This window comes from Pipistrellus hanaki (assembly GCF_964339955.1).
Source record: "Pipistrellus hanaki genome assembly, chromosome: 11".
NCBI classification, from domain to species: domain Eukaryota; kingdom Metazoa; phylum Chordata; class Mammalia; order Chiroptera; family Vespertilionidae; genus Pipistrellus; species Pipistrellus hanaki.
The window spans coordinates 4,172,719-4,408,282 of NC_140513.1; the positions used below are offsets into that span (position 1 = coordinate 4,172,719).

Below are 235,564 nucleotides of genomic sequence, written 5' to 3' on the forward strand. Positions count from 1 at the left end.
TGACCTCCCGAGCGGGCCCCCCACACTGCCCCAGAGGCACGTGCTCACCCCCGGGGTGGGGACGCCCATCGGACCCCTCCTGCCCCGGCCCACGGGCCCGGGATCGCCGAGGGGAGCCCCGGAACCTTCCGCCGCCGCCGCCCGCGTTCGCCGCGGGACCCTTCGCGAACGCCGGTCCGCGGTTGCTAAGGGGCGGCCCCGGAAGTGACGCGCCAGGGGTTTGTTGACAGCGGAGGCGGCGGCGGCTGCAGGCTCCCAGCCGTAGGAGCCGGATCGGGGGAGGGGCCGGGCCCCGGAGCCTGCACCCGGCGGCCTGCAGCCCTCAGGGCAAGGTAACGGCCACGGGTCCCCCGGGCGCGACCCCCTCCCGCCGGGGACCCCCGCCCCCGGGCACCCAAGTCCCGCCGTGTTGCCCCCCGTCCCCCGCAGACCCCGTCCCTCAGCCTGACGACATCCCCTGCCGGCCCGGCCGCATCCTCCGCTCCTCCGCGGCCGGGCGAGGTAGCATCCCGGGGATCCCAGCGCCCAGGGATGTTCCTGCGTCCCTCCCCTTTCCCTCCTGCCTCCTCCTCTTCAGCGTCGCTTCAGCATCGCAGCTGCAACCTCTTGCACAGACAGGTCCGTCTCGGCCGATGGTGGGAGGGCTTCCTCCTCCTCTCCCCTGCTGCCGGGTCTGAGAGATGTGCCTTTAAACCGAGCTCCCTTCCTCCAGAGAGAAAGACTCCCTGGTGAATGCCCCTACAAAATGGGGGCTCGTGTAGGACTGCCCCTCCTACCTGTTGGATGAGCTTAAGTTCCCCCAAAGCTCAGGGACGGTTTGGATCTTGGATCGGCTCCTACAAGGGATGACAAGGTGCGGGGAAACCCAACCGCCCGGCCGGGTGGGAGAGCGCTGGGTGGGGTTGCAAACCTGAGGAGCGAGGAGCCAGCTGGGTAGGTGAGTTGAAACTGAAACTGCCGGCCACGGAAGCTCTGTGGGTGGAATGGGACTTGGCTGCTCTTTGGCCCACGGTGTCCAGGATCTCCCGGCTTCGCCTGCGCCTGCCAGCTCGTTTGGTTTTCCAGGCGAGAGGGATGCCTGATCTTCCTTGGGGGAAATCTGATTTTTCTGATTTCTGATTTTTCTCTTCAGGGCTCAAGCTAGCTAGAATGGGCACTGAAGACAGGCTTCCTGTAGAGTGGGAGGTGGTGGCTAGCAGAGAGGGGCCTCTCTGTTTTGGTTCATTGCTTTATTGGGCAAAGAATAAACATCATATGTAGGGTGGCTCTGGAGATAAACAAAGAAGAAAGAGCCATGGAAAGAGCCAGAGTGCACAGGCACCTTTTATAGAGGGCGGTCTGACCGTGTCTAATGAGTCGATATCTGGCCAGAGACCTGAAAGCGGCCATACAGCTCCCCGAAGGCAGAGCATTCAATAGCAGGTACAAAGGTCCTACCGGATGGGGACAATAGGGCTGGAGTGGCATGGAGGAGGAGAAGGGTGGTTGATGAACTTAGAGAGGAGTGGGGGCAGATAGTGTTGGGGAGAATACCAGGGACTGGCTGTGCGATGCCAGGTCATGGAGTGTCTAAGGGGGCACCCTTTCAGAACCCTGCTAAGGCGAAATGTCTGGTGCTTGGAGAAAATACAGATTTGTTTTAGACGACAAATGGCCATTGTGCTCTGGTCTTTGGTTGTAAGTACCCTTTTTCCACATCTGTAATGATCATTGACGGAATACATACAAACAGGGCAGCCATAGAGCGCTGTGGTTAAATCAGGTCATGCCATTGCTTCCTGGTCGTGAGAACTTGGGCAAGGGACCTTTTTCTCATCTGTACAGGGGAGATGGTAGCTTGGTCCTGGCTTTAAAATATATATATGTGTGTGTGTGTGTGTGTGTGTGTGTGTATGTGTGTATGTGTATATATATTATATATTAGAGAGGAAGGGAGAGGGAGGGAGAGATAGAAACATCAATGATGAAAGAGAATCATTGATTGCCTCCTGCACGCCCCACACTGGGAATTGAGCTCACAACCCCGGCATGTGCCCTTGACTTGAATCAAACTTGGGACTCTTTGGTCCGCAGACTGACGCGCCATCCACTGAGCCAAACCAGCCAGGGCTTGGTTCTGGCTTTTTGATGACAGTGGGAGGTGATGGGGACTGTTTAAAAAAGCTTAGCAAAACCCTGTCCTGCTACATAAAACAGGCAAAATACGGTGCTGAAATAAATATGAAGACAGGTTGGTGAGGGCAGTGCACGTTGGCCTTAGATGTATGGTCAGAGCATGTGTGCTGACCTGATGATGGAGATTGTCCATCCCAGAGGTTCCCGGAAGAGGCTGAGGTTTTGCAGTGTAGAGCTGAGTCGGACAGGCGGGGTGGGGCATTTGGGGGAGAGGACTTGCAAATGAAAAGTCAGAGCACAGAGATGCTGAAAGCCAGCGGGTTGGAGCCGGACCCTCGGACTACCAATCTAGGTCAGGGTTCAAGCCCCTGCTGTGCTTCTGGCTTGCTGTGTGAGCTTGGGCAGTTACATCCTGTCTGGACCTCAGTTTTCCTGTCTGTACACTAATTCTGACGGCTGCCAGGAGGATGAAATGGAACGAGGTTCTGAAAGAATTTGTTGCACTTTCAAGCCCTCTGCGAAGGAAAAGGGCTGTTCTTGTTAGCGTCACCAAGATTCTGCAGCTTCAGTAACGGAGCTGTTCTCGATTCCTGAAATGCAAGTTCAGAGTCTCCCCCTCGGTCATCTATTTTTGGATCGGGAAGCTTCAGAAAGGAGCAGATCTTCCAGCTTCAAAAATGAGATGAGCAGAAGGGTCTCTCCAAACATCATTCTTTGGAAATTGCTCCATAATTATTGGTTACTACCTACTTTAAAAAACATTTTTTTTAAAATTGCTTTTAGATAGAGAGGAAGGGAGAGGGAGAGAGAGAGAAAAACATCGATTGGGTGCCTCCTGCATCCCCCTATCAGGGATCATGTTCGCAACCCGGGCATGTGCCTTGACCGGGAATAGAACCAGAGAACTCTTGGTTCATGGGTGGATGCTCAACCATTGAGCCACACCAGCCAGGCAGTTGCCACCTTCTTCCCATTGTTTCATGCCATGTCCTCACCAACCCCATGAGGTAAGGTACATATGCAACACACCGACAGGTAAGGACCCTGATGAATACTGAGGGTGTAAATATTGCCTGGGCACCCTGTGGCACTATGTCTCCTCCCCCACAACCAACCACACCCTCACTGTTGTCAGGGAGATCTCAAGGATCACACAGGGTCCCTGCCTCAGGAAGCTTCCAGTCCTTGGCAAACAAACAATATATGTCCACAGGATGGTTCCCAGCCTTGTCCGACCACCTGTAAGGAGACTGTGAAGGCTCATGCCACAGGAGGGAGAGCTGAGGGTTGGAGAACCCGTTTGTGCCCATAGCTTAATGGTAGAGAGAGCCAGCACTTTTACTTCTTTGAACCATGGTTTTTTCATTTAGAAAAAAAAAATTATTACACATCCCTCAAGTTATGGATGGCTCCACTGAGAAGATGCAGGGGAAGCTCAGACCACTGAGTCTTGAACTAATGAGTGTGTGTAGACATATTGGTATGTACAGCTGCATAAACCAGTGGTCAGCAAACTGTGGCTCAAGAGCCACATGCGGCTCGTGAGCCACGATTTGCCGCTCAGTTGACTAATGAGTTTGCTAACCACTGGGCCATAGACCATGGCAAATGACTTCACCACTCAGCCTCAGCTGCCTCGTGTGGTTGGTGAATCCGCAGAGTTCTTGGAATATGGTGGTCAGTGTGGGTGTCGTGGCTATGTCTCTCTTTTTTTTTTTTTTTTTTAAATATATATATATATATTTAATTGATTTTTTTAAGAGAGGAAAGGAGAGCCGAAACCGATTTGGCTCAATGGATAGAGCATTGGCCTGCAGACTCAAGGGTCCCGGGTTCGATTCCGGTCAAGGGCATGTACCTTGGTTGCAGGCACATTCGCAGTGGGGGGTGTGCAGGAGGCAGCTGATCGATGTTCCTCTCTCATCAATGTTTCTAACTTTCTATCCCTCTCCCTTCCTCTCTATAAAAAATCAATAAAATATATTTTTTAAAAAAAAGAGAGAGAGAGGAAAGGAGAGGGATAGATGGTTAGAAACATTGACCAGCTGCTTTCCCTTTCCCCCTCCCCTCCTCCCCCCGGATGTGCCTGCAACCAAGGTATATGCCCTAGACCGGAATCGAGCCTGGGACCTTTTAGTCTGCAGGCTGACGCTCTATCCACTGAGCCAAACTGGTTTTGGCTGTGATGGTTATGTCTCATTGGAACCCAGGTGTCCCCCAAGGGCCCCTCTGCCTCCAGCTAGCACCAGCGAGCAGAGATGACATTCCTCCTCCACTGCATTTCCACGTCCTCCTAACGTGGCCCTCCAACAGACTTAGACTCTGCAGGTCAGCCCTCTGCTGCTCACCTGCACCCCTGCTCCCCAGAGCCCCCCACCTCCTCTCACAGCAGCCTCCTACCCCAAATCTTCCCTGCGGTCCCTTCCCTCCTGGGAAGCTTCCAGCCTCTACAAGGGCATTTGTTGGGGTTTCCCCTCCCCCGCTCCTGGTGAATTCACAGGTGGGCGCTGCTTCAAGGCTTCTGAGTCCCCGTGGGCTGGGTGTCAGCGCTGCCTCCTCGACCTCACTGTCTCTTCCCTCCCTTTGGTGGGTGGAAGGCTGAGTGGCTTAGTGAGAAGCACCGGCTTGATTTAGGGCTGCGTCCCATTCTTGCCAGTCACTCCGGGCAAGCCTCAGTGTCTTCATCAGGAATGGTAACTCCGGCAAAAGCAAACCGTTATTCTGTTGGTGCCGGTGCGGGCCGCGCCTGTGGATCCCGGAGCGGGGGGCAGGGGAGGGGTCCGTAGACACATGGTTGCATGAGTGATGGATTAGCCACGAGCACAGGGTCCTAGGGAGTGCTGTTTGCAGGTTCAGTAGGAGGCGGTATGAAGTAAGCGCAGTGTGGAGGTGGCAGCTGCTGCTGCTCTCCTCTCCCTGCGGTGCCCCCTCCCTCCCCCCGGAGGAGGTCACAGGCTCAGATGGATCCAGTTTTAGAGAACCTACAAGAGCAGGGATGGCGGAGTTCTCACCAGGTGCTGCTCCGTCACCATCAGTTCCCTCTGCCTCAGGAGGAATGAGGAGCTGGGGGGGGGGGGGGGCGAGGTAGCTGCCTCTGGTGGGTGCCAGGCCTGCAGCTGGATGCCGCACAAGTGGCCGGGCACCCCAGCGCCCAGGCTCTCAGCCTCCGTGCCAACTTGAGGACGGCTTCCTCCTCCAGCTCCGCCAGCCCCAGTCAGCATGGTCGGCACTGCCAAAGGCAGTTAGCAAATGGTGCCCTTTGCCTGGTGTGTCTTTTGGTGGCTTTGGCGGCTGACAGGTGGTGCTTCCCCCTGAGGAGAGGGTTAGGGCAGGGCAGCTCCCTGGGTGACTGGTGTGGCCCTGCAGAGGAGGCGGAGCGCTGTGGCCACGGGTGCCCAGCACTGTCCTGGGCAGGTGGGCAGGGAGGACACAGGAGCGAGCCCTGCCTCCCGGCGTCCACGTGTGGCCCAGCCTGCAAGCCCTGTCCCTCCCGCAGGCGGTAGCTGACACCCTCCTATCTGTCAGGCCCGGGCGTTCAGCCCTTTGTCCAGCACATAGCGAGCAGTTGGGCTGTGGTGCCAGTGCCCCACGCCGTCTGTCTCTGCAGCCTGTGCACAGCTTTGCCTTCTTTCTGGAGCGCCTTTCCCTTCTCTGCCCACCCCCAGTTAACTGTGACTCATCTTTCGGGTTGCAGCTGCAATGTCAGAGCCCCAAGTACCTCCCTCCCCTGCAGAACACTGGGCCCCGTTACGTGGGGCGGGTTGGGGTGCCCCTGGGTGGCCGGATGTCCCCCTTCAGAGCCACTGCGCTTCGCCAGGAGAAAGCCCTCGTCTGGTTTCGTTCGCCACTGGCTGCACGGTGCTTACTAGATGGTTAGCGAGTGAACAGCAAAGGCCCTGGGCTAAGCCCAGGAATGCAACGCCAGGCAAGACAGTCTGGTTGCCACTTCGTGGAGCTGGCTGCCTGGCAAGGAAGCCAGATAGTTAGCCCAGCATCAGTGCAAAGCGTGGGCTCTTATGGTGCGGCCTTTGGGGCCACGGCAGCTACACTTGGCAGTCAGGGGGGGCTTCCTAGAGGAGAAGATGTCGACACTAAGACCTGAGGGTGCTTAGGCATCAACAAAGCAAGGAGGAGAGGCCAAAGGTGGCGGGCTGGAGTGGTCCCTGACACTCCGGCAGGAGGGGCGTGAATGTGTATTGGGGGGTGGGAGCAGTATTTGGTAGAGAGTGGAATCGTTAGTTGAGTTTGGATGGTCCCAGTTGAAAGCAAACCAGCTGAGCAAAGGTCTGAAGGTGACCCTTACGGCCTATCACCAGTGCGATGGAGGAGGCCACAGCTGAGTGGGGGTTGACCAGAAGGCTGGTTCTAACTCTTGGAGGCCCTGGGTGATGCTTGAAGGAGATTGGACTGAGCGGTCTCCAGCTGGGACTGTCCCAGCCAGCAGTACCCCCTCCTCTCCAGTGGCCCAGGCCAGAGAGGCTGCTGGGCTCTTGGAGATCTGAAGCAAAGGAAGGCCATGCCAGGACCGAGGCAGCCTGCTGTGCCTTCCCCCAAGGGTGTCCCAGAGCCAGTGGGACAGCTGGCCCCAGGGCCTGTGGCAGGAGACTCAGGTGTGGGCAGCACGGACACAAAGCTGGACAGGAATGGGCTGCTCTACTTGGGGACCAGGGCAGGAGATGATGACTATGATAATGTTAGTAATAATACTGGCTTTTTATTGAATAATTACTACGTGCCGGGAACTATGCTAAGCCATTTCCGTGTCATTCTGTGTTATCTTCCAAAGTGCTCCCTGCTTTGGAATAGAAACGAGCACATAGAGGTGGGAACACTTGCCCAAGTTCCCATGTTCTTAAGCAGCAGGGCTGAGACTGGAAACCAAGCTCCTACAGCCAGCCCCCAGCAGTGGCGGCACCAGAATCAGAACTGGCCGTCGCACAGGGCCTGGTGCTCCGTGGCCGCCCTGGATTCCCTGAGCAGCCTGCCGCGTCGGGTATGGACGCCGAGACTCCCAGGAGCCAGGGGCAATGCTGGGCCTTAGATTCCAAAACCCTTCGAGAGAGGATGTGATGGGGTCCAAGCGACCAGGCTCAAATCCCAGTTTGGACCAGTAGCCTCTCTCTGAGCTCGAGTTCCCTCATCTGTAAGATGACATCATAACCACCTTTGGTTATACACTTAGTCATGTCAAACCTGAAACTACACCCCCCCCCCCCCGTCTCATTTACTCCAGCAGCCTGTGAAGTGTGGGTTTTACCCCCCCTTCTACAAACTGGGTGTATGTTACTGGAAGTACCTTCTGCTCCATGGTTGCCCTCTTTCTAAAATACGATATTTTTATTGATTTCAGAGAGGAAGGGAGAGGGGGGGAGAGAGAGAAACATCAAGGATGAGAATCATTGATTGGCTGCCTCCTGCACCCCCCCCCTCCCCACTGGGGATGTGCCCGCAACCAAGGTACATGCCCTTGACCGGAATCGAACCTGGGACCTTTCAGTCCGCAGGCTGACGCTCTATCCATTGAGCCACACCGGTCTTGGCGGAGACTTCATTTCTTACATAACTGTTTTATGGAGCCGTATTTCTTATCGTACAGTTCACCTAGTTCAAGTAGATAAGTCCGTGGTTTTGAGAATATTCACAGAATTGGGCAATCTTCACCACGATCAATTTTAGAACATTTTCATCACCCCAAAAAAGAAAACCACAAACCCATTCACAGTCACTCCGTATTTCCCCCAACCTGCCGGCCCTAGGCAACCACTAACCTACTCCCGTTTCTGTAGGTTCCCCTATTCCGGCTAGACGTTCTATGTAAATGGAATCACAGAATCATATGTGTGCGTGGTGCCTCTTGTGACTGCTTTCTTTCCTTAGTATAATGTTTTCAAGGCCCAGTCTTGTATGTATCTGTACTTCATTCCTTTTACAGCTGAATTATAGTCCATTGTATGGCTAGACCATTTTTGTTTGTCCACTCATCAGTGGATGGACATTGTGTTTCCATTTGGGGCTATTATGAATACCACTATGAATTTTAACGTATAGCCTTTTATGTGGATGTATATTTTCATTTCAATTAGGAGGAGCCTGATCCTTAATCATAGAGAATGAGTTTTAGTGATAACATGTCGATAAAGCCCTGGCACACACTAAGTGTTCAAACAGTGACAGCTATATACAAGTTAGATTACCTGGCAGGGGCCCTGGCCAGGTAGCTCAATTGGTTGGAGCATCATCCCCATGTGCCAAGGGTTGCTGGTTCAATCCCTGCTCAGAGCACTTATAAGAATCAACCAATGGATGCATAAATGAGTGGAGCTAAGAATTGATGTTTTTCCCTTTCTCTCTCCCCCCCCCCTTCCACTCTCTCTGAAAAGCAATAGAAAAGTATCCTCTGGTGAGGATTAACAAAAAAGGCAGTCCCTGTTATCCCCACCCAAGCGTTAGGTTCCCTACACACACGCCTGTCCACAGACATTTGCGAAGGCATAGAAACACTTAGAGAAGGCCCCCTGCTCTTTGCAGTCAAATCAGACAAGTCAGCAGAGAGGGGCAAAGAGGAAGTCAGGAGTCCCGAGGCCTGGTCTGCTAAGCTGCCCATTTGAGTGTGCATCTGGAGCCTCCGTTTCCCTCCTCAGAGAGTGGACATCGGACAGCCGGTGGTTCCGGCCTCGGGCTCACTGAGCTGCTTTCCCATCCTCTAGGCTGTGGCTCTGCCAATGACCCTGTGAGTACTGAGTGACTGTTGTCCCTGGAGGCCCCTGTCCTGGAGCGGCCCACCTTCCTGCCCCCAGCATGGCATCGGACACCCCCGACTCCCTGATGGCCCTCTGCACCGACTTCTGCCTGCGCAACCTGGACGGCACTCTGGGCTGCCTGCTGGACAAGGGCTCCCTGCGGCTGCACCCCGACATCTTCCTGCCCAGCGAGATCTGTGACCGGCTCGTCAACGAGTGAGCGGCCCGAGCGGGGCGGGGCACAGGTCTTCCGATGAGCGTGTGTGGAGAGATTGGACAAGTGTGTGCACCATGTGGTAGTGTGACCATGGACATGTGTGGGTGAGGGTGTGTGTGCCTGCACATGGGTGTCCATGGGTGTAGAGTACTGTAAAGTTGTGTGTGTGTGTGTGTGTGTGTGTGTGTGTGGGTGTGGGGGTTATGTATGTGTGTTAGTGTATGAAGGTGTGTGCACGGGAAGGAATGTGTCTGCAGCACAGGAATGTTTGAGTGTGAAACTGCAGGTGTGCATTGCACCTATGAGAGGGGATAGAAGCCTGCACATAAATGAAGTTGTTTGCTGTCCTGTGTGTGTGTGCACACCGGAGCCTGTGAACTCGTGACTGTGTGTGGACATACGGGGTTACACACCAGTGCCCAAGTGGATCCATGACCAGGGCTTTAATCGTTCAGAAAACCTTTACGTGGCCCCTCCAGAGGACTCCCCGCTAGTGGAGGCTCCTAGAAGCATGGCTGGGTTCGGTGACCTCTGGGATGCCCCGAAGGGAACTTGCTAGACCAGACAGTTGCATTTAAAGTGGGCACCTGTGTGCGAGCTGAGGACAGAACCCAACTTGTAGTAATGTTCTGAGCACTTAACGTGGGCCAGGAAGCTCTGGTCTGACCACTGTGTAGACCGCAGTTATGGCCATTTTACAGACGAAGAAACCAAAGCCTGGAGAAGCTCAGTTAACTTGCACGAAGCTGTCTGGGTAGTGACTAGCCAAGCGGGATTTAGATCCCAGAGCATTTGGCTACAAAGCCCTTCCCACCAAGCCCAGGACTCCTGCCTAAGCTGGTATCTCGCAGGGTTTGCCGAGCGCTTGCGGTACCCACCAGGGAACTCCACCCCGTAGGCTTCCCTCCTGGGGGAGGGGTCCGGAGGGCTGGCTTGGAGAAGAGGTGGTGGGCAGTATGTTGGCTATAGAAGTGCCTATGGCTTTGGGGGAAGAGCTTGGGTTTGCTATTGATAAGAGGCCCCTTTATCACCAGGAAGTCTGCCTTTGGACTCCTGGTTCCTGGAAGGGGTCGGGCTTAATCTCACCTGTAGGGTAGTCAGGACCCAACCAGATACTATGAGGAGGAGGAGGAGGAGACAGAGGTTGCTGCTGGTGGTCAGTCAGAGAAGGCTTCAGGGAGGAGGGTGCCCCTCTCCTGAGCTAGGCTTTCTTTCTCTCAGGTACGTGGAGCTGGTCAACGCTGCCTGCAACTTCGAGCCACACGAGAGCTTCTTCAGCCTCTTCTCAGATCCTCGCAGCACCCGCCTCACCCGCATCCACCTCCGCGAGGACCTGGTGCAAGACCAGGACCTGGAAGCCATTCGCAAGCAGGTAAGACCTGCCTGGCCGGGCACGCGATGGGCCCGGGAGGCGCCCGAGACAGTGCGTCCGGGCAGGGCCGATCGCCCGCAGGACGAGCAGCCAAGGCTGTCCAGCGCTCTCCCTCGGGGTGCAGACCCTCCCGGCCCCCCTAGCGCAGTGCCCGGCCCAGGGCCCGGCCGGCAGGTGCTGACGGCGCTGCCCCGCCCCAGGACCTGGTGGAGCTGTACCTGACCAACTGCGAGAAGCTGTCGGCCAAGAGCCTGCAGACGCTGCGGAGCTTTAGCCACACGCTGGTGTCCCTGAGCCTCTTCGGCTGCGCCAACATCTTCTATGAGGAGGAGAACCCGAGGGGCTGTGAGGACGAGTGCCTCGTCAACCCCACCTGCCAGGTGCTGGTTAAGGACTTCACCTTCGAGGGCTTTAGCCGCCTGCGCATCCTCAACTTGGGCCGCATGATTGATGGGGTCCCCGTGGAGTCCCTGCTGCGGCCGCTCAGTGCGCTGGCTGCCTTGGACCTCTCAGGCATTCAGACCAGCGACGCGGCCTTCCTGACCCAGTGGAAAGACAGCCTGGTGTCCCTCGTGCTCTACAACATGGACCTGTCGGACGACCACATTCGTGTCATCGTCCAGCTGCATAAGCTGCGGTGAGCAGCCCGCCCGCAGCTCGCGGGGGTGGGGGTGGGGGTGGGGGTGGGGGTGGGGGAGGTTCATGTTGTCAGTCCCAGAAGCGTCATGAGCCCTGGCTAGGCAGAAGGTGGGCATGGAAAAGACATCCCATTCCTTCAACCCCAGGTGGCAGCTGGGTCAGGGCCCTTCAGAGCACCTGGGTCCCAGTAGGATTTTCCCAGAGTGCCCTGCAGCAGATGGGCCCTCCCCTGCCATGGGCTGAAGCAGCAGGGTCTCCGGGACAGCCCCCACCTGTGTCCAGCTCCTGATCTGCGCCCCTCCCTCCCCATCTCCAGACACTTGGACATCTCCCGAGACCGCCTCTCCAGCTACTACAAGTTCAAGCTGACTCGCAAGGTGCTGAGCCTCTTCGTGCAGAAGCTGGGGAACCTCATGTCCCTGGACATCTCCGGACACATGATCCTGGAGAACTGCAGCATCTCCAAGATGGACGAGGAGGCCGGGCAGACCAGGTGGGGCCACCGCCACGGTTGCCGCGGGTACCACTCAACGAGCATTCCCCGAACACCCTCCGCCAAGGCTGTCTGGGTGCAGGAGATAAAGGAGGAGGGAGGCCCTGCCCGCTCCAGTCCGGGTGCCAGGCCCCTGTCAGGACTGGTCAGGGAGGCACGGGCTTCCCTGAGGACCAGCAGAGAGGGCCGGGGAGGAGCGGCATCCAGGCTGTCTTGGGAGTCCGTTGTGGGCTCAGAGGCAGGGTGTCCTAGCAGAGGGAACAGCACTTGTGAGGCTAAAGGTGAAAACACCAGGAGTGACTGGGACATTGTGGCGCTCAGACTGGCAGAGACAGAACAGCGTGTGAGGCGAGGCTGGCGGTATCGGCCGTGTGGCAGGTGCTGCAGCTGACAGGCTGGCTCCTGGGTTGGTGGGTTGAGAGATCTGATTCAAACCCACGCGGCTGTCACTGGCCATAGGCCCTATCTCTCCCCAGCCACACTTAGCGGGTTTGCTCGTTGGGCAGGTCCCTTCCTGCTGGCTGGTGGAACCTAAAGGTGACATGTCCTCACTAGAATGGCAGATAGTCTTTTCCAAAGATGACTACAGCATGCCTCCCACCCCACATGCTCCTCCGCAGTGTGACCTTGCTCCCCCCCACCGAGAGGCAGGGGCTGTGTCCCCTGCCCTGAGAAAGAGCAGAGCTGAGCTGGAATCTAGAAGAGGGTCCCTGGTAAACCCCCCAGCCCCCCAGGGAGCGGCCCCAGGCCTCCGGCCACTGACCCCAGCACCTCCCCCCAGCACCGAGCCTTCCAAGAGCAGCATCATGCCTTTCCGGGCTCTGAAGAGGCCGCTGCAGTTCCTCGGGCTCTTCGAGACCTCCCTGTGCCGCCTCACGCACATTCCGGCCTACAAGGTGGGGAGCGGGGGAGGGAGGGGCAGGGAGCCCCAGAAGAAGGAAGGGGGAGGTGGGGGACCCCATGGTGTCTGACCTGGGCTAGAGGCAAGATCTGGGGCTCCCCCGTGTGGCCTCTTCCCGGAGGTCTGAGCGAGTTCCTCCCCAGGTGAGTGGCGACAAGAACGAGGAGCAGGTGCTGAACGCCATCGAGGCCTACACGGAGCACCGGCCCGAGATCACCTCCCGGGCCATCAACCTGCTTTTTGACATCGCGCGCATTGAACGCTGCAACCAGCTCCTGCGGGCTCTGAAGGTCAGCCCCGCCCCGGAAGCAGGGGCCCGGCTCCCCACCCGGAGGGTCCTGGCCTCGGCTGAGCCGCGTGCCCAGGCCCCTGTCCCTCCTCTGCATCACCTGCCCCAGCCCACCCCGCAGTGCCTCCCCTGCCCTGCCTTCTGCTCCCCAACCTTGGACCGGGCGGGCCCCTCGAAGAGCCCTAGGCCTGTCCCTGCACAACTCTCACAGGACTCGCCCCTCCCTGTCCCATACAGCTGGTCATCACAGCCCTCAAGTGCCACAAGTATGACAAGAACATCCAAGTGACCGGCAGCGCCGCCCTCTTCTACCTGACCAACTCCGAGTACCGCTCCGAGCAGAGCGTCAAGCTGCGCCGCCAGGTCATCCAGGTGGTGCTCAATGGCATGGAATCCTACCAGGAGGTGACGGTGAGCCCCCTGCCGCGGGCCTGCATGCTCTGACCCAGCTCCCCCCCCCTTCCCCCTGCGGCCCAGCTCCCAGCCTGCTCCGAGGCCCCTCGGTGCTCTGCTCGCTCCCACCCTTTCTCACCCGGCTCTGCACTGCCCTTGTCCCCGCACCCCTTCCCTACGGCATCGCCCCCTCCCTACGGCATCACCCCTCCCTACGGCACCGCCCCTTCCCTACGGCACCGCCCCTCCCTACGGCACCGCCCCTTCCCTACGGCACCGCCCCTCCCTACGGCACCGCCCCCTCCCCACGGCACCGCCCCTCCCTACGGCACCGCCCCTTCCCTACGGCACCGCCCCCTCCTTACGGCACCGCCCCTCCCTACGGCACCGCCCCCTCCCCACGGCACCGCCCCCTCCCCACGGCACCGCCCCCTCCCCACGGCACCGCCCCCTCCCCACGGCACCGCCCCTTCCCTACGGCACCGCCCCCTCCCTACGGCACCGCCCCCTCCCTACAGCACCGCCCCCTTCCCTACGGCACCGCCCCCTCCCTACGGCACCGCCCCCTTCCCTACGGCACCGCCCCCTCCCTACGGCACCGCCCCCTCCCTACGGCACCGCCCCCTCCCTATGGCACCGCCCCCTCCCTACGGCATCGCCCCCAGAATCTGGGACCTGGCATCCAAGGCCCACTAACCCGCTCCACCCCACTGCCACCCTTCACCCAGGACCTTGCCCCTGCCCCTGGGCCTCTGCTCATACTGACTCCTCTGCCCTCTGCCCAGTAACGTTCCGCTGGGGGCTATTCTTTCAATAACTGCTTTTCTTATAAAAGTAATAACGATTTTTATTATAGAAAAATTATAGTTATAGACACAAAGGAAAGCCCACTGCTCAGAGCTAGCCTGTTAGCACTGCCGCCGCCGCGCTGGGTCTCAGCCTGTGGCCTTTCCTGAGCGAAGGGGTGTAACGTGATTGCTGTTTCTACATAATGTTTGTTTTTTTTCTGTTTCTCACTCTGCATAACGCCGGCGTAACGTGATTTCTGTCTCAGCAGTCTCCTGGATGCGGGCCTCTCCCATACAAACAGACGTTTGCAACAAAATTTTAAAATAACGTTTGTTTTCTGATTCCAAAAGCAAGACACCGAATGCTTAGAAAACAAATGCAAGTAAAAAGGAAGTGTAGTGACTAGAAAGTAAAAGTTGCTCACAACCCCAGCCCTCCTCCCAGACAGCGGGTTCTAACGTGCGTTGCAGTCGTTGGCGTCGGCCTAGAGTGCCGGCTGCGGTTGTGGACTCAGCCCCGGGGTGGGCATTCAGGTTGCTGTTCTATTGCTCCTCAGGGAGGCCTGCCGGCTCTGCGTACCTGAGAGCCGGGTGCTGCCTGTGCGAGGTGGAGCTGTGGGCAGTGGGGTGTGCGTGAGGAAGCACCGGGTGTGCATGCTCGAACTGCCCCCAGAAAGGCTGCGGAGAGGCCGCGGCCCCACAGGGACGGGAAGCCCGCTTTCCCGCAGCCTGCCCGCTCCAGGGCAGCTGTCCCCACATGGAGGCCGACTTACAATCAAGCAAGGGGGCGTCTTTTTTTAATGAAAAATATTGTTACTTGAAGACTCTCAAATGAATTAATAAGCTCGATCAAAGAAAAGGAAATGGAAATAGCAAGATATCACATTTCATCTCAACGTGGATGACACCTGACATTGACAACGGGGAGGGGACGAGCACAAGCACTCGCACTCTCCAAGGGGGAGCTCTGAGTCAAACAGCTCTTACAGGGCGGCTGTCGGACCTGCTGGAGCTAGACGCGACTTACTGTCGGCCTCGGAGCCCCACAGTCAGCAATCTGGAGGGAAGGATTGTATACAGCCATCTTTTTTATTTTTTTGAGAGAGAGAAACATCAGTTTGTTTTTCCACCTATTTATGCATTCATTGGTTGCTTCTCGTGTGTGCCCTGAACAGGAATCAAACCCACAACCTTGGTGTATCAGGATGATGCTCTAACCAACTGAGCTACCCAGCCAGAGCCTATATCCACACTTTTTGCTTAAGTAGAGGTCAGTGGGAGCTAACATGTTTTAGTGATAGGGGTCTGGAAAAGTAACGCACCACCCATCCCTCCAGTGGGATAGTAGAATAACTCTGCATATCTCCACATGGAAGGTGCCCCTGCAGGTGGCTAAGTGAGAAGTTTGGGACCAATATGTATAAGGTCTTTTCTTGCCTCTACTCACCCCCAAATATATATTTGTACTTATATAGAAAGAAATCTAGAAGAATGTACACCAAACTTGTTTTCTTAATATATTTTTATTGATTTCAGAGAGGAAGGGTGGGAGAGAAATAGAAACATCAGTGACGAGGGAGAATCATTGATCAACTGCCTCCTGTATGCCCCCCTCTGGGGACCAAGCCTGCAACCTGGGCGTGTGTCCTGGACTGGGAATCAAACCGTGACCTCCTGGTTCATAGGTCGATGCTCAACCACTGAGCCACCGGCTGGGCTAAACACCTTCAATTTTAAGAACTGTGTGCTCCCTCTTGGCCCAGAGACCCCGCATAGAGCCAGCAAAAATGGCCTTGGACCAAGCCTGCCAGACACAGCTGTCATCTTTACAATCCTGTTCCCCAGAGGCCCCGGGCTCCCCATGGCCGAAAGAGGAAGGCCTGTGCATCCAGCTTTAAGTGATTACTCTGGGAAATGAAGTGGGGCACTAACTTCCTGTTCAGATAGGATTGATTGATTTTTTTTCAGTAAATAATGCTTTTATAACTTAAAAAATATTTTTTCTCAAATTAAAAAATATATGTATATTGGGGGGGAGGCCAAGAGTTAACCATGGGTGATATCTTTTCATTTACATAATTAGTAAAGTATGGTGAACTTCCAGTATCTAATGAGAGAAGATTAAGGAAACTAAATTACAAGGAAAATGCGCTGAGAACACTCAAGATAAAGCCTGCAGACAACGCAGAGAGAAATGAGATGTGGAGCCTCTAGACTCTCCTGCACCGCTGGCGGGAGTGTGAGCTGGCACAGCCACTTGGAAAGCGGTCTGGGGTTACCCAGGGAAGTTGAAGACACACACACCTTATGACCCCACATGTCACCCCACACGTGTGTGCCCCAGTGGGGCCCATGTGCATGGACACCCGGATGTATGTACAAGATATTGTTGGAAGTAGTTAAAACATTGAAGTCCACCAGCATAGAGTGAATGTGTGGATTGGAATACTATACTGCAATGAAAAAGGAATGCACTTCAGCTACTTAAAACAACATGCTTGATCTTGCAAATCTGCGGTTGAACGAAAAGAAGCAAGACGCTAGGAAATCTTTCAAATGAAAAAGCAGGGGTTGTGGCATCTCTAGTGGGGAGAGGAGCTTATGATCAGAAAGGGGCATACAGAGGCTTCCGGGTGCTTGCAATGTTCTATTTTTTTTTTTAAGGATTTATTTATTTATAACATATTTAATTGATTTTCACAGAGAGGAAAGGAGAGGGATAGAAAGTTAGAAACATCGATGAGAGAGAAACATCGATCAGCTGCCTCCTGCACACCCCCCACTGGGAATGTGACCGCAACCAAGGTACATGCCCTTGACTGGAATCGAACCCGGGACTTTTCAGTCCGCAGGCCAATGCTCTATCCACCGAGCCAAACCTGTTTTGGCAATGTTCTATTTCTTGACCCAGGAGGTGGCCACATTGTTGTCGGAATGCTTGTCTGCTTTATGATTATTTGTAAAGCTATAGATTTGTGATTGTATACATGCTTCTCTATGAATATTGTGTTTCACAATTTTCAAACGTGTGTTTTAAGGAAGCCGTGTAGTCTCCTCTTCTAGAAAGTCTCCTGGACCACCACAGCCCTGGATGGACCCTCACCTCAGAGAGCCTCCGCCCCTGACTGTGCCCCCCTTGTCTCTGCCGGCCCAGGTCCAGCGGAACTGCTGCCTGACCCTCTGCAACTTCAGCATCCCGGAGGAGCTGGAGTTCCAGTACCGCCGCGTCAACGAGCTCCTGCTCAGCATCCTCAACCCCACGCGGCAGGACGAGTCCATCCAGCGCATCGCCGTGCACCTGTGCAACGCCCTGGTCTGCCAGGTGGACAACGACCACAAGGAGGCCGTGGGCAAGATGGGCTTCGTCGTGGTGCGTGCGGCCGGCTTCCCTCCCCTCCCCCTCACCCGTAGCCCCGCCGCCGTGGAGGAGTCAGGCTAGACCAAAGGAGGAATTTCCTATGCATGTCCTCGGCCTAGAACATTCTGTCATCCCCCTTAGCCCCGCTCTTCGTCCATGGGTCACCCGGTACAGTCACTCCTGCCTCTCAGGCCGGGTGCCTGCAAGTGAGCGACGTGGGGCAAACCACCGTGCTCGCCCCTCCCATCATTAACTACATCCCAGCACTTTCTGGCAGAAGCCCGGTGCACAGTAGGGAGGGAATAGCGGTTTGCTGAAGAGAGGAAGGAGGGAATGGGGAAGGAAAGCCAGTCCCCTTCCTATTCTCACCGGGGAGGCTGAATCCCCAGAGGAGGAGGCCATGCCCAGAGCCACTCAGGGAGTCAGGGCTGAGCCAGGACTAGCACCCAGGCCTCCTGATGCCGGTACCAAGTCTTAAACAGCCTCCCCACAGAGGGGCAGGTTTGGTCTCTTAGGAATAGAGCTGCTGTCCTTCCTGGGGTGCCCGGGGATGGGAGCCCTTGGCCCGGCCCCTGCACATTCTCTTCTCTGCCCGCAGACCATGCTGAAGCTCATTCAGAAGAAGCTGCTGGACAAGATAGTAAGTGGAGTCTCCTGGAGCCCCTGGCGGGGCTGGTTTGCCCCGGGGGTGCCCATGTTTTGTCAGGGGGGCCCTCTGTGGGGAGCTGTGCTGAGCGCCCCCTCCCCACCTCTCAGTGTGACCAGGTCATGGAGTTCTCCTGGAGCGCGCTCTGGAACATCACGGACGAGACGCCCGACAACTGCGAGATGTTCCTCAACTTCAACGGCATGAAGCTCTTCCTGGACTGCCTGAAGGTAGCGTCTCCGCCGCAGCCTCCCTCCGGACCCTCCGCCTGCCACCCCAGTCCCCCGGCTCCCCCCCACCAAAGCCTCACCCCGCCCTCTGGGCTTCCCCCCGGAGGCCAGCGGGGCCACTCAGCCCACCAGCCCAGGCTTGGCTGCAGCAGAAGCTCAGAGGCCTTCCCTGGCCCAGCGGCCTGGCTGGCCCTCCCTCCATGGGAACTGCCGCCCTCCTCCCCGGTGCCTGCTCAGGCTGGCCCTCCCGCCTGGCCAGGGTCCATCGGGACTCAGCTGGACAGAATTCTGTCCAGTAGAATAGTCTGTTCATCCTGAAACCCATTCTTTGTTTTCTTTTTTTTTTTTTTTTTACTATATTTTATTGACTTTACACAGAGAGAAATTGAGAGGGATAGAGAGTTAGAAACGTCAATGAGAGAGAAACATCGACCAGCTGCCTCCCGCACACCCCCTATTGGGGATGTGCCTGCAACCAAGGTACATGCCCTTGCCCGGAATCGAACCCGGGACCTTTCAGTCCACAGGCCGATGCTCTATCCACTGAGCCAAACCGGTTTCGGCACATTCTTTGTTTTCTTACTCTACTCTCTAAGGGGATTCCATTAAACTAGAATTTTTTTATTTTTTATTTTTCGTTAATCCACAGGCCGATGCTCTATCCACTGAGCCAAATCGGTTTTGGCAAGGAGGATTTTTCCCATTTTTTTTTTCAGAGATTAGAAGGAAGGGGGAGCCGGGACCGGTTTGGCTCAATGGATAGAGCGTTGGCTTGGGGACTGAAGGGTCCCGGGTTCGATTCCGGTCAAGGGCATGTACCTTGGTTGCGGGCATATCCCCGGTAGGGGGTGTGCAAGAGGCAGCTGATTGATGAACTCTCTCATCGATGTTTCTAACTCTCTATCTCTCTCCCTTCCTCTCTGTATAAAATCAATAAAATATATTTTTAGGAAAAAAAAAAAAAAAAGGAAGGGGGAGAAAGCATCAATGTGAGAGAGACACATCAATTGGTTGCCTCCTGCACGTGCCCCAACAAAGGGTGGGGAGTAAACTGCAACACAGGTACATGCCCTTGACTGGGAATCGAATCAGCGACCTTCGGTGCTCAGGCCAACACTCTAACCATTGAGCAACACTGGCCAGAACCAAACTAGTATTTTGAGCTTTGGTAAATAGAACCAAGTTAGTCCCATTCACAGTTTTAGGACCCATCTCCACTCAGCCTTTGATTTTTGTGGCAAGGAGCCCCCACCATATTAATCCCTCATAGCGTGTACCCAGCACTAGAAGGTAGGAGGACAGCATATTGCACCCCCTCTTTGTCTAGTCGGAGTGGCCAGACAGATGCTCATAAAGTGTCTAGGTTAAGAACACAAGACTAATTAAGTACTAACTGATGTGGCCCCGATGGCTGTCATTTGGCCAGGAATTCCCTGAGAAGCAGGAACTCCATCGGAACATGCTGGGCCTCCTGGGAAATGTGGCCGAAGTGAGGGAGCTGCGGCCCCAGCTAATGACCTCCCAGTTCATCAGTGTCTTCAGGTTGGTACTCCTCTCCTTTGCCTTTTTGCCTTGGCTGCCAGGATGCTCAGAGTTCCAGTCTGTGCTTACTAGCAGCAATTGCTCTTAGCCTAGGACCTAGGTGTTTGTTATAAGTATTACCTTCCCTCTTTATTAGAGTCTATAGTAGGGGTGTCGAACTCAATCAGAGAAGGGGCCAAAATCTAAAATCCAGCCTAAATAGCAGGCCGAATGGTTTACTGAACAGTCATAAACTGACAATGTCATAAACTGACAGCGGAGTGCAGTGATGACAGCGCGGTGCGGGCCACATTGCAAGGCCTGGCAGGCTGGATTTGGCCCGCGGGCCTTGTGTTTGACACATGTGGTCTATAGTATGGCTTCTGATTCTTTCAGCCTCCCAAAATGGTCCTCTCGCGGCTCAGTCTTACATTAGCGCCCTCGAATCCCTTTTAGAAATCCTCTGGGGCTGGACAATAAGTGACAAAAGCAATTAGTTCCTCTGCATGTGGTTTGTCAGCTGGGGTCCAGCAGCTGGTATCTGAGAGGGACTGGGGGGACTTGGACTCCATTTCTCTCCCTTCTTGGCAGCAACCTGCTGGAGAGCAAGGCCGACGGGATCGAGGTCTCCTACAACGCCTGCGGCGTCCTGTCCCACATCATGTTCGATGGGCCCGAGGCCTGGGGCATCTGCGAGCCGCAGCGCGAGGAGGTGGAGGAGCGCATGTGGGCCGCCATCCAGAGCTGGGACATCAACTCCCGGAGGAACATCAATTACAGGTGCGGAGGGCGCGGTGCTGGGACGGACGCTCTTTCCCTCTTCCCCTGCACCTGTCGGAGCCGCTGGCCTTCCTTCCGGTTCTCTGTCGGGTCTTACAGAGGCAGAGTCCGCAGGCAGCAGACAGAAAGGCACGTGTGTCCCAGCCTGCAGCTCTGTGCCCGCCTCCCTTCCCGCAGCCTCCCCGAAGCAGTTCTGGGCACATTTCATTGTTTTCAGTGCAGCTGGCTCCAGGCACACTCTCTGTGGCTCAGTTTCCAGCCACAGGTCGGGGTCTCCCTCATCGTGTTATGACTGGGTCCATTCGTTCGTTTGTTCCTTCCTTCCTTCGTTCCTTCCTCCCTTCCTCCCTTCCTCCCTTCCTCCCCTCCTCCCCTCCTCCCTTCCCCTCGGTGGGGATGACTGGGTCACTTTCTGTGGCGGGCGGCCCATCCGATGGGCACTGAGGCTGAAAACCCACATGGGCAGGAAGGGGCTCACGGTAGAGATGAAGTGGGATCACTGCCCAGGGGGTTTGCAGACACTTTTTGGGGGCTTTGGGACATGCGTGCTGATGGCCCAGAGAAGGTCGCTGTCAGTGTGGTCACACCTTCAGCCTTCCAGGCACACCCCTCCTCCTCCCCCCGCAGGCTGGGCCACCATTTCTGCACCACCTCGTCTGTGTCCCTCCCCACGTGTCCGGCCCTTGACCTCTCTCCATAGGGAGCGGCCTTGCGGAGCCTCAAGTGGGTTGAGGGCCAGATGCCCGCACCTCTGCTGCCTGCTGGGAGCTCAGTTTGTGCCCGGACCCCGCAGGGAGGAGAGATGTAAGATGCACGCCCCCAGCCCTGCCCCAGAGTGACCTCGATTTGTCTTCCTACAGGTCGTTTGAGCCAATCCTTCGCCTCCTTCCCCAGGGCATCTCCCCCGTCAGCCAGCACTGGGCCACCTGGGCCCTGTACAACCTTGTGTCTGTCTACCGTGAGTACCACTGGCCTTGGCCACACCCAGGGACCCCCAGCTGAGGGCAGCCTGCCCTCCGGAGGCTCATACCCAGCCTCACCCTCCGGAAGCTTCTAGCCCAGCCTTGCCCTCAGAGCTCTAATGGAGAGCTAACGTCAGGGTCTGTGCCTCGAGCACAGCCTCGCTCTCCAGAATCTGCAGGGCGCACAGCAGAGTGGCTGGCCCGGCCCTCTCACCAGGACAGGCTGGCAGGTGAGAGGCCACCAGCGTTCCCAGACAGCTCTCTCAATGTCCCTGCTTCCATGTGAACGGTCAGAAAGGCAGAGGGAACCCACCAAACAAAGATCCTGGAGAACCGGGAACCTTAAAACAGCGCTGCCTCCTCAAAGAGAGCCCCACCTCCCTCCCAGAGGAGCGCGGAGCTGCCCTGGGCCCGGCGACTCTGGGGGACACAGAAAGGGGGTGCCGCACTGAGACTGATGGCGGACCAGGCGTGACCCCGAGTTCCCTCCCTTACTGGTCATGTGCCTGATGTGGGTTCTTTAACCTCCTCTGTGAGATGGGGACCATGATGTCGCCTACCTTGTAAGATGGATCTGAAAAGAGAACCAGCAGAAAGCGCTGAGCCCGGGGCCTGCGCACTGCTCAGTGCTGTTAACCTGTGGCGCGGACGGGTGTTCTGGTTGGGGGGGACTGGGGGGGGGCAGACAACCTGGGTTTGAAAACTGGCTCTACCACTTGCTGTGCTACTGTAAGCAGGTTTCTCGACCTCTCTGTGCCTTCCATTGTCTCATCTTTAAGATGGGATGAGAATAATAGCACTTACCTCATAGGATTGCTGTGGAAAAAGGCACGTTAAAGCGCTTAGAACATACCGACTGTTCACTAAACAGCAGCCTCTTTATTACCAGTTGAGGTCAGTCTTAGTAAAAAGTAGCGCCTTACCTCAGAGAGGCAGTGGAGCAGAGGAAAGAGCCCTGGATTGGGACTCCCTCAGCCGGCTCTGGAGGGACTGTGGGTGAATTCCTTCATCTCGCTGGACCCCAGTTCTTCCATCTGTAAAACGGAGACAGTGAGATAGTTCCTGCCTCATAAGCTGCTGCGGCCCCGTGTTCTGCACGGAGTTTGGCCCTGCATCCGGGCACCGGAATGCTGTTGGAGTGAACCAGAACTCCCAGTGGGAAGGCCTGGTGTCCAGCCTGCTGACCAGTTGCCTGGCGGTCTTCGTTACAAACACATACCCCTGGATCTGCTGAATCAGAATGCCCCAGGGCAAAGCTTAGGAATCTTATTTTTATAAAACTTCCCAGAGAACGTTGGCCGCCAGTTTAGGTGATGTTTTCCAGAGTGAGCTGGGGTGGGGGCGCGGGGTGGGAGGGATGCTGCTGCGTACCACGGTGGGAGGAGCTTTTCCCAGGATTCACCGCTCCCCTCCCCCAGGCGGACTTGGGCGGGGCAGACATGGCTCTTCCCAGATTAGAGCAGGGCCCTCGCCCCATCCCTCTGAGGGGGCAGTCCTCACAGCAAGGGCTCCAAGCTGAGCAAAGACCTACCCTGATCCCCTGCTGTCTGCCCCTGCCTACCCACAGCGGATAAGTACTGCCCCCTGCTGATCAAAGAAGGCGGGATGCCCCTTCTGAAGGACATGATCAAGATGGCCACGGCGCGGCAGGAGACCAAGGAGATGGCCCGGTAAGAGGCAGCAGTGTTTCTGCCGGAGCCTTGACGGGGGGCCCAGGGTCACTGCAGGCGGGAGGGAGGTGGACAGCACATTGCTGTCCGGCTGGGGCCTCCCTGAGTGTCATTCCAGCCACAGGGTGGCCATCAGCAAGGCAAATCAGAGCCTCGCGTTATTTCTGGCTAAAGCATTCCGACAGGGAGGAGGCGGGTGGTCACGCACAGGGCAGAGTGAGGCGTGTCTGAGTGCGAGATCCCTGCAGCGTCAGGCCCTTCCCTGCTGTGGGCCTCACTGCCGAGTCTGAGATGCTCTGGCTCTGACCTCACAGCGACCCGCACGCAAGAGCCTCGTGGGTGCTGCCTGTGTCAGCACCACGGCCTCGCTTCCTCTGGGATCCATTCTGGGCGGGAGCGGGCTTAGGTTTACCCGTTCCCGACCCGGTGCAGCACACAGGGCCATGGGGAGGGGCCTGGAGCTCCGAGCCTCGCAAGACACGGCTGGGCGGGGAGTGTTGGCTGTGTCTGCAGTTCTTTTTGGCAAAAGGCACGGCTTCAGCGTTAACTGACAGATTTATCTGAGTTTAAGAATAGTGAAATGAGTGGTTCTCACATTTCATCTCCCTAAAGAATCCTCTGGAAAGACTGTTTGCAATGTACAGGCCCCAACCTCGATGTTCCCTCCCGGGGGTGTGGGAGGTGGGCCTGGGGACCTCCGCTGTCAGCGGGGTCCCAGGGGGCCCGAGACACACTGGGTGAGACGGCCCATAACCTACCCCCGACACTGGACGCCTTGGTAAGACGGAGGCGTGTATCTGAGCGGCTGTGTGGCAGCGGCTGTGCTGAGGTCCCTCCGCCTGTCCCGGCTCCTGTCCACCCCGGGCACCCTGACTTCCTAAAGCACTCCGGCCTCCTCAGCTCAGAGGCTGCAGTGAGCAGCACCGCCACCCACCCAGCCCCAGCCAGCACCAGGGCTGTGTCGCATGGGAAGGCCACCGGGTCCCGGGCGGCACCGGAGTGTGGCGGGGCAGCAGATCCCAAGGGCCAGACCGAGTGGGTGAAGGACTCAGGTCTGAGCACGAATGGCTGTTCCCAGGTGTGGAAGGTCGGCCCTGGGAGTCTGGGGTGCAGTCCGGGGCCGTTAGACTTTGGGGGAGAAAAGGCCTGAGTGTGCAGGAAACGTGAAGAAGAGAGGCAGGCTGAAGAAAGGATCGGGTTTGGAGGTCAGGCTTGACCTGATTCAGCCCCTGAGGCCGAGGGGGGCAGGGCATAGGAAAAGGCAGGGAAGACAGGGCACTGATGGCCCCGGGTACCGTCTCCTGGGTGCTGTGCACAGGCCGGCCACTCTGCCGGCCACACCCCCAGGCAGCATCATTGCTAACAACTCCGCGGCCTGATCAGCGGGGAGGGACCGGGCCCACCACCCAAGCCCGCTTTCAGTGCGCTCCCGTTGTCTCCAGAAAGGTGATCGAGCACTGCGGTAACTTTAAGGAGGAGAACATGGACACGTCCAGATAGAGGCCTGGTCCCGTGGCCGCACTGCTCTGACACGGCCGGCCGGCAGCACTCCGCCAGCCGGCACCCCGGGAGCGCCCACTGGATGAAGGGACGCGAGGACTTTTGCACAACTGACGCTTTTCCTTAACATTAGTGAGATATATATATTATATATATATATTATTTTTGTTGGTAGGAAGTGTGAAGTTTTGTGTATATGATTTCTGTACAAAAACAAAAGAGATTCTCCCTGAGTCCTTGTAGCTTCCTTGGCCATTCTCAAGCCCTCACTCAGCCTTCATCGCTGCCCCCCTTCCCCTCCCCCCAACTCGATGCCTCTAACCTTGCGAGTGTCCGGTCCTGCCCCAGTAATCTCAGACCCCGGCCTCGCTTCCTGTTAGGAGAGGCAGCAGGCTTTTAACAACCCACCCCAGCGCCCCCCTGCCCCCCAGCGCCTGGGAACCGCATCTGGGCTCCTGAGGGCAGCTGACGGCGCTTAGGGATTAAAACCAACCCCACTGAGTCTCCTGAACGCCTTGGTGCTGCCAGCTGTGGGCCATCTGGGGCAAAGGAGTGAGCTGTGCCCAGGCCCAGGCCCAGGCCACCCAGCCCCGGGGCCCCTCCCTGGCCCTGCTGCTCTCCGGCCAGGCCTGCCTGAGGCCAAGCTGCTACGGAGGCTGCTGTCTCCCCCAGGTCCAGGCAGCTGAAGGCCCCGGCCCGGGGCTGGCCCACTGCCCATCCTGCCAAACATACCCAGACCCGCCCCAGGCCCGGGAGCCAGCACCTGCCGGCACCGGGGGCTCCCTCCCTCTCTGGCCCTCCCTCTGCCCACAGCACCCAAGGTGCCCCGGCACCCCACCAGCAGAACTGAGCCTGCTTCCGCGCCCCTGCCCGCCCACAGCGCACAGGACCCCTCCTCTCAGGCAGGCGCTCCCCGCAGCGGCAGGCGATGCTCCGGACCAGCAGCCGAACGCCCCCGGTGAGCCCCTCCCGTGCCGCCCTGCGGCTGTACCTGGGAAACTCGAGGCTGAGTTTCAGAGAAGTGAGAGCCCCAGATGTATCAGAATCCCCTGTGCTCCCTCACCGTGACTCCGAATTGCTTCTCTCGTGGACAGATGGGATGCGGAGGCTCCTCCGAACCAGGGGCTGGAGCAGGGCTGACTGCAGGCAGCCCTGGGGGCGTGGCTTCCCTTCCCTCCTCCTCCCCAGCCTGTGGCTGGATGCTCCTAGCACTTCTACAAGGAGCAGCCCACCCAGCGGAGAGGCACCTGCCTCCTTCTCCTGGAGCCTTTCCCTCCGCCCTGGGAAGCTGCCCCGCATCCCCGGCCCGCGGGCCAGAAGGATGGCCCGCCGCCGCCCCTCCCTTCCACGCCCAGGCGGCCTGAGCCAGCCCCCTGGGCAGAGCTCACATGCGTTGCTTTCCCACCTGGTCCTGGGTAAATGTCTGTACTTTGGGGTGTCACAGAAATACATTTTTGTGAAAAGTGGAGAAGAGCAGTGTCTTTTTTTGTGTGGAGGGGTGGGGTCAGGAGGGGGGCCACGTTCTCTGCTCCCCTGTGCCCAGACTCAGGGTACAGCTGGCAGCCAGTACGGCCCTGCCAGGGTGGCTCAGTCTGATGGTAGAGACACACGTCAGGCACGAAGTTATGACCCGTGTGTGATGGGCAGAGAAGGGAGCCCAGAGGCACCTCCTGTGGGCTGGTGGGAGTGAGGGGGGGACAGGTTAGCTGGGCCGTAGTGCTTCAGGGAGCAGGAGCCCCTATGGGGCCCGAGGCAGCATGGCGTTCCTAATGCAGCCAGAGAAGCCTCTCAGGAGCAGAAACACGTGTGGGAGGTGAATCCAGGGAGAAGACGAGGCAGCCAGGCCGGGCTGTGCAGGGCCCAAGGGAGGAGCATGGAGACAGAGGGTCCGGCCACGAGAAGGGCCCTGCCGGGAGGACCAGCCTGTGGGCTGCAGCAGAGGGAAAAACGAGGGGGCGAGCAGAAGTCTCTGGGGCCACATCACGAGGTGACCGCACTCTGGCTTGTCCCGGGGTGACTAGCTCAGTGCCCTCGTGCCCCTGGGGTTCGCCTCAGGTTTCACCCAATGGGGGAGCCACTGCACAAAGAACAGATCAGGGGAGCCATTCCCACAGGTGCCAGGCGGGTGTGTGCCCAGTGTCCAGAGAAAAAGATTCTCTCCTTGACCAAATTTTAGCCACGCTCCTCAGCCCTCTTCCCAACTCCCAACCAGGCCTCAGCCTTGACCTAGAAAAACCACCACAGGCCCTCAAGCTCCCTCCTCCCGCATCAAAGAGTCAAACAAACACTAAAATAGCTTCTCAGAGCTCCAGGTTGCAGTCCTAGGATGACCCTAGCCCACCTTAAAGCTCCGGCCTGAGGAAGGTCAAGGCCGTGAAAAGACCATCGCCCCCACACACCAGGCTGCCTTAGAGTATTCACCAAAAAGGGCTTATAATTGTGAGTCCTTCCTCTGTCCCTTTGAAATGAATTTGTATCTTCTGCAACTGAGGAGTGTCTTTCTCAAGGACCTGAACGCCATTCCTTTGAAATGAATCCTCAGGAAGGATGGGGCCTGTCTCCTAGTTCTGTGGGAGGACAGAGCCAAACTTGGATTCCTGCCGGCCAGCAGACACAGCGGCCATAATGAGCGTTTACTCACCAGCCCTTCGTAACGGTTCACGTCCCTGAGTCTGTCCAAGCCCCCACCAGTTCCCTCTCATTAAATGCCCCATCATAAATCACTTCTGGCCTTTTGGCTTAGATCAAATGTAGTGGTAGTGTCTGTCTGTCCTTTTTTTTTTAATTGTGTGCCCACCACCACAATCAAATCATCTTCTGTCACCATATACACTGGCCAGATTATTATGATCTCTGAACCCATAATAATCTGGCCACTCTATATATAAATTAGAAGCCCAGTGTATGAATTCGTGCATGAGTGGGGTCCAGCCAGCCTGGCCAGGGGAAGGGGACATGGGTGGTTGGCCTGCCTGCCTGCTGGTCCAACTCCTTGTCCAGAGGACAATTTGCATATTAGGATATCCTTTTATTATGTAGGATATATACCAAGTGGCCAGATTATTATGTGTTCAGAGATAATAGTAATCTGGCCACTTGGTGTATATGGCGTCCTTTCCCTGTAATACCATACCCCCCCCCCCCGCCCCGTGTCTGTTCTTGTCGGTTTAAAATGCCCGGTCACCTCTGTACAAATGCAAGTGGCACTGAGTTCACGCTGGAACCCCTCCCCTAGGACAAGAGGATATTGCTGATTAAAATCTGTCCTTACCACTTTGGTGCCTGACTTGATCTTTGACATCAGTACGTCACTGAGTCATGGAAGCGTCAGGGTTGTTTAAGTGGGTAATGTGCTAGAAGTCCTCACTCAGCTAAGTCACACCCCATTGCAGTTATCAAGACTGAGCTGCAAGTAACAGACACCCAGTTCAAACACCAGCCCAGATTAGTCAGAGGTTGGGGGGTTGGGGGACAGGAATTCATTGACTAATGAAACTAGGGAAACTGAGCTAATATCAGCTTCAGGCAAAGCTGGATCTAGGGGCCCAGACAATGTCAAGACTGTCTTTCATACACCCTTTTGGTCTGCTTATCTTTGTCTCTTTATAAGATGGCCTCACCCTCTCCTGCCATAGTCTCTCTCCACAGAGTGTAGACAGCTTTCAGTTGCCCTTACTGTAGTCCTGCCTGAGATCCAAAAGAAGCCTCTTTCTCGGCAGCTTTGCCTTACTCTCATGGAATGATTATAACTGGCCCTGCCAAGTCACATGCCCACCAACGAGGACCAAGCACTGGAGACAATCAGACAGGGAAGTGCTTGGCTTTCCACAATGACTCCCCACCACTCTCTGGAGTGAGGGACACAGTTCCTTCAGAATCACAGGAGATGGGGAAGAGTTAGTTCCCAACAGAAAAAGGAATGTTGAGCTGACAAAAATAACAGATGTCAGTAGCCCTGGCTGGTTTGGCTCAGTGGATTGAGGATCGGCTTGCGGACTCAAGGGTCCCAGATTTGACTCCTGTTAAGGCTTGTACCTTGGTTGCGGTCACATCCCCGGTAGGGGGTGTGCAGGAGGCAGCTGATCGATGTTTCTAACTCTCTATTCCTCTCCCTCTCTGTAAAAAATCAATAAAATACATTTTTTTGAAAAAGAAAGAAAAGGATCCCTGGGCCCTGGCCAGATAGCTCACTTGGTCCCTTGGTTAGAGCATCCCCCCCACACTGCAAGGTTATGAGTACGATCCCCATCAGGGCACATGCAAGAATCAACCAATGAATGCAAAAATAAGTGGAACAACAAATCTGCATTCCTCTCCCTTCCTTGCTCTGAAATAAAATAATAATAATAATAATAATAATAATAATAATAGGCTTGCTGTAGAAGTTGGAAGGGGCCAATCTACTGGAGAAAGAAGGTAGACACTGGTATCAGTGGGATGTGTGAGTGGAAAGGCAGAGCTGAAGAAGGAAGGCCTGGGGACACAGCTGAAGGAGTGTGGGCGGTGAATGATGAGCCTCGGGTCAGGCAGCCAGGCTGGCAGGGTGCAGCTGTTGTCTTTCTGTGCTAGACGCTGTGTTTCCATTAGTGAATCCTCCCCACCATCTTAGGAGGGGACACCATTATCCTCTCTATTATACAGACAAAAAACAGCTCAGGGTGGTTCAGAAACTCGCCCTCGCTCACACAGACAGGAAGGGGCCGTGCTGGTGTTCCCGACTCTGACCCAAGTCGGGCCTCTTACAAAACTCCACTTGGATGGAATCCCGTCCGCACTCCCTGACAGTGAATGGCGAGGAGGTGAGCATGTCTCCGCGGAGCCTTTGGTGAAGCCTCAGTCATCACCTCTTTGAACCGGGCACAACTCTGCACCCTGCGCTCCCCGCACCGGGCCTGGGAAGCTCCGGGGAGCGGCACGCATGCGCGGGGCCGTGGGCTGGGGCGGGACGGAGACCGGGGAACCGCACCTGCCGGGCCGGGCGGGGACCGGGTCGCCCGGCCACCGGCTGCGCGCGCGCCGGCCCCGCCCTCAGCCTCTCCAGGCACCTGTTGGCTCGAGGGCCTACCCGGCCGCGGCTTCCACCCAATAGGCAGCCTCCCTGCACCAACCTGACCCCGCCCACTTCCAGGATTAGCCAATCGCCGGGCACCTGGGCCTCCTCTCCTTCCGAGGGCCCGCCCCTCTGGGCTCTTCTTCCGGGTGGGGCCGGGGGCGAGGCGATGGCGCCGTGGGCGCTCCTCAGCCCCGGCGTCCTGGTGCGGACCGGGCACACGGTGCTGACCTGGGGAATTACGCTGGTGCTCTTCCTGCACGACACCGGTGAGCCGGACCGCGCCGCCCGGACCGCCCGCCCCTGTGGCCCCCCAAACATTTGGGTCTCACTGGGCCCCCCGCCGAAGCCCCAGAGACCCCGGGGTACCGCCCGCCTCCGCCGGCTCCCTTCTGTCATTCCAAGTTTCCGCCTAATTCCTCAATTCTTCCCCGCCAATCCCCAGTTGCTCCCAGCGTCTTCCTTGCCCCTTCCGGGTGCCCTGTCCACCCCAGAACCCGTGCGATGGCCACCTGATCGATGACCAACTCCAGTCCCCATCTCCCCTGATCTCGGGATCAACCGATCCTTTCTGGGAATTGACTCCCAACCTTCCCTCCGTGTGATTCGGAGAACCAACTAGATCCGGGGCTGGCATCCCTCCCAGCCCCGTGGCCACGCGCTGCCCAAGTCCAGGCTCCCCATCCTCAGGCAAGAGAGCACCTCACAGGGGAGTGGCCGCTCCTCCATGTCCCCGCCCTTGCTTCTTGCCCGGGGAGCTCTCACTTACCCCACAGACTACCCCCCCTTCCATTCCTCCCTGAGGTCCCCACAGGCGCCTCCAGCACAAGGTCTCACCCTCCCTCCCTCCCACTCCACCCCCTTGCTCCAGCCTCATCCCCTGGTGTTCTCACTTTCCTCCTAAGACCTTCTCAAGTCTCCTCCACAGTCTTTGCCCTTTATTTTTTAAAATATATTTTTATTGATCATTGATCGGCTGCCCCCTGCACACCCCCTATTGATAGAGTCCACAACCGGGGCATGTGCCCTTATCAGGAATTGAAACATGACCTCCTAGTTCATAGGTCCATGCTCAACCCCTGAGCCACGCCAGCTGGGCCAGTCTTCTCCCTTTAGCCTAAAAACCTGCTCAGTCTCCCCCCCCAGAAAGAAACCCCCTTCTTTCTCTGCTCCCTTTTACAACCAGAGTTGTTCGCTCTGCTGTTTGGCTATCTCACACCCCTCACATCTCAGCCCCTGCCTCTCCCAAACCCTCAGTCCCCTCATTGGTCTGGAGCCTTCCCTGCCCTGGGCTGCCGTCTTGGCCCTTGGCAGCATCTGAGCCTGCCAGTCCTGCCTTCCTGTCTGTCTCATGAGCATCTCAGACCTGGCTGGTCCCCGGTGGTGGAGCCAGAGGCAAGGACCCTCCTTCACTCCCTAACCCCCTGTCTGTTCATCTCCTCCTCTCCGCTCTGGTCCAGCCACCTGCCTCTCCCTGCGGGACAGCCCTCTGCCTCCAGGCTTCCTCTCCGATCACCTTCTCTTCTCTCCACTGGGGAGGTTTCCAGAAGCAGATCTGCCCTGTGACCTTCCCTGGTTCCCTGTCGCCCTCCGGAGGAGAGATGAACTGCCTTTTTTTCTTTTTGCTGGCCCTGAATTCCTGTACCTATGCAGGAGACACACCTGACCACCCCTCCAACCCCACCTCCGGGCCTTCGCTCCCCACCTCCCCCCACCCCGCCTGTCCCCCAGCGGCCTCTCCCTCCGGCCTCTGCAGCTCTGCGGCAATGGGAACAAGAGGGGGAGCTCCTCCCGCCCCTCACCTTCCTGCTCCTCGTGCTGGGCTCCCTGCTGCTCTACCTGGCCGTGTCTCTCATGGACCCCGGCTACGTGACCATCCAGCCTCAGGTAATGGGGGGGGGGGGGGCTGAACCCCTCCTCCCACCACAGGGGACCCAAGGCCCCAAAACAGTCTCGTGCCAGGTTCTGCGTGGAGGGCTTTTCTGGGGCGTCTCAGTGCATCCTCTCACCAGCCCTAGAAACGCTCCTACAGTGAGGAAATCACCGAGGCCCAGAGAGGGAAAGCAACTGGGCAAAGGTCACACAGCCTCCCTAGGTCCAGGGCACTCTGCCCCACTCTGCCGCCCACATCACACATGGGATGGCCTCCACAACGTGTTCGCCAGCCATCTGCCTCCCAAGGGGACCCCATCTTACGCCCCGGCCCCCATTTTCAGGAGGAGGCCAAGGAGGAGCAGACGGCCATGGTTCCTCAGGCCATCGCCCTCCGGTGCTGCAGACACTGCATGGTGCTGGTGAGTGGCTCGGGGACTTCCCGGAGGGTCAGGGGTCAAGTGAAGATGGACCGCCTCCTGCCCCAGCGCCTCGGCCTCACCCCCCAGGCCCCCCAGATTCAGGCCCAGCCTCCCACCCTCACCCCCGCCCGCACTGTCGATCTGGAGGGGAGCCGGTGCTGAGCCCCGCTCTCCGCCCAGCAACCCCTGCGGGCCCGCCACTGCAGTGAGTGCCGCCGCTGCGTCCGCCGCTACGACCACCACTGCCCCTGGATGGAGAACTGCGTGGGCGAGCGGAACCACCCGCTCTTCCTGGCCTACCTGGCGCTGCAGCTCGTGGTGCTCCTGTGGGGCCTGCACCTGGCATGGTGGGTCCCGCCCCGCCCTGTGTGTGTGTGTGGGGGGGAGGGCCGCACAAGCCTGCAAGGTGTGCACAGCCGGACACCCTCTCTAGGGGGCCCGGACCCTTTCCCAAGCGGCCTGCCCTCCTGGGCTCCCTGGGGTGCTCTGCCTTCTCCCAGCCCGGGGCCCCCATCCCTCTGCAGGTCCGGCCTCCGCTTCTTCCAGCCCTGGGGGCTGTGGCTGCGGTCCAGCGGGCTCCTGTTCGCCACCTTCCTGCTGCTCGCCCTCTTCTCCCTGGTGGCCGGCCTGCTCCTGGCCTCGCACGTCTACCTGGTGGCCAGCAACACCACCACCTGGGAGTTCCTCTCCTCGCACCGCATCGCCTACCTCCGCCAGCGCCCCGGCAACCCCTTCGACCGGGGCCTGGCCCGCAACCTGGCCCACTTCTTCTGCGGGTGGCCCTCGGGGCCCTGGGAGACCCTCCGGGCCGAGGAGGAGGAGGAGGAGGAAGAGGAGGGGGAGGGGGAGGGCGGCGGCCAGGCTGTTTAGGGTTGCAGGAGGCAGAGCCACCATCTTGTGCCTGAAAACGAAGGGCAGGCCCCGAGGGCCTGGGGCTGCTCGCTTCTGCCCGCACCTCCCAGCCTCCGAGCCTCCCAGCCTCCCAGCCTCCGAGCCTCCGAGCAGACTGACCTCCAAGGAGGGAGGGAGGAAGAGGACCTATTTGGGGCCAGGGCACCTGTGCCCGGGACATCCGAAACCTCCACCCACCCTCCAAGCCAGAATCCCTCCAGTGCACAGTTTTATACATTTAATAATCCATAAAGCAAGTCAAGTATTAAAAACCAAACCAAACGACTCCTCACCGGGCCGCCCTTTCTGTCCACGTCTGGCTGAGCACGGGAGGGTGGGGGGGAGCACCAGCCAGAGGCTGAGCCAAGCCCCCTCCTCGGGTCCGAAGGGGGATAAATACCAGGCGAGGCCTGGGCCTCCAGGGCAGGGCGCACAGCTGGGCAGACGGGTGGGCAGTGAGGCCCTAAGAGCCCAGGGGACGGGCCAGGGACACGGGGAAGGCCCTCAGGGCTGCAGGAACCGCTCTGCCACGAAGTCGAAGTCCCGGAAGGCGGCCTGCTGGCGGGCAGTGAGGGGGCCGCGGGGGTCCGGCGGGGTCAGGGCAGGCGGCAAGCCCGTGAACTCGCCCTCGAAGTAGCGCAGATCCGTGGGCCCGCAAAGGGTGGGCGCAAAGGGGGGCTGCACAGCGCGGGCCAGCAGAGCCTGCCAGTCAGTGGTCTGGGGACAAGGGCAGAGGTGCCTGAGCTGCCGGCAATGGCAGGCCACGCGGCGCCCCCTCCCGGCCCGCTGCGCCCCGGCCACTCACCCTGAAGAAAGGCTGCGTCTTGATCTCCTCCGCGTCCTGCTCGCCTGCGCCCAGGCGCTTCTCCGGGCACTTCTGGAGGAGCTGGCGAGAGCAGGTGCTCACCCAGGGCATGGGCCCCGGGCACTGCCGCCTCCCAGGCCCCCGAGGGAGCTGGGCCCCGGCCCCCAGGGTGGGTGGTGGCTAGAGAGCCGTGAGCCAGGAGCAGCTGCCCGCCCAGCCCTGCACCTGCAGGCAGTTACCTTCTGAATGAGCTCCAGCCCTTGCACCGACAGGAAGCGGGGGTACGGGGCCTCGGCGTTGATGATGCAGTCAAACACCTCCTCCTCGGTGTCCCCTGGGAATGGGCACTGCGGGGACGGGGGGCTCAGTGGGGTGCACGGGCCACTCCCAGCCCACCCCGACCTCTAGGCCCCGGCAGCCCAGGCTCGGCACTCACCTCACCCACCAGCATCTCGTACAGCAGCACGCCCAGCCCCCACCAGTCCACGGCCCGGGTGTAGGCCTCCTGGGTCAGCACCTCGGGGGCCAGGAACTCTGGGGTGCCACAGAAGGTGCTGGTCCGGTCCCCAAAGCCAATCCCTGCAGGTCAACAGCCACACTGATGCCGGCTCAGTGTGTCTGGTCCACAGTGACCTCTGTGGTTGTAAGAACCAACAGCCAGCCCTTCTGCCCCCCTGTACCCAACCCGTGCCAAGCCCTGCGCCCTACTCCGGGAGGTAGGAATGGGTTTTACGACGTCGGACAGAGGAGGCGAGGCTTAGCCAAGCTCACATCCCGAGGCCCTCTCCCAGCTCCGGAGCACAGGCCCTCCCGTGGGCCCAGGAAGCCAGGCTCTTCGCAGCTTGTAGGGTTGGGAAGGAAGCCAGTGTGTCCCCTTGGTCCCTGGGATGCGGATGGGGGGGGAGATTTCCCGGGAGATGCCCCTGCTGGCCTGGACCGGGTGAGAAGGCTGGGGGACACAGGCTCCTGGACAGGGACACCCACCTTCCTTACACAGCCCAAAGTCTGCGATCTTCAGGAAACCCTGGGCATCCAGCAGAAGATTATCCAACTTAAGGTCCCTGGGGAGGAGAAGGGGGCAGAGCAAAGGGGGCCCGGACCGGCGCCCAGGAGAAAGACGGCACCCGCTCCCTCGCACTCCCCCACACCCCAGGGAGGAGTTACCTGTAAATGATCTTCTTCTCGTGCAGGAACTGCAGCCCCAGGACCACACAGGCCAGGTAGAACCTGGAGGGAGTCAGGGGAAGCTTAGGCCCAGGACTTGGGGGTGGGGGGAGGGCAGGGAGGCACAGGATGGCATGGCCTGGGACCCCTGGATGAGGGCAAGCGGCTGGGGCAAGCCTCATGCGGGGGTGGGGCTCCACCGGACAGCAGCCCAAGGTCGTCCCAAGGTTGCTGCCAGCCCACAGCCTACTCTTCCTGAGGACCATGGTCTCCTCGTCCCTCCTCCTCCCGGCAGCTTGCAGGCCTGTTTTCCAAACGAGGATCTGAGCCCCCAGGTGAGGGATGTGCCCAGGGTCACAGCTAGGGGCAGAGCTGATGTGAGCCCAACTTCAGGGCGCACTCTGGTGGACAAGAAATAACTTGCCTCTGACACAGTTCTCTCTAACCTGATTCCTCGCTACACAAACGGGCTCAAGGCCCCAAGTGCTGTGAGAGCTGATGACCAGGATTCGAACCCAGGCCTCGCTGGCTCCCTGCTCCGTGCTGGTGGGTGCCTGAGGAAGCGGCGGAGGGGGCCGGTCCGGAAACCCGGTCGGCCGGTGGAAGAGGCAGACGAGAGGCATGGAAACGCACCGGGCCTGGGGCTCAGGGAAAACGTCCTCGTGGATCTGCATCATGAGGTCGCCGCCCGGAGCAAACTCGGTCACGAAGCAGGCGTGGCTGGGCGTCTGGAAGCAGGCCAGGAGGGACAGCAGGAAGGGGTGCCCCGTGCGGCCCACGGCCTCCAGGATCCGCTTCTCGCAGTACAGGCTGCAGGGGAGGGCGTGGGGTTCAGGGGGAAGGAGACCCTGCCCTGGCTGTGCCCTGCCAGTCCAAGTGCCAGGCAGCTACGTAGAGCTGGCTTCTGTGTACCAGGGGCTCATGGGGCCATTTCACCTGCACAACCACCACTGTCCCATTTTACAGATGAGGAAACTGAGGTGCAGAGGTAAGAGAGGCTCTGAACAAGGGCCTATCATTAACTGCAGGTGCTTAAAAAAAAAACAAAAAAAAAACGCACAAAAACCCAGGCCTGGCTGGCCCCAGGTCACCACTTCAAAGCCCAGGGGTGTCCGGCTGCCCTCCGGTACCAGCAGCCCAGGCCAGCCCTCTGGAGCCCGCTGCAGGGCCCGGTGCCTGCGGCATCACCACACACCTCTCTATCTCGTCCCGGCTCAGCACCTCCTGCTTCTTCAGCGCTTTGATGGCGTAGTATTTCCCCGTGCCCTTGAACTGCACCAGGAGGACCTGGGGACAGAGGAGGGCTGGGCTCCAGGGGGGCAGTACCGGGCTTAGGATCACAGCGCCCTCCTAGCTAACGCTCCGAGGGCTGCCCACCCGCCATGGCACCCACCTTCCCAAAGTGTCCCCGGCCCAGCACAGCCAAGCAGCGGAAGTCCTGGAGCCGCGGGGGTTTCCTGTGAGAGAGAGGGCACAGGCAGCCCCCGGGCCAAGGGCTGGGCCTCCACCAGCCCTTCGTGCCCAACGCTGGCCTGGCGCCACCTATGGGGCTGGCAGGCCGGGGGCTCAGGCCGCAGCTGCCGGGAGGCTGGTGTACAGCTGGGCTCAATGATGCTGATTCAGCCCTAACCGGTTTGGCTCAGTGGATAGAGCGTCGGCCTGCAGACTGAAGGGTCCCAGGTTTGATTCCGGTCAAGGGCATGTACCTTGGTTGAGGGCACATCCTCAGTAGGAGGTGTGCAGGAGGCAGCTGATCGATGTTTCTCTCTAGTGGGTGTTTCTAACTCTCTATCCCTCTCCCTTTTTCTCTGTAAAAATCAATAAAATATATTTTAAAAAAATAATAGCCGAAACTGGTTTGGCTCAGTGGATAGAGCATCGGCCTGCGGACTGAAAGGTCCAGGGTTCGATTCCGGTCAAGGGCATGTACCTTGGTTGCGGGCACATCCCCAGTGGAGGTGTGCAGAAGGCAGCTGATTGATGACTCTCTCTCATTGATGTTTCTGGCTCTTTATCCCTCTCTCTTCCTCTCTATAATAAATCAATAAAATATATTTAAAAATAATAATAATAATAATAATAATAATAATAATGTTTCAGAACGAGAACCTGAGAGTGAGCTGTGAGCACCCAGGAGCCGAGGGGTGGTGACCGAGGGGACACGCAGGCACTAGAGTGAGTGGATAACGTCTCCAATAAGAAGGTGAACTGTCGGGGTACCTGGTCGCGGGGGCTGGCGGAGGTGACCCCAGTCGAGTCCTGGGCTCCATGTGGGGGCGTTTGGTGCGCTGTGAGGGAGAAGGGCTCAGGGCAGCGCAGGGCTTCCTCCCTTCCTCCCTCTGGCTCCGCCACCCCACCCCAGCACCCCCCGGGCTACCGGCCCCCTCACCGGCGTCTCCTCCAGGGCTGGCTCCCGGGGCAGGTAGAGGCGTGGGGGCTTGGGTGGGGGCCTCATCTCTTCTCCCAAGGGGGTCTTCTTGGGTGGGAGACTGCTGTGGGGAGGGAGCAGACATGGTGGGCACAGGCAGACAGAACAGTGGGGGGATGGAGACAGCCAGGCCGAGAGATGGGGGGGCAGGAGTCTGGGGGTGAGGTGGCAGCTTCTCACCTGGGCGAGGCCGGGCTGGAGGCCCCCCGCGGTGTGGCCGGGGTCCGGGGGCACCCTTTGGGAGGGCTGACGGTGCTGGGGGAGCTGCAGGGGGGCAGCAGGTTCATGACCAGGCGCCCCCAGGCTGCCATGCTGAGGTTCATCTGTGAAGCCCGCAGGAAGTCCTGGCCTGGGGCAAAAGGGAGACTCAGTCCTGGGGCCCCCTGACGCCCCAGCCCCCCTCCCACATGCACAGCCCTCTCCTGGCCATACCCCTGCGTTTAGAGAAAATGCGTTTCTGCCTCTGCAGCCGGGGCCTCCTCTCAATGACGGGGTCACAGAAGGTTACCTGCGGGGTCACAGAGGTTACCTGAAGCCCAGTCCCCTCCCACCCCCCTGCCAGGGGCACCCCCACCTCCAGGATCCCAGCCTGGGCCCCCAGTGGCAACGATGCAAGAGCCAGAAGGGATCCGAGAGACAGAGTCAACATCCTCATGGGCAGCAGCGGGGAAACTGAGGCCCGGAGGAGAGAGGCACTTGTCTAGAGCCACCCTGAAGCAGGGCAGTCAGGACAGGACACAGGCCTCGGGGCTCCGTGTGGGCCTCGGGATGGCCTGGGAACCTCCTCCCTCCGGGCCTCATTGCCCGCTCCTCCGGGGGGCCGGGAACCCCCGTGATCGGCAGGCAGGGTCGGGGGCACCTGGGCAAAGAGCAGCCCCTGGGGCAGCAGGCTGAGCGTGAGCTGGTGGCACGCGTTGTCCAGGAAGTCCTCCAGCCGCAGGAAGGCCACGGCGCACAGCTGCCGCCAGTCCCGCCAGCGCACCCCGACCTCCAGCTCCCGGGCCTGCAGCGGAGGCCGGGGTGAGGATGGCCGGCCTGCCCCCGCGGAGAGCCGGGGTGAGGATGGCCGGCCTGCCCCCGCGGAGAGCCGGGGTGAAGATGGCCGGCCTGCCCCCGCACCCCGGTGCCACCCCGGCCTCCCCGGGGCCGGCCTCACCCGCTCCAGGGGGATGACAAAGGTCTGGTCCCAGCACTGCCGGGCCACCGGGCCCCAGCCCGTCTGGCCCACCACGCGATTGTCCACCTTCAGCACGGCCAGCACCTCGCCTGCAGGGCCAGAGCCAGGGTTCAGGGAAGGCCAGGAGTGGGGGTCCTTGGCTGCCCGCCCCCCATAGCTCCCCGCAGCCCCTTACTCACTGGCCAGCTCGCCTGCGCCCCGCTGCTGCCTGGCTCTGCCCCGAAGCCAGCCCTGGGAGGGGCTCCTGGCCAGCGCGGTCACCGGGGACCGGCCGGGCACCGCTGTCAGCAGCTGCTCACAGCCCAGGAGGTGGACCTGCAGGGTCCCTGTGGGGAGCCGGAGGGGGGGTTGGGGGATGGGGAAAGCATGGTCAGGTGCCATCCTCCCACTGCCACCCCCAGTGACGCCTGGACCCCAGGAACACTGCCTTCTCATAGAAATGGCTGAACCCAGGGCCGCCACATTGGGCTTGGCAGACATCGGCCACCCTCCAGGCAGACCGGCTGGCTCTCCCTCCTGTGTTGGGGGCAGCAGGGACCCACAGGCAGAGGAGTGACCCTCAGACCTCAGCCAAGCCACATGGAGCCACAGTGCATGGTGACATGCTACCCAGGGCTCAGGGCCTGGCTGCCCGTCCTATCCCCCCTCCTCCCTGGGCCTCAGTTTCCCCATCTGTACAGAGGAAAGGAGCCTCAGCTCTGTCCCACCTCCCACGGGGGCTACAAAGAGTGTTTTGCCAACCAAGTGGGTTCGTTTTTAGGGTCACTAAACATTTGTCCCTCAAAGAGGAAGCAGGAGGCTCGAGTAGTCTTTGAGGAAACGAACTGGGCCAAAGAGCACCAGTGAGGAAGTCCAGGCCTGGGGGTGGGACCCCAAAGGACCTTAAAAGAGGGCAGTGGCCTGGTAGGAACTAAGGTGTTCAGTCAGGACACAGGATTCAGAGTGGCCCCGGGTAGCCCACTGCCAGGCCTTTTAACAAGTCATTTCCCCTCCCTTCCCCAGCTCATCACTGGGCCCAATCTCATAAGCTGGGGAAGGCTGAGCTCAGACACCACCACCTCCTCCAGAAAGCACTGCTGATCCTCTGAGGCAGGTGAGGGGGCCCTTCCAGCCGCCGTACCCCCTGCTCAGCTCCGCTCACAGTGGGATGTGGCCTGTGTGCGCTCGGACCAGCCCTGAGCAGGGAGGCGCCGGGCTCTCTCGGTACTCTCTCCCAGGTGGGAAGCTCACTGCTACCGAAGTCTGCCTCTGAGCTTCCTTACTGACTGCCATTCAGCTGCCACTCTCAGGAGACGGATACAACTTGGGATAAGAAAGAACTCTGTAGCCCTAGCTGGTTTGGCTCAATGGATGGGGCGTCAGCCTGCGGACTGAAGGGTCTCAGGTTCGATTCCGGCCAAGGGCACAGGCCTGGGTTTCGGGCTTGATCCCCAGTGGGGGGCGTGCAGGAGGCAGCCAGTCAATGATTCTCTCTCATCATTGATGTTTCTCTCTCTCCCTCTCCTTCTCCCTTCCTCTCAAAAATCAATAAAATATATTTTTTTAAAAAATAAAATTAAAAAAAAGAAAGAAAAAAAGCTCTGTAATAGCCCACGCTGCCCAGCACTGGGTACCCAGGCCTCCGGGGCTGAGAGCTCCCTAACGCTGGCTTTTAAACATCGCTATGGTTACTCATTTAAACGGTAGCTTCACCGACAGCGTGCTTGGCAGACATCGGGCCCTGGGCTGACCAGGGAGGCTCTGGGCCAGCACATGCCCACAGAGTGCTTAGCACGTCACAGGCAACACACGACGCCCTGAATTCTCACAGCAGCCCCGCGAAGTGGGTGCCATCACCGTCCCCATTTCACAGACGGATCAGCTGCGGTTTGGAGAAAGGATGGCCATTGTCCCCGGCCTCACAGCCGGGGCGGGTGGAGCCAGGACTGGAACCCTTCTCCGAAGTTCCTCCCCACGGCCTCTGGGTCCTCTCTGGAAGGGGAAGAGCCCTGAAGCGGGAGGGCCTCCGGTACCTGTCATGGCGATGGGCTTTACCAGCGGCCCCGACGGCGGAGGGTTCCCAGACACAGCCGTCCGCAGCTCCCGGGCAACCCTGCCCCGCAGCGGGTGGGCGGGAGGCAGGCCCTCCAGCAGCTGCTCCAAGGCCAGCCGCAGCAGGTCCAGTTTCTGGGAGGACTCCTGGAGCTGGGCCTGCGCCTGCGGAGGGGACACAGGCCCATGGGGTCAGGGGTGTGGGGGCACCGGCTCAGGCACCTGTAGACAACCCCCCGCTGAGGTCTACACAGGATGAGCCCCCACGTGGCCAGTCCACAGTGCCACCCATGCTGCTGAGGGGGCAGTGGGAACACGGAGACCGCGGCCTGACCTCGGCCAGCGCCTTGCGGTCTTGCATTCGCCGGCTCCCCAGCAGCTTCACCACGTTCTTGGCCCCCTCGGCCACGGCGGCCTCGATGCGCAGCCGGTGCCTCAGCTCCTCCGCCAGCAGCTCAGGACCTGGGAGGAGGGGGTCAGCCTCAGGCCCATGCCCTGCTCTGCCTGCCCCCCCCCCCCCCACTCCTGCTTCTCGAGGCCTCACCTGGCTCCGGGGACCCGCTGGCCTCCAGGCTGCTGATCCTCATGCGCAGCAGGGCCACCTTCAGCTGGCTGTCCCGCAGCATCTGCTGAGCGGCTGCCAAGAGCTTCCTGCCCTGTGGGGTCGGGACCTGTGCTGGCCCAGAGCCTCCCTGGTCGGCCCAGGGCCCGAGCTGAGCCTCCCCCGTTCCCAGGACTGCAGCCAAGCCTCCCACCCCCGGCCAAAGAACCGAGCCTCCCTTGTGAGATGGTCCGGGCAGAGCCTGCCCCAGGAGACCAGATAGGGGCTGAGGTCAAGCCTCCGCCAGCATATCAGGACTGAGTCCCACAGCCCGCTGGGGGCTGGGACCCGGGCTGGGCCTTCCCTGTTAGCCTGGGAACTGCCGTGTTGTGCCTCCTCTGTGTGACTAGGGCCGTGGTCGGCGAACTCATTAGTAAACAGAGTCAAATATCAACAGCACAGCGATTGACATTTCTTTTGCGAGCCACATTTTTTAAACTTAAACTTCTTCTCACGCCACTTCTTCAAAATAGACTCGCCCAGGCCGTGGTATTCTGTGGAAGAGCCACACTCAAGGGGCCAAAGAGCTGCATGTGGCTCAGGAGCCGCAGTTTGCCGACCACAGGACTAGGGGTTCGAGCCTTGCCTTCCCCACCAAGCTGGGACCTGGGACCACGCCTTCTCCGTCAGACCAAGGGTTAGGGCTGTGTCTCCCTGATGGCATCCATGGCCGGGCAGCACCCCCCTTTCAGAACAGAGGCTGGGACGGCACCGACCAGAATAACCCAAGAGCCGAATCTCTCCCTGACAGCGCCCTGGAGCCTTACCTTGGGGGTGCCGCTGGCGTACGTGTGGGTCATGTTCTCCGCGCCCTGCTTCACCTTCAGCTCCACCTGCAGCTGCCTCTGCAGGGCCTCCAGGTGCCGGGCCCGGGGCTGCTCTGCCGAAGGCCGGGGTCCCGGGGCCACAGGTTCTGTGTGCACCCCGAGTGGGGCCCGTTAACCCCTCACCCCCATCCCAGCTCTCTCCCCCCCTCCTCCGGGGCAGGGACAGGTGAGGCAGCTCTGAGTGGCCAGGACAGGGCGGAGGACGGAGGAACTGGAGAGTGAGCGGCACCTGCGGTCCCCGGGGGCTGCCTGGTCCCCGGGGGCTGCCCGGACGCCTCACTCACCGGCGGGGGCCCCGGGCAGCAGGATGCGGGCGTGCAGCTCCTGCAGCTCCCCGTGCAGCTGCTCCAGGCGGCGGTTGGAGGTGCGGAGCAGCTGCTGCACGTGGCCCAGGTGGCGGCGGTCGGTGGCCACCCGCCGCAGGTTCTCCGCGCCCTCCTTGATCTTCAGCTCCTTCTGGATGGCCCGGCGGACCGCCTCCTTCTCGTCCTCGGGGGGCCGCCGGCCCGGCCCGGGCTGTGGGCGGCAGAGGAGCAGGCCGCTCAGTGCCCGCACCGCCAGCATCAGCTCGCCACACACAGTGGTGGGGAGGGCGGCATGGATGGCGCCCGGGACCCACACACAGGGTGTGGGCAGCAGCCCTGCCCGCGGAGGAGCAGCCCTAAGCCAGGTGGAACCCACACTCCTGTCCTCGGCATTTGGGGGGGCTGTTCCCGTGGTGCTTCGGGTGCCAGGGTCGGTAAGAGGTTTGCGGACGTTCGTGTGTCAGTCCTGACAACCACCCCTGAGGGAGGTGCTGGTAGGTCCCCATCGTGCAGGTGAGGAAACTGAGGCTCAGAGAGCGGTTACGTAACCTGCCCACGGTCCCACCGGAGGACACACCACACCTCTGGGCCCCGGCCCAGCCCCGCTCTGCCAGCCACGCCCCACAGGCTGCTGTTGAAGCTGGGGTTCTGGCTAAGATTTGGGCCTGAAAAGAGGCTCGGGATTTACTCAAGGTTAGAGGGCAGCTGGGGGCCCGGGTGGGGGCCAGGCCTGTGCCCTTGAGGCCTCAGCTGGCAAAGCAGAGGCACCCAGAGGGCTGGGACGGTCTCCGGGGACCCTCTTCCGGCCGAGCTCCTGGGAGGAAGCAGAAGGCTTCACCCAGGTTGGAGCGAGGACGAGGCAAACCTTCCCAGAGGCCATTTCGAACCAGCGGTGCCAAAGCCGACCACAGCCGGGGTCACCCGTGACCCTCCCCAGGGGCTCCTCCAGGGCCTCCGCCTTACCTCTCGGCTCGCCATCGCCGGAGCCCAGTGGAAGGGTGGCCACCCCAGCCCCAGGGACCCCACCCCAGGCCAGGCCTCGGGGCCCGCGGGCCAGGCCGCAGAGGGCAGGGGTGGGGCTCAGGAAATCCTCCGCCGGCTCCAGGCGAAGGCCGGAGCCAAGGGCTGGAGCAAACAAAGCGCCCATGGAGCCGGGGGCCCGGCCACCGGGGTCCTGAGTCACCCAGCCCCGCGCTGGGCGGAGGTCCACAGGAAATAGGAAAATGTGCACAAGTCGCTGCTGGAACAGGCGAGGGAGCTCGCAGGAAGGAGGTGGGAGGGGAGACGCAGCCCTGAGGTCGCCTCAGCTTCGGGTGGAGGCCACCCCTCCAGAGCGGGGCCCAGACTCCTGTCTGCTCTGGGCTGGACGCCAGCCCGTGCACACCCCCTCCCCGCTGGCTCCTCAGGGGTCACCACCTCATCCCCCCAGAGCAGAGGTGCACACACAGTGGCCAACCCAGTGCCCAGGGCACCCAGCGCCCGCTGTGGCAGGAGCCCGCCCCCTCCCCCTTGGGTGGACCCCTGTCCACTGGAAGGTTCCCGCCCAGGCTCAGGGCTGGGCCCCTCTGTCTGGAGACCACACTCCTCACAAGCCTTGGGGTCCCCGCACCCCAAGTGCGCCCGGACCAGCCCCTCCTGGGCCCCCTGCCCAGAGCGCACGGGTTCTTCTCCCCCAGGGCGCTCCCCTGTGGGCCGCACGGCCTCCCTTTGCTTTCCCGACCGACTCCCCGGGCCTCGGCGGCCCCCCGGGAAGAACAGACTTTAGGAACTTGGGGGCCGCCCTCGTGGCTCTGACCCAGGGTTCAGATCTGCTCCCGGGCTGGCTTGGCGGAGGTTCCGGGCCCATGGAGGGGACTTGGGGACGGTTCCAGGGGGCAGGACGGTGTACCCCGGGCGCAGTGCTGCCCCGCGCAGGGAGGGTGGGGCAGCACAGGGACGCGGGCGGAGCGGGGGGCACCGGGAGGCTCCCCGCCCCGCCTCCCCGAAGCCGTTCACCTGCCGCCGCGCCTCCGCCTCCGCCTCCTCCATGGCGCGCTCCGGCCACGCGGCCTCGCCCGCACCGTCCGCTCCGAGCCCGGCCGCTCCGCCCAGACTTTCACAAACTTCCCGGGATCGGCGCCCCCTCCTCCCCGGGGCCGCGGCCTCCGGGGCCGGGACTCAGCGCCGTCGCTCGGCCGCGCCAGGTCTGCTCCCGGGGCTCCGCTCCCGGACCCGAGGCCACGGCGCCGCCCCGGGATCCTCCGGCTTCCTCTCCGGAGGCGCCGCTCCCTCTGGGGACACCGCCGCCGCCCGGGACCGGAGGGCGGGCAGGGCATCCCCGGCGGCAGGTCCCGGGCCGCTCGCCGCGTGCTCAGAGGGGTGGGTCCGAGCGGCCAGCGCCGCCTGCTGACCGCGGGCGCTGCGGGGGCCGGTCACCTCCTCCCCAGACCCCGCCAGGCCCGGCCCCGCCCCCAGCGTCTCCCTCCGAGGCCGTCGGTGTCCAAGGGGCCAACCCCAGCCCTGTGGCCCCGAGGCCTTGGCGCGGCTAGTTACTTTAGGACTGAACAGAGGGAAGCCTCCCCCGGTGATGCCGAAGCAAACCTCGGGGCAATGGGTCAGAACGTCTCTCTGGGCCTTGGCCCGGGCGGTGGCTGGCCTGTGGAGGGGACCCAGGTCCCTTATTGCCTGGCCTGTGGCTGTCCAGCCACTTCCTGGGATCGTCCTCACCAGGAGCGTCTCCCAGGAGTGACAAATGCTGGAAAAGTGAAACTGGCAGGCTACGGACAATCCTGGGCTATTGCCCTCCAATGGGACATCAGTCCAGAAGCATCACCAACTGCAAAGGCAACTTGGTTCATAGGGGACAAGCCTACTTTTCACAGTCAGAGGCGGGTCCGGACACTTACTGATATTGAGGGAGACTTTAACACATAATAGGCTTTTTTTTTTTTTTAAATAAATCTTTATTGTTCAGATTACAACCGTTTTTCTCCCCCCCCCCCCCCCCCGTCCTCATCCATAGGTATTTTTGTCTAGCCTTTTCCGTACCCCCACACAGACACCCCTTTCCCCCTGAGAATTACCAATCCCCTCCCATTCTATGCCCCTGATTCTACATAATAGGTTCTTTTAAGTGGGGGCTGTTACATCAACTGCCCTGAGGTGAATGTAATTAAGCATCATTAGGAAGTCAGGACTATCAGCTTCAGACTGCAGCTCGTAGGTGAGTGGGAAAACCATGAATTGAACTAGCAACTCCCTTCAGGAGGGCGGTTCCGCTCCCAGCCCGAGGGCCACTCCTTCACTCCTGCACCCAGAAAGCTGAACTATGTCAAAGAACCGGCATTTATTTTCCAAATTTTCCTTGAACTGTTCCACTGCCTCACCTGTCACTAAGGGAAAGGAGAATCCATCCATCTTTTTTAATGAACCCGTCTGGGCAAACCTACGGGGAAACCTGGTGGGAGTCTGACCGGACAGCTAGCTGTACTGGATATGACAGTGATGGGAATTCATGAAACATTTATTCTTAGCAAAATGGAAGTTCACATTAAACATCCACCATATATGTAACTATCAGCCTGAAAGGAACATCACTTAGACTTGCCTCCCTCGGGTAGTATCTGAGCACACCAAGTCACCAACTCATCAAGCCAGTGCACATCCTTCTAATCACAAAATTTCAGTCTTTTCCTTCAGACCTGTTAAAAAGGTAAACTTGTGAACTAAGGCAGATATTCAAAAGGAAATGGTTACTGCTGGGGTGAGGGATATAAAAAGATGTCCCCTTTGTTTTCAAAGGATGTGCTCCTTTTTAAAAACACACTTTATTGATTTCTGAGAGGAAGAGGGAGAAACATCTATGATGAAAGAATCACGGAGTGATTGCCTTCTGCACACCCACCACCAGGGATCTAAACTGGGAATCTGAACATGGCCTCCTGGTTCAATGGTCGAGGAGCAACACCGGCTAGGCAAGATTAGCAAAAAATTAATCATAGAATAATATAACAAAAAAGGCAGAAAAATCAAGTGTTTCTGGGACCAAGAGAAACCATGAAGCCACCGAAATCGGTTTGGCTCAGTGGTAGAGCGACGGTCTGCAGACTGAGGGGTCCCAGGTTCGATTCTGGTCAGGGGCATGTAAGTTGGTTGCGGGCACATCCCCGGTAGGGGGTGTGCAGGAGGCAGCTGGTCGGTGTTTCTCTCTCATCGACGTTTCTAGTTCTCTCTCTCTCTCTTCCTTCCTCTCTGTAAAAAATCAATAAAATATATTTTTTTAAAAAAGAAAAAAAAAAAAAAGCATGAAGCCACTTGTGCCATAAAGCAGAATGGTAAGACTGCCAGATAATTCGGAAACACAATTGGCCAGGAATCCTCTAAAAGCCCAAAAGGTCATACCTCTTATAGCCAAACAGCTAACCCAAGATCAGGGTACTCTATGGACCAGTTAAACTCTACATCTTAGAGCCAGAGTTGCGTGAGCTAGCGAGGGCCTGTTTACGAAGGTCAGGCAATAATCTTTTAGAAAACAGGGCATCATTGGAGAAACCAATGTTAACCTCAACTAGAGGGCTGTTCTAAAATAGAATACTCAAAGTTTTCAAATTAACGCAGACACACATCACAAGCTACTATCTTCTATGCCCCGATTCATTGGTTAAGTTCCTCTCCTAAACTGAGCACAGCAATTTGGGGAGAAACTCAACAGCATTTGCTCTTTTGAAATGCCCTTTTACCAAAGAAACTTTGAGCCCTTCACCTAGCACTTTCCAACACACACTTACCTAAGGGCCAACCCAACAACTCTCTTTGCAATTGGGCACAAAACATGCCAGCTGCTCTGCAGCCATTTTCCAGGACCCTAATGCCACTTTCTCACAGCCTAACATGCTACAAGTTTTGCATGCAGGGGGTAATCTCAATAAAAGGAAAATGACCTTTAGTGACTTATTTTTTAATTCGACAAAATATTATAAAATGCAATTTCATGTATATAACCTGACCATACCACAACCTCACCAGTACAGAAAAAAATTTGGGTAAGGTGTTAAAAAACCACAGGCTTCCCTGATGTGTATTATATTCAAGTGACTCCACCCGCGCCTCCCCCACCCCGAACTTGCTATATTCCAAGTTAACAGTCCTTTGTCCATGTGCCTTATACACACCTTTTTATGTAGCTGTTAACTGTGCTATACTTACTGCTTAACTATTTAACATTTCCCCCACTTCCTATCACTATGAACACAAATATGGCAAAAACTTGCCTATCAAATATGGCAAGAACTTATCATCTAAATCCAAATGCAAGAAACATTTCTCTACAAAACAAGAATGACCCCAGTCAAAAAATCTTTATTGGAGCAAGATTCCTGACCAGTATACAGTGATGAATTCACTAAACAGAGACCTGCGCAGAAATTACATACTATCCATCTAGATAGGTTTTATTACACTTTGCCTATTGATGGAATAGTTCCACTTTTAAAGTTTTATACATCAAATAGCTTTGAGTTTGACCAGGCTGCCCATTAATTCGTCTCTGAAAAAATTAACTGGCATTTAATTTCAGCTACTATATTTTACAGCGTTAAAAAGCTTAGGCATTAGGTAGCTTCTCAAAATGTTGTTCTATGCACAATGGCATCTAGCAGAGCAGAGTCCATCATGTCACCCAGATTCACAGACTGGTCTCATTTGAGAACAATAAGCTAAATAGCTGGTACTTGAGACAAAAGTACTCCTAACCTGAGTTTCTTAACCACCAATACGGACTTCTTCCTCTGCAAGCCTGTCTTCGGGGCCACCTTTATAGTGCCAATGAAGACAGGCCAGCAATAGCCCCGTGTGTAACTCGGCATTAGAGCACCAGGTCTGTCTGGTGGTGGTGGCAGGCACTGTTATTATAACCCAGGTAAATATAGACCCATTTTTAAAATGCCAACTTGATATACAAAATTAAAGATACAACATACTCAGAACTAAGTTTGAGCAATCTGGTATTCCAAATATTTGAAAATTTTCAGACACTGATAGCAAACTGTACTCATGATGTTTCCCAGCTATGGAGACAATATATTGATTCAAACCCCTTTACTCAGTCCACATAGCCCTGAGATCATCCTGCAAAGTGCGTATCAAAAAATATGGAGTTTAGTTGACAAAGTTTGACAATATGTTATACAAGTCAAGCTTGAAATCTGTGCTGAGAGAAAAGCATCAAATCCTTTGTGTACACATTTAGTTTTATTGTAACAAAGCAACTTGTACACTTTTAACGTTTAAAACTGAGCATCTTTTCTTTCCAGTGAAACAAAAAGAAAATTTAAAAATAAACAGGAACAAAATTACAATAGAGAAATGTCAATTCCGAATAAGATCCTACAGGTTCTGCTGATTCTCCCATCGAGTGGCAGGGCTCAAGTCATCATTAGGAGAGAATTTTATTTTAAAAGTGTCATCTTAGACTGCAAGGATGTCCGTTAAACATCACAATTAAACATGCCAAAGGAGAAGCCATGTTGTCAAAATGCCCACTTAACCCACCCAGACATCTCAAACCCACCCTTTGCTCACCTTCTATAACCCCCCCTTTTTTTAAAGTTTTTTTTCTTTTTTTAAACAAGAGAAAGTAGACAGATACATGTTGGTAAATGCTAACTGTCCATATTCACATAGAGACACAGTGTAATCTCTGAGCCCAATATACAGAGAAAGGAGGGAAAAAGCTAGAATTCTATGCACTACTACACAGGGGCCTAGCAGCCTCCAGCTCCCAGCAGAGCGAAGGGAGCAGAAGGCTTTTCTTTTTTCCCACAGAGCACGTGGTGGTGATTCCATTAAGTTTTTCTTGAGACAGGAAGGGATAAAAATGAATTTGGAACAGAAAGGGGCAAAGATTCTTTTCCCACTGTATTCTGCTCAAGGTACATCCCCCCAAATAAGGTGAGAACCATGGTGTAAAGGAGAGAAAGAGAGACCTCAAAAACAGGGCGACTGAGCACAAGGGGGGGGGGGGGGGGGGGGGGAAGGAAAAAAAGACTGCAACTTGCTCCCAGGGACTGGAGAAAACTAAAAAAGGTTGGAATCGATCGTGTTCATTAGTCATCTTCTCCTTCATCTTCCTGTAAGGAGAAAAACAGGCAATTAATCTTTAGGGTTAATCCTAAAGTCACTCCCAACATTCATAGGAATCATGATGAACTCCACAGAACATGGCACACTATGAAGAATCTAATTTTATGGACCTATATATCACAACCTATGGTCAAATCTTAGCTGAATGAACCAGTGATTTTATTCCAGATAAATTAATTTTTCAGCACTAACCAAATCACTAGACATCTTTCAGACCAAATAATCCAAACCAAAATACAGTCTGACTATATGAGTTTTATAGTGAATCTAAAACATGTAAATTTGTTATTCCAAATATGACCAGCTGCACTATCCATACCACTTTTATTAAAGTACTGGTTAAGGAAGGACAGGATTGTGTAGTCATAAAAAACTAACCACAAAAGCAGAGCTAGTTAAAAATCACCAATACAATTTCATCAAAATTCCTCCCAATCTTATACATCAAAATAGCTTATCTCTTCTATAAATCCTCAGTTCCATTTTACAACATATATAACGTTTAAAATAACATGGTTTAAAGTTATCTTCCTGGATTTACCTCTCCTTCTTCCCCCTCATCATCATCTTCATCTTCTTCACCTTCATCCTCATCCCCTTCTTCATCAATATCTTCCAACCCTTCCTCCTCTTCATCATCATCATCATCTTCTTCTCCTTCTCCTTCTTCATCATCCATGTCAGGAACCTTAAAAAACCAGGAGTTATTGTTAAAAACTCATTTTCAAACAAATAAGACAAGTGCAACCTTGAATAGTAGACCACTCAACTCACCAAGTAGTACTGTAAAGGATTTGGCCAAATGTCATCTTTGATGACTTCTCCTAACTCATCCGCACCTGCATCAGAATGGTCAGTAAACCAGGTGAAGAAGCTCTCGGGTTCCTCATGCTGTCTCTTCCTGCTGGCTTTATTCTGCGTTTGACTTGAACGTTTCGTCAAATCCTAAATGAAGATGGAAAAACTTTTGATGCAGGCTCTCTACAAAAACTAAGTTTCCCATAATTCAAAGAGCAAGAGTTTAACCCAAAGGACAACAAAAATGTACATCAATATATTATCAAACTATCATTCTCATATATGAGAAATTACAAAATATAAAGAGAAAAGGCCCTAAAATTCTAGGTCTGGAAAGACTATTGTCAAATTTGTATGACAACGTTTTCCTGAAAGTACCATCATCTAATTTTTGGCTTTTTCATAAAATTAGTTCCACTTTAACAAACAGTCCAACATAGTGTTATTTAAAAGATATTTCCTAGCCGAAACTGGTTTGGCTCAGTGGATAGAGCGTCAACCTGAGGACTGAAAGGTCCCAGGTTCGATTCCGGTCAAGGGCATGCACCTTGGTTGTGGGCACATCCCCAGTAGGGGGTGTGCAGGAGGCAGCTGATCAATGTTTCTAACTCTCTATCTCTCTCCCTTCCTCTCTGTAAAAAAAAAAAAAAAAAATCAATAAAAAAATATATTAAAAAAAAAAAAGATATTTACTAATTAAATGTGGAAAGAAATGTATTTTGGTATTGGCATGCCATTGGAAGAGCTCAATCACAAATTAAGAAACAAACCAAAACTAGTCCATTTCTATAAAAATTTGTACTGCACAAATTATGAGAGCTCCAGATTATTATATTTGACTTTAACACACTGTAGTTTGTTTTTTAATCCTCTTCCTAGGACATGCTGAAAGAGAGAAGAGGAGAGAAGAGAAGGGGAGAGAAAGAGTGCATCTCTATCCGTGTGATAAAGTGATCAGTTACCTCCCAGACATGCCTGCTGGGGGTCTGAACCTGCAACCCAGGTATACGCCCTGACGGAGAATCCAACTGGCAACCTTTCTATGCACAGGAGAATGTTCAACCAACTGAACCTCCCCGGCCAGATTGGAATTTTTCTTGTATTTTAAGGATTTGCATAACACATTACCGAAGCACAAAGTATTGTTACATGATTCAACGAAACCAAAATATACAAAATATTTGCCAAACAATTTCTCAAATACCTTTCCAGATTTCCATTTGATTTCAGTGGACTTTGAAGATGGATCACCACTCTCATTCAGATGAAACTCTTTGGAGAGAACTTTATTTTCGAAGTAAGGATTTTCATCAAAATACTGTAATAAGAGGATTAGAAATCAATAAAATCAGCTCTTCTAACCAAAGCCCAAGTTAATATCCACAGTGGCAAACAAGAGTTACTGATACTCACAAAATCTATTCTGTAACCTGATTTAATATCTTCAAATTCTGTCACTTCAACTCTTGTCAAATAATGCAGCGCCTCTTCATCCTCTTCCCCAAGCAGTGCAGACACTAGACCAGCAAATTATAAGCCAAATGAATATTAGACAAGCACTGAGTAACTCAAGTGCTTGTTAAAGCACTTAAAAATTTTCCCTAATTTAGTGAGCATCTTGGTTTCATAAATCCATTAACTGAAAACCAAATGGCTGAGTGTCAGAGCTAGCACCATCATTTTATCAAGTAATTAAAGGCAAATCCTGAGTTAGAATACAGAATCTTCTAAAGACAGAAAACATTAATCATAACCCTCCCCTCTCAGTGTTTCAACTTCTACGTGTAACAAACATGTTGGACCAAGTCCTCAAGCCAAGGTTCCTCTCCTCCTTAACAAGTGGGCACCCTATACTCTTCAGTAATGCTCTGCTGGTAACATACCTTGTGGATGGTTGACAAATGTTGTTACCCAAAAATTTGGGATTTTGGCGATCAATTCTGACCTCTTCTGAAAAAATGGTTGGCGGAGTTTGTTATATTTCTGTTCTACTTTCAAAATCTCCTCACTGGCTTGTTCATTAAGTCTGAAGCAAATGAAAAGACATGTTGACAATGATGGTATCTGACAAATACAAAAATTGCGAAGACTACAGAATGTATACTCTTGTTAGCTTTAGAAAAGAGCCAAGTACACATTTATAATAAACTGAAGCATCTAGATTTTTATACCCCTCTTAAAATCAAGTCAAAACTAAGCTGGCAATTTGATCTGGGTTAGGCACTCAATGGGCAGCTGTTTAGGTGCCCAAACCGAGCATTTTGGTGGCATTGTACATTTACTTCAATTACTACCAGGCTAACTTCAATTCTGGGTCCCTCAGGCACATCAGGGGGGGGGGGGGGGGAACACACTGCTAATCAAGTCAGAGCAACACTGATGCCGTAACTGTCAGTAGTCCATGCACTGCAATTCAGACAACTTGTAGCATTTAAAAGGAGACCCAATCTTTACAAAGACAATGTGCTTTCATCAAAAGTTTTTTGTTGACTACAATATTTCACAGAAAAATAACACTGACTTCATGTTTCCACTATCATAACCATCTCCATTTAGCCAGTGGATAGAGATTTGACCAATTTCACAGATCTCCATACCATAAGATGTATTTCAGAAAATGTCTGGAAATTAAGAAAAACCTTACCTGTCTATTTCATTTTGTACTTCATCAATATGTTCAATCGCTTCTTGCTGTTCTTTTTCTGCAAGAAAAATATGCATAAAACTCAATACTAATTAGAAGATGCATTTATCTAGCTTTTCTGATGTGAGCACTGTCTGTGAGTTATACAATAAAGCTATTTGTTACAACACACACACACTCACACACACACACACTTGCCTGCAAGGCATGCCCTCCACGTGTTCATGCAAGTAGCTGACAAATTCAAACATTATTCACAAATCTTGCTATCTGTTAGGTATTCAAAATACTTGTAGCGTAGCACTTTTTAGCAGTTACATTACAAAAAGAGACTAAATTGTTAGTTTCTATTACAAAAGACAAGGAATAAACCTTATTCAGCAATTCTTTAAGTGTTTATTATTTATCACATTATATACCTGCAATATACTAATACCAGCTGCTAAGTAAACTGTGGAAAGCAACCCATGACATTAACAAAAATCAGGACACCACGGATCCATGGGTGGAACCACACTCTGTCTAGAAAGCTGAAAATATCGCTCAGTAGCTACAACCGAAACAAGACAACCCTACAGAGACAGGAAAGGGCCCCCAGACCTGGACCATCGTAAACACTGCACTTTTCCTCTTTAGACCCCAAGATTCGTCTCTGATCTTTCTCACCCCTCCAACCCAATTTCAGGCGGGCTGATCTCAAGATGGCCCAACACTTACAGGGAGTCAGGCTTGAAAGCAGAAAACTAGGAGCCACGGAAGGAAGAGGAGGAGGTGTGCTATGGGAAAGGTGCCCTTTTGTCCGGCAAAAGGCTGCAAAGCCGACCAACTAAGTGGGCGTGAAGGGTCCTGGAGGCGCGCGGCTCATTTCCGGTGACCATCCCGGGCTTTGCAGCCCCCCGCCGGGAAAGCCTTCCCGGGGAAGCCGGCGGCTTCCTAGGAGCCATCGCAAAGCCCCTCCAGCTCCCTGCCCGCCGCGCCAGGTCGCTCGGCGCGCGGCCGCGGCCCGGTGGCCGCCCCACGTGGGGAGCGCCCGGGGCGACAGCAGCATCCTCCGGGCGGCCGGCCGCGTGTCCCCCCGCGCCCCCGGCCCGGCCCGGGCGAGGCGGGGGGCCGGCCTGCGGGCGGGGGTGCGGGGCCGCCGGCGGCGGGCCGCGCCGAGAGGGAGCCGCGCGGAGGCCCGGGCGCGGGGCCGCGTCCGGCCGCACCATGTGGCGGCGGCGGCGGCTGATGGGAGCGAGGCATCATGGCGGAGCACAATAAAGAGAGGCTTCTCGGGAGGGAGGGAGGGGGAGGAGAGCGAGGGAGGGGGGAGAGGAAGGGGGGGTCTCCTCCGCCCGCGCCGAGCAGGCCGCAGCGCCCCCGCCTCGCAGCGCCGTCCGCCGCCGCGGCGCCACCCCGGCCCGGCCCCGCGCGCACAAAAAGGGCGCCGAGGCGCGCGCCGGCCCGGCCGCCCAGCGCCCCCCGGGCCCCACCGGCGGCCTGCGGGCCGGGCGGGCGGCGAAGATGGCGGCGCGGGCCGGCCCCCGCCTCGCCTGCTCCTCACCTGAGGTCTCGTCGGCCCCGTCGTGGTTGGAGTTGAGCTCCTTTTTACTGACTTTGGCCGCCGGCGCCGACATGGTGCTGCTCCGCGGTCGGGGGGGGAGCGGGGAGGGGGAGCGCAGGGACGGCGAAGGGGGCGGGCAGCGGCTTCCCCTCACGCCACACGCGCGCGGGCGCTCGCTCGGTCCGGCCGCCTCCTCCCGCGCCGCTCGTTCTCCCTCCCCCTGCCTCGCGCGCGCTGCCCTCGCGGCCTGGCGACGAGGGAGAGGCTGCGGCGGCGTGCCGGGCCCGGCCCGGGCTCCTGCTTACGGAGGGGAGGCGGCGGCGGGCGGGCAGGCGGCCGGGCTCCTTCACTCACGCTCCGCGATCCAGCTCGCTGCTCGTTCTCCCCGAGTCGCCTCCTCCTCCACCTCCTCCTCTCCGCGAGGGGCGGGCGGCAGGGCGCAGGCGCGCCAGGCCCGCGCGCAAGCCCCGCCCCCGGCCGGAGGGGCTCGCGCCGCCCGGCCATTGGCTGCGGCGCCGGGGCGAGAGGGCGGGGCCTCGGCGCGGAGACACAGGGCCTGGCGGAGAGGCGGGAGGAAGGAACGCGGCGACGTACGGGGCCGGCCCCCCGCGCCGCGCGCCCCTCCCCCGCTTTCCCCTTCTCAGGCCCGACCCGGGACATTTGCGCGCTACGGCGGGCAGGGGCGGGGCCTCGCGGCGCCGCGCGCAGGCTCCCGGGATGAGCGCATCACGTGGTGGCGAAGCGGTTTCCCTTCTCCGCCGGGCGGAGGGGAGTTCGCAGCCCCCCAAAAGTGCAGGCCTCGTAGTAGCATTGGGATCAAGAAATAACCCACCCCAGGTTCTTTCTGCGCCTTGGGCGATGTGCCAGGGCATCCCCCCGTGGGGGACAGGAGGCAGCGCCTCCATCCTATCTTCCAGATGGGGAAAAGGCTATTTTTACTCACTCAGGCTTTGCAAAGCGCCCCAAGCTGTCCAGTTCACTCACATGGCCTTTTCCTGGCTTTTAGTGCAAGCTCTGCCCAGCGGGCTGTGTGCCCTTGGGCAAGTCACTTCCCCTCTCAACCAATTTGTTATGAATGATCAAATGCAAAGAAGTCTGACAAATGGGACTGGGTCAGTGGTAACATTTAAACAGGGCCGAACTGAAGTGGAAGTCCTCTGAAGGCAGTAAGTGTCCTTTTTGGTCCAACTCTGTGCCTGATGCTTGCAAGAAAGGGCCGGTCCTGGACAAGTGCAGTGTGTAATTCATTAAGGCCACACAATTGACCAAATGGGGTAGAGAAAGGTGTTAAAATTTATCTTGCCCGATGATAGGCCAACAAAGGCCTGCTTTAGGCCAGGTCTTGAACCATTAAGCAGGGCCAAGGCATTCCGGTTAAAATAAAGCTTTCTAGGTAATGCTCCTCCCTCCAAGGCCCCTAGACAAGGACCTTAAAAAGCTTCCCTGGGCAATTGTAACCAGAATTTGAGATTGGGTCATTTGCCTTCCTGCAAACACAGTGTCTTTCTTTAGTCCGTGGTGAGCGATCAATAAATGTTAAGTAATTGGCATCCAATCCATGGATACAGAATACAAATATCTTCTGAGGACTTTCCCCAAAAAGCCAGAAATTCATCTAATCCTTCCCCTCCAAACCTGAATCTCAATCGAGTCCAGCTCAATCCATTTCTATCCCAATTGCACAGGCGAAAAAGAAGTATTATTAAATGTTTGCAAACAAGATCCCAGAAGAGAAGGAAAAAACACCACCAAAACCCCTGATTTGCAGCAGTTGCTGGTTTTGGTGGTGCATACATACTCTCACGATGGCCAGTTTCCTGCCACCTTTGTGATGGTACTGAGTTGGAAAGAAATACCAGGCTCTAGCGCATTGCTGAAGCGTGGCCCATGGCCCACGGGCTTGTTGTAAGCACATACATTTTCTCATTCAATCGTCATGACACACAAGGTAGGTTATCAATATCCTTATTGCACAGACAAACTCAACTTTTCTATGCAAGTGGCAGAGCCAAGATTCTAGTTCAGGCTAGTGGACAGCAAGCGCCTACTCTGACAGTTTTCCCATTTGGGGCATGACCTATACAGTACAGGCACATTTGACATAAAAAACCCAGGGCACAAATGCACACTAAACAATGCTTTACCCTAAGTGTGTGATGTGACCCTTAATCTCCTATTTTTCTTTTCTTTAGATCAGGGTGCGCTTCACTAAAATGACTTCACGACCTACAAATGGGATGAAACATTCTGAAACTGTGCCGAGGGCTGCAGCTACACACCCTGCTCCGAGGCGGGTACGGGGACCCGCAGCATCCCTGCGCGGCCGAGGCACTGTTCCCCAGGCATCTGCAGAGGCTCCATGGGCCTTCCACACCCCCAGCCCCGGAGCACCTGCTCCTCCTCCTGACCTCATCACCGCACTCCAGACGCTTGCAAAGCTGAAGCGTATAATTTTGTTAACCAGCGTCACCCAAAATTCAATACAACAGGGAAAAAAATTTTTTTTTGATGAATGCAAGATCACACACTAGGAAGTGGAAGAGAAAGCAAAAGGGCAAACGTTTCAGTAAATAAGGGAGCGGCATTGGACACACCGAGAGAGAACTCACCCACTGCGCTATCATTCACTGTGGTCTCCAGCTCTCTCCTGGGCCGCCCTCAGAACCCCTCCCTCTCCTCTCCTCCCGTTTCTTTGAAGGAGAACCCCATGGCTTAAGCATTGGAACAGATGTTGGGGTTCCCAACAGCGCAGCAGTGTCCCAGGATGAAGAGGAAACCTGAGCTAGGATGGCCTCCAACACGTACACACCCATTTCTGAGCCTCTTTTTCCTGTTCTCCAATATGTTGCCCCCGCTGCCGCTGCTGTGAGGGCTGATGGGGAGAGAAGGGCTTCGCAGCACAGTGCCTGGCAGATCCCTGGCCAGGTCTGGACGAACCTCAGAAGGACAGCGGTGCACACCGCGTGGTCCTGTGAACGCTCCCAGAAGCTAAGCGGAAGGAGGCCAGGAACCCTTGTCTACACTTTGCTGCTCACAGGCGTGGGGGGAGCTTACCCATCTCCAGAGCCCAGTTTGGGTGCCAATCGGGGTCCTACGTGGTTTACTTCTATTCAAGCCACCTCGGGTACATGTTGAGCCCATTTTACACAAGAGAAAAGAAACACGCCGGTTCCTTCACTCGCCCAACAAGGTCACAGCCAGGTACAGCCAGGCGTCAAACCCTGGCTCCAGCTTTGCCACACGGGGGCCATCAGCTGGGGAGGAGGTCTGCGTGCCCCGGGACCTTGCCCAGGGAAGCCAAGCTGGGCACGCCCCCCAGCACACCCCCAGAACCCGTGGATGCGGACTCTGGCTCCTTCCACCTCAGCCAGGTCTGCAAACCAGGAGGATTCTCAGACCCCTAGCCTAGCCCCTTCCCCGGGCCCGCGGCCACACTTTCCCAGGACAGTGCCATCCCGCCTGCCTTCCACCTATCCAAACCCGCCCCCACGAAGGCCCCCACATCCCCACTCCGGCAGGGAGGCCTCATCACCGGGACAAGCCACTCTGTGCCTGGCTCGGAGCTGTGAGCCTGCAAAACGCAGCAGCCACACCTCCAAGTTAGGGGTTCATGGTGGTGGTGGGGGGGGGGACTTGAAATCCAAACTACAAAGTACTGATGTCAGGGCCACGCCGGTGACCCCAGGAGCTGCCGGGGCGGAGGGGGCACTCCTAGCCCAGCAGCCGCAGGTCGGCGGAGGACGCGTGCGGGTCCGCAGTGACTGTTGGCCCGGAGGCCCGCACAGGTAGGAGAGGTGAGGGATCCTGCCGAGAACAAGTGGGGGTCGGGGTCCCAGGGGAGAGAGCAGAGCCCCAGGAGGTGAACGGAGGCGAGCGGTGCAGGAGGGGGCTGGAGCCTGGAGAGGGCGCTGGTGGGGGCCGGGGGTGGGGCCCGGGGGGAAGGCCCTGCAGATCTCAGTCTGTACCTGGGGCAATGGGGAGGCGAGGAAGAGGAAGGGTTTTAAGCCCGGGGTCACGTGACCGGCTTCGTGCGGCTGGGAGGGAGGGGGAGGCTGGAAGCGGGGGAGGAGGAAGAGGAGGAGGAAGAAGCTGGAAGCGGGGGGTGAGGGGGAGGAAGAGGATGAGGAGGAGGAGGCTGGAGGCGGGGCGGGGGGGGAGGAAGAGGAGGAGGAGACCAGAATGTGGGCGGGCGGCGCAGAGCTGGGGAGCGAGGTGGAGGGACAGGCGGGATTTTGGAGGTAGGACCCCGGGGGCTGAAGGACCCCACGGGGCTCCCCCGGGCTCAGGCGGGCCGGCGGCGCTGCACCCCCAGACGGGGGTCCCGGAAGCCGGGGGGCCGGGCCGGGAGTGGCTGGGGGCAGGGGGGCGCGCACGTGCTCCGGGGCGCCCCGTCTCCCCCTCCGGCTTCTCCTGCACCCAGACCTCCTCCACTCACCCCCACGCTCCCAACAACCCCCTCCCGGGGGATCGGAGCCCGCACCCCGGAACCACCGAGAGAGACCAGCGGGGGGGGGGGGGTCACGTGGAAGCCAAAACCCACTTTGCAAAGCCTCCCGCCCGCGGCGCGGGCGCAGGACCCACCTCCCTTGGGCACGTCCGGGGCGGCCGGCTTCCGCTCGGGCTTGGGCGCCGGGGCGGCGCGGGGCTTCTTGGCCGGCGGCGGCGGGGCCGGGCGCTTGGGGGCCATGCTGCGGGCCGCGGAGGGAGCCGATCGCGAGGCGGCGGCGGGAAGGCGCGGAGCTCCGGGCCCGCCCAGGTGCGGGAGGTTTAAATGGGCCGGAGCCGCCCTGCCTGCGGGGGCGATTTACATGACAGAGGGACACACACCTCCGTCCCCTCCCCCGCCCCATCCCTTTCTCCTCCCGCCAATCAACACCGCTTCCCGGGCCCGCCGGCTCCCCCCGGGGCGGAGGGGGCGGGGAGCCGGCTGTGCGCTCCCGGACCCTGCGGTCTGCCGGCCCGAGACCCCCGCCGCCCGCCCCCCGTCTTTCCCCAAACCCCCTCCGTGGCCGGGCCGACAACTTCTCTTCTTTTTCCCTTAGGCCTCCAGAAGACTGAGATGTGACCTGGCCTCTCCCCAGCCTGGAATGTTCTCTAGTCCCCCCCCCCACTCCCACCCCCTCCACGTCTGGCTAACTCCTGCCCCACCTCCAGGTCTCAGCCTGGAGGAGTAAGGGAACATGGAACTAAAGCAGTGGTCGGCACACTCATCAGTCCACAGAGCCAAATAGCAACAGGACGATGAGTGGCATTTCTTTGGAGAGCCACATTTTTAAACTTAAACTGTATAGGTAGGTACATTGTTATTCACTTAACCAGAGTCCTCCAAAGCGGGCCTTGGTAACAACTCAAGGGGCCAAAGAGCCTCGTGGGGCTGAACGAAAGGATTCCCAACAAGAATGACAAAGAGCCTAAACCGGTTTGGCTCAGTGGATAGAGCGTCGGCCTGCGGACTGAAGGGTCCTGGGTTTGATTCCGGTCAAGGGCATGTACCTTGGTTGCGGGCATATTCCCAGTAAGGAGTGTGCAAGAGGCACCTGATCGATGATTCTCCTCATCGATGTTTCTAACTCTCTATCCCTCTCCCTTCCTCTCTGTAAAAAATCAATAAAAAAAAATTAAAAAAGTAAATGACAAAGACAAAGAGAGAAAAGCAGGTACCCTGGCGAGGAGAGAAGGGTGAGTTCAAAGAGGCTGTGGAAGGCACTGGAGTCCCAAACCCCAACCCCATGCCTGTGGGGCCCTGTCGGGAATAACTCGGGGAAAGCCAGGCGTGTGGAAATGGACTGGAATTCCCAGTAGTTAGCGGAGGTCCGGGGGTACAGTCACCCTGGGAACCTGCCTCACCTCGTGGGCGGAACTGGATGCTGACTGAGCACCAACGCAGGGTGGGGCAAGAGTCAGTTTACCGTTGTCCCTACGGAAAAAATAATAGGTGTGGAAAACAACACAAGAATAAACTGTGTCCGTACTCACAACTGGAAACCGACTGTTGCCCCACGGTGTGTGTGTGTGTGTGTGTGTGTGTGTGTGTGTGTGTGTGATTAGTGTGCGCTAGAACGTGCATATACGTGCATATCGGCGAAATTCCTAAAGCCAGAACCTGGAAAAATACTAATGTCTATCAGTGGTCAAATGAATACTGATACACTAGGACAATGAAACAAATGAACTACAGCTACTTGCCATGATGTGAATGCAGCCTGCAAACTTAATGTTGAGTAAAAGACACAAGACACAAAATAGGACAGGCAGTGTGATTTTCTTTGTATAAAGTACAAAACCCAGCAAAACTGGCCTATGCCGGCCCTAGCCAGGTAGCTCAGTTGGTTAGAAAGTCATCCCCAGCCGAAACCGGTTTGGCTCAGTGGATAGAGCATTGGTCTGCCGACTGAGGGGTCCGAGGTTCGATTCCGGTCAAGGGCATGTACGTTGGTTGCGGGCACATCCCCGGTGGGGGGTGTGCAAGAGGCAGCTGGTCGATGTTTCTCTCTCATCTACTTTTCTAGCTCTAGCTCTCTCCCTTCCTCTCTGTAAAAAATCAATAAAAATATTTTTTTAATATATTTTATTGATTTTGTACAGAGAGGAAGGGAGAGAGATAGAGAGTTAGAAACATCGATGAGAGAGAGTCATCGATCAGTTGCCTCTTGCACACCCCCTACTGGGGATATGCCCGCAACCAAGGTACATGCCCTTGACTGGAATCGAACCCGGGTCCCTTCAGTCCCCAAGCTGACGCTCTATCCATTGAGCTAAACCGGTCCCGGCAATAAAAATATTTTTTAAAAAAGTCATCCCCATACAGCAAGGTTGAGGGTTAGGTTCCAGTACACGAACCAACTGATGAAGGCACACATAAATGGAACAACAAATCGATGTTGCTCTCGAGCTCACTCTCACACTCTAAAATCAATAAATTTATGTCCTAACTGGTTTAGCTCATTGGATAGAATGAAGGGTCCCAGTCAAAGGCACATGCCTGGGTTGCTGGCTCGATCCGCATTAGGGGTCAAGCAGGAGGCAGCTAGTCAATGTTTCTCTCTCATTAATGTTTCTAACTATCTCTCTCCCTTCCTCTCTGCAAAAAATCAATAAAATATATTTTTAAAAAACATACTTTGTGAATTAAATGAAATATGTGATCAGGCTACTTTTTAAAAAAATTTTTTTTTTATTGATTTCAGAGATAGAGAGAGAGAGATAGAAAAATCAATGATGAGAGAGAATCATTGATTGGCTGCCTCCTGCATACCCCACAGTGAGGATCGAGCCTGCAACCCTGTGCCCTTGACCGGAATCGAACCTTTAGTCCACAGGCCAATGCTCTATCCACTGAGCCAAACTGGCTAAGGCCCACTTTCTTTTCTTAAAACTTTAAAAATATATATTTTATTGATTTTTTACAGAGAGAAAGGGAGAGGGATAGAAAACTAGAAACATCAATGAGAGAATCATCGACCAGCTGCCTCCTGCACCCCCCCCCCCACTGGGGATGTGCCCACAACCAATGTACATGCCCTTAACCAGAATTGGGACCTTTCAGTCCGCAGGCGGACACTCTATCCACCGAGCCAAACCGGTTTCGGCTTTTTTTTTTTTTTTTTAAATTTCAGAGAGGAAGGGAGAGGGAGCGGGAAATAGAAACATCAATGATAGAGAGAATCATCGATCGTCCTGGGCATGTGCCCTGACTGGGAATCAAACTTCCTGGTTCTTAGGTCCACGTTCGACCACAGAACCATGTTGTGGTCAGGCCACTCTCAGCCTGTGGCTCATGAGTTTGCAGCATCTGAGATAATACAGTGATTTTCCTTTAATTTTTCTTTCCATTAGCTCCCCTCTTAACAAAGTAAATCTCAGCCAGGGCAACGTGCTCAGCGGTTGAGCATCGACCCATGGATCAAGATATCAAGAGGTCCCGGGTTTGATTTCCGGTCAGGGCACATGCCTGGGTTTTCGGCTTGATCCCCAGCCGGACATGCAGGAGGCAGCCTCCATCAATGTTGATGCATCGATGTTTCTATCTCTCCCCCTTCCTCTCTCTCTCTCTCTCTCTCAAAAAAAAAAAAAAAAAATCAATTAAAATAAATAAATAAATACATCTCAGGCATAACCCAATGATGTCAATAGCGGTAAAAAGCTGAGGACTCTGGTGGAAGACCCGCACAATGACCTCTTTGGGCTCCTCCTCAGACATTTTGTAAGTCCCAGTGTCCTGGTTTTCACAGGTCGGCAAGCTGAGACCTGAGAGAAGTGATTTGCCTCAGGTCATGAGGAAACTGAGTTATAGCTGGAACCAGGACGACGGGATCACTTTCTCACAGGGATAACCAGCCTAAGTCTCAGTGTTCACATCTATAAAATGGGTGATGAGAATGCCTGCCTCTTTGTTTTAGAATTTTCCATTTGAGGACAAAAGGGTCATCTTTTTCCTGTCTTCACCCCCAGAAATTACCCCAAAACAGTATGGAAAACAAAAATGAAAATTCTCTTATTGAAATTGGGCGTTAGCCAAACCCCAACACACAGAATGAATAAGTGACTGGATGGCCAGTGAGGAGGGACAGGAGCCCTGGCTGCTGTGCTCAGTGGTTAGAGCATAGGCCCTCACACTGAAGGGTCATGGGTCTGATTCCCGGTTAAGGGCACTTATCTTGGTTGCAGGTTTGATCCTGCGCCCCAATCAGGCATGTGTGGGAGCAACCAATTGATGTGTTTCTCTTACATCAATCAATGCCTCTCTCTCTCTCTCTCTCTCTCTCTCTCTCTCTCTCTCTCTCTCTCCCCCCTCTCCCCCACCACTCCATCCCTCCCACTCTCTCTCTCTTAAAAAAAAAAAAAAATCTATGGAAAATATCCTTGGATGAGGATTAACAAAAAAAGAGAGAAGGAACAGGATGCCTGCAGGAAGAGTGTTCTGGGTGTATCAGCAGCCCACACCCTGTAAGCAGAGCGACAAACCCAAACACTAGGCCGGAGCAAAGTGTTCTTTTTTTTAATATTTTTTATTGACTTTTTACAGAGAGGAAGAGAGAGGGATAGGGAGTTAGAAACATTGATGAGAGAGAAACATCAATCAGCTGCCTCCTGCACACCTCCCACTGGGAATGTGCCCCCAACCAAGGTTCATGTCCTTGGCCAGAATCGAACCTGGGACCCTTCAGTCCGCAGGCCAACGCTCTATCCACTGAGCCACACTGGTCAGGGCATGGAGCAGAGTGTTCTAACAGGATGTTGCACCAGGTGGTATAGTTCCTAGAAACAGTGGAGCTAAATGAGCCAGAGGAGCTTCAAAACACAAATACAAATCAGAGGTACCTCGAAATACCCTTCTTCCTCCTTCTCTTCCTCCTCCTCCTCCTCCTGCTCTTCTTCTTCTTCTTCTTCTTCTTCTTCTTCTTCTTCTTCTTCTTCTTCTTCACCCATCAGGTCCAGAAATTTGGAAACACTACTTGGGAAAGGGTGTGAAGAGAGGTCCCTACAGCTTCAACGGATACAGCCTCTTGCAGCTTTCAATGGATATAATCTTGTGGGGGCAATCTATCTTCTCTATCTATAAAAGCCTACTATGCAAAGTGTCCTCAGGAGTTTGACCAGGAGAGTCCGATCACTCCCTATGACATGTGCTGACCACCAGGGGGTGGCACGGAACAAAGGAACTCCCCGGCCGGCAGACAGAAGGCCCTGATTGGCCCTGATCACTGGCCAGGCCTAGGGACCCCACCTGTGTACGGATTTCATGCACCACGCCTCTAGTTTAGCTATAGTAACATATATCAAAAGTAGAAAAACACGTTCTTTTGACCCAGAAATTCCCCTTCGAGGAATTTATCCTGCAGATTCACTGCTCCACTGTGAGACGATTCCTACACAAGGCAATTCACTGCAACTTCGCGACAGCAAAAGATCGGGAACAGCCTCACTTCAGGCTTCTGGAATGCTCTGCAACAAACAACACAGTAGGAGAGCGGAGCTGTGGTGAAGTGAAACATAAAGTCCTAAACCACGGAGTTAGCATGTTCACCATGTGTCTAGGAGGGGGGAGAAAAAGACACACCTTCACGTATTTCCCTGTATGTCTCGAACTCAAGGACTTAACAGAAGGACTTTTATGAAGGTGATAACTCTGCCATCTCTGGGGGGGAGGGCCTGGGTGATGAGAAATGAGAGGGCGGGGTACAGGGAGATGATGTTTCATTCTTTGCCCTGCTATACATTTTGAATTTTGAATCTTATGACTATGTTGCACTTAAAAAAATTATCAATTGGTCGAAACTGGTTTAGCTCAGTGGGTAGAGCGTCTGCCTGCGGAGTGAGGGGTTCCGGGTTCGATTCCGGTCAAGGGCATGTACATTGGTTGCGGGGACATCCCCAGTACACTGGTTGCGGGGACATCCCCAGTAGGGGGTGTGCAGGAGGCAGCTGGTCGATGTTTCTCTCTCATCGATGTTTCTAGCTCTCTATCCCTCTCCCTACCTCTCTGTAAAAAAATCAATAAAATATATTTTTTTAAAAATTATCAATTGATTGATATGAAGAGAGAGGAAAGGAGAGAGAGAAAAAAAGAGAGAGAGAGAGAGAATACATTTATTGGTTGATTCCTGCATGTGCCCTGACCTGGGATTAAAGCCATAACTTTGACATATCAGGAAGTCTAACGGCCCTGGCAGGTTTGGCTCAGTGGATAGAGCATTGGCCTGCGGGCTCAAGGGTCTCAGGTTCGATTCTGGTCAAGGGCATGTCCCTTGGTTGCTGACACATCCCCAGTAGGAGGTGTGCAGGAGGCAGCTGATTGATGTTTCTAACTCTCCCTCTCCCTTCCTCTCTGTAAAAAATCAATAAAATATATTAAAACAAAAAAAAAAAATAAACCTCTAACAAACTGAGCTACCCGGGGGCCAGAGCTACATTTTAAAAAATTCCCTGAGACCTACGGACAGACCCACTTGGCATAAGTCAGCTGAAAATCCAAAATACCAGACCCCACCTTTCCTTTCCTCCAAAGCTTCCAAAAAGTTAACTTCCTGGATTCCCAGAGGTGTTACTAGGCAACTGTGCAACTCTGCCCCTTTCCAGATGGCGCAGGCAAGGTGGAGGCAAGGCAGTGCCCCCCCCCCCCCCCCCCCCGCATACCCCTCCTTCCCTCCCTCCCGAAGTTGACAGGCTCTGATGTTCTGCAGCCTGAGGCCAGGCTCCTTGGAACCAGAAGTGTCCAAAGCAGAGAAAACACGGTGCTGGTTAGTTGTCTGTGTGTCCTGCTGGGTACCTAACAGCTCCCGTTTATTAAGCATTAGCCGTAGGAGAGGCATTCACTAAGCATCATCTTTTCAACCCTCACATCAGCCTTTTCAGAATAGGGTGGTGTCCTCATTTTACAGTTGGGAGAATCAAACCAAAGGAACACTCCATACTCAAAGAATCTTGCCCCCAAATCTAAAGGACAGAAGGCTTGCCCAGCTAGCTGGCCAGTGTGGCTCAGTGGTTGAGCATCGACCTGTGGATCAGGAGGTTGTGGTTCAATTCCAGGTCAGGGCACATGCCCGGGTTAGGGGCTCGATCCCCAATGTGGGGTGTGCAGGAGGCAGCCAACCAATGTAATTAATTATGATTCTCATCATGAATGTTTCTATCTCTCCCTCTCCCTCTCCCTTCCTCTTTGAAATCAATAAAAACATAGGAATTTTGTAAAAGGGCAGAAGAGTTCAGGATTTGAAACTGAGTCTTTCTTGTACCACTTTTGGTCTTAATATGAAACAGGAGGGTTGCTACCCAGAGCCTGATGGCCAGGTGAGCTCAGAATTCAACCAGCACTTTTCCCTGAGGCTCCTGGAACCCAGGAGATCCTCTCTGGCCAGCTCCTGGCAGTTTTTTGTGTGTGTTTTTTTAAAAATATATGTTATTGATTTTTTACAGAGAGGAAGGGAGAGGGATAGAGAGCCAGAAACATCAATGAGAGAAAAACATCAATCAGCTGCCTCCTGCACACCCCCCACTGGGGATGTGCCTGCAACCAAGGTACATGCCCTTGACTGGAATCGAACTTGGGACCCTTCAGTCCCCAGGCCGACGCTCTAATCCACTGAGTCAAACCAGTTAGGGCTGGGCTCAATTTTTTTTTTTTTTTAAATGGGGATTATAACACAAAGCTGGTTTTTTAGTCTAAGTTTTCACATTAACAAATTTCCTTTAACATCTTTTCATGCTATTAGATATTCTCCCATGGCATTTTTCACTGCTGCACTGTTCTCTGTTGGGTAAATGCGGTATCATTTATTCACACTAAACCTCGACAATGGCAATTTAAGGTTTTCCTACTCGTTTGACCTAAGTAACACGTGACGACCATCCTAGCTGCTAAATCTTGGCACACACAGGTGGCTATTTTCCTCGAACACATCTCTTAGGATACAACCAATGAGCTACAGTTGTTGCGTGAAAAGCTACGGAAAGTGATAGGGGTTTTGGAGATGGTGCCCAATAGCTCAGGCCCTCTCCTGAGTGCTTGTAGTATTTCACTGAACCCAGCTTCATTCTGAAAGCTTCCTCCTTGGTAGGTGGAAAATTCAATCTTGGAGTTGGTTCCTCCGGAGATAAGACGGTTTTTCCTCTGCTTCTCCAGCGATGGCATTTATTCTCTTGTAAATGGCCCACTTGTGTCAACTTCTCCAATCTGTTATGGAGATGCTGCTCTTTGTCAGTTTATAAGTGTATTTTATTTGTTCCGTGTATAAACCTTCTCTCTTCTATAGTGCAGAATGTTTTCCCCTAGGTTGTTATTGGGTTCTCATTGTCTTTTAAGTGATATTTTAATTTCTGGAGAGACCCACTTAGGTGTTTTGCTTTTTTTCTTTAATGTAGTCAAGACCCTTGATCTTATGTTTTCTTTCTTTCTTTTTTCTTTCTTTCTTTCTGTTTTTTAGAATTCTTTTTTCGTGTGTAGTTTTTTTTAATTTTTTATATATATATTTTTATTTTTTACAGAGAGGAAGGGAGAGAGATAGAGAGCTAGAAGTATCCATGAGAGAGAGAGAAACATTGATCAGCTGCCTCCTGCACACCCCCTCACTAAGGATGTGCCCGCAACCAGAGTACGTGCCCTTGACCGGAATCGAACCTGGGACCCTTCAGTCCGCAGGCTGACACTCTGTCCACTGAGCCAAACTGGTTTCGGCTAGAATTCTTTTTTCTGTTGGTGATTTTTGGAACTCCTTCATCCCAAGATGATGTAAATAATCACCTGTGTTTTCTTCTAATATCAGGGTATCTTCCTTTTTAACATCACAAGTTGTGACCTGTCTGAATTCATCTGAGTATGATGTGAAGCAGGGATAGAATTAGACTTTTTTCCAAAAGTAGGGGGCCTACAGGAGGCAGCCGATCCATGTTTCTCTCTCTCTCTATCCCTCTCCCTTTCTCTGTCTCTAAAACAAAATCAATAAAAGCATCATTTTTTTAAATGATGACAAATGTCAGTGTGGGTGGAACATGAGCCATCTCTCATTGAATAGCCCTAGCGGTTTGCCTCAGGGGATAGAGCCTCAGCCTGTGGAGCATCATGGGCACATGCCCGGTGCAGGCTCCATCCCCAGCAGGGGGCGTGCAGGAGGAAGCCAATCAATGCTTCTCTCTCATCAGTGATGTTTCTCTCTCTCCCTCTCCCTTCCTCTCTGAAGTAGGAGGTCACAATTTGATTCCCAGTCAGGGCACATGTCCAGGATTGGGGTGTACAGGAGGCAGCCAATCAATGATTCTTTCTTCTCTCTCTCTCCCTCTCCCTTCCTTTCTCTGAAATCAATAGGAACATTTTTTTTAAAAAAAGTACAGTATAGTAAATACATAAACCAGTAACTGAGTAATTTATTTCACCACCAAGTCATATGCACTGCACCTGATTGTATGGGCTTTATTTTTTTTATTTTTTTATTTTTTTAATATATTTTATTGATTTTATACAGAGAGGAAGGGAGAGAGATAGAGAGTTAGAAACATCGATGAGAGAGAGTCATTGATCAGCTGCCTCTTGCACACCCACTACTGGGGATATGCCTGCAACCAAGGTACATGCCCTTGACCGGAATCGAACCCGGGACCCTTCAGTCCCCAAGCCGATGCTCTATCTATTGAGCCAAACCGGTCCCGGCTGTATGGGCTTTATTTTTACCAGACCGGCCACACGGCAGCCTGTTTACGCTAGCGTCACCACCAACATGTGAGCCATGCACTGCGGGCTATTGTGGACTGAAACGGTGTGATGTGGTGCGTGACTGTATTTGTCTCTGAGTAAATCTTGATTCTAAAAATAAAATCATGTGGAGGATGTGGAGAAGAGAGGAGCTTTGTGCACTGTTGGTGGGATTGGTGCAGCCACTGTGGAAAACAGTGTGGAGGCTCCTCAAAAAATAAAAAATGGGCCCTTACCGGTGTATCCCAGTGGTTAGAGTAAGCGCCCACGCACTGAAGGGTTTAGGAACACTTTGTAAAGTATAAGGTTGCCTAACCACTACCTTATACACCTGAAAGTAATACTGGATGTACAGTAAAGTGTAATTTAAAATCAAAAGACATACATTTTACGAATTTTAAATATTAAAAAAAAAATCGGTTCTAAGGGATAGAGGATATTTTTATTTTATTGTTTTTTTCAAACTAAAAGGATAGTTCCAGAAGCTGTTACAACACCAAGTTCAAGTGTAGCCTCAGAATGAAATACATGATAACCTTATAAGGTGACTGATTGAAGGGCACCTCATGTGTAAGTTCTGATTTGCTTAAACACACACACAAAACAAACAAACAAAACAACAAAGGTATAAACTCAGCCACATGACAATCCGTCTTTTTTTTTAAAAAAAAAACATATTTTATTGATCTTTTACTGAGAGGAAGGGAGCGGGATAGAGAGTTTTGAAGGAATCAAACCCGGGACCCCTTCAGTCCGCAGGCCGACGCTCTATCCACTGAGCCACACCGCTTAGGGCCAGTCTTTCTTTCTGAGCCCCGCCGTCTGTGGGATGGGGCCTGGACCACCTCCATCTTGGAATCATGAATATCCAGCTGCTTTGCTCTACGCCACATCTGCAGGGTCACACCAGCCCCAAACACAAAGGCCTGGTGAGAACAGGCCCGGCAGGAGGGCTCCGGTTTGTTTATAAGCTCCTCCACGCGGGGTCAGATGCACTTGATCTTCGCAGTGACCCGGTGTGGCCGGCATTGTTATCACCCTCCGCTGTGTATGCTGTGTACTCGTTCCATTCCCGGTGGGTGCACTGGAGACCGAGGAGAATATCAAGCAAGGACTCTCTCTCTCTCTCTCTCTCTCTCTCTCTATTTTTCCATCTGGGGATCGAACCCAAAACCTAGGCATGTACCCCAATGGGGAACCAAACCTGCGCCCCTTTGGTCCAAGACACTCCAGCCAACTGTCCAGGGCAGGAAGGCTTTCCCCAGGCCTTCAGGGGGGTCTGAGAAGACGCAATCTCAGACTTCAAAACCCAAAAGGAGCCGATGCCTGGGAGAGCCGGAGGCAAGTATTCCAGGGAGGAAAGCGAGGCACAGAGAGGGTCAGGAAGGGCCTGAGGTCACACAGCTACTGCGTAGAGAGCCAAAATTTGGAACCCTATTGCCAAATGCCAAACTGCCCTCCAGGACGTCCGAATGGAGCCAGTCATTGACTGGCTCAGCGTGGGGCTCTCATGTGGCAGGTCCTAAGAGAAATCCCCTTTGCTGGCTCCTAGCTGGACAGTGGCAGCTCAGGGCTGGGGTGCACGGCCAGGTCTGTGAATTCTGGAGAAGGGTTTGTCTTCCCTGGCTCCCGCTGGGAAAGGGGCGGGAGTTCCATCCCATTGTCCTTCCCTTCCTTCCGGCTCTCTGCTCCAGCTCTGACAGCAGTTTTAAAGGGTTTATTAGGGCCCCTTTGTCTTCGGTCCACCTTTGAGCTGGGCCTTTCCTGGTGGGGGATGGGTTGGGGCGAAGCAGAGGGGCCGAGGGAGGGTGGGGCCGGCAGGGACTCTGGGACCTGGAGGGACTGAAGAATTCACCTTTCCTAGGGTCTCCTTCCCCGGCTGTGTGTGTCTTGGGTCCTTGAGTCACAGCAGGCGTTCAATTAGTATTTGTTGAATAAAACAGTTCTCTGTGCTCTTCCCTGTGAGAGGCATGGGCTTGGGCCTGTTAACACCCTTCCTGTCCCCCCCACTCTCCGTCTCCCCGGTGGCAGCCATGTCCTCCCCATAATGACCAAGAATCTTCAAAGCACTTCTCACCCTGTAGTTATGTGCACAGTGTCAACGCTCAGGGTGTAAATTCCAAGAAAGCAGGAATGCTTGGTGGTGTCAGCTGCTCCCCAGCTCAGGGTCTGACCCAGAGGAGGTGCAGGGAACCATCTGCTGGGTGAGTGAATGAATGAGTGAATGAATGAATGAGTGAATGAATGAATGGATGAATGCTGGTAAGGGCGTCCCAAGGCTAAGTGGGGAAGCCTGCCTGTGTGACTTGAAGGTAAAAATGTCTACTACCCAGAACTTCGTGGGATTTTTCCCTTCTAAGCGGCTCTTATTTCACTGACATTGCCTTGAGTCCGAAAATTCTCCCTAAGTGGATCTTAAACTCGAGAGCACAGGAAGCTGGCCAGGGAAGTTCCAGAACCCACCTTGGAGACAGTGAATTAGTGGGGCTGTGCTGGGCCATGGAAACCTCCTTGTTACAATCCACTCTCCACTCTGCAGCCAGACTCTGTTTTACATGTACTGATTTCAGAGAAGAAGGGAGAGAGAGAGAGAGAGAGAGAGAGAGAAATATCGATGATGAGAGAGCCTTGGCCTGGGGACTGAAGTGTCCTGGGCTTGATTCCGGTCAAAGTCGTGTACCTTGGTTGCAGGCTTCTCCTAGGCCCAGGCCCTGGTCAGGGTGAGTGCAGAGGCAAACAGTTGATGTGTTTCTCTCACATGGATGTTTCTCTGTCTTTCTCTCTTCCACTCACCCCCCCAAAAAAAATTTTTTTTTTAAGTGATGAGAGAATAAGCCCATAACCCAGGCATGTGCCCTGACAGGGAATCGAATCACCACTTCTTGGTTCTTAGGTCAACACTCAACCACTGAGCCACTGCAGCCAGGCCAGTCTCTTCTGAAAATCCGTACATCTGCCCTGACTGGTGTGGTTCAGTTCGTTAAGCATCCTCTGAGCCCGGATTCAGGTGTGTGCAGGAGGAGGCAACCAATCAACGTTTCTCTCTCACATTGATGTTTCCCTCTCTCCCTTGCTTCTTCTAAGATCAATAAAAATCAAACAAACAAATAAAAACATACATCCCAATGAAGTCCCTCCCTCCCTCGCTGAAGAGCCATCAATGTGTTCCAGATGCTACCGTGATCCAGTCCAAACGTGAGTCCCGCTAGTGCCTTCGTGATCTGGCCCTCCCGGCCACCTGCCGCCAAGGCACCAGGCTCTCCTGTGCTTGGCGACTCCGTGGCGCTGCCCCTTCTGCTTTGCAGACACCCCCCCTTCCCATTCCTCTCTTGGCCTTTAAGCTATTCCTGCTAGGCTGCCTTCCCTTTCTCCAGACCTCAGCCCAGAAGGCCCCCTCTCCCCGCCTGATTCCACATCCCTGTCCATCACCGGAGCTGATCACAGGGCGTTCATTGTACTGCCTCTCCGGGCAGCCTAAGCTCTTTCAGGCAGAAGCCACTTAGCCCTGAACCTAGCACAAGGGTGGCTCACAACCTTTCCCACCTTTTATTATTATTATTATTGTTATTTTTATTATTATTATTAATTTAATTGATTTTTTGCAGAGAGGAAGGGAGAGGGAGAGAGAACCAGAAACATTGATGAAAGAGAAACATCAATCAGCTGCCTCTTGCACCATCCCCCCGCCCCCCCCCGCCCTCCCCCCCCGACCAGGGATGTGTCCGCAACCAAGGCACATGCCTCTGATCAGAATCGAACTTGGGACCCTTGAGCCAAACCGGTTAGGGCCCTTTCCCATCTTTAAGGCCCAGTCTCCCTTTGTGTGGTCCCCTGGTTCCCTGCGACTTGGTGCTAATGATAATATGAATAATTAAGAAGCTTGTGTGCTTGCTCTCCAAGTGCCACCTCATTCAGTCATTGTTCAACTGCGTGAGATAGGCCTTGGTGTCCCCATTTTGCAGACAAGAAAATTGAGGCACAGTGATTTAAAGAAAGGAGCATGGGTGTTTTTATTTTTATTTTGTTATTATTTCAGAGAGAAAGGGAGAGGGAAAGAGAGAGAGAAACATCAGTAATGAGAGAGAATCATTGATCGGCTGCCTCCTGCACATCCGGCAGGCACGGGCTTTGGATCAGGCAGCTCTGGGTTTTAATCTAACCTCCACACTCACCAGCTGTGCACAAACCTGAGGGAGAAACCCAAGGTCTCTGAGCCTCCATTCTCTCCTCCATCAGTGAAAAGCAGGTTGTGATAATACCTAACCGGTCAGGATGTTGTGGGGATTCACGCAGAGTGCTTACTTAGCACACGGTGAGAACTCCATACCCTAGGCCAGTGGTTGGCAAACTCATTAGTCACCAGAGCCAAATATCAACAGTACAACGATTGAAATTTCTTTTGAGAGACAAATTTTTTAAACTTAAACTTCTTCTAACGCCACTTCTTCAAAATAGACTGGCCCAGGCTGTGGTATTTTGTGGAAGAGCCACACTCAAAGGGCCAAAGAGCCGCAGTTTGCCAACCACGGCCCTAGGAGGTACTATTGTATTATTATACAATTAATTGTTGTTGTTTTTTTAATATATTTTTTTTTATTGATTTTTTACAGAGAGAAGAGGAGAGGGATAGAGAGCTAGAAACATCGATGATGAGAGAAACACCGACCAGCTGCCTCCTGCACACCCCCTACTGGGGATGTGCCCACAACCAATGTACATGCCCTTGACCGGAATCGAACCTGGGACCTTTCAGTCCGCAGGCTGACGCTCTATCCATTGAGCCAAACCGTTTTGGCACAATTAATTGTTTTATCTTTGGGCTAATAAACATTCAAAAGTTGAGTCAGCCCTGGCCCGGGTAGCTCAATGGGTTACAGCTTCGACCCAATTCACCAAGGCTGCAGGTCCTATCCCCAGTCAGACACAAACAAGAAGTAACCAGTGAGTGCATAAGTAAGTGGAACAACGAATCAATGTTTCTCTCTCTCTCTCTCTTTCTAAAAATCAATAAAAAAAGAACATTAAAAAAAAGGTTGAGTCATTTACTAAACGGAACTGAATGTTCATAATATTATTGTCACCAGAGATTTAAAATTGGGGTAAATTCTAAGAAATATAGTCAATAATACTGTAATGATTATGTATGGTGTCAGGCGGGTACCTGATTTATTGGGGGGATTACTTCATAAACCGCATAAATGTCTACTAATAAACTAATTAAATGTCAACTGTAATTGAAAAAAAGAACAAAAAAAATAATAATAAAGGACAGCTGAGCCCTGAGTGGTTTGGCTCAGAGCATCAGTCTGCGGACTGTAGGGTCCCAGGTTCCATTCCGGTCAAGGGCATGTACCTTAGTTGCCAGCACATCCCCAGTGGGAGGTGTGCAGGAGGCGGCTGTTCAATGTTTCTAACTCTCTATCCTTCTCCCTTCCTCTCTGTAAAAAAATAAATTAAAAATATATAAAAAGACTTTTCCATCCTAGAAATATTTCCTCAATGATCTTGCCCACCCAAGGTATATACAATATGCCCTCCAGCACAGCTGAGCCTCTGTCTGTTTACTTGCTCATCCATTCACTCCTTTCTTTTCACATACCGTATTTTCCGGCGTATAAGACGACTTTTGAAACGAAAAAAAGTCAACCAAAAATCGGGGGCAAAAGACCAAAATTGCACAAAAATTACCTGCAGATCTTGACGGCAAAGTAAGTCTTTTCTTTGAAGTGGGGAGTAGTCTTATACAGCGAATATAGGCCTAAACCTATGTTTTAACTGTAAAATTAGGGGGTCGTTTTACACGCCGGAAAATACGGGTATAAGCCACGTAAAACTTGAACCTATAAAGAGAGGAAGATAAAACTTACAGTACCCAGCCTGGCCAGAGCGACTCTGTTGGTTGGAGCATTGTTCCATCAAAAGAGTGACGGTTTGATTTCTGACCTGGGTGCGTACCTGGTTTCAGGTTCAATTACTGGTTGGGGTATGAACTGAGGGTAACCAATTGATGTTTTCCTTTCACGTCAATGTCTCTCTCTCTCTCTCTCTCTCTCTCTCTCTCTCTCTCTCTCTCTCTCTCTCTCTCTCCTTTCCTATCTCTAGTAAGCATGTCCTTGGTGAGGGTTAAAAAATAAATAAAAGGTAGAGTGGTGAAATAAAATCTAAAAAAAACCAAAAAACAAAAACCCTGCCCAGCTGATATGGTTCAGTGGTTGAGCATCTACCTATGCACCAAGTGGTTGTCAGTTCAATTCCTAGTCAGGGCACTTGCCTGGGTTGTGGGCTTGATCCCCAATAGGGAATATGCAGGAGGCAGCTGATCGATGTTTCTTCTCTCTCTCTCTCTCTCTCTCTCTCTCTCTCTCTCTCTCTCTCTTTCTCTCTGTCTTTTTCTCTCTCTTCCTCCCTTTCTAAAGACCAATAAAAGTATGTTAAAAAATAAACACCCAAAACTTAAATTACCCAGAGGCGAACACTATCAATATTTGGCTCTGTACTTCTAGGTTTTGTTAGTGGGGCATCAAACTCCCTGCTTCTTCCAGGACAAAGTAAGACTACTCCTCACAATGATGGTAGCCATGGCTTAGCAGTCAAAGGCCACTTACATATTAGGGACCCCATTGTAACACCTAAAACTAGTATAAAATACTATTGAATGTCAACTGTAATTGAAAAATAAAATTTAAAAAGAAAAAGAAACATTGTTATAAAAATGAGATATACTGTAAGTAAATTGCATGTTATGAAAATCTTTCATATGTTGCAAACATTTTGTTACATGTAAACATCTATATAACAATAGTGTTAATACCACCTGAGATTCTATACCATGTGTCAGAAATACTCTCAACCACGGGCCTTTGTCCATTCTTTTTCAAATACTAAACCCTAGCTGGTTTGGCTCAGTGGATAGAGCCCCAGACTATTGACTGAAGGGCCACGGGTTCAATTCTAGTCAAGGGCACATGCCTGGGTTGGGGGCTTGATTCCCAGTAGGGGGCATGCAGGAGGCAGCCAATCAGTGATTCTCATCATTGATGTTTCTATTTCTTTTTCCCTCTTCCTTCCTCTCTGAAGTAAATTTAAAAAAATATATAAATAAATTGCTTCTCAAATACTTAGTGAACATGCATTGTGTGCCACAGCTTGGCTTTGCATTTATACTGACTGAAGATTCAGTCACTACTAACATAGTAACATTATTATAAACTAGAGGCCTGGTGCATGAAATTACTGCATGGGGGGAAAAATCCCCTCAATCCAGCCTGAACCCTCTCCAATCCGGGACATCCCTCTCACAATCCTGGACTGCTGGTCCTAATTGCTCGCCTGCCAATCTGCCAACTGCCCTCCCTCTCCCCGCTGGCCTGGTCACCCCAAGTGCTCCCCCTGCCGGCCTGGTTGCCCCTCACAGCCTGTTGTTCAGTTTGGTTGTCTCTCACTAAACCCCCTGCCAGCCTGGTTGTGAGCAGCCATCTTGTGAGGGTGTAATGGTCAATTTGCATATTACCTCTTTATTATATAGGATATGTTGCTGAATATCCTTATGTCTGAGAATCTGTAATTGTTAACTGAGTAAAAATTCTCATAAGTGGGATATCTATTGTAGATTAAAGAGGAGATACACTTTAAGGTAAAATTACCCTCCAATTTGGTTTTACCAATTTGTACTCACACCGACTTCCTGTGATTAGTTTCCCAATAACGCTCATTACTTTCTCTGCTTCCTCCTTTTGTTCCTAAGCCCTCTGCAGGCTGTTTTTTGTCCCCACTACTCCGATGAAATTGCCAAGGCCACCAGATGTATTCTAAACTGCCAATTTCAGTAATCCACCTATTTTCTGCCCTTATCTCTTTTTTTTAATTTATTCTTTTAAAAAAATATATTTTATTGATTTTGTACAGAGAGGAAGGGAGAGAGATAGAGAGTTAGAAACATTGATGAGAGAGAGTCATCGATCAGCTGCCTCTTGCACACCCCCTACTGGGGATATGCCCGCAACCAAGGTACATGCCCTTGACCGGAATCGAACCCGGGTCCCTTCAGTCCCCAAGCTGACGCTCTATCCATTGAGCCAAACCGGTTTCGGCTGCCCTTATCTTTATTGACCTGTTTGGGCATTTAATACTTTGGGACTTACCCACACCCTTCTTCCTGAAATGTTCTTTCTTTCTTTCTTTCTTTCTTTCTTTCTTTCTTTCTTTCTTTCTTTCTTTCATATATATTTTATTGATTTTTTGCAGAGAGGAAGGGAGAAGGATAGAGAGCTAGAAACATCGATGGGAGAGAAACATCGACCAGCTGCCTCCTGTACCCCCCCTACTGGGGATGTGCCCGCAACCAATGTATATGCCCTTGACCGTTATCGAACCTGGGACCTTTCAGTCCGCAGACCGACGCTCTATCCACTGAGCCAAACTGGTTTTGGCTGTTTTTTCTTTCTTTAAAAATATATTTTTATTGACTTCAGAGAGGATGGGAGAGTCTGAGAAAGACAGAAACATCAATGATGAAAGAGAATTATTGATTGGCTGCCTCCTACATGCCCCCTACTGGGATCAAGCCTACAACACTGGCATGTGCCCTGACAGGGAATCAAACTATGTGAACTATGACCTTTTGGTTCATAGGTCAACACTTAACCACTGTGCCACACTGGCCGGGTGTCAGATGTTTTCCCTCTTTGGTTGGGTAAAGCAGGTCTGGTCTTACTAGCCTCATTTCACAGCTGGGGACTTAAAGCTCAGAGAGGTGCTGAGCCTAAGAGGACACACAGCACTCCTACATTGCAAATCCAGGCCTCTTGACACCACAGCCATGAGCTTCCTTTTGAGTGTGATTTCTGGAATTCTTGGTGACGTGTGCAAGTTTTTTCTAGCATTAGGAGGGCCTCACAAGGAGAATTTTGTTTAGTTCTTTCTTTGTAGCGAGAGCAGCCAGGACAGGTGGAATAGGGAGACCAGGACAGACAGTACACAGCAGCCATCCAGGAACTCTGGATGCCAGGCAGTCTGCAGCCACCTGGGAACGCCTATCCTCCCCGAACCAAGGACACTGAGGAGAAAATCATTTGCATGTCTCCTCCCCAACCAGAGGGTAAATAACTTAAATCACCCCATTCAGGGAGGTGGCAGAAATCCAATCAGTGCCATTTGCCAACCACACCCGGCACAGAGGAAGTGAAAAGAATACATCTCTTTCTGGTTCATCAGCATAAAACTGATCCTCCGCTCAGACCTCCCCTAAAAGCCCAGGCTTTTAAACCCCCTCAAACCAGGGCCCAGTCCTGCTCTCCCTCCCAGGGGCTGGTTGGTTCCTTTCCCCTCCCCCTCCACAGGCGAGCATTACTGAAAGCTGTGGTCGGCAAACTGCGGCTCGAGAGCCACATGCGGCTCTTTGGCCCCTTGAGTGTGGCTCTTCCACAAAATACCATGGCCTGGGCCAGTCTATTTTGAAGAAGTGGCATTAGAAGAAGTTTAAGTTTAAAAAATTTGGCTCTCAGAAGAAATTTCAATGGTCCTGCTGATATTTGGCTCTGGTAACTAACAGTTTGCTGACCACTGACCTAACGCAATCCCAGGAGGCTCACAACCAGGGCAGCAAAGGACAGTGGCCGTTCCCTGAACCTGTCCCCATGGCCCCTTTTCTTGACTTCTTAGTGAGTCAATGCAGCCCCGCTGAGGCCTATTTTCCCACCTAGTCCCTCTCCTGCTATCCCAGGCCCTTCCTTGTTTCCCTGTTCCCAGCTTTTTTTTTTTTTTTTTTTTTAATATATTTTATTGATTTTTCACAGAGAGGAAGAGAGAGGGATAGAGAGTTAGAAACATCGATGAGAGAGAATCATCGATCAGCTGCCTCCTGCACACCCCCCACTGGGGATGCGCCCGCAACCAAGGTACATGCCCTTGACTGGAATCGAACCCGGGACCCTTCAGTCCGCAGGCCGACGCTCTATCCACTGAGCCAAACCGGTCCCGGCTGAGCCAAACCGGTCCTGGATCCTGTTCCCAGCTTTAATAAACGTCCCATAACCAAAATGCACCTGGACTCATGTTGTGAAGTTTTTCCTGCACGAAGTCAAGAACCCACACACTACGGTCTGGCCCCAGGCAGACCTGCCAAGGGCCCAGGCCAAGGGCCCCTTTCCAGGAACAGTAGGAAGACATCTCCATAGCATCTCCTTCTCGGCATCCCTGCTGTTCTTCATTGGTCCTCAAGGCCTTGGCTAAAATGGGGCTCTAAGGAGGACTTAGCCTTGGGGTGCACAGGGGCCCCTAATAGGGCAGGTTTTCATCACGGAGAGTTCAGGGAAGGCAGGAGAGTGGCCCAGGGACCTGTCAGGGAGGGTCATGCCAAGAGGCTCAGGACAGGGCTTTGGGGCATGCAGCCCTGTGTGGGGGTCTTGGGCAGATGTATATGGGTTTCCTGGGTGACCTGGGGCTTGACTCTGACTACCAGCATAAGATGTGGCATAAGGCATTTGCTTTTTCCTAGCGTTGGTTTGAGGATTTAATAAGATTTAGGCTCTTTGCCTGACACATAGTACCCAGTCAATAACTGGATCTTTTTAAAAAAATGACTTTTATTTTTCCATTGTTACTTATTTATTTTTAAATATATTTTATTGATTTTTTTTTACAGAGAGGAATAGAAAGCTAGAAACATCGATGAGAGAGAAACGTGGATCAGTTGCCTCCTGCACACCTCCTACTGGGCATGTGCCGGAAACCAAGGTACATGCACTTGACTTGGGACCTTTCAGTCTGCAGGCCGACACTCTATCCACTGAGCCAAACCGGTCAAGGCAATAACTGGGTCTTTTTAAAAAGATGACTTTTATTTTTCCATTAATTTTTAGAGAGAGTGGAGGGGAGAGACAAGAAAGAGAGCCATCGATTGATTGCCTCATTGGTCCCGCGGCATTTTAAAAGATTCTTTCCATTGGGACAGTTTTAAAACGCTGGGGGACGCGGGACAAATTGTTAAAAATCGGGGCTGTCCCGCCAAAAGTGGGACATCTGGTTACCTTACTCATTGGTTGCCTGAAGCCTGCAACCGAGGTACATGCCCTTGAGAAATCGAACCCCAGACCCTTCAGTCCCTGGGCCAAGGCTCTGCCCGCTGGGGCAATGACTGGGTCTTTACTCTCGATGTAACAAGGCGTTTTCGGTAGGCACCTCATGTGGGCCTTCCACCCATCCACTCCCCCTGGCTCCGCAGGTGGACATTTTAAATGACCCTTCTATTGGGGCAGAGACTGCAGGTGTCTTGAGTTGGGGTGGCCGCCAACCGGAGCGGCGCGGACCTGGCCCTGCTGGGAGGGAGGCCCAGGCGACCCTGCTGCTCCCGGCCCGCGGGTCTCACTCCTCGCCCGCCCGCCGGGCCGCAGGCTCCCGCGCTAGCCCGGGCGCCGGCCGCTCAGCGCCATCTTTGAGCTTGGCGCGGGCGGCGCACTTTCTCACTTCCCTCCCCACGGGAGCAGCCGCGCAGGCCTCCAGCGTGCCGCTTCGGGGGACGGTGTATCTCAAACTCGTCGTGCTAATAAGCACCGGCGAAAAAAAAGAATAATTAATCTCTCTTTTCTGGGTCTTGAAGGAAGCGTTCTGACCAATTCAAAGATGGCGTCGACAGCCTCACCGCCACAGCCTTCCGCTCCGGAGGGGCGACGGGGCAAAGGTCGTGCTGGAGTGCGCCGGCGCGAGAGGGCGGGGTCGTCTCCATGGCAACCCGCGCGCAGCCCGGGCGGCCCGTGTGGCGGGAAGCGGCTGCCGCGGCGCTGGCGACGGGCGGGGCTGCGGGCGCGGAGGCGCCCGGGCGGCCGGGGCCGCTGCGGGACGAGACCCTGGGCGTGGTGTCCGTGCCCTCCCAGTGGCGGGGCGCCCAGGGCAGCCGCGGGGTGACGGTGAGGGCGCGGCCCGGCGCGGGGCGACGCGGGCGGCAAGGGGAGGGCCGCGCGAGGCCGCCGGCCGGGTTCTGGTCCCGCCGTTTTCCTTTTGCATTTTAATGTATTTAATACACACAGGAGCTGGCTGTGGGATACCTCCCTCCCAGTTTCCTCAGTCTTTGGACAGCACCGAAAGGCGTTTTATTTATTTATTTATTTTTTTAAGAAACCTCCGCCCTGAGCTGGGGAGGGCTTGTGTGCACTGCGGGCTTTCAGCATTTCAAATTGTTTCGTTTTACAAAATGCCAACTGCCCGTCAGCGCCGGATGAGCCGGTTTCTGCGGTTTAACCAAAAGCCCACGGGAGGGTGCTGTGGTGGCGGGGCCCGGGGGTGCGGGCCCGGGGGTGCGGGCCGGGAACGAACGGGCGCCGGTGACTGCGGTGTGAGGGGCCGGGACGCGGGGAAGGAGGGCGGGCCCGGCCATGTCTGTCTGTCTTTCCGTCCCTCCCTTCCTGCCTCCCTTGCTTTTTCTAAAATAAAATAAAATAAGCCCTGGTCAGTTTCGCTCAGTGGATAGAGCATCTGCCTGCGGACTGAAGGGTCCGGGTTAGATTTCGGTCAAGGGTAGGAACCTGAGCCCCAGCAGGGGGCGTGCAGGAGGCAGCTGATCAATGATTCTCATTGATGTTTCTCTCTCTCCCTCCCTTTCTGAAATTGATACAAATATGTTAAAAACGATATAATTTTTTAAAACTTTTTTTCTTTAAAAGACGGGTTGGGGAGGGAGAGGGTGAGTTGCAGAGTGGGCTCATTGAGAGGGTGACATTGGAACAGAGGCTGGAGGGAGAGAGTTAGCCGAGGGGATGGCTAAGGTAGAAGGTTCAGGCAGAGCAAACTGCAGATGCAAAGCCCGTGGGGTCAGAGCATAGCTGAGGCCGGTGGGCGGAGAGGACTGAGGCCGGGAGAATGGACAGGTGAGATCAGCAGGGTGAGCAGAGGCAGGCCCAGCGGGTGACAGGGTTTCCCAGGAGAGGAAATGGAGGCTGAGTTTGCCACACAGGTGGTCGCAGCTCAGGTCCTCACCAGCACTTCCTGCCTTAGGCCAGGGGTGGGAACCCTTTCTCTGCCAAGGCCATTGGATATTTATTTATTTTTATTTTTTAAATATATTTTATTGATTTTTCACAGAGGAGGGGAGAGGGATAGAGAATCAGAAACATCAACGAGAGAGAAACATCGACCAGCTGCCTCCTGCACACCCCCCACCGGGGAGGTGTCCCCCACCAAGGTACATGCCCTTGATCGGAATCGAACCCGAGACCTTCCAGTCCACAGGCCGACGCTCTATCCACTGAGCCAAACCGGTTTCGGCCCATTGGATATTTATAACATCATTCCTGGGCCATACAGAATTATCAGCTTAAAAATGGTCTGCTATATTTAATCAAACGTTTAACTAACTCGCTCCCGTAGTTAATAAAACCAGAGTAATGCCTCCGCCGGGGATGTTCCCCACCCCTACTTCAGCCGATGGGGTGCAGGTCTCAGGCCACGCTGCGCAGGAGCCCTTCTGGTTAAAAAGCAAAGGCAGTGGGTATTTAATTACGTCCTTATCACAGGTGCACGTGTAACCCACTGGCTTTTAAAGAAGCAGGTGATATCTTGCTGAAGATTTCGATTTTAGAAGACTACAGATTGGGAACACTGATTCAGCCTTTGGTTGTTTAAAGAATGTGATTGAAGTGTGTTAATTTTGTTGATAGTTTTAACCTGTAGAAAGAACTGATTCTAGGCTTTTATTTGTGAGGGTGGTTCACTTGAATCAGCCTCCTATCTTACTGAAGGAGATTAAAAAAAAATATATATATATATATATATATATATATATATATATATATATATATATATATATATAATTGATTTCAGAGAGGAAGGGAGAGGGAGAGATAGAAACATCAACAATGAGAGAGAATTATTGATTGGCTGCCTCCTTCACGCCCCATACTGGGGATTGAGCCCGCAACCCAGGCATGTGCCCTTGATTGGAATCAAACCATGACCTCCTGGCCAGAGGTCCACTGGCAACCACTGAGCCACACCATCTGGGCATTACCACACATTTTTTGTTGTTGATGCTCTAAGCAACTGAGCCAGGATTTTTTTTTTTTTTAAATATATTTTATTGATTTTTTACAGAGAGGAAGAGAGAGTTAGAAACATCGATGAGAGAGAATCATCAATCAGCTGCCTCTTGCACACCTCCTACTGGGGATGTGCCCACAACCAAGGTACATGCCCTTGACCGGAATCGAACCCGGGACCTTTCAGTCTGCAGGCCGACGCTCTATCCACTGAGCCAAACCGGTTTCGGCTGAGCCAGGATTTTAGATGGAGAGAACACCAAGACTGGAAGACAATTTAGTGTCACAGGCCAGACTGCTCTGGGGTTCAAGGACGTGTTTCCATGGATTTTAGATGGAGTGGAAAGGAAGGAGGAAGGGAGGGAGGGAGGCACAGGCAGGAGAAGCATCCATGTGAGAGATACAGTGATTGGTTGCCTTCCCAGTGCTCTCTGACCAGGTCAGAGATCTAACCTGCAACCCCGGCACATGCCCTTGACTGGGAATGGAACCCATGACCCTTCGGTGCACAGGGTGACGCTCTAACCACTGAGAACACTGGCCAGGGCATCACCACAATTTAAAAAAAAGAAAAAATGCACCCTCCATTTAGAATCGGGCTTCAGAAAGATAATCTTTTGGGAAGTAGGGTGGATTATATCTGTGGTAGTCAGATTTTGCTGGGAGCTTTAATAAAACCAGAGTCGCAGGTCAAACCACTTGCCAATTAAGCCAGAATCGCTGAAGGGCAGGCCCCAGGCATTCATTTTCCAGTCTCCAGGTCATTTCAGCGTCAGGCAAGTTTGAGAAACAGCAGAGGGCTCTAGCTGGTTTGGCTCAGTGCATATATAGACCCCTCAGCAGACTGAAGGGTCCTGCCCATGCCCGGGTTGCAGGTCAGTCCCCAGTAGGGGGCGTGCAGGAGGCAGCCCGGACAGAGTTAGAGTTCCCTCTAGGTGAGCCACCGGGCTGGGCCTCTGGCTGCTCAGGGAGGTGGGGGAGCAGCGGAGGGACAGGGGCCCCTGCTCTGAGACCAGGGGATGTGAGAGTGAATTCTAGGACAGGGAATGGTTCTGGGGGACCGCCTTTAGACTGAGGTGCCTTTCGCACATCCTCATCATTGCCATTTCTTCCTCTCTGAAATCATACTTTTGAAAAAGAAAAAGGAAAAGCAGAGGAACAGAGGGGTGGTTAGGAGCCCTCTGTCTCAGGCAGCTGGACTGGTCACTGAAGACTCACAACTCCCTCCACCTGAAGAGCTCGGCCTGCAAGCTTGGTCAGCATCTCGGTGCCTCCCACAGGAGGCATTCTAACACCCATTGGCAGGAGAAATCACAGAGTGAGCACCCAAGCCCATCCCCCCAGACTCTGCACCTGGTTCTCAAACCGAAGTCCGGGATCCGGCCGTCTGCAGATTAAGACACGACTCCTCAGTGCACACGGTCCCCGGTGGACTCCTCCAGTTCTGTGGCTTCCAGTTGTATCTGGTCGGCTGCATCCAGAACCTCGTGCCTGTGACCTCTGGATGTGCGAAAGGCACCTCAATCTAAAGGCGGTCCCCAGAACCACTTCCCTGTCCTAGAATTCACCCTCACAACCCCTGGCCTCAGAGCAGGGGCACCTGTCCCTCTGCTGCTCCCCCACCTCCCTGAGCAGCCAGAGGCCCAGCCCGGTGCCGTGTCATGGCCCTGGTGGCTCACCTAGAGGGAACCCTGACTGTCCTGGCTCAGATTCCTTACCCCGTGCCCCTTCCCTCACTCGCAGGCCGGCACGGGACCCTTGCTGGTAGGGTTTGCTCTGATCTCGTGCTCTCCCCCCTCCCCCGCCCCATCTGAAGCCTTTTCCTGCCGCTCTCCACTTGGCCGGCTCCTGTCCTTCACACCTCCGCTCCAATGCCGCCCTAGCTGGCGCCTTCTCCCCCACACTCCGCTGCTTTAGCACCAGCACCACTGGCATTGGAGGCGTTTGTTTACCTGTCTTCGCCCAGGCCCCTGTGCGTTACTCAGGGGCATGAATCTTGCACTTTCCTTTCCCTGCTGTATCCATGGTGCCCACACCGTGCCCGGCAGGTTGATGCTTAGTAAGTGTATGTGTGTGTGAATATGTGTATGTACATATACACACGTGCACATATATATAAATGAACTTGTACTGTGTGCCAAATACCAGGAAAGTGCTGGACACACCCAAGACAGAGCAGACAGTGTGCTTATGCTGGAGGAACCCAAGTTTAATGAGAGAGAGACCAGCAGCGAGTTTAACAATGTGAGGGAACACGGGGATGTGTGAGTGCTCCGTGTCTACCAGGAGCTGCCCTGCGTGGTCCCAGCGTCCAGCCTCAGCTCCCCAACTGGCCTGGCGCCTGGGCCTGCCTGGGGACGCAGGGCCTGGTGAGTGACTACGCGAGGAGAGTCGCGTAGATGACAATAATCTCGGGGCTATAGGACCCCCGTTTGGAAAGGATTGGTCATGATTGTGAGAAAGGCGGGCTGCAGGTCCTGCCTTGATCAGATGTCTGTCGCTGTGCAGCTCAACAAGGGACCAGGACCTTGAGACAGGTGCAGAGTGGAGGAAAGGACAGCTGGGAGTAACCTGCCTTCAACCAACACCTCATCAGACACGTGTTTCCTTTGATCACGGGGACGGGGTGGGGATCTTGGGAGGTACCCCTCTAGAGAGGGCTGCTGCCACGGGAGGGAGAGCTGGGGTGTCCTGCTGGTGGCCAGAGGTTCCAATGTGTGAAGTCAGCCCTGTTGGCTCTCAGATTCCACTATGTCCTCGATGATGATGAGATGCTGTAGGAACTTGTTTATGTCAGTTATGATAACATTGGTTTCCTTTCACATCATTTGTTTAAAGTTGTTACATGACTCACAGCTGTCATCTCTTCAGAAGGGGACTCCGGGAACCTCACCAAAAAGGGTCTGTCCCCTAAAGTCCTCGGGCAGGCTCTTACTGAACCCCTCACGGTGGCTGCGGGGGACCCAGTGCTTCATTGGCTAGAGGTCATGACTGTCTTCAAGGTCACGGTACCCCTCCCACCTCAGTGAAGGAGAGGAGATTGGAGGGGCCCTCTCCACCCACACCACGCTGGCTGGGTACCCTGAGAAAGAGGAGCTACTTACGGAGGAAGGGACAGGATTAGTTGGGGACCATTAGGCTGAGGGAAGCAGCCACATGAAAGGTGTTTTCAGCGGAGCCGGTGAGTGCCTTGCAGGTGATGCTGGTGGTGACTGGGGTTCTGATCTTTTCCAGAAAAGTTGCCAGACGGTCAGCATCGCCACTGCTGAGGCGTCTGCTCAGACGCGGAAGCATGCAGATGCCCAGGTACAGACCGAGCCCCCCGTGCCGGCGGGCGCGCTGCCCGGGTCCCGGCATGACGGCCCAGGGCTCGCAGCCTTTCTCCGGAGAGTGGAGGCCATGGTCACCCGAGAGCTGAACAAGAACTGGCAGAGCCACGCCTTCGACGGCTTCGAGGTGAACTGGACCGAGCCACAGCAGACGGTAGGAACCTAGGAATGCTCCCCCCTCTGTCTCAGCTCCGGCCTCAGTCTCATGCTAAGTCCGTCTTTTGTTCCACCCAAATAATGCCAGTCATGGTGACAGCCCGGTGCTGAGTGCTGCTTTGTAGGAAGGCGTCAGTGGTCTCTGCTGTCCTTGAAGTGGGTGCCATCATTTTACATTAGGAAATGGAGAGTCAGGGTTCAGTAACTTGTCCAGAATAGCTGGTGGCAGCAGCAGGGGCAGAGTGTGACCTGGGCGGTCCCAGTTGGCATCTTATCCTCTCCATTGCTCGGCTGTCCCCGCACCGGGCAGCAAGGGCTTTCTCTGTGCCATCCCGTTCACGCCTCGGACAATATGAGAGCTGCCAGGATCCTGTAGGAAAGGCTCAGAGAGGCGCGGTGGCTTGTCCAAGGTCACATCCTGTATCCAGTGAGCTGGGATTTGCGTCTTGGTCTGTCTGGCTTCACCACTGTGCTCTAGTGACCTCAGCATCGCCAATTCTCTTTGCTCTGCAGGCTCAGCTCAGAGCCGGCACTGACAACTCAGCCAGACAGACAGCCCGGCTGGGGGCTCAGGAGCCTCTGAGTGAATGAAGCATGGCTGTGGCTTCACACTGGGCTGGCTCTCACTCTGCCCAGCGTGTTGCTGAGGACACACTGCTCACTCAGTGCTAAGTCCCCCAATCTGCAGAGCCGTGTGTGTTCTGGTTCACACTTAATGTTTTTATTGATTCGAAGGGAGAGAGAGAAAAACATTGATGTGAGAGAGAAACTTTGGTTGCCTCCCTTACACATCCCAACCAGGGATCAAATCCGAAACCTGGGTATGTGCCCTGACAGGAATTGAACTGGCAACCTTTTGGAGCATGGGACGACATTTAATAAACTGAGCCACACTAGCCGGGGTCACCCTTTAAAAAAATAAAAAAATAAAAAAATAAAAAAATAAATAATAATAATAATAAAAAAATATATATATATATACACATATATATAATATAAATATATATAAGTATATATTTATATAAATATATATAAGTATATATATATTTATATATATCTATATATTGATTTCAGAGAGGCAGGGAGAGGGAGAGATAGAAACATCAAAGATGAGAGAGAATGATTGGTTGCCTCCTGCATGCCCCCTGCTGGGAATCAAGCCTGCAACCTGGGAATGTGCCCTTGACCAGAATCGAACCTGGGACCTCTCAGTCTGTAGGCCGATGCTCTATCCACTGAGCCAAACCAGTGAGGGCACACACTTCTTTTTCTTCCTTTAGAAACTGAGACGAGTAGTTATATATTCAGAGGTCTTCAGCCCTTTCCTTGCCCTCCCCTCGTCTTCCCTCTGTTTCAGTGATATGCAGCTGCCTTGTTCCCATCAAATCACGGGTGGGTGTGGAGGTCAGTTCATGGGAGAAATCCTGAAAATCGCTCTGAAAAACAGTTGCCGAGGCCAATCCAAAGCGCGGAGGCCAAACCAAAGCGCGGAGTCGTTGTATCTTTCTAAGCAGGGCACAGAAGCAGGCATGAACATTAAAATGTCAGCGTGTCCTCTCTGCCCCCTCGGCATTGCTTATGCCCCATTTTACAGTTGCATAAGCTTTGTGTTCTTTGCATAAGCTTTGTGTTCTTTATTATTAGGGCTTTCCCACATTTCTATTGATTAGTTTGGTCTATGTGTGTATTATTTTATTCTCTTTTTAGAATATCTATTTTAAAAAATTGATTTGAGAGAGACACGCACAGAGAGAGAGAGAGAGAGAGAGAGATTGTTGTTCTATTCATTTATACATTCATTGGTTGATCCTTTTATATGCCCTGACCAGGGACCAAAGCCACAACCTTAGTGTATTGTGATGATGCTCTAGCTAACCGAGCTACCCGGTTGGGGCCTCTATTCTTTTTTTTTAATTCTCACCTAAGGATATTTTTCCCTTTGTTTTTCAGAGAGTAGAAAGGAGGGAGGGAGGGAGAGAGGGAGAAAGAGAAAGAGAGAGAGAAACATCGATGTGAGACACATCAACTGGTTGCCTCCCACACTCACCCCAACCTGGCTGGGGATGGAACCTCTAATCCAGGTACGTGCCCTTGGCTGGGAATCAAACCCTACATCCTCCAGGCTAATGCTCTGACCCATGAGCCACACTGGCCAGGGCTGGTTGTGACCTTTCTTACTTACCAGAGCTTCCATGTCAGTTCCTATAAAGGTGCCCCATCTTCCCAGCAGTTACATCGTATCCCACTGCACAGACACACTATCTTCTAGCTGAGTCCCAGCTGGTGGGCATTCAGGCAGCAGCTTCACTCCAGACATGTATCCTCCTCCCGCAGGTAACGGGCCGGAGGCTGGGCAGCACCTTTGTCTGAGGGCCATGTGGTGTGCAGCCCCAGACAGCCGCAGAGTTCCTAGCTGACTCCGAATGTCAGGAGGAGTGTTTTCATGCCCAAACCGGTTTGGCTCAGTGGTAGAGCATCGGTCTGCGGACTGAAAGGTCTCAGGTTCGATTCCGGGCAAGGGCAAGGGCATGTACATTGGTTGCGGGCACTTCCCCAGTAAGGAGTGTGCAAGAGGCAGCTGGTCAATGTTTCTCTCTCATCGACGTTTCTAGCTCTCTATTCCTCTCCCTTCCTCTCTGTAAAAAATCAATAAAATATATTTTTCTTAAAAAGTTTTCAAATTTTGCTGTTATATAACAGAACTACAGTGAATTCCTTACTTTTTCTTCTTTTGCATCAATTTCTAGCTTATTGCCCATCGAGTGGAATTACGGTTTTTGGCCGATGTGCGGTTTTTCTGTCTGCTGTTGTCAGGGGGTGGCCTTGACACTCACACTGTCCTTGGCATTGCTGCAGTAGCCCCGGAGAGGCTGAGGTGCCGCTTAGAATTTCAAAATCCTATAAACACTGCCAAAGCTTAGAAACCAGAGATAAGGAAGCAGTTCCTGATGGACCTCCCGTCCATCTCTGCTGTGGCATTGCCTTCCCTTATTTCCTGTACGTGTGCTTCTGCCAGCTGAGTCCCTGGGACCAGTCTTAGGGTCTTTTCTGGCCAGAAGCAAAGCTTATTCTATGTTGGCAAACACATACCCCAAATTGAAGTGTAAAACAGCCCTATTATCCCCTAATTTCCTTTCTTAGTATCGTTTTATGTTGTAAACTAGTGACCCAGTGCATGAAATTTGTGCCCAGTGTGTTTGTGTGGGGTGTCCCTCAGCCCAGCCTACACCCTCTCCGGTCTGGGACATCTCAGACCCACCTCCAGGTCTGGAGGGACATCCAGAAGGTCTCTCAGTCTTTTATTAGTATAGATTGCACAATCATTGTAATGATCGTGTTATGATGATAATGTGTATATATAATAGTTCCCCCTTATCCATGGGTGGTATGTTCCAAGACCCCCAGTGGGTGCATGAAACTGTAGATAGTACCGAACCCTATACAGTAGGTCCTGGAATTATGTTTTATTCAGGTCATTTCATTATAATGTTGGTAAGATGCTTAGGCACTTACCTCTTGTGTATATCAGCCTCTGATAAAACTCGGTTCATTACACCTGGTTTCACTTAAAGTTGCAGAACCTGTTGGTGATGTTAGGTTACTGTATGTGCCATGTTTTTTTCTATATATGCATACTAATGACAAAATTTAGTACATAAATAGGCACAGTAAGGGGTGAACAACAATAAACTAGGACAATTATAATAATATACTGTAATAAAAGTTAGGTGAACAGGGCATTATTAAGTAAAAGAAGGATTACTGAACACAGGTGCTGTGATGTAGTGACAGTGGATCTGATAACGGAGACGGCTGCCGAGCGGCTAACCAGCGGGGAGTGCGCACAGAGGGGCATGCCGGACAGGGTGGTTTGAAATTGGTGAGGACAGATGTGAGAACAGGCTCCAGCTCTAGTCCCGGGCTGGTGTCTTACCAAGGCCTCCCTGCCTCTGCACTCGGAAGCGTTCTGGAGGGGAGAGGTCAGGCTGAAGGCTCCCGTTTCCCTCCAGAGCTGCATGGTGGACGCAGATGGCTCCCGGGCTTTTTGTCAGGTGGGATTGGGGCCACTGCTGGTGGCTTTGGGCTCAGGGCTGGGGATGGTCTGTCTCTTGCAGGTGACCTGCCTGCACACCTTGGGCTATCCCCCAGCCCAAGGGCAGGGCCTGCATGTGACCAGTGTCTCCTGGAACAGCACGGGCTCCGTGGTGGCCTGTGCCTACGGCCGGTGAGTGGCTGCAGGGGCAGGTGTGGGCAGTGGGAGGCCCTCAGCCCTCCTCTCAGTCTGTGCCCTGTCTGCACAGGGTGGCTGTGAAGGGTTGAGACTCTTCTCAAGGCTGTCGGGGCAGTGGGTGGTAAGGGAGGGAGGGGCTTCGAGCCCAGAGCTCCTAGTGCCGCTGGCCAGTACTAGGCAGTGAGCCCTGGGCCTGCCTCGCCTTCTCCATGAGCAGTTCCCTGATGTGTGAGGGTTCCCCCACCCACCGTTGTGTGGGCCCGTTCTTGGTTCCCGGGGACCATATTCCAGAGAAAGTCATGCCCTCGGCGTGCCCTGAAGAAGCCTGTGCCACTTTGTTACTAAGTACAACACGTCTGATGGGGACACAGGCCCATCTTGGGTCGTGGGGGGTGGAGGTGGGTCAGGATGAAGCCCCGGGCCGAGGGGCAGAGCCAGCCCGGGCGTGTCCCCGTGCAGCCTGGATGACGGGGACTGGAGCACGCTGAAGTCCTTCGTGTGCGCCTGGAACCTGGACCGGCGAGGCCTGAACCCCCGGCAGCCGTCAGCAGTGGTGGAGGTGCCCAGCGCAGTTATGTGCCTGGCCTTCCACCCCACGCAGCCGTCTCACATTGCAGGTGAGCTGCTCAGCCTGCCCCGGTCTGCTTTCCACCTGCAGAGGGTGGCAAAGGGGGCTCTCCAGGGGCCCTCGGTCCCTGGGCGCCGTCAGGGCAGAGCTACTGAGAGGCAGAGACCACAGCTGACCCTGTGCTCAGGTGAGAAGGCCGAGTGGGCTTGTGCTGGGCGTGGAGCTTGGAGGGAGAGGAGACGTGAGTCTTAGGTGAGGGGGTGTGGGCCAAGCAGAGGTGCAGCTTGGCCAGGACAAGAGCAGGCACCCCAGGGCTGCCGGTGGTGGTAGGAGCCCATGGTGACAGGGAGAGGGACTCACTGTGCTGGCAGGGTGCTCAGCCTGGCAGAGGGCGGAGTGTCCTGGGTGAAGCACAGAGGACAGTGAGGCCCGCTGGGGGATCGGACTCTCTTCCTCTGGATGGTTTTCGGGAAAGTGGTTCTACATCCTGGCTCAGTGGGCGGGAGGGCAGGCGCTTGGCCAGGAAGCTGGGCTGGTGGGTCAGCTCCTGCCCTGGCCTGCTTGGTCCCACAGGGGGGCTGTACAGCGGCGAGGTGCTGGTGTGGGACATGAGCCGTCCCGAGGACCCGCTGCTCTGGCGCACAGGCCTGACGGATGACACGCACACAGACCCCGTGTACCAGGTCAGAGCAGCAGGTTTGGGTGTGCCACGCAGGCTCCTTCTCTGAGCTGGGCCTTGCTGTTATGGGCCTGCTTCTCAAGGCAGAGCAGGACAGGGTGCCCACTTGGCACAGCCATGGAGGAAGGTCACCAGGGGTTGGCGGTTGGACAGCTGCCTTCAGCATTCTTGGAGCTCCCAGGACATGAGTCATCCCCACCCCCCTCAGGAGCCACCCCCAGGGCCACTCCCAGCTCCCAGCTGTCCTGGTTTCTGCTGGGACAGGGAGGGACCTGGGAGCCCTCCATACCGGCCCCTGCTGGCTGACTCCCAGCCTAAGCCTTGGGATTCCTTTTTTCTTTCCTGGAAGAGAAGGGGAGGGGCACGGGGAATGACATTTGGTCTTGCCCCTTGGGAGGTGGGGGGTTAGGCCAGGCAGCAGGCATCCCTTTCTCAGCCTTGTCCCCACCCCGTTGTCCCAGGTGGTTTGGCTTCCTGAGCCCCGCCACAGCCACCGCTTCCGGGTGCTGAGTGTGGCCACGGACGGGAAGGTGCTGCTCTGGCAGGTGACCGGGCCGGGCCAGCTGCAGCTCACGGAGGGCTTTGCCCTGGTTGTGCAGCAGCTGCCGCGGAACACCAAGCTGAAGAAGGTACGAGGCCGCTAACCCAGAGATGGCCCCGGGCAGCTCCGCCTGTGGGCCCTCCGAGTGAGCCTTGGGGCAGCTGGGGCAGGGGCACTGGCAGTAGTGCCACCAGCTGAGCCAGGACTTGCTGCACAAGCTCTTTAGGCCACAGCGTCATGACATGCCCGGGCTTCTTGGGGACACTGACCAGCTTCCCTCTGCTCTGCTGTCCTTTCTCCGCAGCCTCACCGCGGGGAGACCGAGGTGGGAACCACGGCGGTGGCTTTCTCCAGCTTTGACCCCAGCCTTTTTGTTCTGGGCACGGAGGGCGGCTTCCCGCTCAAGTGCTCCCTGGCCGTGGAAGAGGCGGCTGTCACGCGGATGTCCAGCTCTGTGTGCCTGCGGGCCCCGGCCCAGTTCGCCTTCTCCCCCCATGGGGGTCCTGTCTACTCTGTGAGCTGCTCCCCCTTCCACAGGTAGGGAAGGCCTGGCCGGGGGTCCCCCACCTGCCACAGGGCCTCTGGCATGGGACGGGGAGGGAGCCCCACAGGCCTCACCATGGAACTGCTCAAAGGACTGCAGTCTGGTCTGCCCAGGTCTCCGTTTGAGCTCTGGTATCCAGGACTCTGGTGGTTGGCCCTCTTACTGAGGACCCCAGGTTTGGGGTCCGGGGAGGCTTCCCAGGAGCTGAGAGCCTAGAAGTCTGGCAGGAAGGCGTAGCCGTACTGGCCACCCAGCACTCATCCGCTCGCCTGGCTTTCCGCCCCACCTCCCATCCAGGAACCTCTTCCTGAGCGCAGGGACCGATGGCCACGTCCACCTGTACTCCATGCTGCAGGCCCAGCCCCTGACCTCCCTGCAGCTGTCCCACAAGTACCTGTTTGCTGTGCGCTGGTCCCCGGTGCGCCCCTTGGTGTTTGCGGCAGCTTCTGGGGAAGGTAGGCGATGGGACACCAGGTTGGATCCGGTTAAGTGCCCGGGGAGTCTGGGCTGGGATAGGCTGCACCTGGTGGTGCCTTCCCTCTTGTGCGAAGGAGCTGAGTTGGCCGGACTGTGGCCTCTGGAGTTTCTCCCCAAGTGCACAGGGGACTTGGAAGAGGTCAGACCTCTCATCTCTCCCTCTCTCTCCCCCTCTCCACGAAGGCGATGTGCAGCTGTTTGACCTCCAGAAAAGCTCCCAGAAGCCCACCGTTTCAATCAAGCAAACACAGGACGAAAGCCCTGTCTACTGTCTTGAATTCAATTGCCAGCAAACTCAGCTCCTGGCTGCTGGCGATGCCAAGGGAACCGTGAAGGTATGGCAGCTGAGCACCGAGTTCACTGAACAAGGGCCCTCAGAAACCGAGGACTTAGAGCAGCTGGCAGCGGAGGTGGCCACCTGAGGACAGAGCTGTGGCCAGTGCCCCTCTACCTCTGTGCTGAGCTTTGTATTTCTGATGGAAGCTAAATGAAGACAGGCAGCTGTTTTGGGGAGAGTTGCCATTTATTTGTCTTTTACATGGAAACAAACATGGGTGGGTGGGTGGGTGGAGGGAGAACAAGAGGGAAACCAGCCAGCTGCCTAGATTTTTCTGGAGTCGGAATGGGGCAGCTGGCTTCAAAGGAATCTGGGTCCCCCTGCAACCTGGCGACTGCGACCGGACCAGAGCAGTTCATTGAAGCACCGTTTTCTACTAAGTGTCATCCCAAGCTAAGCGGGTCTAAGGTTACATTGGAAAGTAACACTAAGTGTTTCCTTAAGAGCACAGAGATGAGTGGACATGCAGCAAGGCGGCAGCAGGGCAAGCAGCATGGGCCAGGCTAACCTAGGAGCAGATCAATTCACGAAGAGCGAGCGGGTGAATTCGACGTAGTCAAAAGCCGTGGGGAGCTCACGGCCCTTGCCATCCACGTAGGGCTTCATGTGGGAGACGCAGTAGTCGGCTTGTTCCCGAGTCAGGTTCTGGAGGGAAGAGGGCACCCATGAGCCACACGGAGGCGGGGTGGGATGGACTTAATGCCCAGAGTCCAAAGCCAGTCGTAGGAACCGATTGGGAACTCTGGCCTGGACTGAGATTCATGTACATGGGCATGAAACACGTGCACCCAGCAGGGGGATCCAAGGTGGGGCTCTGTTACTAACCCCCCTCCCCAGGGCAGGGGCAGAGGCAGAGGTCCAGACCTGGTACAGCTCCTCCTTGGTCACGTAAGGCTTTCCCTCGGAGCTCAGGGCCCGGAAGGCGCTCTCGATCTCCTCACTGGACTTGACGTTCTCCGTCTCACGGCTGATCATGAAAGCCATGTATTCTTGCAGGGAGACGTGGCCGTCCCTGGGGAGTGGGAGGGAGGCAAGTGCAGTGAGCAGGAGGGAGGAGTGGGGCAGAGCCAATCCCACTGCTTCTCTGAGGCTCACCTGTTTGGATCCACAGTGTCTAGAATCGCCTCGAACTCTGGGTCGGGCTCCCCTTCCTCCACCATGGGCAGGTCGTAGCCCAGGGAGCGCAGGCAGGATTTGAACTCCTGGTGGTTCAGGCGGCCGGATTTGTCCTTGTCGAAGTGTCTGCAGCACAAAGCCCAGGCAGCTCAGCACACGTGCCCTGCTGAGCCCCGTCCCGCCCCGCCCCAGGTACAGGTGTACTCACTTAAACATCATGCTGAACTCTTTGAGGGCCTCCTCGGTCACCCCTGTTGTGTTCCTGGAAGAAAGAACAGAATTCGGGATCGAGTCTCCCACAGCAGCAATGTGATGACACTGGGGGACTGGTCAGTGGCTCAGACTGCTCCCCCCCACCCCAGGGCCAGCGCCCGTACCTGGCCTGGATCTGCTGCTCCAGGTTATGCTGCATGCGCATGCCCAGCTGGTCGAGCTGGTCCCACTGCTGGGCCAGGCCCACCGTGCTGTGCTCCGTGTACTTGTTGTCCAGGATCAGGGCTTCCTCCATGGCTGCTCCCAGGTCCTCAATCTTCTTCAGCTGACTTCTCATGGCTCGAATCTCCTGGTGCTTGCGCTGAGGGGGGGAAAGAGAAGATGTATGGATAATGGCCCTGGCCCGCCCAGCCTGAGCCCAGCAGGGCTGTGTGCAATGGGAAGGGTGGGTGGGGATGAGGGGAAGAGTCCAGCAGCCTCAGGAGAGGAAAGACTTCAACTCGAGAGCCACAAAGCAGTGGGCAGACCTGCCTGGGAAACTATGCTAAGGACCAGAGGAGCCCGTTCCTTTTCAAACAGGGCTCCAGGCAGCAATGCTCCAAGACTCCAGACCGAGGGGACCCAGGCTACTGGGAGCCAACGGAAGACAGGTCCCCACCAGCCACCCTGTGCCTGACTGAACCGGCAGGTGAAGGGTCTCAGCCGAGCCAGGAGCCCTTGGGGCACTTACTTTGGTAGCTTCCAGCTGGGATTCAAGGGTCCCGGATTCTTCCACCATGCAGGACCTAAACACGGAAGCACAGTGAGGCGCGAGGGGCCTGAGCGCGCTCTAAAGGCACTATCTTTAGATAAAACGGGGCCTGCAGTCTCCAGTTCGTTTCCTTATCTGCTGTTGGCAATCTCTTCGTAGGCGGCCTGAGAGCAGGCAGGCAATACTTTCAGAGGAGAAGCTGCCGCTCCACGTGGCAAGCCACCTGCCCACGGCCAACAGGTGGGCCAGGGCTGGGCCCCAGCCAGCCTGCTCCCAGGCCAGGACCCTTCCTCTCAGGCCCAGCCCCGCTGTGATTTGGTGATGGACCCAAGCGAGGACCCAGGAACAGACTTTAAAGGAGCAGAGATGGGCTGCAGGCCTGACTGACAGCACACCCCCTCTGCATTCAGACACCCCGTAAACCTGCCGCTGACAGGCGGGGAGACCTTAGGGAGGAGGGGAGCCACATTCAAGGGGAGGTGCTGTCAGATGACCCCTCAGAGATGGAAACTGGGTGCTAAGATCATGACTAGAGATTTTACAACATTTCTCATTCTGCCCAGAGGAGGGAGGTGGCTGTGACAAAGCCCAGACTCAGGACTGGGAACAGAGGCTCCTTCCAGGCCGCGCTCTGAAGAGCGGGGGCTGTGGGAGCCTCCATGTTCCCGTAACAGAGCGAGGTCACAGAAGGCTACCAGTGAACGAAGACGACAGTCAGGCTGGGGTCACGTGCAGAGACAAGTCACACTGTGTCCTTAGTGGGATTTTAGCCCAGCCTCCCCCAGCCCCACCCTTACCCCACCTGCCCTTCAACACCCAGTGAGGCGGGGTTAGCTCTGCCATCTCCCCAAGGCCAAAGTGTCTAGCAAGGCAAGGCACCAGGCTTCCTCCTACCCCAGCAGAGCAGACTCACAGTCATGCCATGTCCCCTGGGCAAAGCACCCCCCCGGGACCTGGGGGTGGGAGGCTGGGTGCTGGTGCAGGGGGAGGAGGACAGACCCCTCTGTCCCAAGCGGCCGAGGGCAGTGGGTTAGTCAGAAAGCGGAGCCGCCTGGGAAGTCGAGTGCATTGGTAAAACCACAGTGAGGTAAGAAGAGAAATAAGAGGAGAAAAACCTTCCAGACAGATCATCCCCAACTTCATATTGATAGACACGAATGACCCGACGATATGCTATGCTATTTAAAGAAAAGAAACCAAGTGAATACACCAAAGGAAGGGGAGCGAGAGCAATACCGAGACAGACACACGCCACAGGCCCAAGCGGGCAGCGCACAGGCAGGGCAACCTGGAGCCCAGGCAGGGACCTGGTGGAGGGAGAGCTGAGGGCCGGCCTGGGGGGACAGGCAGCCTCGGGGCAGTGCACATGGGCTGAGAGAGACTGGGCAGGGTTGGGAGGAGCCACACAGTAAGGGGAGCACAGCACCTTACGGAGACGAGACCGGGACCAGCAGACAGCCACGGGGCCGGGAGGAAAGCAGACACCAGGGCTGCTCACGAGCTCAAGCTTGAAACTGCTCTAAATGCCGAGTGCTGACCCTTCGGCCTCAGCACGCGGGGACAGATCCTGGGCACATGTCTCCCCGCTCCACTCCCCCATGCTACCACCCACCCTGGCCTTGACAGTGGCCTGGGAGAGAGTGCAAAGGTGACCGGCCCAGCCCGAAGCCAAGGCCTGGGAAGAGGCTCCTACTGGGACCGGGCAGGGTGGCCCTGCTCGACTCCTCCCAAACCTGCCTTGACCACTCAGACACACAGAGCACTGTTGCTTCGATGAGGGTAAATGACACCTGTCCCCCATCCCGGAAAAACGGACTGCTGGGAGGGATCAGTACCCAGGCAGGGACTTCCTGAACCAGCCTGAGCCCCCTAAACACGGGCATCCTGCTTTATGCCCACGGCCTTCCTAAGGACAATACAGTCCCAGCGGACACGTGAGCCAGGGCATGAACCAGCATGGGGACTCCAGAGGCTCTGGCCTTCTGGCGTGTCACCTTCCTTACCCAAGAGCACTGGCATTGGACAGGAAGGCAGAGTGGCTCCCCTCCCCAGATGGCAGGCTGTGAGGGACAGTGGGGCAGGGCGCACACTCCTTGTAAGAGGACAGGGACGGGGCAGGGGAAGTATAGCCTGCCCTGGGCAGGAGGGCGCAGGAAGGCCCACCCTGGGGTCCTCCGAAAGCCAGGCCACGGGGGGGGGCAGGGGGAAAGGGACAAGCACAGGAGACACCACCACACCACGAGCCCGGAGAAATAAGACAATATTAACCCATCGAGGAGATATGTTCTGTGCAGGTGGGATCCAAGCAGCCGAGAGACAAGGTGGTGTCCGAACAGCAGCAATCAGGAGAGGGAGACACGAGAGAGAGAACAAAACCAACATCAGTACCCACCCTGCACTCACCCACACCCTTTGCCCTGAGCTGCTGCTCAGGGCTAACCCAGGGCCATGCACTACCCCCCCTCTACACAACCCCCCCACATTGGAAAAAGTAACTGCGAGAACACGTTCCAATGCCACCCACCCTCCGTTCCCACTCCCAACCCTCTAACACCCAGCATGCCTCTGCTCTCATGCAAAGCTTCCCTGGACCAGGAGGCCCGGGTCTTCAGCCCGGGAACCCCAGGGCCGAGCAGGTGGGGCCGCACCTGGTCTCCTGGATCCACTGGTGGAAGGCGTTGGCGTGCTGCGCAAACTCCTGCCGCAGCTTGTCGTTCTCCTCCTGCCGGCGCTGCTCCTTCTGCAGCTCCAGCTCCCTCTCCTACGGACCAAAGGGAGGCGGGAGCCCTGTCACCAGCCCGTCTAGCACCGACAGGCCCGGGTTGGCGACGGCTCTGCCCTCGGGAAGGGATAGCTGGCCTTCCCGTTGGAAGGAGTAGGAAGCTGTTTTGGGATGCTGAACACAGGAGCTGGCTCGGGAGTCAGGAAGGACTGTGTCAACCTTAACCCACAGGAAGAAGTCTGGGAGACAGAGCTCAAAGCACTCTAATTCTCTAGCTGCTCGAACCCCTGCCAGAATTCTGGCACGCTGTGCTGTGAAAATGACAGGTGACAGGTAAGGGGTGCTATGCTGACACTGTCCTCCGCCTGAGTCTCATCGCCCTCCTGGGAAGGGGTTTCTCGGACGGGATCCCAGGCCCACAGCCCGGACGGGAGTGCGGGGAGCAGCGGGAGGGCACCTTGATGATCTTCTGCAGGTTCCTCCAGGTCTCCTCCAGGGCCTCCATGGTGAACCAGGTGTAGGGGTTGGAGGCCACGCGGAAGCTTTTGATCTGGCGGTCGAGCTCGGCCAGCTGGTTGAAGTCGGCCTGGGCTGAGCTGAGGGAGGAGCGGAAGGCGTCGTGAGCCTCTCGCAAGGCCTTGATTTCTTCCAGGGAGTTGCAGCGCACAGGGTCTGTCAGGTCCTCCTCTGCGTTTTCAAACCAGCTGTTGAAGGCAGAGGCCTTTTTGGCAAAGGTCAGGAAGAGGTCCTCCACCTGAAAGCAGAGGGGACGGCGTCAGGACAGCCACGTGGCTGGACACCCCGCGGGCGGGCGGCGGGCGGGGCAGGAACGGCGGGAAGCTCCCTGGACACCAGGGTCGAGACGGCACGGGCTGGCGTGGCCCCTTCTCCCACTTCTGTCTTCCTGCCACCCTCCCGGCCTCGGGGAACGCAGCGCCCGGTGTTTCTGAACGGCACTCACAGGGCAGGGGGCGCACTGCTGTGGCTGAAGCTGACGCCACGCCCTTGTACAAAACCTCTGTGCCAAATGGACCAGAGCCCGGCCGGCCCCTCACCTTGCGGAAGTGACTCTGAGCCTCCAGCAGCTTCTTCTTCCGGGTGGCCGAGTTGGCCAGAAGCTGGCTCCATCGCTTCATGAGGGAGGCGTGCCGGGCCTCGATGGCCTTGGACTGGATGTGCTTCGCGGCCAGCAGCTGGTCTTTGAGGGCAGTGATGTTGGCGATGCCCTCCTGCTGGAAGGCCTGCAGGCCAGCGTCAAAGGTTTCCTGGAACAGGAGTCAGGAGTCATCTGCAGTGACCACAGTGAGCCTCGGCTCCTCTGTCCGGTGCCTCAGTCAGCCAGGAGGCCCCGCCTGGCCCTGCCCTGGTCACACCCCCCTCCACCTCTGTCTGTCCCTCAGATTCTGACAGCAGCCCCTTTCCCGCCCCCTTGCGCCACAGGCACTGAGGTCAGACACTGAGTGTAAGACCCATCAGGCCACCATACAAGCGCCCGAGGACCAGGACTGGATCTTGTTACTGCCGAGTCCCTAGGGCCCAACGTAGCGGAGTCCAACGTCTCAATGAAAGATGCCAGCCATCGTCTATCTGCCAGGAAATACTCCTGGAGTGACTCCATCCACCATCCAGGGCCACCACTGACCTGTTTGGTAAGGAGAGTCTGGACAGAAGACAGATCTCGGCCATAGTCGTCTGTCTTCAAGCTGTTCTCCTTTTCACCTAGAAAACCAAGCGTGGGAAGTACACCTCTCGTCCTCGGTTTAAGTATCAGCAGTCTCCGAGCCGCAGTACCTGCCTGCTCCTGCACCCAGACCCCGTTCTCCATGGGCGTCATGAAGAGCAGTAGGTTCAATCGCTACTTAAGGGATAACCACTAAGGCCACTTGGTCCCCAAACCCGGCTGCTCCCTGCTCGCGGGGAGGCAGTGCTGCCGGCGCCGGCGCTGGCTGCTGTGCGCACTGTTGCAGCTGTGACAGTCCCTGCTTCTTTCCCAGGCCAGGGGCCTGTGTGCGAGAGAGAACCTGTGGCGGCCCAGTGAGGACACTGGCTCCTGCTGCAGCCGCCGGGGGTGTGCCCTGGAGGCGGGCTCTCTGCCCACGTGATCAGCTCCTTCTCTGCAGAGGGAGGGGAGGCGCCACGGGCCGGGGCAAGCCTGCTGGCTGGGCTGGGCACCGTGGGGCCCCCGAGCAGCTCACCGATCCACGACTCCACCACGTCCGCCTTCCAGTTGAACTGAAGGAAGGCCGAGTTCTCGTCGAGCTTCGCCTTCCTCTGGGCGGCAGCTCTCTCCAAGTCGGACACTTTCCCGTTCAAGCCCTTCATCTTGGAAGAGATGTTCTCCTCGTGGTGGTTGTTCTGGGCCGTGAAGAGAAGACACGCCCTGGTCAGCCTCACCGCCGCTGAGCGAGCCGCCTGGCCCTCCCTGCCCAGAGGCCTCCAGTTCTGGAAGAGGCACCGCGGGCCGTCCACCACGGCACATCTGCCGGGGGCAGAGGAGCGGGTAAGGCTTCTGAGAGCAACAGAGAAGCCTTAAGACGACGGATCCTGCAGTGCCATTTAAGCAAGGTCTACAGAACGACGAGGGACAGACTGAAATGTCAGGTCACAATGATGTATCAACGTCATTTTTGATATAAAAAAACTGGGAAAAGCCCAAATTACCACTTGGAAAAAATACTATGTCCACAGAGTCAATGGTTCAGAAAATGCTTTGACACTGTGGAGACTGAAACTTACTAAGTCCCAAACACTTGGGTTCAGACTTGGTTAAGATCGTACTTGAAAACATCTCCCCCGTCAGCATGAAGTTTGGAGAGAAAGGCAGGGAGGAAGCAAAGGCTGCCGCTGAGGGTGAGGCCCTGGCTCCGGCCAGAGGCTGAAGGAGATCCACCAAGCAGGCCCGGATGGGCGAGGAGCAGAGCACAGGGGGCGAGCCGTGGGGAGCTGCGCAGAGGTCTCAGCTACGTCTCTGCATCCTCTGTCTATAGTTCGTTTGCTAAGTTACCTCACCCCCAGGACAGGAGAAAACTCTTCAGGGAAACTGATTTGTGCTACGTTGTTACCTCCTATGGACCAACCTCTAGTTCTCGTCTCAAAGGCCGGATTCCCGGCCAAGTCCTGTGTAAGGCAGCTTACTGACTGATGGTCTGAGGCAGGAGTAACTTGTGAAAAGTTGCTTGTCTTGTGGTGCTGTTTGTCCTTGTACTTAAGCGACCGGTGGAGACTCACTCCCGGCGGCGGGGACACGCTGCATCTGGCACTACAGAGGGCGCACCAACCCCTCCTCCTGTCAGAGGCTCTCTGAGCAAAACAAACCTGCGATCCGACAGATTCCTGTCTAACACGTCCTGTGTCACAGCCAGGTGGCAGGTCACTTACAGAGGGTGTAGGCCAGTGAAGCATCTACTCCATCCCGGGAGCTGTCTGTGTGCAGAAAAGTCTAGAAGGCTGGGCAAAGGCCTGGCCAGTGGTCTCTGGTGGTGGCTCACGTGCATGCCTACCATCTCTATCACGGGCTTTATTACTTGAGAAACAAACAATAAGAGCCGCACGGGAGAGGTGCCAGCGCCACAGAAGGACCAGCGGGCGCTCCTCTGCTTGTCAGGCAGGCAGTGCTGTGGGGTGACTGCTCCCTGGCTGCACACTAGGGAGAACGGCCAATAGCCACGTCACTTGCCTCTTCTTTGTGAAACGGGGGTGGGCTTGCTATTGGCCTGTGCAAACCTCTGGTGACTCCCAGGGGTGAGTGCTGTGGGACAACTGGGGTGTCCGCATGGGGAGTCCCGGTGTCAGACCCCGGGGTCCTCCGGGCAGGCAGACTCACCTTCTTGACGAGGTCTTGTCCGTTAGTGCACACGTCATTCACACGGTCCTTGTGCACAGTGAAGTCTGTCTCGAAAGCCTCGTGCTTCTTCAGTAAGCCCTGCGGGGAGGCAGCAAGGTGGCTGTGAGTGCCTGGCATGTGCCATGTGCCAGCTGCGGGACAGAGGGTAACTGCCTTAGAGGGCCGACAGGTACAGATGTAAATGGGTCGTTATGAAAGCAGTAAAACCAGGGTTAGAGCACAGCCCTGAGCAAACGCGCAGGAAGAGGGTGACCAGAGGCGGCGCCGCCGGCTCCGCTGACCTGGATAGCAGCCAGTGTGTCTCCGTAGTCCTCACTGGCCACCAGGGTCATCTTCTCATTGATCCAGGCTTCCTCCTCTTCCACGTTGGCCACAAACTGCTGGTACTCCAAGGACTCCTCTAGCCGCTGGCCCCTGCGCGCAGCAGAGAGAAGTCAGCAGGAGTTCTTCCGACTCCGACCCCAATGGCTGACGTGCTTACAGAGACTGACAAGTGGGGGACGTGAGCGGGTCAGTCAAGCTCTGCAACCACCAAGCAGAGACAGTGCTGGGCAAACGGGAAATTCCGGACACATGCTGGGTTCTGATTCTCATATGGAACCGGCTCCGCAGGGGCCTGCCAGAGGTGGCTCTGGAGCCCACCATCTGTGGCCTCGCACACCAAGGAAAGGGTCCAGGAGGCGGGGGAGGGTCGGAAGCTCCGTGCAGGCCTCCGAGTCCAGCGGGTCCCGTGCCTGCCTCTGCCACTCACCGCGCTGTGGCCAGCTTCTTCAGCTCCTTCCAGTGCTCCACGAACTGCGCCAGGCGCTGCTGAATCTCCTCCTTCCCGATGGTGTTGTCATCCGACAGCTTCCTCCCGGTGTCCAGGACACCCTGCGGCCAGAGAGCAGTGACAGCCACCTCCTGCTGAGCCCGGGCGCAGCCTCAGCCTAACCCCGAACTCCCCGGTCCGGTTCGGGAGGAGGGGCCTCCGGGAGGGAGTGGGAACAGAGGTTTCTCTGTAGGTCACCTGGGCCCATGCGATCGCTGCCCTCGGCCAGGAGAGGCCCTCACCTGGATCGCAGGCTCGTGAGCAGCCAGCTCGGCCTCCAGCCGCTTGTGCTTCTTCCTCAGGTTCTGGACGCCGGTTAAGTCCCGGCCGTAGTCCTCGGAGCTCACCAGTAGCTTCTTCTCCCTGGACAACACACAGGTGGTCAGTCTCCGCACCCCACGCTTTCCACTGGAGATGTCTGGGCAAAACTGCTGTGGAACCGACAGCCCTCATGCTGTCCCTCACCTACACCTGCCAGCTCCTCCAGGAAAACAAAAGCCTATCTCCCAAACGCATGTCCATGTACGCATGCGGGAGCATGTGTTGTGCCCGACTCCGCCGAGGCCTGGGGGCACTGAGAACAAGGAGGTGCCTGTGCATTGCCCTTCAGCCCTACTTTACCAAACATACACAGACCACCCATGGGGTTAAAAGACATGGGTATAATTTTTTAAAGTGAGAAACTGAGATATTCTCCCCTCCTTAAAATTGGTCTGTTTATAAGCTCCAACTAGAAAATGCAGACTAAAATTTTGGGGGTTGGGGGAGAGGATTAAAAACAATCTCCTTCCTTCAAGAACTGTTGTACCCCAGCGATCTCAGGGCAGGGTCTAACCAAGGTCTAGTGTAACCACCATGTGTCACTGCCATTTGGAGGCCACGCTGACCACTCTCCCTGTTGGCCTGGACATGGGGAGAAACCGTTCCCCAGTGAGCGGTGGAGCTGAGACCCAGCACTTCCCTGTCTCACACACAGTCCAGGAGAGACCGAATCTCACGGCCAGATGGCCTGGACCCCGACTCACTCAGCCCCGCGGCTCCTCTGCCATTGAGGCCCCAGGGGTGGCCTCGCGCCCAGAGCACCTACTTGATCCAGGACTCCTCGTCATCCATGTCCCGGAAGAACTGGTGCAGGCGGTGGGACTCGTTCAGCTTGGCTCGTCGCGAGGCCGCCATGCTCTTGATCTTCTGGAAACGACCGTTGATGGTGTCGCGCTTGTCCTTCACTTGGGAGGTGTCGAAGGCACTGCTGGTCATCAGGCTGTCGGCCTGGCTGTTCAGGTCCTTCAGGCGATCCTGGGGGAGGGGGCATGAAGGGTCAGAAATCCGGGTCCCCAGGAATGCCAGTTTAAAAGAACAGCCCAGGACGTGCTCACTGACGAAGGCTGGTTTGAGATACATTTGGTGTGGAGGATGGATATTCTCCGAGTGTGGTATGCGGTCCCCTGGGGTTCTACAAGGTCAAAACCATGTCTGGTGTTACTGTGCTCGTCTGCACTGATGGTGCAGTAGCAATGGCAGGGGGTGCTCATGCCTTAGCTCAGGCCTGGCAAACGGCACAGAAACCGCCTCTTAACTGCCCTGCACAACCGGGAAACAGGGCTGCCTCGCAGACACCCTCTAAAAAGCAGCAAAAGTTTACCTCCATGGCTCCAACTTGTGGTTCTGCTGTTTCCACGGAGAATTTGGTTTTCTCCTCTCAGAGGAGCGTGTCATTGCTTAGAGTTGGGGGCTGTTTCTTGTTGGTTCAGGAATCTGAGGCATCTCTGCCTTTCCTTTCCTCTCCCTGCGGACAGCACACTGGCTGCTGGCTGCCAGCCACCGCGGTGGGGATGTCCTCCCCTCTGGTGAGGACCGCCCACTACTTCTGAGCCCTTGTCACAGGCAGCAGGCGCAGCGCAGTTCGAGGAGGACATGGCACTGCTTAGCGCCCCTCTGCTTCCTGCTTGCCAGGGACATGACAAGACAGGAAACTACCCAGCACACCAGCGCCTGCCCATGCAAACTAAGAAAAAGTCCAACCCAAGTCTTGTATCCTGTGTCTTAGCAGCTAACTGAATTCAAAATTCATCAAAATAATATTACCCATTTTTGCACACTTGGATATGATACTATGGAGTAATGTTTTGGGATTTCTAGCTGACTTATATATATCTTTATATAAGTCAAATTTTTATCATTAGAAAATGTTTTGTATGTATCATAAGATGCCACTTTAAAACAAATGTTTAATAAAAAAAATTGTAAAAAGCAGCAAAAGCCATCAACTGTACTAAGTATCTATCTTGGAGTCAGGTCACTTAAAAGCCTGAGTGAAGGGAAGAGCACACAGGCACTCCTGCTGCAGACTCAAGGTCAGACTGTCCTGCGGGAAAGCCGCGTTTCCACAGACCACCGTCTTACTTGGAAGGGTAACCAGCAAGCGATGGCCACTCAGACTGCGTGATCTCACAAATACTGTGTTGAGAATAAAAAAAGCAAACCTGTCACTTAAAGGACAACTGAGGTTGTTACTAATGGCAAAATTAAAGTTTTCATGAGAAAAATCAGAATTTTGGAAAATTTTTGTCTACTTCTATGAGCTTGTCAGCTTTCCAGCAGATAATGGCTTTCATGTTGACTGGATGTGATGTTAGCTAATGTGATAATATAATGAAATGTGTGCACATTTAGCATATTTACATAACTCAGCGAACCAGTATTTTCCAAATGCCTGTAACTCATGCACGGGTGAAAGATCCATTCAAGGCCCTAACCTAGTGGTTGGCAAACTCATTAGTCAACAGAGACAAATATCAACAGTATAACGATTGAAATTTCTTTTGAGAGTCAAATTTTTTAAACTTAAACTTCTTCTAATGCCCAGGCCATGGTATTTTGTGGAAGAGCCACACTCACCGGGCCAAAGAGCCACATGTGGCTTGTGAGCCACAGTTTTCCACCACGGGTGACTTACTCAGATTCTACCCTTTCTGACATGCATTCGTTTGTGCATGTTGTTCCATGCAATTTTATGTGTAGATGTGTGTAATCACCACCAAATGAAGGCACAGGCATTGTTCTGTGAGCACACATGAACTTCCTTGTACCTTTACAGCTGCACACCTCCCCACTCCTAACCCCTGGCAACCACTAATTTGTTCTCCGCCTCCAACTTGTCCTTTTGAGAATGTTATATAAATGAAGTCATATGGTATTGATATGCATTAGTAAAATTTACCTTTAAAATTAATCCACTTTTAATGATGGTGAATATTGATAAATAAAGCCTACACACTCTTCGGGGCCCCTCAATAAGGTTCAGAGTATAAAGTGGTCCCAAGGCTACAATGTTTGAGACCCTTGACTTGGAGTGACAGACACCCCTCCCCTGTCCCAAAGGCACAACTGTGTCCAAACACTGGCCTGGCGCCCCTCTGCTCACCTCATGGGCAGATATATCCGCCTCCAGCAGCTGATGTTTTTTTAGCAAGTTGTTTACAGAAGCCAGATCTTTGCCGTAATCTTCAGACGCCAGAAGGGCCTCCACCTGGCGGTGAGACACAAAAGGAAAGGCTACGGTATGGTGCACACTTAGTTCTGGAAAACCCGGCGGCCCAGCTGTTCTTCGGGTCTTAGACTGGAGGGCAGCTCACCTCTCAACCATAAGCTACTGTTATGCTCAGCCTGTCTCAGCCCACACGCCTAAGATGCTCTCCCTTTCTGTCAATCAAAATCTCAAGCACCTGTGAATTTAAATGCTACAGCTTAAGGCAGGGTCACTGAGCCTTAAAGTGGTTTGATGGCAAAATGCAGAGCAATCCCATTTCAAGGAAACTCCGCTGCAAGGGAAAGGCTTAGCAGCATGGGCAAAGATTACTGGGATGCTCACTGCAGCACAACACATAGTGCCCAAAACCTGGAAGACCTGAGTCCAAACACATGGGAATGATTACATGATGGCACAACTCCAACTTGGGTGGCTATTCAAATGTTTAGGAGGAATTACTAGAGACTAAGGGATAACACTCCCAATACATATTAATAAAGATTATATATAGCCCAACTATATATAAAAGTACAGCCATGCAAATATTCAAGTAAATATGTACAGACTAGACATGGATAGAGTGGTGGGTTCTAAACACTTCTACTGTTACACTTCCTGTGTTCTCCAACTCTCCCACAGAGCACACTGCTGACTCCGGCTTTCTGCTCACTGCTATCTTGGTTTCTCTCTGCACTCCCCATGGAGGAGTGGTCTCTAGTCCAAGGCCCATCAAAACTAAGCTTCCTCTTCTCTAAGCATCTCTTCTCACTACTTCTAAGTCCTGCACAGCTCACATCCGTTAGCGAAGGTTTCTGCTAGAGGGGAGGGGAGAGCCCTGACTGTCCATGCTTTGTTTTTGCTGACTGAACTGTTATCCCAAATGACCAGTCATCTCCGTTGATGGGAAGGGAAAACTCGGCATTACCTCGGAGAGCCAGAAGTCAAAGTCCTTGATTCCGGTGTTAAAGTTCTGCTGCTTGTTGGCTTCTTTCAGTTTCTGGCTCTTTTCAGCAGACTTCTGCACCAGGAACTGCCACTGGTCAGCTAAGGCGGCCAGCCGGGCCTGGGGAAGAGAAGGAGCCCTCAGAGATGGTAAAGTCCATGGGGAACCTGCTCTGCGAAAGCCGATCTGACACACTCGAGAGGAGAATGGGAGACACTCAGAGCAGCCAGTCCCACTCGGTCCCCATGTGCACGCAGCCCGAAGCCTTCTGATCGGTTGAAACCAGCCCCCCTTGTCCCCGAGCCTGCGTGGAGCTGGCCCTACCTTCACAGCATCCTCGCTGCCGGCACAGGCCCCGCGCTCAATCAGGGAGTTGCCGGTGTCGATGACGCCACGGATCCGGTCAGCATTGGCGTGCAGCTCTGCCTCGAAGGCCTGGTGCTTCTGGTGCTTGCTCTGAAAACACCAAAACCACCTTTCAAAACCTGGTCCTGCACTTACATCTTCCCAGGGGGAGGGTTCTCAGAAGGAAGGGAGGGGCAGTAAACTTAAACATCTGGGGCAAGTGCCAACATGTTTAGAGAAGGCGACCGAGGCAGCTGGCTGCTGTAGGGGCTGTCTGTGGAGCTCAGCACAAGGCTGGAGCAGCTCAGGAAGGGCACCAGCTCAGGAGCAGTGAGCTGCGTGGATCTGAAATCAGCAGGACTGGCTATTGGGGAGTGAAGTCCTGGATAACATACTTTCTAGCAGTTTGCTGAGGACGTCAATAGGCAACTGAAGTACTGACTCTACTTGAACATCATTTTCCATCCACGACGTTCTCCTGAGTGGACAGAACTCTGACAATGACACACATACAGCTCTCTATCATCTACGGCAGCGGTCACTACGAAGCAATGCATATGGAGGGCCAGCCGGCCCTCTGTGGCAGAGGAGAAGTCTACAGCTGCTGCAGACCGTGGCTTTGCTGGCTTCTCATTTGGTAGCTGTCATTATCAAAACTCTGCCTATTGTAAAAGTCCAGGTAGGAACTTCTCTTTGTAAGAAAAGTGGGGGCTGGGAGAGGTGGCTCCTGATGCTGGATGGGGTCCTGATCCTGGACCTCACGATGGTTTTATTTTAAACCACGAAGGACCAGGAGGCACGGGAACACAAGAGACAGTGCGAGGACGTAGCTGTGGCACAATTCTGGGTGAGAAATGCAGCGTCTCATGGAGAATGTTATTTGGGGGGGAAAGAACTGAGAGAGAAAAGCAGTACAGGTGGGGAGAATTCTGCATCACGTTTCATTTCAGGGGCAGCAGCTGCCAGAGGACGGGCCACCTGGCTGACGGGGCGCAGCACTGACACCACGTGGGCCCCGTGTACCCAGGGGCCTGTGGCTCAGAACAAGAGCAAAAAGGACTCAAGTGCCCCAAATCCCGACCAAGTCCAATTCCCTCTTCTTGTTCTGATCACCCTTTGGTTTTAAATCCCATCTATTCTGTTTCTTCCTTTCTTCCATCCACATAAGCAGCTTCTGAGCTGCAGCGGATGGAGACGTCCCTTTCACCACTCCTTGGGTAATGCCCACTTTTGTCTCAGCCCCTCCCGCCGGCTCCTCCTAGGTTTGGGAGATCATCTGCCTCTCTGAGGGTCCCTCCCTGTCCCTCTCCAGTGACCAGCACGAAACTCTCACCCTCCTGGTCCCACTGCCCTAGGCTACTAAGGGCCACGAGCCCATGTACACACAGAAAAGCCGATGGTTCCATTTTTTAAAAAAAGCCCCCCTGGAAAGAAAGCAGTCAACTACTGCCCCCAAATCAAACACTGCACAGAACCTGCCGACCTGAGGAACTGGAGAGGGGGCGGGAATGGAGGGCTGCAGGCTAACAACAACAGAGAAAGCCACATCCCACAGGGACACTTGAATGGAGTGTGATGGATGATGAGAAATGGAAAGACGGGTGAAGGGACACCAGCAGACTGCTTGTGACCATGATAACAAGAATCTACACAGAACACAAATACTGGAGCTCATTTAACTAAAGCTTTGAGAGACAAAAAGACTTACCAGCAGCTTGGAAAGCTACAAAAACAGATGGAAATAACAGGAGTTCAGTACACTGATATGCACGCACAATCAGCTCTTAAACAAACTCATTCTGCCGTCACACTTCCCCTGGGAAGCTGAGCCCGTGGGACAGCACCCAGAGGGACTTTTTAGGAGATCCGGGCCATTTCAACAGAGACGGAGCAGCTGACAACTGAGTGGAAACTTCACACAGCTCAGCTTAGCAGGACCATTGTCAATGGCCTCCCCACGGGCACCAGGAGCGGTTTTACAGGAGCCCCCCTTTCACAGGTGCCACATCTAACACAGCCTCCTCACACACCCGCTACTTTGGAGACAACAGCCAGCCAGCCCGTCCCGCTCACCTGGATGTTCGTGGGGTCCTTGTAGGACTCATCGCTTGCGGTCTGTAACTTCTCACTGATCCAAGCCTCGATCTCATCCACGTCCCGGCTGAACTGCTGGAGGGTTTGTGATTCTCCCAGCTTTGACCTTTTTTCAATCATCTGCGCTTTGAGACGTCGCCACCTGAGCAAGAGAAACGGAGACCCAGTGTGAGCACCCCTCAAACAGCACTGGCCAGGGCTCTCCCACAGCTGTGGGGCCCGCCAGCCCCGCGGAGCACCCACCTGTCCAGAACCTCATTGCGCCGGCTGGAAATGTCGCCTTTGGCATAGTGGCCGGCGGCGATGAGCTGGTCGGCAAAGGACTGCAGAGCGGCGATCTTCTCCTCCTGCGGGCAAGCTGAGGCGTGAGGTCGGCGGGCCAGGCGGCTCCGCCTGCCCCAGACTGCAGGTCTCGCACACAGAGCGGTTATTTTGGGTGACCAGAACTAACTGGTGCGGGATCAGAATACACTGACACTTTAGAAGCAGGAGTGTAAAAAGCCAGACGAAAGCTTGATTTCAATCATTACTAGAGTTTAACTCAAGATTCCAGGTCACACTGGGGTGGGGCAGAGGCGAGGACACCAGTAAATGTCACATACAAAACGAGGGTTAACTAGAAAAGGTGGTTAGATTTTCAACAAAGTGATTTATAAATCAAAGCGTTTTATCTCTGATTTCTGTTAATGTGTTCCCTAACCTATTCATAACCCCCCAGCCCCCGAATCCTCACCTGAGGATATGTTTACTGACGTGTGTGTGTGTGTGTGTGTGTGTGTGACACACCGATGTGAGAAACACCAGCTAGATGCCCCCACACGGGCCCCTACCGGGGAGTGAACCTGAACCTGGGCATGTGCCCAGATCGGGAACCAAACCCAGGACCCTTTGGTGTGTGGCTGATGCTCCAACCAACCGAGACCAATGGCCAGGGCCCACAGCTTTAGTTTCCTTCCCTCTCAGTGACCCTTTCCGTGGCTCCCCACGATCACCACAGCAGCAGGGGTGCAGTTAAGAAAACCGCTGGTGGAACTCATTCTGGACCCCCGGCGATCCTGGGGGATGCACGGTGGCTACGCTGCTTCCTTTGTGCAGCCAGCGTTGAGCACTGTCATTGAGGAAGCTGCCAAGCTCTCTAGTAATCAGTAACTACTTTTTATTCTAGTTGTTAACAGTAAAGGAGAAAAAGCCATAAAAAATGTCCATCAGGCCAGGCCGGTGTGGCTCAGTTGGTTGAGCATCCCATGCACCAAGAAGTTGCTAGTTCGATTCCTGGTCAGGGCACAGTACTAGGCGCACAGGAGGTAGCTGATGGATGTCTCTCCCATCGATATCTCTCTCTTTCCCTCTAAAAATAAAAAAATAAAAATGTCAATTGGGCCCTGTTTGGAGTGGCTCAGTTGGCTGAAGTGTCATCCCAGGTCAACGGTTCGATTCCCAATCAGGGCACAATACCCAGGTTTCGGGTTTGATACTTGCTTGGAGCATGTACAGAAAACCACCGATCACGGTAGCTTTCTCACATGGATGTTTCTCTCCCCCTCCCCTTCCTCTCTAAAGTCAATAATGATAAAAAAATAAAAAATAAAAACCAGCCAAACAAACAAGATGTCAATCGGGAAACATCCAGCGCAGGCCCAGGCGCGAAGGCCTCACCTGGACGTTGATGGCTTTGTCGAAGTCCTCGTGCTTTTTGATCAGGGCCTCCACGCTGTCCAGCGAGTCCCCTTTGTCTTCTGTATTCAAAAAGGCCTCCCGGGCGGCCATCCAGTTCTCTGCTTGCTCACAGTCCCGATGAAACAGCTAAAGGGTGAGAAGACAGAGCCTTTGGCAAGGAAACGCCGGGTCTGAAACCGCGCACACAGGAAGCTCCTGTCCAGCGCTCACCTGCAGCTCCAGGCACTGGTCCAGCATCATCCTGCGCTGCGCCCAGGCCTTCTCCAGATCCGCACGCTCCTGATCTAGAATATCTAGTTTCTCCTTGATCTCTGGGCTGGCATAGTGCCCATGGGCCAGCAGCTGCTGCCCAAACTGCTCAAATGCCTGGAAAGTGCCAACCCTGGCATCGATTTCTGTCCGGTGTTCCTGCCAAGAGGAGGGAAGGGATTAGGTAACCGGCAGAAGATGCTCACTCTAATGTCAACCACCCGCTCACAACAAAGGGGCCGGGGCGGGGGGACGATGAGGTCTTCCCGACCCAGCGGAGCAACCAAGTTCCTGCGACTCAGCAGGCAGGTCCACCCACCTGGTGTCGCTCCAGCAAAGCTTCAGCTCCGGTGACATCCTTGGCTAGCTCGTCTGAGGACACCAACCCGCGGATTCCATTGATCCAAGACATGAGGTCCCTGGAACCAGAGCCACAGAGAACAGTCATTACGTTATTGGGCAGGCAGGCCTGCTGCCCAGGAAAAGAGAACCGGCAACTCTTATCTCAGAAGGCTATTTGGGGTGAATCCAGTCAATCCACCAAATGGGGCTAATCTCTGAGCAAAGCCTCTTATTCATCTTATTGACATATTTAAAAAAGTAAAAAGTTCCTCCAAGGAAAAATGAAGAGCTTTATTATAAGAACCTTTCCATTCTATGGAATAACAGAGACAATAGCTCTGGTCACAGCTTCAAATGCCAACGCCTTTCTTTAGGATTGAGCCTGAAAGTCCTAGGTCTATGCATGCATTTAATTCAGCCTCTCACAGATGTCCACATACATGGGCACAAAAATCCTCGTGAGGCCACACGTCGCATCATACAACCAGAACATAAAGCAGATCCAATGGGGAGTGATTACGTATGGGGTCTGGGTGTTCTAGGCCAGCGGCGGGAAGCTTTTCCCTGCCCAGGGCCAACTGGGTGTTTACAACATCAGTCTAGAACCACACAAAGTTACCAGCTAAAGGTCAGCCTGCCAGCCCTGGCTGGTTTGGTTCAGCGGATAGAGCATTGACCTGCACACTGAAGGGTCCTGGGTTCGATTCCAGTCAAGGGCACATGCTTGGGTTGTGGGCTTGATCCCCAGTGTGGAGAGTGCAGGAGGCAGCTAATCAATGATTTTGTCTCATCATTGATGTTTGTTTCTCCCTCTCTGAAGTCAGTAAATACATTTAAAACAATAAAAACGCTCTCTCTAAAAAAAACTAGCCTGCTATATTTGGCCAAACATTTAATTAACTCACCCCCTAATACAGTGGTTGGCAAACTCATTAGTCAACAGAGTCAAATATCAACAGTGCAATGTTTGAAATTGCTTTTGAGAGCCAAATTTTTAAAACTTAAACTTGTTCTAATGCCACTTCTTCAAAATAGACTCGCCCAGGCCGTGGTACTTTGTGGAAGAGCCACACTCAAGGGGCCAAAGAGCCGCATGTGGCTTGCAAGCCTCAGTTTGCCGACCATGGCCCTAATGTCTTGGCAGGGCCAGACCAGATTTCTCAGGCCTTAAATAGCCCTCGGATGTCCCCACCCCTGTTCTAGGGTGATGAAAAGTTTCAAAACTGGACAGTGGGTGGTCGCATGACACTGTGAATACTTTTGTGACTGTTCCACGACTTTTACTTCAAACAAAGAAAACAGAACACAGCTGGGACCCCCACCAGAGGCCTGAAGGCGAAGAGCACACGGGCCTGCTCCATCCCAGCAGAGGACATGCCCCGCACACACACACACACACCGGACAGGAGCGTGTGAGCACCGTTAGCACAGACAGCGAAGAACTGCTTGTCCCAGACGGCACCATTAAACAAGTGGAAACTATGCAGCCTTACGAAGACAGTGGTCCCAGATCATGCGACATTCCACAAGACCACTGCCCTGGGCTTTCAGAAAGGCCAGTGACCGAGGGCAGAGGGGTACTGCTCTAGATGACCGAGACCAGACTACCAAACAGAAATTCTCAACGGAATCCTAGATAAAAACCAGCCCTGCTGTGAGCAGACATCTGAGACGGGAAGAAACTGAGCACGGCCTAACCCCCCCTGTGGTCTTGGTGCTGGGTTTCAAAACGCAGGCGTGGGGAGAAGGACCGTGTTCCAGAGGCTGCCTGCTGAGGCCTGGAGGGAAATACCAGGTACCTGCACCCTGCTGCATGGGGCTCAGAGAAACCAAAGCACGGGTTTGGAGAGAAAGCAAATATCACAAAAAGTTAGGGACAGGTGAAGGGCATCATGGGTGTGCAGTTTTATTCTTCCCATTTCTCAGCAGATTTGAAATGTTTCTAAATAAGGAAAATAGGAGACACTAAGCCATACCCATGTTAAGTGAAAACTGTCTAAGGAAGAAATAGCGCTTGGCAGGGAGGGGAGCTGTGTGAGCATGTGTGCGCAGGGAGACGTGTGTGTGCCTTTTGGCAGTCAGTGATTTGAATGAAATGGCCACCGGAAGGTCCCGCCCGGAGCGGAGTGAATGCTGGAGTTACCGGAAGTCACTCAGGAAGCGCTGCAGGTCGTGGGAGTCGCCCAGCTTGGCCTTGCGCTGGTCCGCACGCTTCCCCAGGCTGCTCCACGCCTGGTTCAACTCTGTGCATTTTTCCTTCAGGTCCTCTGCCGACTCAGGGTGGGACTGGATCAGGCGCTGGGCTGTGTCCCCCAGGGAATTTACCTAGGGGGGCAGAGTGAGAGAGCAGAAACTCAGGCTCTGCTCCACGGAACCTAAGAGCTGGCTCTGCCTCGGACAAAATGGAGACGAGGACTCTGTCCTCCCACCTTGTCGCCGAGAGCTGCGAGGTCCCTCTCAAAGCCCTCGTGCTTGCGCTGCAGGGCTTGGACGCTGGCCAGATCGTGGCCATAATTGTCTGTGTTTAGAGCCTGGTTCTTCTCCTCAATCCATTCTTTAGTTTCATCAGCATCTCTGCAGACGAGACACAGTTCACGTTAGTCAGTGCTGAGACAGCTGCCCTGGCTGCAGGCCGAGCAGGAGCCTATTCTGAGCCGGCACGGGCACATCTGTCAGGGGCCACACTCCCCCTCCCCACCAGAAGCATTTACCAAGCACCCGCCCCGCCAGACTCAGGCCCCGGGGCCAGAGCACAAGTGCCAACCAGCTCGCACTGTGACTGACACACCAGCAGGTGTGGGGGTCGCAGTGTCCCGCCCAGCCCCGCGCTGCTCACCTGTGGAACCTCTGCACCTCGTGGGCGCTGCCCAGGAGCTGGCTGCGCTCCTCGGCCAGGTGCTGCAGGGACCGCCACCGCTCGTTCAGCTCCTGCAGGACAGGGAAGTGTCAGCTCGTTGGCACCCCGTCAGGCCTCCCCAGGCTCTGGGGAAAGGGCCAAAAAGCTGGTGGTTTCACGTGAAAGGAAAGGCTGGGGCACAGAGAATGTTCTCTCTCCAACCTTCCTCGCTGAAAACATTTGTAAGGAACTACAGTAAATTCCAGGCGGCCAGCACCTGCCGAAGCTAGCCGTGTCCGATGGCTGAACGCTCCATCCCTGATGTGGAATCACCTTGGAAACAGCAGGAGATGCTGCTGACTCATCCTCCCTGTCAGCTCCTAGCCCAGTACCCACCACATAGCAGGTGCTTCATACGTGACTGCCCAGTGGACAAACCTCGGAGTCCACGGCCCCTGAACATGAGCCGCTGCCCCACCACCAGGCCCGCGCAGCGCGGCAGCCTGCGGGCTTTGTGTGCCGAAGACAAGCCACCCCCAGCCCAGAAAGGAGGCTCAACCTCCCCTGGGAGGAGGCCGGAGGGCAGCCACACCGTCCTTGCAGCTGCAGGCCCCACGGGAACCTGCGGGAAGGCTAGCTCTGGTTAGACCTTGTGAGTTTGGGGTGGAAAAGTGAATCTTAGTGCACAGTTAATATTTGCCCAGGACACTCTCGGAGCAAGGAGAGGGACGGGAGCCACAGCTCCCATGCTAATCAGGACAGGAGCTGCGTGACAGAGGAGAAGGAGGCGGAGAGGAGGCGGGAGGCAGGAGCTGGCGTGCGTCCTTACCTTGATGGAATTAAACGTGGCCACGGTGTGAACCATCAGGCGAGCAGACTATGTAGAGGAGGAAAGCAGAAGAGCAAAAGTAATCAAGTGTCTGTCAATTAAGGGACAGAAATCTGAGATTCAAGTACCATTCATTAGTTCCCAATTGTCAACCAAAATTCAGCTTAAAGGAATCTGTCAAAATTATGAGCAGAGACATTAATAAAGGCATCAACCACAAGAAAGCCATTAAAGACCCAAGAGCACAATTAAACCAACTCAACGATTTTCCTTGATGAAAAGTGAAAAGAAAATGGTGAAAACTATAATTAAAACCAGTGTTTGGAGAGAAAAACCATTTATAGGCCAGTGAGTGTCTTCTTGCCCACACTAAAGGAGAACAGACCAGAAAGCATATCCAACTTAACAAATGCTGGCAGCTGAGGCGGATTTTACATTCAAGTAGAGGAATAACTTATTGGGTCGGCAGCTAAGTAATTGCGGGTTTCACACATATATGGCTTCAGTTGAATTTTTAGGTTTGCAGACGTAGTACAAATGTAAAACACATTTTGTTATTTGATAGTTGGCTATTCAGCTGTTAATCAGTAAAAAAAGTTTTTTGATCTGTTTTGTAGTTTTCGTTTGGCGTTCGTTGAAAAATGGAAAATCAAAAGGAACATTTTCGTCATATTTTGCTTTTTTATTTCTGCAAAGGGAAAAACGCATCGCAAGCTCATAAAAAGTTATGTGCTGTTTATGGTGACGAAGCCTTAAAAGAACGGCAGTGTCAAAATTGGTTTGCCAAATTTCGTTCTGGTGATTTTTCACTCAAAGATGAAAAACGCTCTGGTCGTCCAGTTGAAGTTGATGACGCCCTAATCAAATCAATAATCAATTCGGACTGTCACAGTACAACACGTGAGATTGCAGAGAAGCTTCATGTATCACATACATGCATTGAAAATCACTTAAAACAACTTGGCTATGTTAAAAAACTCGATACATGGGTTCCTCACGAACTGAAAGAATCACAGTTAATGCAAAGCATTAGCAGCTGCGATTTGCTAAAGAAACGTAATGAAAATGATCCATTTTTAAAACGACTGATAACTGGCTATGAAAAATGGGTTGTTTACAACAATATCAAGCGGAAAAGATCGTGGAGCAGGCCAGGTGAACCAACTCAAACAACATCAAAAGCTGATATTCATCAAAAGAAGGTTTTGTTATCAGTTTGGTGGGATTACAAAGGAATTGTCTACTTTGAACTCTTACCACCCAACCGAACGATCAATTCTGATGTCTACATTGAACAACTAACGAAATTAAACAATGCAGTTGAAGAAAAGTGGCCCGAATTGACAAATCGAAAAGGTGTTGTATTCCATCATGACAATGCAAGGCCACACACATCTTTGGTCACTCGGCAAAAATTAATGGAGCTTGGTTGGGATGTTTTGCCACATCCACCATATAGTCCTGACCTTGCACCATCTGATTACTTTTTGTTTCGATCTTTACAAAACTCCTTGAATGGTAAAAATTTCAATAATGATGATGATGTCAAATCGTACCTGATTCAGTTTTTTGCTAATAAAAACCAGAAGTTTTTTGAACGTGGGATTATGATGCTGCCTGAAAGATGGCAAAAGGTCATTGATCAAAATGGGCAATACATTACAGAATAAAGTTATTTAGTTCCATGAAAAAATTGTCTGATTTTTTAAAAATCCGCAATTACTTAGTTGCCGACCCAATAATTTCTAATTATGGTTACTTGGTTGCAGTTTTTTTTAAGTGTCCCTTTGACTTAAGGCAACAGCCCTCACCAGATGGAAAAGCAAACCAATGAATTAGCTTTCCTTCCATCAACGTAACTACTTCTTAAAAACGCCATTTCTCTGGGGACCTCAGAAAGAGATCCCTAGTTCTGAGATCCCTGGTTTTATCTGAAAGAAACTGCTTGGCATGCACTGTGATGCCATAATCGTACAGGAGGTACGGTGGGGGAGGGCCGGTGGGGTAAGGACAAGCTTGGATGCAGGGACTCAGGATCTCAAATGCCCCTCTGATAGCCCAGTGACATTTTCAACCAGTGTGGGAGTGCACAGGATTCAGAAGGCAGACACCACTGTCTCCAGCCCTTTCAGCAATAAGAGCTTTGCTATTTATGAAGCCATCTGAGATACATTTGTGAAAGAATACCTGTCAGCAGAAAAACTCTGCCAGGAGGTCAGACTGATGAATGTCATCAGACAATGATCAATGTCATCATTGATCAAACTTTGCCCTGTAAGAATTAAGACTGGTCCGGCCAGTGTGATCAGTGGTTGAGCATCGACCCATGCTCAAAGAGGCCGCAGGTTTGATTTCTGGTCAGGGCAAATGCCAGGGTTTCGAGCTGGATGCCCAGTAGGGGTCCTGTAGGAGGCAGCCAATCCATGTTTCTCTCTCATCCACATTTCTCTCTCTCTCTTCCTCTCTCTCCAAAATAAAAACTCCCTTCCTCTCTCTCCAATAATAAAAAATTATATTAAGTTTAAAAAGGGGGAGAAAGTGGAATTAAAGGAAAAATGCCTCCCACCCAGTTTGGAACCTTAGTGAGTGGGATAGTCAGAGCCCAGAGGGTGGAAGGCCAGAAACACACCCTTCACCGAGCCCTCCGGCAAGGCGACGGGGAGAGGCCGACCGGGAGGCTGGTGGCGGGAGCCGTTCATTCTGAGCTTCCACACCCCCGTCACTGACAGGCACACTTTCCTCCCGTGGGACCCGCGCTACCTCTGAGGCACGTGCTGAATCGCTGCCGAGCTGGGCAGGACGAAAGACGCCCCGGTCTAGGACCCAGGCCACTGGTTCCACAATCACAGCTGCAAACACTCACATAACCCAGCTCCGCCCTGCACTCCGGGCAAGCGCCACCGGGCCTGTCTGTCGGGAATCAGGTCCCTTTCCATCTCCCCTCAGGATGCGGGAGGAGATGGCGGGCAGGCAGAGGATGAATGCGCTTCCTTTCTCTTCATCCTTGGTCTTTCTGGTTCCTGTCATGCCCTCTTGGACTGCAGTCCTACCCGTGGGAGCATGCCTAAGCACGGGGTACACCTCTGCAAAGTATGTTCTGGCAGCGCCACGGGTAATCAATACAATCTACTGAACTCATCGCGAGCACTCGCACGGGGACATTACAAAGGTCTATTCGGTATCACAGTGCAAGGGAAAACATATTCAAAGAAAGCAATGCCGGAATCGGAAGGAAACCAGCCCAAAGAGTCCAGAAATGATGAAAAGCTCAGACAGCCTGAACACTCAGAGACAGGCAGCCGGAAAGCACATCAATGCTTCTGTTCCCGCAAACCTTTGGAACGAGTGTTTGCCAAGGAGTTCTTACCTTCCAGGGGGAGGCCGTCTTGGAATCAGCATCATCCTGTTGGAAGAAGGAAGAGTTTAAGCAGCCACGTAAGTGACACAAAACCACCCAACCTGCTTTCTCATGGTGGGGAGGCCACAGAAAAATGAACCAAAACAGCATTTCCTCTGTGACTTAGAGCTTATCACCAGCGGGTAGCAAACCACAAAGCTACTTGAGGAAAAGGAAGCAAACAAATGGAAAAGAAAACTTCTAGTTTTTTAATGCAGCAGAAGAAATGGGGAAATCTAATCTGGAAACTTTTCTTTCATATGATTTTTTAAAGGGACAGTAATCCCTGGACAGTGTGGCTCAGTGGTTGGAATGCTGTCTTTGTACCGAACGCTGCCGATTCAATTCCTGGTCAGGGCACACACCATGCTTTGTGTTTGATCTCCAATTGGGGCATGTACCAAAGGCCTCAGATTGATGTTTCTCTCTTCCCCCTCCTCCCTCTAAAAATATAAATAAAAACATACTTTTTTCTTTACAAAAAGGGAGTAATAAGTGTAAAATTACTTAAAAACCGTTTTTGGAAAGCTAAAGAGATGGAAACTTTTTTGGTCTTTTGGAGAACGGCAAGGGGAAACCAATTCCCGCAATTTCTTTTCCAGGTTTTCACCCCAAAAGGCATCTTGGAGGATTAAAAGCGGAAATGTTTAAGAGGCTTTCGACTTTATATTCTTCCCCCGCTCTATTCCTTCTCCTGCCCAACTTCCCGACGGAGCTCCGGGACTTACCCTGGGCATCATGCCATACATCTCCTGCAAGGAAAAGGGAAACCAGTGTTATCAGAGGAAGCACACAGCTCTCAGCAACTCTCCCTCTGTCAGAGCTGGACACACAGGAGAGAACTGAAAACCTACAAAACCAGTGAAACTGGTCAGAACTTCTTAACATTTACTAGAGGTCAAGTGTTTATACGTCAAGCCCTTTAGTTAAGGAGTACAGGAGCGTATTGTTAAAGGGTCAGAAAACCTTGAATAAGTTTCATGACATTTACTGAGCATAAGGAGAGGATGGTGTGTTTTCCCCATGGAGGGGAGGGTACAGACACTGGCCACGAAGTGAAACAAAAAGGTTCGGGTCACACAGGGTCCTGACCTGTACCCTGGCCACAACTCTGTATAAAGCACTGCTTGTTGGGCTATGGAAACAGGGAAAAACTGAGTTGCTTCCTTATGTCCATGGAGCCTCCCTTGGGGCAAGAGCCTCCCTCGGGGCAGATCCACACACCCACCTGCTGCTGCACGGCCTGCACCTCCTCGGCCATCAGACCTTCAGACTCCAGGTCTTCAGCCACCTTGTTGATGTCCTTCAGTCGTGACTCGTTGGCCTTCAGATCCTGTAAAGCAAAGGCCATAACGATCAGACCCATGAGAGCCATTTATATAAGATGTCCAGAATATGTAAATCCAAAGACAAAAAGCAGATCTGTGGGACGCCACGGACAGGGAAGTGATGGGCAGTAACTACGTAATGGGTACATGGTTTCCTTTTGAAGAGACACAAATGTTCTGGAGCTAGAGGTGATGGTGGTACAACACCGTGAATGTACCAACTGCTTCTAAATTGTACCCTTTAAAATGGTTTATGGCTTGAGGGGGCTAGAAGAGGTCATTGAGGGGGGAAAGGGAGACATTTGTAACACTTTCAATGATAAAGATTGAAAAAAATAAATACAAATTAAGTAAAACAGTTTACTTATGTGAATTTTACCCCAGTTAAAAAACAGCCCTAACTGGTTTGGCTCAGTGGACAGAGTGTCGGCCTGCGGACTGAAGAGTCCCGGGTTCAATTCCAATCAAGGGCATATACTGGGCTGTGGGCTCGATCCTCAGTAGACGGTGTGCAGGAGGCAGCCAATCAATGATTCTCTCTCATCATTGACGTTTCTCTCTCTCTCCCCTCTCCATTCTTCTCTGAAATCAATAAAAACAAAACAAACAAACCCACTTCTACAAATTTTATATTTTAGGGTTAGAAAAGCCCTAAACTGACATGCAGAAAAAACTGCATTGTATTTCCTTGGAATTAAACAGATCCAAGAAAAGTTTGGGTTAAAGGCATTTAAAAATAGCTACACAGATGGTAAGACATAATTCATGTCACTTTCATTCTAATAATCTGCAGTAAAAAAATCAAGAGCACCAAGCTTTTAATCAATGTTTGGCCCATTGACAAGACTCCCGTACCTTCTGGAAGTCGTCAAACTTCTTCTGCAGCACCTCAACCTGCTCCAAGTCTGCAGCCACCTCCTCGCTGGTCAGGGCCGCTTCCTTCTCATTGATCCACTGCTGCAGCTCGTTTGCTTCCCGAAACAGCATGAACTTCTTGCAACTCTTCTCCAACATGCCTTTGCGCTTCTCACCCAGCTCCAGCAGAGAGCGGTATCTGGTGTCATTCAAGAGGGTGACAAGAGGGGCAGGGAAGGCAGTTAGTGTCTCTCAGAGGCTACGTTCCTAACATCAAGGAAACCACCAGGCGTCTCCAAGATGCGGGTCCGAGGCTATGCGTTCGGAATGAGGTGCCCTGATGATGAAGTGTCAAAAGGCAGATGAAGAGCCCAAGACCCACTGACAGCCTCCGGGATAAGCATCCATGTTCTGTTGACCCCTGGTGGCCAGAACAGCCAGGCACACTCATCCCCGGGCCAACTTGGCACTTACATCGTAACCACAAATGACGGAGACCCAGCGTTCAGCACAGTGACACAGGGTTCATGCAACTACAGCTAAGAGATGAGATGAGTTTGCTGGGTAGAATGTACAGAGTTGTTCTCTCTTAGAATCAACTCTCTGAGCAGCCCCCAAGGAGATGGGCTTCAAACAGCCTCATACAGCATGTTAGCACCTCCGCAATAGGACATTTCTAAGATGATCTATTTACTTCTCAGAGAGTTTTGGCAACTTCAGAAGGAAAATCAGGTAAGAGTACAGAGTATCTGGTACCATCTGATTAATTGAAAGACTTCAATTAATCTTTCAATTAATTGAAAGATGAACCCAAGAATATTCTAGCTCTTGGAAACTAATATACAAAAGGCTAAATTCCTATCATCTTTGATGACAAAACTTAGGCTCACTCTCAAATTTAAGCTTCCCCAAATGAAATAAAAAAGCAACGAGTTACCAAGAACCAGAACACTAACAAGAGGCACTACATTTCCTTCTTGCTACCAAGGATCACTACAGGACCGCTGTCAGGCTGCTGCTGGCCCACCACAGAAGCCAACAGGAGGGAACCCAACAACACTTTCAACGTACACCTGCACAAGGAAGCCACCACGGAGCTAAGCGGCCGTCAACTGACAGCTTCACCGACACCTCTACCTGTGCAAGCGGAAGCGGAGGCACGGACACAGTCCCGCCCTCCACCTGGTCTTTGTGTATGAACAATGCCCTCACAAGAAGCGGCAGGGATGGGCAGGCATAGCCATGGACACAGGCGCTCAGCAAGGCTCCGCCTACTCACAGTTCTTCCACCTGTTTCATACGCAGGGATACACTGCCGGCCTCCTTAGTTATGCGTGTCCTGCACAGAGGGGCACAGCAAAAGCATGCACAGATTAGTGGGGCTCCCCCGAGGGGTGAGAAGCGGCAGCTCCGAATGGTGCCTGGATGGTGGATGCACCAAGTGGGGAAAATCAGGGAGTCATTGAAAAGCCCTTGGAAACAGGCCAGGTCATGAGCAAAATCACGTCAATTAGAAATAGCGGGGAAATTCAGTCAGAGGGTTAGTTCACCACACTTTCCTGGAAAGTCGGCCGTGCTACGGGGGCCAGTTTTCCTCTGCTGAACCACCAGCGACTTCCGAGCAAGGCCAGGGATCAGATTTCACTGAGCGCTAAAAATGCAACTTTAGTCATCTAGCTGGTCCATTTTTCTGCTCTCTTATTTGATGTAGGCCCACTTCTGTCTTAACAGTAACAGTGTCTGGAAGCGTACAAAAAACTCATCTTTTCAGGGTCAGAAAAGCTCTATGATTCTACACTCTAGTGCAAACGTACTTTCATTCTCCCAAATGTCCAGAGCTGTTGACATCATTAGCGGAGCTAGGTGTGTCCCAAAGGGGGGACACAGGTCACCTGCGGCTCAGCTCTGGGAAAATGGCAGAGCCAACACTAAGCGAACTCCCCTCTCAGAACATTCGCCGCGGCAGAGAGCAGCTCTTGCCCAGCCTGTCCAAGGGGCCGCGCTGAGAACACTGACTGTGCCATTTGGGAAAGGAGCTCCTGAACTGGAGGACAAAGGTTCAGCTCATAAAGCTCAGAAAAATGCTGTTTAGTAAAAGAAGCTCACGATGCAGGGAAGGAACAAACAACGGAACATAAAGGTGTCAGGCGGGGATCTGCGGCTCGGGGGTAAGCGGGAAGAGCGTGTCCCTGAGTTTGGTGGCACCAGAACGCTGGCCCCGGAAGCCGCAGTGCTGCCTCGCCCTCGGCCTGTGGGAGCTACGATTGGGCAGTGACACCAGGACCTCTGCGACCGACTGTGTCGTCCTTACTGGTTGTCAATCTGCTCCTGCCGCAGCGCGATGCTGCCTTGCTCCTCCAGCAGGTTCTCCCGGGAGGCCGACTGGGCGGGGTCCAGTTTCTTCACGTACGCGGCGGGCACAAAGCCCTGGCGGTCATTCACTTCCACTTTCCACCAGTCCTAAGGGGAGAGAGGGAGAGCAGTCAGTGACAGCAATTCCTTCCCTGAGGAAGGGAGAAACCAAGGAGGCCTGTGCGCGTGTGTGTGTGTGTGTGTGTGTGTGTGTGTGTGTGAGAACTCTAATCACATTAAGAGGACCCCGTGATAGTGTCAGTCACTTAGCACAAAGACTGAAATTTCGGTCCCCTCGTGACCTGCCGAGCATGGAGAAGGTCACGAGTGAAGTAGCAATGACACTCAACATGAAGGCCATCCTTCCCTCTACTTAGAGCCCAGAACTGTGCTGTCCTGCACCACAACCGGAAGCCACCTGTGGCTGTGTGAATTTCAATAAATTAGAATGAAATAAAAAACTTCAGCCGCACTGGCCACACTTGAAATGCTCAATAGTCACATGTGGCTATAACTACTGAAGAGCCAGCGCTTAGAAAACTTCGGCTACCATAGAAAGTCCTACTGGATAATGCTTCTCTTGAGGAAACCAGGGTAGGACCAAGGTGTTAGGTTTAAATTAGCGTCAACAGCCGAAACTGGTTTGGCTCAGTAGTAGAGCGTCGGCCTGCGGACTGAAAGATCCCAGGTTCGATTCCGGTCAGGGGCATGTACATTGGTTGTGCATCCCCGATAGGGGGTGTGCAAGAGACGGCTGGTCAATGTTTCTCTCTTATCGACGTTTCTGGCTCTCTATCTCTCTCCCTTCCTCTCTGTAAAAAATCAATAAAAAATATTTAAAACAAACAAATAAATAAATAAATAAGTTAGCGTCAACAGAAAGGTAAGAATCCTGGGTTTTCTCAAATTCATGACTGGGCAGACCGGGGGTGTGGGAATAAGGAGATTCTTAGCATCAGCTGGGCATGTTTGTCCAGCTTGGCCAAAATGAGAGGTGACAGCCTTTGGGAGCATCAGATAACATGTGGACGATCATGCACCTCCCTTCAAGCCACTGTCAAGTACAATGTCCAGGAAGAAAGGCTACAGAGCCAGGCAGTATGAAGCGTTGAGAAGACAGAGCCTAAGAGATGACCTCACGGCTGTCTGCAACTATCCACTATGGCCACACAGCTGAGAATAAGAACCAACAGGTACAAGGTATAGACTTGCAGTTGTAGACAGCAGACTATGGCTCCAGAGGCTGGAGTGTGCAGCTGTGAGATCAGCTATCACCGAGCATGTGAGTGCCTGTACTAGCTGTGGGTCTTCAAGATGACAGACTGATTACCTTCTTGATGATGCACAACATAGGTAAAAGAAACCTATATTAAGCAGAAGACTGACTAGGAAACGCCAAATTCTAAATCAGCTTCATTTTACAAAGACACAACGACCCACAGACACCCAACCTGAGCCAAACCGGTGCTGCTGGTGGAAACCAACACGCAGCCCGTCTGCTTGCCTTGTTGGTGCTGTTGAGCAGGGTCAGGATGTCTCCTTTCTTCATGGTGACCTCGCGAGGACTCTTTTCCTGGTAGTCATAGAGAGCCAACACCAGCTCCTTCCCAGTCTCATCGTCCATGGGGGCCACTTGTTGCTAAAAAGCAAACACAGTTTAATCAAGGGCGTTTATGACATGTTATGGAAGCACATGACAGTTCAACTAGCAGCTGTACCACATTCACCAAATACATACTTATGAGCATTCTAGGATGCTACCAATAAAATCTGATTCAGGAACTTTAGCTCTCTGGTGTCTTTAAAAATCTCATTTTAACCATGTACAAACCTTTGTCTCATAAGCCTTAAGAATAAGGGCACAAGAATGTTGCCCAGGACCGTAACACCTGCTGGCAGGCGCTGGGCCCGCCTGCCCCCGGCCTCCCCCAGCAACGAGGCCCTGCTGAAGGGAAAGCCATACTCACCCGGCATGACTGCGCTTGCTCCCGCAGAGCCTGAATGCTGCTGCCGTAGGCGCTGAGATCCGACATCAAAGCTTCGTGCTTCTTCAGGAGAGCCTGAAACCAAAATACACCGTCCTGTGGAAGGCGCCAGGGGCTCCTCCAGCGCATCACCCAACGAGCCACCCCTCCGAAGACTTGTTTGGTGGTGGGACGACTGGATCGCTTCCTGCTCTACACTCTCTCCCTTTGTAATACACGTTTAATTTGGAGAAAATATTAACTGTGACTTAACAGTATTTTTCCCCTCTGCCTTTACATATGTAATTATGCGATATCTGAAATACCTAAGGAGACAAAGAACAGTATTGACTGAACCCATCACCATCTTAGAAAATAAACTGCCAATCAGACAGCTGGCTGGGGACACGCCTTCCTGGAGGGCATTCTGCCCCCAGCCACAGCCAGTGCTGCTTTCTTCACTGTTTTCTAAGCTTTTCCCCAATAGAGTTCATGTCAATATTCAACACATTCTGTTTTTTTGTGATGATTGGCAAGAAAACAGCTACCAGAACCACGCACAGCCTTCTATGAATAAAATGTAAGAGTTCCAGTAAAAAAACAGAGGCCCAGGAAAATGTACGTATGTATGTATGTATGTATGTATGCATGCATGCATGCATATGGTGGGGGACGACAGGACACGAGAACAGCAAAGTGTGAGCCATGAAGGAAGGTGACAGGTAGTGTCCTCTCTTTTCGTAGGACCACATTTCCATCATAAAAAGCAGAGACCCTGAGATGCCTTAGAAACACAACCAATCATGACGCTGCACCTTCCCCGCTGGTCACCCAGCCTGAGCCCTGGGGCAGGATCCCCAGGAGCACTCTGTTCCCCGACCCGGTCACCTCGGCGGAGTCCTCGTCCTTCCCGTAGTCCGTGCTGCCCACAATGGGCTCCTTCTCCCGCATCCAGGACTCGGCCTCGTTGGCGTCGGCAAAGTACTGCTGGGCCTGCAGCGAGTCCTCCAGGTCCTGCCGCCGCTGCGACGCTTTGGATTTGAGGGACTCCCACTTCTGGTTCAGTTCATGGAGCTTGGCCTTCACGTCCTCCGCAGCAAAATGGCCTGGGGGGCGGGGAGTAAGGTGTGGGGGGAGGGGGAGAAGACAGAGAAAAGCACTTGACATGCTGCAGGACAAAAACAGGCCTGTGTGCTCCCTTCTGTCACTATTTCCAAATTCATGAGCAGCCCGGATTCCAACCCTTTCACAGGTTTGCTCCTTTTTGCCTCCTCATAAATAAACAACAGCGTTTCCAGAGTTGTCACTGAGACCCTGGCTCAGAAAGGTTAAGGTCTAGTCAAGGTCAAATAGTTAGAAAAGGATGGAGATAGTCTTCAACCCACAGCCCAGCCTGTCTCAAACCCATGCACTGAACCATCAGAGAGAGAGGATAAGAGGAACAAAAGCAGGCCCTAGCTGGTCTGGCTCAGTGGATAGAACGTTGACCTATAGACTGAAGGGTCTCAGGTTTGATTCCAGTCAAGGGCACAGACCTGGACTGTGGGCTCAATCCCCAGTAGGGGGATCTCTCTCCCTCTCCCTTTCTCTCTGAAATCAATTAAAAAAAAATTTTTTTTTTTTAAGAGAACAAAAGCAAAGCTGCTTTCCTATATGACAACCACTCACCTTCCTCCACCATGGCATTCCCCTTCTGGGTAACTGCCTTGATGCGGGGTTCATGTCCAGCAATTTCTGCTTGCAGGGCTTGGTGTTTCTTTAGCAGATTCTGGACTCCAATCAAATCTTTGCCTAAAAGCAGAAGAAATCACCCTCCCGTCATGCCCGCCATCAGAGAAAAGCCAGCATTAATGTCACTGTGGCTCCCCCTGGTTCCAGTGCACTTTAACTTGACCTTGCTCATTCTGACCAGCATCCCCCTGGGGCCAGAAGGGGACTCCTCTCCGATGGAGGCAGACTGACCTCTGTTGGTGGACGCAGCAATGGGCTCTTTCTCTCGAATCCACGTCTCCTCATCCTCCACATCACGGAAGAGCTGCTGCAAACGCAGAGAATCTGCCAGCTTCTGCTTCCGGGCGATCATGGGCTCCTTGAGCGCCTCATAGCGAGCCACGAGGGCTTCCTGCTTCTTCTTGATGTTTTCAGCATCAAAATGGCCAGCGTCCTGGAACTGGCGGGCCTGAATGGTGATGCCGTCAATCCGATCCTGGGAATGGCAAAGGGCAGTGTGGAAAGCCTGGACCAGAGCTGAGCAACCTTATTACCAGGCTGGCTTATCACTCCGGTGTGGTTTGAACGACACAAAGAAAAGCGAACGCCACTGCCTTTCCCACCCCAAGAGCATTCCTTCTGCCACCTGTTTCCCGCGTGCCGGGCTCCCAGACAGCTCCGAGGGAGATGGCTGATGGAGCCGGAGCACATGCAGCACGTGGGGGGTTAGGTAAGAAAATTAATACATTTCATCCCTCCCCAAACCAGCCTGGTCCTGAATTACTGCATCCTTCAGGCGACCCACTCTGTGTTCACTGGCCCAGCAGTGCCCGCACTCTACCTGGTGGGCGGCCACATCCGCCTCCAGCAGGGCGTGCTTCTTCTGCAGGTTCTGGACGTTCGTAAGGTCTTTGCCGTAGTCGTCGGAAGCCAAGTGGCCTTCCACTTCATACAGCCACAGTTCAATGTCCTCAACGTTGCGGTTAAACTGCTGCTGCTGGTTAGCCTCACGGAGCTTTATTCCTAGTCAAAAAGGCAACACAGGGGTGGTTAAAGTAGGCTTACAGTTGTGAGTATGGGAAAGTTTATTCTTGTGTTATGAATTATTAATAATTATATTATTTATTTCTAGTTCTTGTTATCATTATTACTATTGTTATTGTATTTCATATCCTTACTTGTAATTTATCGTTTGGGTAATGATGGCTGGTAACATAACCTTCTGTTGCCCACCCCTGTACTGCTCACGACAATGGCACCTTAGTGAGGGACCTGACCAGGACTGCAGTGACTCTCACCTCTGTCACAAAAGTGAAGCAAAGAAATGCAACTCTGCTCAACCTCCACGTACTGACTTGGAAGTTGCTTAAAAATAATGTAATCCACTTAAAAAAGGTTAACTTTATATTGGCTCCTTCCATTGTATTTCTTTTCTGCCTTTCAGTGAATGATTTATATATTATTTCTACCATGACATTTTTTCTAATAGCCTCTGTTGAAATAACTTCTCCCCTTATTCTTACACTTATGCCTAAACCTCAGTCATAGCAATTAAACAATTGTTTTGTTTGATAAAAAAAAAAAAAAAGTAATGTAATCCTGAGGAGACAGAAGCCCTTGAGCATTTTTAGGATTGAAAATTATTGTCTGGCTCACAGGTGAACTTTGATCTTTAGTGATAAGGCCCAATTCAGTCATGGCCGGTTGGCAAATCACCCACTTCTCACTCAGGCTCCCCACCAACCAGCATGCTTAACCACATTTACCAAATTAGCAAGGCTTCAAGAGTCCAAGGCAGTCAGTCCTACGGGGAAACAGCCCCAAGCCCAGGGCCATCCACCTCCCCTTCCCAGGTGGTTATGTCCCTAAGACTCTAACTACGAAGGAATAATCAACTCCCCACACATCCCTACCACCATCTAGTGACTCCGTACCTTTCAGCTCAGTGGCCTCCAGCAGCTTCTTCCACAAGCTGATGACCTCGTTCATTCGAGCCGCCACTTCCTCCTTGGCATAGTGGTTGACGTCAATCAGTTTCTGCCCTGCTTTCTCCAGGGCATCAATGCGGCTCTGGTTTGCCGAGAGCTCAGCCTCAAAAGCCTGATGCTTCTGGACTTTTCCTTGTAGGTTGGATGGGTCCTGCCAATGAAAGAAAAGAAGCGGGTTCCATCTTGAACGTGAGTATATTACTTTGCATTAGCTTCATACTCATCTCTGTAAGAGAGGATGTATAAAACAGCCAGCTTACATTAAATAGTGTGGGCTGGTTTTAGAATTCCCTATTTCTTTTAACTACAATTTATTTGTAAATCTGTGTTCAATTCAGCTCACAAACCAAGTGCCACATGGCAATGCTAAGAGCACATTACTTTATAAGCTTCATCTGTGGCCGTTTTCATCTTCTCGTTGACCCAGCTCTTGAGCTCATCGGAATCCCGGAAAAACTGCTGCAAGTGGAAGGAATCGGCCAGCTGGGCCCGGCGATACATGGCTCTCTCGTGAAGGGCATTGCGGCGGCTCAGCAGCTGGAAGACAAGGATCTCGTGAAACCCCAGTTCTTACTGCCCCCGAAACACCCAGCCCGAGAGCTAACCCATCTGTCTTAGAGGGACATCCGTGAAGGGAAAGGATGACGCATCAAGAACCCAGGAGCTTACAGCATCTCGGCGAGTAGCCACATCTTCCATGGCGTAGTGGTTGTTCTGAATTAGCTTGGTTGCAAATTCATCTAGTGCCTAGGAAGGAAGAAGAGTTCCTCGCTGGTAAAGGGATATTCTGTAGCTTGGCCTCCAGAGAAAAGTAACCACTGAACAGGTCACAGAACACTTCCCACAGGTCAAGGCTTTCAGACAACATTCATCCCTGAACTCCTGAGCTGGTGCCTGGTGTTACTACTCAGATGTAACAATGCAATGCTGGCTCCTGCAAGGTTGGAGACTCAGCTGCAGCGTGATCTGACCTGCGTCAGATACAAGTTAACAGCCTTCCAATTCCTCCTTCTAAAATCTGCTGCTAACGGTAAAGACAGTCTGACCTTCTTTTCCCCCTTGTATTATTCTTAACTGCCTTTGGTAAAAGGTAAGCCCCAACCTGGAGGCTTATGTCAGGAAAATGCTTTCATTCGATCACGCTGTGCTGGCTCCCTCCGATGGTGTATCGTCATCGCCCTGAGATTGTCAGCACCCACAGGCGTGCCCTTCACTCACACCCTCATCCGCCTGCTCAGCGCCTTTCAGACAAACAGGAGCCTGCAGGCTCATCCCAAGGGCGGTGTGAAGGCACCGAGGACAAGACGGGTCTTACTGTGATCTTTTCCTCCTGGGCACTGAGGGATTTCTCAAAGTCCTCATGCTTCTTGAGAAGCGCCTCCACGCTGTCCAAGGAGTCCCCCAAGTCCTCGTTCAGCAGGAAAGCCTGAAACAGCAAACAAGGTGTTCAGAACAGCGCCTGTTCCTTCCGTCTTAAGGCTGGAAAGCAAGGATGCTCTGGCCAAAATGCCAAAGGAAGGAAAGCAATTCCTGGCTAATAAACTTCTGGGATCTGTTCCGGAAAGCCCAGAGCCCTTCCAGTTTGATCCAACGACAGCATGAAATCCTTGTCCCACATTCTACGAACACTTAAAAAAAGAAAAAAGAAAGAAAAAGCTTTTCTTGCTTCAATTAGATTTAGATTACGCATAATGTTAAGTACTAAGGGGGAAAGCTCCCCCTTAGTAAAAAACAATCTCACACCATCACACTCATCTGAAAAACCAGGGCCTTTCTGAGGGCCTGAGGTGACAGAAGCTGGCTCAGTGCCCCCCTTCAATGCATTCTAACTGAAATGGTAGTGACTTCCTACAGAATCAAGCTAATGGTCTGAGGGGCAGGGACGAGGGAAAAATAACACATCCATCCACAGAAAGCATTTAGCACAGGTCCCGGCCACAGTAATCTGTAACGACAATATGCTATTCACACTTTAATCATTAAAAAAAGGCTAACTATCTGAGAAGCAGACAAACAGAAACAAAGACTTCCTCCAGTAACACGTTACCTCTTGCTTGCTCATCCAGTTGTCCACCTGCTCGGTGTCGCGGTAGAAGAGCTGCAGGTCCATGCACTGCTCGTACTGCTGCCTGCGCAGCTCCCACAGCTCCAGCAGGGCGGCTCGCTCCTCAGAGAGAATGGCCAGCTGGAAGAAGAGCACACGGGGGTGAGGGGAGGAAGGAGATGGAGGGGGAGATTTGTGGGGGCAGGGACAGGACAAGGACAGGGATGGGGAGACAAGTCAGTCCTGACGCCCCCCACTCAAACAGAAAAGGAGAATCACATCCACTGAGCCAGGCAAGTCACAACAAATCACATGAACTCTTGTATGCTGAACGTAAGAGGGGCGGTCCTGTTTTAATTAGTCTACAATTTACCACCACATTATCACAAATGATTTTCAGCAAAAATGCTGTGGAAACTCCAGACAGCAGAAAAAGCGAGGCAGGAGGAGTATTTGAGATCTTGCTCCCTGGCATATGTTATCCATTTGACTCAAACGCTTTTAAAAATTCTAAAAATTCAAAATTGAAGTGAGGCAGTATAAAATGGAGCAGGGACTCTCAGTTGAGAAATGTCATTTGAGTAGGGACTCTATAAAATGTTAAATAAATCATGAATGCCCTAGGCAGAGTTTTTAGGCTCCAAAGTTAATGACAATAAAGTGGGTTTCTTCCTCAGACAACTCTATACTCAGACACTTTGAATTAAATAGATCCATTGGCCGAAACCGGTTTGGCTCAGCGGTAGAGCGTCGGTCTGTGGACTGAGAGGTCCCGGGTTCGATTCCGGTCAAGGGCATGTACTTTGGTTGCGGGCACATCCCCGGTGGGGGGTGTGCAGGAGGCAACTGGTCGATGTTTCTCTCTCATCGACGTTTCTAGCTCTCTAACTCTCTCCCTTCCTCTCTGTAAAAATGAATAAAATATATTTTTAAAAAAAATAAAAATAAATAAATAAATAAATAGATAGATCCATTGATTTGATAAAAGTGTGCTCCCCCTTGGCTCTAGCTACAATGCGGACTCAAGTTTCTCCAAAGTCTTCTTTAAGTAGGAAACATGTCACATTACGGCCCAAATAAATGAAACTTTCTCTGTTCATTCACGCTACTATACGTACATCTTTTTCAATAAAGAAGCTGCTCCTTAACTCCCAGGTGAATCCCTGTCAGTTTGCTCACGACCCACGGTGAATGCCAGGTCTTGGTATTTAAGGATGGGTAACAGTTCTCAGAGACTTTTAGGAGCCTTTTCTGCTCTCTTACCTTCTCCCTCACTTCATCGGAGGCGTAATGACCAGCAGCAAGCAGGGCCTGTCCAGATTCATCTGCAGACTTAAAGCTGTCTTCATGAGCATCAATTTCACCCTACAGAGGACAAAAGCACAATTTGTGCCCAGATCTTGTAAAAGAAAAACAAGTTGCTGAACTTCAAATAACCCTAACAAATCAGAATATCACATCTGGAATGAAGAGGATGGAAGATAAGGCCAGATTTCCCAATGCCAGCCTGGGCTGTCACACCGAAGCGCACCACTTAGTAAGAAGTACTTCTCCTGCTGGCTTTCAGGCCGCCTCGGTCAATTTCCATACATTCCCAGAGCCTGAGCTCTGTCTTCTGATCCTCTGGCCTATTTGTCTTCCTTATGCCAAACGCATTTTTACCATGACTTTGGTACCTGGTGGGGGTGTTGCCATGAACAAAGTTTCAACTGCAATGACTACCAGTGCTACACCAATGCATTATATGCTCATTTCTTTATTCGGGAAAACCTTGCTACCTTGTGCTCCTGGTGCCTATCCAGAAGGGCTTCGGCCCCGGCCACGTCGTTAGCAAGTTCATCTGCATTAATGAGCGCTTTCATCTCAGTCACCCAGCTGGTGAGGTCCCGGAAGTCCGCCAGGAAGCGCTGCAGCCTAGACAGAGCCAAAGGTAAGTCGTGAGATGTGCCCAGCGGAGCTCCAGGATGGAAAACAGCTCCGAGTTCTATCCTCTCAAACGTCTAACACACCATACGAATCCTTGTCCTGGGAAACATGGATTCTTTCAATCCAAAGGAAAACAAGACAAGGCCAAAGTCAGTCCTCTGAAACTTAGGCCCCGCCCACCACTCGATTCCGCAGTCTTGTCTGTTAATTTCAATTTCCTTGTCTTTCCCAAGTTCAACCGTTTAGTAAGTCAGAAGCATTCCTTCCGTTTCCAACCCTAGATTTACTCAATTTTAACAGGGTGTTTCACGTGGTGCTCACACTGCTAAAGACTGCTGGTTATCACACAGTGACACAGGATGGAAAAAGGTATTTCTGAAGTTGTAAGTATTACCGTATGTGTACACACTCATACATGCTAGATAAAGCCGTCAGCCTCCAAACAAATACGATGCAGGTAGAAAAAGATAACCTATGGCCCACGGACTGAAAGGTCCCGGGTTCGATTCCGGTCAAGGGCATGTAACTTGGTTGCGGGCACATCCCCAGTAGGGGTGTGCAAGAGGCAGCTGATCAATGATTCTCTCTCATCGATGTTTCTAACTCTATCCCTCTTCCTCTCTGTAAAAAATCAATAAAATATATTTTTTGAAAAAAAGAAAAAAAGAAAAAGGTGACCTGCGTTTTCTTAGTAGAGGAAGCACAGGCCATCTAGGATCTCTCTCAGCATGAACGTCCCCTTAACCTGCCTTCCTCTCTTCCTTTCCTCTAAAGCCCCGCGGTTAGGAATGCTGAGCACTGGGAGGCATTTCTACCTGTACGAGTCGTTGAGCCGCGCATGTCTCTCCGCCGCCAGAGTGCGGATCTGCTCCCAGTTTGTGATCAGCTCTTCTCGCTTTACTTGAATCTGAGTGGCGCTCAGCGGGTGGGTCTGCTGCAGGCGGTCAGCCTCAGCACACAGGGCTTTGACCTAGAAACACACTCTGTCAGACTGCTCTCCCGACCCCTGGTGACATAACAGAATCAGCTGCTTTAAAAACCCACCTTATCCTCTAACGCAGCCAGATCTCTCTCCAAACCTTCATGCTTCCGAAGCAGAGCCTGAACACTGGCCAGGTCTCGGCCGAAGTCATCGGAGGCCATTAACTGTTCCTTTTCCTTAATCCAGCTGATAGTCTCATCCACATCCCTGCGGGACAAAGGCCCCCGTTAATCCTGACGCAGGTCTGTGAGGAACCGGGAACAGACACTGGGCCAAGACCCAGTCACTCCGACCTCTCATGGCACATGCCATGTACCTGACCCCTTCGAGTAGAGGCCTGGTCCCTGAAGCCCCCCTGAGTGGTACCTGTTAAAGCGCTGAACCTCAGCTGCCCCAAACAGCTTCCCCTGTCTCTGAAGAGCCAGCCCCTTCAGCCGCTGCCAGGCTGCGTTCACCTCGTCTTGCTTAGTCTTGATCAGCTCCTCCTCCGGGTGCTGCTCCTGAACAAGGAGGAGAACAAGGAAGCTCCTTGGCCCGCTGCCTCTGGCTCCCCAGCTGGTCCCCGGGGCGCGCCCTGAGGGATCTGCTTCAGCAAACTCCCCTCCTCTGAAGACATTCTGGTCTTCTCGGTGGAATGAAGTGAAGCTCACTCCGAAAGAGCTGCTATCCCTCCTCTAGGAGGGAGCACGCGCTCACCCTGGGAGGGGGGTGCTGTGTCTGTGAAGCGGTTATGTCCTCAGCACCAGAGCCTGGATGTGAGCAACCACTGCAGCTCCAACTTGGGGGAAACCCTCATCCACACCCCGTCTCGCCCACCTGGTCAAATGTGTTTAAACGGGCAAGAGACTGATCAGCATCTGCCCATAAGCATGGTTTTCCAGCTTTGTTCCTGACTTCAGACGAGATATTTATCTAAAAGTACCCTCTCCCATCCACAACGTTTTTGTTTTAATAAATGTAACATGTCAATAATAAGGTGAAGCATTTCAGGGTTCTGGGGTCCATTTGTGAGATTCTAGGGCTTGGCCTGGTGCTCCTCTGAGCATGGCTGTGGGCTGGCCCAGGGTTCGGGTTAGCACCTCTGTCCCTGGAAGGGTGAGTATGTCTGAGGAATGCCAGCTCTTCTTCCACTTCATCACTAACCAGAAAGGGACTCGGTGCCAGGCCTGACAGATGCATACATTTAAAATGTGTATCCCCCAAATCAAATCTCGTAAGAGCAGAATTGGCCTAGCTCCTAATACCTGATGTCACTGGATCCCTCTGAGCCCTGCAGTGAGAGATGAGATGAGGATGCTGCTCACAGGGCTGCACGCAGGTATGGGAAAGGCTGCCACGCCCCCTAGCGGTGCCAGCTACTTGGGGAGCCTATTCGTTCCAGGTGCCAATCTAAGAAGCATTCACCCCACACCCCTGTCTGAGAAGCTCCTTGCCCAGCTCAGCACCCCAATAAAAGCTTCCAAGCCCTACCTGAACGTGAGTGGAGGCAACAGATCAAATGAACTCTGCCCTTCTTGCCCACGCCACGAGTTAAAAACCATTCTCTAATTCAGGAGTGTTAAGTACTGCCACCTCACTTGGGTCTGAACAAAACTTAAGACATGTACCAGAACTTGCTCACTCAGAAATCAGGGACTGGCCATCATAAGGTTCTGGAACATTAGACAGCTCTTACCTGGATGAGTTTGGCAGCAAACTGGTTCACTTCATTAACTCTTTCTTCGTGGGCGGCCATGTCTGTCTGAAACTCCTCAAACTTCTTCTGTAAAACCTCCACGTGCTCCAGGTCCTGGCCCAGCTCCTCAGAAGTCACGATTGCTTCCTGTTCAGGGACCACAACAGAGCCAGAGTCACCAGCCAGCACTGGGAAACAGCAGTCCCAGAACTTATGAAACGGGCACACTGGGCTGGGCTGTTAGCTGTAGCGGACAGTTTTCTGTGAGGTGTGTGTTTGTTCCTCTCCTAGCTAAGGCACTGAGAGGACAGCATTTCGGTCTCAGCGACTCCAAGTTTCAGTTACAGAGAACACGGACAGCAGCTGGAGATACAGCCATCCCACTCACCCCTCCCGCTAACCCTGGCCTGGGATGCAGATCAGGGGAGTCCCTTCCCTTTCTTTCCACAAGACTGACTTAGCAAACCTCCTTCTCCAAACACACCTTGTCGTTGATCCAGTCCATCACGTCCTCGCACTCGCGCAGATACTGCACCAGCTTCTGGGCCTGCAGCAGTTTGACGCCTTTCTCCCGCATCTTCTCCAAAAGCAGCTCCCACTGGCGGTGCAGCTCCAGCAAACGCGTCTGGAGGTGGAAATTCAACCCCACCCATTACAACCGTTCCCACGGGAGACAGCTTTTGGAGTTCCACCAAGTCAGAAACTCACGAAGCTCCGAACAAGTCTTTAAAAAGATAATCCGTAAGCTGAGAGGAATCATAAGCTTAAGTGAGAACAGGAAAAAGCAAACACTTCACAGTGGTTAGGTGGGTCTTAAAGTACTGACCTTTCATGGGTACATTTATTCTAGTTTACTTCAAGGGAATTATTATTATAACCAATTATTGATTTTAGCCTAGCCATTATGGCTCAGTGGTTGAGCATCCACTCATAAACGAAGAGGTCACTGGTTCCATTCCCAGTTCCATGCTCAGGTTGCAGGGTATGCAGGAGGCATCCGATCAATGTTTCTTTTTCATTATCCCTCTCCATTCCTCTCTCTCAAAAATCAGCAAAACACAGTTTTTTAAAAAGTAAAAAAGAAAATGATTGATTTTATATTATTTGTAAGTAATTAATGTTACTAGTTATTATTACTAAATTACCAAATGGGATCCTAGGTCCGGAGACTTAACAGGGAAAGAAAGATGAGGATTTAACATGGAGCCTCAGCAGAAATTACTGAAGAACGCCGAAACCGGTTTGGCTCAGTGGATAGAGCGTCGGCCTGCGGACTGAAAGGTCCCAGTTCGATTCCGGTCAAGGGCATGTACCTTGGTTGCAGGCACATCCCTAGTGGGGGGTGTGCAAGAGGCAGCTGATCGATGTCTTTCTCTCATTAATGTTTCTAACTCTCTATCCCTCTCTTTGAAAAACCAATAAAAAAATATTTTTTTAAAAAAAAGAAATTACTGAAGAACGTATTCTGAATTCATAAAGGTGACGGGGAAAACAAGAGGTCCAATAGACAGCACAAATGCAAAGAAATAATTATGAGGCCCAAGTAATAATTATGAGGCCCAAGTAATAATTATGAGGCACAGGACAATCTTGGTATAAAAGTAGAAAAGATGGGGTTCTAACTCGTAATGAGCTATCAAAAAGGATTCTTGGCAGAAAAGGTTTTGGAGCTTCTGTGAAGAGAGATAATTTGTGGTACAATACATTTCAGGTTAGATTTATTTCAAATTTACCCAAGTGGCAGCACAGGCCCAAACATATTCACTTCCCAGCATCTTTGGGTTCTCATAGCACAGCCCCAGGAAGGACTTGCCAAGAACTGGGGGAAATTGGTGATCCGTTCAAGCTTAGGCGATGCATTCTCATATTCTAATCCAATCGCAATACGCTGATTATGCCTACCCAAGATACTGGGAGTTTCCGTGTAACAATGACAAACACAAGTAAACAACACAAAAGTTTTAAATGCTAACAGAAGAGAAGTTTGGGATCCACCCACTGTTGAGATGCCACTCCCAGCCAACTCAAAACTTGAAAGTCATGGGAGAGTCAACATGGGTGGATTCTCTTAGAAACAAGTTCTGTTTCATTTGAAAGGAGAAAGCAGTGGGAATAAAATAATGTTCACACAGGTCACCTCCATCACTACTGTCACTTCCCCATGGATGGTTAAAACCGGAACCATCACTGGGAAGGAAGTGAAAGGCATTCCAAGGCAAGGGAAAGGCAACCCACAGCAACTCAATACTCCACCTACTCGGATGTGGGACCCGATGTGGGTGGCGGTGACTATGGGGCGCCAAGCCGTCCGGTACGGTGTGAAAGTCTAAACCAGTGACAGACAGGTTATCCAGGACACACACAGCCTCCGCCCCCCACCACCTCCTCTGCCACTAAGTTACTGAGTTACCGGACCAGATAAATCACTCGGTCAGGACCAACATGGGAACTGTGAGCGTGAAAGCAAAGATGAAAGATGGAGAGCCCTTCGCTCAAATTAGAGAGAGGCCACAGAAAGCTAGAGAAAGCCCATCCTCAAGGGGCAACCATTTCTCACAAATTTCATTCTCACACCCTCATGAAGACCAGGACCAGGCCTGTCCTACGCCTGCAACAACATTCCCATCGCTGGTGTCTGGTCTTGTAAATATTGCAGGTCAGAGGGCGCCCAGCTTCACGGGTGACTGTGGTTTGAGAGCGTGCGTGGGCAGAGGCGGGGCACTTAATAAACGCTCGGAAAGCTGACAGCGTGGAGGAGAGATCCCGGTTCTGACTCGGGTAGCGTTCTCAACAGGAGTGTGAGTGAGCAGCCGACAGAGGCTGTTCTCCAGTGAATGGGCTGCTCTGCGGTAGCACAGCCAGGTGACAGAGGGGAAACTGGAGAGACAGATCAGGGGGAAACACTAAGGAAAGTACAGAAACGAAATACAGTTGGAAAAATAAATACTTGTGATGAGAGAAAGAGAATGGACTGAAATTCCAGCTCTGTCACCTATTAACTGTACGAATAAGGGCAACTTGTCCGAGCTTCAGCTTCTGGCCCTCTGTACTATGCGTATAATGGCTGCCTTGCTAGATTGCAGTGAAGGTGAGAAATCACATATATAAAATTCCCAGCAAGATGTTTGAACATAAATACCTATTAATAGCAACTCAACAAATGGTAGCTAATAGCACTTTTAAATGTTGCTTTAATAAGATCACTGACCAGGGAAGGGGGTACCTCCTAACAGGCCTGAATGAAGTGAGGCTGGGTTGGGCCTCCCCCTTCCCCAGATTACATTCTCCTCTGCTGCCTGGTTGAACCACTATTACAGAGTAGCCCCTTGCATTCTGGGCAAACAACTTCTATGAAGGAAACGGGCATGCTGATTTCATTTGCTATAAGCTGTACAAAGTAGTAGGAGAATGGAGGATAAATATTTGTATTTAATTGCAGAGACACATATTACATAAGCCAAATAGGTTAAATGTGATTAAATAATATCACATCGAATTTAAAATTTATTTCCTCTTTATAATCATTACCACTAATTTATTAATAATAAGCTTAGGGCTAACTTGAGGGCTTCACTATGAGAGTGCAGAGTATATCAGAGTAGGAGAGACAAGTATTCATTATTGAAAACCACTAGACGGGAACCTAAGGGAATGAGACCTCCAGGATGGGTGTCAGGAACGTGGAGGATGAAGCAGTTCTAGCTGGGCCTAAGCTTTCATTTAGCTTTCCGGATGGCCTTGACAGGTAAAGAACTGAAAAGGCTGGTCCCTTACAGAAAGGGACTTTGGGTGACAAAGGACAAAACATGAAGACAGATATGAAATAAATCAATCTAAAGAGGCTTGTCAGACAAAGCAGAGAAAGATCAATTATTGCCCCAACTCCAGTGAACTGGCCCCAACTCCAACGAGCCTGACCGTGAGTCTGAGGACTTCTGCTTCAGAGTTGGTGGTATCGCTTGGGCACTGACTGACAGGTGCCAAGTCATTCTTTACAGCTGGGCCTTTAATTGGCTTGCTGACTAGCCCTCGGTAACCCCCAAGACCCCAAGAGCAGGCTTGTCAATAGAAAACTTTCTTTATAGTGTCAGAGATTAATCCCATTTATCTTTGTGTCCTAAACCCTAAACTCACCAATATGCTCTCCCGTCTAATTACCAACTGTAAATGTTAATAGTTTAATTTACACAAACCTCTTTGAAGTATAACCACACTCTAATTTGTTTCACAAAAAGAATATCCCTCACTTGTTTGCATCCATACTGAATCATATTACAAAGGCAGGATGCAGGTACTGCTCTTACTCACCCTTATGGTTTCCGATGCAAAATGGCCCTCTGAGATCATCAGGTTTCCAGTCTCGTCCAGCTTAATGATGGCTCCTGAGTTGGCCTGCACCTCAGCTTCAAAGGCTTGATGCTTCTGCAGCTTGCCCTGTTAGCAGACCACAAGTGAGCCATAGATGCAACCACTCAGCACTGATCCTTCTGTTGTTACCCTCCAAAACTCCTCCCCTCCTGAGTCCCATCCCCTCTAATCATGGACACCTCACTCAGCACTGCACCCATCCCCCTACCTGCTCAATTCCCCAAAAACTCTGACTGCATCTATATGGACCTGGAAAGCTTGGCCACTGAGATAACAAGATGCTACAAATAACAAATAACCTAATGTTACTGTGCATCTGGAAAGGAGCCATTATGAGGATATCCAATCCCTTCCAAAGATACAGAAACACACTCACAGTCTTCTCACAACGTAGTGTTTATCCTTGAATAATACATCCACATTCACTTACGATATATTTATTTTATTTTTTAACCATGTTTTATATATTGATTTTAGAAAGAGAAGAAAAGAGGGAGAAAGAAAGGAAGGGAAAAAGAAAGAAACATCTATTTATTGTTCCACTTGATGCATTCATTGGTAGATTCTTGTGTGCCCTGACCAAGGATCGAAGCCACAAAGTTGGTGTATTGAGACGACACTCTAACCAACTGAGCAATTCCGGCCAGGGCCGATGATATTTTTAGCTTGTTCGATGGATTTGATTTGATACACTGTTTCTCAATACCTCTTTTTAATTAAGCACTGAGCCAGGCACCTAACCAGTGTCTCTTCTTAGATGACTTTGACATGGGGAGTAAGAGCCCACTATTGCTCCATTTGCTAAAGTCTTTCACCAAAAATCAATGAGAAGACTTTAAAAAAAAAAAAAAATCAGGTTTAATGTTTTGAGGTACAATTTACACCATAAAATTACCTTGCTTTATGTACAATTCAATGCTTTTTAAAGACTTTCACTTTCTTGGTATAGCTTTTAGGCAAAAACATTTGCTCTTGAGTTTTGGAACAAATCTTATGGAGATGGCACACACCTGCAAGTTGGTTGGGTCTTTATAATTCTCATCGGACGCGATCTGAAGTTTCTCTTGAATCCATTTTTCCAGCTCCTCGGCATCTCTTTGGAAAAACTGGAATCGATAGGAATCTTCAAGCTTCTGGCGCCTCAGGGTTGAGAGCTCCTTGAAGCGGTGGTATCTGTCTAGGACCTGCTGCCGCCTCTCCTGGATGTCCTCCGCTGTTTCCAGCACTTTGACCCCACTTGGGTCCATTTTCTGTAAAGACAGAATGCCCTGAGATCAGCACAAGACACCAAAATACGTTTAAATAGATTTAATGGAATGAGCCCCTCCTCTCCGAAGGAAGGGGAAAAAAACCTCAGACACCCCAGCAGACGAATGAATTGAGAAGGCAGCCCCTTCTCAGGACCTCACACCGAGCTGGATCCTACTCGTTTGTAAAAAATGGCTATCCACACCCTCAGGGGATTCCTAACCAACACAAGAATGAAATCAGTCAAAAATACGAACAGAACTATGGTTTACACTTTCAATTCTACAAGAGCTTTGAGAATTCAAAGGAAACGCTGACTTTGGCACTCAAAGAATTATTGAGAAATCCATTCAAAAGTCCTTCCCTCTGGTCTGTGTATTTCATTATGTGGAGATTAGATAGAATCTCTTCTTAAATCACTTTTTCTATCTTTCTATCTCAGCCTCTATTCAATGGAGAAAAGGAAATGATTATGAAGTAACTGAGCCCTTAACATCAATAACCAATAGAATTTTCCTATTCAAAGTAGCAGATTTCTCAGTCCCACTAAAATGTCAATTGTACAGGTCTTCTTTAGGCTGCCAGAGAGTCTGCGCAACGAGAGGCTGAGTTTCATCTGAAAGTGTGCAATTGAAGGAAAATCACAGTGTATCCTTTAAAACAGCGGGCACCAACCACGGGTCCGAAAGGTTGACGACCACTGCTTTAAAAAACAATGTGTTCCTAGCAGGTTTGGCTCAGTAGCTAGAGTGTCAGCCCTAGGACTGAAGAATCTTGGGTTCGATTCCCACAAGGGCATGTACTTTGGTTGCAAGCTCAATCCTGACTGATCCAGGCCACTGGTTGGGGCACAGGCAGGAAAGGCAACCAACTGAGTTTCTCTCACACATTGATGTTTCTGTCTCCTCCCCTCCCTTCCACTCTCTAAAAAAACAAACAAAAAAAAACAAACATGGAAATATCCTTGGGTGGGGATTAACAAAAAAACAAGTGTGATTATATATTTATCCTACTTTATGCTTTCCTGTTATTGGGGAAAGCAAGGACATAATCTCAGTATCAATTTCAAATTCATCACAAATGCAGGCTAACTTGGTGGGTGGCACTTCCCATAAACACTCAGTCTGCCCTAACTTTAAACCCTCAGATTTCTGGACAATCTCCAAATTTTAATGTCAAAAAGGAAAACTGCCCTATTTGTGGGAGTAATCCAGAATATATCCTCTAACCAAGGGAGCATCACAGAAGAAAAGATACAAATTAATGACAAGGAGCTTCTAAATTAGTCTGTTAACACGTGATCTTGCACTGTCTTCCTTCCCTCTCTATGCCTCAGTTTCTCAGAATGACTAAAAATGGCAGGTGAAAATGAGATGGTCCCAAGACCTTTCCAATTTTAAAATTATACTCCACAGAGAAGATTCTGAGATCTGGTAAAGAAAGCCCTAATGGTCTCTCCAGCTCTCTTATAATTTATTTATACAACTCTAAAACCTGTTACCAGGGGAACACTGGAGAGCTCTTCCTGAAGGCCTGGCCAGCTACTGGGGAGGACAAGCAGGCCAAGGGTCAGGCTGGAGGTGGTGAGTGCGCCCACCCCGCATCCAGCAGGAGGTAAACAAGACTGGTGATCTAGGCAAGGCCCACGTCCCAGCTCCTCAGGGATTACAGCAGCTCCACGAGGTCTGCACCCGTCAGCCCTGAGGACCGCCGTTCTGGAGAGACCGCCTCCTAGGAAAGAGGCCACCAGGTGACGTCAGCGGCCACCGTTCCTTCTAAACGATTCTCCAGGTGTCAACCAGCTATTTTTGTTGTATTGTTTTCTCCCACAAAGACAGAGTTATTTATTTTACTATAAAAAGAAACCTCTTCTTTGCCATGGCACACCCAGGCCCTAAAGCCTCATGACTTCCTTCGGAGAGGAAGAGCCCACCCTCTGAGGCTTTCATCGGCCAGCATTCCGGACTGCTCTCTCCGCCAGGCCCCAGCCTCCTGGCATGCAGAAACACTGCTTCTCCTCCAAACTCATGCTTCTCCTTAGAGACTCCAAGCACAGGCTCCCTTTGCCGGCATGTCTCTGCCCCTCTGTGCCTGAAAAACTAGCTCCTATTTAGATCTCACCACCCAGCCGAAGGCACTGGGCTGCGGGATACTGCCCCTTCCTCCCTCCTCAGATGCAGTCACACTTTTCTGTAGGTTTACAAAGCGCCCGTCTATACTTCCCACTGTGTAATTAGACGGCAAGATCTCATCTTCGAATCCCTATTCCTAGCACACAAGATCATTAAAAAACGTTTGTTGAAGAATGATCAAGAGCACACACAGCCCCCAATTCATTTGTAAAGAGTGAGGAGAGAGCTCAATAGTCTAACCAAGTTTCATTTCCCATACGGTCAAACTGGAATTGTATCCAGGAGAAAGCTAGCTTCCTGACAAGAATTGCAAACGAACACTGCGCTGACTGAAGCTGCACTGCCAGGCAGCACGACACTGAGGAGCAGGCCTGGCCCACGAACCCTAGACCGACCACAAGCAGTTTGTTCTGAGAAGTTCACTGCTCTTTTCCCTCCGGTAGGTGGGACCTCAGGGAAATAACGCTCAGGAAGGCAAGTTTATAGCATCAATAGATAGCGGTGCCTGAAGAAACATTTCTATTCTTTTTTAAATGTTTTTCTTTTCCTTAGAGAAGGGAGAGGGTTATATAGAAACATCCATTCAGGCCCCTTACTGGGGATGGAGCCAGCAACCTGGGCATGTGCCCCAACCAGGAATAGACCCGCCAACCTCCTGGTGCATGGGATACCCAACGAACTACGCCACACAGTCCAGGCTCAATCTTTTGTGTGTTTATACTGTTGTTTTTTTAAAGACTGGGTCTCCCTAAGTCAGTAAACAATGACCAATCAATGTTTCTCTCTCACACTGATGTTTCTCTCTCTGAAACCAATTAAAAGCAAACACAAAAAAAGAAATAAACAGTAATTTCTACACTTTCCTTGTTCTTATCCCTCAGAAGTTAAGCTGGGAGAACAACAGGAAATTATGTGATTTGCTTGCTTACAGATTTTCTTGTAGAGAAACTTCTGAGAGGCACCGTTATGTCTGAGACAATAACCTCACTGCCCTTGAGCTCCTTCCTGGGGGCTAGTCTCCAGATTAATGTCCACGGGGCCTCCTCACATCACATGATTCACTGCATCTCTCAAGTCCTGTAGCTGCTACAGAAATTCCAAGAAATCACATTGGGGGTTTTTGATGAATAAAAAAAATCACATTGGGTCCAGCTTGCTGATTTGGCCCTACCAATCCAGGGAGACCGTCCAAGGAGGCCCTGTTGAAATTAACCAACCTAAAAGGCCCTCTTTGTACCCCAGTGAAGTAGAACGAGTCAATTCTATAGCAAGTGCTTTGGTCAGGCAATAATGGACTGTTCTTTCCTACAGTAGATCAGCTGATGGGGGGGTGGGAGCTCTGCCAAGCCACACTGGCCCTCCCTGGGGAGCTGGGCATCTCAAAGTCACCACTGCTCTCCCACTGCTGCCGGCATTCCAAATGTGCATCTGAGCACAGGGGCCTGTGATCACAGGTTAATGGAAATTCCCCCCACCCTTAACCTGATAGGGAGCTGTCTCTAGCTTATCTATCCAAGTTCCCTGATTCCTTTTACTTCTAAAAGGATATTGCTATAAACTATATTAAACACAGGAAAGTTTTCATATCATCAAGAAATGATTGCCACCCAAGGGGCTAGATAACCTCTCACCCAAGACTGTGTGAGAGTGGAATTCCTGGGCTCTGCCTGCGTGCACATTCCCTTCGTGACTGAGCGCAGCTGCAGGCTGCTCAAGACGCCACCCCGCCCGGAATATGCAGCTGACTGATAAGGCGGACTCCGCAGAGAACGTTTCAAGCTGTTCCCAGCCTTAATGGGATTAACGCCTCTGCGCCTCAAAGAGCAGAATGGAAGAGTTTGGGGAAAGTGCCATTAAAGAACAATCTGCAGCCACACCAGCCTATCTACCTATTCCACGGACCGCAAAAACCCGCCGAGGAGGCCACTTCTCGGACTGCAGGCAACTGACTGCTTATCTCAAAACTGCAGACCAGCTCTGATTTTGCCAATCAAGTCCATGTACATGGAGAACAAGGGAGGGAAATGAGGGGCTGGATGTACTCTCTGTATGTTTAAGGGCAGCTTTCCATTTAAGGTAACCGAAGAAAAGGTCATGTTTTTGCAAATATTGTTAGGCAAGGCTGAAATGGAAGCTAGTTGTCAATGCCGCAATGCAGCAGCCAAAAAGCTGGCTGCATCATTCAGCACGTCATGTGAATTGATCTCAGGGGATAAAACAGGAACGACGACCATGTCCTCTATTGTAATCAATAAAAAAACCTGTCAGCGTTCTTACAAAACTGCCAGATCTCTGGGAAGAGAGGGGTCTACAGACATGAGCCCAGGCTAGGATGTTCTAGTTTAAACCAAAGATATAACATGCCTAAGAATGGCTCCTGCTAGCAAACAAATTTATACACACTGCCAACTGAAAATGGAGATCTACTGAAGAGGCTAGCCACTAATTAATACCTTTGTCTTTTTGACAAATGCCAAGAGACACTATTTGAGGCAGTTTTGGTGCTTAGGGAATTTTTAAACTCTTTAACCTAATGTGCAGAAGCTATATGCCCCCCTGTGCCAGATGTATCTGCTTTGGAGGGTGGGGAGAAGCAGTGGGTGGGACGGACTCTGTATTAAGCAACAAAAAAGACTGCAGATACAAAAAATTTCAAACCAAAGGCCAGATGCTTTGGCCTCTGCACACTTGGCACCTGCAGTGAGTGGGAGAACTCAGCTGCCAGTTTCTCTATGGACCCTCAGAAGAGCATACAACTGTGGTGATGAGGAAAGGAGTCAGTCTTTAAAACATGTCAACAGGCTCCATGTGCGGCGTGAGAGCCTTTGGAACACCACAAAATGAATTCTGACTGCAGGCAGGACACGAGATGCACAGTTTTGCTAGGAAAGCAATTTTAGGAACTAACAGGATTAAGAGATCATTTGTCTCTGTGGAAAAATTCATAAACATTACCCAAAGCAAAAGGTCACAGAGACCATTCATCAGCTTTGTTTTTGTTGCTTAGTCAGAGCTCAAAGGTGCAGAACCAACAATGCCCTTTCCTATGGCTTATAAAGCCAGCTTATCAAATTTTACATTTCCAGAGCAAGAGAACTTGATGGGGGGGGGGGGGGGAGCATGAGTGAGGAGGGATGGGGGATTAGAATGGGGGGTGGAGGACAAATATGTGATACCTTAATCAATAAAGAAATTAAAAAAAAAAAAAAAGAAGAAAAAAGAGAACTTGATATCCATGAAGGTGGGAGGAAGGACTACCCCAGAACAAACCACCAAAGAACTGGTTAGCATCCATAACAATTTTATACCAATCGATTCTCAAATCAAATTAATTAGCAAAAAAACCCCAGCTCAGCTGCAGATTTTAGTGGCAGATCTGATGGTAAGCAGAGAAAGAGGTAAATGTTACATAAATTAAGAGTTTTAACCATGAAAAAAAATCTTTGTTTAAACCACATTTCATCGATTGTGGACCAGCATGTCAGCCTTCAAATTGATTAATTCATTTAAACTGATTAGCCAGATTCCGCGGAGGTGAGCTTTAGCTTTAAGAAAGCAAGTTTCATACTGCATTGCATCAAAACGCAGAAATGCAGAGCAGGGTTGCGAAAACTTATTTTTGCATGCCCCCCAAATACTACCTTGTTGCTACTTACCTGTTAATCTTTACAATTCAGATGAGAGGTACTTATGTGCAAAATATTGTTACTGAGATTCAAAACAAGAGGAATTTATAGCGTGGCTATATATATTTTTAAAATATATATAATTGATTTTTTACATATATATATAATTGATTTTTTACAGAGAGGAAGGGAGAGGGATAGAGAGCTACAAACATCTATGAAAAAGAATCATCAATCAGCTGCCTCCTGCACAACCCCTACTGGGGATGTGCTAGAAACCCAGGAACATGCCCCCTGACCAGAATCGAACCTGAGACCTTTCAGTCCGCAGGGCAACGCTCTATCCACTGAGCCACGGCCCATTTTTATAAATCTCATTTAAATAATCAACCAGTCTGATTTATAAAAAGGCTTGCCTTGAATTTATCACCCATAATCACTAGACAATCGCAAAATTTATATTTTTCCTTTTGGGACATCAAGACATTAATTTAAGCATTTTTCTCTTTGAAAAAGGCCCAATTTAGCAAACACTCAAAAACTATACATAAACACAACAGATATATAGTGAGCTTAAAAAAAAAAAAGGAAAAAAGAAAATGCAAGCTCCATTTCATTATAAGGATTGTGGCAGAAGAAATAAATCAATGGGCCCCAGCCAGTTTGACTCAGTGGATATAGCGTTAGACTGGGCACTGAAGGGTCCCAGGTTCAATTCCAGTCAAGGACACATGCCTGAGTTTCAGGCTTGATCCCTAATAGGAGGCGTGCAGGAGGCAGCCAATCAATGATTATCTCTCATCACTGATATCTCTATCTCTCTCTCCCTCTCCCTTCCTTCCTGAAATCAATAAAAATATTTATTTTAAAAAAAATAAAAGTCAATGGGAACAGGAAACAAACCTGAGTTTACAATATTTACCAAATGTAAAATACTATTTTTACTACATGTTGTCAGATTATTTTTTGCAAATGTCTAAGATAATCTGTTTCACCCCTTGGTTCTTAAGAACCAAGTAACCATCAAAAAGCAAACACTACATGCAAACTCTAGTATAAGAAATAATATCTTCATGCCTTAAAGAGAGGAAGGTAAGAAAAAACAACAACAGGAGGCTCTGGAAATTTTACAATAAATTTACTAAGACTTCTGTTTATATAACACCCCCAAAAAACAAAACAGAGCCCCTAACAGAAACCTTAACAGAAAACTCATGCAAGCAGAGTTTGCCCCACTCTCTGGATCATTCAACTGCTCCGACACAAGTGTCTTCACTGCAATCAGGCAAAACGGAAAGGCAACGCATTTCCTGCATGCTGGTCAAATACCTGGACTCTGCGCTTACGAAACGATGACAACATGATGGAGGAATGTGGAGTCTAAAAAGGGCGGGGGAAGAGCAAGATAACAAGCTTCTAAGGGCAAAGGGAACAAAATCATTTCAAACTAAAGAAAACTGATCCTTAAAAACATGAATACAGGTTAAAATCAAATTTCAGATATTTTTTCCAGTACCTTCTAAATCCCACCAGGGATTTAACATGTGGAAAGAGAACTGAAGTTATCTGGTCTTAGCAGCTCCTATCTATCTAAATGTGCTGCCGTGCCTACGTCATACCCCCTTTCGGGCCTCAGTTTCCCCCCTTTTCAAATAAAGTAATAATATTGAATATTCTGTTTAACAATAAAAATTCCGATGACTTGAGACTCCTAGGACTACATGATTCCTAAATCCCCTTCCATTCAATAACAAAATAGCATAATTTCATGACATCAGAAATAAGAACTCCAGCTGCAAAGATCTGACTTGGGCCTAATTTACTGGTCCACTTCCTCTATTTCCTGCTGAAAACAAGTACAAGCCCTAGTCGGTTTGGCTCAGTGGACAGTGCCAGCCTGCGGACCAAAGGATCCCAGGTTCGATTCCAGTCAAGGGCACGCACCTTGGTTGCAGGCTCCTCCCTGACCCTCCTCGGCTCAGGCTCGTGCAGGGGGGCAACCAATCGATGTGCTTCTCTCACATCGATGTCTCTCTCTCTCTGTCCTACCCTCTCTCTTCCACTCTCCCTAAAAAAAAAAAAAAAAAAAAAAAAAAAAAATCAACAGAAAAATATCCTCGGGTGAGGATTAACAACAAAAAAGAACAGTTGCTCTAGTCCACTGGCTCCAAGTGATCAGGTATGTGTCCCTCCTACATTCCTGGTCAGCACTGGCTCTCAGGGCGCTGCATTCTTCTGCCTCCCCCCCCCAACAGCTGATAAGCTGCAGCAGCGCCCACTGCAGAGCCAGCGAGTCCTCCACTGGCCCACACAGGCCGGCCTTAGTGCAGGTTCAGCAGCAGCAGGCACTGTGGACTTCCCGATCCGCAGTGGGCCCCTCCCTTTGGGATGGAGGCAGGCAAGGAAAAGGAGCAAAACCACCTCAATAAAGCTGTTCGTCAGATGGCTTGCTGAGCTCATGAGAGCCAGTGACAGTTCAGATTTCTCCCATTAGTAGATGACCACAAAACACACCGCCCCAGACCTACATCAGAGAATGCTCCTCAGCTGATGGCTCCACACCTGTCCAGCGCAGAGCAATTCATTCCTCCTCGCCAGCCTCCTCTCTCCATCCAGGTCCCCGGATGACAGCTAACACACTTTGAAGGTCCTCTGAGTGATTATTGGCCCAGTTACTAAAAAGGGCTTATTGTTAATTTCCGGCACAGCGGCTCTCACTGCAGCCCATTTTTTAAACTCTGACTTCAATGTGACCTTTCAAAAATCTAAGGCATGAGCTGCAACAGAAGGGAAAATGCATGGCAGCTGCTTCATGCAGCTCTTCTCAAGATTTTGTTTCCTGGCTGCGAGACACCCCCAGCCTTCCATCTTTGATAGATTCTGCGTTAGCCAAGTACCATCGCTATGACGACGCGATTTCTCAACACGTTAGGCACATACTTCATAAGGTCTCTCTTCTGTTCTCCCCTAACGGCCATGATGGCTGGTAAGTTTTCCTAAAATACCATGATGAAGACAGAACAAAGGGCCTACGGATTTCAGGATGTATTATATAAAAGCGATGCAGGAAGGGATGGCAGCGGTTCAGGCAGCATCTCCCACCCAGCTTTTCTTTTGCTATTCAGGCTTTTCATGTAAAACACATCCAGCAGCCCTCCACCCTAACAAGCTCTTTATTTAAAATGCATTTGCACCCAGCACATCAGAGAGACTTCTAAAGGCAATTTGCCTTGGGAAACATCTAGTCAAATTGAGGGACGACTTTCAAACAAAAGGCTGCTCTATCCTTCCACACTGGCATGGCTGGTTAAGAATTTTTTTTTACAAATAACATCCTGGAAAAGCCCGGGGTGGGGGGGGGGAGACATGGACACAAAACTCTAAGCTATAAAATTAGTTGATGTGGTCTCGCACAAAGCAAGAGCCGCAGCTGTTATAAGTGGGTCGGAAAGAAGTGTTTATTGCAAAGAAAAGGAAAGGGGAAGGCCAGCCTCGTACCCCTCTGCGTCCGGGAAGGCCGAGAACTGCCGAGCAGGACGCAATGAACATCCCGGAGCCTTCCCCTGAGGCTCTCGGCTCTCCCGGTGCCCGGGTGGCCGGCACTGCCCTCGGGGATTCGGGAAAAGGAGCCGCAGGGTCGGTCCCCCGCGGGCAGGGGGCGGGAGCGGCGGGGAAGCGCCGGCAGGAAGGGGCGCGGTGACCACCCGGCCCGGGAGCCCCCGCCCCACCTGCCGCAACCGGATGGGGCCGGGCGGGGCGGCGGCCGGGCTGGGGCGGGGGACGGGGGGCGGGGAGGGACGCGGCCTCGCCACCCCCTCCGCCCAGTCAATGACATTCCAGCCGCCGGCGCCCGGGCTCGGCCGGGCGGCTCCTCCGCAGCCCACGCGCCGCGAGCCGGTCGCTACCGGCTCGGCCGGCTCCCCGCCCGACGGAGGGAGCGGCGAGGCCGGCTCACCTGTCCGCGCGCTGGCCCCGCCCCTCCCCGGGGGCGGCCCGGCCCCCGTCCAGGGGTCCGCTGCCCTCGGCCCGCGGCCGCCCGGGCTCCCCTCTCCCCTCCTCACCGGCTCCGGCGGGTGAGGGCAGCGAGTGCGTGGGGCTGACGGGGGGTTTGCTGAGGGACCGACGCGCCTCCGTGGCCTCCGCTCCTCGCCGTTCGCTCCGCAGCGGAGAGTGGCGGCGGCGCGCGCGCCCCGCCTCTTTTATAGGCGGCCACGCGCGTTCCGGCCGCGGGCGGGCGCGCGCGAGCGCGAGGGGGAAGCGGCGCCGGGCGCGACGCGAGGGGCGGGGCCGGAGCGGAGGGGGCGGGGCTCCTGCCGGCTCGCCTTCCGATCGCTGGACGGAAAGGGCCGAGCGCTCCCGGAAGGAGCCGAAGCGGCGGTGCAGGGGAAAGTCGATGGCGGGAGGAGTGCGGCGGGATAGGGGGGAGGAGGACGCGCGCCAGGGGCGGGGGGTCGATGGTGCAATAGAGCCTCTGCCTCCGCCCCGGCGGCCCGAGAGGCTCCAACCGCCCGCCGTCCCCGCAGCTCGGATCCTCCAATCCGGCCCCTCCCCGCCCTGCAGAGATTCTCGGCGCCCCACCCTCCACTCTCCGCCCTCCGCCCTCCGCCCCTGGGAGCCTTCCAGGACTGCAGCGAAGGGCGGGGCGGGGCCGTCGCCGCAGTCTGGCTGGGGATGCTGTGGCCCCGCCGGGAAACGCCCAGTCCCGAGGATGAGGTCACCGTGCGCTTCTCTTCCTCTCGCCCACTTTCCCAGGCCGCGTCGGGAGCCGCGGACTCAAGCCAACCTCTGCTGCTGGGTCTGGGGTTTGGGGTCTGGGGTCTGGGTCTGGGGTCTGGGGTCTGGGGTCAGAGACGGAGGATGGTAGGGACTCTGGGTTTGAGGAGGTGGTAAGCAAAGGCCAAATCCGACGATAAAACAAAGTCGACTCATTTGGAATTCAAGTGTCATTCAGGATGTGGAGAGTTAATCATTTATTATATTATCACATAAGAAGCTTTCTCACGGGTCACCAGTAGAATAGGATGCATTTAGTCGTATTTTCTAAAGAAGGCATTAAAGTTCTTCCTGGCACAATTAATTGAACTCTCCTCATGAACCTACAGTATGCTAAGCATCGCGTGTGTCACTTTCTGTTCTTTAAATCTTTGCAGTAATTTTATGAGATCTGTATTGCTTCCACCATTTTGCAAACGAGCACGCTGACACGGAAGCTGGGTGTCTCACCCTCGGCCAGGCAGGTGGGTCAGGCAGCTGGCAAGAGGAGAAGCTGATTTGAATCAAGAGGCAGAACCTTCTCTTACAGTCTGCGTGAAATACTGCCTTCCCACAGGAAAGGGGGGCATTGGGATGGTGGATGCTGGGGTGTGGGCACGAGAAAAACAAGAGGACTCCTGGAATTTCTGCTCTGCACAGTCTTGGCAGTTTGAGGGCCAGGTCTAACCTCTAGCCAGAGCCCTGGGTGAGGCCGCCCTTTCCCCACCCCGCTGGGTGACAGCTGGGCCGCAGCCATTGGGAGCAGCGGCTCATTCCTGTGCAGTCAGGCAGACCGGGAGCTCCTCCCGGTTACCGGCAGCCCTCCCCTTTACATAACATAAAGGCACTGGGCACAGCACCAGGACGGGGGCTCAGGCCCGGCCCCAGCCTCCTGGTCCTCTGCAGTCTGGCTTCTTCCCCTGTGCCTGGGATCTGCAGTCTGGCTTCTACGTAGCCCTGGCCGTAGCCATGATAGTGAGGAAAAATCCTATTCCTACACGCCATCAGGGCGGAGAGGAAAGAAAAGGAGTGACCACGCCCAAGAAGCAGCTTGAGAGAATCCGGAGGAAAAACGGAGGAACCAGGAGGCATGTCCTGCAATCTTCTATATGGAGAAAACAGGACCGAGTCACTGCTCCGAGGCTGTGCGTTTCCGGGAGCAGCTGATGGCATTCATAGCCTCTTCCAGCGGGTAGCAGCAAAAAAACACTCAGCTCCCGGTGCAAAATGGCTAACAATCAGAGCTCTCCAAAGCTTCCAAGCCCCGCTCCAGCAAAAGAACCGGTCTCAAGGCCATGGGCAGAAGCTATAAAAGGGAGGGTTTTTCTATTTTTTTCTCCTTTTTTTTAATCCTCACCCAAGGTTATTTTTTCATTGCTTTTTCAGAGGCAGTGGAAGGGAGGGAGAGGAGAGAAACACGTCAACACGTCAATTGGTTTATCTCTGGCATGAGCCCCAGAACCCAAAACCCAGGTCCGTGCCCTTGGTCAGAAATCGAACCCAGGACCCTTTGGTGCTAGGGCTGATGCTCAAACCACTTAGCCAATGGGCCAGGGCAGGCGATTTTTCTTTTAAACCATTCTGGATCATAGTGAGGCCTCCAGCAAGCAGCAAGACAGACTGGAGGCCTTAGAGCTACTGTATTGATACAGAAACTAAAATCTGATTATTGATCCTTTGATCTGAGATATGGCCAAAAACATTATCTCTCTACCTCCCACTCACCCATCCACCCCATTCAGCATCTGGCACTGACCTAAACCATTTTAAAGAAACCTTTCTGCAGGTGTTCTATTGTCTGCCTGCCCCACCTCCCACCAATTTCACCAGGTGCCTAACCCTGCTAGGTGTGGGAAGAGGGAGATGACAAAGCAGATAATGGCACTCTTTGTTGTCTGAGAGACGTTAGGAAAAAAACAAACCACAGGACAGTAGCAGCTTAACCAATCACCGCCTTAGGCACAGAGCCCCAGGCCTCCGGAAAAGCAGGGGCTAGGACTGAAATTAAGCTCCTTTTTCTATGTCAGCTGTTCCCTGAAGAGTTGATAGGTGCCCTAAATTTAGGCATCTCCGTAGTCCCAATCCCACCTTTTCAAGTTGCTCAAGAGTCACCCATTGGGAAATACACTAAATGTGATGATTTTTTCACATGTTCTAGCCATGGAAAGTCACTTGCCCACTTTCCCTGGGAAAGTCAAGTCTCAAGTCTCTCTCTCTCTCTCTCTCTCTCTCTCTCTCTCTCTCTCTCACACACACACACACACACACACACACACGCACACACACACGCACACATGCACACACACATGCACACAAACATACACACAGACACCCCAAGCACCAGTATTCCCACTATTTTTGGTCCCAACAAGGGAGTCCTACTGACAAGCGAACTGCACTTCCTCCCAGATGACAATCCTGGCTGGCAAGGAACAGCACAGAGCTCCAAATCAGTGACTGGCCTGGCCCGGCATGGCCCAGTGGTTGAGCATCGGCCTATGAACAAGGAGGTCATAGTTCAATTCCTGGTCAGGGCACTTGCCTGGGTTGCAGGCTCAATCCCCAGTACGGGACATGCAGGAGGTGCCAATCAATGATTCTCTCTCCCCCTCTCCTTTCCTCTCTGAATCAATTACACACACACACACACATACCTAGGCACTTATTCACCTGGCCAGTGTTTCCTTTGATTTAGAAGGAAAACATTTTATTATGGAAGATTTGTAACACTAGTACAATGAACTTCCATATGCCCATCACCACCTTCAACAATTATCAACACTGCCCTTCTTATCTATTTTTAAATATGTTTTATTGATTTTTTACAGAGAGGAAGGGAGAGGCATAGAGTTAGAAACATCGATGAGACAGAAACATCGACCGGCTGCCTCCTGCACACCCCCTACTGGAGATGTGCCCGCAACCAAGGTACATGCCCTTGACCGGAATCGAACCTGGGACCCTTCAGTCCACAGGCCGACGCTCTATCCACTGAGCCAAACCGGTTAGGACTTCTTATTTCATCTATTACTTCACCTCGTTAACCTTGAACACAGAACACAGTTCCCAATCTTCTTTGACCACGGAACTTTTTTTTAGGATCCTGCAGAAAAACTCTCTGGGAAAGCTGCCCTAAGTGAAACGGATCTGTCTTCTGAGCTCCCAGCACTTTTAGCTCACACCATCCAGCCCTCCAGCCCATAAATCAGTCTCCGCTGAATGAACATTCCATTCTGCAAGCCACTGCTCCACCACCAGTAAGAAGCACCTGAAAAACCTGTTTGCAGTCAACGCTCACGGGTGATAACTTCGAGGGAACTTCACTGTGGATTCTAGAGCCGGACTTTGCCTCCTCATTGACTGGAAGCCTGGCTTTGTTTGTTTTGGCGGAGTGGGGGAAAACTCTCTTTAAACTCTGAAGTAATTTCACATTTACAGAAAAGTTACAGAATAACATGAAATCTCACACCCTACACACAGATTCCCCAATTTGTTAACATTTGACCACATGTCCTTTATTATTCTATGCATTATATACTTAAGTGTACACACACACACACACACACACACACACACACCTAGGCACTCATTCACCTCCTGCCCCAAATAATTTGAGAATAAGTTGCAGATATCATGCCAGTTACCTCAGGTATTTCATGTTTATTTCTGAAGAACAAAAACATTCATTTTTATAAGCAGAGTACAATCATAGAAGTCAGGAAATTAATGTTGACATAATATCAGTACCTAACATACATAGACCTTATTCAAGTTTTGCCATTGTCCCAATGTCCTTTATAGGACAAACACACAAGAAGGCATTTTTTCTGGCGCAGGATCGCATAGTACAGTTAGTATAATTGTCCTGAAGGCGCTAAGAAAAATAAGCTTCTTGGATACGTCATCTGTATAAAGTAATTATTTTTTTGGAAAGAAAGCCTGGCTGTAACCTAGAGGATCAATTCTTTTAAAATTGGTGTTTTTGTAAATCCATCTCCCGGCCTGAAGACTGCAGCTCTCATCTGTTTTCTGCAGACCCACAGGAAATCAGTATCAGAAACTCATTAGGTGGAACAGACCACAGGGGATGAATTTGCAGGCCCGATAAGGCCCCTGTGTGAAGGTCTGGGGCTCTTTGGGGTGTCCCAGCTGAGAGAGAAGACACCCAAACTTCATGATGTCACTGCTATCGTCAGAGGAAGCTTGAGAAGTGGGGGAAGCGCTCAGTGCCTGGGTGAACATCCCCAGAACTCCATTCCTCTATTCAAGGAATGTGTAGGGTTTTGAATTTTCAGATCATCACACTTGCTTTAACATGATGTAGGACAGGGGAGAGGGAGGGGGAGAAATAAAAAAAAATAGAATGATGTAGGACAATGCCATACCAACAATATGGGCACGCTGCCTGAGAAGTGAGGTCAAACCTGCAAGGAAGCAAGCAGGCAAGTGAGTACTTGAACTTAAGAACAGAATGCAGTCCTCCAGTGTTCTACTCTAAGGAATCTGATGCTGCTGCCCATCAGGAGTTGCATCTATTGGCAGTCACTATCCCTGAAGGTGACACCATCAGGGTGTATCAAAAACCTGGCCTCCCAAATGCCTCTTCTTGGTTTCCCCTCAAGAACCCGTGAGGAATACCAAGCATTGAATGACACGAGCAAGCTGCTGTTAAACAGGTCTAGAGGCAGAACACTCCAGCATCAGAAGTGCTCTCCATGGAGTGGTTCAAAGGAGCAGAGACCTTGGCGGTCAGGCTGTCCACTGCCTTCTCACGCTAAATTTTTGGTGGAGGAACTTTCCCACACACAGCCTGACAGAGAACCCCACCACACCTAGCACAGAAAGCAAGAAGGCTGCCGAAACTGGTTTGGCTCAGTGGATAGAGCGTCGGCCTGCGGACTGGAGGGTCCCAAGTTCGATTCCAGTCAGGGGCATGTACATTGGTTGCGGGCACATCCCCGGTGGGGGGCGTGCAGGAGGCAGCTGGTTGATGTTTCCCTCTCATTGATGTTTCTAACTCTCTATCCCTCTCTCTTCCTCTCTGTGAAAAATCAATAAATATAGTATATATTAAAGGAGCAAAATGTGAGCTGCACCATTTGCCTGCTAGTCACAGATTTTCAGTTACGAATAGGACAATTTCCCAGCAGATGGCAGTGGTATCTTAAAGAAACTTTGCATAAAAGCCTCCATGTGCTGACTAGCTACAGGGCGGAGCTTCATCCCGCATCCGTGCTTCCCAACCTGTCCCCTGCCATGATGCTTAGAACATGCTGCTGACTGTACCGCACAGGAAAAGAGAGGCCGGCTGAGGTCAGTGGCCATGACACACAGGCTGCGAGCGCTGCTGAGACTCTGCTACGAACACAATTTGAAACCTACTGATGTGCTGACGAAGCCAATTGAGTTTTGCAGGTGGGGATCGTGGGGCTCAGAGAGGGTGAGAGGCCTACCCACGGCCACAAAACCTTAAGTGAATTGAGCCCACGTCTCCCATCGTTCATTCCATTGTGTCCACATTGCAAATCTTTAGTAATTTTTCCATTTCTGCTAGATAAAACAGAATCAGTTGCTGCTGTATAATTTTTTTTAAAAGGGCCACTTTTCCCAAGGTAAAGGTCGATAAGGCAAAAAAGGAAAAAATGTGTGCTTCTCTATACCCAGACTTGGCGCTACCACGCCCCAGTGATTGAACAGCTCAGGGCACAGGAGTTGATCATATTGAACCAACTAGATACCAGCAATGGATTTTTAAAACTCAAGCTTTATTACTTATGTTTTGGCACCAAAGTAAACAGTTGACAGACAGGTCACTACAACAGAACCAGGGAGTCTCCGCAAACACCCCACTCCCCACACACGACAGTTAAGGAGGAAGTGACCGGGCCGCTGCCTCCGCAGCTTTTATAAAAGGCAGTGATCTTTCCATACGCAAATCTCGACTCTTATCCGAAAAGCCAAGCTTTGGATTTTTGTGGTGGGTTTAGTCAGGCAAATTTATCATCATTCATAAGTCAGAACAAGTAAAACAATAACAATAAAGCAGTTCTCAATTCCTAACATCCCTGTTTAACCTCCAAGTCACTGATTCTGGATGCTCAGCTCATGCATAACGTGGCCAGCTCCATCTCAGCCCATGTTCTTCAAACTGAGACACACACACACAGAGAAGGCACCTGCCCTGGTTCATGCATCTCTTGTCATCCGGGCACTGAATTCCAGTAAGAGGGCAAACAGTGCTTTTGGTGCAACACGACACGTGGCAGGTCCTAACCCCAGATGCTAGGCGACCCTCAATGCCATTTAGGACAGAGTCCATCTCTACCTCAGGCAATTCCTCTGAATTGTTAATTACGTCACAAGCTGAGAAAGGCAAAGCAGCCACAGCTCAGATCCATATGGAAGGATTCGGGCCTCAACTCCCAGGGGACACTCGCAAGTGGGGGGGCTCACTTCAGCTCAGCGTGAACCGCTCAGGTACCACCTCCTTTCTGGAAGAGTGAGACAGAAAGGTAATGAAACAGTGGCATCAAGTGCTAAACACTCAAAACGTTTGCCAAAGTAAGAAGGCCAAAGCCATTTATTCTGTCGTGTGGATCCCTTGAGGAGTCATCAGACCACCTAGACTTTTGTGACCCAGGAAAACCTTCCCTAGTCACAAGGCATAAATGTATAAAAATACATAGCGGTAGGTTTCTAAGTCTGCCATTGCTCTCTCAAACACAGCTATGTTCAGTTGCTTTATTATGGCACTTCTGCGACAAACGGTGATGGTGGGTGAGGAGCGGTGATGGTGGGTGTGGAGCGGTGATGGTGGGTGTGGAGCGGCCTCAGGAGCGCCAGAAGGAGGAAGTCAGAAAGCCCTTGGGGACAGGAATCTCCTTGCGCTGCAAACATTTCTGGTCAGAGGAAGAGGAAGAAAACAATGACTTTCTGTTAACACTGCTTCCAACGCTTAACAATTAGAAGAAACCCTGAGGGACAGCAAGCTCAGGCCCCACAGAACAGTGCTCAAAGGAAAAGGCGATGGCGTGTGGCTGTATCTAAGACTTATTTCTGCATGAAGTGCAGCCGAAGACAAATGCTATGCTATCATTCTGCCTGCCCTCTCTGTCTCCCGTTGCCTGGCCCACCTTTCAATATTGCTGGTTTTCCAACTGGCTCCTGGGAACCGGAAGTCAGTGGGCTGTGTCGGCAGACATACCAGAGTCCTGTTATCTGTCAACACTAACTGCTTACAAATGTTAACTGCTGAGAAATATGAGGAGTCTGGCTGAAAGTTCAGTCTGTTCTTGTGGAGAAACTCACCATCTCCCCAGACCTGAGACTGGGCCCGACTGGCGTGGCTCAGTGGTTGAGCGTGGACCTATGAACCAAGAGTTCACGGTTCGATTCCTGGACAGGACACATGTCCAGGTTTCAGCTCGAGTCGGGGGCATGCAGGAGGCAGCCAATCAATGATTCTCTCTCATCACTGATGTTTCTATCTCTCTCTCTTCTTCTCCCCTCTTCTCTAAAATCAATTTTAAAAATTTTCCTTTTTTTTTTTTTTTCTTTTTTAAAGAGAAGAACCTTGGCCACCATGCCAAAATGGACTGGTGAGACAGGACTCGTTGGACAGGTTTTATTCCTCTCTTAGGGAGCTTCCCGACGGGCAATGGCATGCAGGAAGGAGAAATGGCAGTCTTCAAGGTTCTGGGGAATTTATGGACAAACAAGTAGGGTTTGGAAAAATCAAGAAGAGACTGCAATCAGAGAGCCTGGAGTCCAAGACCTGTCAGGCAGAGGCTCGTCGAGGCCAACACCCGTTTGGGATGTGTGGTTCTGGGGCGTCTTACCTCCAAGAACTGCTTGAGGCGGATGAAGGAACCCATCTGTCCCGAGCTGGTAATGGCTTCAATCCTGTAGGAACGGAAAGACGACACGTGGTGAGTGACACCTATTTCCTGGAAAGGAGCCAGGGCCAGGGCATGGCCCAGTGACTCACAAAGACTCTTCCAGACCCGCGGTTGCCAACCTTTCAGACCTCACGGACCGCCAGCTGGTGACCACTGTTCTAGACTAAGGATGCCGTCGCTCTTCCCAATGGTCCCAGCCTTCTTCCCGAACACGGGGTGAAGGAGAGGGCACTCCTCCTCCCTGTGATCGGTGGGATGGGCTGTCAGGGCCTTTCCCCGTGTGAAACGCCAATGAGATGAGAGGAATGAGAAGGGAACTTAAAGCTGAACGCCACACCAGGGTCAAGCAAATTAAATGGTAAGTCAGTTTTTTTAACTGACTTATTGAGGGGGTTTGACTCCTTGGTTTAATTCAAAACTGCATGTAATCACCATCCCCAGATTACCTGGGGGTGTGGAAAAGAATAGAATTTTAAAAAATGTCAGGTAGCTGAATCCAAGATTTTCCTATTCATTTTTCATTTAGCCAACAAGAGAGAGACTCTGTTACAGAGTTCAGCCCGGCCGGCATGGCTTAGTGGTTGAGCATCAACCTATGAACCGGAAGGTCACGGTTCGATTCCCAGTCAGGGCATATGCCAGGGTTGCAGGCTTGATCCCCACTGGAGGTGTGTGCAGGAGGCAGCCAATCAATGATTCTCTCTCATCATTGACGTTTCCCTCTCTCTCTCTCCCTCTCCCTTCCTCTCTGAAATCATTAAAAAGATATTTAAAATAAAAAGTTTATTTAGATATCAAAGAGCAGGATTGGAGTAGGGGATGTCACACTTAATGCAGATGTTTTGAACCAAGGCAAACCAGCATGTAACAGCACCCAGGGGTGTCTGGTGTCCTGAGTTCTACCTTCCGAATCCCTGGTGTCTGCTCAACAAGGCTAATACCTGGGGAAGTAGTCCTCTTTGATGAGGAGCATCATCTTCCAGAACTGGGCCTGGTACTGCTTCATGAGGGCATTCCCACACACCTAGGGGGAAAGACAGGCAGAGAATGAAAGGTCAACTCCTCCGAGAGATCCGGAAACCACAATCGGCCTGGCCTTCCACTCCTGTCCAGAATTTCAGCCACAGAATGGCCCGGAGCTGGCGACCAAGGGAATAAATGAAAAAATACAATTTTCTTCTGAAGCATCTCTCTCTGGACGGCAAACCTCCATTTAACCAGCCTACCAGGTATTAACATGAACCAAACTCCACTAACTAGTCTCCTCTGATTTATTGTACTGCACGTAAGCCTGTCGAAAGGGCTGGCACACCCCCAACCTTAGTAAGCAGAGGACACAGAGTCCCACTGTGTTCTCAACGACTCAGGGTCGCTGTTCGCGAACTGTGACTTCAGGAGCTTTAAGGCGATTAGAAACCACTGGCATCTCAAGGCCAAATGGCCCGGGATTTATGGCCGGCAGCTTGTGCCTTCTTTCTTTAAGCAGCGTCTCCTTTCAACACAAACCTTCCTCTCACGTTAGAGGGGTGGCCTCTTGTAAGTGACTCTAGAGAGCCTTCTGGATGAGGAGACACCTGACTCAAGCTGTTTAAGTATATTTTCTGTTCTGAGAATTACAAATGGCAATGGCGGGATACCAGTCCCCCTAGACTGGGTGGCCACACCAAGACTGAGGGATGTAGGCCTTCACTGTGTACAGAGAACTAGAGAAAGTCGGCCTGGAGAGCAAGAACGCGGCAAGTGGCAGGAAGAATCCTGTGAAAGACACAGAGAGAAAACTCTTGGTACCTGGTGACATCCCAGTTCCTGGTTCGAGACCCTCATGAGATCCAACAGTCTCTCTTACCCTTGGTCCTGGGAGTCACTTTCTGTCCCTACACCTGTTCCGCTTTTCACTGTTCTGGGATGTACAGTCCCCATTCTTTACAAGGAGAAGACATCCACGGAGAAGACAAGTCCCGTGGGGAGGAAGCTGGGCTTGCCGTAGGACTCAGGAAAACCTGACACTAGCCCCTCTGTGTTCACCGGCACCCCCACGTCTATATTGCTTCCCCACTCATGTCACGCAGAGCCCCAAGGCTGTTTCAACCACTGTGGTAACTGCACTGTGTACCTCCAAGAAGTCAAAGAGGAGGGTGGCTGTCACGTCTGACAGGGGCTCCATGTTGAGTATCTGTGCCAACCAGCGCCAGCCATGGTTTAAGCCGTGAGGGTGAGCCTGGGAGGAGAGAAGCTCGGTTATGATTTGATCTCACTTTGTTAAGAGCTACACTCCCTGTTACCACCCAGCCATTCCCAAGTGGACATGAGGCCACATCTCTAACCCAAGCACATGCAGCAGGACAGCAACAACCAAAGCCAAATAAACTCTGTTTTTATTTATATATATATATATATATAAGAATCCTGTGAAAGACACAGAGAGAAAACTCTTGGTATATATATATGTACATATATATAATTGATTTCAGAGAGGAAGAGAGAGGGAGAGAGAGTTAGAAACATCGATGAGAGAAAATCATCGATCAGCTGCCTCTTGCACACCCCCTACTGGGGATGTGCCCGCAACCAAGGTACATGCCCTTGACCAGAATCGAACCCGGGACCTTTCAGTCCGCAGGCCACGCTCAATAACTGAGCCAAACCGGTTTCAGCAGTAAGCCTTTTCTCGTACCTCTTGCCGCGTTCCATACGGCCATCGGAGCTGGATGATGGCGGCATAGAGACGCATCATCCCGGACATGCGCTTTAGAAAGTTGTCCTGCTGCTCCACCTTGGAGTCCTTCACTTGGTAGCCGAGCATTCTAAGTGGGATGGAAAGATTCAGTGGGACATGGTCAAAATGAGAGGGACAAGGCAGAGATTTCGTTTCATGGCTAAAAGTAACATATTATTAATACATTATTGCACATTATTGCGTTTGTAAAAGACTCACATCCATTTCAAAGCTGTGCATCATACAAGTCCTGTGAGGTGAACTCACAGGTCATCATATCATATCATATCATATACTAATAAGGACAATGACACCCACAGAGGTAAAATTACTTGTCCACTTTGCAAAGTTATTCAAAGACAAGGGATAAAGTTCCAAGACTCGTGGACTCCAGATCCATTGTTCTTTCCACTAAACTGTATTGATTATTGGCGCCTAAATCCACAAGTTCCCAAAACTGTCCAGTTTGCATGGAAAACACTGCATTTTCTGACATAACATTCAAGACACACAAAAGCTGTGAGGAGGAGGAACAGAAATTCTATTTCTACTTCGCGAATCGCCCTGGGGCCGGTCAGGAGCACAGCTTACCTCTGATAGTCTTCCAAGGCCATGCCCTCCCTGAAGGCCGGGTAGAAGGGGACGGAGTACGGGCAGTTCTTGTGCAGGTGAGCCAGAATGAGGTCCCCCACCCTCGGGTGCAGCTCCCAGATGCCGGACGCCACCACGGCGATGGGAAAGGCCGCTTCGTGGTGGGAGGCCACCTCCTCCTCGCCTTGCCTCTGCCCGCAGAGAGGGGGCGACGTTAACACGGAGAACTGAGCGCTGCGCACCAGCCCCTCTTCCCGTCCCTCTGCCATAAGGCTTCTCACCACGAACTTCTCCGCCAGCTTGTACTGGACGAAGTCCAGGCCCTGCGGGTTCAGTGTGACGGACACGGAGCGCCCGCCAGATTGAACAGGTTTTCCAGAGAGTAGGTTGTGGATCTTGTCGAAGATCTCCTTCAGCTTGGAGCCTGGGTATGAAAGAGACAAAGTGACTTAAGTCAATCTATTTTGCAGAAGAAAGCTACGTAAATCCTATGGAATTTCAGAGCCTAAGGACAAAATACGGTGCAGAAAGTGCACGAGAATCAAACACACATTGGGGGGAATGCAAAAAGTCCACAAAGCATACTATTGCATAGGAATCCCTTATTTGGGAATGAACTAATTCTCAAACTGACCGGCCAATGCCCTAGCTGGTTTGGCTCAGTGGATAAAGTGTCGGCCTGTGGACCAAAGGGTCCTGGGTTCGATTCCATTTAAGGGCATGTACCTCGGTTGCAGGCTCCTCCCCAGCCTGAGCCCTGGTTGGGGCTCGTGCAGGAGGCAACCAACTGATGTTTTTTCTCTCACATCGATGTTTCTGTCTTTTCCTCTCTCTAAAAATCAACGGAAAAATATCCTCGGTGAGGATTAAATTAACATGGCGTCACCAGCTTAGAAAACACCCCACCATGCTCCCAATCACTTAAATAATGTGCCCTTATTAGACATGGAGAACGAACTAGAGGCGGCAGTCCGGGCTGCCTTCCAGGTGCCAGCCAGGGTGACCAGACACACAACTGATTACTCAGCACAAAGGGGCGAAAACCAGGCCTCAGGAAGTGACAAGCTCAGACCTCCACACGCTGCATTGAGGCATCCGAGAGCCATCCACGCACAGATGCCCCCCAGGCAGCTGGTCCTGGAGCATCTGAGCTCCGAGGAGCTGGATGAGGAGGAGGCAGGTTTGGGAGTCATTCCTCCGCACACAGGCAGTAATGCTGGACGCCATGGAGGGATGTAGGAGGAGAAGTGAGGGGAGAGCAGAACCCTCGGAAACACCGAGTACTGAGGCGAGGGCAGGAGACCAAGGAACCGGAGATGGAGCCAAAGGAATGGCGTCTCCTAAAGGGAAAGTGCCCAGGGCCGCACGGAACCGCGAGGAGGACCAGTCCTCCTCAGAAGTGTAGAGTCCAAGGGACTGGATTTTAGGGTGTGAGACTCAGGCATGTTAAAAGGAGCCCGTAAAAAGGGAGCAACTCCGCCTCAAACAGGAGGCAAAGCCATAATGCTGCGGCAAAGCCTTGACGGGAAGGGGAGGGGAGGGGATGAAGGCAGAGGCAGACGGGGCAGCTGGCTCAGGACACCTCATCCTCTGAAACAGGAGACCGAGAGGTAAGTACAGCTGTGCACAGGTGAAGGCAGGCACCGGAGGCGCTCACACCTGTCGTCTCGATTTCCTGATGAAAGAGGAGGCAAGGCGGCCGGTCGACTTAGGAGTCAAGACTGCGGATAAGCCAGCGGGGGAGGGGGGAGGGGAGGAGGAGAGAAGGTGCAGGATGGCTGTTGAGCCACTCTCCCCGATGCTTGCTATCAAAGGTCGAGGCACTTTAAATTCCAGAAAGTGATACGTATTTATTTATTTATACCCTGCCCTGGTCCAGAAAGAATTTCAGGCAGGGATATGGCAGGTAAGTCCCTTCATGTAGCCTCTCAAGGGCAGAACGGATTAGCCCACCAGTCAACCAGGGCCCGGGAGTCCCAGCTGTACATGTGCCCCCGCCACCGGGCAGCAGCTCTGTCATCTGGAGGCTCCAACAGCCAGAGCGCTCGCTATGAAACACAAACCTGTTTCTACACAAACTCTGTCCGGTTCCTACTCTCATCTCAGTCTCCAGAGAGAACAGGAAGGAGGGCTAGGGCGCTAGCAGGGCGGGCTTCGAGTCTGGAAGAGCTGGTGCAGGACAAAAGCCAAGGATCTGAGTCACGTCCTAGGTCCCCTTAGCGGTATTTTCCGCAGCGGCTTCCAATTTTAGGTTAGAGCCACTCTCAACAATTCACTATTCACCTACAGGTACTTATTTATTTATTTCCGGTTAAGTCTCACTCAAGGATATTTTCCCACTGCTTTTTAGGGAAGTGGAAGAAAGGGAAGGACAGAGAGAGAAACATCGATGGAAGAGAAACACATGGATTGGTTGCCTCCTGCACATGCCCCGACCAGGGCCTGGCCAGGGAGGAGCCTGCAATCAAGGTACTTACTGTTCACCAGAATTGAACCCGGGACCCTTTGGTCCATGGGCCGTCGCTCTATCCATTGAGCTACAGCTTATTTTTTAAAATGAGCCCCCAAACACATAATTATTACCTTCTATGTGCTGAAGAGGAAACAAAGGAGAGCAAAATAGGAGGCATACACCTTATATAGGCCCGGTCTGTCAACATGGAGTCAACGCACTGTCCGTGGGAGCCTTACAGATCAGAAGGGGAGTCTTAAGGAGGAACAAAACCAGGCGAAGGGCCGTGCTCTTCACTCCCTGACCAACCTGCAATCGTGGAGATCTGGCTCACTGGGATAGTGGCAGCCTTCTGGAGGTCCATCTTGATCTTCTTGACCTGCCAGGGGAGAACCGAGAGAAGGCAGCTCGCTTTCTGAAGAGCTGGATTAGGGAACGGGACCTGCTAGCTAGGGCACAAGGCCCAGGGAATTCCCCGCCCCCACCCCTCCCTACCTGACTGTCTTTGCTGCTGGTCAGTCCCTCGAAGGCCAGCACACACTGACGGGAGGCCTCCTGCAGCTGCTGGTACCACTGCATTGTACTGTCTTGTACCTTTACCTGGAGGTCTGAGGAATAAAAGACAGGCTCTCGTAATAATAGCTGGTATTTGCTGAACACTTGTGAACCAGATACTGTTCTAATCACCTTATGCAGGCACTACCTGCTTTTACTGTCTAATCCATGAAGCAGATACTATTATCATCTTCATTTTATAAACAAACAGACATGGAAAGGTTTTTTCTCAATTTGCCAAGGTCACAGCGCTAGGAAGCAGTAAACTAGATTCCCACTGATCTGGCTCCAAAGCCAGCATTCTCAACCATTACACTACACTGATTCTCTTGTTTTAACAAGCATGTATTTTGTGCGTATTTATTTAAAATACCCACTAGTGGCAATATATCTTGGAACAATATATCTATTAGAATGATACAGAATTTCAAGTCCTCATGGAAAGTGCCGGAGTCTGAAGTCAGGCTCCACATCAACCGATAGTCAACACACCTTCTCGCTCCTTTGCGTGTCCTGGAACTTACAAGGAGCGTGCCCACCCGAAGCTCACCTTCATTCCGCTTCCCTGCGGGGTCCGGGCTGGGAGCGGGGCACTCTTTGCGGACCTCCGGCCGCTGCTGCAGCTGTGACTCCTGCCGCTTCACCTGGGCCTCCTCTTCCTCCTGCCGCCTCTTGTGCTCACACGCCCTGGCATCCGCCAGCAGCTCCCGCATCTCCTGCAGCGCTCTCTCGGCCACAGCCTGGTCCTCGGCCGTGGGAAAGCCGTTCTGGCAGGGCGACAGGGGCAGAGCTTTGTGGCTACGCCCTAGGCAGCCTGTGGGGCTGAGTCACACCTTACACAAGCCAATGTGGTTCTAGAATTTACAACTGTTGTACTAATGTTTTACCATTCATCACACTTACTGCTACCCAGTTCTCATACAGGTAACGCCAATTTCCCATCAACATCCACTCACCAACACCGGACGGAAAAACTTTTTAAACAGTTGTGACAACAGTCTATACAAAAATGATATGGTGTTTTCATTTGCATTCCATGAATTTATTTTTTATTTTTTTTAAATTTTATTATTATTATTATTATTATTATTATTATTATTTTTTTTTTTTTGGAGCAAGGCCTGGGCTCCAGGGCTCCATTTGGATCCTGACCCAGCCTCACCCTCCCGTTCTTTTTTTTTTTTTTTTTTTTTTTAATATATTTGATTGGTTTTTTATAGAGAGAAAGATAGTTAAAAACATTGATGAGAGAGAAACATCCATCAGTTGCTTCCTGCACACCCCCCACTGGGGATGTGCCCCCAACCAACGTACATGCCCTTGACCGGAATCGAACCTGGGACCCTCCAGTTCACAGGCCGACGCTCTTATCCACTCAGCCAAACTGGTTTCGGCTGCATTCCATGTATTAATGGTGATTTTGAATTTATTTTCAAATCTGTTAGACAATTATATTTGTGCTTTTATACACTGTCCTGTCCTTTGCTCATCTTTCCATTAGTGGGATGGAAGCAGAGCGATTTATCTTTTTGCCCCTAAATTCCTAAGTTCCTAATGACAGTTTAAAAAAGAAAAACCCTCTTAAGTCGCTGTAGGAGAATACTAGAAAAGCAACTCACTATGCTGGAAACTGATGGGGGAGACTCCAATGTTTACCCTTTCTTTCCTCTGTAGGCCGCACCTCAAGATAATAGTTTATGGGGAGCGTTTCTTCTTTGTGGTTGAATTCCAGAAAGAATAATAAACTCAGAAAAACGTAAAACCTGCTGCCTCTAATGAAACAATGGTCAGCAATGGCCACTGGGCCACTGGTAAAGGCACGCAGGGATCTTCACGGTGGAAGATAAAGCTGACCGTATCTGAAGCCACTGCCGACCTGAGTGTCACAAGCGGAAAGGCCATCAGGCAGAACATGCCTTTGGCATGGTGCAAAAACAGGTACATACATACTAACCCTATGAAGTTCTCGTGTGCCCAAAACAATCAAACACAAATCCGAGCAAGCTCCTAGATCTGTGCTGTCCAATAAGGTAGCTATGTGTTGCTATGTAGGTTTAAATTAATTTAAAAGTGTTTTACATTACAATTCAACTCTCAGGCCCTAGCTGGTTTGGCTCAGTGGATAGTGTTGGCCTGCTGACTGAAGGGTCCCAAGTTTGATTCCAGTCAAGGCCACATGTTGCTGGCTCGATCCCTAGTAGGGGGCATGCAGAAGGCAGCCTATCAAAGATTCTAATCATTGATGTTTCCATCTCTCTCCCTCTCCCTTCCCCTCTGAAGTCAATAAAAATATATTTAATAAATAAATAAAGATGGTATCACTGCAGTGTTATGCACAATAGTGAAAATATAGAAACTTAAATGTCCACCAATGCTTTTTTCTTTTTTGGGGGGATGAGGGGGAAGAATCGCAGGGGTCAGCACATCCGGAATGCAGTGGATAAGCCTCGCCCTGAGAAAACCACCTTCGTGATCATGGTATCTCCCCTGCCAGGTAAGTACAGACATGCTGTTTACAATCCATTTTGGTATGGTTATATGTTGGAAATATCCAATTTCATCTCCCATCAGATACTTATTGATGTTTTAACAGTGCCTTGAAAACATGGAAATATTTTAGTAATTAGAGTAGTTATGTGTTCAAAATACATTAACTGAAAAAAGCAATAAAAATTACTGGAAGTTTTTAATATTGATCATAAGTATAGCAGGCATTCAATATGCATTCCTGAATGAATGAAATAAAGTATTTTGCAATCAGAAAACACAAACTTTTTTTTTTTTTTTTTTTTTTTTAATATATTTTATTGATTTTGTACAGAGAGGAAGGGAGAGAGATAGAGAGTTAGAAACATCGATGAGAGAGAGTCATCGATCAGCTGCCTCTTGCACACCCCCTACTGGGGATATGCCCGCAACCAAGGTACATGCCCTTGACCGGAATCGAACCTGGGACCTTTCAGTCCCCAAGCCGACGCTCTATCCACTGAACCAAACCGGTCCCGGCAGAAAACACAAACTTTTTAACCTAAGATAAGACACTCTATCCATGAGCCCAATCAGGGATGGGATCACACACACACACACACACACACACACACACACACACACTCTGCAGACGGAAGAGCCCCGCGCCCCGCGCCCCTCACCTCCGACGTGGTCCGGATGATCCCCGAGATGAGGCCGCAAAGCTGGTTGCCTCGGCTCCGCAGGGCCAGCAGGTCCACCTGCAGGTCCCGGTGCTGGCCCGCCGAGTCCAGCTGCTGGTTGAGGTGCAGCAGCTCCTCCTGCAGGGCATAGAGGCCCCGGAGCCGGACCTGGCCCTCCTCCCTGCGGAGCCGCTCCTGCTCCACCTGCTTCAGGCGCTGCTGCTCCGCCTCCCACAGCTTCAGGTTGAGAATCTGCAGGAAGGGCTGCCGAGTTACTCTCTCGGAGGGGCTCCTGGCCTCCTTTCTACATCCTTAAGCCCCACGCGGGCTACATATTTCATAGACGTACCCAGAGCAGGAAAGGGCTGCCAGGGTCAGTCACACAGAGGCAAGAAAGGGGCCGGGTCCTCCATGAGGGTTTGCCAGAACTGACTCTTCGGCAGGTTACAGCCAGACACCGGAACCCCACACGGCCCTCCCAGGCTCTGAAACCCCGCAGACCGGCCGGGCTCTGACCTTTGCTCTGTGGCGATGCTCAGCTCTCAGCTTCTCTTGCTGCCCCAGGGCTTCTCTGGAGCTGCATGCGAAAGGCATGGACAGTCCGTCAGGGATGCTTCCTGAACTGCTTTCTCTCTTCCTAAAACTGCCAGTCCCAGCTGACCCTGCCGACAATGCCAGGCCTAACTCAGGGCACTCACCTCTTCTCCATCATTTCCCTCAGGTCCTGGAATTCCTTGTGATGCTTCAGCTCCTTCCGCTCATCGAAGCGCTTCAGCTGCTCAGATGCCATCTCAGAGAGGGCCCGCACCTTCCGCTCCTGCTCCTCCTGCCACAGCCGCAGCCCCTCCTGAAAGGGGTCCGCACTTGCTCGCAGGAGCTGCGCCACCACCTTGCCCCCTTACCCTGCGGAATACCCGCCCTCAGTCCTTAACTCTATCCCATGCCCAAGGGCCTGCCACCATCTGCGTACTTCTCAGAACCTCTCTCAGTCACCTCTCCCCTTTGGGTGGATCTGCAAACTCAGCAGCAATCTACCAAAACCTTTATCCAATATCATAAACTTGCTATGTACATTTCAATCTCAATCCTTATCGCTGCCTAGATTTCCCGCCACGTCCACTTCTGCCTAAGGTCCATCTTCTCAGTATAACCTTATCTTATAACCCCAGGTCATCGTCAAATTCTGGAGAAGGAAATGGAATCCAGGAGAGCCTATGCAGTTTTCCTGAAGTCTCATGGAACACAGAAGGGGATTTGAAACTGGATTTGACTTGAGAGAGCTTACCCTCGGCTGCTATGTTACCCTTTCTCCACGAAGGAATCAGCAGCTGCCAGCACTCAGGAGGGCAGATGGTCAGCAGAAACCTTAAGGAACTGCACCTAAACGCGGCTCCCTGGGGTCACTTACTGTCCCCTTCATCCTGTGCACCAGCTCGTACATCCGGATGCAGCCTTCCACCTTGATGCCCCTGGAGGACTGAAGTAGCATCGGTTCTGTGTGCTGGGACTCATGTTTGCCCTGCACAGACACAAAAGGGAAAAATTAAGCGTTTAAGATGGTATAGTTGCTGTTATCCTTTCATCCCTTCAAGACAAAACCCACATCCCTACTTATAAACAACAATGAAAACAAAACAAAGGTTAGAACTAGTGAGCTTTTCTTTTTCTTTTTAATATATCTTATTGATTTCTTACAGAGAGGAAGGGAGAGGGTTAGAGAACTAGAAACATCGATGAGAGAGAAACATCGATCAGCTGCTTTCTGCACACTCCCTATTGGGTATGTGCCCGCAACAAAGGTACATGCCTTTGACTGGAATTGAACCTGGGACCCTTGAGTCCACAGGCCAATGTTCTATCCACTGAGCAACACCGGTCAGGGCTAGTGAGCCTTTCTTGATACTGACCTTGTTCTATTTGTTTTCCTTGAGAAAAAGAAATACACAAAGCACAAGGAACAACTTCTTTTCTGCTTGTGTGTTTTGATCTGCCCGGCAAATTTCCCCACTTTTTTTTCTGACAGTCTCTATTCGTTCTATGATGGTCTGGATGGAGCAACCCCATCCTCAATTCCTTCACCTTCCTGGCCTCAGGGGCATGGGACCAGCTAGCAAAGTCCTCGAGCCTGCCAATACCAGTTTGGCTCAGTGGATAGAGCATCGGCCTGCGGACTGAAGGGTCCGGTCAGGGGCATGTACCTTGGTTGTAGACACATCCCCAGTGGGGGATGTGCGAGAGGCAGCTGGTCGATGATTCTTTCTCATCGATGTTTCTAACTCTCTATCCCTCTCTCTTCCTCTCTGTAAAAAAAATTAATAAAATATATTTAAAATAAAAAAAATAAAAAAAGTCCTCGAGCCTCCGGTAGCCAGGATCTACTTCAGCAATGAGGCTCAGAGCCAAATGAGGCCAGAGCTCATCTTTGGATTTCTCTGATGAAGGGATCTAGGAGGCTCTCTCTAACCTAAGAAGGTGTGTGTCTAGTACTATCAACCGCCATCTTGCCATATTGAGTCTTCCTAAAAAGTGCAACCAAAAAGCATTAGGCAGGATCGAGAGATGGAAAGGCAAGGCCCCATGTGTCTGAGAACTGGATCAAGTCAGAAATAATGTCAAGCAGAGACATACAGAAAACAGAGCATCACTGCCCTGACAGTGTGGCTCTCGCTCCCTCTCCCCTCCTTGCCCAATTAAACACACACACATACACACACACACACACACACACACACACCAAAAAACCACAACAACAATGGTCAAATGGTAGCCCAGGCTGGGTAGCTCAGGTGCTTGGAGCATCATCCTAATACACCAAAGTTGCAGGTTCAATCCCCGGTCAAAGAACATACAGGAATCAACCAATGAATGCGTAAGTGGAACAACAAATCAATGTTTCTCTCCTTCTCAAATCAATAAATAAAACTTAAAAGAATAATAAATAGATAAATAAATCATGCTCCTGTGTACCTACAGTCACCCTTATTCGGTCCAAACCCATTCCTAAAGTTGTATAACCATCCCTCACACGCAGTAAATAGCCTGGTGTCGCTCATTTTAGGGGGTCCCTTGCTTACTATCTGTTGTCTTCATATAGGCTCAATACCTTCTGACATAAAAACACACTGCATCAATCAAACAAGCTTTCTGGTCATGTTATCCACCGCAAATTATATGCCTTTTCCCTACTACCTGAACACTCATCATGCACTGTGGTCATTAACTTTTGCAGTTTCAGATGCAACAGCAAAGCTAGCACGAATTTCTTTTTCCTTTGTCACAATTTAATGGATGGAAGATTCAGTGTGACCACGGATCCTAGCAATGACAGCACACAATTTCCCCCCTTTCCTTAGTAAGCTGAGAACGTTCACCTTCTGGCTTAAAGGAGGCACTTTATGGCTTCTCAGTGGTACATCCAGATTGCCAACATCCCTACTCCTGCACTCTGGGGACAGTGTTAAGTTAACATGACAATTACAGGAGGTACTTGAACAGCTGAAACCGGTTTGGCTCAGTGGATAGAGCATCTGCCTGTGGACTGAAAGGTCCCAGGTTCGATTCTGGTCAAGGGCATGTGCGTTGGTTGCGGGCACATCCCCAATAAGGGGTGTGCAAGAGGCAGCCGATCGATGTTTTTCTCTCATCGATGTTTCTAACTTTCTATCCCTCTCTCTTCTTCTCTGTAAAAAAAATCAATAAAATATATTTAAATAAAAAAATTAAAAAAAAAGAGTTACTTGAACATAAGCACTACAATACTGAGAGCGGATGGCTACTCAGTGACTAATGGGCGGGTAGTAGACACAGCATGGAGACGCTGGACAAAGGGAGAGGCCTGCCCCAGGCAGGACAGACGGGGAGGCACAGCATTTCATCACGTTACTCAGAATGGTGCACCATCTAAAAACTTAGGAACTGTTATTTCTGGACTTTTCCATTTAATAGTTTCAGACTGTAGTTGACCACAGTAACTGAAACCATGGAAAGCAAAACCTCAGATAAGGGAGAATTGTACACAGGCAAACTACTCTGAAAATATGCTGCCAAAACAACAACAAAACAAAAAAGACCACCACCAATAACAATTCACTGGGTTTTCTTATAGAAACAGCAATGATGAGAGAGAATTATTGTGGGTTGCCTTCTGCATGCCCCTACTGGGGATCCAGCCTGCAACCTGGGCATGTGCCCTTGACCGGAATGGGACCTGGGACCTGTCAGTCTGCAGGCCTACGTTTTAGCCACTGAGGCAAACTGGCTAAAATAATTTACTTTCTAAGTGAGAGAAACAAAGGCAGTGACAAAATAGAGCGAAAAAATAGGCGAAAACTCAGACAGAATTAATGCTGAGCTATGTAAATCCTAAACGCAGATTAAATTTTATCCTGTACCCCCAGCAGCCAGCACAAAAAGGGGCACTCTACCAGTTAAACAGAAGCAAGGTACCAATTAAACAGATGCAAGGTTCACGTGAAAATGCTCATGACATTAGTCACTATTGTGTTGTTGTTTTTTTTAACTGATTTTTCATAAAGAGGAAGAAAGGAATAGAGAGTTAGAAACATCCAAGAGAGAGAATCATCTATCAGCTGCCTCTTGCACATCCCCTTACTAGGGATGTGCCGCAACCAACGTACATGTCCTTGACTGGAATCGAACCTGGGAACTTTCAGTCCGCAGGCCGACGCTCTACCCACTGAGCCAAACCGGTTTCGGCTAGTCACTATTCTTAGGACTAAGAATAGAGAGGAATCTCTCTCTCTAGGTCTTCGTAAGGAGCACACTGGGTGATGTTGTCAACATTGTCCCTACAAACAGCTACAAGAAACAATCATTCCTCAATACAGGGCAAAGGTGTTGTCATGTGATGATGTTACACATTCAACTTTGCAACCACCGTCTTCTGTCCTTAGCTCACCGAACACCTTACTTTGGTTCCATCTGGTGCTGCCGGTGCTCCTGGGGATGCTGGCGAGAAGGCAAGGCTTCTGATGGGAAGCTTGGGGACAAGTGAAGGTTGGTCTAGGCCTGAAGTGGACCTCGAGGAGGCTGACGTCTCAGAGGGAGACAGGTTCTCTTGCGTGTGGGGAAGGACATGATCTACCACCCATCCAGCGTAAGAAGAGAGCTGGGGAGTGGATACACATTCTTCTAAAACATCCTAGAGAGAAGGAGATGAGAAGCTCAACTGGCAGGTCAACTGAGATGGCCTGAAGCCCTGTGAGCTGCCTGCTGCGACTTCCTGAGAACCATCATCATTTCTGCGGTCTTCCAGACAGACCAATTCTGGGACCCAGCCTCTAGAACACATATGTCAAACACAAGGCCCGCGGGCCAAATCCAGCCCGCCAGGCCTTGTAATGTGGCCCGCACCGCGCTGTCATCACTGCACTCCGCTGTCAGTTTATGACATTGTCAGTTTATGACTGTTCAGTAAACCATTCGGCCCGCGATTTAGGCTGGATTTTAGATTTTGGCCCGTTCTCTGATTGAGTTCGACACCCCTACTCTAGAATGTAAGGTACGTAAGGAATCAAACCTGGGACCCTTCAGTCCGCGTGCCCAAACTGGTTAGGGCAATAAAAATATATTTAAAAGATATAAAAAATTGACAAGTTTGTGTGTGATTCTTCACTTGCAGCGATACATCATATTAATCGTCCACTGCAAAATCTGCACCTCCTAGCTGCGAGGACCTAGCACGGGCAGCAAATTCACTGGCCCTGAGAGGCCAGGGTTGTTTGACAACATGGACGGAGGCGCCTACTCTGGCTGCGGGTGGCCCCGAAGCCTTCAGAAAGAGCACCTCGGAAGGAGCGTTCCCCCGACGGCTAGAACAGGCTGGGGAGAGCGGGAACCCTAGGGCACACACGGGAGTCAAGAAACAGATGCTGATTGTCAGGAAGGACGCAGGGATGCCGGCGCGGCGGCCAGAGGGCTCCAGCCGCCTCAGGACCCCGTGCTCACCTCGCCCCGCAGGAGCCAGTCGCGGTGGTAGCAGAGGCGACCTTTGTCGGAACTGCGCAGCGCCTGCAGGGTCTCCCAGCAGCGCCCCTCGGAGGGCATGGCCGCCCTGTGGCCGCTCTTCCAAGATGCTGTGATAGAAAAACAAGCCCTCGAATCAGCCGCGCGATAACGAGCTCCCGCTTCCGCTTCCGGGGCGTGCACGCAGTGGTACACAGCAACCCCGCCTCCGGAAGACAGTATGCCCCACTTCCGGGGCCGGGCCTACAGCGCGCCTGCGTAAACAGAGGGCCCGGCGCTGCGGGAACTTCAGCCCAGCGGCCTGCAGCAGCCTGGAGCCCCCTTGTGGTAGCAAGTGGAATACGTAGAATTGAGGAGGATGCTGGTGGGAGCCTAAAGGGTAGCAGCTGCTATGGAAGTCAGGCGTTTCTTCAAAAAGTTAGAATTACCCTTTGACCCAGCGATCCTCCTAGGTATTCTGTACAGCCAAGAGAAATGAAATGTGCTTCATACAAAAACTTGAGTGTTCGTAGTGGCATTACCCAGAATAGCCAGAAAGTCTAAACGCAGATGTACATTAACATATGTGCTACACAACAGGGAGGAACCTTGAAAACATTATACCAAGTGAAGAAAGCCAGTCACAAAGTTACACGTTGTACAATCCCGTTTATGTGAAATGTCCAGAATGACAAAACCTCAGAAACATGAAGTTACCAGAGGCTGGGCCATAAGGGAATGGAGAAGGAATGAAGAGGAAAAGAATAAAACTTTCTTTTGGGGGTGATGAAAATGTAAAATTCCATCGTTGTGATGATTGCACGACCTTGTGAATACACTAAAACCCACTAAGTTATACACTTTATTACCCAGAGCCAGCTTGAATTCGGACCCTTTAACTTTTTAAAAAAGGTTTTATTGATTTCGGAGAGGGAGAGGGAGAGATGGAAACATCAAATGATGGCAGAGAATCAGTCTGCCTCCTGCATGCCCCCCACTGAGATGGAGAGGGGTGGGGGGTATGTGCCCTGACTGGGTTCTGTGTCCTCCTGACTCATGGATTGGCCCTCAACCACTGAACAACACTGGCCAGGCCGGGTCCTTTAACTTTAGACTCTCCTTTTTCCTGTCTCATGGGATTAGTTTGAGATAGAAGGCTTCTCTCTGGAGTTTGAAGCAAGGTAAAATAAACATTTTTCATTTTTTTTGCAAACTCTGGACAAAGAAAAACATCATTTTTGGTGCCAGGAATCGAACCCGAACAAACGTCGTTGGGAGAGGTGTGTCCCCCCCAGCGTTATAAATACCAGTGCCCTGCTCTGAGGTGTTATTAGTTTGATGAAAATAAGAGTGAATTATATAAGTAGGTATGTACATTGGTGTAAGTTTGCCAACTGTCCTTTCTAGGGAAGGTCTTTCATATATTATCCATATAAGTTCAAGTCCATTTGTTTTTTGTGTTCAAATTTTTTTTAAATTTTTTTATTGTCTAAAGTTTTATATGTCTTTTTCCTCAATTGACACCCCCCCCCCCCCAAGTCCATTTGTTAAGGGTGTGAAAACAGGCTTGGCTTTGTGGCAATGGTGGCTAGTCGTTGTTTTGTCGGAACTTCCTTGGCACAATAACAGCTGGAAACGACAGCTGTCACCAAAGTTTGGGAGTTTTCTGGTCATGAAATCCAGATGCCGGAGTGTGGCCACTGCCTTGGGGGACAGGGGAGTTCTCTGGAGTTCTGGACTTGGGTCACAGTGGCTGAGAGAGAACAAGACTGGGTCACCCAGAAGCTTAATGCCAGCTGGAATGAGCAGGTTAAAGCTCAGCACTGTACCAGATTTGTTCTCTCCAAAGAAGTGGTTGCCCTGGCTGGTGTGGCTCAGTCGGTTGGAGCATCGTCCTGTACACCCAAAGGTGACAGCTTCAACTGCCAGTCAGGGAACCCGAACCCAGCTTGTGGGTTCGGATCCCGGGCCAGGGTGGTGTGGGAGGCAACTGACCAACGTTTGATGTCTCTCTCTCTCTCAAATCAATTTAAAAACCTTTTTGTTGTTATTATTAATCCTCACCCAAGGATATTTTTTCATTGTTATTTAGAGAGGGAAGGAGGGGGAGAGACAGAGAAAAACATCGATGTGAGAAAAACACATCAATTGTTTGCCTCCTGCACGTGTCCTGACTGGGGTCTGGGATGAGCCTGCAATCAACGTATGTGCCCTTGACTGGAATCGAACCCAAGACCCTTCAGTCTGAGGGCCAATACTCTAACCACTGAACCAAACTGGCTAAGGCTGTTGTTCTTTCTTTTAAAATACAGGAAAAATGTGAACAGAACAAAAATAGGCAATACAGCATTCAGAAACCAATTAACATTTTAAAAACAGTCATATAGACACACAACTCATTTTCTCCCTCCTAACAGCTAGTGATCTGCACCCCAACAGTGAGCAATGCCTCCATCATTTCACAAAAAGCCCCACAGAAGAAACTATCGGGCCACAATGAAATGAGAAATCTAATGCTCCAGGTATCAAAGACTATAAAAATATTTACTGGCTCTCATGAAGCATTATACTCAATCATTTTGAGAAGAGGGACGGAGTGGGTAAAGGAAATCACCCATGGAGTCTTAAATATCAATTATAAAAGCTTTTTGTAAAGCAACACAAATATTTAAGGATAAATGCATTCCATAGATACAAACCTGGCAAAGAGAAACAAAAATTAATTATCTTGGGATTACGCTTTTAAAAGGCCAACGGGACAGGAGCCCTGAGGATCTCCTGCGAAGTGCGTGGGCAAGTGGCCTAAAGGGAACTGATGTGAGAGGTCTCCACGGGGCGTGGGAACCCGCACCGTGAAACAAGGAAAAGAGGAAGTGAATTGCCCACAGCCCGGGAGGATGGAGAGGACCTCTACATCTCCTGCTGGCTCGGGTCCGAGAATTCCCTTAAAAAATATATTTCTAGAAAGAGGGCTGTGGGGGACTGGAGGGAAAAGTCCAGCCCAGACATTCTCTCAGGAAAGGAACGAGCCAAGTCATGGCGAGTTAAAATCTGGATCCCTCATGGTAGGGGATGTAAGGCCTGGCAAGGTATTTAAAAACATTCTTCAGGCGATTCTGGCGGAGAGGCGAGAACTAAGTGGCTCCACCGCTCCGTGCCCTGCTGCTTCAGGGGCTTTCATGGAGCCAGTGGCGAAGGACAGGACCCTAAACACACTCTTCATCTCTGGGAGAGAGAGGAAAGCCAGTGGGCTTTCCAGGTATGGCTTGGCAACGTGTCAGTTCCCATGGCATCGGTCCCGGCTCCTGGCCCGGGACAGGCGGCCTCAGACGGGAGGAGACCTGGAGCGGATGGGAGAGCTGGTCAGGTAGGTGGTGTAGGGACTGTCCCCGAACACGTTGGCGTAGGACGACTTGAGGAACTGCACGTAGTTCTGCATGCTGCGGTTGGTGCTCTCCGACTGGTCCAGGCGGTCCTTCAGGTCCTGCAGCCGGCTCTGGTAGCGGCGCTCCGCCTGGAGGACAGCGCGGGTCAGTGTGTGAGGTGCCCAGCACAGACAGGGCCCATGCAACCAGGGGCTCTCTTAGGGTGGCCAGGGGCTGATGGGGAGGAGGATTGGGGAGTGACTGCTAATGGGTATAGAGTCTCTTTTTAAAAATATACTAAACTTGTTGCCGAAACCAGTTTGGCTCAGTGGTAGAGCGTCGGTCTGCGGACTGAAAGGTCCCAGGTTCGATTCCGGTCAGGGGTATGTACGTTGGTTGCGGGCACATCCCCGGTAGGGGGTGTGCATGAGGCAGCTGGTCGATGTTTCTCTCTCATCAACATTTCTAACTCTCTATCTCTCTCCCTTCCTCTCTGTAAAAAATCAATAAAATATATTATAAATAAATAAATAAATATAAAACTAAACTTGTACAACTCTGACTATACTGAAAACCACTGAATGATGCAGTTTAAGTTTATATAAAAGTGATTATCATAGTATGTAAAATGATATCTTAAAGCCTTTAATAAAAAAATTAAAAGGGCCCTGGCTGGTTTGGCTCAGTGGATAGAGCAACAGCCTACGGACTAAAGGGTCTCAGGTTCCATTCTGGCCAAGGGCACATGCCTAGGTTGCAGGCTCCATCCCCAGGACGTGTGTGCAAGAGGCAGCAGATCAATGATTCTCTCTCATCATTGATGTTTCTATCTCTTTCTCCCTCTCTCTCCCTTTCTGAAGTCAATAAGTTAAAAAATTAAAATTAAAAAATAGAATTATTTTAAAAAAACAAATAAATAAAGTGAAAAGGATCTGCCTGGGGTATCCTTCGGGGATGAGGAAGTGATCAGAGAAAAACTAAACCATGTCCTTTTCATAAAACAGCAAAACACCTTGCCCTGCGGGTCCCAGGAGGCCAAAAGTTCCATCCACTCCCATCTCCTCTGCCCTCTGCCCTCTGCCCCCAGCCCGACTCACATCGTCCCGGCTCCGCCGCAGCTGGGTGAGCTCCGTCTTGGTCCTGCTCAGCTGCGTCTCGAGGTCCAGGATTTTGTTCTGGGCCGCCCGCTCCTTGGAGGCGGCATGCTCCTTGGTCTGCTCCACCTGCCAGAGGAACGGGCGGAAGCGCCCGCCTGGGTGAGCACCTGGGGTGAGCACCCGGCCACTCCCCTTCCCCCTCTCCGTCTCCAGGGCCACATAGCACATCACCACGGGGAGTTCTTCGGGGCCTCGGGGAGGGAGCTAACCATGGGAGCACCTCAGCATCGTCTTTACCTGCCCTTTCCGGGCACCCCGTGAGTCACCACCACCTACGATGTGACAAGCCTGAGCCCCAGGCGGGCAACAATTAAATGAGTAATCCTGAGTCAGGTGTCAAGTCCTTCCCAATAATGGCTCATTGGATCCTTCTGGTGAATTCACGAGGCAGGTACTCCTCTAGGCTAAGGTGACCAGACATCCCGATTTTTAACAATTTGTCCCACGTCCCGCGGCGTTTTTAAAAAGTCCCGATTTTTGCCGAAGCCAGTTTGGCTCAGCGGTAGAGCGTTGGTCTGCGGACTGAAGGGTGCCAGGTTGGATTCCAGTCAAGGGCATGTACATTGGTTGCGGGCTCATCCCCGGTAGGGGGTGTGCAAGAGGCAGCTGGTCGATGTTTCACTCATTGACGTTTCTAACTTTCTATCTCTCTCCCTTCCTCTCTGTAAAAAATCAATAAAATATATTTTTTTAAAAAGAAGAAAAAAAAAAGTCCCAATTTTTGTAAAACGCCGAGGCACAACTTGTTAAAAATCGGGACTGTCTGGTCACCTTACTCTAGGCCCGTGTTTTCAGATGGGAAAATACGCTCAGAGATTATATGGTTTGGCCAAGGTCACCGAGTCGGTGAGTAATGGACTTGTCACTCACCTGCCTCCTGGCGTCTTCAATGGCGCTCTCCAGCTGCCTCGCCAGGGACCCACACTCCCGTGTTTTCTCCTCCAGCCGCAGCTGGGACTGGTGGATTGCCTCCTCCCTCTTGGCAATCACCTGTAGGAACTCGATATTCTGGGCATTGGTGGCCTCCAGTTTCCTAGGTGAGAACACTCAATCAGACCCTGCTCACGCCCACTCCTGCCGTTCCACCTGCCGGGGGGCTGCACCCACCCGGACCAGGGCTTTCGCACTCAGGGAATCTCCAAGGAGCCACGGGGATAAACCAGAGGAGCCTGCTGAGCAGCCAGGTGGCAAGGAATGGCAGCGGGAGCACTGGCTGGAGAACGGGGTGAAGAGCAGGAGAAGGAAGCAGAGTGACCTCGGTTGTGCTAAGTGTGCACATCTCCATGTAATAAATACAGCAACGGGCAGCTCGGGAAGCTGGGACCCCTTACCCTCCCCCGCTTTCAGATGAAGAAACTCAGCCTCAGATGTGAAGTCATTGGCCCAGTGTCAGCACAGCTGAGAGGCCTGGCACCACAACTCATGCCCTCACTCCTATTCCCTGCTGCCTCCTGCAGCAAAGGTACTTCAGCCGGACCACTCAGTATCTCAAGTGACCATCCCGATGTGCAAGCACAGTCACCACTGCACTTCCGGAACACGCTCCCTGTAAGGAGCTCTGCGGGTCCTGCAGAGTCCGGCTGCATGTGAGGCCGGCAACGCAGAGGAGAGGTGGGGCCCGAGACCAGCTGGTTCAAGTTCCTGCCTGCAGGCTGCATGAGCAGGCGCAGCCTCCCAGGGCCTCAGGCCTTTCAGCTCCGAAACCAAGGCTCAAGCCCTCATTTCCCAGACGCTAGACGCTCTGGAGGAAGGCAGGAGGCTCAGCGGCAGCTTTGCCAGGCACCAGCTGAGTGACCTTGGGCAAGTCACGGAACCTCTCCCGGAGCGCAGTTCCCGCATTTAAACTGGGATGATGCCAGCTACACCCTATCTGTACCATACGTCTGTGAGCCGGGTGATGTGCTAAGCCCTTTGAAACTTATCTCATTGAAGACTCACAACAACCCCATGTGCTACACTATTTTCCCTACCTTGATCCCTTTCTCAAGATTAGTAATCAGCCCTAACTGGTATAGCTCAGTGGATAGAGCATCAGCCTGTGGACTGAAAGGTCCTGGGTTCGATTCCAGTCAAGAGCATGTACCCTGGTTGCGGGCACATCCCCAGTAGGGGGTGTGCAGGAGGCAGCTGATCAATGTTTCTCTCTCATCATCGATGTTTCTAACTCTCTATCCCTCTCCTTTCCTCTCTGTAAAAAAAAAAAAAAATCAATAAAATAGATTTAAAAAAGAAAGATTAGTAAATCAGAGGTTCAAAAGGATTAAATAATGGACCCAAGGCCCAGGGCTTCCGATTACTAAAGGTATAGTATTCGCCAAAACCGGTTTGGCTCAGTGGATAGAGCGTCGGTCTGCAGACTGAAGGGTCAAAGGTTCGATTCCGTTCAAGGGCATGCACATTGGTTGCAGACACATCCCCGGTAGGGGGTGTGCAGGAGGCAGCCTGTCAATGTTTCTTTCTCATCGATGTTTCTAGCTCTCTGTCCCTCTTTTTCTCCCTTCCTCTCTGTGAAAAATCAATAAACTATATTTTTAAAAATAAAGGTGTCGTATTCATCCTACGTCCATAAGGGAAGAGAGTGCTTCTGGGAAGGGTGCGGGGAGCACAGAGCAGAGGGGGAGGAAATGCCCTGCGGGTTGCTTGGACCAGCGTGCCTGGCAGTGGTCCTGCGGGTGGCCTGATGTTCACCCCTCGGCTCTGGAGCATCACCCGGAGGAGAGCACCTTCCTCTCCCCGATGCTTACCACTGCGCTCACAGCAGCTCCTCCTCTGAGGTCTGCCTGGTACCTTCCAGCACACTGAGCCCAAAGCAGCTAAGCGGCTGAAAGTCTCAGGTCCTAGGAAGAGGACAGAGTTGGAACCGAGTGCCTCTAACCTCTCCAGTTCATCCACCTTCAGACTCAGCTGTTTATTTTCCTTCTGGGAAGCCTGGTGTTTCTCTCTCGCCATCTCCAGCTTGTCCCCCTGATGCTCGATCTAAAATGACAGGAACAGACTGGTTTACGAGAGAACTTCCGGTGCGGCCCTCGCTTCTCCCTGCGACCTGTGATCCACACCCAGGAGGGGCATGCTGCCCTCAGCAGGCATCCACGTCTCAACACCCAGCCTGGAGGAGAGAGGAGAGCAGGGACAGGTTAGGCCCAGCTTGCCCACACCCAGAGCCAGGTTTGATCCTGCAGAGCCACGTCGACGCTTTCTTGATCGGGAGACGCCGCTCAGCGGGCTCCGGGGCAGACAGGAGAAGGCGGAAGCAGAGGGCAGGCCCACACGACACACCAGGGAGCGTTGTACCCGTTATTTGCCGGTGTGCTGACTGCATTCCCCCCTTCATTGGGGCCAAGTGCGGGCAAGGCAAGAGGAAAGCTACCAGTTCTTTCAGGCTGGCAAGTGCGAGAAGTTATCCAGAGGGACGCTCTCCAGACCTCAGGTATCTGGGCTCCAAGGCCCCAAGATACTCAGGTCCAAGATAACGAGGTAATTGAGACACGGGCTTGGGAACCAGACCGAGCTGGCTGGGTCCCAATCCCTGTTGATTAAAGATGGGCTCTGTGACCTCAGGAAGCTCCTTCTCCCTCTCTGCCCTGGGCTGCTTTCTGTAAAATGGGCAATCAACCTTACAAAGCTCCTAGGAGGAGGAGAGGACAGTGGAGCACAGGGCATGTGCTCTAGCGCTGGTAGCTATTATTACTACAACGAAGCAGGTCCAGAGAGGGAAAGGTTTGCCCGAGGTCACACCGCAGAGGAGAGGCATTGGAGGCCTGGCTCCCGGTACCCAGAGGGCACTGCTTCTGGGCAGAAGGAGCCTCTTTCAGGACAGACTCTCAGGCAATGGCTCTGCCGAGTAGGGAAGCAGCTGAAGCAGGAAAGTGGGAAAGAACCCCGCGCTCGGTGCCTGTGGGCGAAGGCTGAGGGCAGCAGCGGAGCGGGAAGGGCAGGGGCAGGCGGAGACCGGCAGCGCCGGGGGAGGGGTGACAGCAGGAGGGCCCAGCAGCGCCAGGGAGTGACGGCTCCTATGACTAGAATCACTGGTGCGAACACGAGGCATTTGGCACACCAGACTTTTATTTCACAGCACTGATGATAGCTCTCTTTTCAGAAACGGCAGCCAAGAAAAAAGAAGTGGTCCTCCCACGGGGGGCGTGCGGCTCATCTTGGTAAGCGGGCCCCTGCTCGGGCCAGTTCGTGGGACCCTTTCTGCCAGTCCCTTACCCGGCTGCGCAGGTCGGAGATGATGGCTGAGAGGTCGATGTTCTTCCTCTCGTAGCCCTGCAGCTGGTCTTGGCACTCTGCAAGCTTAGACTCGGTGATCTTGAGGATGTCAGGCAGCTGCTGCAGGTCAGCCAGCTGGGACTGGAATTGCCTACGTGCCTGGGGTGGGGAGGAAAAGCCCACTGGTGGGAAGGGCCCAGCTGCTGAAGGGTAAGAGTGCAGCCTGCCCTCCCGCAGGCCACTGAGGGTGTCCAGTCACCATCAAATGCCACCACCAGCACCCAGGCACTGGCTAAGGGCTCTGTGAATTGCTCGTTTAATTCATAAACCTGTGAAGGAGGTGCTTTCCTCATAGGTGGACCTTAAGGATAAAAGGCTCACTTGCCAACGGTCACTGAGCTAGAGCCAAGACTAAAGCCTAGTTTAACTCCCAAGCCCCTAGAAAGGCGACCACAAAGCTACAGGCAGGGGGAAGAAAAAGAACTCCGGTCTCAGCCCCCCTGGCATTAATTAATAGGAAGACTGAGGACTAGAGAAGGCGGTGACCTGCAACAAGTCCGTGGCCGAGCCTGGACTCGGCCAATCTCTGAGGTTACTACTAAAATGATTGTTTGCTTCTAGACAGCCAAGCCAGCTCTAGACACATAAGGCTCTTTGGGGAACAGGGTAGGAGGCACAAAACAAAGACAACATGCAGAACAAAACAGGCATGCCTAAGACATGGCGTATCTCTGGATTTGAAGGAAGTTGGAGAATGAAAAGAACCAGGAGGGAGAAGGAGCTGAAGAAACATAAGTGAGGAGAGATAAACTTTGTTCATCTTTGTTGTCCACACCAGGGAAGAGCAAAGGCAAAGAGAGACAGACTGATGGACACAGAGCTGGGTGAGGAAGAAAGCAAGGAAGGGGAGCAGTACCGCTTCAATCTCTTTGTTCATCTCATCTTTAAGGATCTTGTTCTCTTTGTCGCAGCGTTCCAGCTGGGCAGCTACCTCATCGGCCTCTAATCTGGTCTTTAGCACCTAGGGACCGACAAAGCATCAGGCGGGCTTGGGCAGAGCCAAGTTCTGATGGAAAAAAACCTCCCACACCAAACGCCTCCTGGGCAACCCCCAGCAGCTGAGAGGTGCTGCCCGTACAGGGCAGGGGCACTTGAGAGACCCACCTGACTCTTATAGCTGTCAATCATCCCCTCATAATTCTTAGCCGATGCCTTCAGCTGCTGGACCTCGAGGTGCGCTTGGCTGAGTTTGTCTTCCATTGGAGCGAAGCTAGCCTGGAAGAGGTAGTGGTCATGTGAGTAACCAGCAAGGTCCAAGCAGGTAATCATCTCACCCTCAGCTCCTCCTCCCAGGGGCCAGCAGAAGGAAGCCCCTTTATTCAAACCCACATCAGAGAGCACCAGGGCAAGAGTCCTAAGGTGTTCAACTCAAGTGAATATAGAGACAAATAAAGGACACGTGTTTTCTTGTTCTCATTACAAAAGCAATAATAATCAGTAAAGAAAATGGAGATAAGACCAAGAAAAAAATGAATCAGGATGCAGGACACCTTGGTTTATGACTGCATATTAACAGTTGGGTAGCAGTTTTAATTTTCAACAAGAATGGGACTACACCAGTGGTCGGCAAACCGCGGCTCGCAAGCCACATGCGGCTCTTTGGCCCCTTGAGTGTGGCTCTTTCACAAAATACCAGTCTATTTTGAAGTAGTAGCGTTAGAAGAAGTTTAAGTTTAAAAAATTTGGCTCTCAAAAGAAATTTCAATCATTGTACTGTTGATATTTGGCTCTGTAGACTAATGAGTTTGCCGACCACTGGACTATACCATACTTATTGCTTTGCAACGTACTTTTTAAACAATTATGTTATGAAATAGTTCTGAGGTCAATAAATGTCCTGCAACCCAAATACTCACCTTAGCAGATGGGACAAAACAAACCATGTATCTCAATATAATAAAATAAGAAGAAGTCATTAGAAGAAATCAAGCTTTAAAAAAAAAGACCTAAAAAGACATTCATGAGATATTGTTGAATGAGGAAACCAGGCTGCAAAATAATGCATGAATGGGTGTGCATGTGTTTGAATATGTATGTTAGTATGTGGGGGAGGGGCCGTGGAAAAATACACATCCACAGTTAACAGAGACCTTTACTTCTTATATCACGTTTCGGTAATGTTATCGGGTCTAGTAATAATTAATGTCGTTTTTAAACGTTCGTTTAAAATCTTGCTTGGCGTTGACTTGTATTGACATAACCTTCAAACACGTGGTATCTACAGAACGTGTGAAGTGCAATTAACAAGTTTTGCTTGAAAAAGTTTGTGTTTGGTTTGGTTTTTGTTGCAAAACTAGGGCTAAGAAGATGGCGGATGAAGAGCATATTCGGCACTGCATGCTTTACGAGTTCCAATTAGGAAGAAAAGCAAGTGAGGCTGCAAAAAACATCTGTAGTGCTCTTGGTCAAGATGCAGTTAGCGCCAGAAAATGCCAGCGTTGGTTTGAGAAATTTCGCGAGGGAAATTTTTTGTTAGATGACAAGAGTGGTCGAGGCCGTGTGTCCAATTTTGATCAAGAAGCTCTTCAAGCTCTATTGGTGCAAAATCCTCAAATTACCCAACAAGAGCTTGCGACAACTTTAAATTGTTCACAAAAAACAATTTCCAATCAATTGCGTGCACTTGGCAAAGTCCAAAAGTTTGGAAAATGGGTTCCTCATGAGTTGACCGACAACAACCATAATCAAAGAGTCACAATTTGCAGTTCGCTCCTCTCTCGTCAAAACCGTTTGCCGTTTTTAGAGCAAATTGTTACCGGAGATGAACAATGGGTGCTGTATGTTAATTTGAAAAGGCGGCCTCAATGGTTGGACAAAAATGAGGCTCCGCAGCCCACGCCAAAACCTGACTTGCATGCGAAAAAAGTGATGTTGTGTGTTTGGTGGAATTTTAAAGGAATTCTTCATTATGAACTTTTACCATCTAACCAAACCATTACAAGTGCAGTGTATAGTGCCCAATTGGAAAGGTTAGCCCAAGCTTTAAGAGAAAAAGAACCCGCGCTGATTAATCGGAAGGGCGTAATTCTTCACCACGATAACGCACGACCGCATACTGCAAGAATCACTGCTGAAAAACTGCGCCAGTTGGAATGGGAAGTTCTCCCTCAACCTGCATATTCTCCTGATATTGCCCCTTCCGATTACCATTTGTTTCGTTCTTTGCAAAACTTTCTTCTTGGAAAAAAATTTAATAATGAAGAATGCCTCAAAAATGCATTGACTGAATTTTTTGCATCAAAATCACAAGAATTTTACAACAGAGGGATTAAAATGCTTCCTTAGCGTTGGGCACAAGTAGTAGAAAACAACGGCAACTATATTGTTGATTAAATTTTGTTGTATTGTTTAAATAAATTCGATTTTAAAAAGTATTAGAAAACGACATTAATTATTACTAGACCTAATACATTTTTAGTATGAGTAGATTTTACTTTACTAACCTATCTAATAAGAGTAATATGCAAAATTAACCATCACTCCACTACACCCACAAGCCATGCTCACCAGCCAATCAGGAGCAAGTATGCAAATTAACCCAACCAAGATGGCTGTGGCCATGGAGCTAGCAGGAGGCTTGGGTTTCCCTGGCAATGGAGGAAGCCAAGCTTTCCAAACACACTGGCTGGCCCAAGCCTCTACTCAAGGCTACAAAGTTTCAATTATAGAAGATAAATAAATTCCAGATACCAGGACCTCCACTTGGGTTGCTGGGGGGTGTGGCTGGTTTGCAAACCACCATAGGCCCACCACCCAGGCTGCCCATGCCCCAAGGGAACCCCCACCCTGATCTGAGACACCCTTCAGGGCAAACCAGCTGGCCCCCACACCAGGTCTTTATCCTATCCAATAAAAGAGTAATATGCAAATTGACCATCATACCAACACACAAGATGGCTGCCCCCATGTGGACACAAGATGGCTGCCACAAGATGGCCAGCAGGGGAGGGCAGTTAGGAGGGACCAGGCCTTCAAGGGAGGGCAGTTGGGGACAATCAAGCCTGCAGAGGAGGGCAGTAAGGGGTGACCAGGCTTGCAGGGAAGGGCAGTTAGGGGCAAACAAGCTGGCAGGGGAGCAGTTAGGCATCAATCAGGCTGGCAGTGGAGTGATTAGGGGGTGATCAGACTGGCAGGCAGAAGCAGTTAGGGGCAATCAGGAAGGCAGGCAGGTGAGCAGTTGGGAGCCGGCAGTCCTGGATTATGAGAGGGATGTCCGACTGCCCATTTAGATTGGGTCTAAACTGGCTGAGTGTCATGTTAGGCATTTTACACGCATCACCACATTCTCACAAGGACCTCATTTCCTCCCACTAAGGAACTGCAGCAACCAAGGATGAGATGTCTCAGCCAGGACCCGGAGCTAGTAAGAGGCAGAGGCTGGACTTGCATCTGGGTAGTAGGTCTTAAGTCTCTCAGACATTGCTTTTACTTTTTTTAAAAATCGATTTCAGAGAGGAAAGGAGAGGGAGATATATAAACATCAATGATGAGAATCACTGATCGCCTGCCTCCTCACACCCCCTGATGAAGATCGAACCCTAACACAGACATGTACCCTTGACCGGATTCGAACAGGGTACCCTTCAGTCTGCAGGCTGATGCTCTATACACTGAAATAAACTGGTTAGGGCCTAAAGTTGTTTTTTATTCCGAGGTTACCCCAACCTAAATAACTCAGTTAAGAATATAATTGTGTTTTATAAAGCTCCATAGGGTCTTCTCATCTTAATTTTGTTTTCCTGCCTCTATGTGGAAAAGCCAGTTTCGCTGGTTACAAGTGTGGCCATTCATAGAGCTCTGGCTCCAGAGCTCCTCATCCCTCTGCTCCTCCAGACCCTGTGAGACCGCCATGGTCCTCTCCGGGGACCAACCAGGCACCACAGCCATCAGTCCCTCTGCCGTTCCCTGTCAGCCCAGCTCTCTCACAGACCTTCAGCCTCTCGTTCTCTAGTTTAAATGCAGAATACTCGGCAGTCTGTCGGTGTAGTCTCTCCACCAGGCTGTCCCGGTCTTCCCGCATCTTCTCCTCCAAGGTTTGTTGCTGGTTCACGAGATCTGTCACTCGGCTGGAAGGTCACAGAGTGGAAGCAGACAGGGAGAATCAATGGCACAGCTTCTGAGGAGCCCAGGTCTTTGTGTGGAGTGGGGTCAAGTGTTCCTACCCAGGCCATGTCCCACCTTTTGGCCCCTGCCTGCTCCCCAATATCCACTCTGAGAAGCAGCTGATGTCCTGCCCTGGCATTGCTGCTTGTGGCATTCCCCTGGATCCCACTTCTGATAACAACCTTTGAGATTTGTCTCCCATACCAACCCCTCAAAAAGCCTTCTCCATCCTGGCTTCCACCAGGCCGAGACACTTCCTGAAGACAAGGACCAGAGACTTGATCCCGTCCCAGCTCCCACAGCATCCCCTGTGTCTCCCAGCCAATCAGGCCTTAACGTCAGGACAGAACTCCTGGCTGGGTGGGCAGGGATACCACACCCTAGGCATGCCTATCCCTCAGGCACACATCACACATGTTCAGTGTCTCCCAGGCAAGGACAGGTGTCCTGTTGGCTTGTTCACGTGTGAGCATTCACCTAGCTCAGCAGGCATGGCAATGGATGTATATGAAACAGGGAAAGAAGTCAACTCGGCAGGCAGCTGCCCGCCTGTGCTCTAGCCCTTTGTCTTCCCCTGTCACTGAGCAGGGCAGGCATCCCACCCTCAGAGCAGCAGTAGTGCTCACAGATGCTCCTTGGCCATCCTGACCACAGACATCCTGATACAGAACCTTTCTATGCTGTCCACTCTCAGTATCGATCAATTATGGTTCGGTCAGCACTGACTAGGCCCAGGCAAACACATCATGTTGTTTTACCCGGCAAACTCCTACTCACCCTTAAAACCTAGCTCAGACTCCCTTCCTCAGGGCCTCTCTCCCCTGTACCAAACAGCCTTCTATCTTAAGATCTGTTTTCTCCCATTAGATGGAGACCTTTCTGAGGGCAGCGCTTGGCATAGGGTCTGGCACATAGCAAGTTCTCAAGATACGTTCTCTAAGCTGAGTTGAAGACAACAGAAGACACTTCCTCAGGGAAGACTTTGCTGACCTGGGGACCAAGTCAGTCCCCTGTGGCCAAGTCTCGGCAGCCCCATCTTCTCCATTTGAACACAGGTCTGTAACCTCCATGAGAGCAGAGCAGCATTTGTTGTTTTTACTGCTGTGACCCTAAAGGCCAGCACATAGCCTGGGATACAGGAGATGCTCAATATTTTTAACGGAGTGAATACATGAACATAGCTGACACCGAGAATGACTGAATAGTCACTGGAGAGTACACAGCCCATAACTCCGACGTGCTGACCAGCTGGCAAAACAGTAGAGACATAGGGATTGCCAGCCATCCCACCCCCAAGAGCAGAAGTGAGGTGCCCAGTGGGCCAGTGCCCATTTCCTGTGGTGTGCAGATCAGCAGAAGCTTGGCCCCAGGACTGCTTGGGGACAGGACCGTGGGTACCGGGGCTTGAGCCAGGATCTGGGGTCCAACTAGAAAGCCCACATCTCAGTGCTGCCCACATCTCAGTCCAGTGCAGCCCTTGACCGGAGGAGACCAGATGGCAGCCATATGAGTGACGTGACTGCCTCGGGTCACCAGGCTCCTCCCGCCTCCCTCAGTTGGCCCGTGTGCCCTCTGCCCTCTCCCAACACAGACGTACTCATTGAGGACAATAATTTCCAGCTCGAGGTCCCCCTTGTCTTTCACAACTTGGTTGTAGCGGCTCCTCCATGACTCCAGAGTGGATAAAGCTTCAGCAACATAAAGATCCTGGGGACAAGGGACAGCACGGCCTGTCAGCCTGGTGTCAGTGCTGAGGCCGCGGGAGCTGGGGCTGGGTCACCCTGGCCAGCCCTGACCCTCCCTCCTGCAAGCCCTCTCTAGAGAGCACTGGGAGTGACAGGGGAGGCCAGCTGATGCTTTTAGATTTCCAACAGTCACAGGCACCCTGTTTGCAAATCCTTCTTAATCACCATTCCTACCCATATCGAAGGCTGAATTGTCCAGTCATCTCCAGCCAGCCTTCCTTTATCTCGCTTTACCCACTTAATCCCCCTCTACCTCCCTCTCCACCAGCTGTCCATCCAATCAGCCAGTGCGTTTCCCCTCAGTTCACCCACCAGCCACCTCTCCAGCGTGTCCTCCTCCATCCACCACACCACCTGTGTCAGACGCCATCACTGCCCACCGATCTGACCACCCCCTCTGCCTCCAGCAGCTCCTCCGGGAGGCCTGCTACCTTGTCCGCAAGTTGCACGTGCAGCTGCTCAGCATACTCCTCGCTCTTCTCAGCTCGTTCCTTCTGGGCTCGGATGGCCTTCTTTAAAGACTCTTTGTCTCGATCTCCCTTTTGCTTCAATTCCTTCAACTGCTCCATGATGGCCTCCACTTCTGCCTTGTGCTGGTTTCCACTGCGTTCCAGGTTCTGGGAGGGGAGGGGGAGGTCCGGGGAGTAGAGCGAAAGGAAAGCGAGGAAGTGAGGGAGAGAGTCAAAGGGAGAGAGGGAGAAAGGGGACCGGTAAAAAGGGAGAATGGGGGAGAGGGGGGAAGAATGAGTTACAAACTGGGGGGGGGGGGGGTTAGGGCTCCCCTAACACAGACTGGAGACAAGGGCCCTTCCCAAGCTCGCCACAGCACCTCCCTGGATCACTGAACCCATCAGGTCTTATGTCATAACTCTTCTGGAACCTTCCCTTGAACTCCCAGCATAGTCGGAGATCTCCCTGATACTCAGCAGGGCTGTGACTTTAGCGAGTCCCCATTCACAGATGCCATCAGCATCTGAGACCATCCTTCCTCCCCATGGGTAGTTAGGAGAACCGAGGGCCCAAGGGATGAAGTGATTGGCTTGGGAGCATGAAAATCAACCCAGTCACTGCTGGGAAGGACACCCAAGACCCTCAGGTCCACTGCTCTGGCCACTGTCCCAGAGTCTCCCTGAAGCACAAGTGTTTTGGTAGACTCTGGGACAAAACCTTCCTGAGTGTGATAGGCGTGGCCAGACAACCGCCCTTGAACTGCCAGGCGCCTGCCCCCAATTCCCTCCCCACCCCTGCTGGGGCTAGCAGGTACCTTGATCTGCATACACAGGCGACTGTTCTCTGCCTCTTTGCACCGAAGCTGTGCCTGCAAATGCCCACGCATGGACTCCATGGACTTGGAGAGCTCGGATGCTGTCTTTGCTTGAGCCTTTGGACAGATGGAGAAAGACAGAGCCAGAATTTGAACCCAGGCCTCCAATTCTAGAGCGCACCGTATCCACCGAGCTCTATGGCCAGGAAGAGGGAGCGGCCGTTGGGGATGGTACCTTCTCACATTGTATTTCCTGGAGGAGCTCTTCCACCTCCTTGTCCTTGTCTTGCAGCAATAACAGCAGCCGCTGGAGAGAACACACAGGCATGAGCTCCGTGGGAAGGGCGAGGCGGCCCAGCCCAGAGAGGAGACACACTCCACGGTGTGCCTGGCCACTAGGGCCCAAGGGCCCAAATATACTGGCCCATGTCATAGGGACCCTGGTGGGAAGCACCTAACATCTGTATAAACATTTAGGATGATACACATGCATCTATTAACTTAAAATAAAGTAACATTGTGGAAAACACTGAAAAACACACAAAAATGCTAAAGAACCCCATTCTCCCCAACCCAGACATTAAAGAAGTTATATGCCCCCTAGCCGGTTTGGTTCAGTGGATCAAGCATCAGCCTGCGGACTAAAGTAACAGTCGCCAACCGTGACCCTTGGGCAACTGGTAAGGTTGGCTATCGCTGGACTAAAGGGTCCCAGGTTCGATTCCGACCAAGGGTATATGCCCAGGTTGCGGGCCTGATCCCTCCCAGCAGGGGGCGTGCAGGAGGCAGCCAACAAATGATTCTCTCTCATCATTGATGTTTCTATCTCTATTTCTCCCTTCCTCTCTAAAATCAATTAAAAAATAAAAAGTTGCCAAAGCCGGTTTGGTTCAGTGGTAGAGCATCGGTCTTCGGACTGAACGGTCCCAGGTTCGATTCCGGTCAAGGGCATGTACATTGGTTGCAGGCACATCCCCAGGAGGGGGCATGCAAGAGGCAGCTGGTCGATGTTTCTCTCTCATCGACGTTTCTAGCTCTCTATCCCTCTCTCCTACTCTCTGTAAAAAATCAATAAAATATATTTAAAAAATTAAATAAATAAATAAATAAATAAATAAAAAGTTATATACTCTCGGGTTTCGGTACCAAAAAACAAAACAAAACAAAAACAATAACAAAAAAGAAGTTACATGCTTTGCCCTGGCTGGTGGAGCTCAGTGGTAGAGCATCACCCACATACTGAAAGATCCCAGGTTCGATTCCTGGTCAAGGGCACGTACCTGGGCTGCAGGTTCGATTCCTGGCTCCCAGTTGGTTTTGTTTTTAATATATTTTATTGATTTTTTACAGAGAGGAAGGGAGAGAGATAGACTTAGAAACATCAAGGAGAGAGAAACACCAGCTGCCTCCTGCACACTCCCTACTGGAACCCTTGACTGGAATCGAACCTGGGACATTTCAGTCCCCTGGTTCCCAGTTGAGGTGCATGCGGGAAGTAACCAATCAATGTGTCTCACATCAATGTTTCCCTCCTGAGCCCTACCTTTCTCCCTTCCACTCTCTCTAAAAACCAGTGGGAAAAAAACATCTTCAGATGAGAATTCACATCAAAAAAGCCACATGCTTCTTCTGTTCAGTAAATTACACTCCCACGCTTGGATAATGTGATTGAATCTCGCACAGCTTTTGAAACAGCAGCTTCATGTTCCAAGTTACTAATGTATCACTATTTGACCAGGCTTGTCCAGCTGGCAATGCAGGTCTAGGCCAAAGCATCACTGCTGAACTCAGGGATGGTCAGTGGGCATTGAGGGCCAAGGCCATACCTGGGAAGCATGCTGGGCACTAATACAGCAAAGGCTCCAGAAGGTCCCAGAGCTAAGAAACCTGCTGCACTTTTTGTTCCGCCCACTTGGCAGTTTCTCAAATAAATCTGGTTCTGAGTCACTCCCACTTTTGTTTTGTAAATAAAACAGTTATTTCAATTTTAAGAGAACAATTTCACTATAACTAGTAAAAGTCACCCATTTAACATTTTGAGGAACCTAGGGTTCCATGGAGTAAATTCTGGAACATGCTGCCCCAGAAGGCATTCCTAGAATTGGAATTGTTGAGTCAAAAAGTCTATACCTGCCCAGCCGAGTGGCTCAGGGGTTGAGCGTCTACCTATGAACCAGGAGGTCACGGTTCAATTCCCGGTCAGGGCACATGCCCAGTTTGCAGGCTCAATCCCTAGTGGGCATTGTCATCCATGTTTTTGTCATCCATGTTTCTATTTCTCCCTTTTCCCTCTCCCTTCCTCTCTCATTCTAAAAATCAATAAAGACATGTGTGTGTTTTAAAAAAGTCTGTATCTTTTGATGCCCCCCCACCCCCCAGGGAAACAAAAGAAGGCAGGGCTCAGGGTAGAAGGAGCAGAAGCCTGGGCAGTGGAATGTTCCAGGAAAGAAGGCGCCAAGGTGGCGGTGCTATTAGCTCCCAGAAAGTCTAGGAGAGAAGCCGCCAAATAAGAGACTACGTGGCGCTGCTTTTGCCCTCTAGGGAAGAATGGACCATGCCTGGCAGTGTGGAAACACTGAAGTACAGTCACAGTGAAAGAAGGGAGCGGGGGGGCTGTGTTAGCTCAGTGTAAGGTCAGAGAAAGGGTCTTGGAGACAGACAGGTTCAGGTGGGAAGCGCAGGATGAGCTGCTGCTGCTCGTTGCTCCCTTGGTTGCAAGTTTGGTGGGGACCCTTAGAGGTTAGGAAAGCAAAGTAACATGCACACCTGATCCAGACAGAGCCCATCCCTTTGGATGGCTTTTAATCCATAACACAAATACGGAAGTTCAGGTGCCAGTCATGATTTGTCATTCCATCCTCACCACCAGCTCTCAGTTTGGTGTCCCGCTTGGTGGCTCAAACTCTCAACTCATCAACTAGATAAGCCCAGGGGAACAGGTAGGACAGGGGACATAGCCCATTACACAGACCATGAAACCAAGACCCAGAGGAAGGTCAGAGCGGGCTGCAGCTTTCCTGCCTCCATTCAGCACTGGCAGCTCTGTCGAGGCGACCACTAGAGCAGCAGGGGCGCTTGACGTACCGCTTTCTCGGAGTCTGCCTCCGCCAGCCGTTTCAGAAGTGTTCCTTGTTGCTCCATCAGCCTTCCGGAATCCTTCCAGGGAAGGCAAAGGGAAAGCCAAGTCATTAAGCGATAAACCCAGGTGGCTTATTTCTATTGATTCTTTCTCTTTTCCAAAATTACACTTCTAGTTATTAAGGTAATGAATTACTTCCTCATTATGAAATATTAGTGAGCAGATAAAGCTCATCCCCCTCACTGTTAATAGTGTCTCACCCATCCTTCCTCTATGCATTTATTTAAGGACACGTAGAGATATATTATCTTTTGGGGAGTAGAAAGAGATTCGTGTGTAAGTTTACCAAATTGTTATTATACTGTTTCTTTGTGCTACAACTTGATTTTTTAAAATAGTTTTATTAAGATATCAATTCAGATACCATACAAGTCACCCAATTTAAAATGTACAATTCAATGGTTTTTGGTACAATTCATATTAATTTTTTTAACGCGGTAAAATACTTATAACACACACTATGCCATGTTAGCTTTTAAGTCTAAAACTCTGTGGCACACAGAACATTCTGAGGCAATCCGCACTACCATCTAGTTCCGGAACATGCGCATCACGCCAAACGGAGTCTGGACCTGTTACACCGTCAGCCTCCATTTCCCCTCCCCACCACCTCTCACCGGCTCTCTGTCTCTCACGTGCCGCTGCTTTATTTTTAACCGCTCCCCATAACCTCTGGTGATAAGGTTGCTCCCAGGTTTTGCAACTAAAATAGGCACCACGGTATGAATGGGGGACAGGGAGGGGGGGGAGAATGGTAAGATATGTACAGATAATAATTTAATAAAAAATAAAATAAAATAGCCGAAACCGGTTTGGCTCAGTGGATAGAGCATCGGCTTGGGGACTGAAGGGACCCGGGTTCAATTCCGGTCAAGGGCATGTGCCTTGGTTGCGGGCATATTCCCAGTGGGGGGTGTGCAAGAGGCAGCTGATCGATGACTCTCTCTCATCGATGTTTCTAACTCTCTATCTCTCTCCTTTCCTCTCTGTACAAAATCAATAAAATATATTTAAAAAAATAAATAAAATAGACACCACGGGGCATGTACCAAGAGGAGGCTTTCTGCAGGCCCTTTTAGCTGCCACAAATCAGAGAGGTAAAAACCACCGGGAACACTGAGCTAGAAATAAAGGTTATTACGCTTTTAAGAAAAAAATTTTGCTATAACTAGTACTATTCATAGAAATATAGTCTAGAGCCGGGACCAGTTTGGCTCAGTGGATAGAGCGTCGGCCTGCGGACTGAAAGGTCCCAGGTTGGATTCCGGTCAAGGGCATGTACCTTGGTTGCGGGCACATCCCCAGTTGGGGGTGTGCAAGAGGCAGCTGATCGATGTTTCTCTCTCATCGATGTTTCTAACTCTCTGTCCCTCTCAATTCCTCTCTATGTAAAATCAATAAAATATATTAAAAAAAAAAAAAAGAAAGAAATATAGTCTAGAAACTCTTAAGCCTACGAGGATAGTGTACACTGGGTGCTCAAATAACACCACCTGTGACAGCAAAGATCTGAAAGTAGGTCTCCACCAACAGAAGAATGGACACACAAAGGGTGGTATTGTCATAAGATAGGACATAGCAGTGAAAATTAATGACCGTAAGCACAAGGATAAAAACGGATGAATCTCATAAAAATATTGAGTGAGAAAAGCAAGTTCAACAGAATGTGTGGAATAATACCATGTATGTAAAGTCTGAAAACATGCTCAACAATACTAGCTGTTGCTTAAAGATACATACTTAAATGAGAAAATTATCAGATTTGAGATAAAAAAGCTTCAGGAAGGAAGATGAGGGGTTGCTGCCAAAGGAGACACAGAGCGACTTAATGATGTGGAGGTTTTGTTTGGAATGCTGAACACATTATTACTCATTTTACACATTCATTTTAAAAAGTAAAAACAAGAGAAGTTGACAATATCGGGACAAAAAGACAGTCAACTAAGAAAAGGCTCGCCATTTCAACAGCCAGGGGTTTTGAGACCTTCGGTAACCCTTGGTTTGACCAAACAGGAAGATGGGTGTTTATAGCTGTCAGTCTTTTATATAACATGAAACACATTCCACTGACCATCTTTTAAGAGATGAAGTGATAGCACACAATGTGTGTCCGCCAGCCGTTAGTCTTTCCTCTCCTTCCCCAAAGCTAAGGTCTAGTCCTTTCCTGTTTTGCTGCACGAGCTCTGAAACAGGTTCAACTCCTCCCCAATTCCCCCTGCCCTCCTCCTGACTCCCAGGCCCTTCCTGTGCAGCCCAGCCCGGCGCCCACGTCTACCAGGGGCGGACACTCAATGTGAGGGATTTGGTCAAATCTTCCCACAGCCCTCTCAGGCCAGTCACCAGCAGTATTATTTGTTCACAGACGATGAGACTGAGGCTCAGAGAGGATGGGCACGGGGCGCTGGAGGGACGGATCAGAGGCAGGCGCCCCCGGTTGGGGCTGGGGCCGGGAGCTCACCTCTTTAGAGTGCTGATCCTTCAGTAGGTCTCGGAGGGTGCGGTTGGTCTCCTCAAATGTGCTTAGCTTCTGCAGGAGAAGTTCCTTCTGCCTCGTCAGGGTGTTGATGTCCGTGCAGGTCATTTGTTTTTCCTGGAAGACAGCAAGAAGTCTTACATGGTACAGGGAGAGAAGGAGGAGCTGGCAGAGGCAGGCCACACCAGGACTTAAGAGGTGCGGGTGCCGGGAAGCCCAGCAAAGAGCTGGGCTGTGTACGGGGCCAGGGTGGTGAGGACAGCTTCCTGGAGGTCCGAGACCTGAAGGATGGGCAGGATCTGAGCCTGCTGGTGGCCACAGTGGGGAAAGCCTGGGTGGGTGAGTGCAGTCAGGGCAAATGTCTAGGAGGAAGCACAGGACACCACCTGGCGGCTGATACTGTACTTGCAGGAATCAGATGGTGGAGTGATTCCCAAGAGACCCATGATGAGATCTCCTCAGAGGCCCTGGCCACCAGAGGTCATCCTTGAGGGTCTGGCCCTGACCCTCTGAGTGGGGGATGGGAGCTGAGTTCAATGTGCCCTTCCCCCACCTGGAGATGTCACAAAGCCAGCCTGATGACTGCGTAGAGCCCCCACCCTAGCTTGTGGCTGCCCCTCCTCTGGGCCCAGCCGCAGGGCCAGGTTGCTCTGCCTGCCACTCACCGTCTTTAGCTTTCCGATGGTATCCTTCAGGGCCATGACTTGCTTGGCAGCGGCTGCCCCATCCATTTCCGCCTCCACCAATTTGGACATGAGGCACTCCTTCTCCTGCTGGAGGTGTTTCTTCTGAAGCCTGGGGCCAGAAGGGAGGGCTCTGAGCCTCTCAGGCCCCAGCAGCCCGGAGCTCTGAGGCTCGCCTCACAATGCCCTGTGAGCCTCATCTCCCAGTCAAAGAACGGTGGGGGAGGGGGGACAGGTAGCCCTCTGGTCCGAGTGGCCTAGAAAGACACCTGGGCACCGAAGCAGGGTGTCCATCCAGGTCACATGATGCCACCTACAGCCCTACTTGTTCGGCCCCTGGCCACTGCCCTGGCCTCGTAACCATCTTCAGATCAGCTCTGGAGCCCTCCCACCCTCTCTCCACACTGGAGCCAAATGTGGTCACACCACTTCCTGCTCTGAAAACCCTCCCATGGCTCCCAATCGCCCTCCATGCAAACTCCCCAAACTAACTCCATGGCACCCCTTGCCTCTGCCCACCCACCCTCCTCACTCTGGCCTGATTTCTGCTTCTCAGTCACAGGAGCCTCCCATCTTGGGGCCCTCACACAAGATGTCCCCCAGCCTAACTCGAACCATCTACAGGACTCCCCTAAAATGTCCCTTTTCCCAGAGAGGCTCCCCTCACCCGCCCCCGCTCCGGGGGTTCCTCTCCCTGAGGGGGCAGGGCTCCCGGGCAGGGCCCTTACATGGTGAAGTCCTTCTCCTCCTTGATGCGCTCGATGTTATGCCTCAGCACTGTGTTCTCATGCTCGGTCTCGGCCAGCTCATGGGCCACCTCCTCCAGCTCCTCCTTCCGCTCCTCCAGGAACCTCTTAGCCATCTGACGCTCACCCTTCTGCATCTTGACCTGTCCATGGGCATGCAGGTGGGCCGCTGAGGGCCGGCCCCTCCTCCCTGCCACATGTGAGGCCCACCTCCGAGTGAGGGCTACATGGTGCTTGGAGCAGCGGGTGAAATCTCAGTCACTGTCACAAAGACTCAGGGGAGAAGCTCCCCTGCGTGTTTCCTCATTACTAAGGAAACCGAGTGGCTTGCTGGGAGGGAAAGAGCGAGGCTATAAACTGTGCTTCAACTGGAGGAGAGGTGTGACCCAAGGCCCTGTGCCGGGGGCTACGGCGGAAGGAGGGGCTGCTGCCAGGCCGCCCGCCCCAGGTTCTCCGGGAGGGCCCGGGGCCCCAGGACAGGGGGATTAGAGGCACAGGCACATAAGCAGTGAAGGCCCGGGCTTCATGCCGGCAATGCCAACTTCCTAATTGGGGACTGAGGTCTTCCGGGTTGTTTCCGTCCCCACTGCCACATTCCACCCAAAGACACAGTCCAGCAACTGAGGACTAACCATTTCCAAAATAGGGCCTCTACCACTACAGGTTCATCGGCATGTTAACATAGGCCATCCACTCAGAGCACCAGGCGAGGTCAGGGTGTTCAATGGAGAGGGACCCCAGGCTGCCCTGCCTACCCTCCAGGGCATCCCAAGCTCTGGGCAGAGATGCGTGGGTGGCCCACAGAGAGGTGCCCACCGGGAACACCACCTCAGGCTCTGGCTGCCCCAGCCTCCCACATCCCTCACCTCAGATTTCAGACAACCAACTGCGTTCATTAGACTGTCAATCTTCTTATCATAATGGTTCATTTTACAGTGACCCGAATCGTCATCCTCTGTAGAGAGGTCACTTAACCGCATTACTGAGACCAGCTTTTCTGAAGATGGTGGCGTGATCTCCAGGCAGTGAGGTGGATTCTGATGGACAGGAGGGAGAACACAGGAACTCATGAGACAAATCCACAGCCACCAGCTCCACCGTAGCCGCCGTCCGCCGGAGGCAGGAAGAACCAAACTGCCTCCGGGCCAGCGCAGGGGCCCCGGGGCAAGCACATGCCATTCCTACTTGATGGAATGCCCCTATCCTTGTGTGAATGTCTTTGAATATTCTCTAACACAGAGACAGCATTTTAAATAAAGAACATAAAGTGACAAAAACAGTCATTTCTAAAGTTGGCAAAAGTCTGGGGCAAGAAATGTTTTCATACACCTACAGTGGAAGTGAAACATGTCAAAAGTTTTTAAAATAAATATGAATGCCCAATAGTAGATAGTTGTAAAGGTAACAAAATCTTTCATAAAAGACATTTTAAGGACAAGTGAGGGAGTTTGAATATTCACCAGATATTATATAAGATGTTAAGAAATAGCCAAAATTGGTTTGGCTCAGTGGATAGAGCATCGGCCTCGGGCTGAAAGGTCCCGGGTTCGATTCCGGTCAAGGGCATGTACCTTGGTTGCAGGCACATCCCCAGTAGGGGGTGTGCAAGAGGCAGCTGATCAATGTTTCTCTCTCATTGATGTTTCTAACTCTCTATCCCTCTCTCTTCCTCTCTGTGAAAAATCAATAAAATATATATTTAAAAAAACACACACACACATAACAGGTTACTGCCTTAAAAAATTAACATACGCCCTGGCCAGCATGGCTCAGTTGGTTGAGCACTGCCCCATGTACCAAAGGTCACTGATTCGATTCCTGGTAGGGCACATACCCAGGCTGCAGGTTTGGTCCCCAAATGCCAGAGGCAACCAATCAATGCTTCTCTCTTTCTCCCTTCCTCTCTCTCTCTCTCTCTCAAATCAATAAAAACATAAAAATTAAAAATAAAGCCACTAAAAAATAATAATAACGTGCAATGGAAACATAGTTAAAGTATGTTTTTAAAAAGGATGCTGTGCCTGGCAGGTGTGGCTCAAGGGATGGAGCATCGCCCTAGCCACAAAGAGGACGCTGGTTCGAATCCTCGTCAGGGCAGAGCCTGGGTTTCGGGTTCCATCCCAGGAGGAGTGCAGAGGGCAGCCGATGGATGTTTCTCTCTCATTGATGTTTTTATATATATCTCCCCACCCCCTTCTTCTCTCTCTCTAAAATAAATATAAACATTTTTTAAAAAGGATGTTGTACAATAATTAAAATATAACCCCACTGTTACAAAAATTAAAAGTGAGTCTGTTCCTAAGACAAGATCAGGAAGTTGCAAGTGCCATAGGTCAGTTCAGGGTGGTGGGATTATAGGTGTTTTTCAGTTTCTTCCGTAACTTGGATTTTCTAATTTATCAACAATGACTATGCGTTGCTTTTGTAAGAAAAATAATTTATAACATATAAAAGGAAATAGGAGAATATACAGATAACATCATCACAATCGAAGTGAAAAAACAACTCTGCAGCCCTGACTGGGAAGATCAGTTGGTTGGAGCATTGTCCCACATACCAAGCAGTCTCAGGTTCAATTTCAGGTCAAGGGCACATACCTCGATGGTGGGGTCGATCCCCGGTTGGGATGTTTATGGGAGGCAACAAATCAATGCTTCTTTTTCACATCGATGTTTCTCCCTCTTTCCCTTCCTCTCTAAAATCAATTAAAGAAAACACACACTTGCATGGATATGGTAAAAGTACTAAGATATTAGTTTTGGGACAGTGATTACCCCTGGGGAGGAAGTGACAGGAAAGGGCAGAGGGGAGATTCTGGGGAAGCTGGTTGATCTGTGCATGACAATATAACCATTACCTCAGTCTCGGCAATGGTTACATGGTATCCCATTATATGGATGTGGCATAACTTAAGCAATACTATCCTGGCTGACCTTTAGGTTGCTTCTGATTTTTCTCTGTTACAACTTAATATGTTAAAACTTAATAGGAGCCAGATTAGAGAATTACAGGCAATTTCCTATTTTTCTGTATTTCCATAATAGAAATAGAGCCCTTCATTGAATAATAGAGAAAAAAGCCAGACCTTCTTTTCCCCAAAGCTAACCTTGTGTATCAGAAAGGGTTTTTAAAAAACTGGAATCCCTCCATGCACACTGCGGCTTCTGGGGCCACGCCCCGCTCCACCACAAGCCTCCACCTCGTCCAGAACAGACGAGGCCAGGCTGGGGCTCCGAGGCACACGAAGGGCCCTGGGAAGCGGAAAAGGGCTGCCTAAATAGCAGGAAAGACAGCTACTGTCTGAGCGGTGACCGGCGCCACCCCTCTGGGCTCGTCCATTTCTGGACTCTGTGGCCCAGGACTGAAACAGACACTGAGCTTTCCAGAGGGACCACAGTTCCCAGCAACTCACGTCAAAAGGATGCCAATTTCCATAGCGGCATAGCTTTGTTGTAGGCTCTGAAAACTACCAAGTCTTTTCATTGTTTTGCAAAGCATTTTAAATGTTAGAATATAGTATGCTTATAAAGAAATTCAAGCATGCCATTAAAAATAAACCATTAAAGCCTCCCGTACTCCAAGGGTAAGCACTGCTTAACACTTCTGTAAACCGTCCCAGAAAATGTGTGTGCATACAAACACGTCCACACAGGGATGCACAGACTCCCCTTTCTGGACGAATTGGGCCGAACTCTCCATGCCAGGTGGCTCTGCGATACACTATCATGTGTAACTACTACCTCAATCTCAGTAAGGGTTACATGGTATTCCATTGGATGGATGTATCATAATTTAAGCAATATCCTCCTGATTGACATTTAGGTTGCTTCTGATTTTTCTGTTACAATGCTGTAGCAAATACACAGTCCCTCTTTTGTGACTTTTTAAAAATATATATCTTATTGATCTTTTTACAGAGAGGAAGGGAGAGGGATAGAGAGCCAGAAACAACAAATGAGAGAGAAACATTGATCAGCTGCCTCCTGCACCCCTCACCCCGGGGATGTGCCCGCAACCAAAGTACATGCCCTTGACCAGAATCGAACCTGGGACCTTTCAGTCCTAGGCTGATGCTCTATCCACTGAGCCAAACTGGTCAGGGACTTTTTTTTTTAATGTATTTTATTGATTTTTTACAGAGAGAAAGGGAAAGAGATGGAGAGCTAGAAACGTCGATGAGAGAGAAACATCGACCAGCTGCCTCTTGCACACCCCCTACCAGGGATGTGTCCGCAACCAACGTACATGCCCTTGACCGGAATCGAACCTGGGACCTTTCAGTCCGCAGACCGACGCTCTACCACTGAGTCAAACCGGTTTCCATGTGGTTGGCATGGAAAAGTGCATGTCTTATTATTATTATTTTTTTTAATTATTAATCCTTACCTGAGAAAATTTTCCCATTGATTTTTAGGGAGAGTGGAAGAGAGAGGGAAAGACATGAAACATCGATTTGAGAAAAACACATCAATTGGCTGCCTCCAGCATGAGCCCCGACCAGGACCTAGGCCGGGAGGAGCCTGCAACCAAGGTACATGCCCTTGACCGGAATTAAACCCGGGACCCTTTAATCCGAAGGCTGATGCTCTATCCACTGAGCCAAACCGGTTAGGGCTCTTCTGTGACTTTTTAAAGATAAATTCCTATGCCATAGCTGGTTTGGTTCAGTGGATAGAGCGTCGGCCTGTGGATTGAAGGTTCAATTCTGGTCAAGCGCACATGCTAGGATTGTGGGCTCCATCCCGTGGTCGGCATGCAGGAAGCAGCCAATCAATGATTCTTTCTCATTATTGATGTTTCTATCTCTCTCTCCCTCTCCCTTTTTCTCTGAAATCAATGAAAATATATTAAAATACAGATAAATCCCTAAATGTAAAACTAGAAGCAATGTTTAAATAGATGCTGCCAAGCTGACTCCAGAACAGTCGAATCGGTTCCATGATCCTCTCAAAGCTGTCAGAATACTTCTCACTTATTCCCTAGAATCCCCCACACTCCCGTAATCTCTTAGGGACAAACAGGTAAATCAGGGTCAAAACCATAAGTATGATTAGAAACTTTAGAACAATTACTTTTATTGTTAATTATAGTAGTAAACTTTCAGAAAACTGAACCTTTCAAAACAGATCAGGTACCATCATCGTAGAGTAGCCTAAAGTGTCTTGTTTGTCCCAATACTGAGACCTCAGTTTAAAACACGACCAAAGGCCTTATCTTATCATTTGAGTTTTTTCACTGCAATTGACTAGAATGGGCACATCTGTACGCTGCAGGTGTAGCCCAGCACCCCGCAGAGTCTGGCATAAGTCTCAATAAACATACGCAGCCTGAACTACTGCAGAGACGGATGGACAGGCATGTTGAGGTGTTGAGGTGTGGCTAAAAAAAGACAACAGTTCTCTTGTTATCTTGACAACTAAGTCTGAAGGCAATTATGCATCAGTTTATTCCAAACGTGGCTTTGATGACACGGTGGAATCTGTGCGTGGTCTTAACGGTGACCACCTCCAAAGGCGATGCTTTTCTGGGTGTGTACATTCTGGTGTGTGCGTGTATATAAATGTAGATTCAGTTATTTAGTAACATGGGGACAGACATGTGGCTCCTCACATATAAATGAAGGTCAAGTGTACAGCCCCTAGAATGAGAGCCCTGGGGCACTCACTCCAGCTCTGCTCCTTTCTCTGAGCCCTCGCCTGTCCGGGCCCTCACTGCCTCCCTGTCCACGAGGAGAGCAGGGCCCCCAGTGAGATACTGCTGGGCGGACTCAGGAAGACTCACGTTCTTTCGGGGTTCAGCAAGGCCCTCAATAAACGGGACCTACTGGGGGTCTCTAACAGCTACAGTGACCCTGACCCGCCCGCGCTCGAGGCCGGCTAGACAGACCCTGGCCGGTCCGAGAGAGAAGCCTGAACGAGAGTGAGCCTACCTCCCACTTGCATCCCACATGCCGGGCAGATGACTTTCCGGGGGGCATCCAAGGTACCTTGGTTTTCACCCGGACACTCCGCCGCACATTCACGGTGTCCCCTTTCATTCCGCGCTTATGAGATTTCTGTGGAAAAGGACAAACCAGGGTCACTTCCCCACCCAGCTGGCCGCGGTGTCACTGATTGACGGCATCCATCTCCAGCTCTGCAAGGAGCCTCTTCTGGCTCCTGGTGCCGGCCCTGCCTACCTTCTCACCAGGCCACTGACCTCGGGAAGCAAGTGCGTTCGTCTGTCCGACCTTTGCAGTTAGGAGCAGGGAGGCTGAGCGGAGAGCGCCGCCCTGCTCCGCAGCCTTCACCTTGCCCCATGGCATGCTCCTACCTGGCTGCCGGCCGCTGCTGGTTTCGGGAGTTTTTTTATGTGGACGTGGACAGGGGTGTTCTCATCCACGTGAACATGTAAGGGGGGAGTTGAAGAGCGGTCCTTCATAGTTCGCTTCTGGCGGGCCGAGGAAGACAACACAAAAAAGGTTGATCTGTGGATGAGCAAACTGGGCATAAAACACAGAACGCACAGCCTCGGGGGGCCACGGAAGGCCTGGCCACCAAGCGAGCAGGACAGCTACTGACTACCGGCATGCAGGAGGGACCGCAGCGGCGTGCATCCAGCAGGCTCCTGCAGAGAGGCCAGCTGAGGACCAGCAGACACCCAGAGAGAAGGCTCTGCAAGACCTGCAGGTTCGACAAGAGCCAAACCCAGGCCCAGGGGCTCGGAGCTGGACCTCCGTCCCAGCCTGCTGGCATGCAGAGCTCCTCCTCAGACTTATGCAGCACAGCTGGGAAGCGGGCAAATCCTTCTACGCCATGATCTGTACTGGGCATGCGGGTTAGCACAGCAGACACACAAAAGGATTACGGGGCAATCTATCAGGCCGCAGGCAGGTGAGAGTCGATGAAAAGAGAGAGCTGGAGGAAACGCCAAGGTGAGAAGGTTGTATAGATTCTAAAAAAGTATAAACGAGGCAAAATCCCAGCTACATACCCCTCGCTCACCATCAGGTCCTAACCTCTCTCCATCCTATCTTCTTCTTCTTCATTATTATTATTATTATTATTATTATTATTATTATTATTAAAATCTGTCCCAAAGACTTTTGGAATTTGTCCTGGTGTAAGACAACCTGCTCAACCTGGCAGCCTTACCACAAGCAAAACCACCCCCAGTGGACGAGCAGAAGCCCCGAGCAAAGCGCCATGCTGCCGCGGGGCCAGCGGGGGAGGCAGCTCCTGGAAAAGACGTGCAGAGCGGGCTGGGCGGGCTGCCGGCTGGGGGCTGCTCCGGGCACACGGCACCTACCGTAACGGTCACACTGGGTGCGCCACAAGCTGTCCTCAAGACCTTTTTCTGCGTGAGACTTGTTACTCCGTTCTTCCCACACGATGGAAACCTGCACCCAGGTACGAGAGCCGGATTACTACCAGAAATTAGGGCTCTTCTATTGCTTAGATCTCCCAAAAGTATACACTACATAAGGTGGGTAACAGGTTGGCGGCTAGGAGAGCTGGTCTGGAATCACGTGGCTCCCTTCACACGAGCGCCAGACATGCATGGTGTGCCCGGCAGTGGGATGGAAACAGCGGCGGTGGCATTCACAGGCCGGCCTTTTAACCTGCCATCGCATCACATGTATTGTGACCTTTTGCTGAAAAGCCCAGCTGTCATCCTGTCAGGTGACAAGAAACAGGCAGCACATGAGCCACAGCTGGGGTAGGTGAGGTGGAAGGGCCCAGGACAGTGCCCGGAGCAGAGGTGGCGCGGAGAATGGCCGGCATAAAAAGACTGGCTCGGGAACAAAGTCCCTGTGACATAAAATTAACAGTCATAGATCCAACAGAATGAAAACAGTTACAGCTGAAACCAGTTTGGCTCAGTGGATAGAGCATCAGCCTGCAGACTGAAAGGTCCCAGGTTCGATTCCGGTCAAGAGCATGTACCTTGGTTGCGGGCACATCCCTAGTAGGAGGTGTGCAAGAGGCAGCTGATTGATGTTTCTCTCTCATGATGTTTCTAACTCTCTATCCCTCTCTCTTCCTCTCTGTAAAAATATCAATAAGATATATTTAAAAAAAAGAAAAAAGAAAAAGAAAAATGACTAGTTCCCCAAATACCCCACTGGGTCCTTTCTAAGCTCCTAAGAAGCTCGGTTGTTTTGTTTTGGGTTGTTGTTTTTAAACACCACGTTAACTCATTTTACTTATACGCCAAACAGCCCTCCCACCAGATTTGCAAAGGCAGCAAACATTGAAGCCCCCAGATTTGGCAATATCACATCCAAGAATTCCAAGACGGACAGCCTCCGACAGCCCCCAAACATGACCTTGCCCTCCCCACAAATACCTGGGAAAATGATGCAACATAAAATGCGATATAAAAAATCTGAGCCTTTTAACATGCATTTTGCTGTATCATATTATACCTTGATTAAAAACAAAAAACTTATTGAGCCCTACTAGTCATTTAACCAAGAAATACCAAAATCGAATAGACAGGTTTTTTCCCTTCCCCACTTAGAACATTTCTATTCGCGTGAAGCCGGTAGATTTGGGTCGCCTCGTCCCCTGAGCGGACTCCCCACCAAACCACTTGGACTCCTTGCCAACTGCCACATCCACCTCCTGCACCACTGTCATGTCCTGACCCCTGTCTTCTTTCAGAAAGGATGAGCCTGTGCTCCACTGAGACAACAGTGGCCCTATTCTGCTACCAGGAACTGGACACCTGGGGGGGGGGGGGATCAGGCAGAGCTGAGAATGGATGCATGCATTTTCTTTTTCTCCTCCTTCCCTTTAAAAAATGATTTCCAAATATTTTGGTCCATACTTTCAACACACCGAACAGAGAAGCTGAAAAGAGAAGCCTCCTACAAGCCTGGCCTGGGGGAGGGGGCGGGGGGACCCCTGACCATCTTCCCTGCCCTCGGGCGGAGGCGCCCCCGCGTTGGCAGTACCTGGGGGAGCCGCCTGAGGATGAGGCAGACATGACCAGGCATCAAAGCCGCAAAGGTGGGCAATTGGGTCAGCAGGCTCTGCTCAAGGGGACTCAGAGGGGCTTGTCAATGAGAATCTCAGGGGCCGGGCATCAAACGTCCTCTCTGAGGGGAGGAGGGTGGAAGCTTTGGGGGTGGCAGTTGGATGAAAACTTGGGAGGCGCTCCTCTCTACTGTCCAAGTCGCACAGCAACTGTCCTGCCAAAGTGGGGGGAGAGAGGAGAGGCTGAGCGACCTAAAGGGCTGCGGTGGGCGCCAGGGAGCGGGGGCGGAGCTCCCCTCCCCTGGGGGGTCGGGAGGCGGGGCCTCGGGGAAAGGACCGCCACGCCCGGGCCCCACCCAGGAGGGACCCCTGGGGGGCCACCGGGGAGAAAACCTGGGGTGCTGGTGGGAGAGAACCACGAGGCCCCAAGTGGGCCCAAAAGGGCCGCAACCAGCGCCGGGAGCTGGGGGTGTGTGGGGATATTCGTGGCGGGGCCGGGGCAACAGTCTCCTAGGAGAAGGGGCGTTCCCGGTCAATAGCTCCCGGGAGGACCAATCGTATTTGAAGGAGGGAAGAACGGAGCGACGGGGGGCGCCCGGCCGCGAGTGGGGACCGCCGAGGGGGAGGGGAGAGGCGCTCGGTCGCAGCGGCGGCCGCCGGGATCCGGGGTCCGAGCGAGAGCGGGCTCGACGCCCGGCCGTGCGGGAGGCGGAGCGGGACCTGGAGCGGGTGGACCCGGGGGCGGGGGACGGCGCTGCGCCCGGAGATGGGCAATAACTGCCGTGCGAGGAGGCCCCCCGAGAGGGAAGGGCGAGCCCGGCGACGCCCGCGGGGGGCCGGTCTCCGGCAGCCGAGGGGCGACCACCCACCAGCGGGCACCAGGGGACCTGTTTCTGCCCATAGAGGAGGGAAGGCGACGCCCTGCCGGAGGGCAGCAGAGGAGCGAGCCGAGCCCCGCCGGTCGCAGGTGAGGAGGGGGCGGCCGGCCGGCCAGTTACCGGGAGGAGAAGGCCCGCGCCGGTGGGCGGGGCGGGGCCGGGTTCTGACGGGAGCGGGGCCGGCGGCCTGCGGGCCGGGGCGGCGGTGGCGGCGGGGGGACACGGGAGCGGCGACCCCGGCCGGGACCCTCGGGGCCACGGGGCCCGGCCCCGGCGGCGGCGGCGGCGGCGGCGGCGGCGGCGGGACGCCCCGGGTCCCGCCCGCCGGCGGCCTCTCACCAGGAGCGACACGGCTGCGCCCAGAAACGCCTCCTTATGAAGTCGTTGAACTCGGAGGCCAGGGTCGTGCCATGGAGACGCCGCGGCGGATGTAGTCCTGCTGCAACGGCGACTCCTCCCCGCTTCCGCCTCCTTTTCCGACACCCGGTCGGGAGCTCGCCCATTGGCCAGTTCAAACCCCCCGGTGAGCCTCTCGGGGATCGCCATTTAGGCCCGGACCCTGGCGTCACAGAGACGCCCCGCCCGCCGTAAGCGCCGCCTACTTCCGGCCACGCCGCCCGTCGCCATGGAGACGCGCGACGCCGCCGGCGGCCCGCCCGGCCGGCCCTGTGGCCCCAGGGTTCCGGCCCTGCCGCCCCCCTCCGCCTTTCTGGCCCGGCCCGCGGGCCTCCTCGGGTCCCAGAACTCGGAGGGGCGACAGAACCCTAACCGCTCCATGTAATACGTTTTTAGGAAACGGCACAGAACAGGTTGGTGGCCTGAGCGGCGCCTGCTCCTGGGATCCAGCCCTGCCTCTCCTCCTCTGCGGTCGGTACAGACGTGGGGCCGGCCTCTGCACACCACCCTCTCTCCCCTGTCTTTGTCCAGACGTGAGGGAGGGCCCGAGCCCCCCTGGCCCCTCACGGAGTCCTGTACACGGAATGCCACTGAGTGTACAGACCTTCTGTGGTGGGGTTTTCGCTGAGCCGCCATCTTCTCAACTATGTTCCACTGTCAGCCAATCGTGAGGGGCTGTCACGTGGCTGGGGTTCCGCCCTGGGTTCTGAGAGACTTCACCATCCTCCGGGCCCATCTGGCTGCCGGTTCCCTGACGCGCTCACCTCCGAGGCCTCCCCGCACCTCAGCCGGGCCCCTTTAGGGCCACACAGCTTATGTGCCCCACATTTTAAATTCCAACTCCATCCTCTCCAGACAGACCTGCTTTTCTGCCTTGCTCTCACAGTCATCTTTCAGCGTGAGGGAGCTTCCCAGTCCCTTTGACCGGTTCGTTTTCTCCCTGGTGGATAAACGGTGGGTCCCCAGTCCCTGTAACCCAACCATCGGAGGCTCTGCGAACACCGAGCCCACAAACCACTGTCCGGCAATTGTTCTGTTTGTCCCCAAACCCTCCCCCTTCCCCTTCCCCACGGTGGCTCTTCCAAACCTTCGCCTCTTCCCCATCCCATACTCCGACTCTTCTCCTTCATAGAGAAAAAGAAAGCCATCCAGTGGGTACCCTCCCCCTTCTCCCTCCCTCCCCCATCTTCCTGTTCCGCACTCACTCTTCAGAGGAAGAGAAGTCCTTACTGCCCAAGATAAACTCCCTGCTTCCAGGCCTAGGTCAAACACCTCTGAAAAATGTCTCTTGCTAGCCCCAAGATAGACTTGCTTGTCAACACTCCCACCTTCATTGAAGCAATAAGTCCCTACTATGTGCTAAACCCCTAGAGGCGAAGGGCACTAGGCCGACACATCCCCCAGTCTGCGAGGGGCCCACAGCTGGCCGCCATAACGGGACCAGATAACACGACTGAAGCTTTTCCCTGCCCACCCACTGAAGGGTTTTGCCTCTGTGAGTTTTCCCTCCCCACCACCTGAGAAGGCTCCTTCCACGCCAGTGCAGTTCTTTGGGGCTTAGAGCTGGGTAGGAAGGAGGAGGAGAAGGGAAAGACCAGGAACAAGGAGGTGTGGGGGTAGGGGTGCCGAAGAGAGGGCACAGGGACACCTGGCGTGTGTCAAGAACGGGGTGAGAAGGGAAAGAGGAATTTTAGAAGTACAGGTGTCGTCTGGGTCCCCGCCCCTTTGTGGAGTTTGGGAATTGTAAGCACTTGAGCTACTCTGCTGTTTCTCTGGATTGCTAGACGGTGTGTTCTGAATGCAACCCACTCTAAGCCTGGTCAGCAATGGCTCCTTTCTTTCTTTTATTTAATACATTTTTATTGCTTTCAGAAATAGGAAGGGTGAGGGAGAGAGATGGAAACATCAATGATGATGCAATTGCACACCCCCTACTAGGAATTGAGCCCACAACCCAGGCAGGTGCCTGACCGGGAACTGAACTATTACCTCCTGATTCATGGGTCGATGCTAAACCACTGAGCCATGCCGGCCAGGCAATAATCATGACATATTGGTTGGAAAACAGACTGCAGAATGGGGTGTTTAGTAAGCCTGTGCAGGAGCTTGCGGGGAGGGAGATGAATATAAATTCATGGAGAAAAAGACTGCAAATTTTGGTGGAAGATACATGTGTATTTCTTATGTTATATATTACATTTTGGTAATTAAACATGTTTTTACTGTAAACCATATATCAAGAGGTTATGTCATGTGTTGTAGTTTGCTGCGGCTGCCACAACGAAGGACTGTTCCCCAAACTGAGTGACTAAACAACAGAAAGGCGCTGTCTGCCAGGTCTGGAAGCTAAAAGTCTGAGGTCAAGGTGCCAGCAGGCCGAGGCTCCCCCTGCAGGCGCTTGGGAGGGACCTGTCCCGGCCTCTCTCCGGCACCTCTCAGCTTCCAGTTGGCAGAACTTTCAGTGTACACCTCGTGTTGTCCCTGTGTGCATGTCTGAGTGCAAATCTCCCTTTCCTTTTTTATTTATTGATTTTGTGTGAGAGAGAGAAACATCGATTTATTGTTCCACTTATTTTTACAATCATTAGTTGATTCTTGTATGTGCCCTGACCAGAGATGGCACCCACAATCTTAGTGCATCTGCACAATGCTCTAACCCAGTGGTCAGCAAACTTCGGCACACGAGTCACATGCGGCTCTTTGGCCCCTTAAGTGTGGCTCTTCCACAAAATACCACATGTGGGCGCGCATGTACAGTGTGATTAAAACTTCACAGCCCATGCGCAGAAGTCGGTTTTCGGCTCTCAAAAGAAGTTTCAATCACTGTACTGTTGATATTTGGCTCTGTTGACTATGAGTTTGCTGACCACTGCTCTAACCAACTGAGCTACCCGGCCAGGGCCAAATTCCTCCTTTTTACGAAGTCAGCAGTTATACTGGATTAGGGACCCACGATATCCCAATGTGACCTCATCTTATCCACGTTCATGTACAATGACCCTGTTTCCAAAGAAGGTCACGTGCTGAGGTTCTGGGAGTTAGGACTTCGACATTTTATTTTATTTTATTTTTTATTTTATTTTTTAATATATTTTATTGATTTTTTTACAGAGAGGAAGGGAGAGAGATAGAGAGCCAGAAACATTGATGAGAGAGAAACATTGACCAGCTGCCTCTTGCACACCCCCTACCGGGGATGTGCCCGCAACCAAGGTACATGCCCCTGACTGGAATCGAACCCGGGACCTTTCAGTCCGCAGACCAACACTCTACCACTGAGCCAAACCGGTTTTGGCAGGACTTGGACATTTTAACTGTGGGGGACACAATTCAGCCCAAGCATGGTGCAGATGTTCAGTTTAATTATGTATAATACAACAGCCTGGCCAGTGTTGTTCCGTGGTTGAGCACTGACCCATGCACCAGGGGGTGGCTGGTTCGATTCCCAATCAGGGCACATGCTGGGGGTTTCTGGCTCCATCCCCAGGAGGGGGCATGCAGGAGGAGAAATAAAAGAGATCGGCATTTTTAAAACCAAAAGCCACTATCTCAAAATGCTAACACTGGCAATTTTCTTTTTCTCATTCTGTTTATTCTTAAAATAAGTAAAAATAAATATTTTCTATTGCTTTCAAAGAGGGAGGGAGGGAGAGAGAGAGAGAGAGAGGGAGAGAGAGAAACATCAATGATGAGAGAGAATCACTGATCAGCTGCCTCCTGCACGCCCCCCACTGGGGACCGAGTCCACAGCCTGGGCATGTGCCCTGACCTCCTGGTTCACAGGTCGGTGCTCAGCCACTGAGCCACACCAGCTGGAGAAAAAGACTGCAAATTTTGGTAGAGGATACATGCGTATTCTGTTTTTTTTAATTTCAACAATGAATGAGAAGTAAAGGGGGAGCTGCACCTGCAGCTGAGCCCAGCCCCTGTGCAGCTCACAGCCTGAGCCCTCCGGCTCCCACTCCAGCCTTTCCATTCGCCCAAGGGCCTTGTTACCAGTTCTTTCCACCCAGGAGCCTCCTCCAGGGACCTGATGCAACTCCCACGCCAGGCCCGGGAGAAGGGATCCGGCCCCGGAGGGTCTGGCTTTTTCTCCAGGTGAGGAGAGACCTCGGTCCCAGGTGCAGCTGGAAGGGAACATTCCCGTGGGCCCGGGAGGTTGGCTCCTCTTCGCCTCGGACTCCCACTCCCTGGCCCTGCCTCTGAGGTTGGACGGATGCTGGGCTCAGCGGAGAGTCCTGGTTCCCCAATCATCCGAAGCAGGGCTCTCTCAGCTGAGGTCCTTGCACCAGCACCAGCAGCAAACCAAGGAACTCATTAGAAATGCAAAGTCTTGCCGAAACCGGTTTGGCTCAGTGGATAGAGCATCGGCCTGCGGACTGAGGGGTCCCAGGTTCGATTCCAGTCAAGGGCATGTACGTTGGTTGCGGGCACATATCCGGTGGGGGGTGTGCAAGAGGCAGCTGGTCGATGTTTCTCTCTCATTGACGTTTCTGGCTCTCTATCTCTCTCCCTTCCTCTCTGTAAAAAATCAATAAAATATATTAAAAAAAAAAGAAATGCAAAGTCTTGGACTCCCCCCCCCCCCCCCCCGGCAGACCTACTGAATCAAACTCTGGGGGTGGGGCCCAGCAGTCTGTGTTTCAATAAGTTCCCCAGTTTGAGAACCACTTCCCTGACCATTAGGAGGCATCTTAGAGGGCAAATCTTGTGCCCCTTCATTTTGCAGAGAGGATAGGCCTGGCTCACGTGGCACCGACAGTTAAGTGGCATTGTGGTGGCACTGCAAGTTAGGCCATTGGTTTCCAGAACCCCCACTCTTGTTCTGACTCAGGCAGACCTCCAAGTCCACCCTGATTCACCCCGACTGTCTGGAAGGTGACTGTGAGCCACCAATGCAGCACTCCCTCTGGCGGGCACCGTGCCGCTTGCTTCAGCTCATGAATCCTCGTGCTACACAGTAAGATTGGTGTGAGGGCTAGCCCCATTTTACAGAGCAGAAAACTGAGGCTAGAGGAAGGTCAGTACACTTGCCCAAGGTCACAGAGATTGAAAGGGCTGAGACAGAACAAAAGCCAGCTTTCTCTGTCACCAGGGCTCAGGTTGTGGCTAACAAGATCACATCAAGGCCCGGTTGGTGTGGCTCAGTGGTTGAGCTTGAGCCAGGACCAAGAGGTTCCCAGTTCAATTCCTGGTCAGGCCACATGCCTGGGTTGTGGGCTTGATACCCTGTGGGGGTGTGCAGAAGCCAGCAGATCAATGATTCTCTATCATGTTTTATGTCTCTCTCTCTCCCCCCTCACTGAAATCATTAAAAAAGAAAAAAAAGGCAACATCAAGGTTTGCAGAGACTTCCACCGTCCAGGGAGGGCCCCCTCCAGTGTCTACAGTTCACCTGAGAAACCAGAGGGAGACAAAAAGCTTCCTGAACAGCCTGGATGGCGTGGCTCAGTGGTTGAGCCTCGACCTATGAACCAGGAGGTCTCGGTTTGATTGCCAGTCAGGGCACCGCTGTGGGGCATGCAGGAGGCAGCCGATGGGTGAGCCTGTCTTGTGCCGCGCCAACACGGCCAAGGGTGACCCCTAGGCGGGGCGGTGAAGGATTGAGAAAGACGAGAGAAGGAAAGCTGGGACTCCGGAGAGGATCCAAGATGGCTGCTCGGGTATACACCTAGCCGCAGCAGCTCACAACAATTTCAAGGGAATACAACTAAAATGTAGAGTGGACATTGCCCAGAGCTACAGGTAGTCGACTGACTGAAAACTCTATAATAGGAAGGAGGGAGAAAACCAGAAGGAAAATCAGAGGAGCTGAAAAAAAGCCTAAGGTACGGAGACATGCTGCGCGCTCGCACGCACGCACGCGCGGAGAAGTCGCAGCCGGAGAGGAGGAGAGGGCTGGGTGCTGCCTGGCGTTCCCTAGCAGGAAGGAAATAGAACCCCCAGCCTGGGCTGAACCCCCGAACCGGCAGCGCTGAGCCCCAAGTTATGTGCCAGACCCTGGGGACCCAGGCTCCGGCAGGGGGAGACAATCCCGGGGGACGGCGAAATGCGGGGCCCCCCGGAGTCGCGCGCACATGGCGCGCAGAGGACTGAATGTTGACTCTGATGCTGGATTACCCTAGCCGGAAGAAACAAAGCCTCCGGCGGCAGCTCTGAGCCTCAGTCCAGACCGCCCAGAACTCCAGGTCTGGGCCAGTCCCTGGGGACCCAGGCTCGGGCAGGGGGAGACGGAGCTGTGAGGTGGAGTCCTGGGAGCGCGGGGAAAGGCCGAGCCCCCGGAGTCGCGCACACTGTGCGCAGAGGACAGTCTGTTGACTCTGATCCTGGACTCCCCTAGTGGGAGGGAGAAAGAAAGCTCCAGACTGGAGGAACGCCACGAGGAGCAGGAGCCCCTGCCGGACACCGGCCAGCCGGGCGCCAGCAAGGAGCCGGGCGACCGGGCCCCCAGTGGGGGGGGTGCCCCTGAGCCTTCGACTGCTGAGTGCTGGCAACGGAGCCAAGGACAGGGGCTGCTTCCTGGGCGGCGCCGACCCCGGCAACAGGCTGGAGCAGCGTGGGAGCCCGCGGAGAACAAAGGGGTGCCACAGGCCAACCTGCTGAGCTCCCAGGACAAGGAGGAAGAAACCAAAGAAGTTCTCAATGTGAAGAAATCAAGTGAGAGCAAATGATAGTAAAATTACTTAAGAAAGAATACAAAGAAGATCTTGAAAAATCAAAGACTAAGTCAGAACTCAATGCACCAGCCAACATTGCAACATAAATGCGTTTTGTTTTTTTTTAAAAAAGAAAAAAAAAAAAAAGAGAGAAAAGGGACAGAATGTTGGAACAGCGGCGACCAGGCCTAGAGTGGCCAGGCACAAGGCAGTGGCAGCTGGGCCCGGAGCAGCAGTGGCCAGGCCCCAGAGCAGCAGCAGCCAGAACAAGAGCATCAACGGCCAGCACTGGAGCAGCCAGACCTGGGGCAGTGGCAGCCAGGCCTGAGGCAGAGGCGGCCAAGCCCAGGGTGGCCAGTCCAGGAACACCCAGACACAGAGTGGCTGGGCCCGGAGAAGCCCGGTCCAGAGCAGCCGGGTTGGGAGCAGCCAGGCCCAGAACAGCAGTAGCCAAGCACGAAGCATCCAGGCTGGGAGCGGCCAGGCTCGGAGCAGCCGGGTCGGGTGCGGCCAGGCCCGGAGCAGCGGCGGCCAGGCTGGGAGCGGCCAGGCCTGGAGCAGCTGGGTCTGGTGTGGCCAGGCCTGGAGCAGCGGCTGCCAGGCTAGGAGCGGCCAGGCCCGGAGCAGCAGCTGCCAGGCTGGGAGCATCCAGGTCCGGAGCAGCCGGGTCTGGTGTGGCCAGGCCCGGAGCAGCGGCTGCCAGGCTGGGAGCGGCCAGGCCCAGAGCAACAGCTTCCAGGCTGGGAGCGGCCAGGCCCGGAGCAGCCGGGTCTTGTGCGGCCAGGCCCGGAGCAGCGACTGCCAGGCTGGGAGCGGCCAGGCCCGGAGCAGCCGGGTCTGGTGCGGCCAGGCCCGGAGCAGCAGCTGCCAGGCTGGGAGCGGCCAGGCCCGGAGCAGCCGGGTCTGGTGCGGCCAGGCCCGGAGCAGCAGCTGCCAGGCTGGGAGCGGCCAGGCCCGGAGCAGCCGGGTCTGGTGCGGCCAGGCCCGGAGCAGCAGCTGCCAGGCTGGGAGCGGCCAGGCCCGGAGCAGCCGGGTCTGGTGCGGCCAGGCCCGGAGCAGCGGCTGCCAGGCTGGGAGCGGCCAGGCCCAGAGCAACAGCTGCCAGGCTGGGAGCGGCCAGGCCCGGAGCAGCAGCTACCAGGCTGGGAGCGGCCAGGCCCGGAGCAGCCGGGTCTGGTGCGGCCAGGCCAGGAGCAGCGGCTGCCAGGCTGGGAGCGGCCAGGCCTGGAGCAGCAGCTGCCAGGCTGGGAGCGGCCAGGCCTGGAGCAGCCGGGTCTGGTGCGGCCAGGCCCGGAGCAGTGGCTGCCAGGCTGGGAGCGGCCAGGCCTGGAGCAGCCGGGTCTGGTGCGGCCAGGCCCGGAGCAGTGGCTGCCAGGCTGGGAGTGGCCAGGCCTGGAGAAGCGGCTGCCAGGCTGGGAGCGGCCAGGCCCGGAGCAGCCGGGACTGGTGCGGCCAGGCCCGGAGCAGCGGCTGCCAGGCTGGGAGCGGCCAAGCCCGGAGCAGCTGGGCCTGGTGCGGCCAGGCCCGGAGCAGCGGCTGCCAGGCTGGGAGCAGCCAGGCCCAGAGCAGCGGCTGACAGGCTGGGAGCGGCCAGGCCCGGAGCGACCGGGACCGGAGCAACCGGGCCCAGAGCAGCCGGGTCGGGTGCGGCCAGGCCTGTAGCAGCAACAGCCAAGTCCAGAGCAACTAGGTCGGGAGCGGCAGTGACCAGACCCGGAGCAGCTGGTTGTGGAACGAACCAGAGCAACAGAGGCCAGGCCCGGAGCAGCCAGGCCCGAAACAGCTCGCTCCTCGCCTGTCCCTGCCCACGGCTGCCTCTCAGACATGGCTGGAAACTTTTGCGGGAACTTGAGGGTCTGCTGAATCAAGTGATGAAGGCTTAGATCTGGATGTGTTGAGTTAGTATAGCGCTGGGGTGTTGATCTGTGAGTGCCTTGGGTGGGGCCTGGATGAGGCTGGTTGACCTATTTGAAAATGTCTTTTGTGTGAAGTGTATCATTGGGCATGTGGAGGTATTATTGATATGAGAAAATACTAAGTAACAGATTTACTATCTGAAAAGGGATTTACTATCGGGGAAAGGGAGGGAGGAAGAGACTGAACATAAACTGTGCACCTATGGATGAGGACAATGGGGGATGGGGAGGGGGCAGAGGGTGGGGTGGGAACCTGGTGGAGGGGGGAAGAAATGAGGAACCTTTGTAATAATATGAACAATAAAGATTGATTTAAAAAAAAATAAATAAAATAAAATCATGGAAAAAAAAAAAAAAAAAAGAAAGCTGGGACTCCGTGGGTCGCTGCTCACCTGATGGGGACCCAGCAGCGCCACAGACCATAAGCCTGTCTTTGTTTTATAGCCGATGCCACGAGGCTCAGTAAGGGTGCGGTCAAGACGTTTACAGCATTCTCGTGGGTTTCAGTCCTACTCCATTACATGCACCTGGCCAAGCCTTGTTTACTTGCGGCCCACAGCACTCAGGCACGTGGGGCCAGGGTTCGGAAGACAGGTTCACGCTCACAACTCCAGCTGCTGGCTGTCACTGTGTGGGAGGCTCTGCCCTCCACCTGGGGCTTGCACGTGGCCCCGAGAGGACTGTGCCCTCTCATCAGCCCGAGGCTTGAACCTGTGCAAACACTGTAGCCACGCCCCACGCTCATCATTGATGTTCCTATCTCCTCCCTTCCTCTCTGAAATCAATAAAAAAAATTTAAAAAAAGCATGCCCCCTGAACAGGCAAAAACAGTTGGCAAACAGCCGATGCGCAAAAGCCGTTGCCACTTACCTCTAAGAAGCCCCTTGTCCCTTGGTTTGCACACAACTGGGGTGGGGGGCAGAGCGGAGTAGCAGCTCTCCCCCAGGAGGAGGTCAGTAAACACGGTCCTTGCCCACTGACCCCATCCCACTCCTTTTGTTCCCCCCCCCCCCCCCCCGCCCGCCTCCAAGCAGCAGTGAGCCTCAGGCAGCAGGGCACATAGAAACCCAAACTATTTGCACAGCCTCTGAGTAGTTCTGGTGGCTCAGAGGTTGAGCTGGAGTTAGTCTTGATAAAAATTTCACAACACATTCTTCATAATACAAATTCAGATGAGAAGTTATAGTATAAGTTTTAGGGAAGATATTAAAGCTCAGTTTGTATAAAACTTCCACATAAGCCCTAGCTGGTTTGGCTCAGTGGATCGAGCATCAGCCTGTGGGCGAAAGGTCCTGGGTTCGATTCCGGTCAAGGGCATGTGCCTAGTACCTCGATTGCAGGCTCCTCCCCAGCCCAGACCCTGATCAAGGTGCATGCAGGAGGCTACCAATTGATGTGTTTCTCTCACATCGGTGTTTCTCTCCGTCTTTCCCTCTCTCTTCCACTCTCTCTGGAAATCAATGGGAAAATATCCTCAGGTGAGGATTAAATAGATAATGAAGCGTGATGCTGGATAAAAAGGAAGACAGCACCGAAGCCACCTGCTGTTTGAGTCCATCCGGATGACAGTTTGGAAAAGGCAAAACCAGGGATGGAAAGCCATGAGCAGTCTCCAGGGGCTGGAGCGGAGGCAAGAGCTAACTGCAGACGGGCACAGGGGAGTGGGGAAGCCGCAGTTTTAATCGCATAGATTCCCTGTCTGCATTGTAGTGGCGGCAACATGACTGTTTATGTTGTCAAATATCATCAAACACATTATTATACAAAATGAGCTGTAGGTAGATAGAGCAGGGCTCCCAAATCTGTCAGCTCCTCCAAATGACCTGGAGTGGTCCGTTCAAACCAGTCAGGTGCCTTGGCCAGTGTGGGCCAGTGGTCAGAGCACCGGCCCATGGGTTTGATTCCATTCCCAGTCAAGGGCACGTATGTGGGTTGCAGGTTCGATCTCTGGCCCTGGTTGGGGCTTGTGTGGGAGGCAACCAATCGATGTCTCTCTCTCACATCTATGTTTCTCTGTCTCTTTCTCTCCCCCTTCTTCCTTCCCTCCCACTCTCACATAGATGGGGTGGGGAAGTGATCTTTAAAAACAAAAATAAAAAAAATAACTAGTCAGACTCCACCCAGAAGCTACTGGATCCGACCCTGCAGGGTGCCAGAGGGGCAGGTACCTGCATTTTAACAAGCTCCCTGGTCGGCGGTGCCGGAGTGTGCGTGTCAGGGCCCGGGCTCTGGGTCAGCACAGGATTTCAATGAAGCTTCTAGCTCTAGCCCAGACTTGAACCCTGAACTCCTGGTTCAGGGATCCAACCCCTACCCGGCATCTGTTCCTGGACCTCAAATTTGGCACGTCTGACCGTGACCTCCTGACCTGTCCGCAGACCAGCCCCACCGTGGTCTTCTCCACTCCAGCCCGTGGCACCTCCATCCTTCCAGGAATTCTGCCGACAGCGCTGCATCCTCCTCACCTCCTCCTCTTTCTCCCTGTCTCTTGTTCGTGTTGTTTGGTTTTAATTTCAAAACTACCAACAACTCTTCATCCAGCAGGACTCAGAAGGGGACAAGGACAACATGGAACCCCAGCCACAGCAGCGAGAGCACAGAGATGGCAGGTGTCGTGAGCAGTGGGCGTGGAAGGGATGGCCCAATGGTTAAGGTAGAACAGGAGGCAATGTTGGCACTGTCCACAGCCAGCCGTGGGGACCTGCTTGCTACTGGTCTTGTCACTCCCGGACCCAGGATGCTCCACGGGTCCCCAGTCCCCGTGCCCTTTCTCGCCTCCCGAAGGCCACATGCCTGCCAAGCGCGCACTCTGGCCTGGCAGCACCAAAAAAAGCTGGGACCGTTTGTGTTGGCCCAACTTCCGCCAGGGAGAAGATGCCAGGACGCATGTGCTCCAGGGTGACTCCATTTCTCCCTGGACGGACCTGCTGTCTGTGCCACCATGTGGTGTGAAGTCACCAGCCTGGCACACGGATCCCAGAATCATTCTGTGAAGCCAGGACCCTTCATGGCCAAATCCCTCCCCAGTGCTCAGCACGGGCCGTTTCTGCTGACCTTGGACCTCGGTCTGCAGAGCTGGAAGGCGGTGAGGCCCAGGGGCTCGCCGGCAATGCTGAAGAACGCCGAGGGGCTGGCCTGGGCCAGGGCGGCTCCTGGGGAAGTGTCTGCAGTGTCTTCTCTGGAAATTCCGTGGGCTCTACCTTTTCAGCACCACCCCCCCGACCCTGTGGAGTGAGGCACCATGTGTCTCACCTAAATGACTTTACCGGGTTGTGTCCCTATGTCTGCCCCACAGTTCACGCTCAGTACAGTAGCCAGGGTGATGGTGTTATAATCTAAGTCATTTCTCTGCCTGAAACCCTCCGGGGCTCCTTATCTCAGAGTAAAAGCCAAAGTGGCTTCCAAAGTCCTCTCTGCTCTGGCTCTGACCTTGGCTCCATCATCTCCAGACTGTGGCTCCTCGCTCCCTCTGCTCCAGCACACTGGCCTCCTTGCTGCCTTTTGAACCTGCCCCTCCTGCCTCAGGATCTTTGCACATGCTGCTCCCGTGGCATGGAATGGTCTTCCTTCAGGTCCCCCATCATGGGCCCCCTCACCTCCTTCAAGTGTTTGTTCAGATGTTAACTTCTCAGATCATACTTGACATCTCCTCCTTTTTTTTTTTTTTCTCTCTAGATCTTACCCTCTAATATTTACTTGTTTTGTCTGCCTCCCTCACGGAGGGAGCTGACATCTGTCTGTTTTATTTACTGCTGTAGCTCTGCTGCCTAAGCCTGGCCCATAGGAGGTGCTCAATAAACGTTCATTTTAAAGAATGCAGGGGAGCCTGGCTGGTGTGGCTCAGGAGGTCACGGTTCGATTCCCAGTTGGGGCACGTGTCTGAGTTTGCGGGCTCGATCCCCAGGGTGGGCGTGCAGGAGGCAGCCCATCAGTGGTTCTCTCCCATCACTGATGTCTCTCTCTCTCTCTCCCTCTCCTTTCCTCTCTGAAATCGATAAAAATATATAAATAAATAAAAGGGGGGGGGGGGAGGACACCGGAAGCCTGAAGAGAAGTGATAGCTCCAGGTCACAGCCAACCAGGATCAATGGCTTTCACTCTCAGAACAAACAAATCTTAAGCCCCACAGCCCTGGCCCAAGTCCTCCTCACAGCCATGCCAGGTCCTGGATCCGAAGCCGGACCAGATGGGCCTCGTTGCCAGGACAACACAAAAGGCAGCCCAGTCTCTGGGGGTGCCTGTCTGCAGTCCTGTGCTGCGGGGGCCGAGGCAGCCCCCTCCCCGCCCCTCCAGCTGCCTGAGTGCAGGCATGGAGACGGTGGCTAGATCTGAGGGGAGGGGTGGGGCGCGTGGAAGAAGGCCTGCAGTCCCAAGCAGAAGGGCAGAACACAGCTGCTGCTGCTAACCCACAGCACAGGGACGCATTTCCAAACGCTCCCGGCTCCCTTCCCCGACCAGCAGAGGGCGCCCTGGCCCACGAGGTCCAGGCGCGGCCACCTAGCGCCCTCTGGCGGCCACCCTGGTTCAGGCCAGAGGGGAGCCTGATCTCCCCAGCCACTTCCACCAGAGGGTCCCAGCTCCACAGGGGAAGATCCAAAGGCAGGAGGCATCAACAGCCCTGGGTCTGGCCTAGGCCCTCCCTGACCTGCAAGGTGAGGCCTGTGATGCCCTTGACAGGCCCAGAGGGGAAGCACTCACTGTGGGCTCGGCTGCTTCCCACCCCACTTTACCAGCCAGTAGACGCCCAGCCACGTGGGCCTGACTCCGCCTCCAGGCTGCACTCCCCTCTCTGTCCCTCCAACCGCTCGCTCACCCACAAATTTAGACCTCCTGACAGGCAAAGAGGCTCAGCCATGAGTTAAAAAACGTAAAGTGCAAACACCAGCTGACTTTATTGAGGGCCTCCTGGTTGCTGGGTCCTCCTCCCGCCACCCTGCACTTCCCGCTGGCTGGGGACCCAGGCTTTGAGCTGGTGGGCAGGGCAGCTGAGGTGGAGGTAAAAGGGGGGGCCCCCAGCAGCTGAGTCCTCGGGGAGGGAGGGCCCCTGTGTCTGCCCAGCCTGAGCCTCCCTCACGTGCCTCCCGCAGGCCGTGAGGCAGGCAGGCGGGGAAGAGGGCCTGCGGGCGCTGCCCTTCCATGCCGTGACCTCAGACATGGAGACGCATCTCTGGTTTCTCCGATGTACGATGGGGCCAGGGGGCAGAGTGGCCATGCCCAAGGCGGCTGCTGGTTTCCCCTGGCCTGGTTCCTGGTGGCGGCTCCCGCCAGCAATCTCCAACTCTGCTCCCGGGACAGCACTGGCCTCTCCTGGGAGACACAGAGCTGGGTCAGACAGTGAGAGGCAGGCACACACAGGCAGATATAGTCAGAGACAGACAATCAGAGGTGAGCAGAGAGGCACCAGATACAGAATCAGAGAGAGCGAGAGGCACCAGATACGGAAAAACAAAGAGCCAGAAACAGACAGAGAGAGAGAGAGAGAGAGAGAGAGAGAGAGAGAGAGAGAGAGAGAGAGAGAAAGAGAGAGAGAGACAGAGAGAGAGAGAGAGAGAGAGGTAGATGGAGAAATGCAGACAGCCCAAGACACAGACAGAAACACCGTCAGAGAGGAAGAGAGAGAGGGAGAGACAGAGACAGAGACAGAGACAGCGAGGGAGAGGAGACAGGCTGAGAAGGAGGAGAGAGAGAGACAGAGAGAAAGAGAGAGAGGGAGAGGAGACAGGCTGAGAAGGAGGAGAGAGAGAGACAGAGAGAGAGAGAGAGAGAGAGGGAGAGGGAGAGGAGACAGGCTGAGAAGGAGGAGAGAGAGAGAGAAAGAGAGAGAGAGAGAGAGAGAGAGAGAGAGAGAGAGAGAGGGAGAGGGAGAGGAGACAGGCTGAGAAGGGAGCACAGACCGGACGCAGGTGCCATGAAGGGGGAGGACACCCAGGCCCGGCCGCACCTAGAGCTCGTCCCGGGGATGGGGACGGAGGCTGTGGCCGCTGCTGCCAGCCAGGTGCAGGCGGGGGCCGCGGAGGGTCTTGTGAGAGCCGCTCCAGCTGGTGAGGCGGCCGCTGTCGTCGTCCCAGAGGGAGGAGGTCTCGGTGTCGCTGAGCCACTCGGCGTCCCCGGCGTAGTGCGTGGGCTCGGCGAGCAGCGGCCGGGCGGAGAAGGCCTGCAGGTCCCGGGGCCAGAAGTGCGCCTTGTACTGCTCACTGGGCGGGAGAAGGGGGCGGGGGAGCGGAGGGGCCGGGTGAGCCCGCGTGCAGCCTCCTGCACCTCCCACCCTCCCCATCTCCACCTCACCGCAGACATGAGGCCTGGCTTCCCTTACACCCTTTTCCAGACGGGGAAACTGAGGCCCAGAACTGGAAGTCGCCTCTCTAGAAGCCTCATGGCCAGCAGAGCCCACCCCTCGGGGAGTCTGCCTCCAGGGCGAGGCGGGGCTCCTGGACCACGCCTTGGCGCCTCAGTCTCCCCACCTGCCTGGCCAGGGGGTGTATGACTAGCTGAGGCGGGCCTGCCCTGCCCGCCGCCCCCCGAGACTCACTTGGGGTGCTGATCGAACATGATGGGCAAGAACTCGTCCACGGGCAGCATCCGGCGCAGCGGCTGGGAGGCCAGCAGCTTGCGGGCGCCGGCCAGGCTCAGGGCGTAGGCCAGCGTCCAGTAGGAGTAGCCGGCCACCACCAGGCGCGGCAGCCCCTCCACGGCCACCTCCTCCTCGGGGTTCACCTGCTTCCGGCCGAGGTAGCTGCAGGCGACATTAGGGTCCCGGGAGGCACTGTAGGGCCTGGTGTGTCCCAGGACCAAGCCCGCCCTCCAGCACCAGGTGGGGGAAAGGAAGGCTCCAGCAGGAGGCAGACACCGCCCCAGGCTGCCCTCTCCCTTGCCCGGGGGGAGGGGGGGGGTGCCCACTGCCTACATCAGGTCCCACGGAAGCTTCTCTGCCTCCACCTCCTCCATCAGCCTCTCCAAACGCCCCTTGAAGTTGCTCTGGAAGCGCACGTCGTCCTCGAACACCACGACCCGGGCCAGGCCCCTGGCAGCCACCTGTGGTGAGAGGCGGGGGTGTGCGTGTGCGTGTGCGTGTGCGTGTGCGTGTGCGTGTGTGTGTGTGTGTTAGGTTCGGGCTGTCCCCTTCCGCCTGGCTAACACTGACCCCTCCCTGGCCTCATTTGCATGCCAGCTGCTCAGTCCCGGCCACGTCCCTCCGCTGCTCCAGAGCCTGCAGGCCCCCACCAGGGGACTGAAACCCCAGCCTGCTCTGGCTTGCAAGGCCCCCCACACCCCTCCCAGCGCCCAGCAGGCTCACGATGGCGAGGGAGCCGAGCTGCATTCGCTGAGTGCCGCCGAGTCCCCGGGGCCACAGGGACCCTCAGGGGCAGCGCACATGACGGCCCTGGACCGCAGTGAGGAGAGGGAGGGAGGGGAAGCCACGGGTCCGAGGACACGCAGGCCGCAAGTGGCAGAGCCCGGATCAGGACCAGCACCTGCTGGACTGCGGGGCCCAGGCGCTCACTGGGCCTCCTGCGCTTTCCTTCCTAAAAGAGGCCGGGCGGGCGGGCTGGGGGAGACCCTAGCCCCCAACATGGCTAAGAAAAAGCACTTTCCGAAGCGTTTGGAAGTGTGAAAGGAACATGAAATCAGCTCAGCAAATGTGAAATGTACATCCTGTGTCAGTCTGTTCAGAGGCCTGGGAACAACGGAATAGAAGCTCACACACACACATTTTGGCAAAGAATGAAAACAAGGAGGGAGTTTGCACCGCCTCCGGCAGGGGGCGCCCCTGGGGCCAGTGTCCCCGCGGTGGCCTCTCAGAGTCATCACACCCTGGCCCTGGACTGAGGCCCTTCTTCCCACCCTGGACACAACCTACTCCTTCCTCCTCTAGGCCTTTGCTCCTACTGTGTGTGTGTGTTGTTTTTTTCTCCTACTGTGTTTTTTTGTTCCTACTGTGTGTGTGTGTTCCTACTGTGTGTGTGTTTGTTCCTACTGTGTGTGTGTTTGTTCCTGTGTGTGTTTTTTTGTTCCTACTGTGTGTGTGTGTTCCTACTGTGTGTGTGTTTGCTCCTACTGTGTGTGTTTTTTTGTTCCTACTGTGTGTGTGTGTTCCTACTGTGTGTGTGTTTGTTCCTACTGTGTGTTTTTTGTTCCTACTGTGTGTGTGTTTGTTCCTACTGTGTGTGTGTGTTTGCTCCTACTGTGTGTATGTGTTTTTTGCTAAGGAGGCCCTTCTCTTCGCCTGTCAGTGGCGAGGTGCATGCGGGCCCCACACTGAGCCAGAAGCCCAGGCCAGCCCACACACTAGGGCAGCCTGCGTACCTCCTTCAGAGGCTGGTGGATTTTTCCTTGATTCCAGTGCCCGCTCTGGTCCCTGAGCCCCAGGAGGCCAGGGCTGCATATTCTCTGTATTCTCAGAGAGGACAGTGCCTAGCACAAAGTAGGTGCTCACAGAGAATGACCGGGGTGTAGGGTTGGACAGGTTTAAAGCTGCGGAGCCTTTGCTAATGTATTCGACCACCACCCTTCCCTCCAGGGCTGGGCAGAGCAGGAATGGGGGCCCTGCTCCCCGAGGTGGCGAGGGGCGGTGCTCACCTCCTCCCAGATGGCGTGGTGGCTCAGGAAGCAGCCCACCTCCCCCTTGGTCAGCGAGCGGCCGGAGTAGGGGTCCTGGTAGCCAGGGAGCAGGTCCACGCCGAGGCTCCTCAGGACACTGCTGTTGAGCGTCCTGAGGAGACAGGTGTAACGGGGTGAGGGCGCCGGCCAGGGACTCCAGTGGCCCACACTGCCCCCCGCTGCCCAGGGCCCCCCAATGGCCCACACTGCCCCCCCACGCCCAGGGTCCCCATGGGCCTCACCGGCCATCCACAGCGTCCACCACCCGCCCGGAGATCTCCATTTCCCAGAGCGAGCTCAGCATGCGCTCCCGCCTGTCGGGCCTGCGGGCCAGGCTGATGACAAAGACCTGGAGGAGGCAGGGGAGGGGGAGGGGGAGTGGGTGCAGGGCAGGGGAGGGGCCCACCCACCTCCTGACCCCAGTCCTGCAGGCTGAGGGAACTCACCTCATCAAACCCCATCGTGGTGGGACGCTTCGTGGGCCGGGACACATGAGCCGAGGCCCACATAGGGGGCCCGTCCACTGCAGAGGAGAGCACCCCAATCACGAGCGCCTTTGGCAGTGACCCTGGAGTCCTCCCCCCTCCCCCACCCCATTCCTGCCCCTTCGGCAGAACGCCCAGCAGGAAGGGCCCTCAGAGATCACAGGGCCCGCCTGCCTCCATCGTACAGATGGGAAGACTGAGGCCCAGTGGAGAATGGGACCTGCCCAGAGTCAGGGGAGGCGTTAGGGGTGAGGCTGGGACCCTGAGTTCGATGCCAGGCAGGCCTGAGCCCAGAAGGGGCACAGGGAGGGGGGGCGGGGCAGCAGGCGGGCCCGGCTCCAGCCCTCACCCAGCGCCTCCAGGATGAGGTGGACGAAGTTGACCCGCTCGTCCTCCAGCTGCTGGTGGGCCTTCACGGGGACGTTCATGTACCCATAGCGGTGCTCGTTGCACACATGGAGCGGGACTCCTGCGGAGAGAGGCTGGCTGAGGGCCGGGCAGGGCTCTCAGACCCAGCCCTGCCAGGGTCCCGAGTGAGTCCTCCCCGGGGCTCTGGCCCCACCTGTGGGATTGGGAAGGGCTGAGCTAAAAAAAAAAAAAAAAAATTGGAGGGAGGTTTCTGCTGAGGCGGTTTACTCATTTGGATGGTGTTTCTGGAACACCTGCTGGTTGCCAGGGCAATGGCCGTGAGCAAGACAGACAGAGTCTGCAGCCTCAGGGGCCAGGAACAGGCCAACTCCGTGCGCACAGCCAGCGAGACAGCCATAGGAGACCACGTGGGGGCGCCACGGCTTCCTGTCCTCAGTCTGCCTCTGCCCAGATCCAGCCCCAGCCAGCACCTCTGACCCCAATCCCTGCACTTCAACCCACACCCTCTCTTGCTCCCTTCAAACTGGCCTCCACTGGCCGCCTTTTCGTTTCTGCAAGACCTGCCACCATTACTGTAATCACTGTTTACTCTCTATCCGCTATGGACTGCGAACTCCTCGGGGGCAGGGGCACGGTATCCTGTGGCCCAGTGGTTGAGCATCAACCCATGAACCAGGAGGTCATGGTTCAGAGCATGTGCCTGGGTTGCAGGCTCGATCCCTAGTGTGGGGCGGGCAGGAGACACCCAATCAATGGTTCTCTCTCATTATTGATGTTTCTTTTTAAAAATATTTTTTTATTGATGTTTTACATCGAAGGGAGAGGGACAGAAAGTTAGAAACATCCATGAGAGGGAAACATCGACCAGCTGCCTCCTGTACACCCCCTACCGGGTATGTGCCCGCAACCAAGGTACATGCCCTTGACCGGAATCGAACCGGGGACCTTTCAGTCCGCAGACCGACGCTCTACCACTGAGCCACACCGGCTTCGGCAGGGCTCATCATTGATGTTTCTAACTCTTTCTCCCTCTCCCTTCCTCTCTGAAGTAATAAAAATATATAAAAAAAATATATAAAAACAAGCAAAACCACTGTTCACCAAACCCCTCACACTGCTGGCCAGTGAGCCTTGGCTCATGAAGCAGTGGAAGCAATGAAACAAGACATTCGCTCCTCCTCCCTTTCTCTCCACCCATTTGTCTCTCACTTCTGACACGTGACTTGTGTCCTTCCTGCGTGTCTGCACCGCAGACATGGGCAGCTCCCCTGCACACAGACACCCAGGCCACCCTCTGAACCGCGGAGCGGGCAGGCATGCGAAGCAGAGGGGACAGCACCTGCGAAGGCCTGGCGGCTCCCAGGGAGGGATGGGGGGGGGGCGGTCCTCACCCGCAGCCTGGCAGGAGAAGGCGAAGACGATGATGTCGTCGAAGGGCCAGGTGTAGTTGGGGTGAGGGGGGTGGAAGGCGAGCTGGGCCGCCCCCTCCGCCCGCAGGGACACCAGGAAGGTGGAGTGGACCATGGGGACCCGGAAGCAGCCCCGGCGCTGGCGGTTCTTCGTGGGGAAGTACTCGGCCGTGCGGCGGTAGTAGCCCTGGGGGAGGGTGCTCTGGGCAGTGAGGGGGACCCTCCGCCCCGAGAACACTGCTCCCTGCCGAGGCGCGCAGACCCCAAGGCCGCCCGGCCCTCTGGTCTCGGGGTCCCTCCCCCCAGGACGCCCAGCTCCCTGAGGCCCCAGCCCGGCCTCACCTGCGGGGTGATCCCGCACCAGAAGTTGGAGTAGTAGGTCTGCGAGTCCAGCATCGGGGCCACCACGGGCAGCCCCTGCTCGACCAGGAGCCGCAGGGTCTGGTTGTTGGTCAGAATGTTGTCGGTGTCTGCAAACTGTGAGGAGGGCGTGTCACCGACCCCGGCCTCGCCTGGGTGCAGCCGCCAGGGATTCGCTGAGTGGGACCCCTCCAGACGGCCAGGCTCCCAGAAGCGGCTCTCAGAACCCAGTGGGGGACCCCTCGGGAGGCCTAACCTACAAACTACAGATCTTCTGGACCAAGGAGCCAGTCTGGGGCGCTGGCTCAGAGTTTGGGTCCAGACATAAGAACTGAGCTGCTCGCCCAGCCAGTGTGGCTCAGTGGTTGAGTGTCCAGCCATGAACCAAGAGGTCACGGTTTGAGTCCAGGTCAGGGCACACGTCTGGGTTGTCCCGCTAGATCCCCAGTAGGGGGCGTGCAGGAGGCAGCCGATAGGTGATTCTCTCTCATTGATGTTTCTATCCCTCCTCCCCTTCTCTCTCTGGAAATAATACAAACATAAAATTTAAAAAAAGAACTGAGTTGCTGATCTAAGAACTGTCTCAGAGATCTGACTTGGGGAGTAGATCCACAGGCCTCGTCTGAGCCCTAGTTTGGGGAACTAGACTCAGTATATACCATGGAGTCTGTCTCAGGGATCCAGGCTTAATATCCAGCCTGAGTTCAATCAAGCTCAGGGACCCAAGCTCAGGATCTGATTTCTTTTTTTCTTTTTCTTTTTTGAATATATTTTATTTATTTTTTACAGAGAGGAAGAGAGAGGGATAGAGAGTTAGAAACATCGATGAGAGAGAATCATCAATCAGCTGCCTCTTGCACACTCCCCACTGGGGATGTGCCCGCAACCAAGGTACATGCCCTTGACCGGAATCGAACCCGGGACCTTTCAGTCCGCAGGCCGACGCTCTATTCGCTGAGCCAAACCGGTCTCGGCAGGATCTGATTTCTGACCCAGGCTGCTAGCCTGCAGGAGGGGGTCACACCAGAACTTCTGTCAGAATCAGATCCCAGGCGAAGGCCAGGCTTGCTTACCAGGATGTAGTCTGCCCCCGCGTCCCTGGCAAAGGTCAGGGCTTCCTGCCTCAGCTCCATCAGGAACTGGTGCCTCTCTCTGGTCCAGTGCTTGGGACCCTCTTCGTCCGGGTAGGGCCTGAGGGGTAACGACATGAGATGTCCCGGGGTAGACGCCTCCTCCTGCAGGGCCGTGCACGGAGCCCTGGCTGGGAGCCTGTGGCTTGGACTATAGCTATTGCCTACCCCCCCCCCCCCCCGATCACCACCTGGGCTCCCCCTCAGGCCTCCACACCACGGCTGCGTAGTCATTGCCCACGGCGGCCAGCCACTCCTGCAGCATCTCTGTGGTGTTGTCCACATTGTGGTCCGTGGCACACCTGGGGACACAGGAGGAAGAGGGGTGAAGGGGGAGCAGCCACAGAGGAACCAAACCCCGAGGCGACCTTGACTCTGCAGCAACCACACCTGCGAGGCTGGCTTCTCCCAGGAGCCGGCAGGAGGTGAGCTACGGAGGAGGGGCTGAAGGGGGCAGCCAGGTGCCCTCACAGGTCTGTGACCCCCGGGGTGACCGAAGGCAAGTCCCGCCCCTCTCGGACTTCACCTTCTTCCTCTCTGACTGTACGATGACCAGCAGGCCGAGGAAACAGCTGGAGTGCATCTCCAAAGATGGAGCGCACCTCGCTCTGAAGAACACACGGCCACACCTGTTACCGTCCCTCCTTCTGTGTGGCCGCATCAGCCCCGCCCCGAGGGGGGACTGGACGGAGGAGCTGATGCTTCTCTCTGTGGGAAGCTGTCAGAGGGCTCACACGCACTGCGTGTCCTGGGAGGAGCGGACACAGAACACGCTCTCCTCTCCTCTGGAAGGCTCCCACGGCCGAGTCGGGGCGGGGGGGCTCGGTGAAAAGCCAGGTTTTAGGTGGCACTGTCCCTTTAAGCCAATTCCCCAGAAATGAAGACTAACTACGTGTCAGGTCCCGTAGGGGTGGGAACTGGGAGCTCCCACACTGTGGTAATTGTGGGCGGCCTCCCCAGGCCACGGCTCCACCCCCAGCCTGGCGGGCTGTGAGGGGTAGTTTGTCATCTCCCTCCTTTCATCCCCAACCTCAGCGTGGGCTCCTCCCTGTTCGCTGCCGCAGGCTGTGGCCTCTGAAGCCGGTGCTGGTGGGGACCCCTGGGGGTGGGGGAGCAGCGGGGGCACTGCCATCAGCTGGCAGGACCCGCCCCCTGCAGCCTGGGACCAGCCCTGCGGGAGGGGGAGCGGTCGGACTCCCCTGCAGAGCAGTCTGGAGCTCAGGGCTGCCTGCACCCCCACTGCTACCCGGGAACCCCCAGACCTACTGATGCCTGCCACCTCAGGCCCCAGGGGGTGTCTGCTGTTCCTGTCTGCTCCCTCCAAGCCAACAACCACAGGTCCCGGGGGGCTGAGCGTGGGCACTGACAGCCAGAGGGGCCCAGCCCGACTCACACCAGAGGAGGTGGCAAGAGGAGGCGCAGGGGCCGGGCCGGGTGTCCTAGGCCAGCGCACGGCCTCGGGGGTCAGCCTCCGGCCTCGGGGGTCAGCCCATGGCCTCGGAGGTCAGTCTGCAGGGCCAGGGGGACGGTCCCGCCTGGGGCCGGGGGCTGACCAGGGCCTGTCTGCGGGGGAGGAGCCTGCTGGGTGGGTCCGGCCTGGCGCAGAGGGCCTCGCTGGAGCTGGGGGCGATGCCCGGGGGGTGCCCGCGCCCGGGTCTCTCACCAGAGGGTCAGCCGGGCGCGGGGGTAGTCCAGCCGCTCCAGCGCGCCCAGGTAGTGCGGCAGCGAGTGCGCGGCATTGCGGGCCAGGACGGCCAGGACCACGGCGGGCGGCGGCTCCGCGAGGCCGGTGGCCGGGAGCCGCGGGCCCAGCAGGAGCAGGAGCAGGAGCAGCAGCGGGCGCAGCGGGGCGGCGCGCATGGCGAGCTCCGGCGGCGGCGGCGGCCCCGGGCTCCGGGCTCCGGGCCGCCGAGGGGAGTGGGCGGCGCGGCGGGGCCGGGGCGGGGCCGGGCCCGGGGTGGGGCCGTGGCGGCCCAGAAGGGAATGGGGGTAGCGTACCCCCCCAAAGTGGGGTCCCACTCCCCACCCCTATTTGGGGGCTTTCAAGTGTCCTCTCCTCGGCCGGGGGGACGCAGGACCGGGGCCCCGAGGGCCGCCCCAGACGCGCCCGGGAGCAGCCCCCTCCCGGCGGGGCGCCCGCGGGGGGGCCGGGAGGGGGGCGGGTCAGGGGTGACGGCACCGAGCCTCCCGGCGCTGCGCACGCTCCTCTCCAAGTCCCTGGGATGCAACCCCCGAAATCGAGTTCCCGAGGTCCCTAACCCGGCTTCCTTGGCCCAACGTCCGACCCACGGACCTCAGCCACCCACCCAGCCCCGGACAGGACCCGCTCCCCGCGGCCGGCCCCGCCGCGCGCCGCGCGCCCTCTGGCGGCCGCAGGCGGAACCGCAGAGCCCAGCGGCGCGGGGCCCTGACCTGGGCGCCGTCCAGCGGCGGCCGGAGCCCGGCGTCTCCCGCGCGGCATCGCCCTCGCCTCTGTCGCCGGCACCGGCGCTGCTTCGATCCTTTAAGAAAACAAAGTTCACTCTTAGCCCGAGGCAGAGCCAGGAGGCACCGCGCAGCCCGGGAACACAGCCTCCCCTGGGGATGAGCTGGGCTCTCTCAAAAACATTTTTAATTGTACCCCCTGCACGCCCCCTACTAGGGATCGAACCCGCAACCCGGGCATGTGCCCTAGACTGAAATTGCACCTGGGGCCCTTCAGTCCACAGGCCCAAGCTCTATCAGCTGGGTGAGGGCTCCAGGCTCTCTTGAGATGAGCTGGAGATAGGACTCAAAAGCCAGGTTTCCCTCCCATTCCCCACCCCGCCCACCACCCACCAGGAAAGCCTGCTTCCTGTGACACCTTTGGGTCTCCCTTCAGCCTCTTCCCAGCGTCAGGGAGGAGGGCCAAGCCTGTGCACACTCTGTCCCCCGAGAGGCGAAGAGATGGGGGCCTGGTGATGGGGCAGATGTGGGGCATGAACCCTGGAGCCAGGTCTCTCTGGCTGCACAGCCTCCCCCAGGCCAGTGGAAGCTTCTCCAGGTGGAGCCACTCCCAGCGGATAGCCCTGCGATGGAAGGCACAGGACCTCTCTCCTGCTTTTCGGAGAAAAGAGAGGTGTCACCTGGGAACTCTCATTTCCAGCCTCCAAACCCTGCGCCTCCCGCCCTAAGCCAGCCTCTGCGCTCACCGCCTGGGACAATGGGACAGGACTCTGTCCTCAGGACAGAGCCACCCTGGGCTCCAAATCCATCCCCTGGCCCCTCCTGGATCGCAACCCTCCCTCTCTTCTGGATCCTTCCTTCGACTTTCCAAAGGACTGCAATCTCCCCAACTTAGAATACAAAACAGCACGCTGCCTGCCGGCCCCAGCTGCAGCCCCCTCCCCTCCAAACCTCTCGGAGGGGGTCTCTGCCTCACTCGTCCTGCTTCCTCCTCCCCATTCAGAACGTACACAGGCCAGGCTGCTCGGCCACCCTGCTCCTGCAGGACCAGCCTCCTCCCGGCCACACCCCCCATGGGCACCTCTTCCCCACCCACGAGGGCTCTCTCCTCAGCAGCTGATCTCCTGGAGCAGCTACTCACTCCGTTTTTCTGGAAAACTGCCCACCGAGACCCAAATTCCATCTGTCCCAAACAGAACCTCAGCCTTCCCCCAGACCTGTACCCTTCTGGTGGCCTCCATCCGCCCAGTCCTGCCAGCTGCAGGCCTGGGGTCGCTGATAGCAAGCCCCTCTCTCGGCCTGATCCATCACCCCGTCCTGGTAAGACCACCCCCCAAGTCTCCTGCTCGTGGCCACTCGCCTGGCTCAGGGGCATCAGCACACTCACCTGGCCCCTGCACCACCCACTGCCCCCTGCACCGCCCAGCTTCCTCCCCCCTGCACCGCCCAGCTTCCTCCCCCCTGCACCGCCCAGCTTCCTCCCCCCACCCCCATTCTCCCTGGAAGCCACTCTGCACCCAGTGGCCCGTTCTAAAACGCCTGACATGGGGAAGGGAGGTGCCCATTGCCCTCAGCAAAGAGCTCAAACCCCTCCGAGAGCAGCAAGGCCCTGCACGGCGTCCTGACTGCTCCACCTCCTCTGACCGCTCCTCCCACCCAGTTTTCTGCTTCAACCAAACGGGACTACGTACAGTTTCCAGAACACTCCATGCTCTAGGACCGTCTCGTCTCACGCCCTTTTTAGTTGTTCCTCTGCATGAACTGGTCTTTCTGGCCAACTCCTACAGGCCCTCCAACCTCAGCTCCAACTGCCCTCTGCCGGGACGTCCGCCCCAAGGTCACGGCTAAGGGACAGAGCCCCATGCGTTCCGTTCAGCGAGTGTTTGTGGCGCCCATGCTGGGCTCGAGCGGAGGCACTGGGGCACAGGCGTTCTGCGGAGAGGACGCAGACAGGAAACACAGAAGATAAATTAGTAGGTCGTTTCAAAGAGCAGTAATGCTACGAACAAAACAGAACAGTTTCCTAAGAACAGAGCCGCTGGGGTGGGAGGTAATGCTGAGTGGAGGTGTCAGTGAGCATAGGGGAGCCGGGGGCTCTGGGGGAACAGTGTCCCTGGAGAGGGCGCGGGGGGGGGGGGTCACTGTCCTGGGGGGAACAAGCTGGGGAAGGGAGCCGGGGGAGTGTGGGGAGAGGAGAGGACCACCGATAGGGGCTTCATCACAAGGAACACAGCCTGTAATTATTGGAATAGAGAGTCTAGGCCAGTGGTCGGCAAACTCATTAGTCAACAGAGTGGCAAGCCTCAGCTCGAGAGCCGACCACTGACGTAGGCCTTTTTAAAAAACTGCAATGAGCTGGGACCGGTTTGGCTCAATGGATAGAGCGTTGGCTTGGGGACTGAAGGGTCCCGGGTTCGATTCCGGTCAAGGGCATGTACCTTGGTTGCGGGTATGCAAGAGGCAGCTGATCGATGACTCTCTCTCATCTATGTTTCTAACTCTATATCTCTCTCCCTTCCTCTCTGTACAAAATCAATAAAAATATATTAAAAAAAACAAAAAACTGCAATGAGCCCTAACCAGTTTGCATAGAGCATTGGCCTGCGGATTGAAAGGTCCCAGGTTTGATTCTGATCAAGGGCATTGGTTGCAGGCACATCCCCAGTAGGGGGTGTGCAGGAGGCAGCTGATGGATGTTTCT

The 235,564-nt window shown here is 52.9% G+C and overlaps 9 protein-coding genes across 29 annotated transcripts; 3 read left to right on the forward strand and 6 right to left on the reverse strand.

The window, feature by feature from the left end:
* Positions 1 to 210: 210 nt before the first annotated feature.
* On the forward strand, positions 211 to 26,085 carry ZER1 (zyg-11 related cell cycle regulator). 4 transcript variants are annotated; one of them, XM_084898915.1, is made up of 16 exons: positions 211 to 332; positions 8,823 to 9,071; positions 10,294 to 10,444; positions 10,645 to 11,081; positions 11,400 to 11,576; positions 12,358 to 12,472; positions 12,621 to 12,767; positions 13,004 to 13,171; positions 17,102 to 17,317; positions 17,904 to 17,945; positions 18,062 to 18,181; positions 19,608 to 19,723; positions 20,294 to 20,482; positions 21,343 to 21,440; positions 23,012 to 23,114; positions 24,557 to 26,085. In XM_084898915.1, exons 2-16 carry the CDS (start codon positions 8,914 to 8,916, stop codon positions 24,612 to 24,614), a joined length of 2,295 nt encoding a protein of 764 aa, XP_084755041.1. In that variant the 5' UTR covers positions 211 to 332; positions 8,823 to 8,913; the 3' UTR covers positions 24,615 to 26,085. The 4 variants fall into 4 exon arrangements, with proteins under 4 accessions (XP_084755041.1, XP_084755038.1, XP_084755039.1 ...); XM_084898912.1 differs by having other exon boundaries at positions 13,004 to 13,177; positions 24,557 to 24,846; XM_084898913.1 differs by lacking the exon at positions 211 to 332 and adding an exon at positions 488 to 618 and having other exon boundaries at positions 13,004 to 13,177; positions 24,557 to 24,846.
* Positions 26,086 to 29,792: 3,707 nt separating this feature from the next.
* On the forward strand, positions 29,793 to 33,135 carry ZDHHC12 (zDHHC palmitoyltransferase 12). 3 transcript variants are annotated; one of them, XM_084899693.1, is made up of 5 exons: positions 29,793 to 29,933; positions 31,421 to 31,551; positions 31,881 to 31,958; positions 32,139 to 32,305; positions 32,483 to 33,135. In XM_084899693.1, exons 1-5 carry the CDS (start codon positions 29,834 to 29,836, stop codon positions 32,826 to 32,828), a joined length of 822 nt encoding a protein of 273 aa, XP_084755819.1. In that variant the 5' UTR covers positions 29,793 to 29,833; the 3' UTR covers positions 32,829 to 33,135. The 3 variants fall into 3 exon arrangements, with proteins under 3 accessions (XP_084755819.1, XP_084755821.1, XP_084755820.1); XM_084899695.1 differs by having other exon boundaries at positions 32,139 to 32,330; positions 32,459 to 33,129; XM_084899694.1 differs by lacking the exon at positions 32,139 to 32,305.
* Positions 33,074 to 44,550, reverse strand: PKN3 (protein kinase N3). Its single transcript, XM_084899692.1, has 22 exons — positions 44,183 to 44,550; positions 42,167 to 42,398; positions 41,823 to 41,968; positions 40,999 to 41,110; positions 40,789 to 40,916; positions 40,436 to 40,619; positions 38,603 to 38,749; positions 38,403 to 38,512; positions 38,106 to 38,249; positions 37,679 to 37,754; positions 37,427 to 37,595; positions 37,208 to 37,310; positions 37,039 to 37,106; positions 36,212 to 36,275; positions 36,014 to 36,105; positions 35,452 to 35,628; positions 34,819 to 34,881; positions 34,639 to 34,715; positions 34,091 to 34,233; positions 33,894 to 34,001; positions 33,655 to 33,735; positions 33,074 to 33,566 (listed from the first exon to the last, which is right to left on the reverse strand). The coding sequence occupies exons 1-22, from the start codon at positions 44,213 to 44,215 to the stop codon at positions 33,354 to 33,356; spliced, it is 2,670 nt and encodes an 889-aa protein (XP_084755818.1). The 5' UTR covers positions 44,216 to 44,550; the 3' UTR covers positions 33,074 to 33,353.
* Positions 44,551 to 48,396: 3,846 nt separating this feature from the next.
* SET (SET nuclear proto-oncogene) lies at positions 48,397 to 59,145 on the reverse strand. Of its 2 annotated transcripts, none has more exons than XM_084897912.1 (8): positions 58,873 to 59,145; positions 52,749 to 52,806; positions 51,988 to 52,130; positions 51,518 to 51,621; positions 51,309 to 51,422; positions 50,081 to 50,251; positions 49,848 to 49,994; positions 48,397 to 49,293 (listed from the first exon to the last, which is right to left on the reverse strand). In XM_084897912.1, exons 1-8 carry the CDS (start codon positions 58,976 to 58,978, stop codon positions 49,270 to 49,272), a joined length of 867 nt encoding a protein of 288 aa, XP_084754038.1. In that variant the 5' UTR covers positions 58,979 to 59,145; the 3' UTR covers positions 48,397 to 49,269. The 2 variants fall into 2 exon arrangements, with proteins under 2 accessions (XP_084754038.1, XP_084754039.1); XM_084897913.1 differs by lacking the exon at positions 58,873 to 59,145 and adding an exon at positions 54,292 to 54,727.
* Positions 59,146 to 80,181: 21,036 nt separating this feature from the next.
* Positions 80,182 to 93,541, forward strand: DYNC2I2 (dynein 2 intermediate chain 2). Its single transcript, XM_084899892.1, has 9 exons — positions 80,182 to 80,379; positions 85,738 to 85,986; positions 90,104 to 90,213; positions 90,679 to 90,836; positions 91,361 to 91,470; positions 91,928 to 92,095; positions 92,312 to 92,544; positions 92,849 to 93,006; positions 93,212 to 93,541. The coding sequence occupies exons 1-9, from the start codon at positions 80,197 to 80,199 to the stop codon at positions 93,448 to 93,450; spliced, it is 1,608 nt and encodes a 535-aa protein (XP_084756018.1). The 5' UTR covers positions 80,182 to 80,196; the 3' UTR covers positions 93,451 to 93,541.
* Positions 93,533 to 151,445, reverse strand: SPTAN1 (spectrin alpha, non-erythrocytic 1). Of its 6 annotated transcripts, XM_084899881.1 has the most exons (58): positions 151,323 to 151,443; positions 148,591 to 148,641; positions 141,266 to 141,505; positions 140,196 to 140,321; positions 136,372 to 136,512; positions 135,888 to 136,034; positions 134,579 to 134,712; positions 134,275 to 134,419; positions 134,046 to 134,200; positions 133,083 to 133,218; positions 132,568 to 132,669; positions 131,308 to 131,445; positions 130,576 to 130,686; positions 129,930 to 130,007; positions 129,642 to 129,797; positions 129,207 to 129,411; positions 128,114 to 128,295; positions 127,525 to 127,768; positions 127,231 to 127,353; positions 126,451 to 126,668; positions 125,566 to 125,658; positions 125,103 to 125,237; positions 123,558 to 123,706; positions 122,526 to 122,585; positions 121,247 to 121,445; positions 120,292 to 120,396; positions 119,792 to 119,815; positions 119,034 to 119,069; positions 115,667 to 115,714; positions 114,838 to 114,929; positions 114,431 to 114,575; positions 114,145 to 114,326; positions 111,979 to 112,078; positions 111,621 to 111,818; positions 111,390 to 111,536; positions 109,977 to 110,080; positions 109,713 to 109,875; positions 109,348 to 109,362; positions 107,619 to 107,750; positions 107,277 to 107,414; positions 106,247 to 106,351; positions 103,910 to 104,118; positions 103,065 to 103,185; positions 102,763 to 102,884; positions 102,293 to 102,425; positions 101,991 to 102,089; positions 100,363 to 100,522; positions 99,810 to 99,886; positions 99,223 to 99,432; positions 98,625 to 98,921; positions 98,094 to 98,206; positions 97,714 to 97,731; positions 95,425 to 95,479; positions 94,859 to 95,055; positions 94,690 to 94,743; positions 94,461 to 94,607; positions 94,230 to 94,377; positions 93,533 to 94,010 (listed from the first exon to the last, which is right to left on the reverse strand). In XM_084899881.1, exons 2-58 carry the CDS (start codon positions 148,621 to 148,623, stop codon positions 93,885 to 93,887), a joined length of 7,470 nt encoding a protein of 2,489 aa, XP_084756007.1. In that variant the 5' UTR covers positions 148,624 to 148,641; positions 151,323 to 151,443; the 3' UTR covers positions 93,533 to 93,884. The 6 variants fall into 6 exon arrangements, with proteins under 6 accessions (XP_084756007.1, XP_084756003.1, XP_084756004.1 ...); XM_084899877.1 differs by lacking the exon at positions 148,591 to 148,641 and having other exon boundaries at positions 151,323 to 151,445; XM_084899878.1 differs by lacking the exon at positions 122,526 to 122,585 and having other exon boundaries at positions 151,323 to 151,427.
* Positions 151,446 to 155,653: 4,208 nt separating this feature from the next.
* On the reverse strand, positions 155,654 to 175,532 carry GLE1 (GLE1 RNA export mediator). Its single transcript, XM_084899891.1, has 16 exons — positions 175,342 to 175,532; positions 174,305 to 174,535; positions 170,783 to 170,893; positions 170,073 to 170,221; positions 169,891 to 169,951; positions 169,375 to 169,626; positions 166,776 to 166,992; positions 166,166 to 166,278; positions 165,980 to 166,049; positions 163,500 to 163,642; positions 163,219 to 163,409; positions 162,586 to 162,715; positions 162,025 to 162,129; positions 160,853 to 160,935; positions 159,852 to 159,915; positions 155,654 to 158,912 (listed from the first exon to the last, which is right to left on the reverse strand). Exons 1-16 carry the CDS (start codon positions 175,438 to 175,440, stop codon positions 158,844 to 158,846), a joined length of 2,088 nt encoding a protein of 695 aa, XP_084756017.1. The 5' UTR covers positions 175,441 to 175,532; the 3' UTR covers positions 155,654 to 158,843.
* A 1,257-nt stretch (positions 175,533 to 176,789) lies between these two features.
* ODF2 (outer dense fiber of sperm tails 2) lies at positions 176,790 to 209,638 on the reverse strand. Of its 8 annotated transcripts, none has more exons than XM_084899883.1 (21): positions 209,460 to 209,638; positions 206,570 to 206,660; positions 205,595 to 205,711; positions 205,269 to 205,337; positions 200,149 to 200,319; positions 199,265 to 199,425; positions 198,519 to 198,648; positions 197,839 to 197,970; positions 195,326 to 195,397; positions 192,477 to 192,548; positions 192,242 to 192,358; positions 191,409 to 191,594; positions 190,830 to 190,939; positions 189,060 to 189,195; positions 185,234 to 185,344; positions 184,986 to 185,090; positions 184,070 to 184,228; positions 182,736 to 182,836; positions 180,731 to 180,893; positions 179,801 to 179,926; positions 176,790 to 178,852 (listed from the first exon to the last, which is right to left on the reverse strand). In XM_084899883.1, the coding sequence occupies exons 1-21, from the start codon at positions 209,621 to 209,623 to the stop codon at positions 178,664 to 178,666; spliced, it is 2,682 nt and encodes an 893-aa protein (XP_084756009.1). In that variant the 5' UTR covers positions 209,624 to 209,638; the 3' UTR covers positions 176,790 to 178,663. The 8 variants fall into 8 exon arrangements, with proteins under 8 accessions (XP_084756009.1, XP_084756008.1, XP_084756011.1 ...); XM_084899882.1 differs by having other exon boundaries at positions 205,212 to 205,337; XM_084899885.1 differs by having other exon boundaries at positions 205,212 to 205,337; positions 205,595 to 205,748; positions 209,460 to 209,605.
* A 13,308-nt stretch (positions 209,639 to 222,946) lies between these two features.
* CERCAM (cerebral endothelial cell adhesion molecule) lies at positions 222,947 to 232,705 on the reverse strand. 3 transcript variants are annotated; one of them, XM_084898048.1, is made up of 13 exons: positions 232,103 to 232,705; positions 230,631 to 230,741; positions 230,383 to 230,500; positions 229,292 to 229,426; positions 228,932 to 229,136; positions 227,521 to 227,640; positions 227,133 to 227,209; positions 226,929 to 227,035; positions 226,666 to 226,798; positions 224,993 to 225,120; positions 224,618 to 224,821; positions 224,030 to 224,282; positions 222,947 to 223,395 (listed from the first exon to the last, which is right to left on the reverse strand). In XM_084898048.1, exons 1-12 carry the CDS (start codon positions 232,297 to 232,299, stop codon positions 224,030 to 224,032), a joined length of 1,788 nt encoding a protein of 595 aa, XP_084754174.1. In that variant the 5' UTR covers positions 232,300 to 232,705; the 3' UTR covers positions 222,947 to 223,395. The 3 variants fall into 3 exon arrangements, with proteins under 3 accessions (XP_084754174.1, XP_084754173.1, XP_084754175.1); XM_084898047.1 differs by having other exon boundaries at positions 222,947 to 223,385; positions 224,014 to 224,282; positions 232,103 to 232,704; XM_084898049.1 differs by lacking the exon at positions 232,103 to 232,705 and adding an exon at positions 230,830 to 232,056 and having other exon boundaries at positions 222,947 to 223,385; positions 224,014 to 224,282.
* Positions 232,706 to 235,564: the final 2,859 nt, after the last annotated feature.

Coding starts and splice junctions, on each gene's coding strand:
- GLE1 (XM_084899891.1), bottom strand. CDS start 175,440: ATGCCCTCCGAGGGGCGCTGCTGGGAGACCCTGCAGGCGCTGCGCAGT. Junction 163,643..165,979: donor CCAGATCTCCACGATTGCAG/GTTGGTCAGGGA, acceptor TTTCATACCCAG/GCTCCAAGCTGAAGGAGATC. Junction 163,410..163,499: donor AGCTGGCGGAGAAGTTCGTG/GTGAGAAGCCTT, acceptor CTCTGCGGGCAG/AGGCAAGGCGAGGAGGAGGT.
- ODF2 (XM_084899882.1), bottom strand. CDS start 209,623: ATGGGCGAGCTCCCGACCGGGTGTCGGAAAAGGAGGCGGAAGCGGGGA. Junction 198,649..199,264: donor GAGGAGAAGGACTTCACCAT/GTAAGGGCCCTG, acceptor TTCTGGCCCCAG/GCTTCAGAAGAAACACCTCC. Junction 197,971..198,518: donor CCATCGGAAAGCTAAAGACG/GTGAGTGGCAGG, acceptor GCTGTCTTCCAG/GAAAAACAAATGACCTGCAC.
- ZER1 (XM_084898912.1), top strand. CDS start 8,914: ATGGCATCGGACACCCCCGACTCCCTGATGGCCCTCTGCACCGACTTC. Junction 9,072..10,293: donor TGTGACCGGCTCGTCAACGA/GTGAGCGGCCCG, acceptor TCTTTCTCTCAG/GTACGTGGAGCTGGTCAACG. Junction 19,724..20,293: donor CAGTTCATCAGTGTCTTCAG/GTTGGTACTCCT, acceptor CCTTCTTGGCAG/CAACCTGCTGGAGAGCAAGG.
- SET (XM_084897912.1), bottom strand. CDS start 58,978: ATGGCCCCCAAGCGCCCGGCCCCGCCGCCGCCGGCCAAGAAGCCCCGC. Junction 51,622..51,987: donor ATTTGTCAACCATCCACAAG/GTATGTTACCAG, acceptor TTGCTGGTCTAG/TGTCTGCACTGCTTGGGGAA. Junction 49,294..49,847: donor ATGAGGGGGAAGAAGGAGAG/GTAAATCCAGGA, acceptor TTCTCCTTACAG/GAAGATGAAGGAGAAGATGA.
- PKN3 (XM_084899692.1), bottom strand. CDS start 44,215: ATGGAGGAGGCGGAGGCGGAGGCGCGGCGGCAG. Junction 37,311..37,426: donor TCCAGCCCGGCCTCGCCCAG/GTGAGAAGCTGC, acceptor CCCTCCCCACAG/CAGTCTCCCACCCAAGAAGA. Junction 34,716..34,818: donor GAGAAGAAGATCATTTACAG/GTAACTCCTCCC, acceptor TCTCCTCCCCAG/GGACCTTAAGTTGGATAATC.
- DYNC2I2 (XM_084899892.1), top strand. CDS start 80,197: ATGGCAACCCGCGCGCAGCCCGGGCGGCCCGTGTGGCGGGAAGCGGCT. Junction 90,214..90,678: donor GTGGCCTGTGCCTACGGCCG/GTGAGTGGCTGC, acceptor GTCCCCGTGCAG/CCTGGATGACGGGGACTGGA. Junction 90,837..91,360: donor GCAGCCGTCTCACATTGCAG/GTGAGCTGCTCA, acceptor TTGGTCCCACAG/GGGGGCTGTACAGCGGCGAG.
- SPTAN1 (XM_084899881.1), bottom strand. CDS start 148,623: ATGTTGTCATCGTTTCGTAAGCGCAGAGTCCAG. Junction 122,586..123,557: donor CAGGAGCAGATTGACAACCA/GTAAGGACGACA, acceptor CCCTCTGTGCAG/GACACGCATAACTAAGGAGG. Junction 104,119..106,246: donor CGGATATATCTGCCCATGAG/GTGAGCAGAGGG, acceptor CCCCTCCCCCAG/GATCGCCTGAAGGACCTGAA.
- ZDHHC12 (XM_084899695.1), top strand. CDS start 29,834: ATGGCGCCGTGGGCGCTCCTCAGCCCCGGCGTCCTGGTGCGGACCGGG. Junction 31,552..31,880: donor ACGTGACCATCCAGCCTCAG/GTAATGGGGGGG, acceptor CCCCATTTTCAG/GAGGAGGCCAAGGAGGAGCA. Junction 31,959..32,138: donor GCAGACACTGCATGGTGCTG/GTGAGTGGCTCG, acceptor CTCTCCGCCCAG/CAACCCCTGCGGGCCCGCCA.
- CERCAM (XM_084898048.1), bottom strand. CDS start 232,299: ATGCGCGCCGCCCCGCTGCGCCCGCTGCTGCTCCTGCTCCTGCTCCTG. Junction 227,036..227,132: donor CCACGATGGGGTTTGATGAG/GTGAGTTCCCTC, acceptor TGCCTCCTCCAG/GTCTTTGTCATCAGCCTGGC. Junction 224,822..224,992: donor AAGCTTCCGTGGGACCTGAT/GTAGGCAGTGGG, acceptor TGTCGCCTGCAG/CTACCTCGGCCGGAAGCAGG.